The sequence below is a fragment of the Adelges cooleyi genome, unplaced genomic scaffold (genome assembly GCF_023614345.1).
Source record: "Adelges cooleyi isolate 19-005CV unplaced genomic scaffold, UGA_ACOO_1.1 ACOO_flye_CR_arks_rails_tigmint_CR_PRNA_30, whole genome shotgun sequence".
NCBI lineage: Eukaryota > Metazoa > Arthropoda > Insecta > Hemiptera > Adelgidae > Adelges > Adelges cooleyi.
Genome location: NW_026095971.1, coordinates 3,980,098 through 4,229,959, shown reverse-complemented (window position 1 = coordinate 4,229,959; position 249,862 = coordinate 3,980,098). Strand labels below are relative to the sequence as shown.

Genomic DNA, 249,862 nt, shown 5'->3' with positions numbered 1-249,862 from the left:
TTAACTTATATATGATAAATTATTTTTGATTTCTTGAATTAAGATCATTTTACTGCAACAAACAACATTGGTGAATGTTTGGTAAATAATCATTTTTGGTAATATTTATTGTTTACCATTGTGTAACGCTCGTAGTACGTCTCAAGTAATGTTAGTTGAAATAATATGTTTGTTTAAATGAACTTGAAATTAGAAAATAATAATTGGCTTATCAATGAAAGGTCATAGTTCTTAGATATAAAATATTAATAAATACAAAATATATCGGTGAACTTTTGAACACGTATTTTCGCGTGCCGAATTCAACTCGTCGCCTCTTTTTCGCCATTAAGTCAGATTTTAGAGATTTCGTATGAAGTTTTGCGTAAAATATTTTTATAAAAATGTCGTAAAAGCATTTCTAGTATTTGATCAAGTTGTTTCTCAACATTTCTTACGCTAAAATCACAGGGAATATTTATCGGACTTGACATTAGAACATTGATGAACCATAATAACTTTATTTTTAAATGGTAATCGGTTATAAAAACAGTATGGACATCATGAGCGTTATTCAGAACTTCTTCAGAAAAGAAGTTCTATGGGCAAATTATCTCGGGTCTTATGATAAACTACCGTAAAATCGGTTATTGAATGTCTTTGGAAATCTAATTTTTACATTTCCATCGGAATTTCTTTCCTGGTAACTTGGGCGATAAGAACGACAAGTAAGGAGAGTGGTTACAATACAATTTTTTAGAGGATTGAGAGAAACAACAAAGAACCTTGAGATGAGGAGTGCTTAAAGATTATTGTTAGTCCGCAATACGTGAAACAGGCTCAAAACAATGCCAAACGGCTCAGTACCACTGCACTCCATTTCTGATTATTTTCAAATAAAAAGCAATGTATAGATGAAAATGGCTAAAAATGACTAACATTTATCTCAAAAACCTACCAGTGAAGTACGGATTCGCCATCAGCACTGAAAATTACCTTTTGGTTGCCGAGATCCAAAACCATGTAATATCTACGGAATTAATATTTTGTGCTTAATTTAAGACATTTTATACTTTTACTAGATAGTGTGCAAGTACAAATAAAAATAAACAAATGTACAGATCCCTCTTAACTAAACTACCCTTTAGTTATGCCAATTGGTCTCAACTCTCAATACTAAAATGCCAAAATGTAATATCTATGGATACATTTTTTTTGCACGGGGTTGTTTTATTTATAACTAGTTATAAATATTTTAATTCAAAGAAAATATGTTAACTTAAGTTTGTATGTTGTAACAATAAATATGTGTAAATTCTTCTAAAATAAAAACAATAACGGTTGATTGCAAAAATAATAGATTCACTTTGACTGTATATATGATAAAACTTTAAAGTACATTTACGGATAAAGAACAATATTATATCTAGAAAATAGCTGTAGTCGAAAACCAAATAAAAAGATCCTGTAAGTGAAAAGTTGTGTTAACGAACGGCTCATAAATGTTGCGAACATGACTAAGTTCTAAGACTTAGAGTGTCCTTTTTCATTTTTTCTCTCTTACTGCCAGGAGTAGTATTTTTACAAAAAGTAAATGCTTGACTTATTTTTTTTAACGTAAGTCATGAATTGCATAGATACATTTAAATTGCATGTATTTTATTAGTTCGGATGCAAGAGTTATTATTTTTATAATTATTGAAATTAGTGTTTATATAAATAAAGTAGGTACGGGTTCAAAAAAAGATCTACTATATTACTATATGATTTAAAGAAATTATATTATAATTGAAGTAACGTATAAATTATATCATACATTCATACATACGGTATCTAGTATGAAATTAAATTAATTTTAGACCCTATTGTTTTAATTTGATTTAATTGTTAATTAAAACATTTAGTGATTCTAGCCAGTTGTACAATAGTTCGAAGAGTGCACACGTTTTTCCTAGATCCTATTATTAAAAATAGAAGAAGTGTTGTAATTTGTAATGTCAAATAAATTTAAAAGGAATTCGTTTGTTAAATTAAGTTGTTGTTGAGTATATTTTACACTTAAAATGCAATTTTATAAATTGATATTTTATGTCTAAAATATTTTTATTATTTTAATTTAAAAAATTTATATAATAATAGTACAATTATCTTATTTTTGTTGTTAAATATTAACTATTATATATGTATTAAACAAGTAAATGGTTATTAAATACTATGCTAATGAATTGTGTAACATTTTTGTCTAGGTAAAGAGAATTTAGGTTTTGAAAGAATCGTAATATATTGTAAATGTGGTTGCTAATTGTATTTTATTTAACGTTAATACTACTTTAGGAATACTCATAATACGTCTTCAACCATCTTACGTGCGTGACAAGAAAAACAGTCCATTAGAAATAGTCTTTGACAATAATTATAACAATTATATATGATATATATATATACTGATATAAGAGATATCATCATCATCGACAAGGCCTTGCTTTTAGAAACTGATGATGACAAGAGATATAAGAGACCCTACTAACTTTCTTATTATGCTACAGCAAATGGGCCAGAAACTACTAAGTAGAGGTTATTGTTAAAATTTGACTATATACATTAATATAATATAAGTAATAATACCTAATCATATAAATTATTATTTGATTATCATTTTGCTATTATGATTTACAATTATTGTAGTTGAACGAATACTAAATATTTTTTGTAATTACTTGTTATGGCTTATTTTTTATATTTCTTAAATTTCTTAATTTTAATTTATTTGCAATCGTTAAGGAATTTAACATAAAATGTGTTTGACTGGTAATTAAGTATCAATATTATTAATCAAAACTAGTAAAAATATGGGCAAAAAATAAACACTTAAGTAAATACTTTAGTGTAATATGCTAATAACTCTAAAAAAATGTATTTAACACGTGTAATCAGCCAATATTTCTTTTTATTTTATACAATTTTATTTTTGAGTATTACGAAAAATGACGTCCATAGACAATCTATACAACGACCATTAACTACGCTAACAAGGTCCTTGAAAACCTAAGTTTGTTTTGATACAGATTCAGTTAGTGACCTCGTGATCTGCAGATATTTCATAATCATTTAACGACTTTCAAATATAATATTATTCGTTAACACATTTTACGAATAAAAATAGTAATATTACTAATGAAAAAATTAAAATGATAAGCTGCTTATTATGTAAAATGGTTGTGAGCAAGAAAGAGCTATGTAATCTAAGGTATACAATATAACTAGTGGTATGACATTATTCCGGGTTATCCGTTAATTTGGATTTTTAATTCATATAACAAAATCCGAATTTTAAATTTAAAAATCACAATTTTATTTAAAAAAGTTTGTTCAAGATTAAAGGTAGTCTACTTTTTATTTAGCCTTCAATGCGTTACGGAAACAAATAACCGATAATAAATGTACATTGTATACTGTAATAAAATATTGTAATAATTATAATTTTGTTACTTAATCTACTATGTGCAGAGGACACAGCTTCAAGTTCCTATCTATTTGAATTCTTTCAAACTGTCTCTCTTTTATCAATAAATCATCTCTATTTCAGTTGAATTCACACTGATTATATCTTCAGTTTGGTTTGCATTTTTCCTCCATTGTATTTCTATGTGATTATTCCTGTTAAAGTTCATTTTTGAAATACATGTTTTTACTTAATTATTAACCATTTAGTTATTTAATTAATTACTTTAATTAGTTGTCAAGTTGTATTATTTTTAGATAGTAAATCTAAACATATACTATACTAACTTCACACGAGTGTGTAGCTGTCTATATTTATATTATTATACTTGTCCGTTAACATTACGGAAATGCATTTAGGAATTGCGCACTACGACAGGAATATTAATATAAATTATATTATAGAACTCGTAATTCTAAATGAATTTTTTCACATGAACTACTTTAACTGAGTTTTGATTTTTATTGCGAGCACAAGGTTTTATTGTTATCAACTAAAATGCCATCGTAGTTGGGCCAACATAAGTCGTAAAAGTTAGCGACGCCGATTTTAGATGTTGTACAAACATAGCAGACATAAAGTAAGCCGTTTAATTCTTTGCATTATAGTCTCAGCTCTGATCAAATTTTACGCAAGTAGCTACATAACATATTAGAAATAAATAATACTACAACAAATTAAGTATAAACTGATTTCGTGACTTGAATAATATTTATAAAACTAGAGCTATAAGCGAATCAAAAACTTAGTATTTTAGCTTCGACGCGAAGCCAAGAAGGTATTGTTTTTACAATGCTGTGTTTAAAAATTGTTTTTTGTGTCTAGCGCCATGATCTCTTTTTAACTGCTGGATCGATTTCTTCTTGTGGCAACTCTATAGATTAGATGTCGTACCTAAAAAGTACTTTATCAGGCCAGCAATTAAAAAGTTCACCCCTTCCCCTTCAAAATCGATATAAACACCCATACCTGTCATAACCATAAGCTCTAATACTTTTAAAATATAGTCAATTAGTTCTAAATTTATTTGGAATATTCTTTAGACATAGTACTTAAGGCCTGAAAATGACTTAAGATAGATTTGGTATGAGACTGAAACATATAAAATTTTCTTAAAAATATGTAGTAGAACTTTTTATTTATTAAGGAAACCCCCCAAAAACACACATACAATCTTTAAATTTTGATAACACTTAAAAAATGTATAAAACGTAAATCGTCGGTTCATTTTTTTTTTTTTTTTTGATACTGTAATTAAATAAGTAAGTATTAAGTAAGTTCATTAAATATCATTAAAACTGAACAAATAAATTTAAAACAATTAATAAAAATGAAGCTATTATGGATATCAACAAATTGATGACATACGGTGTATATTGTATTAAAATCTCAAAAAATTTTAATTTATGGATTATTTATTGTAAATTATCAATGAGAAGTAGGTACTGCATTTCATTACACTACAGTATTTTAAATTGTCAGCTATTGAAAAATAATTGTATTGTTAGGCACAACATTTATTTTGCTTATAGGATATATTTTGCATCCTATACCAAAATAATTGGAACTTTAATAAATTATATTTTCACGTTTACTTATTGTGTGAATTTCCTACGGAAAATCATCTTATTTACTTACGATATTCTATTGAAAAATTTTCTCCATTTGCTCATATTTGGCGTCCCCTTAGATACATGTTTTATATTATAATATTTTTCGGTTACGCATATGCACTAAAATTGCCTACTCCAAACGCCGCTTAACAAAAATTAAATTTTAAATTTCCTAATTTAAAAAATAGATTTTATTTTTACTAAATTATAATTTTTTTCCTAGAGAAATAAAACAATAAAATATTAAATTAAACCCTTAACCATAAAAATAATACTCATTAGCGTATTTCGGCAACAATATTACGATCATCTGCGCATAAAACAGACCGAGTTTGATGTTCAGGCTGTTGTAAGCGCTGATGATAACATTGCTGTCGAAATACGTATACCTACGCTAGTATTATTTTTGTGGTTAAGAGTTTATTTAAATATTTTATTTCTTTACTATATACATACGGTATACCACGAGTGTTGCTTAAGTTCAGAAATAAAATAATAATTGGCGTACAAAGAATGTTAAATGAGCGAAAGAAACAAAAACAGTTTCTTACTAAACATAAACAACTTTTATTATTTGAATATGTTTTCCAAATACCGAACTTACTCATGAAACCGTACTTTAAATAATTTAAAAATGTTACAATCAATTGAATAAACAGAAAAGAGTGAAAAAAATTGTCAAGCTTTAAATTCTCCAAGGTACACAAGAATAGGTAGCTGATAGTGCCATAGTGGCCTTTACCGCTCAAAGTTGCATAAAACGAGTTTATTTTACGTTTATAGTTCGCCGAGAAAGTCTCCGGGGATATACCAACATGAACAAAGCGTAACAACTCTCATTCCTATCTATAATTAACGTTGCTCGTCCTTTCTCATTTTACAAGTAAACCATACGGTATGAAGGGGACAAATAAAAAAAACATCCAACGAAACAATGGAATTGTGCGAAAGGTGTTAAATAATGTAATAATACCACAAATGTTGTCAACAGGAAGATAAAAATAATTCAGAATTACTTTGACCATTCCGGAAAATAGCTAATCAAAAAGTACTCCATGTGCACTGCCCTATTATACTAGGTGATTGGTTAAGTGTGGCCAAGTCAATAACTGAGAAGATATTATTAGCCTTTTTGTAATAATTTTTTTTTGTACCTTTGTAGTTATTTGTTGGGACAAATTTAATAAATTTAAAAAATATATATAACCCTATCTCTTATAAGTTAAAACCATATGAACTTAAGATTTTTAAATGGTAACGTATATATTTGATTAACTTTTTAAATTAAGAATAATTTGCTGAATATGTTGACTGGTCGATAACTAAAGTTTCAAAGTTAATAAAGTTTAAGATTAAGGGTGGTAGGAATGGTGGAGAGTCTCTACTCTCTGAGATATGACTCAACCGCACTTCCCCTTATTAAAAAAAGTACAATTTTTCAGCTTTGGAAAATAGATGATCGTTTTACTATATAATTATTAATTTATCGTAATTAAACGTGAAGCTTTTAAAACATTACATCTGACTTTTTTCTGAAAATATTTCGACCTATTTTGCTATTGTGTTTCGTTTGCAATATTACTAAACACAACACTCGTGGCATAGGAAGCCGGGGTAGAAGTTACAGTACAGTGCAAGGCTAATAAATATTATCAGGCCATTTGTAAACGATGAATTGCTACACAATTTTGATGTACGTGAATTGCTTATTCAATAATGTACCACAAAACGAGGAGTCAAGAAACATCCTGTATAATTTGACGTTAGTACTGAAGCTGAAGCTATGAACTTTGACATTTTATCATAGAACCGACGTTGTGATTGTGGTCGAATTCTTTGAATTGTATGGTATAAAATATTGTGATACTTGCACTTTTGGCAAGCGACGATTACGGGGCGGGCATAAGGCGCGGCGGCGTGACTTGTTGACAGACGGCGCTTGCGCCCCAAAATTCAGCGTTACCTGCGGCCCATTCGTCGGCGCCTCGTGTCTAGCATGTGTTCAGTACGGTCTCCGTTTGCCTTATAAGAAGCACCCGCATTCAACCAGCAAGTGAGTACCACGTTTTTTTTTTTGCTTCACAATTATCGTAGTAAAATTATTACCCCTCCGCCAGGTAACGTTAGTATGAATCAAACGAACGTCCCATAAATATTACAACACTTACCGCGAAAACTCTATTATTTTATAACGGTAGTACAATGTTATAATTTTATAGCTGTTAAGAGGGTCGCGTACATTATTACGTAGAACGCCGAAAAATTGTGAGAAGCGAGAACCGACAAAGTTCAAGTGACATCGACTGTGTGTTAGGCAAAGATAATTGACTAGCTGTCTAAATAAGATATTAGATATTTAAACAAAATATTTTCTGGTCGAGATAAAAGATGTGTTCCGATGAAAATTCATAACTAGTATATACTAATTTTGTTTAAATCATCTAGATTATATTATGAATATCTTAGAACAAAAATAGAAATATCACATTTTTCTATTTTTTTTTTTAAACCTATTCCTCGATATTATTATAGTACTCTGTATTTATAAAAATGTAATATATAAAAAAATATGGGTACGTATAATAAAAAAAATAATTAATTAAAATAAAGTGAAAATTAAGTATATTATTTTTTAAAACGTATCATTGTTTAATTTATTTTTTAAAAAAGGCCAAAAATCGGTGATAGTTCCCTAAAACTGATGTAAAGTTTTTGTATTCAAGAAAAATATATTGAACAATAGGAAATTGTTTAAAAATTATAAGAATTTATGGAATTTTTAAGGTTCATACCAATGAATTCAAAATATTTACATGTATTTTGTTTTTGTTAAGAGCTGACGTGAAAAAATAATTTAGATGAATTACACAGGGTAACATAATATTGACATAAAATTATTAAGGAACATTATTAAAATTATTTGCTTATAGAATATTAATTACTTTATAAGCATTATATATATGTTGGATTTTGTGTTGCAATGGGTAAGTAATACTTTCATTATATTTTCCGATAATTTTTTGAAACAATGCTAGAAAAACGAAAAGGGTATAACTTTGAAATATTTTTCTAAGAAGTATCAGTAAAAGAATTTTCCAATAGCTTTAGGAATTAAAAATTATAATGTTTGGTGTTCAGGTTTTGTATAAAAATCGATAGAATATTAACTTGATTAAACATTTTTTAAAAGTTTTCTTAGGAAAAAAGTATTAGCCTTATTTGTATATTGAACGCTTACCAAATATATTACATACTTGTACAATTTATATGTGAGCATAATAGCCAATATCCGAATAGCAATAATTTCAGTTTGTAATTTAGTATGTTTTTTAATATGCTTTTTAATTTATTTGCTTTATAGTATCTATGTTTTTTTAATTCTAAGAACTCTTAGAATTTACTAATTGTATACCATAAGCAAACCTTCAACAAAAACCAACAATACTCTGAATTTTTCAGAATACACATTATAAAATCATAAAACGTTCACAATATTTCGAAAGGGTTTTTACATATAGGATTAATTTTATTTTTATTTTAGTAATATACGCCAAACGGCTTTTTATAATTGTGTTACAGACAATAAAGTGACATTTAAAATACACAAATTAAATTAAAAAAATATATAAGTATACATATTAAAAAGTAAAGTAACGAATGGTGTGACCTTAATACGAATTATATACATATCATACATTATTATAAATTGGAAGGTAAAAAAAAAATGTTTGAGCCCGGTGTTAGTTAATTAAATTTAATAGCTATACATTATTTGTGTTTTGTATTGTTATCGATTCCTACATTACAGAGACTGTTAAGCATTATTAATTTTATCAGATTTGTCAAAGGAATCTGATTTTTTATCAGAATCTCAAATTTAATTAAGCTAAAATAGTTATTAGTTATATTAAATAGAACTTGATTGATTTCATAGAGAATTGTAGTATAACAATTGAAACTAACATATCCTATAGGCTAGCAAAACAAACTACTCGATGTCATTAGCAAATAATACAAATCAAATTATCCAATTGTTTTGTAGAGCGTAATTACTTTTTAAAGGAATATTTATAAAAAATAATAATTTGTTTTACATTAATATTATTAATGTATAAGTTAGGTTAGAGTTCTTATTTAAACTAATTTTTTCGAGTAAGTTAATTTTAATTTCGGAAGCAGTTAAAGTTTATTTAAGAAAGAAATAACAAACTCTATCCATGATAGATTATGTGTAGAGATAATAAAATATATAAATGTGATTTTTTTATAAATTACATTTAATATTAAATACTTTTGAATGCGGTAAAATTAATTAAAGTAAAAATGACTTTGAAATATAATACAATATTTATAGAACGTACGGATAACTACTAAAAAAACTAAAATATACATTTTCCTCGAGATTTCCAAATAACTGTCATGTTTGCACTTAATTTATGGAGAGTGGGAAAAAATGTTTAATTTAAAAAGGGTCAACAGCTAAACAACGTCCACGTCCCTGTAATTGAGTACAATACCTCAGTAATCGGGTCGCTTTAATGGAAATTGGGATTCACATTTTAAATAACAATAATGATAACGTAATACAATTAAACATAATTTCACAAACATCCGTGAATGCACCAAATAGCTATAATATTTCATCGCCATTCATGTTTATAGATAAGTGTATAGACAATGTTTAGATTTGTTTGTACGGTAAATGATGAATTTAGTGCCAGTTTTGTTAGTCGTCAGTTTTGTGGCTCTCACAGGATACACAAAGGAGCACAGTATTCACTGAGAAAAAGTCTTCGACTTTTCATTTGGAATTTATCAAATTAATATTAATTTTATTTAGTCCCTTCTTGATATTAATAGTTTAGGATTCTGCAATATTCTGTAATTTAGATATGTGTTTTTATATTACGCTAGGCCATAGATTAAACATATATAGCTACCCGATTTCAACAACAATCAATATAAACTAATTATATCATGCGTCCGTTTTTTTCATTATTTTGCTTGTAAATTATGATTTCTAATTTGTACGTTTTTAATTCATTTCAAACCTTGCAATAATACTCTGAATGTTCATTTAATTTGTAGTCGCTTAACTCTTAAAATACGTATAAAAAAAATCTCCCTCTAGCATTAGTTATATGATCACAAACTTGTAATTTTAAAATGTAACCGGCTGTTACCTATTTTTAAGCAAATACTATATTCAAATAGAATAATGCTGTTCTACAGTATGTACAATACTTAAACAAACCAATATATGTGTTTTCTAAGTTCGCAATGTTCAATACGTGTGTTGTGTCATCTAATAGTAAGGGGAATATTGTTCATTGCCAATAAATACTCAGTATTATAAAAATGTTTTAAACAAAAATACTATTTTGTCGAAAAAAACAAAAGTATTTAAACTTTGCTAAACTGAACGGATATTAAAAATTACTTTAACCAGTTGTCATCCGAGTCGAATAACAAAAACTTGATGCAACAGTTTTGGAAGTTAAACGTTATTTAGAACGTTTTTCTTTCATAATAAATTATAAAATTGCAAACATAGAAAAGGAATAACGTTGTACAAAGAGTTTTACCAACAATGACTTGTTTAAAAAAATTAATTAATTTAACAGTTGTTTTTTTTTTTTTTTTTTTATAAAAGATACAAAAACAATATTCCGTTCAGTGGTATATTGTAATGGCGTATTGTAGAAAAGCCAAACAAGAGTTTGGTATTTCAGTCGGAATGTTTTCTGAGTAATAAAGTAACGTAGTAGGTCATATCATGATGATAAATGTAGGGCTTAGGAAATGGTCGAGCATTTTTACTTAGATCCAAAACGCGTAGTGTGCATTTAAAGCGTTTGTAAGAGCTATCAAATCTTGTACACCAGTGGTTCTATATTATTTTGATAATCGTGTAAATATCTGAGCATCGTCAAATATTGTTTGGGTTTAGGATCACATGTGGTTTTACGATCGCTTGGCGCCGAGTTGCTTAGAACGGCAACACTTTTCATCTCTTTATCGAGCCAATAAACTTGTATCGCTTGCACGGGGTATTTTCTGTCCAATTAATTAGCCCGTGTGTTTGCTGTGGACCGATTCGGAGGGCATATTGCAGTACAGGTAGTGTGAGCTCTCTGCTTGGTCAGTGCAAAACCCGAGAGCAAACATTTTCTCGCATGGCGGAGCATATTAATTATGAGAGTACCGGGAAAACGCGCAACGAATGGAAATAAAAAATTAAAGAAAACTATACATATTACTGATCACAAACTACATACAATACCACGCTTGAATATTCACAGGGTTTTGTATCAATACCCAATACCTACACTGAATTTGCACAAAGTAAGCGCAATACTAAACAAGATCGGTTGGTCAGCCCATAATCGTTATGGGTTTAAGAATAGCAAATTTTTACTATGATGTGGTGCAATTAAGGGGGGGGGGGGGTACTACTTAGTTTATTAATCGAAAACTCTTAAAGATTTTTTAACATGCGCCTGTGGATTCATTTACGATTTAGTTTAAGCCCTTCCCTCTTTGTTTGGGCTTAGTTTGGTCACCTGTCGAACTTACTACTGTTTATTTATTTGGTATAATAGACCACACCTATGTTATAATTTTCCAAGTAACTAATTTTTTTGCAATTGAATTAAAATTATTTTAGTCATTTTTTATTAATATTTGTAACATTATAAAAGTTAAAACAATCTACTATACAAAAACACAAGTGTTTATTATTATATAAAAACAATAAAACTCAAATTACAAAACCATAAATTTATAATAAAATATTGTTTATAATGTATCTTTGATCTAAACACACTTACAATATACTTCCTGTAATTAAATATTATAAACTTTTATAAAATTAAAATAAAACTCTGACCTTTTTTTATTGGATACTAACTTCTCACTTTACGCTAATAATAATTAATATGCATTATTTTAATAGTTTTAGCATGTGAAGTATTCCTATTTTTAGAGTCTTCTGACGTTTGTTACCTTATTAAGTTGATGTTAACACAGACCAAATGAAAAAACTATAAGAAAAGACTATGGATTCATATAGTCTGTTATGTTAATTCTAATAGATTTTTAATAGATTAGTTTTATTTATTTACTTACTTAATTGGTTTAGTTATATGAACATAATGTTTATTATTACAACAAACACTATCTTTCATACTAATAAAAATCATCACTATTAAAAAATAGTTTATTCATCGTAAATTGCGCTAGTACAGTGATGAGTGTCTAAAATGTAATTCATAAATAAGAATTTGTTAATTCGGGCATTTACTGGTTTATCGTATGTCATTACATTATACTTAGTAGAGTGGTTTCACAATTTGTACGTGTGTTCTTACCTTATGGTAAAGTTAGTACTGACTACTATCACACCTCTAAACCCGTTTTCTGTCAACTAGATTGGCGTATTGTAGAATAATTATTTCCTTGTAATGTGCGATGGAGCGCATGAGAGTTTAATAAATATATTGACACTGCAAAGAGTGAGGTTACATTTTTCAGTAATTGAAATTCATTTTCTCCACTTTTGTTAGTTGTAGGTTATTCATTACACATTATACTAAAAGTGACCGCGTTATTCATGCTTTTCGAGACATTTAAACAAACGTTTTTAATCTAAATAGTAACTCAAAAATTCTCATTGGTTAACGAACAAAAAATAATGTTAGAATGATCAGTCATAAAAAAATTCAAGGGTCATAAATTGTATTTTCTACTTCTCATTATAGAACTTAAAACGGACTTTCGTAATACGAAAATGTATGTATTAATGCGTATTTAGTGTAGCAATTACAATAAACTCGTGTGATGGAATTTTTGTTATTATTCTCAACATGTAAGCGATTCGCTACATTATAGTTTTTACGTTTGCCACTGTGCTGTATTAAAATGTCATTAGTCTTTACAGGTGTCCGCAGCGAGTGCTCGTTTAAAACACATTAATATAATGTACCCTAGGACAGTAGGAGCTTGTCTTCTCATTAATTATGCGACCAACGCAGAGGATTGCCAGGGAGATTTTTGAAAGTTAGATTTCCCCGCTAAATGTAGTATCGTGAGGTTGGATGCTTTTGTTGACAAAACGACAATTCATTTAGCTCACTACGTGTCACCTATTGCACTGGGGAATAAATTAACTTAAAAACAACAATTTTTAAACTTATATAGTTTTACACATTTTGTATTATACTAAGGAAATTGTATTATTCAAATTAGTGAAAATTTAACAGATCGAACAGCTTATGAAATTGAAAAATAAGAGTAATGTGTTTTTTGTTAAAATTAGTAACTTAATAAAAAAATGTTTGCACTGAAACTCTTAGCGAATGGATAAACAAGTAATTTAAAGACAACTAAATTTTAGTACAATTCGTTCTTTTTAATATTATATCATGAGTTTGTACTGTTTAAACAGTTTTAGTTCATTATCTCATCCCTGACGATCTATAATTAGTTATAAGATTTATGTTTCGTATTTAGAATGATTGAATTAGTAGATGCCAGAGTTACTACAATTCTCGAATACCCTATTAATGACTATGTAGTTTGTGTATTATTATTATTATTATGAGGCTTATTTTCCACCGCAAATATGTGCACACCAAACTGTGATTTAAATGAGACTACTTTTTATAGTATGCTTGTATACTTTCTCATACAGACGTCTATACTAAAAATTGACATGAAATTGATCTTTATGGCGCAGTTTATCATCGCCTTTGGCCGTATAACGCTTTTATGGGTCGAGTTTGGAAAAAAGGACTCATGCTCACTATACGTGGTGGTTGTTTTTAAATCATTCACCGACGAATGACTAAAAACAACACAAAATATTATGATTTCGCGCATTAACATAATTTTTGATAACGTGGCGTTATAAAACCAACAAAAATGTAAAAATATAAACGTATATCGCTATGCCCCTCTAAGAGAGTCCGCAGCAGCCCCGCGGACATTGGAATAACGATTTTCACAATAATTATTAAAACACGTTGTCGACAATTGGTCACACGGTTTTGCCGTGTGTTTGTTCAAAAGCCGATCATATATTATTTAACCGGACAGCAGTAGCCGCTTCCAGCAGGTCCTCGTTTCCTGCTCTACTGTGTCGGTTCCATCAAATACATTAATAATAATAACAATAATAATAATAATTGAAAATGGCATTATATATTATTGTTGTTGGACACCGCGCGCCCCTTTTCTCCCTATCATTCCGGCATCGTCGCTTCAATTGCGAATTTCCTATAACCCATCACAACATGTGTGACTTACCAACCCCCCCCCCCCCATAACAGTACTCATACTTACTATATGTACATATACTCGATTATATTTCGGCGGAATGATTGATGATTGCAAATTGGACGGCAGCGGTTAGCCGCCGCCACCACCACTTCATTTATCATCGTTCAGTTATCGTTTTGTAACAGATTTGTCAGCAGAAGCGCAATCCGCTATTATCGTTGTTATTAGTTTTTTTTTTTTTTACTCGTTAGTATAGCTATTTAATATCATATTACACTAACAACAGTCGTAAAGTATTCAAACATACTTTATGTTGGCAATTATCAGGGCGAAATGCGAACGATCATTAAAAGCGAATGTTTCTATAATTTAATTGGAAAAGCCGAAGACAAATTGAAAATTACCACACATCAAGTCAAGACTTTTGCCTCCAAGACCGAACTTACTTTAACATTAAAATAAGAGAGCTATTGTTCAAATAAGGAATTCAATTAAAGAGTTCCTATTGTTTTGTTAATGATATGCCAAAGTAAAACAACCGCATTCAATCTATGGATATTTAAAAAGAAAATGTATTTTGTATTATATTGTTTAATTTTAGACTATACAATCGTAAAATGAAAAAAAAAATAATAAACATGTTATAATTTCGTGTACAACTGCAGACTGAAGGAAACTTGAGTCTATTTTCCTCAGTCGGTGTCCATAATATTATGTCGACCAACCGTCGGTAATGTATATGAGACACGCATTTTTCTGCTAACACATGATTTATACGCGTTATTGAATTCGCCACACTGTCTGTGGCTGTTGGAAATATTTTAGGGACTATTTAATATAGCACTAGATGACCTTTAGAGCTGAATACTTTATTACATAACGTATTGCATGATGTATTATGAACCTCACTTGATATTGTTCATATAATCGGTATGCGGGTTGGCCGAAATTCGGCGAACGTGACAACTAGTAACGACGTCGTTTAGAACGCAATAACATGGCGCGAGGCGTGTGTCCTGGGGTTAAAAAGGGTTAAACGTGATATTGTACTGGCAACGAATTCTATCAACGGAGGATTGAGCCTCTGAAGAATTCCGGAGGAAATAACTGACGCGATGGATACGCGAAATTATAGAATTTCGGATTTGCTGTCAGTGTCGGCGTTTAACACGTGTGCATTGATACAAACTCTGATAGGTGCGTACCGCAAAATTCGCGAAGGAAAAACGGGCAATTCTCCAAAACGATCCGTGAATAGTTACTTAACGGATACGGTAAACGCGACTGGAAAGTTTTTACCCTTCCAAACGTATCTACCAAAACAACTACTTGACGGCCGCGGTTAAATAGCATATAATGCTTTTGCAAAGTGTGCGCGCAGGTATGCGTTGTACGCCGATGTACAGAACATTTCTGTGGTTAATGTCCGGGTAACGAGCCGTTTGTTTTGTAACCAGTCAAATGCGTAATGTCAAATGTCGATGATATCATTTTCGACGTTTCTTCCTTGACTTGATGACTGTTTGGAAAGGAAAAATATATAAAGATTAAAAAAATAATAAAACTTATTTTAGGTTATGGTTGATTACGGATACCATGATTACCTGCATACCATTTTGTTGGTATTGTTTAATTTGCAATCCGGCGTAACCCTAAAGAGTGGTATTATTGGACAATTTAGGCAATCAGTTTGGACTTTACACTTATATATAATTCGTCTGATTCATCAACGACGGCGAGTCTACGTGTGCAGTGTCGTCATCAATGGATCAATTCGATGACATTATTTGATTTAGAACTAACGTTAAGGTTGATTGTTTGACCGCGTGTTCACGTACCGCCCTCGCATTCACACATCATCGGTTACAGCGTCATTTGTTAATTAACAAAAGCCGCTAATCACGGACCAAAGGGTTGACCCTAACGATTATACGCCTTGTGTGCGGTTACTTTTGGTATTATTGCTACCCTCGATTTTCTCTTTTCATCTTCTTAACACCAATGTAATATATGCCATGTACGGTGAATGTACCACAATACATGGGACCGTCATTGTAATTCCACGACCCATAAGAATTGGGGCATTGACCCTTGAAAATAGGCGCGAAGGAGATTAGAAGTGACTATATAAATCTCAAGTTTATCATTTAATTCCTGGTTAATGTTTAGTGTTTCCAGTTGAAACGGTATTCCGAGTGATATAAATAAACTATTCGATAATATGCAACACAACTATACACCATCATGTGTGTGAGACAACTTTTATTTGTGTTTGCAATACTTCAGTAATTCTAATTGCGACGTAACACTCTACACGGGGGGACACTAATATGGACTTTGCTTTCTGCGCGTAAATAACCGTTTCGGCTCATTTAACCTTTTTAATCGTTGCTATATGTGTGCGCAACTCACCAACGTATTACAATTAAAGTGTAAATACCCAAATTGAAAAATGTGTTTATAATAGACGTACGCGTGTCTTAGACCGCCGCAGTCGTCGTCGTATGGCCATTATGTCGAGATGGCTTTCACGAGGGCCTCGCCGAATCCGAGCGGTATCTCAGAGTGTGCAACCGCGTAGCTCCTGCGGGAACTGAGGTGACCTTAATTAAACGAAAAACGCATAACGTCGCGGTGTGGTGTAATAACGGTTCGTCGTCGACGTCGTGGTACTCAAGACAGCTCTCTCGGGATGCCGGAGAACGATTTGAAATATGCATTTGAAGCTATACCACCACCTACGTATACCGCATTCATATTATAATAATTCATTTACATTATGGTGCACGCGATGTGTGCAAATGAAAACGAAAAGCTTTGCCCCGTTTCCGTGGGATGGATGTGATTTTTTTCGATTAGTAAATTTTGTTTCTGTTTATATGTTTTAACACCGCTCTGTCTCCGGCAGTTTTCCGCCGCGTGCCCAGCACAACACTATGAATAAGTTAAAACAGTTTGCCGTGCGTGGTGCATTTCCCTAGCGAGGTCCCACTACTTTATTGCATTACGGTCGTGTGTACGGCAACAGAAGCGGTCTCGTATCAACCCCACGGCCCGAGCTAGTCACAGAGACCCGCGAGTTTGCTGCTCTGCTTGTGTGTGCGCCCAATTCAATTTGTAGCCAATTGGTAGACAACTAACCGACACTGTCGCTCTAATCTATTTATGCTTTACTGCTGCCGTCTCACACGGCTGCTATAAATTGCAATTTACCGCTTTTAAAATACACCTATCTCCTGCGCTTTAGACACTGGCAAATGGACAAATGACAGAAGATATTTCCTTTCATGACGAAACGTCGATTTTACAACCAAAACCACTGCAGTTAAGAATCGTGTGCTTAGGTCTTAAGCGACGTTTTTTTTAACAATTTTCAAAATGCATAATCATAGGAAGTCGGTGCCTTGTAAAACTGAATAACACGTATTGTCGCGTAGGGAGATTCTTCATACATATTAACACGTACAAATATGTATATCTCAACAATAACTGACTGATTATTAACTAGCTGATACTGTCTGCCAGCTAACCTAACCTATCCGTCGTCGGTTTATATTATTATATACCACGAGAACAGAATTTTCGGCGGGTAGGCGTGCTACTGAATTTTTCGAAAATTCGAACCGCTTAAGTGGACCTTCTAGAACGTCCGTCGTACCACCAATAGTATTTTTACAAAAAAAAAAGAATTTTATATACTTTTGCACCGCTTATACTTTAGACCATATTTAATGTTTCTGCGTTTTGAAGAAGAAATTAAGAAAAACGTTGTTGAGCTGAAACTTTTTTTTTACTGTTTAACGGAGGAGATATTAAGTTAGAGATGACTTGGGCAAGGTACATAATATATCAGAATGCGAGACTCGGAGTAACGGTAAACCGAAAATGTTTTGGATTAGCAAAAACGGCTTGAACATTTAAAGATAGGTTGTCGGCCATTAGCAAGCAAAAAAAAAGTTAAATCAAAATATTTAACTAAATCAACAGTACTTTCCATGATTAATATTGTCACCTCGGGGCCAGTAGTGATAACGATTTTAAAGTTTTTCTTTTTGAAATCATTTGTATTTATGTTATTTTACAATGCTATAAAATTACTAAATATTTACTTTTTGAAACTTAAAAGGTGACGTATATATTAAACTAATTTTTTAAATTAATAATAATTTGTTGAACATTTCAACTGTTCGATAACCAGTTTATGATAATTACTTTTAAAGTTATTAGAGATTAAAGTTTAGGACGGGAGGAAGGGTGGAACAAAGTAGTATTTTTATCTACGCGCATTACTCAACCACACTTTACCACCCGTCCAAAATTTTAAGCCCTAATAACTTTAAAAGTAATTACCAAAAACTGGTTATCGACCCGTTAAAATGTTTAACAAATTTTTCTTAATTTAAAATTTAATATAATATACGTCACCATTTAAATTAGTATGCGGTTAAGCGTTAGTTGAGTACGTACGTAGGAGTTGTATCGTCCATTGTAATGTTAAATGCATTTTAATTGATATTGTATGAAATATAATGAATATAGAATTTATTGAATTTAGTCTTTAAAATAATTATTATTGCAGTTCTTATGGCATACTTATATAGAATTACGTAGCCCTGGGACGATTTTAAAAGATCCGTTCTCGAAATTTAAACAAATAAACGTCGCCGGGTGTAATCACTAATATTGGAAACAATAATTGCTAATTGCGTTTGCGCGTTCATATTAATTATCGTTACTCCTGAGACAATGTGTCACAATGCAGATAACACTGCCGTTCGTTCGTAGTACAAATAAAACGCGTTAATCTTAAGTTAAAACAAACATTTCTAAAAGTAAAATTGTATTATGCCATTAATTAGTGACGCTGTAGAAATTGAGTCATAACAATATCACGTTTAGAAAGAATAATCTAGTAAATAAATGGACTTTTTACGACGACCTTCCTGAAAGGTCAAAAAAACGGGGCGACTTTATTATTAGCTCTAAAAAAATGTACTGACTTTATGTTTCTTCCAGTTGTATTATGTTTATGCGGTGACCTAAAAGCTTTTTTGTGTGCACCCACAGGAATTGATATCATTTTATGGAGTTTCGTTGTCTAGGTCCGTTGCACTGGGCTCTCAAAACGTTCTAAACGCGCCTGTTAATAAACAAAATGTGCCCATAGGCGCAAATGTTATTATTATTATTTAATAATAGTTTAAATTATATCATGATGGGCTTTCCAGCCAAAAGTGTAATAATTATGGCTGTTGCCGGACAGTTTACAAGTACGCTATTCATTTCAACAATGTTATGTCTGTTGCTGTTGTGAATACTAGTTTTAAAATTTACACGTTGCCATTTATTTAAATCAAAATTTGCATAGTAGGTATTAATTTAGAATTTAGAAGTTGTTTTTTATTACAAAAAAAAATCTATTTACTATTACATTACATATAACGATTAAATACAATACCTCATGTAAATTATAATATTAGTACATAAACTATGACGGTTTTAACTAAATCGTATAAATTGTTTTAATGTCAAAGTCATATTTTGATATGATTAAAACATATCTTGTATACAAATTCATAACTATTAAAAAAAATAGAACTCCGCATCGAACCTAGAGTATTTTAGCTTCGGCGATAGCATAGAAGGTATTTTTTTTGTTTTTGTCTTAAAGGTTAACCTCTCAAGTTTTCAAATTCCTACTTAATAATTAATATAGGAAAATGGTAATTACTTTTGTTACCATAAAAACAAATTATTTTAGTTTTATTACCATACCTATTCATTTTTTCTACTCCGATTTCATTGGTGTTCTTTATTACTTCATCTGCCTTTTATTATTTTTATATTTTAAGCCATCTATGCAATTCACTCTTATCTTACCTGTTATTGATGTATTCCCCAGACAACTTCTTTAATCGTTTAAGAATAAGCCATTTTTATTTTTATATAATATATGTCTTATCCCGAATAAAATAAATAGTGGGAAAGTTTAAATTTAATCTCAATAAATTATTTCTCTACGGTTTTAATATTTTATATAAAAACTAAAATGCAAGCTCACAAATCTTACGACAAGCTTGGCCATTTGTATGGCTCATGACATAATTTATTAGATTAGATGTACGCTACTTTTCATCTCTAATGAGTATAAAGAAATGAATAGTCATATCCACAACAGTCTTCCATAGTTCCCAAAAACATCTAAGCCATCCTCATATTCTCAATAAGTTCTTAACATCTGTATTTTGTACATGTCAAGTATTAAAAGCAAAACAAAATGTTTCACTATTTTTAAAATGATGAATTGTTTTTGTATTCATTTTATGGGCGGTACTTATGCGTTAAAATGAATAATGATTCAATAAACGTAATTTCGTTGAGTCTTTTTTGGTCCAAAAACCGTTACAATTTGCATATTTATTTTTTTAAATCGAATTTTCGGCAAATGGATTTGTAAAAGCATTATTATAATATATTCCGGTTGCATGTTGCAAATCCGTTTTGTAGCGTTTTACATCAGTGTGTAAATATATATACATATAAATATATTGTCTTGTGTATTTTTCCGGTAAGAATTACAAAATCTCTAAACATCTCATTATATAAAATACAGTGAAAAAAAAAACTTGAGCTTTGGTTTGACAAGCCAAATGGCTATAGTTTCAACCGTTTCGGAGTTTGAAATGTATTTTTTGAATAATTGATATGATATATTATGTTATATTGGTTTTATTTTGAGATAAAGAAAAGCTGTCCTATTCCGTATAGAGTATGGTTTATGCAATGGGCAACAGTATATTTGACATGTGCCACTAGCACAACGTCGAGCGTGCACGCTGAACATTAATTTCGGCGGTATAGAAATTATAGGGGGTGAGTAATAAAGATAACGTATATGTCTGGTTGTACCAAAGCTTAAAAACGATATACAAACGCGGAACCGATATTGTTATACCACGCGTTTAAGTAAAACAATATTTTATTTATTATTATTATTATTATTATGTATAGCGGCACACCGGCCGAATGGTACTTGCCATCGGCGAGTCCGCTGCTAAGTGTAATTTAGATAAGAGTTTTCGGTTAATTGCCGGAGTAATTATGTGTACCGATGACTCGACTTAAGTGCCAGCGATCGGAAAAGAATGTTCAAGAGTTGCCGTGGGCGGGAAAGGGTAGTAAAAAACCGGAAGAGATAATACGCGGATCGTTGAAAAAGTTCTTGCGCTTGTTTCAAAAACTCGGGCGGGAATGCCGCATAAAATTATTGTGCAGAAGACTTATTCACACGCACATCAAATGACTTTATGCATTATATCTCCACTTGTATAGATATCGTCTAGCCTCGAGGGTTTATTTCGGTAACCGGGTCACCGTAACTTTTGATTAACGGTCCATCAAGAAGTTGGAAGCAAAGTGTTATTACAGTCGATGTGTGCCCCGTTTCGATTAAACTGATTTAATACCGTCGTACGCAGCACTCATCCTCGGCCAATGACATTCGAAACACTACGACGAAGTGCACGTATAATAATAATAATAATATAATGTTGCTCTCGTGTAAAAAGTGGCCAGGACCTTAAAAAACGATCGTGTGCATAAACGATTTATTTTATCGTTAAACATACAATATCCGCATAAAAATTGTTCAAGTATCACAATCCATGGTTTCCATTATTTGACCAATTTAAATTTAATGACAACAGTTTTTCCAACAAAAACCGACTACGATCATTGGTTATTATTAATACAGTTGTATACTGTACAACTAATAATTGTATAATTATATTATTAATTGGGAAGTTTTTAATTTTTAAATGTTTCTTACTACTGTAATTAATATTGCTGAAAAGTAAAAACTACAAAAAATGCACTTGCATATTTCATTTTGATATATGTATAATATTATTTAAAAAAATAGTCACGTAGTCGAGACTCGAGAAATATACAGAATTATTCGTCATAAGAGCGTCTAGAACGATCTATGGTATTAAAATTCTATTAATCGGCGAAGCCCCAAGAAACAAACGTCAAATTCAGCAAGCAACTTTGTATTTTTAGGAAAACTCATCGATGTAACTTACAGCCAAAAATTTCAACTAAAAATGGCAGAACTACAGAAGTATATAATAATTTTGAATTTAAATCGTATTAATTATCATCGATATTCATTTTGTATTGTGTATAACCACTTATAATAAACGAAACATCACTATATATTAATCTACATCAACATTTTAATATTTTCAAGTTGTAATACGTTTATTCTGAATGAATTTTGTTGTTTCGAAGTTTTATCGGTGTTGTATTTTCTATACATACACATGAAAATAATACCGTAGGAGAGCAAGCCTTATATAACCTTCTGTTAAGTCGCTTAAAAATAATCCCATTATTCCGTCTCGTCGTTCCGTAGACTTGCAATGAGTTAAAAGGGTGGATATCCGCTGTTTTATGGCATTTACGACGGATAAAATGCCGCCAAAATGTCAGCCAACGGTGATAGTGTTAGTGGTATAGTAAAATTAACAGTAATGTGAATAATAATAATAATAACAATAATAGTAATGACGTTAATGGTATAAAAAGGTTTTAACCCAAATAATCTAAACGTGAACACACTAATTAAACCCTCTTTCGCCATGCATAACCACCTGCAACACTCGGCTAACCCTTATCAAAAATAATGTAATAACATAATCTTGTTAAGAGATGTCGTCGCCTCTTCGACTTATCCGGTAAAATATTTTTGCGGGTGAAATTATTTTAACGACAGAGACGAGGCGGCATAAGACGCGTGCCGCCCCCATTAGGAGGGGTTCTACCAATTAACGATTTCACGGTGGTGTCAAGTATTGGAAGACGGGCTCTTTATTATTGTTATCATTTCTCTTTAATCAAATTATCCGGAGGGCGTTTCTTTTGAAGCCTTCCGCCGCGACTCAAAGGAATCGACAGCTATTAATTAAACGCGCGTATAATTAAATTTTGACAAGCAAAAAGGAATTCAAAGATAAAGAGATAGAGAGAGAGAGAATGATAGGTAGAGAAAGACAAGCAGGGTACGTGTAGTGAAGGAAGAGGAAAAATTTCATGTTAAAGACTTACGCGCATCGTATAATTGCTATTTCAAAGAATACGATATTCCACCTACGGCCATTTCAGAGAATATACGAGAAACATTAGCATCGCTTTGTAGTAGTTCTTGTGTAGCTCTGGACGTGCTACTGGAAGTGACAGTGTAATTATTATAATATAGCTGACATATTATTATGAAATACCGTTGTTGTTGGTATTCAACATAATAATATTGTTATCTATTTATTCAAATTTAAATCTCTTTCCTTACATAATATTGACTAATTAAATTTTACATGTGATGTGCGGGTTCTTACAATCACAAATTATACAAAAAAATACGCGTATTTCAAGAATATAATACACCCAGTTAATATGCTTTTAAAACTATTAATATTACATATTATCAAGTATACCAAGTAAACAGTTTCTTCGAACTACGAATGATAAGGAGAAATTAATTACATTTTTTTTTTTACTTCGAATCTAAAAAGTCATACAATTTAATTAGTAATTTAATGATTTACCTGTGATGACTTTACTGGCTTATGTAGCGAATATTAGATGTGGAAGTAATACAATTATTTTTATTATTTAACTTCTTATTTTGCAGTGTTATATAATTTACTAGAACATATACTTTGCTAACCTCCAACCAAAGCGTGCTAATCTTTTTTGTGTTGTACTCGGTTTCTTTCGATGTTCAACGTACATTGTCCATTGATGTAGCCGACGATGGTTCTTCGTCAGTATTGAGCTTGTCTGTCCCAGTTATGATTGAAGGAACCTATGCTTGGGCCACCGTGAAACTATTTTGACCGCCGTTCAATGAACGCTATTGGAGAATTGTCTTATTTCAATTGTTTACCCGACCATTCATCTCATTACAGAACGCATCATAAGCAGCACATGATATCCGGATGTTCCGTTTACTTCTCATATACCCGCTGTGACCGTCAGCAGTACTATTTTTCATTATTTTACCCAAACCAAAACGTTAAGAATTTCCGTTCACAAGACAATCGATAGGATAATGGTGATCCGGCATTAAGTATTAACAACATATATTTCGAGTATCCCGAGGGTTAATCGCTGATATAGTAGGTAATTTGCCGACGGTCATGCGTAACGTCCGGTCTTGCTGATTGTTTTTTTTAACGAAAGAACGATCAGCAAACTACCAAGCGAACATAATTATTACGAAAACACATTTTTGCAGGGTCGTCGGGAAAGTTGCATAATAACGGCCGGTGACAAATGCATATAGGACGTGGTTAGTGAAATATTATTACATTATTATGTTGTTATTGGCAGCAGAGGGTTGTGTTTGTGTGCGTGGGGTGAACGAATAGATATAGACCGAAGCCCCACGGCGTGCATTCGTGACGAAGTTGTTATCGATTTAGCCGAAAGGTATCCACGCCGTATGGGATAATAGCGTTTGTGAGTCATGTAATTAAAATGTTGAAGAACGTTATGTCTGTGTGGGAGGGGGGAGGGGGCGAAAGTAATTTTACTGATAAAATAACAATTTAACCCGGTTCCGGCCAGAGCACCGGGTGTCAGGAAGTCAACCGCTGAACTTATTTCTTTCATTTTATAATATCAAACACAACAAATGTTAGTGTCGACGTCCCGTACTATATTGTAAACATCTCTTTAAATAAATACACTAGTTTCAACTTTTATAAATTATATAGGTATACTTATATTGTAAAAAATAATAATATACGTTTTTATATTTTGGCAAATTCGATTTGGTCAGGTGAATGTCGCAGAAACGTTAGTTAAAAAAAGTATATTGCAATTCCTGCTTCCCTCTACTTTTCCCGACTTTAATGGAGCGACAGACAACTATATAGAAATGATAAAATAATCGCTTTCTCTGAAATCTCGTTTTTTTAGCGAACTTCCCGTTCCCCAGGGATACCAGTCGACGAGCTAAAGACGACGTATAAAAACCAATTTGCTAAGACGTAAATATTAGGGTATAAATAAAATAAAAAAGTTTATTTTTCTCAATCAAATTTACTTACAATGTAACGTCTTATTTAACTCGTGTTGACAAAAAACAACAGTAAATAAAAAAATATATTAAAAAATCTAAATACTATTTGTATAATTAAAAAATTCATTTTTTTTCCGATAAAAAACGACTACCAAATAGTGATTTATTTTAAATGGCCTCGGCATAATGTAAATCTGAACGCTTTTCATTGAGCGTACTTGAATTCAAGTGAAAATTAAATTGAAATGTTAAAAAACGTCATTGTTCAGTTAGGCGAATAAAAGAAAAAAAAAATGAAAATAAACTAAACAATTAAAAGTGTGTAAGTAAACACGATTGAACATTTATAAAACCTATGTATGTTGTATTTAAATAAGTACACATTATGATTATAGCTAAATACTAATGAAAATGGTAATTACTAATTATTAATATTACTTAAGAGGACTTTACACACCCGTAATATATCCTCGAAAAATGGTTTTGCGAGGGCGGTATTTACAGTTACCGTATAAAAGTTTTACAGTGGATAGAGAAGAACTTTATCTATTACAGCATTAATAACTTAAACGAATTATTACGACAATAGGGCTAAGTTATCATTAAGCATCAGAAGCTCCCTAAGATTTCCTCCTCAAGCTACTTGAGATACTGTCACAGCATAGATAGAAGAGTCACTTTCAATGTAAACAAAAAATTGACGACAATATTGTATAGACCTACTTAGCATTATGTGTTATACCTATATACCCAACCAAAAATAATAATATATAGTAACAACATTATAGTGGTGTAGCCTTAAGAATATGGCCGCCGCGTTTTTGTGTTATAAGTTATAACTATCTTCCCCGTATTAATTTCTATCAGTGTCCGGGGTCTGATAATGCTATAAGTGTTTTACAACTAAGAAACTCATCAAGGAATTCATTAATTATTCATCAAATAATTAAGGAGTATAAACAAGGAGGACTAGTAATTTTTATATTGGAGTCGTCTACAAACGGTTTCCAATAAGTAAAATAAAATACTCAAGCTTTTTTTTTTAGGAATCATTGATTTCCTTTTTAAGCGATTAGTTTGGCATGGTCAAACAATTTTTCCAATTTTTTTCTCTCCGTGAATGTTATATTTTTATGTTAAAAACGGTGGTGAAGTCAGTTAACTTACTTACCTTTAAAGTTATTTACTAAACAGTAATTTACTTAATTTATTTCGTAAATATAATTTTTTTTATTTTCAAAAGAATTGTTATAATATTATACCTAATTTTAATTTACGAGTATAAACTTAATTTTCGTACACTTTTCTAATGCTATGATGATGACTTATGAAGAAGTTGGGAGGGGGTAAAAACAACATTTCTTTTGTAAAATCGAGATCACATTGTATAACAACAATATGAAAAAAAGATGCAATTTCTTATTAAACCCTATGAGATATTAAGGGCCCATGATAAAAGAATCGCTGTATAGTATAAACATCTCAAGAAATTAGAGTATTACCTTTTCTTCTATTGAAACCTTTTTGCATGGACCTAGCGTGAAGTAAACAATTACAACAACCCTATTATACGCCTATATGCAATATGTAAGTGTACGCAAAATCGTCGGATTGGAAACACACGCATTGCGGTTAAAAGCCGGCCGACCGAATGAGATAGTACAATAATGTCTTTAGGATATTTTTTAATTATCCGAACCGCGAAGTGGCACACGTGTTAGGGGGGAAAGTTGGAAAATTCGGACGGCGTATTTAAATAATATAATAATTATTATTAGTGTTCAAAGCTTAGGTTCGCGGCGACAGAGATTGCCGGCAAATTGCGGTCGGATCGCAACGGTGTAAATTTAATTTTCAGGTGCCGCTTCTCTGTACTTCTCATGGTGCGGAGGATAAGGCAAAAGGCTAGAGGGTTTTAATTTAAACGGAATGCCGTTTGCTCGCGCCACGTTCCAAGATGTTCATCGGGCGATGGTCGGCCGGGACATTCCATACGAGCCGCGATGATCACTGTGAAAACGGCTGGGAAAAAAACCGCCGAGCACGGCTTCCGAGGCCCCTTTGCCCTTATTTTCGCATCATAAATAAAATTAAATAAAAACCATTCGGTAGACGGATGAATTTTCATTCGCTCGTCTGCCGCCACCATAAATTATATACCATTTTAATTAGGCAACCCGCAACAACGGCCGTGGCGTGCACTTGTGTGCAGTATAATGTTGTGGAAAATTTCGAAAAATCCATTCACCGCCATTATACGTGGTACTCGCGGATTTCCGTACTTAAATTAAACCCCGTCGGACGCCATCACGTCCACTGCGCGGACAATAGGTCTCCGATTTATTTTTAAAGCCAAATTCGCCGTGTGAATACTTATAAGCCTACACTGAAATGTTGAAATTAAACAAAAGTATTTAGTTTTTAGCTTGGATGAGAAATTGTGAGGGTATTGTTTTTATCATGAAACTTTAACTGGTCCAGGCTTACGAAAAAAACCCGTTAGGTCTCACTTGTAAGTCACTCATATTTGCACATGAAATATAAGTAAATCTGCCAAATGACTAAACGATGACAAGTGGTTTCAAACATCACTAACATAGTGACTTATAAGTGAAAATAGATACATCATATTTTTATAAAAAAATTATTTAATATATCTTTTACAATGATTTGTCTTTATTTTGTTTTTGTGTGTGTGTGTCTATTGACCCTCTATAGCTTTTTACACACCAGACCCGATTTTCTTATGTAACAGCGCCAAATCGTACCCGATAGGACTTAAAAATACCAAAAAAATTAAATAATATTACTCTCTCTCCTTTAAAATCGAAATAAAACCATTAAAATGTATACCATTTTATTTAAAACTTAAAGCATACTATAACTTTTCAAAAATAATAAGGTTTACCGCAGGAGAGGTAGAAACTTCTCCTTATTTCGATTTTTTTAGTATAATTAGAAGACTTGAACTCCAAAAATTAGACTGAAGGTAACTAGTTCTAGTGGGACCCTATAACAAATACAGTGGAAATATATGTATATTATACACAGTTTTCAAAAATCTGATGTCAAACTTATTGAGATTTTTGTTAATATTTAATTATTATGTTGTAAGTCAATAGGGTGACTAAGGGAGTAAGGCAAGAATGTTTCGAAATTATTTTTGTTGGTTTCTTACGATAATATTACAAATGTTACAATTGATAATTTAAAATGTTTAGTAGGTAGATTATTTTTAACTTAAAATTTAATAAAATTATACATATATATGATACCATGTTATAACAAAAGTCAACAAAACTGTTATCATGCTACTATAATAATTTTTACCATTTACAGTTTTGCATCGGAGCGTTCATTTAAAAGTGATTTTTTATCATGATACCGTTTTATATTATCTAACCCTAGTATAATATTTACCAATTATAACGTTTAACTCATTTTATGTTGGCTGTACCTTAACAATAGGCGTTAAATAACACGTCATCAGTTTTAAAGGGTTTCACGGTGTCACGTTTTAGTCATTCGGCTGTGAAAACATCCATTTTGGTATATTCGTCTCTAGTCGGCTTCAAATACTGTTGTAGGCGCTGAGAATGACGTATTGACATGTCAGCCTCTCAAAAAAAAAAAAAAATCCGTTTTGTAACAAACGATGTTGGTCGATTTTCCACGAGATTGTTTTAGACAAGACACTTGACTTTGACGACCAACCCGGTTTTGAACTCCCCACGTTTTTTCGCTTTTATAAATTAGCGTTTGCATAATAATTAATAACTTGACAGTCGATTATTATTTTGGAAAATTCAATTACCCGTCCGGATATTCTTTTTAAATTCACACCAAAAATTTACTCACTCGACATAAAAATAAAAATTCCATTGGGGATCAAGTTTTTGTGATGACTGGTGCATTTTATCTAACAGTATTTATCACACTGGTAGATTCCAATTAATAGAATCTCACTCTCAGGCTAATCACTTTGTTGAACTGTGGTGAAAAAAACTGTGTTGAACAAAATTACACAATTTCATCACTCTTTTTTCGAACGATTATCATAATATTCAAAAGTAATGTGCCAAAGACTGTGTTATAACAGCCAACAGAGCCATTGAAGCAGATATATATTTTATAATAAAAAATACATTTTAGCTAGTGGTTATCATATCATAAAGTCAATTCGCCAATTGGTTTTCACTAACAAATAACACTCGGTAGGTGTTTACAATTATTATTCGATATGCTGTAACCTGTCACGGATATTGAAGTTAATTTACAAATACAAATTCAAGTATTAACCTATAGTTTCAGTATTGTTAAACTATTTATAAATATTATGCATTACTAATATTATGTATAGCTAATGTAAAACTAAAGTTTCAATTATATTATAGATTCTATAATAAATATTATAATGTCGATTGAACCATACTCGATTCTGTTTGGTATCTAATAGTGCCAACTCAGTTGTATACATTTTAGTCAAACCTATGCTTGTTTTGACTATAGCGCATTTGAAAAATATCATAAATGTTGAGTTCTATTCGGCTGTTCTCTTCGTTCTTTTTTATTATTTTGTATTTGGGTAAAATTTATACGCTCGCCATTATTAATCTTGCTTCCGACGCGAACGTTTTTTCCCTAGGACAATGATTTCCGTACGAGTATTTAAATAAAAGCCGCTACTTTCTATTATGTACACTCTTCAGGCCGTGAAAAACATTCAAAGGGAGCCGACTGCGATCTCTTCGAAGTATAAATCGAATAATCCAAATCTTGCCACAGCCGCTGACCAGATTGGTCGGTCGGTTTTCTGCCCAAATTGCTCATATCTTCCATATTGAATTATTTATAAACAGCCGGTCCTCGTTGACGGCAATCGGGCAGATCCGTCAATGTTTAATGTGACAACTGCCGGCAAAGTGGTCGACGGTCAAGGTACATTTCTTGGGACTTTGCACAAGCTGTCTTATCCGCATGTCATTTTAATGTTCGAGTTGGTGTCCGCGCGATAATCGGATGTACGACAAACCCTTATTTCGCGGGGTTAAACCCTTTGTCCTTTGCGATAATTGCTATAGTCCCTCCGCGGGATTAAAAACCTCTTCGTGCTTGACCCAAAACCTACTTGGAGTTTCTCATGGTCCCAACGAAAACACAATTCACACAAACGGATTAAACACAATTTATTTATCAATCAATTTATATGTATGTATTTGTTTTGGGAAATTTTCGTTTTTCGGACTCAATAGGTGTATACTGTTTTTTTGTCTTTTTTCTTAGTACTTCGCCGTTTCTATCGGAGCTGCGTTCCCTTTGGTATAAGAACCACCTTCTCGTTTAGCTCTTTTATATTGTTATTTACCTTGAGCAGTCCTGACCATGTCTTTTATAGTACCGTTTAAATATTTTAAACGCGTTCAGAGCACACGATTGAAAAACGCTAACACCGACTTGGCTAGTGTATTTGTAAAGATCCTGAAGTGTGTCCATTCAACAATAGGGCCTGTATGGTAAATCGACAAAAAAGAGCCAAAAGAGCAGTATTACCCGAGAAAGTCTTTGAAAACTGCTTACACGCAAAACAACAACGCACATATAAGATCAAATAGGGTGTTTTTTTTTTTATTAAAGAAACCACTAAACGCTTTATACTGTACAACGAAATTCTTATTGAAGTTCAAATAGTTTATATTTTTTATTTTCGTTTCAGTCATGAAGATGAGCAAAGTGGGAAACCAAACTAACTCTCAAGATCCTCAGGCCGTGAACTCGCGGGTTTTCGTGGGAAACCTTAACACGTTTCAATGCAGCAAAACGGACGTAGAAAGGATGTTTCAAAGATACGGTCGCCTAGTGGGTAAGTAATAACTTCATACATTCCTCTATTTATGTTTAGGTTGCAATATAATTAACATTTCACTGAACCTTTATTAAGTATAACATAAACAATACGCTTCTTTGATGACACCGACCGATCGAAATTGAGTTTTGAAAAACGTATTCATTAGGTTAAACAACATGCGCAGTTTCGGATAACTTTGTTATAGTGGTTGTTAATTAGTTATTTTATACTTCAATCAAATTAATAAACTCCGTAGTTATAGTATAAGAGTATTCATTATAAGTCAACCTTCAAAGGATTCGATTAGATGTTATAACCTTTAAGGTACCTTAAAGTGTTGGTATATAATGGAAATATTTTTACTGTCTGGCCTAAAGCAATCGATTTACCAACATTTTGTAAATTATCAATATTATGTTATTATACTGTAGAAATTCTTCTTACAATTTATATATGTGATGCGAAAATCATAAAGAGACATCTTGTCGGAATTTTGCAAAATTAAGTTAGTACCATTTTCAGAAACTTGATCGATTTTGAGAACAATTTGAGACCTGGTACATCTTTTAAGCTAGAAAAATGAACAAGTTACTGCACTTTAAAGTTTGCGACTTTTTAATCGCCTGACAAGAGGTCCCTTTCACTTTTTGCATCACATATGTTTTTATGTTTTGTAGCAGTACAATAATCGCATTTACAGTAACTACTGTATCGATGATAATTTTAAAAATGTTTGTATGAACTATGAAGTGAACAGTTGTTATGGTTATTATAAAAAATATAATATTGCACCTTTATATCTTCTCTTACTTACCAAAAAATGATGTCAAAGAAAATTAAACTACTAAACGATATTGTGTTCGTCACGTTTTTGTATCTTAAGCAATGTTAGTTTTTAATGAATTTAACCTGTTAAATTAAATTTCATTAAGAACGATCACTAATAAGTTATCGTTTTAATGAAAACAAAATCTTTGTTTAAATTAATTTAATTTAGTTGACCAAAAGAAATTAAAGTTTACTTATCAATACAAGGGAATTTCTATTATTCTGCATGTTTACATAATTACCTCTCCGTTTTTAAATCTAATAAAAAGATTAGTTATGTTCACTTTTAGGAGCCGTATAATATTCCATATAAGGTACTATGTCCCAAGATAGTCGCGTATAAACGTCGTATTACAGTATTGAGTTACAAAAGGGTATCCCCATACAAAACCCAACGCCCTTTAGCAAAAATGTCATTTCATTAGCGTTTCATTCTATTAGTAAAAGGGTGTTTTCAAAAATAATAAAATATAAGTAGCCCTAGCAGTGTCATACATACTAAATATAACTTGGTTTACGGCCTCATTTTTGAGTACCATTTTACTAAAATTGAATATATTGTAAATGTAATATATTATTTAAATATTGTGTGTGATAACTATAGTCATGGTTTAAATTAAATATCGCTTATACATATCTAAGTAGTTGAATATGTATTGTCAGCTGTCGATGCGGAGCTGACAAAGAATTTTTTTTTTACAATGAGGGGTTCTTATTTTTGTGCCTGGACCTAAGATAACTTTTAAACCACTATATTGATTTATTTATGAAGCAAGTCTATGGACCAGAAATCGTACCCGAATGCCAAAGATGAATTAAATTTAACCCTTGCTCTTTAAAATCGAGAAAAAACACCCTAAAAATATACCAATGAGCAGTTAGAAAAAGTAATCGAAATATTTCCGAACTTGTTTGGGGTATTCTTTATACATAATAATATTGATGCACAATGAAGAAAATCAAGAAAATACTATTAATTATTTTCCTTTGCTCTTTTTAGAAGTAGTTTTTAAACTCGAAGTCTGAAATCAAGACCTAAAAAATACCTAAAGGCTAAATACCATTGTTGTTCAATAATTGTATTGAAATATGCATTAGAGTGAAAATGACGAGCATTTCAAATAATAACGCTTACCCTCGGTGAAGCGTAAAGTCCGATGACCTTTACAACCCATACAGCAACCTTTCGAGTATATTTTGTTTTGAATATACGTATTATGCGATTTTTTTTTTTTTTATTATTAAGTGTTCATCATTTTGGGATCGCCAAATGAACGACGCGCACTATATACATTGCAGTCTGGGAATTTCCTGTAAATAATACAAACATTTAATAACGCGTTTAAGTATGCGTTGCCGGCAACCGGGGGGTGGAGGGACGGATAAATCCGTTTTTAATATCGGAACAATAATTTACAACAGTGCAATAGCTCTTTGACGACAAGTATGGGCGGCCCTGAGTGTCGGCAGTAGCAGTAGTAGTACGGCGCGGGTAAAACAATGAATGGCGTTAAATTAAAACTATACACTGGACGGCAATAGCGCGTTCTGATGATGGCCAGCGGGCAGCGGACAATGGTAAAACGCCGATAAACGTTCTGCCGACAACAAACTATTGTACGCATAAATAGCGGCACACAAGATAATGTTCCCCCCAAAGCACACATATCGCTTGCCGCCCTCTAGTGCGTGTCGTCTCCATCCATCCCCAGTCCCATCAGCACACTCGATTTATCGTGTCCGTGTATGATAATAATAATAATAATAATGAAAATCATATAATGTTTATACCTCCTCGACAAACGAGTGCGTCGTCGGTTTAACAGATTTGCTGTTTGTTTTTATTTTGTAAACGGTTGTCGGCGTTTGCCCTCGAAAAGTCATCCAACAAAAGAGGTATAACAATAATTACAAAACGACACGAGAGTAAAAATTGATTCATTTAACCGTATGGTAAATTGGAATAAAACCATTTTAAACAACTTTTTCGTTATTATATGTGCACATTAATATTCCGCAAATACAGTTCAGTTTTTTTCAAAGTTTCTCCAAACTTTTAATTTCCTCGTTTACGATAAAATCAAAACGCACAAGAGTGGAGACCTGTCTTATTTTCATAAAAGATGTTTACACAAAACCGAATAGTACAAACTCAAAGAAATATACATTTACTAGATTCCAACTTGAACGGTTTTTAAAAACTTGTGACAGGTGGTTAATAAAAGTTCGGCATTTTTCATTTCATTATTGTCGTTCCAAAGTAGTTTTAAACACGCTAAAGCTAAGAAAGGTTATCTTGCACACTGAAAAAAAGAACTCGGGCACGCGATGACATAAAAAAGCATAGTTGAGCTTCGATGTCAAATATTTTGTAATCAAAAATTTTTAAACAACAAATAAAGAATAATAAGGTAAGTATAATATTCGAAGAATAGCTCAGATTTTTGAGAAAATTTAATTGTTGCTATATTTATATCTAACGCATATTAATCTAACTGAAGTTGGAAAAACTAAGTCGACCGATTATGTATATAACTAGGGTTTATGTTAATATGTTACATTATGTGTATGATTTTCCTATAGGTAAGAATAATCAATTCAACGCGAAACAAAAATAACCTTATAGGTACTAGTGGAGGGAGCCTAAGGGTCTTATTAAAATTCATTTTAGAATAAAATCGTAGATATGTATCTGTATTAAAAATATTTGAAAGAAAAAAAAATTAAAAAGTTAAAACTGAATAAGAAAATATAATATTAAGTCAATTTCTTCGTTTTTAAATACATTTACCGTACTATATTTCTATTTAACCCGTTTTTAATATTGGAATTTTCAAGACTTAAAAAATGAAAACCCATTTGTATGTGAATTTCACCACTGAGTTAAATTATATGCCAGAAAAATGTAAATTCCGACGGTGAGCTAAAATTACCTGCAAAAAAATATGTCAACTCAACCAGTTAATTGTGTCAATAATAATATTATGTACTTAAACCATTGTCCATTTAGCATTATCCAGAAGACGAATTCAAATTGTATTAAAAAGGAGACGGTTCAAATTGTCTTCCAAAACATTTTTTTTGTTACTACTTAACGGTTAATACATTTTTTTGCTGTGAAGTTATTTTTATTAACATTTTAAATATACATGATTTACTTTCGGTAATGTTTATATGAAGTCTTAACAAACTGCTTTTAATTTCTTTGTTTTTAAAGAAAGGGAAAATTCTATTGAACTATAGATGGCGTGATTTTAATATTAAATTTCTAAATTTCTTGGGTTCGTTAATTTAATTTAATGTAAAACCAAAAAAAGTGAATGTTCGAATGTGTATTACTAAATGATTAAAATTGGTTTAAATGGTAACTCGTAGGAGTTTGTAGTTTTATTTAAGGCGGCACTACATACGGGCTACGGCCAATATGAATTCGAAATAAATAATGCTTCTTTCGATTTATAGGTGACAAGTAAATAGTCGGTAAATTTCGTGACATATTTACTCTCAGTTTTATTTTATTTTAATGCGAAAAAATCGGAAACATCTTCTGGGTCTAAAATTACTAATCCAAAACAAATTTTAAGCCAATTACCGACTTCGGCTCTTGTCTTATAGTCTTGTGTTAAACCATATTTTTGAGTTCACCAACTGGGTAAAATTGTATAACTTAATTAATTAATTTAATATTATTGTTATATTTAGAATAGTATGACAATAAAAAAGCTTACATAATAAATACGTACCGGTGGAGTTTACATATATATTTACAGGTACAATTTTGTTGGCGGTGATTTAACATATTTCTTATCTGACCGTAGTCGCTATTACCTGCAATTTGGTGGATTTTACAATCGCCAGTTTTTTTAAGTTTTATCTGGATTTTGAAAATTCCTATCCCTACCTAAAATTTGTTACCACTATTAGGTACTCGAGTTATTTTGTTCAGATCGTCGAGTAAACAAAATAAAATGTGTGTCATTTTTAAAGGTTATTTTTATATCTAATATATTTGATTATGAACTCAAAGTAAACTCTTCGGAGTGTAATGTATTTTTTATTAGCGATTTAAAAATGACGGGGCAAATGCTAGAATAACCGTGTTGCTGTCAAAAGACTAATTTAACAGCATTTCTAAGCGTGGCTAAAACCGTGGCCCCGAAATTCATGTATTCGTTCGTCCGAAATTCCAATAACGCGGACTTCATCGGAGCCGCTCATTTAGAATGTATGGATCGACAAAACTTATTATCTTACACTCGGCGTTGCCCGGCAAAAGGTAGAATAACGAAAACCTGTCTCTCGTGTGTTCTTGTATACTTATTACTTACTTTACGGACACGCCATGGTACCGTAGTTTGGCATCGGGGGAATTATTAATATGACTATCGTGAGTTGTCAGCGACTGTAAAAAATATTACTCTTCCACGCACAAAATTACAGCAGTCACGTATACTCCTAATCCCCTCCCTTTTTCACCCTCAAGCAAGATTATTAGGATTTAAACACGTCATAATATCGTCACGGCACGCGGCCAAACGTAAAAGGATACACGGGGTAAACGCCGCGCCGTGTAAAATGTTAAATTTTCGTATAACATTTATTTTTACATGCACACATAGAATAATATTAAAAATAACAATATGTTAATAGGTAAACAATAACAAAAATGTGGTTTGGAAATAATCGGTATAGTACGATAAAAAACAAATTCGATCATTTTCTTGGTTTACATAATTTGTTGTACTCGGCGCAATCACTTGAACGCTTGTAGTCCCGTGATGGCTCTACCCAAAATGAGCGCGTGAATATCGTGCGTTCCTTCGTAAGTGTTGACCGTTTCCAAGTTGACCAGATGTCTGATCACGTGGTACTCGTCCGATATGCCGTTGCCACCCAACGTGTCCCTGGCCAGCCTAGCGATTTCCAAAGCTTTGCCCGTCGAGTTCCTCTTGATCAACGACACCATCTCCGGGGTGGCCAGACCTTTGTCTTTCAGTCGACCGACTTGCAGACAGGCCGTCAGCCCGATGGATATTTCTGTAAGCATGTCGCATAGCTTTTTTTGTACCAGTTGCGTGCCGGCCAAAGGTTTGCCAAACTGCTTGCGGTCCAAACAATACGATCGGGCAATCGATAGACACGCTTCGGCAGCACCGAGAGCACCCCACGCGATTCCGTATCGGGCGTGGTTTAGACAGCCAAAAGGTCCTATTGATCATAAAGTGATGGGTTAATAAAAGCTAAACTACATTATCCAATATAGAGCCACCGAGACAATACTTTAAAAGCATGATATATTCGCTCGACCACATCAATTTCATAACCACAAAGACGCTTTCTACCATGTGTTAATATGGTCGAAGAATGTTCGTAGCAGAGTTCATAAAAACAAAACCTATCGAATTTTTGGAGTTGAGAAGATATTGGTTTAAAAATAATGAATTTATATATTTTTTGCTGTGTGTATGGACACCCGATATTTGTTTAACCACCGTATCGATTTATTCGTGTAGTAGGTCTACAGATCAGAAATCGTGTATTCGATAGGTACTTCATAAGGCCAAAAATGAAAAAAAATATTACTACTTAAATTCAAGTCTTTAGTCGTGCGTTTTTTTATAGAAGAAACACAAAAAATCAAACTACACGGCTGTGATCAGATTTATTATCTGTAAAATAATTAATATTTGAATTAATTTTTTTTTACTATCTTACACGTAAACCGTCCCCAATTGTTTCATGTTATACAGCATAATACGTAACCATCAAAGAATTCACGTCTAATATAACTATATAATAATACCTGCTAGACCTTCGACTCCGGACAAAAGATTGTTTTCAGGGACGACACAGTTGTCCATGAACACCGAACCGGTACTGGAAGCTCTTAGCGACATTTTCCCGGGTATCGCGGCGGTGGAAAGTCCTGGCATATTTCTTTCCACTATAAACCCTCTAATGCGCTTGTCGTCACATTTGGCCCATATTACAAAGATGTCTGCAACCGGGGCGTTTGTGATCCACGTCTTAGTGCCGTTGAGTACATAAGACTTAGATTCTGGCTTAGACTTTGCTCTGGTCTCCATTGATCCCGGATCACTACCAGCGTTTGGTTCTGTAAGTCCAAAACTTCCCACCAATTCGGCGGTAGCTAAACGCGGGAGATACTGCTCTTTTTGCTCACTCGTACCATACGCATTGATCGCGTGCATAACTAAGGACGATTGAACACTTAAGGCCGATCTATAACGATTGAATGTAAAATTATAATGATACACGTTGGTCATGATATTGTTCAGATGAACACAAACCTGTAAGCGCTATCGACTCGCTCGACTTCTCTAGCAATGAGTCCGTATCCGACCTGAGACACATCGGCACAGCCATAGGCTCCAATAGTGCAACCCAGCGCACCCATGGCAGCCAAATCTTTTAAAACTTCCTTCTCATAAACAGCATTGCGATTCGAATCGAGTACTCGGGGCAATAATGATTTTTGACAGAAATCTCGAAATGCATTTTTTAGTTGCTTCTCTTCCGACGTCAGACTACTGTCCAAGTTCAAAGCATCTTCCCAATCAAAGTTTGGAGTCGAACTGGACGCAAACCTAACTAGAGGAATTTTCATACCACGTCTCGCTAGTAATGCCAAATGGTACTAGAAAAAAAATGATACTACATTAATACCTAACGGTTTGATTTTAAAAAAATGCAGTACAGTGGGGTCAAGACAAAAACGCTTCGGTACGAATCTGAAATACAAATATCGATAAAAGTATTACCGCAATGGCTCTAATGTGCTTAAATTTGTATTTTTAGTACTAGGGTGGATACGATTAGGGTCGACCGTCTGTCTATAATAATTTATTGCCGTTAATATCCATAAATCATAATCAACAATATAATGAAAATATGTTACAGATACCTGTTGATTCACTCACACGTAGCAACTTAAAAATTTACTACTGTTAGTTTAATTTTTCTATTTTTTTTTATTTAATAATAAAAATAGTTTGACTACGGATTTTTGAGAAAATTGTTTATGTTATAGCTGCACTCTAGATCTACCTTCAGTCTAATTTTTAAATCTTAAATCCTAAAACTTTACAAAAAATGTCCACCCCATTTAGAGGAAAGAATAAATTATATTTTTTTGGCTAGTCAACATTTATCGATAGAACTAAATCTAAAGAATATTCCATACAACTTTGGATCTAATTGGACTATTTTAAAAGTTTATAGAGCGCCGTAATCTTAAATTGGAAAAATGTTAATTTTTTGGTTGGTTTTCTCAATTTTGAAAGGGGAAGGGGTGAATAACAAATTTTTGGCCCAACAAAGTAACTTTCAGGTATGATTTCTGATCTGTACAGTTGCTAAACAAATAAATCAGTTTAGAGGTTTAAAAATATCTTGTGTTCAGACACTAAAAAATAAATAAATAAAAATATATAATTGAAGAAACAATACCCTCTCAGCTCCGCATTAAAGCTGAAATACAACGAAATTATTTGATTAATGTATTAGTTTACAAAAGATCGTTTAAAACTTAATAAAGTTAGTTTTCAGTAATTAATACCTACTGTTTACAAATATTACTAATGAAAAGTGATTAGTGGTTACATATATTTATTAATTATTAGTAGTTTAGAAAGAACTACACATGATCGGATTTTATTTGTTTACTACTTTTTTGTTGTTTATAAATTTGCGAACAAATTATAAAATATAATTTCATTCCTCTTAGTAAATCATTAAAATGTTTATTTAAAAAAAATAAAACCTAAACACGAATTTTAACCAAAAAATTGTTTCCAGACAATTTTATTATGAATTTTTTAGATTTGTTTAATTAGTATAACATCTACCCCTTACGTGTTCCGTAAAAGCTATAAATTGTGAATAACATAATATAAATAACATTTGTGCCATTGCAAACAAAATATAATACATTTTATTGATCTTCAAAATAGATAATCTAATATTATTATCTAACTTCTCACGATACTTTTTATACAGAGCAATTAATTAAATTTACTGGGTATTATTTAGATTTCCAAGTAAAAAAAACAAAAACAACAAATCAAATCGATGATGAGCTTTGGCGTAATAGATTAAAAATTTAATACTATAATACAATGGTTAATCTTAGAATACAAAAAAGACATAACATGTTTTTTCAGTTTAAATTTCTGAGTGAAATAACAATTATATCTTGTTTTTTATACAAAAACCGTCAGAAAAGTACATCGCCAAAAATCAAGATGATATATGTCAAAACCAGAACAGTCACTGCACAAACCGCGTTTTGCATATTTAAAATATGTGTCTTAAGCACGCAACAACAACGATTGCACGACTTGTATTTTAAACTAAAAACTCATATTATATAATTGAACATGATCGTCGGTGAGATTTTCATAATTTGTATTACTTGTCAAAGAATTCGATAGCAATTAATTTTAAAATATTAAATGTGCATCCAAAAATGCGTCTAAATTTGCAGTTAGAATATATAACACTATAAAAATGTTTCTAAACAACCTAATTAAAAGAAACAATAGTGGGTTTTTACTCAAAAATATGGGTTTTATTAGGTTTAATAGGATAGAACAAGAATATAATAAGGTCTAAAAATTAGATAGATGGTGGATCTAAAATGGCTATATCATTTATGACTATTTTTAAAAATATGTAGTCAAACTTTTTTTTTATTTATGAAGAACCAAAAAAATGCGGAATTTTAAACATTAACCGTGGTAAAATTCTAGGTTGCTATGTGTGAATAAATCAGCAGTCAACAGGTTATATTGTTAGTTATGATATACGGGTAACAACTAAAACAAATTATCATAGAGAGACATTAATCGTATCTACCTTAATACTTAAAATATAATTTCAAGAATTTTATAACTTTTACAACGTTTTTATCAATATTTGTACTTCTACCATCTTTCACATACAATCTACCAGATTCACATCAAAGCATTAATTGGATGGTGATTAGGTAGGTAATTTATGGTTAAGGGTTTTTATTATTATTTTATTAGGTAGGTACATCACCTTAGGTATGTGCATCATTAATAAAAATTCTAGCAGGCCTGTAATCTCCCCAAACCCAATAAGCTTCACTGTGCTGGATTTTTTATTAGTATGAATTATTAAAATTAACAAATGATCATGTAATTTTAATTTTTAAGTAATTTAAACACTTAGCTAATTAACAAAACACCCTTTAAACTAAATTCATTAAAAAAAAGTCAACATTAAAAAAGTGATACAGTGTATGTATATAATAATTAAACATAAATTTGTAAGAATAATAAGTACTAATGAACTCAATAGTATGTCCGATTGGTTTCATATCAATTTTAAAAACAAATATAATTTTCAATGGTCTTTTATATGTAATCAAAATGACGTGAAGTACTATTATTTGTTTAAATGATTACCTATATGTATAAGTACCAAATCAAGCGCCCTTACTTATGGATAAATATTTAATTGAGTATATTGCCAACATTTCATCGAGTAAGCACAGCTCATGTTTATTAGAGACGATCTAGATATGTTTCATAGTACACGGAAATCGAACCCAATACCTCTAGTCCCAATTTTGACACTTTATACCACTACGCTACAGACATAGAATTTTTATTTCTTTTAAATGATAAATTGCAAAAGCAAAATTTAACAATATTAAAATATATGTATTATATTTAAGGAAACAATAATAAAAAAATTGGGTTGAGACATAGTAGAAGCATAAATTAGTACTATAAGTTTATTCCCATTATTTTATGTCTAGTAATAGATTATTAAGGATAATATTTAGACAGTTGTATTTCACATTAAAGTACCGATTTTAAGTAAAAAAGTGTAGTTGTTATCACTTAAAAATGCATTATATTATTGATTTAACCGATAGAACTATTATTATTAGTGTACTATGAGTATTACATACATATAATATTTTTACCCAACTATAATAATATTATGTTTTCATGCATTTATTGTACAGCAACTTTTTTTTAAGAATAATATGATAATCATTATAAAGGTAAAATATTATACATAATAATATATTGCATATTGTTTCAATCATTAGAAATGTTATAGCTAAAACAAATGATTATTTTTAATACTTTTGAGGCAGTTTTATTTGAATTATTCCTAATACAAACTAATATTTTTCAGTATATTACTAGGTAAATTAATAGTAATTAAGTTATAACATTATAATGTAATTCTTTTAAAATACTTATATTTTTTGTTTACATAATCAGAGAGAAACAACCATTTATAATGACAAACACAGTATTACGGGTAGCCGTACGACACATCACAAAATCAAACATATATTATAATATACATATTAAACTTAAATCAAACAAAGAAACACAAAAGCAGTTGCATATATTATAATCTAAATTTATGAATAGATAATGTATACAACATTTGAGGCGTAAAACAATACTAACTGCTATAAATATAATGCAATATAAGAATCTAAATATCATTACGACGGTAAAGCATAGTGGAACCAATGTTGAACTAAACAAAGTTTAATATTTAAAAACAATAGAAATCATATTATATTATGATTCTTACCTTCATAATTCTGGTAGATTTTCTATAAAAACAATTATTTTTACTAAATATATAATGTTATTTACATACAAATGAAATACATATTAATCCGTCCTGAAGCACTATTTGGTATTTTTAACTAATAAATATTCATTAACAATAATAATAATAATAATAGGTGTTTTTATTATGAAGAACTCGGTTTATTGATAAGTGATAACTGACAGGTCTCCTGCTGTTATTGATAAGATTCGTTTGATTAACACAAATTACGAGCACTGAGATAGATAACAATATATTGTTATCTATCTTAGTGATTACGAATGTACTTAAAACCCGCGCTTTGGGCACCGTATGTAAGTAAGACGTCGATTCTCATTTCTAGGCACCGCGTCAGTTGTAAGTACATAAATACAAGTTGTATTTATGTTCTTTTTTTCTAACATGCATGTTTTTGAACTTGATATACAACCGAAAATATTTGCGACACGTTTTTGTGTCAAGAAATGAGACGCGTCGACCTAGTCTGATGAGTTTAGCGCGACCTGTCCACGGTTCAATCCCCGTCCGTGAGTCTAAACTTTTTGTATTTTTTTCGACCGGTTATTCTAGAGTTATAAATTAAAACTATCTCAATATCTCATATCAATACTTACAGCTTTGAATGGGGATTTCGGAGTCATTGATTACAAAACATTTATTAAGGCAGGTAACTACATCAAGGAAATAACCAAAAACATATCCATTATTCAACGTTTTTTCGTGTAGCGGAGAAAATGATCAATTTTTTTTATGATTTCTTATTAAGTAAAATGAATAACAAATAAGTAATTTTTTTTTTATATATATGGATAGGAATATTACTGTTTTAATGAAAATAATATAATATTAAAATATAATAGTAAATGTGAAATTTAATTTTACTGAGGGCTGTAGGTATCTATCTCAACTGTGTATTTTGTTAAATTTCCAAGCTCCAAGACCTCTGACGCATTCGCGACTGACTCTGCCTGTCTATAAATTCATAATATAACATTTCTCAGCTTTCCAATTTTGTAATATAGGTAGATTAAAATTAAATTTCTTAGTTGATAGTTTCATTGATTTTGTGTAATGGTTAAACATATAGTTTTCAATATTTCACGTGTTCATCGCTTTATTAAAAACTACAGACGAGTTGTATCACTTGTATAACAAAAGAAGATTCATAATTTTACTTAGTAATTGAAATGTTATTCATGTGATTTTTATTTGAAGATATTATATTTTTCATATATTAACAGTATTTAATGCTGTTAATAAAACAATTAATTTTATTTGTCTAATAATTTTGCTTTAGCTTTATTCATTTCTTCAATGTGTTTTTCTATCTTTTGTTTCTGAAAATCAATTTCTTGTTTTAACTTATTTAACTGGTCTCTTTGCTGGAAAAAAATCAATATGCGCTCTTAGTTATTTTCAGAATGTTTTGATTTTGTAAATTAAAAATAACCTCCTTATTGAAATATTCTCCCTCGAGACCGGCCTCACGTTTATCCATGACACCTCCTGTATCGCTGCTTGATCCTCCACCACCACCTTCTGCGCCAGTATCACTTCCCAAATTGCCAAGACCCCTTACACATCGATTGAAACTGTTAAATATATTAATAATTAAATTTAAATTTAAAATTATACACTTTCCAGATAAGAAGATAGACAATATTAAAAAAATAATTATTTGAGAACATTTTAATTGAAACGTTTTAACTCATAATATATTACCTACCTCATTGTGGATGCATTTAAAGAGTACAAAGACTTTACATTTTTACGAACAAATGTATTCATCTTTAGTAGTACTTTAAAACGTAATAGGTAAATGACGAATGTGTATAAATTAGATCATATTTCAAAAACTATTACCAAACGTTAAAAATCAAATGAATGTCCATTAATAATTATTTTAGTTTAGATGAGTAGAAAAAAACTTAAAAATAATTGCTTAAATAAGTATGTTTAGTTAACATTCTAAATTATACTTTTAGTTAGGCCATTTCTGACTGCTGGAATATTATTTACTTGGATTATCAATATTCAATATCATTATTATTCAATTATCAAAACACCAGTGTTGTTATTAGATGATTATAAAACTACTTCTAGGTTTACTTAATTATATTAAATTGCCAAACAACTTTATAGCCTAAACAAAAAAATTAATTTCACGATTCAAATAGAATCAAAATAAACTTTTGAAGTGTTATTATTGTTTTTTTTTAGCACCTATACATATCAATTTTTATTGAAGAAAAACTGAATACATACACCTATGACTGGCAAAAGATTTTAAAGTAAAAGCAAATATAGAACACCATTATATAAACTGTATCGTGCCTGTTGATGACAGCAAAGGAGAGTATAATATATATAAAAACAGCAGTATTATCAAAAGTTCTGGGTTTTTTTTTTTGTCAAAACTGACTTGATATTCTTTAGAAGTCTTTGGTATTATTTTTTACCCCTTGTTTCATGCGTACACATAAACCAATGTTTTGTGTTTTTATAGACCCTATAAGCTCTATGGACTGTTTTCTGCTTGTGTCAGTTCTTTTTCTCTGGACATTATACCTTTTAACAAACCCTTATACTATGTACCTACCTACATATGTTGTAGAATAAATAAATTAATGTAACTTTTTTATTTTGTAACATGAGTTTCGTAAAAATAAACCATTAGCTGCGTTTATATATATTTTACATAAAAATTTGAATACGTCATATTTGGTAGGAATGGGTTAATGTTTTCTTGAAAATCACAAGCATATTATTTATATATAAATACGTTTTTTCAACTGTACCTACCTATAACATCTAACTAAATTTCATAATAAGGACTCATACTCAAGGTTTTATATTCATGACTTCGGTCCATTTTTTTCAATTTATCAAGTATTAAATACATCTATTATCATCTATAAATAATTATTGCAAATATGTTTATACGTTTAATGGTATAGCTTCTAAGTAATATCAGTATAAACTGTTCCCCAATATTTATTATTATTAAGAGGACGCCATACAACCGTAATTTTAGATGTAAAAATTGTAATACTTTGGAAAAATATAGAAAATAATATATTTTAAGCCTCTAATATCCTAGTGTCAGAGCTTTTAATTCCTTTAAAATACTTATTTAATTACTTATTAGAGTTTTAAAAAAATAAATGCGAAAAACGGTGAAAACCGTTGAAAATCGCTATGATAGTAGTATAAAAAAATTAACTCGCAATAACTCCTCATTGCTGTTTCTAGTATAAAAATATACAAGTATACAACTACACTAGTTTTATTGTTAAATTTAGATTTACAAATATTCCTTTATCCACCTCCTATAAACATTTAAGTAAAGGATATGACATCCTTTAAGCGAATAACGTAATCATCATTAAAATATATACCAAGTTCGGTGTATGTTTATTATGATTTTGCACTACAAAGTATAGCTACAAAGAACAGCTACCCGCTACGTACAGTTTAGCGATCCAAAAATGATTAAACGTTTAAATATATCAAAGGTTTAAGTCAAGCGATTTTATTATAACATCATTAACGAATTTCTCGGTAAAATATGTCACAGGTATATCGATGCACAAAGGATTCGCATTTGTTCAGTTCACTAATCCCTTTGATGCTCGGAGTGCATGTGTTGGCGAAGACGCTCGTACAGTTTTGGGACAGACTCTTGGTAAGTTTTTACTTTAGATGTATACACGCACTTAAGTATTAGTATGAGTATTAGCATGCTTAACGTTTATTTGTTTGTATTATTATTATTTTTATTTCGCTTAATATTTGCATAGTGAACAATAAACATATAAGTAATAGTTATTATTTATTCAATGTTAAAGGTCAAGATGCCGAGGTAAATGAATAATGATAATAAAATAATTCTATAATTATTTCACTGTTAATCTGCTTTTAACAATAAACAGTGATTCACCAACTATAAACCAGTAAATATAATATTCAAATACAATAATTATTTGTTTTTATACATTTTTCGAGACAAAGTGATAAGTATTAATATTCCAATAATTTTAAGTTCAAACTTCAAACTGATTATATTATTATAAAACAGTATTTTTCAAGTAGTAATGCAAATATTCAATTCCTTTATTTCAACAATCATGGTTTAATTAAAATTTTTAGTGCTCATTGATCAGTTTTTAATTATTATTACTCGAAATTTAATAAGATTTGGCAATAAATGCAAATTATATTATTATATCTTAATTAGCGCTTCCTATGTTGGCCCACATTCAATAGACCAACTATTTTTTTTTATAAAATATAATATTAAAATTATTCTATAAATAGATACATAATTTGTAAATAAGAATTTGCTGATATCTTATTATTTCAATGGGTTGACACTAATTATTGACATATTATAATAATATAACTGCTTAATTTTAACGCTTAGATAATTCTAGAGAAGCCAAAAAAAAACCAATACCGGGTTAACATATTTTATTTTATTTTGAATCAATATTCAGTGTCGTAGCTAGGTTGTACCTACTAGATCATACTTACTAATGGCAATATATACAACACTTTACCTTGTTTTTGTAACAAAGCCCATAATAATACATTTTATAGGATTTTTTTTGCTAAACCCGAATCTTACATTAGCATTTCTCTAATAAGTTAATTTGATTTTAATCGTCTCTAAAATTATAAACAATTAAAAAAAAAAGATCAAAATTTTCTGATTTTCTTTTATGATAAAAAACTATATAAATTGCAACATTCTTTCTGAACACCAGTTCTAAGTTCTACAAAGAAAATAGGATGAAAACCTTTTTAAAATATTAGAAAATATTATAATTTAAATATTTAAATATTAGAAAAATTATTAAAAATTCCAAAATACGCTGTAAATACCACAAAATTCGATGTTAATTTAATTACTAGAACGCGATTTGAATATAACTAGACCTCCTAGAAAAATGCTGAGATCAGATTTGGATTTAGCGAACAAAATTAATGTAGGCAATTTGAATCTTGTTCCAAAATCGTGTATTACTGCGTAATTTAACAACGCAGGGGTGAGATAATTTTCAATAGGATATAAAATTGACTACACCTTTTTAAAAATAATTAACAATTATATTTAATAATTAATAATTATTTTTAAAAATATTGTGAGGAATATCCAATGTTAAGCATATGAATGCGTAACAATTTTTTTTTTATCTAGTATTTTAAGAAAATGCATAATATTTGTATTGTTTGTTTACTTTTTCTAACTTATGACATTTACTCGAATAATGGAACTGATCAAATTTCACTTGCTATCGGCTGACTTATGAACTTTGAACGTCAATTCTGTACGCTTATTAAATGAAACATGCGAGCGTATGATAATTCAACAGCATCGCTTTTCGAAAACGCCAAACCGTTTTATTATTCATTTGTTCGCACCTTTTTTTTTATTGTTGGATAGGTACGTTTCCCTTATGTGTAGTTTTTCTATTAGCAATCGTGTTGTTGTGTACGATGAGAAGTGCGATCGCGCGAAAAGAACCGACTACGGCATTTCGGTAAACCTGCAATTTCATGCATATTGTATAGAGGCGAATAGCACTGTGTGTAGTACAGACACACTTTGCCGAGGGTGGATATACACGAGCAACGACGGTATAATAAAATCATAATTCTTTTTTTACTGCTTTTCACGCGCTGTTTTTCGACCATCGCCGCCGCCACAGCCACCGCCAGTCAGCATGGCACATCGCCGCACTTGGTCGGTTTTTTTTAAACGTTACCTACTCGGCCGGTGGTGTAAGTGCGTTCTCTGTAAATAACCTTCTCAGCCTTTAGCCACATCGTTGACGGATAAATTGGACGAAATTTAATTTCCATCCACGCGGGAAGCGGCCGTCGAAAAGGGCGATACAAAAGAGAGTTATCATTTCTCCCCCTTCCCCCCCCCCCACATCGTATTAATGCCCGTCTTCCCTGCATAGTTTACGCCAGCCCGAAGGAAGTACGGGGAACGAGAAGGAGCGAAATAAGAAAACCCGGTACGGTGCGGCGTGCGCGCTCGTGAGAATTTAAACAGTTCGGCGTTGTGCATGACAGAAACGATTGAAAGTTTTTAAAGTCGTTGCGACTCCACCCTTTGAATCTACATATATATGTATATGTATTATGTACTTGCTAGAAGACAAAAAAGTGCCCCGGAAGTACGTTGCTCGAAGGTAGTTTTGTTCATTTTGACATCGGGCCAAATTATTTTATGCTACAGTATTTTTATTATCGTTTTTACCGATTTTACTCACGATTTGGATTTGCTTAGTTGAAAAACATGTATATTGCTGCACTCTTGGGATTTCCTTACACGTTCGTCAACGTTACCGCGAACCCTGAACTTTATCGTCATTGACTTATTGCTATTACAATAAGTCCTGCATACTAGTTTTTTTTTTTTACTTTTAAACCTCTTACCCCCGTATATACACAAGTTGATATTGGTCAAACTTAAACGCTTGTTTTAGTATTTTAAAATGGAAACTGTTCTTTTGCATTACCATAAAGCCAGTATACCAGGTTTTCGTTTATCATAATTTAGTTTTTTATATTAGTTTATCAGTTGTGTATGAAAACTCGAAACTCGTTAATTCTTCTTAAGTATTTTTTATACTCATTATTTTATCATCTACAATTGTGTACATGTTCGAACAAGTTAATATAACGTACAATTTTCCCTGAAATTTGATTTAACAGTTTTTTTATAAAAAAAATTTCGACGACTGTTTTCTAAGCAGAGACAATCTGTACAACGCGACGGTATCACTTAGTTTAATGGTCATTTCATGTTTGTGCCAACTGTCGAGTCCTTCAGGCGAAATGTGCACTCAATCTTTCTTTATAAAACCGCACGTGCACTACAATATAACCCACTCACACAAATACATATTTACCAGTCACCAGCATTTTATACTACCCCAATCGTTTCATAATTTTTCCTTTTTTTTATTAAATCATTAATATATCAGCTGCATGTATGATTATACTATTGTATCTCACACAAAAGTTTTAGTGAATATAATTGGATATTTGTCAGTGACAATACTTTTCTATAGGGCATAGACATAAACTTGAGCTGTTAAAGTTTTGCAAAAACAGTCTTGCAGTGATGAGTTTTTGATCTAATTATTTGTGTGTGTGTGGTTCCACGATATTTTTAACCCCCTGATCGAATTCTTTATGTACCAAGTCTACAGATCGGATATCTTATAAAAAAAATGTCATACTCCGACCTCATTAAACATCGACCCCCCTTAGCTGGCTTCTTTTTTTTACGTTTACAGCACTCCACGCTGTTGAATCCTTATGGTAAAAGAGGCGGATAAATACAACAGTGAACAGCTGAACGGGGTCATGTTAATTCTATAGCGGTGGTTTTGTGATGTACATTGTTACGGATTGTGTGCATAATAAATGCGGGCACGGTCACACACGACAACGTTAAATTTTCTAGTTAAGTTTGTGGCGATAAGCAACGTCGACTATGTGTTCACTTGTGTATTTGCGTTACTCGGAAGTTCCTTATCTCTGCACCACCGTTGGGTTTTTGGCTACAAGGTGTTCACATGCACGCGAAGGGTGCAAAAATCTATTCACGACCGTTCAAAGTTTCTACAAGCTGTTTATCACCCATTTTTCTCTGACCCGTTTAGAAGATTTATTATTATTGTTAGATTTATTGTTATTTTTGCATACACCCCATATTACATAAACGGCCTTTAGATTAAAACCCCGTGTTGTTCCGTCTTTATTTTTTTTCAATTCGATTCGCGCATGGTAAACATTTAAAATGTATATAGCCATAGACTAACATAGCACGGAATGTAATATTAGTACAATACATACAATTAATATAGAAAATAGTGTATAGTTTATAAGGAATCATCCCATATACTATACGTTCATAATAATTATTATTTTTATTAAGTAAAGAATATAATATATCGTTAAATATTATAGTTCCCAAAAAGACAATAATTTTGTACTCATTATGGTTAATATGTTTCTCCAAATTTGTTGTTGATTAAAATGTTTAAAAATATTTAAATTCGGTTGTTTTTTTTTAACTATTATATTTTTACTAATTTTGATAGATTACAAACGCTTAACGTTCAACATTGCATATAGTAAAAAATTAGAACTTTTCAATCATAATTCAATTAGAAGGAATTAAGTAAAAATAATTTATTTTTAAATGACGAGTTAAAATTATAATTATTTTTATCGATTTCAATACATCATCGGAAATAATAATTCATTTACTGCGTTAAAGATTTTAAATTTAAATATAAAATGTTCAAATCAATTAATCTACTTTTTTTTAATACTAAACTTAAATTGTTTTCAACGTTTATTTGTTGATATCCTGTAATAAATATAATATATTTATGAGTTTATTACATCTTAGAGAAAAAAATACGCTTATTTTGAGATTGTTTCGCATAAATCAAACAGTAAAATTCTGTTGTAGTGCGGCATTTCATAATTTGTGTACAAGAAAAAATAAATATAAAATAAGTAAACAATATAATTTTTTATTTCACAAAAAATGTAATTAAAACAATTTACCACGTAGTAAACATTTACAGCTACCCATAAAAAAATAATAAGCATCTACTGTATTATAATAGTGTTCTAAGCTACAGTGTTTTAGAATACACCTTTCGTTCGGTTTTTTGTATTTTTATAAACATACAAAATCGGATAAATGTATTTTTGGAACTAATTCATACGTTTAAAAACACCGTGTGAATTTACAGTTGTCAGGTTTGTTTGACTAATGAGCCAGGACACGTTTTGTTAATTACTTAACTTTGGACGAGAGGCTTTTCATTACAACGCTGAACACGGGGGTAGTTAATTAATTAAAGCACGCCCGTATATTCATTATAAATAACGCATTTTATCAGCTACCCATTTGCCACGTATCTACATTGTAAAAAGGAAAGCGCGAGAAAAAAAATGTTTCCGGCAATAGGTTGTTATTAGAGTATAATAACATGCTGTAGGTACCTGTATAGTTACCAAAAAGCAGAGCATTTATCATTATTTTATTCCTTTTGAAGATAATTCTTACATTCGTCCGTATAGCTGTTGTTAGGTTAGGTTATATGATGAGGTTCCTATAGTTTTTTTTAAAAACATTTTAAATGAAATTCATTATTTATAAGCTTTTGAAAATATTTTGATTTATGAATGTGCTTAAAAAAATCCAAAAAAAAAATAATTGTTTAGCCCATTCAAATAAAATTGTATTCGTTATTTTTTTAATTATTAGCCTAAGAAAAATAAAATATTCAAAAAACTCGATTCGACATTTTTTTATTTTTATAATAATTATTCGAATAGAAAAAATATTCGAATAATGCCCAACTCTGCTTATAAGTTATAAGGAAACATGGATGGCGTATATTATTGTAGTTATGGTTATTAAACGCCCTAACAAAAATTGTACATAACCATCACTGAAATTAGTAGCATAATATTTTAATATTATTATACAGGGTGCGGCAAATCAAACAGTGCAGTTTTGAAAGTTTGGTATTTCCCGTGTGTTGGGGATAGTGTGATTCTGATGGTCTCATTTCGTCGGGCAGGTCATGCCGTTATCAGTCATTACCATGGTTTGGTCTGGTGACATCGGGGCTTCGCCGTCCGTACGTTTTTTGAAAATGGTCGTTCTTTCGTCGCAACTCAGCGAGCTTTTCGGCTGCACTTTAACCTCTGAGGGGTGATGTGAGGTGGACCGCGCGCTCACCGGATTTGAGCATTTGTGATTTTTTCTTGTGGGGCTATCCGAAGGAAAAGGTTTTTAAACATCGGCCTCACACCTTGGAAGATCTCAAAGAGCGAATTCGGGAGGAAATTGGCGCTACACCAGTCGAAATGTGTCAAAATGCGGCCGAAAACTTCAGAAATCGCCTTCATCAATGCATCGCTGCTGGCGGCCATCATCTTTCTGGTGTCATTTTTAAAACTTGATACATAAAACGGCATGATGTACTGAAGAAAATTAAATAAATCTAATTTCTATAAGTTGCGTAGTTTTTTCTTTATAGCCTTTCAAAACTGCACTGTCTGTTTCGCCGCACCCTGTACTAAACAGCTGATAACGATTAGCCTGTGGTGAGTTTATAGTTTTATAGGAGAGATGTCCGTTATGTATTATATTGTGACGTGTGAAAGCTATTGAAACCTGCACTTAATAGGTTAAAAGTTAAAGGTTTTATTCCGTCTCCCGCAGTCTCTTTGCTCTGAACTATAAATTCACTGACCTGCAATTTGACGATTTTTATCTGTTTCGGTTCAATGGTTATACCTGATATGATAATCAAATGAAACAATAATATCGATTATTGTGCAAATGAGTGTTTGTTTTTTGTTCACTACTCTTAGGGGCGGGCGCCGTTTAAAAAAAGATGCGCCGCTTGTTTTCTTTTGCAAACTTAAACTCGTGCGCACATATATACTATGCGTATACCTATCGCTGTACTTCGCACGCCACCAGCATATTTGAAGCACACACCCATTGCTCGTTGCCACGCCGCGTACAATAATTACGGTCTGTTACTGACATCCGCTCGTTATTAATGATAAGCCCGGCATTAGGTTAAACAACAACACGAACGGTGCCCACGACTTTGTAACATCTTGTCGGGTTCGTTTTACACGACATAATGCAAGCGTTTGCGCATGTTTTCCACACCGATTACATTGGATGGCCACTACTAAAATATTTTACACATTGTAGCCCATGAGCACATGTGCATTTGTATGTTTTCGGCATAACCCTGAAAATAGCTGGTCCGTTTACGCAATGAAGTGTACACGCTTCCGGTCGCACTATCTATCTGTGTAACGGTGTCTCATATGAACATCCTGTAATGTACCCTTGATTTAAGTTTCAGACAAAAGGTGTAAACCAGTTGAGGACAGAATCGACCGAATATCTTAGGTCAGACTTCGTTTGATTGAAAATAAGTTAAAAAAAACTATTTGTTTAAAGTGTCAGCTTGCTTAAAAATGTTAAGGTACATAATTCGAATTGGTCCCTACAAAATAATTGTTAGGATACAGAGTAGATATGGTCTAAATTCTGAAACTGTAATCTATAAACCTATCTATCATACAAAGTTATCAACACGAATTATTGAAATGTATTTACAAATATCGAACGAAATGGTTAACTTTTCAATTTATGATATATGTGACTATTTAAGTCTCAGGAAATCATTAAAATATGAATCATCCATAGTTAATACTTACGAGCTGTTTAATTGATGTAGATTATAACATTATATATAATGTACTATCTGTTACATCATGGACTAAACGATATTAACTATTCATTAGTCAAAACAGTATTTTTTTTCATATATTTAAATTCTAGACTACTTTAAACTCGATTGCGCATGATTATTATTAGTTTTTGTTTTATTAGGAAATCCAAGAAGGACTACAACTCTCTCTAATTTTAATTATGAGACACGTCTCACTCAATGAATTTGTACAGTAACTAGGTAAAAATAAATTAGTATACGTCATTGTGTCAAATAAAGGACGTAATTTAAATTTAAGATGGACTAGAGCGTTTAATATTGACAATTAGATTATTATTAATTATTACAATAACTACCGTTTATGGTTTTAAAATAACTCTAACATTATTATAGTACTTTAGCAACATAGAGTACACTGTACAATCAACAATATACAACCGCAGTTTTTGATAAAGATAAAGTAAAAGTCAAAACCCTGATTTTCACCATTTTACATTCTAAATAGATCTGTCAATTATGTGCTGCAAGTTGTTTTAGACTCCTACTAGATAACAATTTGGTACTGTGGGTCGCTTCTCGTTAATGGAGATGTATTGCGGTGTCGTGGTAGAATTGAAGGCTAAACGCGGCATACCGATCAGATTCTCGACAAAAACGAACTTCGGTATTGTTTTAAAGGGTATTTTTTTTTCTCGGCAAAAAAAAATAAGTAAAGCTAAATAATACCGGGAAATAAGTACGGGCGAAAAAGAATGGATATAAGGAGACCCACAGATGCTAGTGTTTATCTGTCGGTGACAAGTAAACGATTCAACCACAGCAAAGAATATTGTCGGTTTATTTATCACGAACGGCGGATGAGACTCAAGTTATGACACTTTATTCATTAATGGTTTTGCCGTTTCCGAAGCCGAAGTCGGCTTACGACTTTGAATAATGTTGACGGTAAAGGGCGAGTACATGTATATAATATACAGTAGGTAGTCCAGAGACCGCCGAACTGCGCTTACCCTCTACGACCCGCAAGACTTAAACACTTATATATCATTTCCCACCCTTTCAGCGAGTCAGTCGAAGAAAACTTTAGCGTTTGATCGACGCGTCTAACCGAAAACTTTAAACCCAATTGCTTCTCGTCGTATACAAGCTATTTTTTCATCGCCCCGCCTCCGTGTGTCATTCAGGTTATTATATATTCACGGATAAACCCATTACCGTTTAATATTGAATAAACTGTTGTTGTATATCATATTGTAGCATATAGATCAGCGTTCAAAACAAATTTAATATTTTACACACAAAACTGTAGATGCATAAACAATGTATGATTGGACCCGAAAACATTTTTTTAGGGCGCTAAGTTTATGCAAAATAATTACATGGGTGTACTCGAAGGTAAATACTTCGTTACAGCTTTGCAATGTAATATAATATTATAATTATGACTTTTTCTGTTGTATAATTAATTTACCGCCAATGGTTAACCCATGTTATAATTCTATCTGTAAAATATTGACAGTACCATACCTAATAAATAGTTTAGGACCCATACACAGCAGTATCTATGTATAAAATATATGCTTATACGATGATGGGGGGATAAGCAAAACACAGCTCTGAGAAAGAATGTACTACAGTTAAGAGCGTGTCTTTATAATATCAAATTCTACAGTATATTAATCGGTTCTAAGTATCCGCGAGGAGGTTATATTTAATATTCGTAGTAGCTGTAAGGGTTTTGCGAAAATTATATAATCTGTACAATATATTAATATAGAATAGTAAATATGCACGTATAAAATAAATGCAAAAACCATTCCGCTTATAACCGTTCAAACATGTAATATAATAATGTTTATTAGCCAGTGTAATATCGAAACGAAGCGCTTAAAATATTTCAAATTTTCCATCCGATCCCCAATAAGCTTCTTGCTTGGGTTTTTGTAGTTATTGTACATATTGTACATTATCATCTCGTCTCTTTGTTTTCGAGAGTTGTTGGTTATTTTTTATTTTATCCGATCTCAAAAGTGTCAGAAAAATAATTATTGTGGTCATTATTTGTGTGTATACATTTTGTATCCATCATCCATAGTGTATACATAAATATAAACGGTAATAGGGAGATTATGCAATGTGAATGCTGTTGTTGACATTTGTTGTCATAAATACTCAGTTAATTCGTCGAATGCATTTTTTTAGTGCGAAATGGACATGTGACACTTGCTATATCTCTGTTGTTGCTAATCATATTCATGAACTATAGTTGCAACAATAATTATAAAATTACAATCTTAACTCGTTTGTTAAATTTACCTTTACTCAAGACACTAAAATTATATTCTGTACACATACAATTATCTTTAGTTGTGGTTTCAAAAGTGTATCTAATTCAGTTAATTTTAATTTGAACAGCGCTAATGTTAAAACAGGAATTATGTGAACGTCAAAAAATTATCTCATATACTTTTGTTCGAGTCTATAATATGATAATCAAATCTGAGATCTCACAACACATGAATTTAGGTGTAACAGAGTAATATAATTTTAGATATTTTATCCGTGTACTCAATTACGTAAATGATACGTACTTTTTATTCTTTTTTTAACTGAACAAAATAACAGAGCGAAACAAACATAGTAAATCTAGTTCCCAGATGTATTCTCGAGTGGTATCTGGTAGTGACGTCTCATTTGATTCCTCCTGGTGAAATCGTTAAAAAACAAAACGCCAATCAAGAAGACGGTAGAACGAAACGCAGAAAAAAAATTTCCCTGTTGTTTTTTATACACCCACACTTCTTATATTTTTCTGTTTGCGGAAAAGTCTTAAAACGAGAGCAACGAGACGTCGCGTCGGTGAAATATAAATAATAAACTATAGACTGGTGTGCATCAAAAGGTCAAATGGCCGGTGGACATGTTTATTGAAACCTAATGTTGTGGACTTAATCCGATCGGTATAGGAAAAAAATTATCGGTCGCGAAACTAGGTTTTATTATAAGCCACCGTATCATATTGTGGTTGACATTCGCAATAAGCAGAGTCATAAATCAAACGCACGTAGGAGCGTTACAGTGTTCCAAAATTGGTATAGGTACCGCCGTAGGTTTTTATATTATACGAGAAAAGAAAAAATAATAAGAAATATTAGCGATAACAATTATAGTTCTTACCTAATATAGCAGGTATAGTGGCAAAAGATTGTAAGCTCTTTCAGTAAAATAAATCAAGTAGTGAGAAGTTTTAACACTATTGCATTTTATTTTTTTCATTTCACTGTGCTTTTTGTTTATTTGTACAGAATATCAGTTATTGTGCTGCCAAACAATTTGTAAAGACGTCTCTACAGAAACATTATAGAATAGGTTACTTAACTTTAATTTGACTTTATTCAGTGATATAATAAATATTTTGAGTTTTTATAATAGGACTATTTTTGCTTAATTGGTCTACGGCAAATTGCAATGTTATAAGAATCCATACTATTTAGTATTTCATTGAGCATATAAAGACATTTTTTTTATTCATCGTGTCTCATGTCACATGATGTTTAAGAGATATAATAATATGATTCCTTTCGTTGTTGCCGAAACGAGGTGTCCTTTAAATGGGGTTACTCGTTTATAACGCCTTTGCTTTCACAAGTCCGTTAATATATATATAATAATCCCGGCCGGATGATTCATTAGAATATAAATTTCATGTTAAAATATTCATTTTAATTAAAGGACAACAAAAAATAATAATATTATGCCTACTTCCGAGTTAGCATTTTTATGTTTAATGCGCTTTGATGTTGAAGGGAGGAGTGGCAGGCAAAAGAGATTTGTGACGTTCGCGTGCGCTCGTGTGTGTTTAACAGGATTTTTTTAACGGTGACTACACGAAATCAAAAACACCAGCGATTGTTACAAAGAATATATACTCAGTCGCGCTACACAATAATATAGCATACCTTTAAACATTTATCAGACGTGAAATAGCGTGCGTCGGCGTCTTAATTTGGCTTTTTTTTTTTTTAATGAAGGCTTATCATAAAATACAAAATAAAACACAACGTGAATATCCTTTGACTTTTGATAATACCTTTGCTGGTTGGTACTTATACGAAAGAAAAGGAAATAGACAGCTATGTCTTTTCTTTTTTTTATTCCATTTCAAAACTACTATACAAAAACGCGTAAAACGCTGCCGGCAAAATTATTTTTTATTATATCATTTATGTTAATAAAGTTTATACGGTTTTCTTTTTTTACTCTTCGTTGTCACAGGTCCAATCAGTCAATAAAGTCAATAATAATAATGCCATTTACTACGTCATTGCGCGTACTTCAAAACTCTCGGCTTACAGTCAAGCTAATTCATCTGACGATATTTTCTTCTTCTTTTTTTTGGAGAGAAAAAATAATCGGCTTATAAAATATTGTTGAAAATAATATTATAATTTATACCGAACAAATTATCATAATTATATTTCAGGACTTATTGAATTTTTCGTGCACAACTATTTAGGCTCCAACGCAAATTAATACTTTGTTATTAAATGTCAAATCGCTTTCTTACATTTTTTTATACATCAAATATTATGACGTAATATATATATATATATATATATATATATTGTATACATTTGTTTTTTTAATATATATTATACACCACCGTTTTGTAGGCATTTGTAACATGCACTTTTTGATTTAGTTACTTATTTTGATTTTTTTTGTCATGTTTTTATTTTTTTTTAATTTAAACTTGTAAGTTTTTCTTTTTGACTTTTGTACGGTACTGTGTTTTGCGGAGACAGACTTAAACGAATTTTTGTGTCTGTTTCACGTTTTGTTTTTCAGACGTTAACCTAGTGGCCGAACCGAAAGCACATCAAACCGGTAGGAAAAGGCAAAACTTGTCAAAAACCGGAAACGACTGGTAAGTAATTTGTTTTTTGTACCGCATTTTACCACCATCCACATCGCAATTGGTGTGTTGATTTTCAGTTTCATCAGTCATCTCGCTCACTGTGAGATACAACTCGTGCCTCCCACACCCCACCTCTCCTCGTCCGCAGACGTATTATTGACAACATTATAGTGTTGTGAGTTTGCCTAACCCAATCATGTCGGTCTTATAAATTTCCTCTATTTCCTTTTTCTACCGTCAAAGAAAGCGATCCGCCCAGTTCCAATAACAAAAGTTAGCCAATTTTTCTACCATATTTTATTAGTTATATCTCTACGGTCCTCGACGGAGTTACTCTAGACGTATAATAGCTTATCGACCTACCTTTATACATGCCCCGTCATGCTTCTTCTACCCTCCAAACCCCCCACCGGACAACAACGCAATAAACTTGGCGAAATATTATATACAGGATATCCTATATCAAATCGTGGGATTCTCGTCCTCCGGGACACCGGCGAATCCGTGATCCACATTATAAATCCGGAACCAATCCTCGAGATTTACCTTATAGCCAATATAATAGCAACAATAATAATAATAATAATTATTATTTATGTTATTGTAATAACAATAACAATAATTAGTGTTATTAAAATAATTACAAACAAATTTAATATACTATATAATATTAAATGTAATCAATAATAGTTTTATTAATTCAGCGTTGGCTTTTTTATACCTACATTAAAAGTTCTTTTTATTTATATACTCGTCCACAGTTATTTTAAAATTTATTATAATTTTCTCAATAATTCTAGTAGAAACTAGAACGTTAAAATCAATGATTATGTTACGATTCTTGGAAGTAGTTTAGTGTTTACAAAGCTGAATTCATGTTCACTTTGATCCCAATGAATGTTAATAATTATTCGACAACATGCTACACATATGATTACTCAGGTACCTATTCACGTATAGTAAATGATTCGAAGAAAGTTTTAACTATATATAACTTATATGTAACCATACTTTCATTCCAATCAGACATGTTCAATGCAGATTTCAAACCAAATTTCTGATAAAATCGGTGTGGTCATATTTCAGTTTTTTACGATACGTTTTTAAATTAGCATTAGAGGAGGAAAAAAAACCGTCTTTCTACCGTCGGGTGTGTATTATAATTTCGCGGTCAGATAACTCTCGACGAGAACCCCTTTTTCTCTTATTTGGTGGCGCGGGTTGATGACATTCCGTATTCAATTTCAGATAAAAATCCGCAGGAAAAAAGGGGCGGTGGGGTTTCGTTACACAGGGTAATTACTAAATACGACCATTGTGTGTGCCGGGTTTTTAACAAATCTGAATTATTCCATAGGTAAATAATGTAGCAAAGATAAAACCGACCTCCAAAATGAAACAAAAAAAAACTAGACGTTTTTTTGGCGGCCAACTGTGATTTCCCACGAGACCACGTGCCCGGGGATTTTTAATTCATTCGTCGTTCTTTTTTGTTTTGTTATAAAAAATTAAAAAAATTTGCCCGTAGTAGATTATATAGTAGTATTTACATTCAGAATACAAGAGAAATATTTCTTTTATTAGTACTAATAATACACTCTTATTATTGATTCAAAAACAATGGTCAACTCTATAGCTATACATAATTAAGCGGTTTTTTAGGAATACTTTGATAATTGTTGAAATTTCAATGTGCTAAGTTAATAAAACCACAGTGAACTTGGGCCTTTATTATTAGTATCTGCGCTGCCTTTGAACTTTGTATATATTGTAACAAAAAATAGTTAATACACACTCCAAAATTGCTTAAAACCAAATTAATATGTTAAACAAATCAAAATATTTTTATTTATTCTAGAGTTCCGCCTACAGATTTCAGGTTACCTAATATGTCGTTATTAACCAAAATCGTTATCGCTTTCTTATTATTCATCATTAATATTATATTGTTTGACAAGTTTAAAACCATTCGATTAGTTATACCAACTATATCAATATTAACTTCCCAAAATTGTATCTAATTAAGGGATCGTTCGGCTGTAATACTTTTTAAACCTATCCTAATTTTTAAAAATGTATCATTATTAGGACACGTTATTTATTTGTTTTTTTTTTTAATGACGATTATAACAAAGCTCGAAGCGTTATAATGGGATTTTATTTTTAACGTATACATTTTTACCTTTGATTTTATTTTATCAGTTTTAACGTATATAATATATAAATTCGCTTCTCCTCGGGGCGTTATAAAAAAATAGCATGAGAAACTCAAGAAAACTGATCAGAAAAAAATTGTCAATTATAATATAATAGGCTAAAGTGTTTTTATTTTTTTGTTGTATAAAAACGAAAAAAATTATCTTTTAATATGGTAAACGATACTCGTTAGTTTCTATTACGTCCCTTACCTCCTTGGAACGCAATGTTTACATGCCGCTAGGTTGGTGAGCTGGCGTTCATTAAAGCCGAACAATATTATTTTACTGCCTTATCTGCTTTAAGCAGGTCTAATATTTTGTTGACTTACCAACCACCACCGTAGGTACCACCGGGTGCTTGTAACAAGTATCCGTGTGACCAAATGTCTTACCGAGGGTCGACAGAGGTACACAGGTGGTTAAACTTAGTACCTACCTATTAGAACACACATTTTCCTCCCCTTTCGGCGTCTTTCACTATCTACTTGCTTTTCGCTACATTATAATCTCCGAGTGTTAGGGAGTACCCTTTTTGCCGGCTTGCCTCGGTATACGGATAATTAATGTAAATATCTGCTCCCTTTCTGCATTCCCTTATTATTGTATAAATAAGTCGCTTCTTAATAAAACATACGTCGCTTTGTTTGATCATGTCTTGCAAAGTACGTTCATCAACCTTGTATACCATTTCACGACAGTCATTCATAAACATGTGTGTGTGTGTGTATGTCAAGAAAAATGATCAGAGACTTTAATACCATAAAGATTATCTGAATTTGTTCAATTATATCAATTAAATTGCATGCTTCAATATGTAAAAATAAAAATAATAATAAGATAATAATTTGAGTAAAACTATATGGACCATTCACGGACTTCTAAATGCTGTTTTATGAAACACAAAGTGTTTAATAATTTTTAAAATACTTACACTACTTAAGCGTTTCCCATACAGGAAAAACGTATTAATGTTTACAAAAATTTGTCAACAAATCTGTCGATATATTATTTAAAATATTTTTAAATCATTATTTTCTACAATATTGTTAAACAAAATGTTGTGTAGGGAAAAATTTTTATTTATTCTATAACAATACCGTTATTTTGTTGAAATTAAATCATTGCGTAATGCAGTGGTTGCCTTATAATTATTATGTAGTAAAATACTATTGCTCAACGTATTATGTAATATTATATGCTACGATAACTACTATAATTCGTTCTTCAATAATAATTGGTTTTCCAAAATCTCCTATAAGTAATGGAAAGTACTCAAGGACAACAATAATTAATAACAAAATTAAATATTTTCTACAAATTCCATTGGTTTATTTTATTTCTGGTTCTTTGATTAACTTTATAGTAATATTGTATTAGAATGCTTGTGTTTTTCTAAAATATTTTTAATGAAGAGTATAATATTCTGTGACAGTGTATTTTATTAATATTATTTGTTTTTTTATTTTACAGGGAATACTATTACAACAGGTATGTATTACAAAAACTGTACAGTTTAACTTAATAGCATAATCGTTAAAAACAAAATCGATTACACTCTGATGCGAGAGCAACCCGGGAAGAAAAAATTGGAGTTAAACGAAAGCGAGACCCTGATTTTTTTTAAGCTAAGAATAATTTAAATATAGCGTCGTCGTAATTGTCGGTCCCGTACCTGCTCGTTTAAAATGTTCACGAATCACAAGATAACTTTTTATCTTACTACTAAATTTAATAAAATATCTCATTCCGTAAAACTTATATTTTCTTGAACCAGAGTTAAACCGATTTTTAACAAAATATGTTTTTCAGTTTGAAATCGTAATTTAATAGTTAACTCTCTCGTGCTGCTGTTAGAACATCATTTTTTTAATTAATGATTTTCTCAAATCGGTGACATTTTGCTGAAAGTGTTAAATTAAAAAATGTTGAAATCGCCATATACATTATAAGTGGCTACAAGTATAAACTGTAGTAAGGTATTTTAATAAATTCAAACTATTGGTTTTGTAAAATGCAAACTATACAACATATATGTTTTTCAGCTAAGCGAATTATATATTAGGTACACAATATAAAGATTAAAGACATCATGTAAAAATATTTTTTACAATTTACTTTTATGATTTTAGGTTAGGTCATAATTTTGAGTTTTTATTTTTCATGTAAGATTTATAAGACTGGATTCGTTTTATGCTGTATCATTAAAAAAAATATAGGTATAAAATATAAGTATAATGCATTTTTATAACTGATCAAATATTTTAATGATGTCGTCATCACTCTTATTATAATTTATCATTTGAATTTTTTTCCCCGAGCAGGTGTAGGAGGTCCAATGGCTTGTCTAAAAACATGTGTTCATGATGGATTGTCCGTATAACAGCGTGGAAAGCTTCCTTATACTTGCCCAATGTATAGACGTAATCCTCGATTTCGGAAATCTCATCTTGAGCTATTGTTATGAGTTTTTCTATTTTTTTATTTGTGTCTATTTTGAATGATTTTATTACGTTGTGGAACTGTAATTCATTGACTCTCATTGGATCAGAACACAACCGTAACAGCCACGGAATCCATTTCCCTGGCGCGAGGTGCAAATATTTTTTTTCTGGAAATTTAATTATCAGTGAAATTTCAGCGTGAAACTTTTCCAAGTATTTTTGCACTCTATCCGGAAACAAATTTAAGCAGATTAATTCGTAAAAACAGCTGACTATTGCTTCGCCCAGATGACCGATTTTTTGTTCGTAGTTGCCGGTTCTCGTGTTCACGTCGTCGACTTTATCGTCGCCAGGATAGAATATCTTGTCTATCACGTGTAAGTATGTTGTGGCACACATAAACACGGGATGCAATGTGGCGGCCAATACTTGCTGCTGGTAAGATCGTACGTAATCTGGTTCGTAAGTCGATTTCACGAGCTCGTATATGTCAGACATTTTCGCATAATTCCCATTGTCTTGTTTCCAGTTTGTAGTCACGTCCCATAAGAGGTATAACTTATCACGGTCGGCGTTATTGTTTGTAAAGAAATCCGGCGGCACGTTCGCTACTTCTATCGTTGTATAATCGTCAGTCATTAATCGACAAAACAACATATTCACCGGATGAAAGTCCAAATATGTGTTTCTTCTCAACGTATCCCTAAAATGTGTATCCAATTTACATTTGTTGTATTTTATTTTACTGAAAATAAAATTTGTCTTGACTTTAAGATCGCCTTCAACTAATCCAGACAATAATTCATTCGTTTTTTCCAACGCCAGACTGGTTTCGATTTTATTTAAATGACCGTTAGACTTGCTGTCAATAAATCGCTCTAACCCTTGCATTATTTTTGTTCCGGAATTCATAAAACCTTCTAGAATGTGTGTAACGCCGTGGACATTATTTAAATACAAATTTACCATTAACAAGTCTTTCGGATAAATGTATTTTTCCAAATATCTTAGCTCGTCGAGCATAGCCATTATTATTGTATCGTGCGATTGGACGACAAGGCAAAACTCTAGAAATTTTTCGTTTCTCATTTTTTCATCTTCCTGTTTTGTCTCAAACGCATTCGAAAAATAATTAGCATTTAGGTTAAAAAAACTTAACACATACTTTGAGTAATAACAATGTAACTTTGTAATATGCTTAATCGGTTCGGATTGTACACAAAAAACGGCCAACGACAACAAAACACAAATTGTATTTAGTACAAACATAGCAAAAACACTGTAAGACTGTTACGATAAAAAAATTATACTAAAATTTATATTTTTTTGTTCTCGTTTAAATTACACACAAACAAGCATCTGGTTTTAAAAAAACATCCGCTTACTTTATTGTACATAACACAATGGTGTTTTATATGTTATTTACAATATGTTTTTTATTTGTACATAATAAATAAATATACCGAGTGATTCTTCTAACGCCTTTTTTTTGTTTATGCTATAATACAATATTAGAACATTTTTATCTCTAAGTATTTTTTAGAGATTTATCAACTTTTGAAACTCAAATAGTAACGTATATATTTTAATAACTTTTTAATTTAAGAATTATTTTCTGAAAATGTTGACAAGCCGATAACAAGTTTTTAATAAATAGTTTTAAAGTTTAAAAATCTATGACGGGTGGAAGGACGCGCATTATTCTACCTCCCGTCCTTAAATTTAAATTTAAATAACTTAAAAAATAGTTTTTCAAAATTGGTTATCGACCGGTCAGTAAAATATTCGCAATTTAAATATTTATATTAACACTTTCTAAGTTGATAAAACTCTAGAAAATATTAAAAAATATAAAAATATTTAAAAAAGAAAAATTCCCAACTGCAATTATTTTAAGAGTAAACTAGTGTTGGGTATTAAAAGAATTACCCGGTACAGTGTTAAAATCATAAGAAACATGTATTCCTTAAAATGTAGGACATAATATGTTTTACTATTTTTTTTTTAATTTCAATAGACTTAAAATATAAGTTATTGTCAGTTGCAAAAAAGTTATATAAATAAATACAAATTGTATTTTACTTTATACAGCTAGTTTACTAAAAGAAACAAAAACTGAAAATAAAATAAAAACTGCTCTTTAGTGCTATAGCCTATCTAGCTGTATAATTAAAGTCGCGTCAAAGAGAGGTAATACAAATCTTTATAACCCAAGTAAAATATTATTTATTTTCGCATAAAACGAAAGCAATTTTATATCATCGTAGTTAACATTGATAGTAAATTGTTTTTTTTTTTTTGCAAAACTATTTTTCTTCGTTAACATTACAATTTATATTATATATATCTTCTTACTTTAGGTTCCGGTTACATATTGTTTACATACTATTATTGCATCCGCTACCAAATCTTCTGTTTTTCTATGTTTGATTGGTGCGTCAGGTCTTTTCGAAGGTCGAGCGGTAGGTAATATGTATATTCGGAAATTTCATAAAATATCAAATCCGAAATAAAAATACAAAGAAAGTAGAAAAATCATCAATAAGCGGTAAAGTCTATGTCGTGTGACATTTGGGTGTCGGCTTCGGTAGTGAGCTGGTTTAATAATGCAAACGTTCCTGGTGGGTAAGAGCGCACGTGAAGTACAGCAACTGTCAGTAAGAGTCGTCCAAGAAACGCGTTTGAATATTTATAAGTTTCGCTTTCGTTCGAATTTCGATGATGGATGATGGTGAACGCATAAATGTTTATGTTTGACGGTCTCGAGGTGAACACTGTAAAACGATTTAACTGCGTACATCAACTTTATCCATTTCCCCTCGCCTAACCAGTTGCTTTTAATTGATTTCGTCGTCGCTTTGCTGTCACCTCGGTAGTGTTTAAACGGCGAACGGCCGATGGGTAAGAGACCAATACGGTCGTTAAGTACCACACGTGGAAGTTGGCAAATAATACCTACGACGATGTGGATGCGGTGCGAAAACGGGAAAACATTGAATTTTCATTGGGGGAAGAAACGGGGTCCGCGGTTAGGAGCACCGGAGGCAAAGGACGAGTTACACCATCGCTTTTGAGGGCGAAAAACTGCGAGGAAATAAGGAAAATATATAATAATAAAAAAAAAATCTATTATTCAAAACAGACAACTCGAAAAACGCTTTTGCACCGACCGCATCCGACGCTGACGAGACATTATTTAAAATTAATTGAATTCAAAACGTTCGCCTTTTGTACATAGCCACCTTAATGGATATCGTCAGTCGATATGCACCCGCCAGCGTGGGCGAAGGGTGTCGATTTTACGAGTGTTTCTCGAAGATATACAAGGCCACAAAAGTAATGCTAAACGAATGCTAAAATTCAGATGCTAATGTCGGGGTTAAACGGCAGGAGATGCGACGGCGTAAAAAATAAAATTTAGATAATCTACGTTTAAACAAGCACGCGCCGTTTTCGCAATGGTCTTTTTCCTCGGCATTTTAATATTAAATTAAACAATAGAAAACCCATAAAGAAATGTTGAAAAGAGTACAAATGTTTGAAAATTCGATTATTTGTCTTCGCAAATTGGCTACTCATAAAGGCGGATGTACAAAAAGTTCTATTAGCTGACAATGAGTGTATAACCCATATTAATTATTTATATCAGTATACAACTGGTGTTGATTATCCCGTAATATGATACTTTTGTTTAACCCTAAGTCTAACTATAAAAATTTTAAAAATAATTTTACCTAAACTTACTGACCCGACCTAACTATTTAATTTTTGGCCATTTGATCCAATGTACTTTTAATTAATCATCATCGTTATGTAGCTCAACCGGCTTTCAATGCTCAACGCTGTCATGAGATGGTTTTCTCTGATTAAACCGTATATTTTGTTTACAACTATTCGAATAAACCCTCTCGTTATAAAAAAAACCTATTTTAACTTTTCAACACATTTTTGACTAACACATTTTTTATCTCGATTAGTTTATATGAACTTTTACGAGTTACGTCTTCTCATAAAATATGGTTTTGTCAATATTTCCGAGAACAATAATTAATGCTAATTAAAGTCATCGCAAAACTGCTTGAAAATAACAACTACTGAAACATGTCATAACACATCGGTTTCAAAAAGTTCCCAACAATATGGATGACTGTATAGCGAAGGGAAAGTTGAAATTGTATTGCTTATCGATACATTTTTGGGTTCAATAGGTCAACAATGTATTTTGCAAAGCATGCGGAATGGATTCGTCCGACATTTTTCATAAATAGTTAATATAATATGACTTGATTATTTTTGAGAAGTATAGTATTCAGTGAGTTAAAAAAATACATTAACTTAAAATGTTTGATTTACGCGCCAAGCAGATTCGTGTAACTAAATGTACGGTTACCATTTATCACATGTGTGATATGATAGTCGCAATTGGAGGGAGGACTTTAGCGCACCCCCATAATCGTTTACTTTTTATTCATTGAGTTTAATAATCTTTTTAGTATTTGGCGACAAAAAAAACCCGATTCCGAATCTGTCCGTGTGCTGAAACTGAAGTGGGATTTTTTTTATTAATTCAACCACCGCTTTCGGGGCAAACACGGTAAATATGACTACGATCGGAATATTATTGGTTGATCGAAACGCGCTGGGGGGGGGTTTTTTGGGGGGGGGGAGGGCGTAAAGCGAAATGGGCTCCTAGACACAACGTGTGTACATTTAGGCCGGCGAGAGTCGTGCGGACGATAAAACTTTATGCGCGCTTTGGACTCGATATGACAATAGTACGGCGCGGCGGTGACTGCATGTCATGGCTGGAGGGAGTGGGCGAAATCCGGTGCCGTCGCCGCTATTATGTTGCATTAGTGACGGACTGACGAGCCAGATAAACGACGGTGTGGAGTTCGTTAGGCCTCGTGCGGCGGTTACGTGGACCGTGTTCGAAATCGGTTTTGCCGCGTTCAAAACTTGCATTTGCCACACACACATACGCGCCTCGGCACGGGCACCGGGGAAGGGTTGCTTTTGTAATTGTTAGCTACCGCAGAAGACGGATAATTATTATTATCCAGAAGAAGAACACGGGTTCGAAGTAAATATAAAAGACACGAAAGTCTAGCGCTAATTGCCCGACCGTGCGGCCGTTAAGCCTCGGCGTTACCGTGATTAGCGCAGGGACGGCCAAGACGATAACGCTTATCGGATAAAACTATACGACGCTTATTCGTTTTGTCAGGAAAATAAAGCATAATAGGATTGTCCGACACCTCGAGACGGAAATTATTAATCAAGGATCCCCCGGGGACGGCCACACTAGAGTGCGCCGCCGATCTCTACATATTATATAATATTGTGCTTTCTCAAAGAATTAGTGCAATGAGCGTTTATAGCCGGACGAGCATTATAATTGCAAAGACAACTCGATGGAGTACCGTAGCCTATGCCGGCGGTGTATTCAACAGTAAAATATTGTACGAATAAAACTTGTTATAATCATAATTAAGAGTTAAGCACAGGCATTAAAACGATAAGCATATGTAGGCAGAAACGAACAGTATTAGAAATACAAGACTTTAAAACTAGCGTTTGAAATACTTTTCAGTAATTAGTAGATTTTAAGATATAAAATGGTATGTTATTAAATTGCGTTCTAGTTCCAGGTTTTCATTTAATTGTTGTATTATCATTACAACTGAAATCATATTTATTTAGACAATATTATTTGAAATTTAGCAAAAACGATATTTTATTAAGTTAAAAGTGACGATGCCAACACGATATTATTACAATAAAAAGCACACGAGAGTTTAACAGAAACCATATTGTCGACGTCCATTGAAGGCATTTTACTTGTCATATTAAATTCATTGACGGGTAGCACAAAGTTAGGGGTCATATTGTTATTGTTAATATTAAATGACGTGGGGTGTACGGTCCATGAAATGTAAATGCGACAACGAAACGTAGGATTAAGTTGCCCTTAGTGGTCTTATTTTGAAATGCACTTAAAGCATCAGACAGTTGTTGACTTGATGGTATAAAAAAACGATGGAGAATTTAATTTTGAAAAAAAAAAAAAAAATACAAAATTGCTCAGCGTTAAGAATCGAGTAATCTTTCAAACGTATAATATAAAATTAAATCAATAGCTTCTGGATAGGTGGATAGCCATATCGACCGTATCGAGACGGCGGCGGAGGGGGGAGGGGCGAGACGTTTTTAATGGCCCGAAGAATTATGATCCGGAAAAAACAGGGCAGAGAGACGTGATTCAAGTGCAATTTCTGAAACCAGATGAATTACAGCCCATTGTGTGTGCAGGAGCGTAATCGATTTGGTCCTTTATTTTTCCTTTTCAAAATTAAAAACCCGGTTACTTCGATTCATTACACCGATCGGCGTACTTATTATTATTCATTTATTATACACCATAGTTATTACGCATCATCCACGGCCAACAACAACGGCAACGGCGGTAACGGATCGAAATCTTCAAAACGCCAGAAGATCAATCATCAGTTTACTGCTGCCAACGCCGTAGCCAAGGGCCGAAACGTGAACAGCGGTTGCGGGATTCAACAGCAGAATACCGCGCACTCGCCCGCCATTGTCCCTGACCAACTGAAACTCTACAGTAAGTTTGACATTGTCGTTGGACAGTGATGCACATTATTTTCTGACGTCGGTGTCGAACGGTATAGTCATGCATAGGTCCAACCCGCGGTGATCGAAATACTATAGTCATGGCCGGTTTACAGGTAACCCAGACATTTTAATTTGTGGAAATTGCCGTGAAATGTTCACTGAACTCCAGGGAATGTTGGATCACAAGAAAGAATACTGTAAGCTTCGGTTCGCGTGCAAATGCATTAACTCTACCAGGTCTAACGTCAACAACAACAACAACAACAACAACAATAACAGTGAGTTCACCACTAGATTATATCACCTTTTTTTTTGTTTTTTGCTACCGAGTTATATTAGAGTTGACAGCTAATGTAATCTCAACTAATATTTGTTATTTAAGCAAAAATGTGTGTTTTATAAGGTTTATATTTACATATCCAAAACCAACTTAACTGGGTAGGGTTTTATTTAAATAAAAAACATGCATTATTGCCAAATCCGAGTTAGACACACCTACCCAAATCGCAAAATATGTATTCATAAACGGTTCATTTAAACGTTTAAAGTCCCTCTCCGTTTCCAATCGCAATATTGGCGTTATGATTTAACAGAAATGTAAATTATATATGCATAGAGCGCAAGTGTTTTCGTAAAAATCGTGCAACCATCTAATGGTTTTGTGTTTTTTATGAAAAAAAAACATTGCTTTAAAAACAAGAGAAAATTTCACAGTATAATATACTTTTATTTAATTTTCAAATAAAACCCAATTGAATTGAACCTCTTGCGACTGACAGTGGGAAATTTATGCTTTGTCTTTTCGGTCGATTTGTCGACGCCAGCTGTAATGGACCACAAATTGGGTAATTAAATTTGAAAATAATAATCTTTAATTTAATATCGTCTTTCTAATAACCAGCCTTCCCACTATCCAGAATTTTATCACGATTTCGGGTTTTCCATATGTCGACATGTCGTACTGAAGCTTCCTCACCTTTCGACCTGGTTGCTGCATACCTATCTATGGTCCGTTTCTGCACTGGCAAAGTATCTATTGCCAATTTATTGTAAAAGACTACTCCAATATTGTTCTTGCGACAACGTCTGAGAATTCCTAATGTTTTTCCACACACTATCAGCTGTCTGCAGACTGTAATAATAATAATTTGTCTTGATCCAACAGAGTGGCCGGCAAATTTGAACGAGGGCTTCGTGTCTCTGGTGTGTGTCCAATGCAAAGAATCCTTTGACAACGCATGGGATCTAATGGTACACGCTCAGGCCACACATATGATGAACGTCTACCAGTTGGCCACTAGAGACCGAGTGACGTTGTCACCGGTTGGTACAGAGTCGGAAAACGGATCGATGGTAAACATTTTTAGTTTGAAATAATTGTATAATAATAATATTCGTTCAACTTGATTGGTTTTTAAAACATGTCGGCATTTAGGTAAACGCTATACCACCCATGTTAGAACTATTATAGGTGAAAAAAGTCAGGCCACGTCGTTGCTTTCCTACGTTCGTTTCTGTTGTTGGCTACTACGCAGAACCAAATCAAATATAAGCGATTTGACCACATCGCAAAAAAAAAACATAAATAAGTAAAAAATTTCAAACCCACCACTACCGATATTAACAGTAATTATAATACAATATGTATATAGACGATCTTTGTTCGAGTAGTAAACGAACCGATGCTTTGGCGGAGGGGCAACGGTTTAGGTAGAAAGGGACGACCAGTTAATTTAACAAATGCGTTTCTGATGCGAGTGAAACATACAAAAGGTATACGTCAATTAAATACAAACCCCGCGGGGCACGTCCGACATGTGGGATTTTTTCCTGTTGGAATTTTGCCAACGTTTGTACAGTAATTAATGCCGCCAGGGAATAGTATTTCATAGGGTTATTTTGTTGATAAAACATAAAAAGTTAATTGTACAGAATCAAAAAAAAAAAACAATAGGATCACCCAATATTTTTAATTGAAAATTATTATCAACAAACAACCCGTGTTTTTAATCAACTACAACAAACCAAATAGAGATATTTAATCATTTTCACGTGCATAAGCATTTCTTGTACGTTTTAATACTAAAATTGGATACTAATTTGATTAAAACATATAATTTTCACATTTTAGTATTCATAAAAAATCTGTACTTTATTAGTATCTACTTAGTATTATAAATGCACTAAGAATGCAATTAATAATTCTTAGCACTGTTAGCACGTCAATCTGTTTTTTTAAATCGCCTCCAAAGTAGTGAGCGACTAACAAAACAAAAATCATAATCGTGCTGTTTCCCGGTTTCTAAACGTATTTTATAATGTAACTATAATTATTCTAAATCTACGACTTCCCTAGTAGCGAATAAACAGAACGAATGAAATTATACCTAATTATTATTGATATTGTGTGCGCGACAACTTAGTAATCGAATGTACAGACACAACGTAGATATAAGTTGTCTAAAGTTATGTTTATTAAAAACCTAAAGCTACAAATTCTATAGTAATTTTGAATTCAGAAAAAAAAATAGAATAAAAAAACACCGATTTTAGAAAATTATTCTTCCAGGCGATTGATTTAACGCGGTTTTGAGCTGGATTGACAGGTCTTGTTTGCTTCTTTTTTTTTTTTTTTTGTCCATCGCATTGTTATTCGCCGGCTAAAGTTGCCGTCATGCTATTCTTGGCCCTTGTGTTTCTGACCAAACCTCCTTGACGGCAATAATTAAACCGAAATGGAATCGGATATACACACATAGATAAATGTATCTTCGCTACCGCCGAAGAGGGCAAACGAGGGCGCGACCACACCCCGGAACAGCGACTGATAACTGCCGGAAGTGATCAATCGTGGGCGTGGTGCGTGTCCGGACTAACCGGACTTTCGTGTCTAGAACTTTGTCTGACATTAAGTTATTAAAGCTGTATAGAAAAAAAAAAAGAAAAACTCGCAAACAACAACCTTGACATGTCAAAAATCAACGTAATACTTTGTTACGTGAACTTGTATTATAATTTGTTTATTTGGTCTATAAGTTTATGTAAGCGTCATGGTCGTGTACCTCCGGTGTCTGAAACAAATTGCATTAGGTATATTATTAGTTGATGATATGCAGTTTATTGTTGCGGCTATGTGGGTAACAATTATTGATGTATCCGCGACATCATCGGTACTCCCAGCGGTGTACAACAATGTGCGAGGAATTTTCGAATAAATCCCTACCCACATATAAGCTGTATACACATATAATATAGTATTGTGCAATATGTATAACATAGATTAGGACTTTATTCTAATTGATTCCGGGATCCAAGACTCTCGTATGCTTTAGTTTTTATATCTATGCCGACGATAGGTGTATATAGCACTTTCCAACACTTGTTCCAACCTATGACACTACAGTAATTAAATAAATTTCCATACGTCAAATGTTAAATTACAAACATTTGCAGTGTTCGGTTGGCGCTCAAGTGAATATCGACGAAGATGGCAATGGATCGGCAGACGAATCGCTCAGCGGCCGGCAGGAATACGAATCAGCCGACAACAACACGACTCAGGAATATTCTTCGCCTTCGATACATTTTTGTGAACCCGACAAAGTGTTACCTGAAACCCAAAGCCCATCAGCAGTCAATTCCTGTCAAACTTGTCTCGTCCAACAACCGCTACAAGCGCTCATGGGTGTGCGCTAGTAAAACGTTCAAATATATTATCAACCGTGCATGTGGAATTTATACTAAAATTTAGCCACAAGATACACTGTAAACCCACAGTTAAAACGCTAGTCCTCTTTGTTTCCAGATTATTTTTACAATACAACACCACTGAACCATTCACTGCTATACCTATGTTTATGGTTCAACGAATACTCTATACAGATAAATATAAACAATATTTGTGTTGATTTTGATTTTCAAATTTTTCGACTCGATTCTTTTAACAAATCTTCCGAGAACTTCTAACTTATATTGAAAAATAATTTAAATTTAAAAAAAATATATATTATTAAACTATATTCGATACATACATTTATTTGCATACAATATGCCTACTAATATAATATATAGTTTTAATTATAACTTTTGCAATGCACCATAATTTTATGTTATATATAAAATATATTATTCACATTTAACAAATTGCACCCAGGCGAGACGCACTATAGGTTTAATAAAAAATGTTAATAAATATTATGGTTTTTTGGTAGGTATTCACAGTTCACTCGATTATCATTAACAATTTTGTAATAAGTTAGTTATTTTTTTAACTGTTAAGCAATACATATCATTACGATTAAATACAAACAAATAATTACGAGGCTATTATATTGTGTACGAAGTGTCCATAATCAATCATCACTTTTCTCCAATGTATTCAAATTATTAATCTTAAACATTAAACATTATAATCAAAATATTTTTATTAAATCAACATTGCATTCAATAGACTAACCCGTGTTGTAATAATTTGATCGTTTAAACAATATATACTCTTAACCCATAGAGATCTCGTGGACCATAAAATGTATTAATATGCCTGCGTACACATTATTTACTTATATATTTAAGTGAATTTACAAATATGCCATCTAGAGAAAATATTAAAGCTTGTAAATGTTACTAAAACTAGTTTATGTTTGAATAAAAAGCTATTTAATTACATAATATTACATTGTATGATCAACCTATATACCTGCATTTTCCCTATCCACTTATAACAAATTACAGTGGTCAACAAAAATTCACTTTTTGTGTGTAATATACTTCAAATGTATACTGTCACTTGGTCCGGCCTGGCAAATCGCGCGGTCGTGGTGCCCGGCACACGATGGTCCAAAACGTAATTTTAGCTGGACAAAATTATTTTTTATATTTTTTTCAAATTAAGTAGTTAAAATACATGTAAATTATAATCATGTAATTTTAAAGTTTATTTTAATTAATAACATAATAATTGTAATATTGATGTATTTTAAAATAATATTTAGAAAAAAGAGATAAATCACTCGTTTCGTCAATAAAACCTGGCCATAAACTAAACTCATTATTTAGCCAGTCACAATTGGTTTCCAAAAATCTTAAAATTAAATATTAGTTTTAAAAAAATGTTTCATAGAAATAGCTATCATACCTATCATGTTTACGACAACATTTTTCCCATTTCCTTGCAAGAACAATAAATGTAAAACAATTTATATTAGCCAAACAATTTTCTTCAAATTTAGAGTTCCAATTCATGCCATTATACCGGGTTTTAATTACAGCCACTAAATAAATTATTGCATCCATGAATATTTTGAAAAATAATATTAATCGTGTATATGTATTTTTACTGCGTCTTATTTTGCATCAAGTGCAAGTTCGATAATGATAATCATATTAAGGTTTGCTTTACTAATCTCTAGTTTTTAAATTACCACATTTTATAGCTTCGTTGCGGTCATTTAAGTTTAAAAATAATGTTACGACTGCTGGAGTGTTATTTTGAAATACAATACAGTCGACAAATTTTTCTTATCGCGTACAAAGTTCAACTGTCGCGTTGTTTCAATCAACAAAAATATTAATTTTAAAAAAAGGCGCAAACATCCGCAGACGATTTTTTTTTATCTTAAAGCTGAGAAGTTTTACTATAAGATGTGTGTAGTCGCTAAGAGTAACTATGAGTAACTACAGAGATAAAGTCCATTTATTTCAAAAAACCAATACAGTTTTATTAACTGTTTTAACATACAATAAATTTTAAAAAGTAGTAAAATAAAAATCAAATATATCTTACTAGTACCTAGTACTTTTTCTATACTAAATAATGAAAAAAAAATCAAGTTACTGCGATTATTCAATCATAAGATATAATCAGTTGTATTTATATACATTTATGCAAAAATCAATCGAAAATACGGTTGTTTTGTACGCCTTTTTTTTATATAACCTTGTAATTCATGCAAATAATCTGTCTAGGGAAAGATACCGCCATGTCCCACCAAAAACTTAGCAGAAACCTACGGGTGGGTAATCAGCCTATTCTGCCAAGCAGGCGTCCTCCTTCTTCGGGCTTACTCCTGAACATTTACGCCATACGAATAAAAAATGTTGATGTGCAAACAGGAAGACCAAGGGATTGAAATAAAAATCTGAACAAATTAGAGATATATTAGAATAAAAAAATTATCTACGACAAAAAGTATATATTTAGAATAAAAATAGTTATTAGGATCGATTTTTCGTCAACAAGTAAAAAACACCCACTGCCAAATTATTGGCACACACTTCCTGGATGGAAACCGATTAGATCACATTAAACTATTTTGAACAATTTTCGTTGAAAGGATAGGAAATCACTTGACCAAACCTACAATTTTAAATCAATACACACTAAACAAATGTACAGTATACATTTTTTTAAATTACACATTCAGAATAAAAATGTATTTTCCTTAACTCAAAATAAACAACCAAAGTATCATATGATTACCTAAATAAAACAAGGGTTCATTATTAGCTATATTATTGATTGCTTTTGTTAGATAATTTTGTTCGTTATTATGATGGTAGGCATTAAAATATTGTATTTTGTCGTTAGTTTATATTAATTATTAAAATATAAATGTTATAATAAATAATTATTAATAAACAATAGCACAATTACATAGTGGAGTACAATTACAATATTAATTATATCAGAACAAATTATTCTACGATTAAAATTATAATTAAGAACTTTATACCAGGAAAGTGTTTTTCACAGTAAGTGTTATAAATTATATAAGCAAAAAAAATATCTGAATTATAATACAAAATACAATTATCACAAATATACAATGTAAATTGGGCCATAACATTAAGACTTTTATTTCACGTGTACTGTTTTATATTTCTGGTGGTCATTCATCTAAAAAAACAAGATGATATATTTAATAAAAAAAAAATAAAAAAATACATATTAATAAATTACATATTACAAATTTATAAATACATATTTATAAATTTAAAAATGATAATATTACTTACATGTTTAATATCTTTCATTTGAAAGTGATCGAGAGCGTGATCTTCTGCTCCTATAAGGAGAACGACTTGTTGAACGTGAACGCGAATCCATTCGATTTAAACGACGTGGAGGTGGTGATCGTCTTCTATAATTAATTATATTTTTTTATTAAATTTATGTAGTTATTTTTTTCAACTTTTTGAAATAAGTTTTCCTTCAAAAAGTTGGGTTTGCCTAATTTAAACTGAATTGAATAACAAAAACACAAAGCAGCATGCGCCACAAAACATTCAAAATACCAATCATGATTTTTTTAAACCATTTATAGAAAAAAAATTATGATTTTTAAAATTAATTGTTGGGTGTCGTTTTTCTGGGACCTAAAAAGTTTGAAGTTTATCACCATTTTAATAGAAAATATTAAGAAGATAATTACTGTTAAGTACTTTAAGCTAAGTAAGAATTACTTAACTTTAATGGTGATCTAAGAAATTGAATCATTATGATATAATTTTTATTTATTACTTATCCTAATTTTTTCGTTTAAATAGGAATGAAATACGTTTTTACCAATCATTTATAAATCCTAAATAATTGATATCCAAAAAAATATTAATTAAAATCGATGTTTTTAATAGAGCACTATGATAGGTACAATTTAGTTTAAATTTGGCATATCCAAGTTTTTAATGTTAATAAAAGAATTCAGTACAATGTACAAAGGACCTAATTTTATAATTGATGTTATATTTGAACAGTGTTATGCAAAAAATTAATATTACACTTTAGTTTTATCTTACCGTCATACATGCATAAGATAAAAGTAACTTCAGTTAATTGATATATACAAAATCCGCCCCTCACACAACTCTTAATTTCTTTAGAGGGACGTTAGAAATTATTATACTTGGGAAATGGCTTGTTTACATAAACTTTCAAAGAACTTTTTGGGCGCTTAAATATCTTCATACAGATGAAGAATGTGTAGGGTTTTTTTTTCATAAAATGTATGATGATTTTGAGGGATAATTGTTTTCTGCATAACACGGTATTCAATAATGAGCAGCGACGTAGTTGTAAGTTGTATACTCTCTATGTGTACTCACCTCCCTTTTTTATCATTGTGTACTCAGAAAAGTGGGACGTGGGTACTCACAGCTTATAACCTACAACTACACCACTGATAATAAGTATAATGATGTTTACTTCTCGTTGAATTCGAAGTTTCCCCATTAAACTGTATCAAATAAATATACCATAAAAGCCCTATTACTTAAAATAATTTTCAATTACATAAAACTAATCTCAAATAACGATGAGTGATGCAAAAGCGATGCGATGGGATGTTTGAAGATTGTTGCAGTAGAGCTAGGAAGATGATATTCATATTCTAATTCATCATTTTTAAACTTCAATTGAGGAAATACAATAAAACCAAAGCTTTATCGATTCATGAAACGATTATGCCTAGGAGGAGTTTAACAAGGTGACACCCCCAGTTGTTTGCTTCTTGCTCAAGTTGATAGCACTGTGCTGAAAGGTGGTTGTAGTGGCAGTAGTGGTAGTGGTGATGGTGAAGAATCTATAATAAATAACCTGCCAAAAGTTTTTAAATTTATTAATTCTGCAAAATGTTTTGGGCAAACATAAAAATATTCCTAAAGCAATAATTATAACTATTTAATAAATTGAATTGCCACTACATTTTAAATTACTTTAAAAAGTACCTATTAAAATAATTTATCACAATTTTAATTATATGAAATATAAATGTATTGTTTAAAATTATAAAATACCTGTATTCAGGGGATCTATCCTTAGGACGTCGTTTCCCAGTAGACATTTGAACTACTATTCTCGAACCGCCACATTTCCTAAAAAAAAATTAAATGCACATTAAAATAAATAATAATAATAAAAATATTTCCAATTCTTTTTTTTAAACTGAACGTTTTTGACAATGTCTTAACAATTAGTATTTTTATTTATTTAGTATTTAGCAGTTTCAAAATAAAACATCAAGATTGTTAGCTATAAAAAAAATGTGACTGTGTAATACCACCCCTCTAAATATAAAAAAATTAAACAAAACAAAAATTCTCATTTTAATACATAACAATTACATTTTAAAATATAGTTGATCTTTCAATTCAGAAAAATATATCACCATTCAATAACTTCTGTCAGGGATAACTGGTAAAAATAAATGAATCATCATAAAAGAAAGATCTAATTTTTAAAAACTTAGTTAACATTAAATACAATTGTAGGAAAAATTAATTACTACTAAGAAAAATAGTACATTTGTATTCTTAATACTACAAAGATGATAATAAATGTAAAGATAATAATAATAGCATTTGAAAAAGGGAATTTTAACCATGTGGTTGAAACCGATTTTCAAACAAAAATATGCCACTATCTAAATTATGATATACAAGAAAAAAATGTACAATTAAAGGAACACAAAACACAAATAAAAAATTGTTTAATTTTAAATTATGTTCAATTCTAAGAAAAAAATTTCACGTTCCTACTCACATTATTCAATGAGTTATGAGAAACTGAAAAAAGCAGCCAAGGTCAATGAAATCATGAGTCTAAATGTCTTAATATCTCTTAATAAATTTTTTTTTTTCATTGGATGTTAACCAAATCGTTTTTAAATAGTTGACTAGAGATAAAAATATATTATTTTAGAAGATTCATAATAGATTGCGAATCTGCTTGAGGACAGTAATTGAAATAAAAATAAATTGGAACGTAACAAGAAAACATATTTTGTTGTAAAACAATTATTTTAATTTTCAAAATATAATTGTGTCGGTTTACGACAAAACAGTTGTATTAAGAACAAACATGGAATACGATAAACCTATAACATTATTCCATAAATTTGCCTCAAATCTCAGTTGTATATAAATTTCACCAGCATGTGAATCTGACAGGGATAACTGAAATAGTTCATCATAAAAATGAGGTGAATTTTAAATTAACACTATTTAAGTTTTAAAAGTATCACTGTCAAATACAATTCTAAAAAGCATAACTGAGAATATTTCATAAATTAAAAAAAACAATTAATTTTTTAAAATTTAATCCTGCCTCGTTTATCAGATTTAAATTTATTTCACCATAATGTTGGTCTGACAGGGATAACTGAAATAATTCATCATAAATACGAGGTGACGACGACCCTTACTAATACTAGGACATTTCACTCTACAAAAAACATCATGTTTCAGTAATAAGTAACAAAATATTGTTTTTCCACAAAAACAACAATTAGCAAGGCAAAAAGTATCACATTTCAGAAATTCCTTCAACAACACATTTCAGAATAGTTTTTGTTTGTACACTAAGAAATGTTGTTTTCACGGGAAGTTTTAAAGCGTGTTAGTTTTTGAAACGTAGCTAAAACTTATTATTTTTCGTACCAAGAATAAGCTTATGTGTTGTATTTTGTGAGGATAATGCAATGCGCATAGTTTTCGTAGTAGATATCACATACTTATGTGTACACATAAAACAATTATAGATTAAATATTATTTCAGGCTTACAAAGTATCACCATGAATATAATTCTGATAGGGATAACTGAAATTGTTCATCATAATTATAGGCTGACATATGTTATTAATTTCTCATGACATTTATTAATTTTAGGTTAAATATTACTTCAGGTTTATAAGGAATCACCATTTAATACATAAATCTGACAGGGATAACTGAAAATAGTTCATCATTAATAAATAACTTTAATTAATCATAAGAATGCATACCGAATACCTAATAAGTATGTTTCACATCTCAGATCTTAATAAAAATCACCACCATTTTGGTCTGACAGGGATAACTGAAATTACTTCATCATAAAAATGAAACATACATTTAAATACCTAAGCCACATTTAATAGTTATAATTGAATTGTCTAATCTATATCAATACTTTATATGAAAAACTGCACATTTAAATTGCTAACGAAAAAGAACAACTTTGATCGACAGAGTATTAAAGTGTAGTTTATCGTTCAGCAACCTTTAATGTGGTAGTTTTTGAAGAGGGTGTCGCAATATGATAGATTGAAGACTATTGGGTCTATTTTATTATTATGTATTATTGTTTATCAAAACTATTTTTTACGCTATTATTAATTAAATAAACCATACACAACAAAAATAACACAATTTTAACAACGGCGCCAAATACAAGCTATTATTAAAAACTGAACATATCTGTTCTCTCGATTATTTTTACACTTTAGATATATACAGTCCAACTATATTATATCTGCACCAAAACACTGCTAAAGATAATTGTAATATTATATTATAATTATAATGTTGTAAGTAGTAATAATTAAAAATGATATCTTACGTTCCATCCAAGCCACGAACAGCATCTTCTGCATCGCGGGGATCCTCATATTCTACAAATGCAAAGCCAGGTGGATTTCTAGCAATCCATACATTTTTTAATGGTCCATACTTGGTGAAAATATCTTCTAATTCATATTTACTAGTGTTACTCTTCAAATTTCCAATATATACTTTGCAAGCTGGGTCCCACTCACGATGTTTGGAAGCCATGATATTAACTGCTTAGAAAATATAAAAAAAAACACAATAAACAGCTGAAAAATGTAGCTCTATAGAACGTGGATGTTGACAGGTAGCAGTCGCATTAATAATATGAAATAATAATTTAACTACGCAATAATTATTCTTAAACGTAGCTTACCATAAATTAGTTGTACACGAGGTAACCAAAGTAATAAAACCACGCAGCTACCATTAAACAATATAATACATAAAATACCTAATGAAAACTACTAAGTCAGTTTATATAGCTCATAATATATTGAGGTTTTAACGGCATGGTGTTTAATAACAAAAAATGACTTACCGCTAATACGTGGTAAAGAATATAAGTTTTTTCAAAATATTAAAGTTCCATTCATTAACAAGTTCTTAGCGGCTACATACAACGTGCGTTTTGGCTATTGCCGAATTTCGTAATATATAGTTATGAATTAATTGAGATTTTATAACTTATTTATCAACACAGACGAAACGTATATTTATTATATCATGGATCAGTAATACAACACAATTTACTTAGTACTCACTACTCACGTGGCTCATCAGTCATCACTCCTAGCAAAATGATGGAATTCTCACAAGTCACACAGTCAAATCCCAATTCACTGCAAGCAGTATACATTAGGCTATTTAGTCGTGGGCTGTAGCACGAATCACGATTCAATTAATCTAACCTGGAGGGGGGATATTTGTATTATAAATTAGCGACATCTTTTTTTCCATGACAAAAATAAGAAGGTGTGTTAGCAAATTGTGTTATCAATGTTCATAAAATGATGGCCGGTTTTCTTTTGTAAATATATACGGACGTCCTAGAAAATCAATAGCCATTTTACGGTTATCACAAGTTGCTGACATACCTATAACCTGCTCCAAAAGAGAATATACAGAATACCAACGTAAAACTAAAACGCATTATTCCCAGTAACGCATCGATTAGAATTTAAAATAATTGCGCCTTAGGGAAAATTAACAAAGCTCGTAGAAGTATATTAAATAATTTGGTAAGTAAGGATATATTAATTACATTTAGAAACCCTCAATAATAAAAACTGAGTTCCGCAAGTGGTCAAAGTAAATACTATAATAAACACTTAACAATTTAACTTGAGTTAAATAAGTGTTATTCAACTCAGATATTGCATAGATTATACTATTTTAATATGCATGATTAAGAACAAGATGAAAATGTAGACCTTACAATTATTATGTTATTCAGTGTAACAAAAAATGACTATAACTTTAGAAAAAAAAACCTTAAAAGTAAACTGTTTAGGTTTTATTCTTAATACGAGGCTAGCTCAAAATAAATCAAAAACATTTTTTGTTCAAATTTTCTAATTAATAAAATAATTTCAAATTGTAGGGGTTATTTATTATGAGCTGCATAAAAAGTATTAAATAATAAGTTAATCTTAGAAAGTTTGGAATTAATTTTGTCTAATATTTATTTTTTCATATTTACTAAAAATAGTAGAGGCATCGTGGCTGAGAGGGTTACCGCGGCAGTGTTTCTACGCACAAGCCATGGTTCAAATCTCGGTCGCTGCCCGTTTCTCTAGCTGGGCGGGAAAAATGCCCACCCGACTGGTGCGGAAGGCAACAGGAAACCACTGCACCATAAACTCTTTTCTTTTCATTTTATTAATTTTAAAAATATAAATTATTCTTTTAGATTCTCTGTATTTTACATTAAGAGTTCTTCAAAAAAAGAACGACTATTATTAGTCTTTAATAATTGTAATGAATAGTTACATTTAACAATTTATTTATTTTATCTGTATGATTATCATTTTAAATGTTTTATTTGCTTTAAATATATTTTACATAAAATGATTAAACAAACTAAGATAGACCATAAATACCTTGGTGCTTAAAAAACAAGTCAAATATATTTATAGTTATAGTAATTTGGATGATAAAAGCATCACATATAACTAAGAAATGTTATATAAAATAATAGTGTTATTAAAAACGAAATTGGATTATAAGAAGTTTAAAATAAATCAATAATACTTAAAAACTATGAGTACCAAGATACATAACAGGATATCACATAATAATAATTTAAAAAATTAATTATTTTGTTATAATATTGATTATTTTCTCATCGTTTTAAGAAAAGATTTCAATAGCCATATTAAGTATAAAAAACTTTAAAAAATGATACCTAATAATAATTAGTTCATTGGTAGTACAAAAATATTAAAACTAATGGAAGTTTAGTTTATCACATATTATCTTACATTTTAACAACACTTAGATTTCACTACTTCAGCTGTTGGACAAGCTGCACTACCACTTATTGGCCTTGACAACTTAACTAAATTACTATGACAAATTTTTGTGTCTGAAGGTCTCTCGATAGAAGCCCACAGCTCAACAGCAAAAGCAAATGCAGTCTCTATATTCATATCAGACTTAGAACTAGTCTCAACATATGGTGCGTTTAAAAAATCTGAACACCATTTCTTAGATTCGTCTTCAGAAATAGCTCGTTGCTTTACATCGACCTACAAGACACATTATAATTAATTATCAATAGTATTTTATAAATACAACTATTATTAAATAATTAAAGTATATGTACTTTAGTGGCAACAACAAGAAATGGAAAATTAACATCAGTCGTTCGAGAAAATTTTAAGAATTCTTTTTTCCAAAATTCTACACTCTTGAAGCTCTGTAGATCGTCAACAGCAAACGTTAAAAGACAAATATCAGTACCTCTATAGAACGGTGTTCGCAGAGTACGAAATCTCTCTTGTCCGGCTGTATCCCATATCTATAGTATTATTACAATATAATTAATGTATACAAAGTTATTAAACGCTAGACAAAATATATACTTGTAAAGTGTACACAACGCCATTGATTTCAAGTTCTTTTTGAAGAAATTCTACGCCAAGTGTATGTAGTGTTTGCTCGCTAAAACTGTTACTAACAAACCTATTCATAAGACAAGACTTTCCTACATTGCTATCGCCTAAAATCACGACTTTTAATATTGGGTTCTGATTGACTAAGTTTTGCTTGCCTCTCATAACGAATACACTAAGCGCTGATTGTTATCGAGTAATATAGCCTTCTAAAAATTGAACACATTTTATTTAAATTTCTATTGTTTAAATTATCAAATAAATACATCGAATTATCGAAACGAATGTAACATACTACAATTACATAGATACAAAATTGAGTAACGCGTTTTAAATGCTCATTGCTATCATGACAAAAATAAATAGGTATGTCAACAATTTTGTGTTATCAATTTTCACAATATGGAGCCGGTTTTCTCTCGTAAGAAAAACACGGCAGTCTGAGAAAACCTGTAGCCTATTCGTGGTTATCACAAATTTCCATTATACCTACCAATTTTCATGACTGCTATATTACCATTTAAGTTGTTACAATCAAATCGGTTTGATATCAGATCAGACTATATGAAAAGTTGTCATTGAAAACTATATTCATAAAATACATAGACCTATAGTAACCGTGATAAACATAAAATTGTCCCAACTCCCAAGTATATTACACAGTTTAAATATACAAGGTTAATGCATATCCCCACTTTATTATATTATCGATTCACAAAATGGCAGCGTACAACATGTTTTTTAAACAATATTTATACATAATATACCACGAATGAAAGCGTGTTGGAAAAGGAAGAAACTTTAAAAAGACAATAAAGGCGAGTATATTCTTCAGTCAGGATTTGATGCAGTGGTTGAATATACTAAGAACAATAAAGCTAGTGGAATAGGTAGACGAAATATAGTCTTATTTAGTATAGAGTTAATCAAAAATGGAGGGCAAGCTACGAAGACTAAGTTATATAATAATATAAGGTATATCAGCGAGGAGTAATAATAAATGACTTCAAACACGGATTAGTCGTAACGTTACCAAAAAAGAAAGGAACAATGAAATGCGAAGAACACAGAACAATTAATCTCACATCTCACGCTCCTAAGATATTATGTAGAGTAATAAAAGACACTAATAGAGAGCAAAATAGACTCAAATCTAAGGAATGACCAATTTGATTTTAGAAAAAATATAGGTACTAGAGAAGCAATTCTATCATTGAGAATCTTAATAGAAAAACAAAATATACGAGCAAGTAAAGATAAAAGCTTAGATCGACAAAAGCTATTAAGCTTTTAATCTATAAAACTAACTTTACTTTAATAAATGTAATAACTTTTACTTCTTACTCGGTAAATTTGTGTGTTCTAGTAAAAAAATCATACGTGTAAAAATACTTAAAGTAATTTTTCAAAATCTGATTTGATTTTAACATCCATAATAGCTATTTTAATGGTTATTTTAAACTCCTTTTATTTAAGTTGTTTTAAATGTAAATGTAAATTAACTAATAGGAATTAGGTTAAGCCTAACAACTTTCATGCTGATATAACAAATGTTTATATGATATTTAAAAAATAAAAGTCAACCCTTTCGGAACAACCTAAATTGGCTTAAAAATCACATATGAAGTAATGGTTACAAATTGTTTACAAATAATTAAGATAACATATCAAAAAAGTTTATGGTTTTTACAAAGGTAGTTTTTTACTTGATAACATTACAAAACATAGCAAAATAACTTAACTTATTATTATCAGATTTTTCTCTTAAATTATTAACAAAAGAAACAAAACAACTTTTAAGAGTACAATGAACAAATATTAAGAATAGTCATCATCATCGTCACTACTTTCCTCAGTCTTAGGTTTAATTGCTGCTCTTTGGGCTGCTGCTTGTAATTCTTGCCATTGTTGCTGTTCTTGCGCCATCTGTTCTTCTCTTGCCTAAAAATGTTTAAATAAACATTAAAATACAAGCTCGTATACAAAAAAATTCTAACCAGTGTATGGATCAAATCAACTTGTCAGTTTTCGTTAATGAACAATGCCAAAAATAAAAAATCCGTTCTCGGTTTGTGTCAATTTATTTTGAAACACGTTTACATTTCGTTTTCACAAAAAAATTAATGCTTTTTTTTCACAGACAATTTTTTAAATGGGATGAGATTGATTTTGTTTATTTTAAACTTCATGGCAACCCACAGATAAGATTAAAAAAAACACAATATCTAAGGTAGCAGATTTTGTTAGAAATTTATAATATTCACAATATAGCTGCTGCTTAAATTAAAAAAAAAAATTTCTAAAAAAGAGGCAGTAATTTTTCAGTTAATCATTAATACTATTGATTCAATATAATTGCTGTTATACCCATTTATTGTGTTAGGCCTAAACGTTTTTCTATACAGTACATTTTGTTACAGTCATTTACAAAAATTAAACGCGTTATTCTCAAACACCGATTCTAATGTCACATAAAAATATACAATACTTTAGCAAATAGTTCTTGTTGCTGTCGATATAATTCTTCTTCTGGTATACCTAAATTTTCCAGTCTTGTACTCTGTCGTCTTCTTTTAGATTTGCAATCTTTAACAACTTCTTCAGCTTGTTGTCGATAATCACCGAAGCCCAAATGGTCTAATGCTGCAAACAATAATACAACAATAGAAATTTCAGTAACAATATTTATTTAAACTTATTCACCAGTTAATAAGTGTTCGGCATTAATTGTTTTCTTTTGTTGGGCCATACACACTTGATTAGCTTCTGATGATACTAAATGAATAAATTCAGTACAACAGTTCATTATCATTTCACGTACATCATTAGCCACACGAATGTTTGGTAAAGCATCTTTTATCATTTTATTAACTGATGCACGAGGAAGTGTCAATTCTTCATCTTCATTAGATAGTCCTGAACTCTTGCTTCGACTGACAGCGCTACAATTTGGCATTGTCATTGATTTACTACTACTCGGAACTGGATCAATTTTGCTACAGCTTGGTACAGGATTTGATGTACTGCTACTACACATAGGTACATAATCTTCGTTATCACTCATGTTAGCTGATTGATTTAACGAAAGACAAGTTCCATAATCTTAAAAAATAAGTATAAGTTAATATTATACAAAAAGCATCAAACAAAGAATTATAATCAAAATAGTTATAGTTAAATTTATACAATAATTACGAACTATACATTTTTATTTTCAGAACTTGTAATATATATATATATATATATACTTGGTGTCCCACAAAGATAAGACAAATGAGATAACTTTTGTTTCCAGTGAATATTTTTAAGATTTTTTTTTTAAATTAATTTATACTCATTTGCTCATTTCATCAATTACACACTGAAGTTCTTGATGAAATCCATGAAGAAATGTGTCTAAAAGCGATCGCGAACTTCGCCGACGGAATTAATTAGTGTAGACTAAATGGAGGAGGACATATTGCAGATGTAGTGTTTCATTATTAAATCGGAACACATACTGAATATAAAAATATAAAATATGATCTTTTTCGTAAAAAATTGAATGAGTTATATCATTTGTAAATGGCGTCCTTTATGGATCACCCTTTATTATAGAAAATATAATATATACATACAATAGAATGAATCAAATTTTTGTCATCAGTTTTTATTTAGGTAGTATAAAGCTTTTAAAACATAATTTTTAACAAAAACAATACTATGTTTTAGCAATAAAAATGTACAAGTAAAAGTAATGATGCCTTATGCAAGGTGCACACATTTTGATTATTCCGAATTTGTTTAAAAGAGACTTCATGCAGTCTGCACATAAAAATACCTTTATTTTTACAATAATTCTTCAGTAGTTAAAAAAAACTAGCAATTAATCTATATTTTAATAATGAAATTTTAAACAAAATGTCTGTATAGTTTTTGTTCATTTATACAATAAATAAGTATATTGTTTAATTCCTTTATAATTTTTCGATTAACATCATATTATATAGAAATGTTTAGTTATAATATTTATCAACTTGTATCATAAATAATAAATGTATATTTATATCTTTTCACACAACTCACCTGTCAAAGCAACAAGATTTTGTTAACCTGTAGTAATTTTTATTGGAATCTGTACTCGTTACCTAAAATAATCATATTAAAAATAAGAATCGACAGTATATTTTATACGGACTGGTAACTAACTTCTAAATAAGACTAGTGCCTACTTACATGCAGTTTGTTGTTGGAAAATTTTGTCAATGTGTATTGTAAACTGTAGTCTGAAGACGCAAATTTATTGTGATTTTTGATAATAAAACAAAATTTAAAACACTGATAATGCGGCACGTCACACATATCGCTATCTGTCAATGTCATACGTTGAAAAATTCAACAATTTTTAATAAATTCTACTTAGAATTTTACATGAAAATATTTTGTCGAAAGAGTGTTTTGGGCATTTTTTTTTGGAAAAAAACAATCGTTACAATTTTATAGAGAACCCACGTTCGATCAATTGCTGTACTTAAATAGAAGAATTTTCAACTAGATTCTCGACTGGGAGCGGCGGCGCGCTCCTGTAATCCAGCTGCTTTGGAGGTCGGGTTGTGTGGATGGTTTGAGGTGGGGGCAACTGTGGCGAGTCGGTCCGCGTTGAACGGACGTCCGCGCTAAGCTTGTCGTCAATATGGACTCCGCAGGGTAGCCTGTGGAGCCCAGGTTAGCTAAGGAGAGGCGCACCGGGCCAGGGGGGAAACCCAGCAGCCAAAAGTCTCCGCGGTGAGCAGTAGTGGGATAGCGCCTGCGAGTGGAACACTCGTTTGCAGCCTCGCCAATACAATCAGACCACAATCCAAAACTTTTTGCATTTTTTTACAACATTTTTTTACGTTTCTCTCATAACCATTTGTTTTTTAATTTTACTATGAGTTTACACTTTACTTTTTAACCCTTTCAGTTATAGTGTTCCACGTATAGAATATTGTTTTTTTTTACTTGAATACTTTTTTAAAATTGTATTATGCTAAATTAAATTATGACGGTAAAGGTTATTATATTGTTTGTAATTGTGCGCAAAGTCTATAGAGCAGTTGTAGCTTTTTAATATTATTGTTTTTTTATTATCGAATACATTTTTTTCCTTATATTTGAAACAAAGCAGATGTTGTATCTCAGCTATTTAACGCGTAATAAAACTATATTTTTAGTAGGCTGTTAAAATGTAGTAGATTTACATACATAATATTATTATACAATACTACTTGTAACAGTGATATTATTATTTACTATACACTTTTTCTATTCTGTCAGATCAGTCATCTGAGGTTAAAAAAAAATCCAGGGTCTATACATTTATTAAGCATTTCTATAAATCTTATTTTGTTTTTAAAATTTGATAAAAAGTTTTTTTGTAACGTAAATGATACCTATATGGTTGTCAAATAATACATCGGTACACTTTTTGTTTAAATTTCTGCGTTGTCGTAACTCGTTAGGAAATTATAAATATGAATAAATACAATTATTGTAAAAAAAAAACAGAAAATTTGTTTTGGTGTAAAACTACTAAATTAAAATATAGCACCTGGTTACGATGAAATCAGCACATAAATACTGAAAAAGCTATTTCGAATGGCTTTAATCCACCTTAAAAATATGTATTTACATATTATATTTTTAACGATAAAAATATAATTCTTGTACAGATAATTCGAATCAATATTATTTATATATCTATTTACATCTAAGTATGTACCTATATTATATAAATTATAATAGATATATAAATTATACTAATTCGAATAATCGGTATTAGAATTACATTTTTAACGTTAAAAGTGACTATATAAATATAAACGTCTAAAATGTCGACTGTTTGTTTCTGCTCTCACATTTCATTGAAATGTGTCATCGGTTTATAAATTATATTTATTAATAATTATTTAATAAGGCGTATGCATAAGTACAAAATAGGTAATGCCATATTACACTCTAGTTACTAAAAATAGTAATAGAGATTAGAGATATAAATCAAATATCAATATTTAAATTAGGCAGGTACTTAGTCGTTAAGATTTAGATTTATTCTAGTAAGGTGAAATTCTATGAAAACACTGTGCATTAGTCATCGAGTTTTACCATCCCATCTAAAATATAAACAATAACTATTGTCTGTTGTGTAACTTTGTTTTTATTTTTCTCAAGGATTTTGTAGTGGTTTAGTGGTTTATATTTATAAACTAAAAAATAGTATAATTTCGTTAATGATTTTTTCGTCGACCATTAAACAAATCTCAAGGGTGTCGATTTTAAAATTAAGTTTCAACTTTGAGGTCTTTTAAACCCTTAAGCAGTGTCTAGTACACACAAGATGCCTTACATCATATAATGAAACGCTCATTAATCAAACTATTTTAAAGGACCTAGCACTCATTAGAAAAATTGTAAACTAATTCTAATGAACATTTTATAATTAGTCCGATCATTAGCATAGTTGTAGGCTGTAGCTTATATGGCAGCCCAATACAATAAGTTTTTATAGTTACATCATATTACCTGTGGTGTGGACAATTAGATAACGCCACAATGTTGATATATAGACATTACTTTTTTTATGCAACTCCTTTAAGGCAAAAGTATAGGTCGCACGTATCATCAAGGAAAATTGATAAATGTAGAGTTGTGATTGGACTTGTTTATTTTGTTGGACAATGAATAGCGAATAAGTGATTTCTCGATTTTACAAACCTTTTAACTTACATTTGCTAAAGCGTATATTTTCATATTGAGTCAATTCTACCAAAAAACAAAATTCTATTAATCTGTTTGTTGGTGATGGTTTTAAATTATAATAAACATAAAAATATTTTCTCAACAACAACGCAAATAAAATATCAATTTCTAATTATGATTTTATTTTAGGCCTTTAGTTTTGACAGTTAGTGAACCTAAATGCCAAACGGTCCAATGTGAATAGATTACTGTAAATATTTTTAATTTCAATATATTTTGAATATATATACTTATTCACTAAAACAATTGTGTTGAGTCATGATTTTTGAAAATTAAAATGATTTGAATTAAACATTGATATTTTTGAGAGTCGAGTCATTCGGTGCTTAAGGTTTGTTCTATCCAATCAGTGTAACAAGACACTGCGGTGTAAACGCCTGGGTACTTCGGCCGAGCACATCCTAAGCCCCAACTGACAATACCGCAAAGGTAAAAACGGTTGTCGGGCGCCAAACACGATAGTGGTCCACCGGAATCCCCCTAAACAGAGTTTAATACACACAATATTAATTATTTAATGTTTATTTCGTAGCATGATTTCAGTTGTACCCAGATCCATTTTTAAGAGTAACTTTGACGAATACAAGGATATGTATAATTGTAAGGACAATACAGAAAACAATTTAATAAACAATATATATAAGTATTTGATTCTTATAATTCAACCATCATAATACTTATACCTATTAATTACTAAATTATTTTTTTCCTAAGCTTCGGCAACTATAGCTATTATCTGCCTGGTTGGTTGATTTGTCATTTATTGGTTTTAGATTTCGGTTGGACTGGTAAAGGTATGGTACACGCAAGGTGGTGACATGGCAATTGGCATGGGTCGTCGCTAAAAATCCCGGGTGGTCATCCATACAGGATCAAGCAGCAACGGACACAGCAAGATTTTGTATTTAATATCAATACCCACCTTTGGAGCATATTATAATCCCCTTGTTTTCACTTTTCATGTCTCGTGGTATGCGTATAGGTTAGGTCCAATTCATGTTTTATTCATATTAGGACCGCAGTAGTATCGTATTTGTATGTTAAATGTTTAAAATTTTAAATGAAGTGAGAGTTAATAATTACTGTCAGTCACACTTTCAAAATACAACTAGGGTACCACTGATTGATAATATTCGTATCAGATTTATTTACTTGACAGGAGTCAGCCTCTTGTAACGTCGATCCTCCACCACAGATCACACATTTGTTAACGTAACTGCCGTAACCTGCTTCTTTATATTTTTGTAAGCACGTGTCCACTGGCAATAATGGCACTTGCACTTTTTGTAAAATGTGAGCGAATGCTCCACTTTCGGATACGCGACCCCAACCGGTCACCATTGCTAAATCTTCAAAATAAATTGAATTAAAAAAATAAACGCAAATAGGCTAAAATATGGTCTAGGAATCTAAGCTGCACTTAAGTCTTAGAGGCTTGGAGCTGGGCCCCGGGGCTGCTCAAGTCATTTTGATTGTACAGTTATTTATCGTCTTTAGAACACTTTGGAGAGTCTAGCCTAATATATTTTTGGAGCCAATACACAGAAATATTTTAGGCGACTCTTACCTGAGTCGAATTGCATGCCGGCGTTCGGTATACATATCGGAGACACCACTTCGCCGTCGAACTTGAGGGGTGGCGTAACCTTTAGCAACGCTATGTCGTTTGAAAATTTCTTTCTGTTGTACCCGTCGAAATATATGTCTGCTACGTTGACCCTCTGCTCGGAATCTTGTATAAATCAAATTTACAGATTTTGTTTTAACTTTTTTATAAGGTTATATAATTAATGATATAATACATTATACTTAAATTTTAAACTATCTAAATTTCCCCCCTAATATTATTTTTACACGAGATTAATATACTTTCGTCGGAGTAAAGGTTGCGCTTGCCGGCCACAACGGAAAGCAAGTTTTCGGACAAGCCGTGTGCGCAATGTGCTGCCGTCACTACCCAGTATTCGTTGATTATTGCTCCGCCGCATATGTGTCTGGCGGTCCATCCGGTAACCAGTTGTAACGATATTTGCCACGGGAATTCACCTACGACCAGTTCAAAAATAATAATACTTGCGAAAAAAACACGAAACCGTGATCGTGTTATTGTTCTAACCAGGATCCGAATTTGTACCGCCGACTACTCGGTTACTGTTGTAAACAGAATGTTTGCCTTTACCATGAACACCGCATGGGTAGGAGTAGTTGAGAGGACTGAAAAGCATTAGGTATATTACACGTGTATTATTTTATTAGGTAGTACGTTTGAATATAGATCGTTATATTCAATAGTAAGTGTATAGTTTAAATATAGTACATATAAGTGACGAAGCCAAGATTTCTTAACAGACCCCCCCTCTTCCTAATAAATAATACACTGTCGACCATGGCTAGAAGTTACTATTTTTTAAGTTTAGCAAAATTTAAAAAAAATCTAACAGTTATGTTCTAATTTGTTTAACGTCAAAAAAATTAACTTGGTTAATAAAAATATAATTATTTTTAACATCATTTTATAATATACTTGTTAGTTGTTATAGTCTGAGTAGGTACATGATTATGGGTTTTCACTTTTCATACACGCCACGCACAATCAATTTAAAAAACTAGAAAAAAAAAAATTAACAGGCAAACCCTGTAATGTTTTTTTAAAGATAATTTTCACTTATTAGATTATAATAGAAGTAATTAATTTTTCAGCATTACTTTTTTATTTTGAAATAATTGGCAGGTTCGAAATTTTTCGAAAAAGTTCTTTTAACTGATAATATACAGTCTCCTTTTCTTTTAAAATATTAAGATTTAATAAAATTGTATTATAAAAGAGATTTGTGATTGTGATTCAAGTACAAACAGCTAGGTATCGGGAACGAACACGTTCCCGTATTTTCCAGAAAAATACAGTTTATATCTAATTTCTGTCTTAAGAAAAACCTAATTATTTAAAAAATTAAACTCTCAAAATATTCAGTATTGTTTTGAAAAAAACATGACTCACGGGAGGAAGTTTACAGCCTTCTTAGCCCTTCCCCCTTTACTACGCCACTGACATTATAGTATCTATTCTCAATGGCGGTAGTAAGTTAGAAAAATTGTCATCCACGTTTTTATGAATTCACCTGTGAGCGTTTTGAGAAAAATTGGGATTTACATTTGCGGTATACGCCGGTGAACCCGTTGAGCTGACCACATCAAACTTCGAATAAAACCCCCCATTAAACTGATCCATATCATTCATGTTGTTGACTACATAGTAATTGGCTTTGGACTCCTCTCTCGCTTTTGGTTTTTGCGGTGTCAGGCAGTCTCCTGTAGAACAAAATACCAAAAATTGCATACATACTCACATCGAGGACAGATCGCTTGTAATTACTTACCGGCAATGCATTTTGCCGTAACCAGGTGTAACACCACCAAGTAGAACAGACACAGAACAATCATGATCAAATACTGAACGAGCAAATGTAGATTTTTTTAATATTGTGTTAAACGTGTGCCCTAAGGCACAACAGTTGTCCGTTTGTAATTATCATGATGTTATTTTAGGTGTCACCGTCTTCTAAACTACATTAAGTCTAATGGAGTGAAATAACTCGGAAAACACAATAGACAATATTTGAAAATATTCTAAACAATTTATTAGGTTTTCAACAACTTACAAATATACATAGATCACATCAAGTAATTTATAAATAATAATAAAAAATAAAAATAGTTTTAATAAATAAATAAATAATACTGAAATTTTACTCGAAGTTTAGGTATGTAATATCAGTATCGAACAACATCCGCATCGTTTGGTTGGTCCATCAGCAATTGTTTACTTGTTATTGCTTCATCTAAAATATCGAAAATAATATGTCTTTATTATACCTATGCTTCACTAATGACTAGTAATTTATATCTTAGTTATTATCCGTATTATTACCAATAATGGGTAATGCGTTAGATGCTTCGAGTTTTTTTTTTCTCTTGGCAGGGCTAACCGCACACTGGGCTGACCCTTTGCATCGTACCATCTCAGCCAGGGAGTGTCGAAGCCATTCTTTTTCACCAGGATTTAAAGTGTGGGCTCGATTCCTTTGTTGAAAAGGATCTATTTTCAAGTTGTAAAATGATACTAATCCAGTCACAAACTCGCAGTAGAGGTAATTATGTGTTGCGTTTATCGTACGAAGACATGAATATGTATTATTGTTGGCATTCATACAAAAACAGAAAGGACCCGCTAAGGAAAAAAAAAATAACAATCGTTTGGTAAAGAATTCAAATTTTTTAATCATAATTATTATAGCCTAATTTTATATTTGTTTAAGCATAGTGTAATTTGTATAATGAATAATTTATTTGCTAAAAAAAAATGTATTTTAGTTAAAATACATTATTATATACTCTATAGACTGTAGTCATCATTTTTTACTTATTCTTCAATATTTACCTGTCCACAATGGTGCTGTTTTCCAATGATCATTGTCGTGATGAAAACAGTTCATTTTTTCTAGCATGCATTCTTTATCCAATTTAGAATTCTTTTTTCGAAATTTACGACCTTTCTTTTTTTTTTGCCTGTCAGCTTTTAATAATTTTCTCAACTCTCTGTTTAGAATTGGATCACTATCACTAAGCCTAAAATACAAATACAAAATTTGAATTTGAATTATTTCATATAGTTTGTAATTTTCTTACACAAAAGGAACACAATAACAAGTGTCAGTGGTAGCAGTGACATTTTTGGATTTCAACTTCTGCCCATGATGATGTCTTAATTTATGTTGCTCGACACCATCTACCAGTATACTACCTGGATCCATTTGACTATAATTTTGTAAAGGTGGTACAATCCTGCGTTAAAAGAAAATGTTTAAAATTGTAAAAGTTTTAATTTATGTTCTATACAGTAAGGGTATACACTGTGTGTACCCAACTTCTATTATTTTATGTATGTGAGTCGTACACTGGCAAATAGAGTACACAATTTTTATTATGAATACCAAAATACATAGAAAAGTGGAATGGGTACATATAGTGTATGGCCTATGACTACACTACTAGTTATCTACACATGTTTTACCTAGAATTCCAATGCGTTTGTGAATAATCCTTAAGCAAATTTATACCAGATTTGTCGGCATCGTCGTCAAAATGTCTATCATCGTCTTCGATCACCTCTTCTTCTTCGTCATCTTTATTGTCAGGGTAGTCTTCAAATACTGGTCGCTTGGTCTCCAAGTGTTTTTGTATTTCTTTGAGTTTGTTCAGTTTAGATTGCAAACTCAATATCTGTTTTTGAATATGATTTTGACTTATTTTCCATACTTTTGGATCATTGTACACAATATTGGTACACTTAACATTACCATCGGGTAATATCATACAACTGGCTTGAGATGAATCATTGACTGCAGATTGTAAATCCCCAATCTTTTTATGAATCACATTTATGAATGATGACATGTTGCTACCAAGGGCTGTTATATCTCGTCGTACACGATCTTTGTGTCCTTGCATTTTAGAATTTCTGAAAATAATACGACAAAAATTAATAAAATTCTTCTATAATTACACAGAAATATTGGAACTTACTTATTTTTTGGATTCTTATCCATTTCAAGTTTTGTGTATAAATTTCCGTCCTCCGAGAAACATGTACATTTTTTCAATTCGTTTAAAAGAAGTTTGTTTTTTTTTATATTACATTTATGCTTTCGCCATCTAATAAATAGATTACAATAGTTAATGAAAATTTATTTTTTAAAATATTATTTCTGAATTACACCAACCTAAACCCTTCACGAACACAATGCCATTTTTGTCCTGGTTTACAAGGCGACTGATAGTCTGGTCTTTGGCAGAGTACAAATAATCTGCTGGCTTTATTTCCAGGAATTATACCCACTTCATCATCACTTAGGTCTTTAAACATAAATAATGACAGTTATTATTTTATTTCATATTTGTTTAAACCATTTGCATACCATTTTTGGATATGGCGGTGTTATTTTTTTTATGTTTACTAAATTCTCGACGACCACTACTTTCAATCAAAAAAGTATCAGGCCAGTTTGCAACAAATTTTTTGTTTCCTTTTTTGTGCTTGTGAAAAAGTTTAAACGCAGAACGGCCATCCATATGGGGCGGAGGTTCAACACCAGCAATGTCCAAAAATGTAGGTGCCAGGTCTATATTCAGAACTATTTCATTCACTCTAATATCCAAAAAATTAATAAATTACATTTTATACCATGTAATAAAATAATGATTCTACTACATACTTTGTTCCCGGTTCAATCCCGGGTCCTCTGACTAACATCGGTACTCGAATATCAAACTCAAATGGAAATGATTTGCCTTTGACTAATCCAAATTGTCCTAAATGATATCCGTGATCCGATGTATATATAATATATGTGTTTTCCAATTCACCTAATTGTTTCAGTTCTTCATATACCTAATCAATAATTCATAAGTATTATTATTAAAGAAATTCATTCAACATTAAAAAAATGTTCTCATTCAAAACAATATATTGTACTCACTCTAGATACAGAATCGTCCACGCTTTGCAGAGTTTGCAAGCGTTTTGTCATTAATAAATTTGTAAATTGTTTATGAATAGGTAGCATTTGTCCAGTGACTTGTAATATCCATTGTTTATCAGGATTGGGTGCAAAGTCATAAGAAGGTGTGCTATAAAAGAATAAAAATAGTTAACCTCATAACCTCACCAACATTAATTATTAATAGTAAAATAATAACAAATTTAAATAAATAAAATTAAAAATTATTAAATTAATTAAAAAGGTAAATTTTGTTTGTTAGTTATTTAATTTATTATGTAATTTAGCCCCCGATTTTAAATGATAGCAGGTTAAAATGTATGCACTAATAAATATATATTTTTTTTTTTGTTAATACACATAACTGGATTTACAATTTAAAACGGGTTTTCTGTTTAAATTATTATTATTAGAAAATGAGTTTAGTGGATTTAAACTGACAGCAGATTAGTGATACTACCTAGCAACGAGTGTAATGCACGGTTGTAGTACACATGTAACCGGTTTTATTCATACTAATTGTACACAGCTGACTAAATACCACACACGATCATGAATTATACATGTTTATATATATTGAAGACTTACTGATGAGATGTTACATTGAAGAACATGTTGGAGTATTGAGGTGCTGAGTCCTCAGGTCCATGTGGTGATGGAAAGCTCATTACAAGCATGAACGGACGATGTGGATGGTGTTGTTTGGCATGACGTAAAAAGTTTATAGAATCATTGGTAACTAAATCCGGATAGTAATCCTAAAAACAAAAATTATTATTATTATTAGCGTGAATTAAATGATGCAATAGCAAGATCAAATTATATACCTTATGGTAGTCATCGCCATGTTTGATTTTTTTGCCATTCAAGTTTACTGAATAGTTGTAATATTTTGAGTTCATAATAAGACCTCCCCATTGACGCCAACCGGGTGGCACGTAACTTCCGTTGTACTTATTCAAGTATTTTCCAAAATACCCTATAAACGTAAAACAGTTGATTCACAAGTTAAACTTAAACAAGACTTTCTAGGCTTTGCGTGGAAGCTAGTACATATTAAAAGAATCAAAGACACTTTTAGTGTCTGTTTTTTTTTAGTTTATAATATATCATAACTAATGTAACTTTTGTAAGTGAATTTATAGAGTGAGTGGCATCTTAAAACATGAACTTGTAATGTCATTGTCAATTATTGTTAAAATGTAAAAAAACATAATCATATCGATATCCAGCTCATAAATGCAACAATTCATAATGAAAAAAAGAATAGAAAAAGTTTATCAAGTTAAAACTACTTTCTATAATTTTTATATATTTATAATTATATACAAATATATAAAATTGTTTTATGCAAAAACAAAGCATAACATAAATGTACAAAAATCAAAATAAATTCATCAAATATAATATACCTACCAAAAAAAAAAAAAATTAATTTTGATTTTTCAGACAAAAATCATATTTAAAACACTATTTTCGTCAATTTATAACAAATAATAGTGCTAATATTATACAACTTTCACTTCTCTAGAATATGTACACATACATATATATATATATATATATATGTACACATACATATATATATATATTTATATTAAAAAATTCATAAAGTTAATCTATTTTAAACCAGGTTCCCTCCTTATACATATATTGTCACTTTATCCTTCCAAAAAAATGCAGTGTACTATATTTTTTAGCTTTGATGCAGAACTGAGAATTTTTTTTTTACTACGATGTGTTTAATTTTATTTTTTATCTGGACCTCTCAAAATCGTAGGACCGATTTATTTATGTAGCAAGTCAAGCTAAACATTAAAAATCAAAATCAAAAAGCTGTCAAAATATAATGCTAATCCTAAAAACAAAAATTATTATTATTATGTGGATTTTTTTTATTAGCCTTTATCTGTCAAAATATACTAAGTAGAGCAAATTGAAGGCAGAACAGACGGAAATAGTTTTCAAACCGGTATGATATCCTGCTTCGTTGGTCAAATAAGTGGCAAACGTCTTTGACTCGTGTACGTTCTGCCACACTGGCCCACTACAATTGTCATTGTTAGTGAAAACTTCGTGATTGTGCGTATACAATCCGGTGAGCAACGAACTTCTAGACGGACAGCACATTGGGGTAGTACTGTAAGCGTGACGGAATTCAGCACCCTCATCTCTTAATAACTTCTGTGTCTTTTCCATGTAGTTCAGAGAACCTGCAAAACAAAATTCATGTGTTACATGTAGACAAAAGCGTTATACCCTGTGCCGCACAAAATGCTTGGAATAGAAAACAACAGCCTGACCTGACCGGATTAAATATAAAATACTATATGATATATTTGTAAACTTAAGTTTTGTAAAATATTGACATGGCGACTAGTGCGGATGACCATTTTGTTCGCAATTTTTATATATTTTCAAAATGTGTTTGGAAAAACAATTTTTTAAAAGACATTTTTATTCTAACTGACATGGCTTTGTTAGGTAAAATACTGAAAATATCCTTAGAAAAATGGAGTAAAACATATTATTTATATCATTTTTTATTTTAATTCAGTTGGGGAATAAAATCAAACACAGATTAAACAGTGAATAATTTAACTTGTCGTATTTTTTCTTCCGTATTAATTATTTTTTGATGTGGGTAAACTGAATTTTATTAAGCCTTCTTCTTACCAAGAGGTTAGAACTAAACATCATAGTACAATTTAAATCTCTATACTAGTCACACGTGTCGGCATATAGGATCTATTGTTATTTATTACATAATAATATGTTAGAAACTTTGCATACTTTCAATGACGGTATAATAAATGAATAAATGAATATACGCATGCTAATGAGAATACAGCAAAATGATTATATCGATTGACTGCTACACAAGAATAAGTTAAAAAACTAGATGAAATTTGCGATTTATAGAGTTGCTACTCGAAGGAATTGGTCCAGTATTAAAAAAGTTACAGTGTATACAGATAAAAAAAAACACACATCAGAGTAAAACCAATACCTTCTCGCTTTGCATCGAAGCTAAAATATATTAACTGTGAGACGCATATTAGTCGTATGCATTTTATTGTGATTTTATAATAACAGTTCACTTTGCCACTTGGAATATATAATATGCTAAGCCACAACTACAAAACCAAACTCTAAAATAATATAGCCTCGAATATATTTCTATGTTACAGGTCGAATTATTTAGTAAAGCCGAATGAGTAATAATCATTTAATAAATATAAAACTAATACGTCTAGCTAATATGTTTGTTTACATGAAAAAAGAAGCTCTGACAAAATCATTGAAAAGAGAAAAAATAATAGGGATCAGATATTATAGTAATATTCACATCAATTTGAGAAAGTCGGTTGGTTCACAGCAATTTTATTAATTAAAAACTTGTGTAAATTTCAAACCTAGTCCAGTATTTATAATTTTGAATTATTTATCCAATGTTACTTCATTAATAAAATACATGATATACATGTACGTTATAATTAACGAATCTGTTCAATTTTATTCATTTTTGTTGTAACAACATATAAAGGTATACTTGTTTTATATAATAATATAAAGTTGTTATTTTTTATAGCTCGAGCCACGTTTTCATATGAAGGGCACAGGGGAAAAACGGTAGTTGTCACATTATGAAAATTTTAGAGTATAGCAAAAACAAAGTTCGTGAATTCCTCTACCTCTTACATAAAAATAAAAATAAATCACATTAAATGCTACTCTAATAATAAATGTATTTATTTAAACAATTTATTGACATAAATAAAAAAAATATTGGCATAAATTGAAAAAAACTATTTGAAAAAAAAAATTTTCATAATGTGACTACTACCGTTTTTTCCCCTGTGCCCTCCACATGTAAATTAATTTGAGGGAGAAATATTATACACGTGGTAGTAACATTTATACATAATATTTATGATTGATAGGACTTCAATTTGCAATTTATTTTACTTAAAGCCTTATGTACATTGCTGTCTACGCATATTCGCCTAGTCATCGAATTATTCAAATAAAACTTTACATTACTAGTCCGAGCAGGTAAAAATTTTAAAAAAAGAAGCCAAATGAATTCATTTCTAGTAAAACAATTAGTATTATAATTACGGAGAAAAAACGATGGGACAAACAATGAAGTAGATGTTTACGATTTTAGTAATGAAGAGAAGCTCCGAAAACAATAGATGTAATTTACTAATTGTTTTCGAAAAACAATCGCCAAGTGGTAGTTGGCAAATAAAAAGCAATTCATTAGAGTAGTTTATTATTAAATGTTTAATAATATAAAGTGATAACAGCCAAAGCAATGGTTACGTCGACAACTCGTACATCTAAATATTTATTTTTAAAAACAAAAAAGCCTATCTAAGTATTTACTCACTGCAAGTTTAAATACATAGTATTTAAACACTCCGTAATTAGAGAAATCTTACGGAAAGAGATTTTATACAGATTGGCACAGGACCAAGTTTTTCAAAACTACTATACAAATGGAGTATTAATAAAACATTTTAGTTAAGTTTCTATTTAACCTAAAATGTTTTTATAAAAGTTTAAAAACATAAAACAAAGTAGATTGGTGCGTTTTATATACATCAGTTAAATGTGTGTCTTTTAGTAAAATTAATAACAAATATAAATTTTAATTGAAACCCATTTAAGTGCAACTGACTATGTTTTCAAGATGTCGAAAGTACTAGTAAAAATTTCGCGTTGTAAGCTAAACAATAAATAAAACCAATAAGTAATTGTGTACAACTATTTCTAATCGTATAGAATTAAAAAAACAGCACATTAGGGATAAAGCATATCTGCGTCGCGTCGGGGAGGCAAGAATTGTTATAATTCAAAGTCATAACATACTTTCAAATAAACTCTTTGATACTAATCTGTAGATAGTAGAAATATTAAATATCAATACAAATCATTGTAAAGGCTTGACATTGTTTTTTTAGTATGGGTGGATACGATTGAGGTTGATCGGGTTTTCATAGTAAATCGTTACCGTTGTTATCTATGTAATCAACTAATCAACAATAATGTACAGTAATCGATTTTTTTATTTAAATACCTGTAACTGTTGATTCATTCAAACAAAAAACTAGAAATTGATAGAGTACAAGTGTTTTTTCTTAAAATAGTTTAACTTCAGAATTTTGAGAACATTGTGTATTATAGACCTTCAGTCTAATTTTCTGGCCTTGAGTCACAAAACTATACGCCCAAAAAAGTGAAATAAAAAAAAAGTTTCTATCCTTTCTAGAAGAAAGAGTTTTTGATATTCATTTGGATTGTCAACATATATAGGTACTATATATAGCTATACAATGTAAGCAGCTCCTAAACTTGTAAATAAGTTTGAAACAAATTGGACTTTTTTCAAAAAGTTATAACGCATTGTAATTTTAAGTTGAAAATATGCAAATTATTGAGGTAATTCGCTAAAGTTTGAATGAGAAGGATCCCTATTTCAAACTTTTGGTCCATTAAAGTACTTTTCAGGTACGATTTCTGATTTAAGACTATTGTATGAAGAAATCGGCCCAGCAGCTTAGGATATATCGTTAGTCCAGACACAAAACAAAAAATAAATAAAAATACGTAATTGTAATATCAATCAGCCCTTCTCAGCTCTGTAACTTAAAATATTCGTGGTTTGTAGTGCAAAAAATAGCTAAGTAGATATACTGTACTGTGACTAAAACTTAAAGCAAAAATACTTAACATTTAGAGATGTAACTTTTTAACTTAAAAAAAAATAGTGTGCTTCACTTGTAGTTAAAAATTATGAAATACAATTGTTGTTGATAATTTTGTTTATAAGTCTAAACTTTTTTTTATCAAATATTTGAATTATAACCTTTTTTGGGAAAAATGCGACCACGCTGCCACGCCATTATTTTTTCGTAGCGCGTAACATCTTTTAATTTCACTATTTTGGTAGATTAGATTTTTCAGCTTAGTAGTCAGAGTTTATAGAACTCTTAAATATTCGGTCCTTTAAAATTCAAATGCACTTAATTAATCAAATTTTAATTTATGAATGTGTTAAAGCTTTTGTGGATTGAAATATTTGTAATCTTTAAATGGATACATGTCTTTGATTTATTGTTGAAGTTTCGAACTTATTGCAGAGTTCATCTTCATAAGTCATAACGATAGTCTACCGCGACTATACATACTATATAGAGTAACAAAGTAACGTATATGTACCTACATAGTACACACAACATACAGTATGTAATATATACATACTATATTGTGAAACAGTGATTCTGAAGATGGCTCTATAATGAGTCCGCAATTTCAGCAACAAATCAGATATATATTTTTTTTAAATATTTTATAGTGTTATCTTCTATGGTGTTATTAGTAGTGACTAAATGAGAAACGGTTACCTCGGAAAAACTTACGTATTTTTGACTAATAATTAATAGTTACATCTATATTTTAATTAAATATTCATATATAAAGTAAGCAAATTGTCAAAAAGAAATAATATATTGTGTAAGTAATTATTTTGAAATGTTTTTAAATTATATATTTAGAAAGACCTGTATTTTATGTTTTAGTTTTTAATCAAACCACTTAAACAACTTTTTTCTTGGTGAAAAACTTGCTGATTGTGTGCGAATTAAAGTGAAAAATAGCGCACTCGAGAATTTAATGTATATTATCCATCTAATCTATTAGGCATATTATCTATGGTAGATACTCACCGAGTTCAACGTCTTGATCATCGGTTAAGAACAGCACGATATTGGGTCGCCTCCGTTCGTTTTTGGCCTCGCCCTGATGGCTTTTCTGGTACTTGTGGGCTCGCCTTCGGGGTAACACCGCATTATTACGCTGCATGAACGCTTCAGCATCTAAAGTTTGAACAGCGCACCACGCCAACACCATCAGCCACCACAAGAGCAGTTGGTGTCCACCGTTGTCCATGATAGTGTCGGCACTATTGCTAGCTTTCGAACGCGCCAAAACCGTTCAACTGGCGATAGGTCGAACGCCTTGAGCATGGACCACCGGATGCATCACCTGCGTAAGGAACGTCGACAACCGAATAATTAATTATAATATCAAATTAACGGCGAAGACGAACCAATCACAAAACGGTTTAAAATTTAACGAAGAGTTTATTATAGGACTAGACGATTCCTATCTCTTTCTCACACTTCACTGGGTCAATCTGACTAGATATATTATAATATGGTTTATAACGAGCAGCGAGTAGAGTCGGCGGCGAGCGATGTCGGTGAAGTGAGAATGAACTTATCCTCGTGGTCGTCGAGACCAAGACGTCGCCAATCCACCGGCCCCGCAGTGTGGCCCAAGGGCCAATACGATATTACCGTACGTTTCCCGTTTACTCTTTGAGGTCATCGGCCTTCCGGTGTTACCTGTACACATCCTCGAACAACTATTTTTATTTATTGTTATACATACTATACAGGCTGAATATGTACTGTTATAGGGTTCTTCTCCAGAGAATCATCTAAATTATCATACAGACTACAATCGAGCCGACAATAATACATTGTGATGCATTTCTAAAGGTTGTGTTTTGTTCATCAACTTGACCGACAAGCGAGACTGAGACAGAACAGTTAGGGAGTACAGCCTTCTTTGGAAGTCGAGTGTAAAAAAAAAAAGAAAGAAAAGAATGAATTAGTAGCCATAGGTCCAGACTATGGGTATAACTAGAAAGAAACTTTAGTAGGAAAGGTTAAGTTCCTCTAGTATTGATTTCAGTCGCTCAATTTGTTTCTAATACACTTGAAGGCGTATGAGAGAGGAAAGTAATATGAAAACATATCGAGAACGGCGAGGGCGTCGAATAAAGTGGCCTATCCTACTTGTGTGGAATATAAACCGAAGACATTAAATCTTTTAATATTGAATTCTCTTAAAAATCATTATTTTAGTTATAAATTAATTTTTGTTTAACTTTGTGTTTTTTAATAGGTTAAAATATTATTTTTTAGTTAAAATACGTGTTAAATTAACATAACCTACATTTTAAACACGTGTTTTTACATAAATGTCAAATTAATAAGGTATATGGCTACAAAAAAGTATGCGATTACCATGAATTCTAGAAATTAGTAATTGATTGACCTGGACACGTAATAACAGATATTTGATAGCTATAAAAATTACTCACAACATAATAGAATTCTATAATTTTGTTTTTACTAGTAAATTTATGCTTGGGTGTATACGACCAATCCTACTAAAGTTTAAAGAATCGAAACATAATAGTAATAATATAAAAAAAAAATCCAATACAAAAAAAAATGCTTTGTTTTTTTTCTACATGAGTGATATAGCAAAATTCGTAAATAACAATACATTTCTGTTTTTATAATAATTTGAATATCGACAGTTGATTTTAACAATACTTCGATACAAAAATATATATTAATGATGTGATGTATAAACAATATATTATGCATAAGTGTTATTGTTCTGAGTTGCAATGAAATGAGCATATTTAATCGAAGCTAACATACAACGATGACACATCGTTCAGAAAAACTAATCGCATTGTAATATTTAGAGTCGGCATACTTTTCGGAAAAAGAAAAATGTGAAAAAATATATAGAAAAGAAATAAGATTAATAAACGCTGAATAACGTTGTAAGTAGACAAAAACAACTTAGTGACTCTAGAAGAAATACGTCAAGTTCGCAAAATATAGTTTATCATTCAACATTATCATAAATATGTTTGAATACTTCAAGTCCAAATGCAACTAAATTATAAAAACTTAAGGTAATACAAACCACCTTGCATATTTTATAACCAACACAATTAAAGTAAACATACGGTCGGAATCATATATATTTACTACACCGGCACACATACATACGCCTATATTAATACATAGCTTTTTGCTTAGAACATGAGTACCTGCCTGCTTGTCAAATATCAACAGATTTTAATCCTTTAGGACTCGGACAAGATGATGGTATGGGTGATTCTATACTTTTATCATGCATTAATTATGAAATAATTTTAACTTGGAAGTTAATTTGAACCGACCAACATTTTCTATTCTTTAATATACAATGACATAAAAGTCGTGTGAAGTCGTATGAACAAGGGCTTATTGAATTTCAATGTACATTTGTATTATTCCATTACGTACAAGTCTGATCACAAAAGTATTAACATAATGTGATTTTTTATGTAATATTTGTGCAGACAAAAAAATCGAGTTGTGTAATGTTAATATAATACATAACTACATATTAGAATTTAATACGTCTCATGATAATAATCCTACAGCTTGAACAGTAGTATAATGATATTTATCTGATTAATACGCGACAATATATTATTATCATTCATCATTTAAATTAACTGTTGTGAATACAGTATAGTCTACACTTCACAACGACTTTAACTCTGTATCTTCAATGCGGTGTTAAAAATATAATTTTTGAAAAGATATAATAATGTATTAAAAAGTTGAAATCGCACCAATCGCACGACTTGTTGGTGTGTTTATCGATTTCAAATCGCTTGTGTTTAATACAATGGCAGGTCAAAAATTAATAATTTATGCATTACATACTAGCACAAGTAAAACTAAAATAGATATACAATTCGTTTGGTATTTCTCGGTACAACATTGTATCGACATAACAAAAAAAAAAAAATTTCGTAAATCCCGGAATTAAAAAAAAATTATTTTAGTTAAAATTGTCAATTTTTCAAGTTACGTTGCAATATTCTTTTTTTTACAATAAAATTCACAATTTGTGTTTAAGTTAATGGTCCATCGACACGTTAGCGCTCTTAAAAACATACAACTTCTTAATCATCTATAATTATACAATAAGTATGAATCAATCTAATATGAAATAATAATTTTTTTTATCTTCTAAATCTAAAATAAAATAAAACTAAATAACTGATGGGTAATACATTTGTAACATTGACTAGTATAGGAAATGTCTAGGGACCGTCGCGTCGGAAAACAGCGTCTTACGGGAGTTTTACTGTAGTTTTTTTTAAACTCTACTACACATTATCTACCTAAAATTAAGATAAGGGTGTTGGTTGAACACCTTCGTCAATCGTTATGAATAATATAAAAACTACTGAATTTTTTTTTAGTAAAAAATTATCGCAGGTATTTGTTGATATTAAATCGTTATTCAAATACATAGTAGCTATTATAGATACCCTATGATGTTTTTTTATAACGAATTTTGAATGACGTTTTGTACTGAGAAAAAAACTACCTGAAATTTGTCGTGTACGGAATAAAAGATCATTATAAGTCAAAAGACACTTTAATATGGTAAACATTATTTTATACGAATTGAATGATCCGGATATGAAAATATCGGATGTATTGAATAGGTATGTAAATACAAATTTGACAAATAAAATTGGGGAAAGCAGCGTCGGGGTGTCTACCGTAAACCGACAAGCCTCTGGCAATATAATTTGTGTGACTTTTAGGATTTCTAGGTAGTTCGTTATATTGGAAAATAATTTCCAAGAAATTTCAAATCGGTCGCATGGTTACATTTTTTTCACCGTAATCTTCGGAAAAAGGATAAAAATGTATTCGCATTGTCGCTTTCACGTTTTTGTATCACAACATTAGTCGGAAATCGTGACATAAGCTCCACGCATATTCGTACCACCCCATAATATTATACAGTATGTCCTAGAACTATTGGTTCTTAGTTCAATTTGTCGATCACTTGTTAAACGACTTTTGAGTTGCAAGAAACGCCGTTTAATGATACTTTTGGTTGTCATTAACATTATATGAAAAATATTGTTGAAATTTGTTCAACTTAGCCCAACATGGACAATTAAATACTGCAACAACCCTTCTGCGACATACTGTATATTATTATATCGTGTGTACGTCAACACGGCCGCCGTCATGTATGGGTCAGTGGACATGCATGGATGGAAATTGTTGTCATGTATAACATCATGTGTTCGATAATCTTAAATTGTTCACCGTAAATATTTATTCTTTTACAAACTTATCGCGGAGCTGCTACTACAGTGTTCAGGATTTACCATATTATGAATTGCGACTTAAAGATAATTAAGTAATTACGCTGTCCAAGTCTAGAAACAAGGCCGGAGGGAAAATTAAACACACATACAACGGTGTTTCCCGACAGATTCCTCCGACCCCTCTTGATCTTTATAGAAATTATATACCTATACGAGACGCGAAAAAAACTGGTCAACCGACTTCCTTTTTTATAAGAATTTTTTTTTCTTTTTATGACGAGTACAGCGTACTAAAACAAACGGTCAGACAGTAACCGAAAGACTTACAATCAGTGCCGTGCTTAACATTATAAGTATCTTAAACCTTCAGTGCCCATTTTATAATATACAATTTTTTATAGATTAAATTATCAGAAATTTGGGAAAAATAAGTTAAAAAGTATATATCTAAAAAAAAATCGTTTATAACACTTCCTAATTTTAATGAATTTTTTCTAACAAAATAAAATTATGCAATAACAACATTGTTGTATTTCTGCTACAATGGGCACTGAAGCAATAAGACCATAATTGTTTGCCCCCCTCTATAATTACATTTTTTTTCCTTCTCCGTTATTATTAAAAAATTGTTATCTTTTAATTTAAGTCACTTTGCCTTATCTCTAAAGGTTATTAATTTGGCTTTCAAAAACATTATTCAAATATACTATACATTTTTATATTACGATAGAACTGTTACAAATCACAGATAAAATTGTGTATAATTTGTTTTTTTAAACTAGATGAACTAGGTTTTAAATTAAGCCATATGAAAAATTGTAGAGTAAACCGGCTTATAAAGGAAAGAATGTCCATAATTTGCCTGAAAAATGTATCTTTACTCAACATATTATTTTAAACGACCAGTCTTACAAATTCGCGATAATTTTTAAATCTCTAACATTCGATTATGTTTCTTTGGCTAGTTTTGAAAATAAGACGTCATCTAATCTAGCGTGTTTACCACATTCGCACTACCTTTTAGGCGGGAAATTTAGTAAAAAAATTAAACGTTTTTTTTCGTTACATACGACACGGAGACGAGGCGAATATGCGTGGGGATGTCGTGGCTTGAGGTCAAGAAGAGAAGTACCGGTTATAATCTAATGTAACAATGGGATACACTTAGAACAATATTGTCTAATAAAACTAGAAGAGGATGTGCGTGGGAGTGTCATCCGGCAAACATACAAAATTAAAAAATCATAGTACTCTTTAAATCCGTGGTGGTTTTATTTATCGTCGCGTGAAGTGTGGGATAACTATCATGTACACGATTTCGAAACCTTTCGAAATTGTCGTTGCCATTCAAATAAGGAAACTACACCGGAGATCGTGTAGGCTAACCGTGTATCCGTCCGTTTACGGGCACCAAGCAGTCTGCCCAATGTCCGGCACAATCCTTATACCTGTGCCCGTATTATAAATACAATAATAACCGCACCAAATGTAATCTAGTCCCTTTATTATTTCCTTTTTCTTTGGGGAGGAGGTTTATAAACCTTTTTTTCCTTCGAAGTATCATGCTGTGTTTGACATGTAATAAAAGGAAAAAATTCTGCCCCAAAATCCAAGAACAGATGGTTACCTAATGCTTCTGGCTTCTATATTAGACACCGGACGGCCCATAAACGAGCATATACATTTTGCAGACTTCGTGACCAGCCAACAGACACGGGAATCAAAATACTATAACGCGGAGTATCTATGACCTACGGTTTTGACATTTTTTTCAAGGACAGACAAATGAATGGTTTACATAAACATTAACTTCTATAGATTGTAATTTGGGTAAATATTTTTTTGTTACAGGTCGTGTCTGTATAAAAATACAATAACAGTTTAACGCCACAGTAATAAAATGTAAAGTAAGATATGATACACAGCTAAAATATATTATACCCTTATTTATTTGGCTTGGTAAAGAAAATTCATGCTATACTAATCCATTTTTCATTCTTGAAATTTGTCAATCCTAATATTTATCATAATAATATTTGTAAGTATGGTATCATGACGTAGTTACATAAAAAAAAAAGTCTTTAATTTTTAGATTTTTTTCCATATATAGGTACTAGAATAATTGAAAAATACATCATTAAGTTAAAGTCAAAATTTGGAGCATTTATGAACTTACGAATGCTTACAATGTTATAAATATTACGTCGTGTATACTTAAAATGCGTTTTTTAAAATCTTATTTTCAACTGCAGTAAATATACCGCTATACTGCTGTACAAAATATTTGACCAATCGTTTTTCTCTTGTATTTTTCGAGATTTAAAATTTACATTACATTACTTTTACACTGTTTTTAATTTTTTCAATCTAAAGTTGAATACATACTTAACAATCGTCGTGACCAAATCATTGACGAAGCAATGAAGTAATAAATACAAATTAATAATTTAATTTAATTATTTTTATTTGAAATATATATTTTTTATAACTTATGGTTATTTGTATGCGTATTAGTCATGAAAGTAAAATTATAATCAGTTCCATCTTTACCCCAAGAGCATGTGAGGCACAAGCCCAGGCCCAGGGCCTCCAGCCTGATGGGGGTTCTGAATAATACGTTTTTTTTGGTTTTCTTGTAAGTGGCCCCCTAACTTTTAGTTAGTCCCAAGGGCCCCTGCATAGCCTAAGACGGCCCTGATTAAAATAATAAGAAATTGGTTCCTCTTAGAATTTAGCCCAATACACAAAATAAAGGGAAAGGTAGAAATATTACTCAATCGTCTACAAACCCTTTGAAATGTTTAGACAAAAATAAGAAAACTTTTAATTTAGTTTGCATCATAATTCATAACGCTAACAAAAATATTTATATTTACTATGACATTTATTATACATATATCTACATTATGCCTAAATTAATATAATACAATATTACAGTAGAAAAATGATTAAATAACACTTGTCTAACGGCTAGTTCACATGAAGACCATTAACATGCGCTTAGAAAAAAGTACACAGGATGTATGTCAACTCACGTCTAATAGCAGTGCATTATAACAGTAAACGAGAGTTTAACGGTCTTTATGTGAACTACTAGCCCTACAAGTTATTACAATTTTAAGAAAAAGATAATATTCAAATAAAATGTACGATGTCTGAAAAAATAAGTACTTATACAAAAAAAATTTTTTTTTATACTTAAAAGTATCGGGTCCCAAAATTATGATTTTTTAATAAACTTCAAACCTAACCGAGAGTAGGCCCGAATGCCTAGTTTGGACGCCTACTTGGCAGAAAAGGCTGTGTTCACCCGTTGTTTTCTGCCAAGTTTTTGATAGGGGGATGGCTGGGTTTGAACTGGCGACGGTGCGCGTATTGGAACCGTCGCCTTAGTCCACTCAGCCACTCAGTCCCACAGGCATTACATGAATTTATCCTAGACATCCAAAATTCGTAATAACTATAACTACAAAATTACAAAACTATTAATTTTTAATTTATGCTTTGGATCGTTTGACAAATTTAAGTTACGGCTATCACTAACCGTGTAAAAAGATAATAATTTTTTTTGAAAATGAGTCCATTTAACTAAATTGTTCTTCTAAATTATTCCATTTTCAATAAATATAGTTTTTATAGTATCAACAAATTTAATTTACAAATGATTTTGTAATATTATATTGGTGATGTAAATAAGATATTTTAGGTATAGATTTTACTATAAACATTAAAAAAAAATGTATTCAGTTAAATGCTCAAAAAAATGTTATTGAGATACATTCACAATAATTATCCACTATACATAACACGTATTACTAATCAATTAAATTAATATTTATGTTTCACAGTCACACAGTGTAAAATTTACATAGTTATATCAAATAGCGCAATATTTGTCATAAGATGATGTGTATGTATTAATAAAAGTACTATTTACTATAGGTATACATAGGTAATATAACATATTATAGGTAATATGTATTTTATTTTAGAGTTATTACTAAGTATACATAAACAAAATTATCGTAAGATGGGCAAAAGTTATATTTACATTGAACGTAATAAAAACAATTATATGCATTATATTTACATAGAACTTTATTTCGAATACATGAACGTTGATAAATCTTTAAATTTGTAGTAGTGCTTTAATCTATTTTTTTAAGGCATTTATGGTACGTAAATTGTAATGAACAATTTTTATATTTTTTGTGCAATCAGACCAAAGAAAAAGCTGCTGTTTATTTTGAAGAAAAATGTTTTTATATTAGTTTGATGCTGTATACCCAATTCTTGTGTACAGTACACGTTGGAAAAGATGATTAATACTATAAATTCTTGCCAATACTCTTTTACAACAATAAGTAGTATAAATTGTTAGATAAAATTCAATTTTCTTTTACTTACCTTATCAATCCGTTACAAATAAAACGAATGTGGCTGAAAACGAAGTCGTTTGGGTCGTACCCAATGACAGTTATCGCCGTCATTTTACCAATAATTGTATTTAACGTTTAACGAGTAAAATATGTCTACGGAGGCGCAAAAATGTTTAGCAATAATCGGTACCGAACGTAAGATAGAAATTTGAAAAGCAAAATTTGTTTAAACTTTAAATTATTCGTTATCAATTTTTGATTGTGAACCGTTTGTACTGACTACTGGGCGCGGCGAACAAATCGCGTAATGATAACAATTAAAATCCACACAACACAAAGCGATGCTGCGGTTGCAGCTGCGCCAAAAAGCAACAGCTTACAGTAGTGGTAAAAAAACCGTATACAACTGTTGTATCTTACAGAATCATATATAGTGTATACATGTTTCTTCATTTCCTACTGGAAATCGTAATTTTTTAGGATATTAAAAATACTATCTGTAGGGCGCAATAAAAAAAAGAGAAATAACCTTTTCGAATTTACTATTGTTTAATTTGAACGGTAATAATCTTGTGAAGATATGACCATCTCACAAGCGGGCAGTACTGACGGTGCACATGCACTTGGCTCCGTAGGGCCCAATACGTTATTCTACATGCCCCTGGTTATTTTTATTGAATAATATTGAATATATTATATACTTTATAGTTTCCAAAAAAAAGACAGATATAATTGTTTATAAAATGATTGTGTATGATCATATTTCTTAATGCTTATACTTAGTCTAATCTAATAATAACAAAGTTATAATATTGTTTTAATTTTGATATATTTTATAAAATTAGTGTTTGTTAATGCTTCATTTTTAAAAGTTACTTATTATTTAGTAACTTTAATAAGTATAAAACTTTACACTTTTTTTTATTATCATTGTTTGGTTATGATAGTTATAAGGGATGCAATGATGTGCTATTAGCTTCTATTTTGTTTATAAGCATTAAACCGATATCATTATACTACAGAATACATTTTTTTTGAAAAGTTACAGTCATTTAAAAATGTTAAAATAGTCTTTATTTCTAAATTATGTATTGAGCGTTATACTTGGAATAATGAAAAAAACGCACCGTCTTGCCCCCCGGAATATTGTTCTCTTTTAATTTTAAAATGAGTGCTTTTACTCTCAAACCAAAATTAAGCGAGTTATTTTCAGTCTGCTTAAACATGTAAAGATGAAAAAACATTTTTTTTAAATCGCTTTCAAGGATGCTGTGATAATCCAAAAAATAAATTAACTATCAAAATAGAGTTCTAGTTGTCGAACTAATAATTATTACACATCACAGTTTAACCTTTAAATTAAGATTTTGTAAAAAATTGACTATAATTTACTCCTTAAAAATGGGCGGTGCGACGCCCTCTTAAGAAAACTCCAAAACATACTTAACTTTTTTAAATTACAAATAAGCATAAATCGTTTACCGTTATATAATTTTATATTTTTTACGCTGTCACATATATTCAACTTAACTATTGACAGCGAACATAAAGGCCCAGGCGATTAAGTTTCTTCTTTATTAATTTTATGATAGTAAAATTTCAAACACAATGGGAATCAAATATAAAAATGTCCAGAGGGCTTACAGTTTAGTGTTTACAATTTTTTATACGTTTGATACACGTGTTCCTTTACAGTACAAAACGGCGCCTACCTATATAGATTTTAACTCAACAGTTGAACGACGACGATGAGTTTAGTCTGAGCGTCGCCGTGTGTGTTCTCGCGGTGGCACATATTACAGCCTTTAGATAATAAGTAAGTAAGAACAACGAGGGGAACTGAGAACAGGTAACTATATACCTACACCGCGCATCGGAACGCAGTGTCGTAAGCTGTTCCCGCGGCTGCAGTGGCGGAACATAGTATTTTAAAACTGTCATCAAATATGCGTTATTCATTCATTGGCTGGGGAATGTCTTTTATGCGTTAAAAATTCCAATTTAGAAGTATTGTGTTGTTGCTCTACTGTACAAAAACAGCCGCCTGCAGACGCGTACCTACCTATATTATTACATATATTTACACACATATATATTCTGACAGGATGTTAAAGCATATATTCTTCATTGTGCTTGGGGCGCGGTATACACAAATACACGCCGCCGTGTTCAAATGACCATTGTGAACCGATCCGATCCGCGTGTGTATATAGCATTCCATTTGAATTGAATCGGAACGAAAATACTTACCTTTTTTCCCCTTTTGTCGCTGCCGAATCACTTGGTTGTCCTCGTCGGTCGTGCCACCAGAGGATTCGCAGCCTCAACAGCGGCGGCGTTCCTGTATAATATAAGAGGCATACCATACGTACATGGTATAGGTATTATATACCAGGTATATAGAACCGATATTGTCCGACTTACAACGACCCGTGTGAGTAATATACATTTAAACGCGATTTTTTTTTCTTTTCTTCTTTCATATATATATATATATATATATATATATATATTGAATTCTGGACTGTCCGAATTTTCTATTGAAAACGGTAGTGTATCGAACATCAATAACAACGTTACACCTGTTGGCGATAAAAGGGGTAGTTTTCCTGTTCAACGCTTTCGATTGTGTCTCGACTCTCGTGAATGGATAACGTCGCTGGCGACAGTTATATAATAAAAAGAATGTACTCAATATATAATTAAATACTATGGTGATATCCGAGTACAACAAATAATACTTACCACAAATAACTGACACTCAATAAAAGAGCATCAAAATAATCATGTTTTGCAGTGATCACGTGGGTACTGGAAAATATAGACATATCTACCTAACTGTAGGGTATAGATAAAACTAAGTTTTGAACCAAGTGACTAATATTCTCTATATTTGATTAATCCTTTTTTCAAAACCTTTTATTTAAAAAATTGTATTAAGAGTACGCCACACCGGCCATTTCTAAGGAGTAAAGTATAGGCAATTTTTCGAAAAATCTTAATTTAGAGTTTGATCTATAATGCATACTTGTTAATACAGTAATGAGGAAACTTTGTTGATTGTCATTTTTTTTTGTCAGACTATCACAGTCATTTCTGTAGGATAAATTACAATGTTTTCCCTTTAAAACTGTTTTACGCGAATTACATTTTCTCAGGCTTCATATATAGTTAAGCAATGAAATTCATACATATTATTTATGACAAAATTATCTGTGTTCCATCATCCGTATTTTTTCAATATACCTACCTAATATAACCAACGCTGTATCATTTTTTAAAAAGTCGAAAAAATCCTTTCTTAATTAATTAATTATTCATTAACTGGTTGAAATATTAAAAAAAGGGCGATGGTAGAACACAGAAATTTAGTTGTCTATATTATGTAAAAATTTGGTTTCTTAGTTTTGATTATAGCCTTTGTAAAATTAATCCGAGCAAGGCGGGTTTTTTGAAGAAAATAATGGGTGTGTGACGTTCTCTTAATGCAAAATATTAACAGTAATCAGATAAAAAAGCAATGGAATGAGTATAGTATGGTTTTAGTTCTAACTTAGTCATTTGAGTAGTCTGTGCAAATTAAAAAACATATAAATATTTAATCTATTAAATATAAGCATACACCTTAAATTGACAAATAACAACTTCAAATGTACCAAAACAAATTTTTTTATTTATTTATTAGATACAAAAATATTATTGTTAGTCAACAGTTTTAAGATAAGTATTAAACATTTCTACACTTGTTTTTGCAATATTAACACAAAATTCAGAATCACTTCCTTCAACAATCTTAATCAGAGGCACAAAATTTGGCTTAGTACAATCATATTGGGCTCGATTTAAATATTTTAGATACTCGTGTCGCTGCTTGATCCTAAATAAACGACTAGATAATATTTTAGGTTCAATTACAATACTATCATGACTAATACCCATACTATGATGCACATAATTAAATCGTTGTAATAAATGATGTTTTGACATTATATACACTTTTGGATAGACCAAGAGTAATTTTTTCCTTTCACTCCTATTAAAACCCATTTCTTCATCTAAGGAAAACATAATTAAATTTACTGCTCGTTTAGGCCATGTAATGAGTCTTGGTAGCTTAGTGGTAACACTGCGAACATTATCTCCGGAAAGATAAAATTTGTTTTGAAAAAATCCTAAGCTTGCATCAATGTCTACTGTACTGTAAGATAACCACATAGGATGTTTTCGAATAACTTCAGTAATCATCTCTCTAGAAAATTTTCTATACTCAAGATAATTTATTCGAGTTACTAAATCATCCATATGTTGAGTAAATATCATTGGGTTTTTGGTAAAAAATGTTCCCAGTTCTTCTGTTGGAACACCGCAATTGTATACAAATTGTATGTAAGGCTTCATGTCTCGTTCAAAATTTAATTTCAAAATTGTTTCCATTACATCTGGTTTACCGTCAAACTTATAAAGCTCAACGCCTAATTTAACTAGTTCTTGTAGCGTTGGTGACTCATTGACATATGATGCTAAATTAAATGTTGGACGCAAGGCTGGACTGATGGATGAAAAATCAGTGTTATTTGGTGCCAGCGGCACCTGATTATAATCTGGAGTCCATTGAATTTCATTTGGTTCAATTGTTTCTAAGGAATTTTTTGAAGTAACATAACATTTTATAAATTCTTTAAAGTTGTTAGATTTGGGATGTAGTAATTTCCGGATTAAAAACATGATTAATTCTATTGATTGAGCTGTATAGTAAAATAATACTGAAGACGATCAATCCATTATACTTCTACTGCACACGTTTTCTAATACCAGCAATTTTTTATCTAAAAGTAATAAAAAATTAATATAATAAATTATTTATCTCATTAAAATTTTCTTTTGATATGTATGGAGTCAAAAAAGATTTTCTGCACCTCCTGTCTATTATAAAAAATCTCAATTTTTAGCTAAAACAATTTAAGACGACTCATTATACAAATTTATGGTCACTTAAACTACCCTAAAAAATTACAACTTGTTAATTATGTGAAAAGTTATGCTTGTTAATAGCAAACTTTTTAAATCAATAAGAAAAATATGAGGTTTTAGACCAAGACACAGAAATATCAGTTTTATTTTTAGAATGCAAATATTTGATAGTTTTTTGGAAAATCGACTTATAATAGTTATTACATAATTTGTTAGCTTACCTATAAAAATATTACAAGACTTAGAACACTAGCCTCTTTAATTATTTTACTAACTTTTAAATAATATACAGATTGAAACTAAGTATTATACACTTAACATTGGCAATTATAATTTATAGAACTTCTTTAGAGTTTAGATATCTGTAAATTATAATTATTTGGTATCGTGAATCGAGATAGATAAGAATAAAGTGTTCTTATCTATCTCGATAGTATATTTTGCAGGCTGAGCTGAGCGGCGAGAGCTCACGGCTGTATTGTTGCATCGCGCATGCACTTTACATTGTGATAACAATCATCAATATTTAGATCAACTGAATTCAAGGGTAAACATTGGTTATGGTTACTGGTTGTGAGTGGTAACATAATTGCATTGGTGTATAATAGGTTGCGTTACAATATTATGAAGGAGAAATTTTATATTACGAATGCCGATTAATAATTATTATTGACTTATAAAATTAATATTAATATCGCTAGTCATTTGAGTTAATAACTGTTAATAGGTATATTATACTATTATTTACATGAAAGTTACAATAATTGAAGAACGTAATAATAAAACGAATGTTTTAATTTTGTTAAAATACGAAATGTACGGATAAAAATTTTGTTTGTTTTCACAAGTAATAAATACCATTTTATGGACAATGGACAAATGAAAAGATGACTATCCCTCTCGTCTCTCTTACGTTTAACATCCGTTTTTCCCACTGATCGGGACTTAGACGGTTTAGATTAGGCATTTTTGGGCTTATAGCTGGCTGCCGACCTAACGCTACCAAACAAGTTTGCCCCAGAGAGAGGTGCCGGTGGTCATTTCTTTCTCCAGACAGTTGCTTGCCCGGATGAACAAACCGCCAGTGGCCGAGATTCGATGAAAAGTAGAATATGATTTGTGTTAAAAATGATTGTACGTAATAATGAAAATAGATCATTTTAGCATGAGAAACTGACAGTTTCGAATGGATGCACAAAATCATTACATTGGTAGTGATCAGGTATTAGAGTCATGAAGTAAATTAATTTCATCACAAATATATTTATGCATTATGAGATCTATACATTTTGTACATATACAGTTGTTCATAAATTATTTATTTTATTATAATGCACACTTAAATAACAATAGTCTATTGTTTAAAAAATAATTAATTACAGTGATAATATTATACTGAATATTAATATTCAGAGAGCCTATAATATATAGGGTATAATAATATTAAATAAATATAACTTAAATAAACATGTTTATATTTAATCTATGATAATTATAATGAATATAATATAAGGAGTTAAAGGTCTAATAAGCCCCCCCAAAGCACTCCTCGGTCCACCAAAAAATGATAACTTTATTTAGTGATAACGCGTTGGGTATGAACCTCGATGAAGAGAAGATTTAATAATATTCTTCTTTTCTAGTCTTTACCGTGACTATGGGCATGGTCTCTACACAGAATCACAGATATATATAATAATCTAGATTGCTAAGTAGCGATAAGAATTGAAGCCGACGGTCCGCCACTCTGGTGGGATTTGTGTGTGTATAAAATAACATATATATCTGTGATTCTGCGTTATCAACTGAACTTATTATATTGTTATAAGAATATTTTCATGTAATAAGGTTCTAATTCCCACCAAGATGGCGGAAAGTGGCTGCTTCAATCTTCTCTATTGATATCATGTACAGTGAGCAATCTAATTTATTATAAATATCTGTGCACAGAATAGACTCTATATACATTAGGTTACATTAGGTAACGTTAGGTTAATATTTATAATCTGTGGTAGCCACTTGCTGATATCACATTTATTACATTATCATTGATACTGATAACGGGTAAAGTTTATTTTCATTTACTTTGTTTACAAAACACATTGGTAATATAGAACAAACATGATACGTCCCGTTACAATCACGATTTAATGTTTCTTACATCCTTACGACAAACATCGTACAATCCAAGAATAATTAAGTATTCTGTAAATTTAGAGAATATATTATAATTGTGTTTAAAAGCTATCAATAAATATGAATAGTAGCGATAGCGATGATTTGACCGAAGAATTTTTAACAGATGACACTCAGAATTTTCTTACTCAAGGTAATATTATATATAAAATTAACATTTTTATTTAAAATTTAAAGGAAAATACTAAGACAAATATTTGGCCTCAAAAAGAATGAGGAAACCAATGAATATGAGTGTAGAACTAATGATGACTTGTATGAACTATACAACCTACCGGACATAGTAGCAGTAATGAAGAGCAAAAGAATCGGATGGGCAGGACATGTCTGGCGCGCTGAAGGAAAAATATTAAATAAAATAACCTCATGGAAACCAAACAAAAAGAGACCCTCGGCCGACCGAGACAACGATGGAGTGACCATGTACATCAAGACCTAAGGTTGTTAGGAGTAGAGAATCCGGAAGAGATGGCAAAGGATAGAGAACGATGGAAGGAGGTGGAAGTTGTGGCAAAGGGCTTTAATGGCTTATACTAAGCCCAAAAAAAAAAAAAATTTTTAATTTAAAGCGATTAAAAATGTAATACCTGATATAGACTATAGTTATAATACCTAGATATTTGTTTATTAAAAGTTATTATCTGTTATTTCTTTTTAGATAGTTTTAGTTTTGCTGGATAAATATTCATTGATAGTAAAAATGCAAAAAAAAATCATTGAAAAATTCAAGGTACATTTGAGCTTTGCATAAAAAAAAAAAAAAAATTGATAAAAATTTCAAGTTGGAATTTACTAGAAACGGGGAATTATAGGGGTGCAATTTTCTATGTTATGGGTGATTGTATCCATAGAATGTGAGATGAAATGCGTGAAATTATATCTCTAAAGTAGGCTAGAACTGCTTTGAATGACACTGATAAGAAAGAGTCGGGAAGATTGGTAGAGCCACTAAGATGGAGAAAAAAAAAAAAACATTTATCATTTATCACGCTATGTTTCAAAAAATAAAATATTATCGTACCCTTAAAAATATAATAAGTATTTATATTTTTACAGGTCAAGATACTCAAGATGGTATTGAAATGGTAACTTTAGACAACACAGACGATTCATCCAACCAAGGAGAAGTATATGAACTAAAATTTGGCAAACCTCTCAGAGAACAGGATAGATTCCTACCTATAGCAAACATTGCGAAAATAATGAAAAAATCCATACCTGATGGGGGAAAGGTAATAGTACATTAATTGTAGTATTTTTTAAAAATTTTTATTATTAACACAAAATGTAAATATATTTATTATTAATTATAGATAGCCAAAGATGCCAGAGAATGTGTCCAAGAGTGTGTTTCTGAATTTATAAGTTTTATTACCAGTGAAGCTAGTGATAGATGCTATCAAGAAAAACGTAAAACTATAAACGGAGAAGATATTCTATATGCTATGTCTAATTTAGGATTTGATAATTACGTTGAACCATTAAAATTATACTTGCAAAAATATCGAGAGGTAATTTCATATTTTTTTCAATTACATTTTTCATTTTATTCTATTACAAAATCATTATTTAAGACAATTGAGATACCATGTTGTGTCCTGTTTGAAATTAAAGACATGATTGTCAATAATGTTAAATGATAAAGAACTGACTAAATAACAGAAATCCTTGGAAGTTACAAGTGTCCCCCTGTTGGTGAAATTTAAAAATAAAATATTTAATGATTTATTAATTTTAGCTGTCAACTACTACTTATTAGATATTTTGTGAGGAGGATATATAAAACTTGAACTTTTATTTAGTTTGATTACTAAAGTAAATTTAAAAAAAAAATTGTTAACTTTGAAGAAGGACTATGTAATAAGCCCGGAAATTTAGCAACAAATCAAAGACATTGGTACATCTGAAGAATATTAAGTTAATAACATTTAAATCCATGAAAGCTTTAACACATTCATTTAAAAAAAAAGTTATAAAAAATTAATCAAAGTTAATAATTTTAAACAATTACTTTTTAATATATTTATTTAAGTTGAAAATTACCAGACGCTGAGTTTTGGTCAACTGTCGTTACTGACTGGTCAGGCTATGATAAACAACTGGGGAATCAAAGAGGGTGGGGCATAAACTGGTATTTACTGTGTATTGAATATTTTAGCTGTCATAGTTATAAAATTGGAAAATTTATTCCCACATTTTTGAGTTTGATTCCAGCCAATTAGACTATAGTTGACCAAAAAGTTATAAAAAAATAGTACAAAAAATGTCCAAGGATGCAAAATAAAACTACAGTTTTAGATTTGTTTTTAATTTTTCTCGTATTTAAGGATAAATCTATCAAAATTGTTATTTCTAAATGTAACAAATAACACATATAAATGTATAAACATTTATCAATTTGCAATCAACAGCGTTTTTTTTTTTTTTTATTTCATTTACAATAAATGTTAGAAATATAGTCTAGAATTCTTTTACGTCTATTAAAATATAAGTGTAGTTATAAATTATTGAAATGTTTGATTAGATATTTATTTTATGAGTATAACTTAAATATAATATTACTTCACTAAGCTAATATGTACTTTTATTAGGCCACAAAAGGAGATAAATCAATTGGTATTGAAGAGCTATCAGACGATGTATTTTGTAAGTATTTGACTTACTAAAGTTATTTAAACCAAAAATGTTAAAGTTTACTATTGCATATATTTGTTTTCAGCCAATGATTCAAATTATACAAAAATATTTGGACAAAACAGTCAAAGTGATTCCGTTATTTACTATCCAGATTCAATACAACAGTTTCACATAGTATAATCAAAAATTAATTAATTTTTTTTTTATAATTTAATACAAAAGTAATTCATAATTATTGTAGTAAATTTTAGAAATTAGGAAAATAACAGTTTCACGTGTAAATAAGTGAATAGACTAAGAAGTGCAAAATTACCTTACAAAAAATACTTACTTATACTTAATAAAATCTATTGTATTTTAACTTTTAAATTAAACATCAGTTAATTTTAAAAATGTGTCCTACAATATTATTATGTTTATAATTTTACAAGGAAGCAAATTGTTAATTCTGTTTCAATATAATATTTAATAACATAATAATTGTGAAATTTGTAAAATCCAATTATAGATTTGTATAATGTAGTAGTTGTTATTTTCACCAAAATAAACAAATTAGCTGCATTATTAATATAACATGTTAACAATATTGATTATTTTAGTACATTCTTGTCAATGGGTTCGAAAATATATATATATATGTTTTTTGTTTATTAAAATAAGGTTATGGAGTAATTAAAATTAAGATTGTGTAATGAAATTGTTATGAAGTATTAATTATACAATAATAAATATTGTAGTAGTTATTATTATATAATTAAATTTATATAAAGTAAAAATATTTAAATCCTTTTTCAATGTTGATATTTGATAAGATTTGTTTGTAATTACGTATGACTTCATGTCATAAAGTAACCCCACAAATAGACAAAATTTGAAAAAAATATTGGACATACAAGTACAAACAAATATTTAGTTGTAAATAACAACCTAATTAACCGTTTTACAATTTATTTTACGGTATTTTTATTATCGAAAACATTGGCACTGCAAAATATTTACCGTTTGTGCTTCAATTTGTTAACAATGGTGACCGGTGAGATATAGCATAGCTACTCTATATTATTACTCTATGCTTCATACCTTGTTTACCAATAGGGAATGACGATGCGAAAAGTAGATATTGTTTTCGCTGATAAAATTTCGGTATGATATTAATGAGGTATTAACGAATTGATAACAAACTATGGGTACCTATTACGCATGTCATATAAATCCGTGAAGAAATAGAAATAATGAACACTAAAACGGGAACTATTCGATTTTCGAACCACAAATTGGGAGACCTTAATTTTTATTTTATTTTACAGTAGCGAAACAAGTTTCCACTTTCCAATTTCCATCGTAAAATGCAATAATTGTTCGTCGAGGAAAACCTAAAGTTTTTGTGGGATAACAAGTCAAACTCGTGATGAACAAAATCAATGAAATTAGCTTAAATATATACATGATCATATAATAGTAGTAATAACGGTATTAGATTGTATTGTTTTCCTTCTAGATTATCAGCATTACACATACGTCAATTAACATAGTATGCTATTAACTATATTTATAGTTGCTCGAAATGACGGTCATCGGTCAGTCCATGAGCGGTTTACCGACTACAGTTTACACTTTACACTCATTAGGGAACAAGTGTCGCCGTTATCGTTGGAAAAACCGAACGATTAGAAATAGTGTCGTTTGGAGTGACCATAGGTGCCTTGTGCGCGGGCGCGCAGTGTATGTACACGGCGACGCAGCAACAGAAGGTAGGTATAGCGCGCGGGGACGGCTCGGCGGCCATTTTGTGTAACTGTGTTCCCCAACACAACTGCTTTATGCTCTCCCGTCCTTTTCTGATAACCCGCACACACACACATACACACACACTAACACACTAAAACACATACACGTATATACACACACACACATACACATTACACTTATACATTATTACAATAATTCGTGTGCGCGTTGCTGGTGGAACCGAATCTCACCAGCTCTACGATAAAATATTATAATAATTATTATATACCGTTCGGGTGTTAAATTACACATTATAAAACACAAAAAACACAATCGTCGTATAATGGCGTTGAAGCGAATCAATAAGGTAAGTACCGATAGCTATGCCCTGTGTGTTTTTCTGTCCGTCCGTTGGCGTGTGCGAATTTTTGTCGCACGCATACTTATAAGCTATTGTCGCCGTGATCGTCTCCCTCATGTTCCCCGTAAAAATATCGAATTTCCTGAAGTAACATCGTCTTGCGGGATTGCCTAAAGCCTTTTGTATGTTCCGTTCGGGACAGGGTTGCACTTTAGGCACTACCCCCTTTCGCGGTCGAGCCTAAAACCAGTAGCCAAGCTATTTGGTCGTGACCTACAATTTAAAAAAACAAAATTTTTTTTGGCGGCTATACCAACTTTGAACTGACAGTGAATAAACCAATTGTCATAATTTATTTATTTTAATTTAACATTAAATTGTCGCATGCATAAAGTGAGTTCTAATGCTTTAATTTTATGTGCAATGTATCATCCATTTTTTTTTCATCTATCTTGCCAGAGACCTTGATATCAGTCATAAACATCTTCAAGTTTACATCATTAACAATAATCATAAATTATTGATGTATTATTTGTTTTTGTTAATTTCATACAACTATTATTGTACATTGTCCCATTCAGCATTTTTCTAAATAATTTGTCCGTTCTTATTTACCCTGTTATCGTTTTTTCAAGGCTTTTGAGGAAAATGGTAGTTGTATGGTTTTTAATATTAAGCATATATTCATTCGCTTGCTTGGATTAGTTGTATTATGTACTTTCCAATAAAATTATATTTATTATGTTCAATAATCATTGGCAAGTTAAAATTAAGCATTTCATAATTATTTCAATTGACTTCTTCATTTGATTTTACCTACTTAAAATTTTACTAATTGATGTATTTGAATCTTGTTTATTGCTATTATTATTCTTTTCTATTTTTAAAGCCATTACGGAGTACTAGTTAAAAACGTTTTGTTATGTTAGGTTTGTTTGAAAAAAATAAATTATTACAATTGGTAGTTTTAGCGACTGATAAAGCAATATAACCTAATACTAATTAGCTATGTTTTATAATAATTAATAGTTTAAAATGTATAATTTAGTAAATTAAATTCAAAGGTGGTTATATCCAAGTTTTTTTATTGATCTTGTCTGAGAAACTTGACATTCCCTAAATTTAGTGTAATTAGGAAACGATAATACAAGTCCTATCTTATTAAGATGTATGCATCCTTATAGGTTTATTGAAATATTATTTATTCTTGACTTCATTCAAATGTTGTTATTTGAAAACCTTTAACTTAAAGGATAGAAACTTGGCATAAATTTATTAGACACTCTTTTTTTTTTTTTTTTTTTTGTCATCTCGTAGTGTTTTTTTACACTAATTACAAATCTGACTCTTCTAGTTCAAAAGTTATAGCTACTTGAACATTGAAGTATTCTGTGTATGTAACAGTAGGCCACGGGCATGTGACGGCAGTAGGCAAATGCGGTGGAGGACAGTTGTATAAGAGCCTATTATTTTTTGTTATTTTGAAGGGTAGGTTAGGTTAGGTTCGGTCTATACGCTTCTAGAGCAGTATCAGGTTAGTGTAGTCCTTTATGCAATCTATTTATTCTTCTGGAGGTTTGTGGGAGTGAGCTCCCATCCTAACGAAGGGGTTCGACTCGGCTTTTAAACCTGGCAGGTGTAGGGAGTTGTTTTATATAGTTTTCTTTTGCTGTTTATACCAAACGAAGTTTGTAGATAATATTATGATCATCGTAATATATTGATAACAAAATGCTGTTTTTTTCAATTGTGATTTGCGTCGCTGTTAACAGCTGCATGGTGCAGTGGCCGCCTACTGTTATGTATACGAAAAAGTTAAAGTAACTATAACTGTTGACCTAACTAGAGGAGTCCACCAATTTCTGACTTCAGATTCGCAATCAGCGTAAAAAACACTACGATATGTCAAAATAAAACTTCCAAAAAAAGGGTGTCCTATAAAGTTAATTTGTTCTGAAACTTTCGTATTATTACCTAAAGGGTATATCTGTGTAAAATAGTAATAAATATAACTTGTGGTCTGATAAAATGAATTAGGAAATCATAGATTTAAAATGTTAGGTTTGTGCAAAGATCACAAAATTTCTACTTTTATATTAATGTTGTTCAGTCAGCTTTTATTTTGATGCTTTTTTTTTAACTAAACGAAAAATATACCTATTTGAATATTAGGCTATACTTTTGCAAAGAGTTAAATTTTTTTTGTTTTTTAGGAACTTCAAGACTTAGGCAGAGACCCACCAGCACAATGCTCAGCAGGACCAGTTGGTGATGACTGTAAGTTAAATTAAATTTGTAATTGTTAAAAATGGCTTTAACGTAAGTTCAAAAAAAAAAAAAAAAATTTTGTTGCTGAATGATTGGCCTAAGTTAGTATATTATTTTACATAAATTGTAGTTACGACAATTTGACTCTTAAGAAGAAGAAAATAAATTTAACATGTTTCAAAGGATATAACTGAAACTTAATATTTACATTAATGTTTTAAAAGGTTGCAGTAATTTAAAAATAAAGAGTTGTATAAGATACTAGTTTTATTGGGAAATAATTAAAATTAATGAAATAATCATAATGTAAAGCTTAGAAACTAAATTCATCATTCTTAAGAATTAGATATACAAACATCTTATGACCATCCTACACAAGTCACAACACGTTTATTCGATCAACATTGGGCACTTGTGTTAATTAATTAAAATGTAAAGGTGTTATTTACGCCAGTTATGTGCCCTGTACAGTTCAATTTATGGTAAAGGTGGCACAAGTTAAAGAAACTGTAATGTTGGCCGAATAAACTAGGCTTTATGATTATAACAAATTTACATATTTTTGTATTGTTCAAATCTTCTCAACAGATAGGGTATTTATGAATTCTGAATGATAAAAGTTTTTAAACAAATTTAATAAAAAAAATTATTTTTGTATAAAAATAAAGTCCTTAACTACTAGGCATTCCTAAACAATTTTTTCTGAATCGTTAGGAAAATAAAGGTTTGTTATAACTTATTATTTTATTTCAAGTTCTCAAAAATAAATTGATTTTGTTTTCACATACTATAAAAGTATGTTATACATCCTAAATATATTTGTATTCGGGGTTTTTCATAATATTTTGACTACTTCACGTATAAATAAATTATAACAATTATTGTTTGTAAATTATGACGTGGGACTTACAGTATGTTCAACCTACCAATATTTGTATTTCATTCATTAATTTGTATTTTTTTTTTTTTTTTAGTATTTCACTGGCAAGCAACTATTATGGGACCAGTAAGTTAATTACTAATTCCATTTATTTTTCTGATTGTTTTAAACTGTATTTTACTTTTTTAGCCGGATAGCCCATATCAAGGTGGAGTGTTTTTCTTAACTATTCACTTTCCAACGGATTATCCATTTAAACCTCCAAAGGTAAATATTTTAATATATATTCTAAAATACCTAAAGGTGGTGTAAAAAGATATTGTGAGGTTGTAATGAGAACTGAACAAAAAAAAATTATATGTAAAGCCTAAATAATTTACTCAGTTTATTTTCACAAACTGACTGCATAAAAAATACCATAAATTAGTTAGTGTAATTTAGTGGAACATGTAACACATAGTAATAGTTTTTTTAATTTTTATGCGATTTATCTTATGTTTTAACATCTTTAATATTGGTAGATAGTATCTATGTGTCTTATCAATATCACAGTTTATTTTGGTAAATAATACGTATAATGTTATAGATCAATTATCTTTTATACATCAGGCGCATTGCCTATTTAGCTTAACTATGGCCCAAACGATTGGAATTGTAAATTTAGCATTTTGTGATTGATAGGCCCACAGATAAGTGTAATGCCTAAATGGTATAAACAGATTCTGACCACTTCCAAGCTGTCGAGACCGCCAAGGCACACTGGTCATTATGAATTAATGATAACAACATTTTATATGTTTTTAGTAAATTTGCATTAGTGGACTAATATTACATTGCCTTACTAAAATGAATGTTTTGATCCAATGGTAGCTCTGAGGTCTAACCGTTTTAGTCTAGCCATATTTATTTAATCAAGTAAATAATGGGAGTTAATAGATTCAAAGTGTTGCTATTTGAATCCGTTTTCATTTTACTAACTAATTGTAATATAGCATATAGGTGTGTTTAGACACAAGCTTGAATGCTTCTGAGCAACTGTTTGCGGTGCTGTAAACAGCCAGTATATTCCTAGGCGTTCATCATCAAACTCAATCTATAATCGTTTGGGGTCTTGGATTCTATCGAAATCAAATTACTAGCACAAAACTTCAGGCATTTTAAAATATTGTTCCTGTAAAATGATTGAAAATGCACATAATTTTGACACCTCTGCACTATACTATTGTTATAAAACTATAATTTTGAATAAACAGCAAAATTCTCTGTTACTTATTATTTATTTTAATAAAATAGGTTGCATTCACAACTAGAATTTATCATCCGAACATTAACAGTAATGGCAGCATTTGCCTTGATATCCTACGGTCTCAATGGTCACCTGCTTTGACTATATCTAAAGGTAAAAAAAAAAAAAGATTTATTAATAAAAGTTTTAATTTTACCTTAATGAATACTATTTTTTATTTTCAGTTTTGTTGTCTATTTGCTCGTTGCTATGCGATCCAAACCCTGATGATCCACTTGTGCCCGAAATAGCTAGGATATATAAAACGGACCGAGAAAAGTACAATGAATTGGCTAGAGAATGGACCCGTAAATATGCAATGTGATGGTCGTTTTCTACATACATTGCCTGTCCGCCCGTCATCAGTTAAACATTCTTTTTTTTTCTCCCTGTACAACCTCAAAAGATCAACACTTTCAATTTCCAACTATTCTGGTAAAATAATAAGATCACACTATGGAAAAATACTTATATAGTATGATTTTGAGATTTTATTTTATTCATAAATGCCTATATAATTTTTTTTTTTTTACTATCACTTTGTCATAAAGTTCAACATTGAATGTGTAAGTGTCTCATAATATAGAGAACAAATTTAAAATAACAAGATGGTGTTTCTTTAGTAGTTAAATTTAAAAAATACTTTTTCGGGATAAAAGTGTAATACTTTATTGTGCTGGTGGCGATTTATAACTGCCTTTACCTACCCAAAAATAATTATAATATATATATATATAGTTTTTAATTATTATTTTTTTTATTTTATTTTTAAACTAATTATTTAAATAATTTGATAGTTGATTATCTACTTACGTCTTACTTATGCGCTCGACATTTTGTATGCAATTAAAATATTATGAATATTTTATATTGCCCTCGTTTTCTTTTTCACGACTAATACTATTTATCGTTAGATATTTTTTATTACTTTTTAAAAGAATACTAATATGGGTTATTTGATATATGTGTTTTACAAAATCTTATACTCTACTGTAGTGTGACTGGTTGCCTAAAATTGACAGGGCTACTCAACATAGCCGATTTGACATAAATATAACTTTGTAGGATTTCAAATTTCTGTTCATTCGGCGAGTTTGGGTCGCCCTGAAATTCAAATTTTAGGCCACAGGTCGTGTTACAGTTGAGTAATAGTTTTTGTGAAACGCCCTATATATTCTGTCTCATATAAGAACAGCAGTGATTTGTGCACCTTAACCTAGGCCTCTAGCACTACTGAAACTGTCAAACGCTCTCTGCGCGTCGTTAGTTAATGTATACTGACGACGATGTTGTCTGATGATTGCCGACAGCCGTCCGCCGTGTTGTGGGTGGAAGGAGAACTAGGCGAAGTGCGACGTGGAGATGCAGATACTGATTGAATTTTGTCATGCAATCCTGCCTTTCTTATATGGGACAGAGTATACTATATAGTATGTGTTTTTGGTTCTAGTTAAATCTCTTATTCAATTAATTTTCTAGGTATTATTCCTTAGTGTTTAACTTACATTTCTCTTTATAAACTTGTAACCAACAATGTGACAAATGCAGTTAATTAGCTAGTTGTAAAACGCAATCTAACGTATCTTAAATTCAAAACAATTAATCTGTCATAAATTTAACAAAAACAGTATTGCTATTCAAGATTAGTATGATTAGTTGGCTCAGACATTAAATCCATTCCATTTTAAATATTGTACTACCATAGACTAATAATTATAACTTATACTATTCATTCAATAGCTAATGCCTGTATATTGGTTAAAGCTAGGTTTTTTTTTATTTTACAGAAAACTTGCAATATATAGTTCATATTTACAGGTCTCGTAATAATAAATATTTCAGTTTCTCACTTTCACTGTAAAGTTAATATTTACGGGTCTCATACTAATAAATATTGGAGTTTCTCGCTTTATGTGTACATCAAAATATATGTATCTTAATTTTCAGTTGGTTTGAGTAGTTCAAACTAAGTATGTTAGTGACAACACCAATACATGTTTTCAAACATTTTGTATGTGAAAATTACTAAACTTTTAGTCTTGTAGCCTAGTAAGGTTTTAGTATTTACCTTAAAATATAGGTTGTATTGGGCCTTTGAATATAAAAAAAAAATTTCTCAATTAAGAGAATTCTTGTGATTGATCGAGACTTCTATAATAAAATAGTACTACCAATCGCTACACACATTAGTAATTGTATTACACATGAGTGTATTGATTAATTTTAGAATTTAACTTATAGGTCTTACCTTTAAAAAAAAAGTAGGATGCTGCTAAAGTAACATTTTTTACTAAAACTAATTGTGTCTAGTGTGTGAGGGATTAAAATACTTTAAAAAAACAAGTCGATGAGATTATCTTTTGAAATGAGCCCCCGATTAGTTATAGTGAACTTTTAAATATCTTAAGGTGTTCTGGTATCTTAGTTGTTGAGAACTGACAAATAACCTAATGTGTTTTATTATTATTTTTCTATGTAATAAAACTATTAGCAATGTTGAGTATTTATTATGGTATCGATTAGTGATTAGTCATTTCTAGATAGTAATGAGGTATACAGTATAATATTGACTGTGTGTATTACTTTATGAACAAAGTTGTTTATTTATTTTTGATTCTTATATAAATTGGAACAAGAACAAAAAAAACCCAACGTGAGCATGTTTGGTTTTGTTTTTTATTCAATAAATGTGAATGTTAGTTAATTTTGGTCTCGTTCTAAATGGTGATTGTATTAAAAAAAAATTGTTCCTATATTTATGCAAAAGTAGGTTTTATTTAGTAAACTAATGAGTAGCTGTATTCTAATATATAAGTATTTTTTTTTTAGCAGTACAAATGGTTTACGTCACTGGTTTTTGGCCAGAGGCTTCTAAAATAGGTTACGAAATATATGTTAAATTAAGAAGTTAAGTATATTAAAATACTTTATTGATTGTCGATTGACCACCCTCACCAACAGATGTTGTGTAATGTAATCTCTCTGGAAATGTAATTTTCACTTAATAGGCTTCTTGGGAAAATTGGATTCGTATTTTTCACAAACACAATGAATTAAAAAATATAGATATTCATACTTGGAATAATAATAATAATTGTTTTCATTCGTGATGACCGACGAGCAACCGACATTACATTTTATGAATTAAGTGGTTAACTGATTTTAGTCATTATAATAATAACGAGCCAAAAATGCATAATGGTTTGTTTTTACTCGGCCTCGAGTGTGTATGTTTACTAAATATATTATAATATACAAGATAAATCAAAAACAACTTTTTTATGCATTACCACAGGGGAGGACAGGAGGAAAAGAAAAATCAAAATGTATTTTATAAAAAATATTTACAACAGGAGATATTCTTACCGTACCACCCATTACCCTGTAAAAAATACGAATGTATATCTATATGTGTTTTATAAAATGCAATACTAAATATTATGCTGGTAAATGTCAAACCAAGCGGAAAAGAAATCATGTGGGATGGCGATGAGGAAAAACGATTCTAATTTTGGAACGCTACTCTCACGCCTTCAGTGAAACCTATATTTTGTCTCGTACAGGAACTTCATTTTATTTGAGTAAAAAAAATTAAGTGTGTCCACGTTCTTTAGAGTACATACTCTTTACCTGCATTTCTAATTACAACTATATTCAATATACTACAAGTAAAAATAAAATATCTAAAAATTAGAATAGGTTTATTGATTAGGACATTTATTACATAATTATTTTATAAGAGTTTTTTAAAATTTTAATAGGTGAAATTTGAAACTCGTGTTCGTTGTTCAACACGATATCGGCGAGTTAAAAAATGTGACTAATAAGTTACTAGACTAGTAAGTGATAACTGGTAAGAACAAATTATTGTCAAGTACATAATGATAGTTGAAAAGACTTATCTAATCTCTCTACCAGCTGAAATCCTAGATATTATTTATTAATTTCTATATAATAAAATTGTTTTATATTATATAATATGGCAAGCTGTTATAGATTCCCAGCCACCCTTGCAGTATAATTCTTCAAATGGTAAAACTTGGTTATCATTTATAACCAAGCAAAAAAAAAAAAAAGGAACACGATGGCATTAACCGTAATAACCACGGCTATACATAAATGGTTGCACAACGGCCTATACCCATCGAGATAAAGAATACATATTATCTCGTATTCTTTATCTCGATGCTTATACCTTGTCAGCATTGATCAGCATTCGGCGGCTAGAACTTGTGCAGGAGTTCTTATCTACAAATATGAAAAAGTGAAATACTGCTAGCGTTTCTCGTGGGCAATCGTGGAACTTGTTATTTTTCACTGAAAGAACCATTGAGTATATTATACAATGTGTATACTCAATGATATAAAGGATCATCAGTGAGAAATAACAAGTTCCACGAGGAGCGCTATCAGTATCTCATTTTTTCATATTTATAGATAAAAACTCTTGACCGGTTTTTCATAGCTCATTCTGCAACCATTTCTATTTAGCAGTGGTAATAACCATAGTGGTAACTTGAAAACTTGTTATCTTTTGGGAACCTATGGCCGAATGCCTCACAAATGGTCACTCTGCGTATCATCAGTGTCACCAATGCTACCTCTTATCACCATCATCAGTCGCTGTAATATACTCGCACGTAGTACCACGCTCATTCTCTTTCCTAAAAACAAGTACGTGTAGGTACAAGGTATTCGATTTTAGATTTAAAATAAAATTACAAATTAGCAAAATATACTTTTTTTATTAGCCAGTTCTTTTTCCAAAACCATACGTTCACCATGGCTTCAGTTGATTTTAAAACTCCACAAGGTGTTCAATATCTTGAGAACTTCTTAAGTGCTAAAAGTTACATTGTCGGGTAAGCGCTTAACCTTAAAATTAGTGATTTTTTAAAATAATATTTAACCAACGTAAATGTATTTCAGCTACGAACCTTCTAAAGCCGACTTAGATACTTTTGCCGCTGTCCCAGCACCACAAGTTAAGACTCCCAATATACTAAGATGGTATAACCACATTAAATCTTTCTCCGACAAGGAAAAAGCTCAATTTCCTAACAAAAAGGCCGAATTTTCTACAGTTGGTGGAGGAAGTACTGCTAAACCAGCTGACGACGATGATGATGTCGATCTATTCGCTTCAGATGATGAGGAGGTAATTTAGTAATTTTTTATTATGAAAATGTTTATTTAAAAGTAAATAATACCTACTTTTGTTTTTTAAATTTTAAATGGAAGTACAAATGAGACCATATTAACCATATTTGCTTATTGTGATATTGTGTTTTATATGTTACATTGTAAACTTCAAAAGATAGAAGTTTGTTCTAAACATAATATGAATTAGTAAAAGATAACTAAAGTAGTATATATCTATGGTATTACTTATTTGATAAGTTAATTAAAAAAAATATTTACAACTATGTATACCTTATTCCGCCGAGAGAACATGCCGTGACCCTATGAAAATTGGCAGTTTTGTGCATCCCCCGCGAGGCACCCAGTGTGACTAGCGTTCCCCCGGAGACCACCCTGTCTGCCAGCCTGTCATCGACAGCTGCTTAGTCTTCAGTCTACATGCGCAAAACTGGCATGTTCTCTCAGTGGACAGGGTATAGTAATTTAATGTTTTTTGTAAATTATAAATTAATCAAGGGAAAAAACAATTTTTGACCAATAATGTTTAAGACAAAATTTATAATTTAAAATTGGAGCATATTTTCCTAAATTTTTCCTGCATAATAACATTATACATTTTTTATTAGTTTTATTGAAGAAGAAGTGGCCGATTGGATAAGGCGGCAGTGTGTTACCGCTCACTGTCGCTGGTTCGACACTCGGCCACGCTCTGTTTCCTGGGCAAGCAAATGTCTGGTGGAAAGGAGCCACCATCCCCCTCTTTGACGACCCATCCCAGATTGCGAAACCGTCAAGTAACCATTTCTTAATGACAGCGTTGGGCCTTCATGACCTGTTAAGATTGCATGATCATGATAAACTTTTTATTAGAGTATAAAAATCCAAGCTCCAGTTATGTATACAGGGTGTCCTACTATGATTCAACAAATAAAATAACTTTTGTTCTAGTGAATATTTTTAAGGTTTTTTTTTTTTAATTAATTTATACTCATTTGCGCTAAAAGCACCACATTTTTTTATTGCAACTTTTTTTTTTTTTAATTATTATTTTTTTTTAAATTCAAAATAGCCATTTTATCAAGAATAATTTGCTGAACATTTTGACTGGTCTATATCCAGACTTAGATAATTACGTTTTAAGTTACTAAAAGTTAAAGGGTATAGGATGGCAGGTAGAGTGCAGTAGAGTAATGCGCGCAGATAAAAGCTCTACATGCTTAAATTAATTTTTAAAAAATAATCTTAAAAATATTCACTAGAACAAAAGTTATTTCTTTGTCAAATCATTGTGGAACATTGTATAAATTGTATAAAATGATTTATAATTTAATTTATAGTTCTAAACAATTTTTATTTATCTGTTTATAACATGCTACCAATTGTGTGATTTATCGGTTTTAAACATTTAAGCATATTAATTTATTGTTTATTTATTTAAATTTAATAAGGCCCATCCTTATTAATTGTATTTATCATTAAAGACAATATTATAATTTTATAATAGGATGAAGAAGCAGAGCGTATTAAACAAGAAAGGTTAAAAGCGTACACTGAAAAAAAAGCCACTAAAAAAGTTGTAATTGCAAAGAGCAGTATTGTATTGGATGTGAAACCCTGGGATGATGAGACTGATATGAAAAAATTAGAAGAGTCTGTAAGAACAATTCAAATGGATGGTCTCGTGTGGGGAGCTTGTAAGCATTTTTTTTATAAGGATACACAATTGAAAATTGTTCTTGTTAATATAAATATCTACGTTTTTTTAGCTAAACTTGTAGAAATTGCTTTCGGTATCAAGAAACTTCAAATTATGTGTATTGTTGAAGATGACAAAGTATCCGTGGATGCTTTAGTTGAAACCATTCAAGAATTCGAAGATTTCGTTCAATCTGTCGATATCGCAGCATTTAACAAAATTTAAGTTTGCTGTGTTCTTTATTTACCAATTAATTTTGATTTCTGCTTAATGAAAATATATACTCATTTTTACCAAACCAGAAGTATAATTTATTTACCTTGAAAAGTGTTATAGTCATAAGTACATTATTTAGAGTGTGCTAATTAAACAGGCATAGGTACGTCACTAGAACAGTGTGAAGTGCACTAACGTCGGCAAGGTCATTTTAGACTTGTTCTGAATAAAACTTCAAAACTTAATGCACATTGTGAAATACCAGACGAAGAAGGCTGTATGGTCAGACATTTTGCTAGTACAAATTGCTATCAAACAGGTCAATTTATTGATAAAAATAACGATGCTCTCCATACCAACTTGGAAGATCTCGTTCAAGAGAGTAACAACCCATTTCTGCAAAGCTGGTTTGTCTCTAGTACTTTGGGAACGGCTAAGGGTGAACTCATCTTAATAAGTGTAAAATCTATATTAAAAAAACAATTGACCGAACTAATAGAGGAGGAGTGCCCGGGCCCCACTGTAATGATCTAGATTAATTTTTATTTGTGGCTAAAAAAAAACTTTTTTTTTTGCACCAGCCTAGTCTTCACTTATTAATGTATGTGTGCTAATATTTATACGACAAAAAAAAAAAATTAAGATTACTAAAATCATAAAAGGCGATTGACTGTTATGTTAATCACAATATATATAAATATATATATTGTAATAATACCACCATATATATTATATGTATTAGGGTGGTCCTTAAAAAGTCGATTTTCGAACTTTAACCTCGACGCCTTCTAAAAAGTTCATAAATACAATAAAAATAAGAAAAAAAAATTGAAAAATATTAATTTTAACTCGTGCCCCACAAGGGATGAAGTTTAAATGGGATGTAAAATAGGATTTCGAAACTTGTACACATAACTTTTTTCCTACTTTTTAGTTTGAGCTGAAATTTGTATGGTTTTATAGCTTGGAGTCTGTTGAACACGTACAGTGTACACCATACCCAAAAGTTTCTATCTGTCAAAATTGATGCCAGAAAATGAAAATTTAACAAAAGCTGTGCATTGATTTTTGCACAAGTGTCGAAATCCTATGTTAAATCCCATTTAAACTTCAATCCTTGTGGGGCATGCATTAAAATTAAAATGTTTTATTTATTTTTTTTAATCTTATTTATATTGTATTTAGAAACTTTTTAGGGGGCGTCGAGGTTAAAATTCGAAAATCGACTTTTTAAGGACCACCCTAATATATATGGGTAATAATGGCAACAAATCAACCCTAATCGTATCTACTCTAATAATAAAAATATACATGTATTCAACTAACATATTTAATTCTAGTTAAAATTTCTGTATTGTACAAAAGTGTAAAAGAAAACAAATTGTTTTCTGGCCATATCTGGTTTTATTATTTGTGTTTTTGAACGTTTGAATTTGCTTGCATTGTAGTACCAAATTTTTGAAAATATTATTTATAGCGAATACAAATATATGCCTGACATAGCTCATGGTAATTTTATTACGTTTATTATTTGATAACTTTGTTGTTAAAAATTCTCTTTAAATCATAGTATTATAGTATTACACTATTACCCAAGGTGTCCCTCAACTTGGTTAACCCTGAATGGTTATACTGCACTCGCAATTGCTGCAAGTTTTTAATGGCGAAGGTCAATCTCAAATTGTATTCAAATTCAGAGATATGGACTTGTATAATCTCATTATTTTGCTATTAACACTATAAAGTATGATTTTTTTTTTTTATTGTACTATGATTGTTTTAATCCTATAGTCATGTTGTAGTTTTGATCCAAACAGCTACAAATGCTTTATTGGTAGTTAGAATTCTGAAAATTTTAATATTTTATATTTTTTCATGTGAAACACAATCATATTATTTATATATTTTAAATCAGAATTTGTCCCTATAATATTATTTATTAATGTAATGTGCATAGTTACATTTTTTTTGTAAAATAAAGAAAAACGTAAGTAGGTATACAACTTTGAGGTCTCAAATCGAGTTATGATTTTCAGTAATTTTTGATACCACATTGGCCAAATTTAAATTTAAAAACTTTTTTGTTAAAAATAAGCAACTTTAAACTGGTTTTTGGCATTTTCGAAGATAAACCCATACCCAATTTTTCACATTTTCAAGTCGCGGTGGAAAAATTGTTTTGAGTTTTGACTGTCGATAGACAAGATTTTATAATTATTATTATATTATTAGTATTCTCGCATCCGGATATTGTAATTTGCACTTAATATTTTCACTGTAGGGCTGATTCAAATACCTCATGGTATAATATTATATTTGTTGTACCCAACGGTCTTGTGAAAAAAAATGAAATTATAATTTTTATATATTTTTTTTTAAGTCAAATTTGTATTAAAAATTTTCGATGAGAATTTATGGATAGTTGGTTTAAACCAAACAAAGTTTAAACAAGCACAGTATGAAAATATTATACGTAAGTAAGGTAGTAGTAGTAATTGAGTAAGTAAGAGAAGTCCAGTATTCGCAGATAAAAAAAAATATATGAATAAAAAGATTAGTGCCTATTATAATAATATAATGACAATTATGTGCTTAAAATTAGTTTTTAGTATTAGGGTGGATGCGATTAAGGTCTATAAAAATATATGTCCATAGTTTTTTAGTAGTTTTATAATATCTGGCTATCGATTTACTGGCAACATTTATCAATATTTAACATTTCGGTCAATGTAATGAACCTCATGCATGACGAAATTACCTACTCCTTATTATTTCGACGATTATATGTTATTATACGTTTAAAGTAGGTGCGCTACTTTAGTATAGCAATTTAGTGTCGTTTTCGAACTGGGGGGCCAAGGCTAAAGCATGTTCCATGCTAAAAAAAAGTTTGACTACCGATTTTTGAGTAATTGTATATGTTATAGCCTCATTAAAGATATATTTTCGGTCTAATTTACAGATCCCAAGCTCTGAAACTTCATCTAAACAAGTGATTAAATCACTTTCAAATTAAATACCCCTTGAACCTACTATACTATTGCGTTACATTGGCGTTGAAACATACATCCTTTTTGGCTAAAAAAATAATTTTTGGAAAAATGGCACTTAAAGCCTTTTTTGATTCCACTCTTCAGTTGTACTTGGTTTATACTGTACTAGTTTAGAATACAACACTGCTTAAACTTTGCTTGGTTTGAACTGTATAAGGTTTGTACTGTACTGATTATAACGGAACTTGATTTATACTCTATAGGTTTAACTATAATAGTTATATTAAAATATAAAAGTACTGATTATTTAACTTATAATAGGTACCTAAACCTATTATCTCTATAATCCAACAATTTGTTCTTGATACATGGATTATGTGTTGAATCTACTTATTCGGCTATTATTTCATACAAATGTAATATCTCTTATACTTTTTATTACGAAAAAGACTACGAATCATACTTGCTATTTTGTCAGGAATCGTTATATTTTATAACCAGTAGGCCCACACAATATTTTATATTGGTTATCAAAATTAATGTAAAAGTAGTTAATTACATAATAAAAAAAAAAAATTATCAATTAAAAAACAATTTTTTAATGTAATTTTTTAATTACGTACGTAATTTATAATGACATACTTTTAATATATACCTTAAAATAAACGGTTTGGTAAATAAGTTATAACATTATTAAAAGTGGATTTAGTGCATGAGGGTGTTAAACTCCATATTAATATTAATTTAGGGTCAAGTTGTAAATGTAGCCTTTTTTAAGTAATGAATATCCAAACGTTTAAATTTCGAAAACACATTAGCAGAAAAATAGTTTTAAACTTTAATAAACATTAACAATAAACATTTTGAAAAAAATATGCATAATATGTAGGTAACATAATGTTCGATAAGCTTGACATTTGTCCCACGCAACAACTCTGTTTAATTATTATAGAAAGTTTATAGTTATTAATTTATTTTGCATTGCTTATTAATAATATGTTTAATTCGCTATACGTTTAAAATACAAAATTTATGGAATAAATTTAAAAATATATTATTATTTTTTAACATGCCAATATCCTTTTAGGCCCTAGTCTAGTAAGTTTAACTTAAAAAGTAACCTGACTAATAAATTTGTTCTGAATACGCATTTTTATGAGTTAGGCGCCACCGATTTTACCTAGTGTAAATTCATCATTTTATTTCATAATTGGTAATATAATGAAAATCAAGCATTCATTTTTATCATTAATTGAATTGTGATATACCTACTTAAGATGGGGTGAGGTAAGTGAAATAATTTATAACAGTCATTTGATGTGGAACCTAAAAGTAGTTTTGTACGCGAAAAAATAAAAGTAATAAATATATAAATAAAGGTGTTAACAGTCACGGGCTAATGTAATATGACATTACTTCGTCCTGAAAGTTTGTATTCAGGACGAAACGGGCGCCGTCGTTTTGGCTGTAGAAGAAGAAGACGTCTGTTCCGCAGGCTTTTCCTTTTTTTCTCCGTTGGCTTTGAGAGTTTTTTTCTTTTGTTTCTCTTCCGAAGAGTTCTGTTTGTCTTTTTCATTGGTTTGTTTGCTGTTTTCGTTGTTTTGGTCTTGGGTCTTCTTGCCAGAGGTGTTCCACGCTTGCGTTAACGTCGATAAATATTCCTGTGGGATTTATTGACATAAACATTAAAATTCCTAGACCATAAAAACGTTTCACCGTTTACACAGAATCTTACCAATATAAGTTTTTTTATTTCCTCTCCTCGGTTCGTGTATTTAACCAATTGTTTCTTGGCAATGCCCTCTACCGTGTCCCTTATTTCTTGCAGATGGGTGAACTGCAACAATTATTTAACCGTCAAAAATAAAAATTAATTAACTTTGTCCGTCCCCAGAGACAATCGCTAATGTAGTTTCGTGACCCCCTCACACACCTCCGTACAGTTTATTTATGTATGCCTAGAATTTTATCAAAATAAAATTTTTTTTTTACAATCAAATGAAAAGAAACAATAGTTCTATTTAACTGTAAAACAAAATATAAATGAAATTATTACTTTTTGATAAATTATACATTTTATTATTATAATGGCCAAAAATAATTAGTAATTTTTTATTTTTAAAAAATGGAACAAATGACTCATTATATCCCCACATTATCCCCTCTTGGGCTCGCCACTGGACGAATGTATTCAAGGTGATTATTTTAAAATGATCCACTCAATATCCTATGGGGTTTAATCAGTTATTGAATTTGTTTGTTTTTCGTAGTTTTTTTCATTCAATGTCATCTAATTTTTCACAAACTTTTATTTTTTTTAACCACCTCTCAAATTATTTATTTTTATATCAACTTTTGAAACTGGGGGAACGGAGAGCGTCAATTTTTTTCAAATAAAACGCGAAGTCACTTTCTGAAGTGTCTACCGAACCAATTTCAACAATTTTTTTTTTGTTACAGTTTTGTTGTATAGCTTAATATTTCTACGAGGGCTAAACGGCCGATTTATTATTTTTTTTCAAAAACATTTTATAAGCATTTATATTTTTACTTTTTTATAGTTAAACTAATAACTCAAACTGATTTTTTATTTGTTAAATCAAAAATCGGCCTTTTAGCCAGAAAATTACTTCTACGAAAGTAAATTTTAATAAAACTTTCGTCATAACCCGGAGAAATAATTAAAAATGTTTTATATTTAGAAATACTCAATATATTTTTACCATAAAATTAGTCGGCATATTAATAATGGCTACTAGATAAAGTGTGGTCAAATATTGCCTATCCTTTGCCCCTTAATAAATAGCGCTTTTCGGTCTACTTAAAAGGTAGCGTATATATTTTATTAACATTTCAAATTAAGAGTAATTAACTGAAAATGATTTACTGAAAATGTTGACTGGTCGATAACCCGTTTTGGATAATTATTTTTAAAGTTATTAAAGTTTAAAAGTTAGGATGGGAGAGGAAGTGCGGTTGAGTGATTCGCGCAGATAAAAATAGTACCTACTTCTCATGATCCTACCTCCTGTCCTAAACTTTAAACTTCAATAACTTGAATAATTTTCTAAAACTGGTTATCCACCAGTCAACGTTTTTAGTCAATTATTCATAATTTAAAAAGTCAATAAAATATATACATTACCATTAAAATTTCAAAAGTTGATATAAATTATAAATATGTCTAAATTGGGGGTTAAAAACATAAAAGTTTGTAAAAAATTTAGATTACACAGTACAAAAACACTACGGATAAAATATTTAAACAACGGAATAAACCCTACATGATATTGAGTGGATCACTTTAAAATTATCATCCTGTAAAAAATATATTTTCTTAAGTGATACCTCGAAAATTTTGTCCACTAAGACGGCCGTCTCTTGGGTGACTGTGTGAAATGCTCGTTTGGCGTAAGTAGGGCCCATGGCAATCTTATTGGATACAAAATTGGTGGCGTGTACGAATCTGCGTGCGCTTTCCCGGGTCAACAGTTCCAACAGTTGCTCAATGTTTTCTGGTGGTTTTTGGTTTTCCGGTTCGTCTTCGCTCAAATGTTCCCAAATGACTTTAATTTTTTGAGCGAATTCTTTTGGATCTTTTGCTAACTGTAACACGACCATAAATTCCCCAGTTATTTCCAATTTTAATTAGCGGTTTAAAATGATTCGTTACACATATCATTCATGAGTCAATAATTATAAATAACATTATAATAATTATAATTATAAATTATAGTATATAAATAAATAACAGGTAATTTTGGTATTTGATTTTTACAGACATAATTTCGGTGCAAATTTATAACTTAAGTAAAGTACTCACTTTAAAGTAAAATGTAAACCTACTACAGGTACTCCAGTGTTAAGTATTTACCTAATACATGCATTTTTTACTTATTCGGTAATTATTATATGTACGTCCATCACTAATTCAAATTAATTTAAAAGCGAACGTTCTACGTTAAATGTAACTTAGTGATCTATGCATCCAACATAACAACTATCGGTTCTGCAATCTGCATGCCCGTTTTGGATGACCGAACAATATACTGGTAAGTACTATATTTATAGCGTGTTATGCAGCAGCTGTCGTAGACGTTACATAATAAAATTATATACGACATCGTTTTTTTCCTAATTTTAATTTGTCCGTTTGTATCATTTTCTATAGCAACGTGTGTTCCCACTTCACGCATTGCATAGAAATATGTAATATATTGTTGATAATGCCGGAAATAAAGTAATTAAAAATCATATACGTATTTAAACTTTCGTCACGAATTAATTTGAGTAAATTGTAAGTAAATAGTTATTTATAAAATAATGGTGACAGTAGATCATATGTTTTGCCGGTGAGCCGAGTTGGTAAACTTGTTTTTACCAATGGGCATCAATAAATAATAATACCTTTACAAATAATTGTACATGCATTAAGTTAAACTTACAAGGTCTGCAAAGTATACGAGGCATTGGACGGTATCGTATCCTTGTTTCTTGAGTAACTTGGCCTCGGCTATGGTCCGGCGGGTTAAGCGTCTCTGTAGTTTTCTGGAGAATCGGTTGACATGACGGATGGTTTTCACTGCTTGGCTTGACGGTTCTGTACCTGTACAAAAAAATGACCAGGACAATAAAAATCGTATAATTCACGCATATTTAGAATAATATTGGCTTACTTGGATTTTCGGTGGCATCTTCGTTTGAATCCTGATCCGGCAGGTATTTATCCACGTACTTGTCAGCCACGCTCAAAGCATCGTCTAACATGGACAATTGTTTTACAGAATCGGCCCTTTTCAAAACAGGTGCTACCTTGTCTTTAACGTAAGTCTTAGTAGAGTAATATATCTATAACCATTTAAATATAAATTATATAATTTAATGTTCAAACAATTTTATTAAGTAATTAAACATATAATAACTATAATAGAAGTTAAAATAGCAGCTCCTATCCAGTGTCCTTATAAAAATGGTTATTTATTACATATAACTATGTTGTTAGCTTCAAAATATCGTTTACTGTTTTAAGGTTACTTTAAGGTCGTTAGTTTTTGCACATAAGATGGAATTACTATTCCTTTATCAAATTATATTTCTTGTTTTGCTCTAAACATTTTGTATACTATAACTTTTAGCCCGTATGTAATAATAATAATAGTAACATTATAAAGTATCAATTATTTTATTTAGACTTTTTCTTGTAACAATAGATATTTAGAGATGTAATAACTATTGAAATTTATACTAAATACACTAAGTGATTAAAATGAGGGTGCGTATTTATTTGTATTTTAATTAAGCGTCCCCATAATTTAGGTGCAGTAGTACAACCATAGACCTATAAAGATTCTTTATAGGTCTATGAGTACAACAGTCTGAAAAATTGAGAGTATAAATAATATATATTATTTGAAAATTCAGGAGGAGACTCCGGACTAGTAACGAATTCATTAACCTACATATATTCTAATTTTTATCAAATATATTATATATCAAATATATCATAAACAATACTATCCTATTAATTATAATGATAGTATTATTTATGCGTTCACTCATTACTTATAATAATGTACTTTGTGCATTATTATTTATACTTGATGTACTAATGATCCGGATTTAGTATTTTCTTATCTGCACCTTAAATAGAAGAATGTAACATACATAGTATGTATAATATATATATTTCTCTTTTAATATATGCATATATAAATGCTTGATTAAAATAGACATGGTGTTTTGTTTTTATGGTATTGTACAATGGTAAAGGTCAATTTAACTCGTTTACTTTTTTTTACGCTTCACCCATTAAGAACGTATAAATTTAATAATTAGAAATAATGTATATTATATTAGAACAAAAGTTGTTTTGAAAGTAACTTGATAGAACGAGTCTATCCCTATCAAGTCACTATATTTATACCTACCACTATGGCACGAAGTAGAATGAATCATAGCGGACTATAGTTTAGATTATAATTTATCATACATACAGGTATAATTTATACATTGAACTAAATTAAATATATTGTAAATTAAATTCTTAACAACTATATAGCAGCTATCTAATATGTAGTAATACATATGTAGCAACTATTTTAAAAAATCGTTCTGTGTTTATTTAAAATAATTATTCATTCAAAAATGATATTTTAGACGATTTAGGCTATTATTAATTGCAATATTACCCAACTTATACTTCTTTTTTACAACTCAATAACTAAAATTAAACATTAAAAACAAAAATATAAAATCGATATTATAATTTAATTTTTTATTTTATCCTAGGAAGGTTAAACTATGACTAACTTATAGTGTACTTTAGGGTATAAAAATGTATCATAAGTCATAACTCATAATATACAAATGTATACTTTATTGATTGGTATTATAAATTAATTTAATCAAGTGTATGATTAATGTAATTAAAGAGGATGTCATGAACTATAATACTGAAATAATTTGATTGCATAAACGTTATTATGTTATATTGTTCTTTTAACATTTTAAAAACCTGCGATTTTCTTCAAAATCTCGACGTAACAAATAACCTTTTATTACAATTAAAATGAGAATGTATTAAAATTATGTTAAAACTAAAAACTGTATGTATTTTGTGGTTATTAGGTAGGTAATATTCATTAAACTATCCTATTTTTTCTTTTTTAATTCTTTTGAAATATTATGTATTTAATATAATATATATTGTGTGTCTTCATTATCTATCAAAACGATACCTCTATTTAGTGATCTAATCATTTATAATTGTTTTTTTTAACGTTTAATCACATTTTCTAAAAAATAATAATTTTGGCTTCGATGTGCAGCTGAGGATTTTTTTGATTTTATATGTCTGGACCACGATATTTCCTCAACTACAGAACCTATTTTTTCATGTAGCAAACCTATAGAGCAGAAATCGCACCTGAAATAAATTTTCCTGGGCTAAAAAAGTACCCTTTCCCTTTAAAATAGAGAAATAAACCTAAACATGTTTTTATTTTGCATCTTAATATTACGACAGTTATTACTTTTTTTAAAATAGTTTAATAATACTTCCAAACTTGTGTGAGGTATTCTTTAAATAAAGTTTTATCAATATATATTGACAAACCAAAAATATATAAAAAAATCTTTTTCCCCAAAAGGATTGAAACTTTTTAAAAACTGGAAGAAAAAATAAGGGACCGGAAAAATGTCCAAAAAAAATTCACGTTTTACTATCCAACTAAATAAAATGTTTTTCTAAAATACAATTTTACATATTTAAAAAAAAAGTTTTAAAACTAATTTTTTTACAGTTATTGTTTTCTGAATTTTGTCAGAAGAAATAAATTTGATATGCAAATTATTTTTAGCTGTAGAGTGAAATTTGAATTTTATCAGGAACTTGTCGGGAAGCCTGAAACGATTTAAAAAATCGTTAACTTTCAAAAAATTCCATCCTGGATAATTCTAAAATTAGTTTCTACAGTATCTGCCCCAAATCCTAAAGGTTTAAATAACAATTGTATAATACCTCTTCTGGAGTGTACGTGATGAATGGAACATTTTGCTCGACTACGTCTAAGGATTTGCACATGATTTCGTCGATTTTATTGATGGGGTCTTCCAATTTGGCCACTAAAGGTACGGACAAGTCCACGACGGTCCATACCGTATTCTCAGCATTTCCGAATCCATATTCAAACACTCTGTTCAAATTCTGTGATGGAAATTAGTGCGCTGTGATTAGTGTGTACATGTGTAACACGTTAAAAAACGTAAAAATTACAATTTCTCTTCTGTTTACCTTGACTCTTACGTATATGTACGTCGCTTTGTCGACCCCGGAGGAAACCACTGGCAATTTCAAAATTCTTTTGATGGCCACGAACTGTGGAAAATCCTGTTTACTTGTCTCCGTCATGGTCGACGAAGTGTCCGTCTATGTGTATATGGAGAAAAACGACCAGCTTATTCAAATGTAAAATATGTTTTAATACTACCAACAACGCGAAAAACTATATGGAAAAAAAATATTGGCCAAAGAAATTACATTTACATTTACCGTGAGCGTTTGTTGTAGTAATACTAAAACTATGTCGGGGACGGATATATATTACCGTTAAGAGATCGCGACCCTGAGGGGTTATCGGCGCGTATGTGTAGATTTGAATTTTTACCTGTTACTCCCGCTTTATGTAAATCCAACTCGAGGAAGTTTAAAATAATGTTTCACTTGATTATTATAACATTGCATGTACATTGGACTTTTTACTGGTCACGGGAAATACATATATACTAAGTATCGTGATTCATATATTACTAAAACAAATGAACGAGTTAGTCAAGACTTTATACTTAACCGTAAAAAATAACTATGATTAGCAAATCCATACGAAACAAATTTTCATCCAACGAATACAGCGATGAGTATCGATCAATGTGTTAACATTTTGATCACTAAACGGCGGCGTATAAATAAGAAGTTAAATTAAAAAAAATAATTAACACTTAGTTTTATGAATGTGTGTCAATAGTGTCTATCTTGTATTTTTATAAATAAATAATCCGATGACTAGACGGTATTTACATGTTTTTGCAGTGTCTTTTAAATTCATTTAAATAGATTCATCATAAATTTTAATATTATGAATCATAATGCATTATGTACATTTTATTGATTACCTTAACAGTAAAATGTTTGGTAAGTGTGCATTTTCCTGAGAGAGAGAGAGAGAGAACTGTAGTAGGCAGTTTTATTGTTGTGTTGTAGTACTAAATTAAATAGTATTAGATAATATATTAATATGTATTTGCAAAGATAGACATTAACAAGCTAAAAAGACTTAACTTACAACTTGACTATGTATACACATTATATAATGTTATAGTTTAAAAAAAACTTTATTGGTTTATTCAATTACTGTTTAGCTAATTAAAAAAATGTAACATTGCCTTTGATAATTTTTATATCGCAATTATAATATTTCTACCGCATCTATATCATATACCTATTTCTTTCTATATTTAAAATAATAATAAATTACTTATCATTAAAAAATTATAACAAATAATATTTATTAATTATTACACTAATTGAGAGATGCAGAGAACCTAAATGGCTTAACCCACAAATTTAAAAATGTATTGTAATACACAATTTTATATATCGTGTACTCACAAACATAAGAGGTAACTCTTAAAAATGTTGTTTACTTTAGTTCTTAAGTTAGCAAAATATTTTATAAGATACAATCATTTTTTGTATTATTTTTAATGGTCAGCCTAATGGTGTATGATGTTTGCGGATAATGTAGTTTTAGGGGGGGGGGGTAAATTATTTGATTGGGTTATTATGAAGATGAATGTAGAGAAAAAGAGAGGAAGACCAAAGAAAATATGGATAGACGGAATGGAGAGTGATATGAAGATAGCTTGGGTGATTAAACGAGATGTAGGAGATCGAACTCTATGGAGGTGTAGGACTAGGGTGGCCGACCCCATGTAGTTCAGAGTGTAAGGCGAAGATGAATAAGAAGAAGATCAACCTAATAAGTATCATTATTGTTATTTTTTTTTTATATTTCTAAATTTATTCTTGCCAAGCTAAGGGTTAAATAAATACACGTAATTTCAAGTGTACCTAATACCATTGAGTATAGAATATAGATAGTACAATTTATACTCATTATTTACTAAGTAAATTATTTATTTCCAAGTTAAAGTTGCTTCACACTTTTGAGTTGTTAATGTGACTCTATTATGATTCGGCATATGTTTTAAGTCTTCTAAAACTAATACAAGTTATGATAATTTTAAACTAAATTGTTTTTCCGTGGTTCGTGCATTCATCTGAATTATATATCTTTGACCTCAAGTCTTAAAATATAGCTACGAACTTACATTAACGTCTATAGAAATACTACGTAGATTACTTAATATTTTTATTTAAAATTTAATGAAGTATATTGAATTGTTTTGAAATTAGATAAATAAATATGTTAATAAGCAAAATAATAAATTAGTAAACTATACATACATTATATAGGATTTTTTAAATTATACATCAACAGTTAACACATATTTAATTTAAAATTTAATGAAGTATTCCCATTAGATGTAAAATATCTTTACGTATATGTAGTAGGTTCATAGTGCAATATATACATATTATCAACATACGTTGTAATAGTGTTTGACCATTACAAAAATAGAAATTGTGGGTTCTTTTACTTATTTAAGTTAAAAGTTTTCAATACTTACTTTAATATATACTAAGACTAAATGAGAACCATACAACACAATTTTTTAAAAAGTCCTAAAAAAATGTTGTATTTTATGGATCGGACATATAAAATTTGAATATTTAAAAAAAGTTTTTCTAACCATATAAAGTCGTATAAATATTGATTTTTGATAGGTTTAGGTATTTAAGTCGATTAATAACTGTTAGTTACTATTAAATTGTATAACATTTTCATATTTCACTTTAAATTACCTCGTTTATTTTTGGAATCATGACATACTTTAAACCATATCAGCGAATTTTAAAAAACAAAATTAGATCTCAATTAAATGATACACAGGTACAATAAAGTAAAAAAACAATAAAAAGAGTCACCCTTTGGGCCTAATCATAATTGAGGCACCATTATTTATAATATGTTCCAATTAGTAACTGATAAAATAACTAAATAACAGTTGGTCGAGTTAGAGGTCGTTTAAAGGCTTGGTGGATCTATTCATAAACATTTTTTTGTTTAGATATTGACGAAATATATGGGTATTTTTTGGCATGCAAAACAACTAACAAGGCTGAGAAAGTTAATGATGAACTGGTTAAATTAACAAGTTAAATGAAATTTTTATTATTAAGTTGCAAGTTCGTTATTATAGCCTCTTTTTATAAAAAAAATCGCATTTTCATTGATCCAATGCGTTAAAATTAGCCTACTTAACCCTATTTTAGGGTAAAAATTAGTTTCCCCTATGTTTTGTGTCTTAAATGTTAAAAATATGATTTATATATATTTTTAATACAAAAATAATTTGAAAAAATAATTATTTTTTTTGTAAGTTAATCTTAAATAAAAAAAAGTTGATCTTATGATTAAGTTACTAAATATATACATGTTGTCAAGTTGAAAAGTTAAGTGAATTAAACATATTAATACGTTAAGGCTAAGACTTAAATTTGGTTGTCAATTATAATTTTTCGAGTTTACAAAAATCATATTTGATCTTTTATGAAATTATTTTTTCGTAATATTAGTAAACGTTTATTTGAGGTTACAACTTGCATATTTATTAAAAAAAAAATTCAGGAAAACTTTTAAAAAGTAGGTAACATTTTTATACCTATAAATAAAATGCATTATTAACTTACAATCAGCGTAATGCTTATCGGTTATATACATTAAACTATTAAGTAAATATGTTTCTTTAGATTACATATTTTTATACCAGTTTTATGTTTATTCTATTAATTGTATTATACGGTATATGTATTTAAGTAATTTGTTTGTTATCTACGAGCTTACTACAGTTTTACACAATTCTCCATTAGTCATTTTGGATGTTTTTTCCTCGGCGAAGGTTAGTCGGGTTCACACATGAATTTGTTTCTGTAAAAGTTAGTAAATATTTAATTTAACCTTTAGGTTCAGATAAGTTAACTATTATCGAAAAGAGGTCTCGTCTATCTTATTTGTTACAAACCACCAAATTTAGATTCGATATTTAATAATTAAAATAACTAACTGGGACCGTCAAAAGAATAAATAATATAAATATGTACCTATATATAAAAACTAAAAATTACTATTTTACATAAACATTTTATTTAAAAACAATAATAACTCCAATAATATTCAACAAAAATAAATTATAAAATTACTTATAATCGAATAGAGCAGCACTAATTGTATTATGCAACGATATAGATTATAGGTACAACAATACACAAACAAAAAATTAACTTCGATTTACGAGTCACATTTATAACATATTATAATATCTGTTAAATACAACCCTAATTATAACACCGATGTATTTTAAAAGTATGACTCGTATGGGAATAATAATATACGTATATCAGCTTGTAGACCACCCTTAATAGTATAGTAACTAAATACTGAGTATATGCTATTATTTTATTTTTCATTTTAATCGAATCCGAGTTCTGCATCGACGGATGCCTCTTCTTCGGATTTCATCACCATGTATCTCGGCAACCAGGTGCCAAGTTGTGCATCATACACGGGTACAGTTTCTTCGCTGAATGCTCCTTCCGGTCCAAAAGGATCTACTTCCGGTAGATCGTGCCTCGATACCCTTTTGGCGGTCGGGTCTTCCTCGTAGTCTTCACTACTCGAGCTCTGCGCCTCAGACTGGTCGTCTTGTTCCTCTACGGACTCCACCGGCTCCTCGACAACCGGATTCTTATGAAGTCTGTAGTTGTTGCGTCTTCTATGTGGCCGGTAATCAGAATAAGCTCCTGTAGGCTCGTAAGCGGACCTGAACAACGGGGCGTATGCATGCGACAGGGACGACGACGCGGGTTGATGTTGAGTACTGTTCTGGTTGGTCGACTTGGCTCCTTCATTCAGCGGGTTATTGTTGAACTTTTTAGTCTCGTGGTACGACTGTTTGTGTTCTTTCGGACCTCCGTCCGTAATGTACATGCACTCTTCGGTTTCTGACCCCTTTTCGTCCTTGCACTTGTAACAGGTCATTTTGTCTTTTAGCGACTTTTTGCATTTGGACCGGTCTTTGTTGCGAAATTCGCCCAACATCCGGCTCACCTCGCTTTCCTCGCCTGAATCGAAATTAATGCTCAGATCCTTGCCGCCGAGCAGCTTGGACTTGGTCTTCTTGAAACCTATCTGCCCGTTGTCTAGGAACCCAAAGTCGCCGTCTTTGGACGAAAACTTGGTCGCCAACGAACTCTTCCTGTCTGAACCCAGCTCTGGAAACAACTTCTTGAAGTAATCGTCGTATGTTCGGTCGCTGTCCAACTGTCTCTTGTACCTGGGACTACCGTACACGTTTTGCGTTGAATATTCGTAGGCGTTGTTGTCAGGATCCGACTCGTATTCGCAAGTCTCGTACTTTCTATTAGTCAGGTTGTCCCTGCACACGTTACATATATTACCCTTCTTTTTTACCTTAGAGCACGTGGCTGACTTGATCGGCATGGCAGGTATTCGGTACTCTTCACTTTCGTTTTCGGCCGCTTCGTGATTCTCCGGATCTTCGTTGTCACTTTCAGCCACCGCTTCTGGATTGTAGACGTACTCCGGCTCCTCTTCCGATTCCTCTGCTTGATTAGCGTTTTCGTACTCGTAGTCTTCTACTTCTTCACTCTGTGGTTTTCTGTCTACGACCCTTCTCTTAAACCGAGCAGCTTTCCCCCTAGCTGGCGTCTCCTTGATTACCTGCGTGTCTCTATAGTATTCTCCGGACTGTGGTTGAGATGAGTACGAACATTTTTCAAATGATCCACCCGACGCTATATCTTTGCACCTCATGCATGTCATTTTCCTGCCAATCACGTCATGATCCTCAATATCACTTGGCGTCATCGATTTTTTTATTTTATGGCAAATTTGTCGTTTTCTAGTCGGCTGCCGTCTAGACTGTAAAGGCTTGGGTTCGTTTTCTTCTTCCTCTTCGTCTAAAGGTTCGGCGGGCCGTCTGGCTTTAGCTGATCTAGGCGGGTTCCTTTCTATTTTAGAATACGTTTTCAACGGTAGTATGTCCTCATTGCGTATTCTCAATGGACGAATGTTGTTCACTTGCTGTCTCAACGGTTGAGTATCTTCTTTGTACACTCTTAACGGTCTTCTTTCCTCCACATCATATGGTGAATAGGGTATGTTGTCGAAACTTTGTGGTTGTCTTTGCTTGAATGTCAAACGCTGCGATTGAGGATTTTGGTAATAACTATTACCCTCGGTCACCGGTATTTGATGAGCTCCGTATCCAGAAATTTTTTTTGGTGCGAGCTTTTTTCGGGGTTGTTCAAATCGCGGCCTTAACGATCCGTAGTTTGGGTGAATAGGTCTCCAACCGTTTGCGTTTTGAGGTTCTAAACTATCGTAGTCTAATTCAATGGACTGTTGTTGCACAAACGATTGTTCATCTTCGTCATCCCGTCGACTACCACCCCCGCCACTGCCTCCACCGCCACCACCACCATTGCCTCCTCCACCACCACCATCTCCGCCATCCCCACCACCGCCATCACCTCCATCACCACCTCCGTCATCGCCATCTCCTCCATCGTCTTGGTGTTCGGGCAGTTCATCATTGAAATTGGGGTTGTAATTTGAGGTTTGAGCGGGAAAATAGTTGAAAGGTCTCAGTGGTTCGAAGGTTAGCAACTTTTTGGGTTGTATAGATTGTTCCTGAGGCAAATCGATTTGTTCAAAGTCAGCAGGATCAAAATTAAAGTCCACATTAGTCATATGCGTATCAATATCTTCTTGTAGTCGAGCAAATTCAGGATTAGGTAACTTTGCTTGTTTGGCAGAAAAAAAAGATCCAAACTGACCATTTGCTGATGCTTTTGAGTCTATCGACGATTTAATGGTTTCGAAAGATTTTTGTAGCTCTAAATCATGCGTGTTCTCACTGGACGTTTTAATTGATTTTATTGGAACAATTAACTCGAACACCACTAAGGTTGTAACAATAACCGCTAGGCAAATCTGTAAAAAATGTTTAGTGAAAAACAATTGATACTAACTGGTTAATTATATTTGTCATTTGTTATCTGGAATCCCATGACAGATGAACCGTTGTATTTAATTTTTTACAACTGCTATTATTAGGTAATCAACGGACCATTAAAAGGGGTCAATGAAATACACGCTTCATCAGCTCTATCGTAATAAAAAGTGTAAGATTTTTTAGACAATTGTGTAATATGCGTTTAAATCCACCTTCTAAAACAATTCATCGGAACATTAAAATTTTACATATTATAAATTAAAACTATAGGCTATGATTATTTACGCCATCTAAGGCGCTGGAGGTCATGTAAATAAATAATATAATTTCCCGTGAAATACCAATATTTACATGACTATAACGCATTGCGCGCGTTAAAACGGTGGCTTGTTAAAATTGGCCATGAGCGAAAAGTTGTTTGGCGTCTCGGAAAAATCTAATATCTATAGGTCATTTGTCCTGGACATTTGTTTATAAACAATAAATGTTTAACATTTTTATGACAAACAATCTATTGTTATTTTACTTTAAAAAATGAACTAACAGAAAGTATAGCTAATTAAAAACAATTGTTTTCGTCGTGGATTAAGAAAAAAATCAATAATCGAATGTTTTTTTTATGCATTGGAACATGATTGCTCGAAAAGTATGCATATAGTCTACATCACAAGTTGTCATAGGTTAACAAATTATATTTTAAAAATGACACCAACTAGATTAGGTAAATACAGACTTTCTTTCTAATCGTGTCCAGAAACAGTATATTATGTAACGTATTAATTAGAATTATTAAACTCCAGAATATTGTAATCTAACAAATAGTATTACCTGATGCCTGACGTGCATGGCGTTCATGACGCTGCAAATAATATTAACAGCTATCCTCGCGGTCGACTTGACACATGCAGACTTGGAGCAGATACACGTTGGGTCCACAAAATCGCTCAATCGGTTTGGTGTCGTAGGGTATGTAATGATTGTGACTATAGTGAGCGTGGTCCTCTGCAGTTTTGTCTCGAAGGCAACGGTGTCTTGATCGTGTGGACGCGCCTCCCACTAGGCGCTTATTTAATGCGCGTTTCGCATCCAACGAACCACATCTAATTGTCTACCATGAAAATTAAACCGTTTGATTTTACTGCCGAGTAACGTGTGCATAAACGCCAAACACGCAACTGAGGAAAACCAAATACAGCCAAAGTCGACCACGCGTTAGCTGTGGACACAGGATTTACTGCAAGCAGGAAGAAGTGTTTTGTAAGTGGGTATGTATAATTCATCTTGTATACCTGTCGTCTTGGTTCGGTAAAAACGTATTTTGGATCGATCAATAACAATTTGTTGGTACTCGATCATTTCTCTTCGATTTAACTAACATTTACGAGTCGCCAAGCACAGCATTGTTAGGTTATGGGGATATTGGTCTTAGACACCGCTAACCGGATAAACGACTTATTTCCGACAAACAGCTACTAATTGCAATTGTATCGATTAAACAACTAATTAACATTAAAATACTTAACAAAATAAGTGAGCAGAAAAATCTAAGGGAAAACTAGGTTTTGTAAAAAAAAAAAAAAACAAGACTTGAGCGAGTCGGACAATGGTGTGACAAACAGGTACAGTGTTCGGGTTTCGGTTGAATTAAGACTTAAGGTAAGAGTGCCTTAAATATTTAGAAATTATTGTAACTGAGTGTTAAAATAACTATCAAATAAAAGAAAATAACAAATAATATAAATATAAATTATTTTATATACATAAATTAATGTGTATGATTGTGTTCTTATTTTCCTCAATAAAAAAGTGACTGAAGATGTATAAAAAAAAAAGTGGTAGCGCGTGTTCTCGCGCTACCACTTATTAAATTAATTTATTAAATTTTTTAGTTAAAAATATTTTACGGTATGGTGGGTTAAAAATAATAGAACATTTAAAAAAAAACTCATTGTACAACTAATATCTTTTCAGCTATGTACTTTAGATTGGTATTTACTATTTATCATGTTTGGTCTTTAAGGCCCGAGCCCCGCGGTGGAAAGATTAGCCGATTAGTGAGAGTATAACTTAATCGTTATCTAGGTTTACCGCGTAAAGGCTCTTTCCTTACACCCAATAATTATGGTAGGTAGAGTCTAGATAGCAATCAAAAAGTCGAAGAGAAGTTCCCCCGGGACATAACAACAAATGGATGGTCTGGAGGACACTAAATCGCTTACGTACAGGAGATGGACGCTCGAAGGAGAAAAAAATTGGGAATAAGCGATGGGAAGGAAGACACGAACTGTGTATGCGGAGAGGCCCGACAAAGTCGCATCTGCTATATTGCAACGAATTCCCAATCAAATGTAACGTAACAGACTTACAAGCCGCAAACAACAAGGCTATAAAGATGGCAGAATTTTGTAGCAACGAAATTTAAAAACACAAATCATACGTCACCTTTAGTACCACTTATTATTACCATTACCTATTTAATATACTATTCCATATTTTATTTTTTTTGTATATAAACCTGTTGACTATTTGACTAATTAATATTTTGTTGTGTTATCAATAGTTTATATGTAACGGTGTTTATAAATTGAATTACCTGTTAAATAACAATACTGAACGAGAATATATATATATTATCGACAAATTGTAACTAAAATGAGTTTCAATAATAATAATAAGAAGAAGAATTGAAATAACAATATTTATTATCTATTTTCATGTTAATTTTTCTAGGAATTACTTTTGTTACAACCAGTCGAGGACTGTCTATTAAATGAACACCCCAAGATTTTTAACAACTACAGAAGTACAGACCACCGACGTTGGGAAATGCGGTTTTCGCGATGATGCGTTTGGATCGTTCTATTGTAATATATTAAAATGCGCATAATGTTATTTTTAACGCTACGATACCGCAAATTAGCCTACTTTAAATAACATAATAATTGTAAAAATCTAACAAATAATGTTGCATAACGACCTAACGATTATAACCGCTTCTTGAATGAAAGGACATCGGTCTCCAACAGTACTAACCAAACCGTAATCATGACTGGTCCAATCGTACGCCACATCCATCAAAGGAACCAATAGCACAATGACCCGCTGGCATTACTGATAAACAATTGCTTGAAGACACCTGTATGAAAATTTCTCAGAACCCTGTGGTAATGCAGACGTGCGATGCCCGGTTCTTATGGGTAAGAAGTTTTTTTGTAGTTTTGCATTATATTTGCGGTTGCGAGAAATAATATTGGAGAAGGGTGTATAAAAATGTAAGATAGGTCTTTGACAATTCCAACACAGTATAGGGTTATCATTATAGAATATACAACATAAGGCCAAGTGGAATAAATGTCAATAAATGAGATAAGTTAAAACATTTTTTGTCATAAAATAATATTGATAATTTTTTATTTTAATTAAAAAATAGTTTCCAAAGACAAAATTTTTGATTTTTTTCACTAAGGCTAATGAAGACTAAACACTTCCAAGTGTTTATGCAATTATTATTATTTACACGAGAGGTATGCCATCTTTTCTAATATAAAATTTAAACTTTTTACGAGTCTTTCTCAGAATCATGCTTGTCAAAATTTCAGGAACGAAACTATATGATCGATCTTATTGCTTTTAGTATTTTCTAAAAGAGGATCTAAAAAAGGATATTATAATATCAATATTTAAGTCATATCATGCTATAATTCTTTATATTAAACTGTGACAGGTCATCAAGTATAGGTAACCTATTGTATTTATGTTAGTTAGATTTCTCTTTATAAAAATGTACAAATACATTTTAACTATGAACAACAAAATTAATAGCTATATTTTTTAATTATTTTGACTAATAAGGTATGTAAATTTAATTTTAATGAAAAAAAACATCAATTCAGATAAAGAATGGAATATGTAACTGTGGTCCGTGTTCTATATAATGGACTATGTACTTAATCAACCTAATGCTACACACTTTATTCTATATTTAAACATAGTTTTTAAATATACAATGTCTTCAAAGTTTAAAGTAACACGGAATATTTCGATCGGTTTACCTAAAATTTAAATCTGTTTTTTTATTGAATCAAGGACATAAAAACACACATAATTACAAAGATAATATTTTTACCCACTTTATTCTGATGCGTGAGCACAAAAATAACATGTTCTTAACTCAAACCAGGTGTTAGACACTGGATATGGAAAGGCCTATTATTTTCAATCAACTTTTATCCAAGAAGTTTTTTTTTTTTAATTCGACATTATTAATTAAGTTTAAAATTTAGAACGGAAGAAAAGGTGGAATGTAATATTATTTCTATCTGAGCGCCTTACTCAATCGTGCACTTCTCCCATTTTAAACTCTAATAACTTTAAAAATAACGATTCAAAACTGGTTATCAACCAGTCAAAATTTTCAGAAAATTATCCTTAATTGAAAAAAAATAAATAAAATGTACAAACATTACTATTTAAGTTTCAAAAGTTACCTTCCTAAGGCCTAAATCTTCAGATTGAAAAAAAATTTAAAAACGTTTTTTTTTTTAAAGTTTTAGTATATTATAAAAAAATCAAGGTGTTGGAAGAAATTCTGAACACCCTATATTATACAACTTAAATACATTTTTCAGTTTTTACTGTAAATTAATATTTAGAAAATAAAAATTATTTTTGTAGTGTCCTTATTACGAAATTTACTCTAACAAAGCGCAGAGTAATTTCTTTTCATTCTAAGTCAAATATTCTTATTAATGCATGTTTGAAACTATAATATAATTTATAATGAATTAAAGTATTAGTCATGTTAACTAGCAAAAATATTTTAATAAAAGTTTTTTAAATACAATTAAAAAAATATACACATTTGAATTTTTTTTAAGTATTTATAATAAATTAAAATCCTACTTGTATTTTTTAATAAAAATAATTTTGTTATAATAATTTTTTAACGAAAGAGTAACTAAAACTTGTAATGTCAGAAATACAAAAATTAAATTTTATTGGACATTTCTGCGTGTTAACTTAACTATGTGGAAAGTTATAGTATAGCATGCCGTATTACTCGAGTAAGATAATTAAGATTTGATAGTGGTTTTCAGGCCGATTTTGACTACATGTGTAGTAGTTTAAGCTTTAACAATTATTCAAAATCTTGACACTATTAAATTAAAAAGATAGTTTCAAAATTCTCATTGAAAAAATGTGTGGTAAAATATTATACCTATTATATATTAATATCAATATGTATTACTTAATGTATAATAGAGAATGTTTTACGTACCTAGCTAATGCTAATAGCCGCTGTCACGAAATGCACGAACTCTGAACGAAAATTGTCAAGTAATGAATATACATTGCATCCGATTTCAATAGATTCTTGGATGTCGCCATCATCACAATGTAAGTGCTTTAAATAAATATACTCAAAAATGTCGTGGGCTAAAAATGTAAGCAGTTTCGTTTTAAGATCTTAGGAATCGGTACGTTGTCTCGCTTAGCCTCAACATCATCAGAGTTTGATATTATTCCAATAATTTTTTATTTTATTGATTATTTAAAAAAAATATTCCATTGAAAATAAATGAAATCTTCCTTTAGCATTGTCGACATTAGGGATTTTTATAACGTTTTTATGAACTCACAATCTTGTTTTTCAATATTTAATTTCTTTGTACTGAAATAAGCGTTTTAATTTTAATTTTTTTATCATTTAGTGATTAAATTAAAAATCAATGGAGGTCAATGTGCCATGTAGAAAGTCTTTCTCTTTAAAACAATTGACAAAGTCCGATTAATCTACGAGGTGCTATCACTTATCTCAAAAAGTAATTTTCCCCGCTAAAATGTTATAGGTATAACTCATATTAAAAAAAAAGTTATTGTCTTCAAACACAAAAAAAACAAAAATTGTAAAAATAATAGCTTTTCAGATTTGCATCGAAACTAAAAATACAGGTTAAAAATGATAAACTAAAGCTAATACATATTAGTATAAAAATAAGTTAATAAGATCAAAATTAATTTTAAAACATGGTCTTTATCAAATATTGCCTGCATTTTGCCCCTTAATAGCCACTTCCGTTTTACATACTACCTATTAACCTATGTATTATTTTTAAGGGCTTTGGTATATTTTTTGCACACTTATAACTTTTGTGTCCATATCACACCGTACATAATTAACGTTTTTTATTATATTTTAAACAAAACATAGCTATTAAGGTTGCGTTTACTTGGTCCATGATATTGGAGCAAAATCTAGGCGACTATTTTGGTTCAACAAAAATTGATTTGAAAAAAATTTACCTAGACCTAAGTTGGTCTATTAATTTGAGTTAAGTTACTCAAATTAATTGTACGAAACCCCTACTTTTTATCTTGGAAAATAAATATCTTATGTATAAATGTGGTATCATATAGCAACATTATTTATTCGTCTTAAAAAAGTTAATACAAGGCTTAAGAATGGTGGGGGAGGAAGATCGAACCCAGCTATAGCCTATAAGCAGTAAACATGCCGATTCAAATACACTATAAAATTCAAATTCATTTATAAATTGTGTATTATTAGTTTAATGGTTTATGTCTTCAGATGAACATTCTGACTATGATAAGAAAAACGCAGAAAAATCCAGCCACAAGAAAGGTGGTAATGAAAAAGAAAACAAAGAAAGATATAACAAGGGAGTATTGTTGAAAGAAGAAAAACAAACAAAATACGGTGAAAATAAAGGTAAGAAAGATAGTCATCATGACGGAGGGGAAGAAAGCGATTACAAATATACACACGGTAAAAAGAAGAAAGGAGCAAAACACAAAAAAGGCGAAAAACACAAAAAATTCAAAATCAAAAAAGTAATTGATAGAAGGTATGCGCAATACCTAGTAAACATTTTTCAAAGCCTTACTGTTTGCAGGGATTTCGAAATAAACAACATAAAGACGAAAAACATAAAGTTAATCAATTTTGGGATAATTATGAAACATACGGTACGTTCAAGAAATTCGGTAAGAAAAAAACCAAAAAGTTAGACGGCGATAGAGAAATTAAAAAAAAGAAAACCAGAAAAGTAAGCTATATTATTTTATTTTTTCCACGATGACAGTACATATGAAGACCTTGGGGCAACAACAAGACATGTTCTTTTTTTCAAAACGTTTTAAATTAAAAAAAAATTTTTTTTAGAATATTTTGAAAAAAAATGTTTGGGTTTAAAAACATTTTGAAAAAAAAAAAAATTAAAAAAAAAGGACATGTCTTGTTGTTGCCCCAAGTTCTTCATATACATATCGACGCCCCGTACGAAAAGTAGCAATGTTCGTGAGTTCTTACGAAGACTAGCATTGTTCACAGATTCTTACGAAAAGTAGAACCGTTCAAGTTCTTACGAAGACTAGCACCGTTCGTGCTATTGTTCACATTGTTACCAACGGTGCTAGTTTTCGTAAGAAATTCGCGAACGGTGCTACTTTTTGTAAGGTCAACGACTTTGGTGTTAGTTTTCGCTAGAACTTGAACGGTGTTACTTTTCGTACGACGCGTCGATATGATGGGTACGGGGAAAAAACAAACAGGTCACTTTTTAAAAATTGTCATTTTGTAGTTATCAAATTTGTCTTGATACGAAACGAATCTGTTCTTAAATTTAAACATGATTAAAAACATAAATTAAACATTTTTTAAAAGTTTTGAAGTATTTTTTTAAACATTTTAAAACGTTTTTTTTCTTATATTAAGAAAAAAGTCATTTTTTTGGTTTTTTACGTGTACCTTTCAATTATGTCTAAAATAAAATATTGTTCTATCAGGAGAGTAAATCGCAGAAAGAAAATAAGAAGAAAGGTAAAACAAAGAAAAAATCAGGAAGCAAAGGAGAGACAGGTCACCACAAAAAAAAAAAAAGCGGATCCCATTACAATCATAAGTCTGAGTATCATAAAGAGAAAAAATCGAAAAAACACAAAAATACAAAAGATGTTATCAAAACTCGTTAAATGTCTCAATAATAATAAGTAACTACAATAAATAATTAAATAATTTATGTATTACGTAATTTGTAATGTGAGCACTATAAATAATAATGATACAAAAATAGATAATATAAAGATAATAATTGTTATATAAGTACGATAATATAATATTGCGTTTAATCTAAACTAATGTGTTAAAGTAATAGTACAATAAAATTAATAACCCAGATAACTCTTAATACAATATTATGCCAAATTATTTATTTTTAACATTTTTAAAAATATATAAAATCATATCAATAAACGTAAAACCAAAAATTTTAGAAATTAAAGTTGAGATCCATTTCACTTTTTTTTTATTTGGTTATATTATAATGAATTTCAATTTAAATCTGAGTAAGTGCATTTGAGTAAAAAATCTGTATGGCTTCATAATATAAAAAAGAAATCCAGGTTAATTATTTGTTTGAATTAAAAGTAATTCCATAATAATAACATCATTGATTATTGCCAGTTACTTAAACAACAATAAATATGTTTTTTTTGTGCATTACTAACGCAATGACACACCAAAATATTGTAGCCCAACAATGCATCACTAGGTATTCGGTGTGCGAGGTATCGTTCACAGGTTCCCAACACCACGGGAGCGTGTCGTACAAAATTTCGTGACCGACAAATAATAATATGGAATTTTGACCTGCAAAAATAATAATAAAAAAATTATTTTTATTTTTAAGGTTTTTTTTCATAAAATATAAATAACAGTAGTGTAGTAATGGCGGCAAAAACTCTTAGAGAGTAGACATGCAAGAGGAAGAAGAAGAATATAGTTAACAAACCTATTTCACAAAATGGAGAACCACTCCAAAGTCTCCAATGTTCTATGATTAAAAATAATAACATGAATAAGAAAAAAGCTGAACTGCCAGCAATAAATGCATAAGACAAAGAAAACATGTTCTTGTTTAGTGGTATTAATCCATCTTCTTTGGAAAAATTACACAAAATACCACTCGCTGCACCCTAAAAATTAGAAAAATATTATTTGTATAGGTACCAATTAATCAATTTAATTATTATTTGAAATATATAATTTCAAATATTATTTTATATACATAAATTATATTTGCCTATTTTGCCTTTTCAGTTATTAAAAATAAAAATGTATTTGATATCATTATTTTAATAATTGTTTATTTTGTATATTATTTCAATTTTTATTTAAATACACAATTAGTTAAAACTGAAAATGTATTTATATATTTTTATTATTAATTAATTAAATTTGTTAAAATAAATATATACTGTTTAAAATTAAATGTTGTTATATTTTGGTATAATTTATTTTATATATAACTATTAACCAATTCTGAGACAGGACTAGGTATCTACAAAATAATATAAGTGTTTAGTTCTTGGTTTAAATAAAAGGTCGAATTTTGTGTGTAATTAATTGTGTTAATAATAATTTTAAACTCGCATTGCCATAAAAAATTCAGCTTACTTAGAAATCTGTCACCATAACTATTTATTTTAATTTGTAATAGACCAAAAAAGTTAATTTAGTTTTACACATTTCATAATTTACTATCTTACATTTAAATTATTCACTGTATTTCAATACTTTTAGTTGTAGTATTTACTATTTTATATTAAATAAAAAACCCTTATAACTAGCAAGAATCTAGTTAGGATTATCAGAAGAAATCAATATTATTTTTGTTTCAGATTGCTTTGATTTATACTTGTTTTTTTGATAAAAAAAAATGTTTTAGTTTGTTAAGTGGGTAAAATGACTATTATTTAGAAAAATATAATATTTCATTTTAGAAAAAAAAAGTAGTTTTTAGTACCTCCCTAACAGGTAAAGGAGGGGCGGCATTGGATCTACATGGGTGGGTTGCCTGAGCAATTTCTGATTAATTTAAAAAAAAAAAATGTATTTTGCTCAGAACCTTATTCAGACTTTTGAAAAGTAGTTATTAACTAACTAGCATTACTTTTATTTTATTAATTTTAAAAGTTTCATAATCAATTCCTTAAGATAATTTATACTTACTAATACAAGTGTCCAAGCAATCCAACGTTTAATTCGTTCATTCGTGTATTGGTAACATAAAATAATACGGCCTGCGTGTACACCCATATAGACTAGTAAAACATTTGTTAAAGTACTTAAAATGCCTGAAAAAAATTAATAATGTCCATAATAATTTAAACTTTATAGTCGGCCACAATATACTATAATTAAAAACTACCTTTATTTACCTTCGGGGTCAAATGGCCTGGACTGGTATACCGGTGTAGCTGTACCGTAGTACATATGGTTTTCACCAAGCACCAATCTGTCGATGTAGCCAGCTGCACCGCCAGTACAATTTAAGTTAGAGGAATGGTTGTACAAACCACCGGGGCCCAAGTATCCTTTGGGACACCCAGGCACAGGCAACAAGTAGGTAACAGCTAAGTGTATACTTACTAGGAAAATAACTACAAGCCACTGTGGACCACTTTCAATAATGTCTCTAACTATGTCAAATTTTGTGTTCTATTATAAATTAAATTACAATATTATTTTGCTTGTAAATAAAACATTATAATAAAAGTAATAAAATTACTGTAAAATATGGTTGAGGTCTCATGAAAATCGTCTCTAAAGTTGCGGCTATGAAGTATATAATAGCTAGTCTCTGCAACACGCCCATCGGTCTGAACGTATTTAAATTGTTGTGGTGTACCGAATTTAGTACTAAGCCCATTATCAATAGGACAATAGACCTTCGAACAATGCGGCCAAATACATATTTTCGTTTAGTGCTGGAACGTAGTTGAGATCGTAATGATATGGCGATACTAACACCCATCACCCAACAAAACCTAAGCACAGTTAATTATTATTTTTAAGTAAAATAAGATCTTGGGGCAACAACAAGACATGTCCTTTTTTTCAAATTTTTTTTTTTTTAAAACAATTTTGAAACGTTTTGAAAAAAAGGACATGTTATGTTGTTGCCGCCCCAAGGTCTTCAATTATTCCAAATTTAACATTTTTAACATTAAAAAAAATATAAAATGCTTACCATGGCAATATGAAGTCTGCTATTGTTACACCGTTCCATGGAGCATGTTGAAAAAACCAGTATCGCCCACCGCCTAAGTTGACGAATATCATCAGTGTCATTGATATCCTGACATTATAATTTAAGTAGGATTTATTATATTAAAAAGTAGGATATATGTCAAAAATATGTATCATCAATTAATTTCACTAGTTTGTTCTTAACTATTATAGCTATTTTTAAAAACCGTTTAACTAGGAACTATAATAATTATGAACAGCTCAAAATTATTTTAAACACAACTACTAATTAAATAATTGCTATTTTATTTTTAAAAATAAGACCATTACCCTCTAAATGCATCTAATGACGTAATGCGATAACTTGTGTTCTTCACTGGCGTTGGAATTTGAGGATGAATGATTACAGGTTCATTTGAACCAGTACCAAAATCCTAGGAGGAAAAAATTAATGTTTATTATATTTTATTATAATTAATTTTAAAATGAAGTGTAAATTATACTAATTTTTATAAAAAAAAATTATCATAGTTTAATATTTTTGATAAAGGAACACATAGAACATATAAAATTTAACTATATATTTGCAGTATTTTAAGTCTATCAACTTAATACTAATGTATTTTTACCTTAATTAGGTAGTAATTGGAATAATTAACAGATGTAATATTATTTTTACAAAATTTATTTACATGTATTTTGAAAACAAAATCACCATTGGAGTAACTAGAGGAGGACTAAAGTTCAGACCTTTTAAAAACTTTGAAATCTCCCTCAAAATTTCAGTAAAAATTATAAATCTTAGTTGAGGGCTGTGTACAATTAGTTGCTCACATTTTTTTAAAGCCTGAACGAGGTTAGAAGGATTTGAATTTCTCTATCCCCTCTAGTTACGTCAATAAAAATCATATCCCAAAACATTACTACCATACAAGATTTTATGAACAATATCTTCTGTATCTCTTTATCTCAATAAATTGTAGTTCTAAAATGTTTAATACAGTTTAATTTGTTATGTTAAATAGAAAACTATGCAAATATATTTAGAAACCAAACTTTTTTAATGAGAACAAGCTTCCCGCTCACCAAGTTACTTGACAAAACAATAAGCCATTAATTTCATAAATACACAAATTCCATAACATTTTGTTAATTTTTTTTTTAAATTATTTATGCGATTGGTATTAGTAAAGTACTTCAATGATTTGTATATTAAAATTAGCACGTAAACTATGATAAAAAACATTATTCAAACCACATTATTTAATTCGACATCAGAACCATGACTTATTGTTACATCACACTTAGGAGCAGTCTGAAAAAATGAACTGTTCATACAAGCTATTCTAAAAGTAATTAGTTTTTTAGAGGTAGTTACATTTTCTATGTCCAAATCTGTTTTTGATGAGAACCGGAACACAGATGGCACTATGTTAGTTCTTTGTATGTATATAATAAAAAACCAGACAGCAAAAGATGGTATAATAAGTAATAAGGCATAAAAAAAAGCTGAAAAAAAAATATATTGATTACTCAAAAAGTTACATTAGTTTATTTTTACTAAATATATAATATGTACTTAAATAAAAATCTCACCCATATAAAAGTTATGAGGAGGTAATATTTGTTCAATTTGTGAACATTTCAAATTGTTTGTTATGTTCCATTGATAAGTACCATGTTCTTCAAAATTATAAAGGGTTCTAAAAATAAATATAAATATTTATAACATATTATATTAAACATATTTTTGATAGTACATTAATAATAACCTGCAGTTGTAAAATGATTCATTTTGGTCATTTGTCAAATGTAACCACAGACGATATACTGTTTTTAAACGAATACTTGTAATCTTGTTATTAGTTATATTGGCTGTTTTTAATAAATCACACTGTAATAATAATAATAATTGAAAACAAGTGTTATACTTAAAATATCTTGTATTCTATTTTATGCAAATATAGTGCGTAATAGTTGAATGTTATACACTAAATACATTTACTTGTACTATTACTGGGTTTTCTAAACATTGATGAGATTTTCCAATCACTACTATATTAATTTAATCAATTTTCATAATACATTAGTAATTATTCACATGTATACATTTTTCAAGTATCAGGCTATAGTTTTTTTGTAGAACTCAGTAAAAATCATGAACGAATAACTATCAACATTGAACTATCTATATATTATTTGTAATTATTTCTTTGAGCTTAATAAAAAAACAACTAAATAATAATTGTATTTTACTTTTATTAAATATATTTTTTAGAAGCAGTTATCAAAAAAAACAGAAAATTTATATTGAACCAAAAATATGGGTTTTATGGGTTTATATACAACTATGAAATTCAACTGGTGTGGGGCTTATAAATTAAAACTACGTTCTTGTCAACTCTGCTTAAAACACTTTTATCAATTATAGTTTTAACTGATTAATAGCTCATTTCTTGATTATTTTTTAATATTTATATTAATTTACAATTGAGAATTTTTTTTCAGAGTACACAATGACAATTTACTTTATATCAAATATAGATAACAATTATGTAAATAATTTACATTATTTATATAATACGAATTGGAAATTTTACTAAGTTTATGTCGTTAACCCTTTTAATATGGCGTTTAACAGAGGTGGACTTACAACCTTGGCTTGGTGGATACTTTTAAAAAAAGACCTATCAAATTTTAAAAACATTTATCGTTTTATTTATTGTAGAACCAGCCCATGAGATACGAATACGATTTAATATACCTCATAACAGAAAATAAGATGAGCAATGTGGGCATTTCCTAACTGTACTCTAGTCCGCTTCTAGTGTTTAGTAAAGATTACAAAAAGAAAAACACTTTTACTTAAAATTGTCTATTAAAATTAAAAATATATTATAATAACCATTCAATACTTTAATGCGGAAATTAATTATTTTTATTAGTTATTAATATTATTATTGGACTACAATTTTCATTTTTAAACACAAAAGAAATCCTTTCATAAAGAATTTAAAGGATGAACACATCCTACAAAAGTTTGTAAATAATTTTTTTGTTTAATAAATATTTATGAATTTACTTTACTAATAAACATGATATCTTTTGCCATATAGAATATTAGTTTTTAGTGATAGGAAAAATGGAATGAAAAATTCTAACCAGTTAATTATTTCAAATAATCTTATATTTTAATTATTTTTTTCGATTATTTAAATAATTGAATGGTTTCAATTATGAGTATTAACATTTTCCTATATGACATTCTCTTTTTGTATTAGCCCATTGTACGTTTATATCTGCTTAACTAGATATTTCAAAATAAATATTAAACAAAATATTATGTTATAATTAGAAATACAATTAAATACTATTTTGTACACAGCACATATATTGTTTTGTTTAAATTAGTTCAACGACTACTTACGTTGTAGCATTCTTCTGACTGCGTCCAAAGGTATACATCGGAAGAATTTTGTGCCCAAACTTGCAAACATGCTTCATCATACTTAAGATTATTACAGTCATCTGAGGCCATTATTACTGGTAAAACTGAAGACAAAATATCAGTATTTTTTTTTTTAAGCAAAAAAACTAAGATAACAAACGTTTTATAGTAATTTGTACAGAAATGGTGTCACTTACTTGTATATAAAACTAATAGTTAACTATTAGGAATTTACACATTTCGAATTAGTTGTACAAAACAAATAAATCATTACGGAGTATTTAACAGACAAAAAAATATTAGTGATTACCGATTAGTCAAATTAAAAATATAATTATTATGCCTAAAACAGTTGTCATGAATAACCCACTAACATACAGAATAGTAATTACATACCGAATTTTGAAGAAACCCAGGCACTATTATTGTAATGTAAAAATCACGGTTTTCTTTTGTTATCAGCAAATTGGAGTATTCAAAAGTAAACATATGACTACTTTCACCACATGCATTCTGCTCGCCGGCATAATGCACGACTGCTATCTACCGACTAACAATTACATCGACCAGAATTATAAAAATGAATGCTATTTAAAATTCGAATACCTAGTTGAAAGTATGGCCACTAAGACAGATTAAAATGTTTCATTTAATCTGTGTAGCCGGTAGGTACAATTGTTTCAACCGAGCATATGGGTGGGTTATATTGGCGGATGGTGTGGTGTGGTTTTTAATAACTATTGTCATTAAAATTATGAAATAATTTATTTTGTAAAAATATTTTTGGGTAGAATTTCTTGAATAAGATCTATGATATTATATTAATTGTCAATGAGTATATATAGATAGATGTCTATTATTTGACGTTAAAATAACATATTTTTTTATTTGTACTCATTTCCAAACCACCCATGAGGTAGAGTATTTGGCTCGTTTTTTTTAACGTGGTATCTCCATGTATGATGATGTTTCTAATTATTGTGGTAGAGAAAACTCAATGGTTTGTATAGTGGAGGTGTCTTTACTTTAGTAGATAAATTAACTTAGGTATAATATCATCAGACGTTCATACAACGGGCATACGACTTGTCTGTGGGGTAAGCTTTTCGGACCGCATATGTACCAGATGTACTCGCTGGTCTTATATAGCACATCTCGCACATTTATCGTACGCGCTTCTATGAACAGTCGAGACATAAGTACCTAAGTCCACTGCTACCCATAACAAATATATGGAAGTAGTTTATGTGAAAGAACAAGTGAAAAAGTAAAATTATATGTGAATTAATGTGCGAATTATATTTGATTTCAGCATAGTCCGGTCTATAACGTCGAAAGCCATCCGAACTTGAGCGTCAGCCGTTCAAGATATCCGGCTCCTGTGCAAGAGTCAGCTTTTCAGACGATAATTCCTACTACACATTTCCGATATCACGTTCCACAAGCTGTAACCGGCTTCCGCGCGACAGAAAGTTTTTCGGTCATAAAGTCTTACTTCACATAACATCTCGCACGTTCATCACACGGTCCTCTACGAACTGTCGACAATCTCAAGCCGGGACCTCAACGAGTTATACCCTTATATACTGGCATAAAATATATTTGTATAGATAAGCTTGTCTTTTCAAAATAATGAAATATTTGTAAATTTACGCGTAAATACGCCTGTGGCGCATGGGCAACAACAAAGACGGATGAGAATAGACTAGCTACGTTTGAACGAAAGGTCCTTAGAAGGATATTTGGGCCAAAAAGAAACGCCCTAGGGGACTTTGAATTAAGAACAAACCGAGAAGTAGAAGAACTGTACGGCGAAACAAATATAATTGGATTGCTTAAGAGTAGTAGACTGGGATGGGCTGGACATGTGTGGAGGTCCGAAGGCCCTATAGGATTGGCAACGAGTTGGATGCCAGACACAAGAAGGCCGAGAGGACGGCCCAGACAGCGGTGGAAAGACAGGATTACAAAAGATGCATCGAGGTTGGGAGTAAACGACGCAAAAGAACTAGCTTAAGATAGAGATAGCTGGAGGCAAGTGGTTGTTGCGGCAATGGACCTAAATGGCCCGTAAAAGAGAAGAAGATTTGTAAATTTTACAAGGATATGTTTAAACGTTTAATGCGCAACTGAGTGTTAACGGGGAAAAAATGTTGTAAATAAACGAGTAATGTGAATACATAATAATATTAGATAAATGGTTAGTTCTGTGATTACTTCAATGGAGGATAAGTACCTAGTAAACAAAAATGTTCATTTCGAATTGCAGGACCTACCTACATCATCATACACAGACCTAATCCACGAGTACTTGACTTGGAGGCATAATGCACAACAAAAAGACATATGAGAAAAGTATCCAAACCTCATTTTTAGATTTCTTTTAAACAATATAAATAAACGAATTATTATGGACAGTTAACAACATTATGAAAAATAAATGTTCATTAAGACGACCAAATTTGTATGAATTTTCCGAGTCAAGCACTTAAGTGAAAAAAGTCAGTCATCTAGTAAACATTTTATTGTACATATAAATAAGCAATTAATATTTTTACATAAAAGTTAAAACACAATAAGTATACTATAATTTATACAGGACAACATATATAAATAAATATATAGTAAAATTAAAATTTGGACTGGTGTAATTCGAGTCCCTTTACTAAATGTTACTAAATTATAATAATATGTATAAGCTACCTTTACATCTTGTTTCTACTGAAGACTATGGCTTGTCAATTTGTCATTTGATGATTCCATACCTCCAGGCTTCCTTTCCAACCTTCTGGTTATTATAGTAATTATTGTAACAGCCACTGAGATTGATCATTGCTCTTATTATTGTATTTATCAGTCTTCATCGACCGCCGATCCGTTAAAGTACTCTTAGGCCTAAACTGAAATCATGTTTATCCAAAAACTATCATTACCTATTTGTTGTGGTGCTATTGCGCAAGCAGCTTGGTATTCCAATTTCCATATTCAAACTTCCTAACTGAACCTCTTGCACGTTAATGTCATAGACGTCTTCGCTATTCTTGTCATAGCTATGACCTAACCTGTTGTGTTTATTATACCATATTTGATCCCAGCATAGTCCGGTCTATAACATCGAAAGCCAGCCGAACTTGAGCGTCAGTCGTTCAAGATATCCGGATCCTGTGCAAGAGTCAGTTTTTCAGACAATAATTCCTACTACACATTTCCGATATCACGTTCCACAAGCTGTAACCGGCTTCCGCGCGACAGAAAGTTTTTCGGTCATAAAGTCTTACTTCACATAACACCTCGCACGTTCATCAAACGGTCCTCTACGAACTGTCGACAATCTCAAGCCGGGACCTCAACGAGTTATACCCTTATATACTGGAATAAAATATGTTTGTATAGAAAAAAAGTAATATATAAACAGGAGTATAATATGTCTTCGGGAAAACGATTAAAAAAATGTGGTGTTAAAAATTTGTAAACAAATAGTTGATATTTAAATTAAATAAAAGTAGGCATAGTCTTCTACGATGTTTCGCCACTAATAATAGAGATTATAATAATAAATAACACTAATAATAATATTAGATGTTTATAATAATTTTATAAAAAAGTAATAACGATAGTCGATAACAAAAATAGTTTTAATGTACGCTACTTACCACGTTCAGATGATTAGCTAGTTACTTATGTGTCTCTTCTATCCCCATCCAACATTCATCGTCTAGTTTCTGGTTTCAATTAAGTCGGTAATTAAAAGAAAAGTTTGATAAACTTCCAATTGGAGGATCAATCGCGTCTTTTCATGTTAAAAATTAACAACTCTTCAAAACTAAATAAAAACGTTGATTTTCACCGATTGTGCTACTAAAAAAACAATCAATAATTTACTAAGCAACCGTCAACAATTTTTTTTTAAACAATCAAATATTCAAATTATTTATTTATAATATTTTTGAGTTAACAGGAGTTGATAGGTCGTTAAGGTCTTGTATTATATCATAGATCATATTAAAACGGGTTTTATGTAAAACATTGTTTTCACCGAGAAATACCATAATGAGTGCAAAAAATATAATGCATCGATATTAATACTTAAAAATCAAACGACTATAAAAAAAATGTTATTTTATAAAATCTGAAATGTTATATATTATTACACGAATTAACTATTAATGTATATTACTAATTTATTTAACTAGTATACAAATGATTAATGGAATTAAATTTAGAGAAAACATTTTTTTTTCCAAACTTAATTTATATGAATTTAAAATATCCAAATTCTGGACCTATGTATAAGAATGAATATATATATATATATATATATATATATTACTTTAAATATACATACATTATATTGAATTATACACTAGTCTCTATGAAAAACCTACATTTTTTGTATAATTAGTAACTAATGCAAAACACTCAATTGCTATTCGCCATTGTTGGCCTCACTATATTATGGTTTTGAAACAATGTGTTTTTACCTACCTTAAAAAGACACATGTTGTTTCAATTTTCACAACCCTGCAACAACTGTACATTTTCGGGATCCTCTTGTACCATCATTGGTAACTGGTTCTTGGATCAGTAGATGACACCGATACTTATCTTCGTAAAGTCTACTAAGGATAATAATATCATACGAATAAATAAAACAAAATACAATGTGTTCAACTCATATTATTTGTAGCACAATAAAATTAAAAAAACAAAAATTAAATAGTGTTTAATATATGATGGAAAATTATTCACAATGTGTTATAAACAATTTGTTTACACGTTGCCTGGATACACATAACAAATGTTTCTAAGCGAATATTAATAAAATACAGTACCTAATATGATTTATCTTATTTATTAACATTTGATTTTCCTTCGAGCCAACGGGGAAAAAATGTTATACAGGGTGACATAACATACATAAAACATACGACAAACAAAGAAAAGAAATATTATACCTATTTTTTATTATTAGTTCAGGCAAAAATTGAGGCGTTCTCCGGACAAAGGATGCAAAATGACGGCTTTGAGAAATAGCCAAATTAAATGTTTCAATACTTTTGTCGTAAAACATTTTTACTTTAATCATCGTAACAAATGTATTAAAATAGTTATGACCTTAAAAACAAAGAAGAAGAGGCTCATAGTAAAGCCACCTGTACAATAAGAAATTAAGTTAGTTATCGTTGAGTAAGTCTTTTGACCAATTGCGTTTAAAACGTCTGCTTAGATTGCCCGGTAGTGTTTTTGAGTGAAGTTGGGTGATGACTGATGAGACGGTTTGAATGACATTGCATTTTGTAATGGAGTCTCAAGTAGAAGATAGAAGCGGTCTCTTTAATAGTAGTGACTTTGAGATCTTCATGATGTGATTGGTTGGTGACATACCATGGAGCTTTGGTTATTAAACGGAGACATATACATTGGAATGTCTGTATTGTTCTAACGTTAGAAGCTTTTACGGCACCCCATAGAGCAATGCCGTAAGACCAAATTGGTTTGAGGAGACTTTTATTTAGTAGTAAACAGTTGGAGATGCGCATGTTGAATTAAATGAGTGGGCTTATTAGATGTAGGCGTGTGTTTAGTTGCTTCCATTTACTTTTGAGGTGAGGACCCCAAGTGAGTCTCCTGTCTAATAATAAGCCAAGGTATCTTGAATGGGAAATTATTGTGTTGTTAAAAATGATTAACGGATAGTCTTTTTAACGAAGGTTTGATGTAATGTGGGTAGATTTCATTTTTCCAGACATTACACCACTGAAAAAGTATGTTAAGATGGGTTTGTAGTAGTTGACTGCAGAACATTGGCGAAATGTTGAGCCAGCAACTCGACCTTTTCTTGAGTAGAGACGGCAAGGCTGTTGTTTTGATGTTAAAGGGGAGGCATAATTATTCTGTGCCTTAATAGAGATTTAGTTTTTCACCATAAAAAACCATTATTCGATGACAGGGATGAGAAGTGAGATTCATAAAGCTCATTTTTGTGTTTCTTGAGAAGTTTTTTTAGTTTATTTGAAAGAGAGTTGTACTTATGTCTATCATCTGGATAGTGAGAACGCTGCCAATGATTGCGGGCCCGTCGTTTGCGATGAATTGTCTTATTTTGGGAGTAACTTGACTAACACTTTTATTATTTATAGTTGTAGTTAAGGAGTTTTTTTTTTAATTAAGAATGTTCTCTGTGAGGGTATTGATTGCTAGGTCGATTCTTCATATAAAAAATAGTTAGTTAGCTGAAGGAAAGTGATAGTAACTGGTCAATAAAAGTGACATTGTACCATTGACAGTTTCATTAAACACACATAAATTAGCCATTACAACAGACTCAAAAGTATTCCAATCTTTTTAAGTAGTTCTTTAGATTCAGAGATCTAGTTTATTGCATTTATACTTAATCCCGCGATAATTAAAATTAGTTAAGAACATACTTAGGAATCACTGAATTGTTTGGTTTTAATTTCATCAAAATTGGTCACTATCTATAACCACTATTCCACTTGTAAAGTATATTTTAGTAAAATTAACTTTTCACTTGAATAATATAATAGTCTATTATTCGTAATGTATATAGGAATAAAACTAGGTTCATTTGAATCGATTATTCATGTAATAGAATCTTTGTTAACAACTGTTATTTAAAACAATTTCAATACAATTTATTGGGAAATCATAATGTTATTTGTAAATCTGTTATAAAATTGGTTTTTATTAACTTTTTTTTAAAAAAAGTAATTTAAATCATATTGTTGTATTTCAACATTTTCCGTTTAAATTAAATATTAATATTAATTTATAATATTATTTAGGATATAAACTGGAAATTTATCATAACATGAAAAAAATGATCGTACGAAAATGATTTAGTTTTGAATAAAACTATCACAAAAAACATTTATGATTACAGTTTTATTTGTTTTTCATTGACATCCTTTTCTTTTTGTTTATGCTACCCCTATTCTTGCCTTTTGATTTACTGCTGCCACCAAATGTGCTTTCCGTAGTGTTGTTTTTCATTCCTCTTTTTTTCCCACCAAATCCATACTTGACATCTTTACCTTTTCGTTTGTGTTGTGATCTATAATTAGATAAACCATTATAAATGTATACAATTATAATACAATATTTAAATTAATAAGGATAAATTAGTTCTAAGTATTATTTTTTTTAATGTAATATAATATCATGTGGCAGTGTAATAAGTAATAGCGCACTGTTGCTAGTTCAAATCTCAGCCACTATGGGTGGCCGACTGACCAAGGGGAGAAATAACCACCTGTCTCTATAGGTAAGCGTTAAGTCAACAGCCAGCTGTAAACTCCCGCCCCTGTCTGAGCTTCGATTAGATTTTGTACAATATTTAATTATTGATATTATCATTATTTTGTTTATACTAAACTTATAGCCATTATTTTTCTAATTTAATTTTATAACACCCCTACCTCTAAAATCAATTTTATTTTATATAATATCATCAATAAAATAATAGTTAATCAGTTAATTAAAATACTAATATTTTATTATACCTCGAGAGATTTTTTTTATTTTCTTTGACACTTTCTTGCTTTTTATTTTTCTTGCCGCCATCAGCTTCCAAAAAGTCCAAATCAGTTCTTAAGCCTTTTCTGAACTTTTTGATATTTTCATTAAGGTCACGTTTTTGTTTGTGTTTCTCTTGCACAGCTGCCACTCGTTTTTCTTTAGCTAATTTCTTTTCCTGTCGTATACGCCTAACCTTTTCTGTTTGCTCTAGAGCTACCTTTCTTTGAAGAAGTTCGTGGCGCACCTTTTGCATATGTTTATCAGACTTGAACATTTCTGCAAAATAATCTTGTGGACGATGTGTTGGTATACTGTGTTTATGTAGCAACTCAATACCACACATTACCGCAGTTTGGGCTTGACGGTGAAACATAGTTTCCCGTTTAAAATCGTTTAATGCTACCTCATCAATTTTCCCTGCTTTTAAAAATTGCTGTTGTTCTGTAATCTGAAATTATAAAAACATTTAAACATTCAAAGTAAACATTTTAGTGAAATAATACAAACCTCCATTGAGAGCTCAGGAGCTAATGGAGCAGTTTCAGCAACTATGTCAAGTCGTTCAGACCAAGGTAGACTACTTTGAAATGAACTAAGTGTTTCTTTTAAACCATCCTGTAAAAGTTTTTGTTATACTTATTTGCAAGTTTAAATTGGTCTGTTTATTTAGTAAGTAATAACCAAAAATATTTAATAATACTTACAACATTGTTAATGAACTTTTTGTCCTGATTTACTGGTATATTCAAACCAGGTTTTAATTTACCAGCTGCATATAATTCTAACAACTATAAAAAAGAAAATACGTTTAGGCAATAATAATAGTAAAAATATAAATAAATACTAAACAAACTGTGTTTAATATATATGTATTTTTTTTAAATAATAGTTGATTAGTATTTATAATGAAAAATTTACCTCTTCGTCTGAATCTGCATCTGATGACATGGCAAAATCGTTATTAGTCATTTTTTACTTTAAAATGTATTTTTTATTAAAGAATGCTTGTACTATAACATCACCATTAATTCATAGTTTTCTATAAATTGTATAATGGATGAGTATTGAGCAGCGGTATCTTTTCAGTTCAACACGTGGGATATAATATTGTGTTTAGCTCTTAATCTTATCATCAATATAACGCTCTTATCTCATTATATTTGTACCAACTATATAACCGTGGTCCTCATCATAGATATTCTTTACAGGTCTATGGTTGGTAACATTTATATATTTTTAAAAAAGACCAGTAGCGGTAAATAAAACCTTTGAAAAGTTAAAATAAATTGGCATAAATTAAATATACTTGTACATATTTTAATCTATAAAATGGGTTTAAGATTAAAAAAGCCTAAAATTATTCATTAAAAAACCACTCCAACATTTAGTCCTTCAGTCAGAAGATTACTTTTACTCAATTTTGTAAGTTTAGCATTGTTTATATTATTATATACAACACAATACTGAATATATAATGGTATGAGGTAAGATAATCGTTGAATCATATTATACTAAAAAATTATATAGTTAATTTAGGGTATAAATAGTAAATATCAATGTGGATTGATCACTTTGGTAAATATAATACTTATTATCAGATAACATCAAGTTGATAAAATGAAAACTTATCTTATTAAAACCACTTGGCACTTTTCATGTATATAATAGTATGTAGGTATAGTGATTAAGTGACGTGGTAAAGTGGGGATTAAGCATATCGAGAAGCTGACACGATCTACAATTTGCCGGTAGCCTATGCTGCTCATGTAAACTGTTATCAGTGTACGCTCGTCGCTCCGATTTGTTTATTTTTTGGTGTCGTGGTGACGCCGATGTAGCAAGATTTACAAAACTCAAAATTATTTAACCGTTTCTAAACTCTTGTAATCGAGTTTTTTATAATATCTGTAAAGTCCTCCTAAAATGGACAAACGCGCAAAATTTGCAATCTGTGCAGCTGGTATATTCGTTTTTTTTTTCTTCTACGGAATACTTCAAGAAAAGATCACTAGAGGAACGTATGGTACACAAGGAGAAAAGTTCACACACACTCTTTCACTGGTGTTTGTACAATGTGTAGTCAACTACGCTTTTGCAAAAGTCGTACTACGAGCGTTCCCTGAAGAGGCTGACACCACCAGTCCAACATACTACGCTATTAGTGCACTTACCTACCTATTGGCGATGGTGTTTAGTAACATGGCCCTACGATGGGTCAACTATCCTACACAGGTAACTTCCCAGTCTGAGATTTGGTTATTCTTTTAAATTATATTCTGTTTATGATATTAGGTTGTCGCCAAATCGGGAAAGCCTATTCCGGTCATGATTTTGGGTGTAGTTTTAGGAAGAAAATCGTATCCATTGAAAAAATATCTATTTGTGTTATTGGTCGTCATAGGAGTAGCTTTATTCATGTTTAAAGATGGAAAATCAAAAGCATCACAATCAGAATCTAGTGAGAGGAAAACTAATATATTTATAAAATATGTAACTAATGCACTTACTGGCACCCTTTTTTTACCAGCATGTAGTATTTTTTTATGCTAATTACGTATCTTTCAAAAACTAAAATTGGTAGACTCCTCTAGTTCCAAAGTTATAGCTACTTGAAATTTACATATTTCGGCGAGTATAACAATAGACGACTGTGGTGGAAGGCGGCCGCAGCCAAACCATACATTTGTCGGCAATGCGAGTACGCGCTGCTACAGTATTATTAGTTAATTATTTATTTTTATTATTAGTATTGAATATTATATTATTATTAATGATTTAATATCAATATTGTATTCAACAACAATAGAATTTTCTTAAGTATATTAAAGCTTTAAGTTAGTTATCATTGGGTGCCTGGTATAAGTGCATTTATGTCTAAAATATAAATGAATATAAAATATAATATAAATTTATTTATATATAAGTACTTATCAAAATATTAAATAAAATTGTTTTTTTCAGTTCTTGGATTAGGAGAAGTACTTTTAATTTTGTCGCTGACAATGGATGGTATCACGGGTGCTGTTCAAGAACGGATGCGAAGCGAGTCTAAAACCAAATCTGGTCATATGATGGTCAACATGAACTTTTGGTCAATTTTGTTTTTAGGCGTTGCGCTCATCGTCTCTGGGCAATTATTTGAATTTGCGAGTTTTGTCCAACGATATCCGCAAATAATCATGCAAATATTTTTGTTTTCAGCATTTAGTGCATTAGGGCAGTTTTTTATATTTTGGACTGTAAGCGACTTTGGACCATTACCATGCTCTATTGTGACAACTACGAGAAAATTCTTTACTGTGCTAGCTTCTGTATTGTTGTTTGGTAATCCAATGTTAACTAGACAATGGGTGGCTACAATCATAGTATTTACTGGGTTGTTTTTAGATAGTTTTTATGGAAAACAGGCAGCTAAAGCTAAATGATTTATAATTTCCCAATGAAAATACTTTTAACTAATCAGTAAAAAATGTTATTGACCATACTAATTAAAAAAATTTGATAACATCAACTATTAAATAATTCAGTTAATTATATTTAAAGTAAAGTGATATGTTTGGTTGAACACATTGGCTCATTTAACTTTTATATATTTTGTATTCACAAAAAGTTAACTAATTAGAAATTCGTCCATTTGTGTGTAAAAAAAAACCAAATTGTCCTGATTTTTTTTTTATACTATATTTTTCAAAAAAATAATACTAAAGATTATATTTGTAAGTAAGTTAGACAGTCAATAAAGACTAGTTATGGCTTTTTTGGGATAATTTATTGATAAAATATTGAATTTGAAGATAAAAAAAGTTTATTTAATGGATTTTTAAAATAAATTATTGCTATATTTTAGATCCAGTTTAAAATGTGTAGATTTATAAATTACGTGAATCTAGTTACCACTTTTTTATTCCTATAGTCTTAACAAAATATGCATTTTATTTTTTTACAACATTCATTGTATAAAAAAAACAATAATGTTTTTTTTAAATATAATACTCATTATTGTAAATAAATGTACTTAGCCAAATTTACGTTGGATTATTCAAAAAACATTCCTATGAATATTTTACTGAATAAAATATTAGTTAAACGTGTTAAATGTATACTGTATCTATACATGTATTTGAATTAACTATAAACATAAAATTCCATAAACTCTTATCATATAAAACCCTTATCATTTTATTATTATTGGTTAAATATATATTTTTTATATCATGCTGTTCCGGTTTGTTTTTAGCCTCTAATAAAAAAGTTAGAATTATTAATTTAATGTATAAATAATCCTAAAAAACACTGTTGCTTTTTAAACAATCTGGTATCGGTCCAGACTTAAATGAATACATTTAATTAACATGTAATATTAATATTATATATATTTAATAATCCAAAAATTATCCATTACTGTACTATAAAATAACAATAAAACAATGTATTTAAATATATATATACATATTATTTATGAGTGTTGGAAATCAAATGTTCAGTTTTTTAATTGAGGGTTATTTATCAATTAAATAATAATAATACACATATTGTCAACATTGTGTTTATTCGGTTTTCTTTGATAATAGTTGACATCTGTGTAGATATTCTATGATCTACACTAAACAATTTATTTTACAAAATAATTATACTTTACAGTAATGGAATTATCTAGAGTTTGCTAAAATAAACACCCACTTGAATAGATTTATACGAAATATAACAATATACATATATATGTGAACTATTCCTTTGGTACCAAACTACAATGATGAGACATAGAGTATAACTTAACTTATACTTTTTTGGGCTGTATATCTTGAATCACTTTTTTCTTTGTCACTCATCCACTCCATCTTAAATTAAAAAATATATATTTATGATAAAAAAAATTTGTAGTAACTTAATATTGATAAATTAAATAATACTCTGTGAAAATATGAAGATCTAAAGAATGTGCCAATGATAAAGGATGAAGAAAAAGAAAATCATGTTTATGTAGTATAGAGTAATAAAAACTAATAAATTTAATACAAACCTAAGCATCATTTAAATAGTTATTAAAAATAAAAATTTTAATTAATACAATATATGATATATATTATATTAATAAATTTTAATTTATTTTTAACAAGTAAAAAAATTGTTTAAATGTTTTTTTTAATTGAAAACTTTTTTGAACTAAATACATGAAATTATAAATACTAAATCATTACAAATAATTCATTATTTAAAACGGGAAATAAAAAATAAGCCATTATTTTTTTTAGATGATGCGCTAAATTAAAATGTATTTTAAATAAAAAATGCCCAGGTTCAATATGAAATACTTTTAAAATTACCTTTTGTTTGTGCTGTTTGATAGCATCTTCACATCGACTAAGAATCATATCTTTAGTTAACAGACCATCTTCTGAAGTATAACCCGCTGCTTGCCATGCTACTCCTAATTTGGCAATTTCCCTGCCCGACATACCAGAGGTTATATCTGCCATTTGTTTACACAGAGCACTGTAGTCGAATTTTTCGACATTAAGTTTACTAGAAAATATATTAAAAAAAAAAAAAAATTAACATTGTACACATACATTAAGTAGGTAAAATAATATTTCTTTAATTACACTTTGCCTTTGGTGGTAGCTGGTGTAAGAACATATTTATCAAAATATAACATTATTAGACGCTCACGTTCTTCTTTTCCAGGCAGACCAAACTCAACCATTTCATCTAATCTGTCATTTACAGCCCAATCAAACTGCTCTGGTGTATTACTAGCCAAAACTAACATGAATCTACAACCAATTATAACTTACAGTTGTTGACTTTAATCAATACTAAATCCACCACCATATTTTACTTGTTTGATTGATCTCCAGTTCTATATAAAAACGCATTGAGAGTGGCACGCAAGTTTTCACTTATCATTTCAGAGCTACGTTTGCGTAAAAATGCATCGGCTTCATCGACAAATAATAATAAGCCTTTTCTAGAATTATTTGCCCAATTAAAAACTTTATGCATTTCTGTCACACCATCTTTTCCTAACGGGGCTACATCACCACCAGTAAGTATAGCATAATCCATACCAGAATGCATAGCCAATTTCTTTAAAATATACATATAAAACAATTTTATTTCTATAGTAAAAGCATTACTCAATAGAAAGAGATATTAAAAATTACTTTAGCGAATAATGTTTTTCCAGTACCCGGTGGTCCATACATGAGGATATTTCTGTACATTCCACGGTTTTTCTTTGTATTTAAAGTTGCAATAGCTACTTCACTATAACAAAACACAATAGTTAATTACTTTAGTATTTCATAAAACCCCCCATTTATCAGTTGTTTTAATCTTTTGTTAAATCAAAATAAAATTAGCATAAAAAAGTGCCTAAATTAAAAGATAGTTTTCCGAAATAATTATTTAGCGAGACAAATATAAATATTGAAGTTCTAAAACATGTAACTATTATTTTTAAAACATTTTTTTAATGAAGATACAGGCCAAACGGCTCATTCAAAGTCCTCTTCAACTAATGCAATTAGCTGTTGTTAGGTTTGTTGTAGGAGAAATATCATTTGTTGCTGCTTAAATCGCCAGGTAATCACCCAAACGGGATCAAGCAGAGATTGACTCAGTTGCCGAGTGTCACTTGAGGTAACTACTGCGCCATACCACACCCCATTTAATTGTAGTGCAATACACCATATTTGAGAATTAACTTATTTTATGTTCTTTAGTTCATAAGTTAAATAACTATTTTATTACAATAAGAAAAAAATAATACTTACCCTAATCTAGATTCTAATTTAGGGGGCAAGATAACATCTTTCAATGCACTACTTTTTTTTGTTTTCAGTTCTTTTAAAGTCAAAATTGGATGTCTTATTGTTTCTAATAATGAAAATCTAGATGTTTCACGTACCAATGATGGCTTACCTGAAAGTGAAGACATTCTATATCAGAAAAGTGAAATGTATCAAGCAATAATTTGTGACATACTCTTAAATATCATAACTAAGGTTGAAGTTTAAAATTGTTTGAGTTTTTTACTTCTCCTAATAGAAATATTAAAACTGAAATAAATAATGAAAACCTTAATCCTTTATTTTTAAAATAACAGAAATCGGAGATATTGGAATTTGAGTTTGAAAAAGTAATTTTTTTGAGGAAAATTAATTACAAAAAATCCATTATATTATAAATTTTAAGTTATTTTTCTAACTCATGAAATTTATTTTACATCTATTCTTATAAAAAATGTGGTACTGAATCCAATGGAGAAACTCTGCTCCCTGTCATCAACATCATGCGCGAACGCGACCGTTTTAGAGGGCAAACTTAAACTGAATAGACTATACGTACCTAGTTGGGACTCTACATATTTAGCCGTTACATTGGTAAATCCTTTAGCACTGTAAATCCCTAGTGCTAAAAGCGACAATCCTCCTGCTGCCATCAGTGTTTTGTCCCAATCTGTTAACAAAGCGTTTGCTCCACTGCCAAATATCGAACCAGCAGTTCTGAAAACAAAATGTATATTCTAGAAAAAACTTGAGCAACTTATGGTTATATATATAATAAAATAATATTTAAAAATGTATATTAATTATAATGTTAATTTTTATTATATTAAAAATTATTTCAAGCACTTAATTACTTACTTTATTGATTCTAAAACAGTCTGCCGATGTTCAGAAGCTTTTATTTTTATTTGCTCTAAAATTAAGTCATGATTCTCCCTTTCTGCTTTTGCTCTAGCTAATGCCTTTGCTTCAGTTTTTTTAGCATCTAACTTAGATTTCATCTCAATTTCATGTTCAATTGTAGCTAAGTAATTAATTTTAAAAATAATTACAAACAGTACATAATATAATAGTATTATTTAGTTAAGTAACAAAACCTTTTTTCATTGCTTCTTGTTTAGCTACAGATTCTTCTTGACGCCTTAGGTTCTCTTCATTAGACGCTCGTTGTTGCTGAAGTTGATCTTCATACCTAATAATATTTTCAAAATATAATGTATGAAAAAAAGTGTAACACAAACAATATATACCTTTTACGAGCTAATTGATCTTGATACTGTGAGCGTAACTGATGCTGTTTAGTTTCTTCTGCCAGCAATTTTTTTCGTTCTTCGAGTTCAGCTCGTTTTTGTTCATTGCGAACTTGTTCTAAATGCACTTCATATTCTTTGATTTTAGACTGATATTCAATTTGCTTAGTTGTTTCTTGTTGTTTAGCCAATTCAAGTGCTTCTTTGGCATGTTCTAAAATTAAATTTTTAATAAAATATCTTTTTTATGTACTTACAAGCTATTAAAATATAATATATACCTACTTGATTTCTCTAATTCTTTGGCAGCTTGTGCAGCACGTTCAAGGGCAGATGAATCAAATTTATATGCCTCACCACTAGATGATGTTTGTGGTGGAGCAGGTTTTTTTTCTGAAAGACCCGTTATCTCTTCTAAGTTGGGTGGTTCTGAATTGTTGCTACCACCCATTCCAAAAATCCACGACATAGTTATTAATATCTAAAATTTATTTTTTTATTAGCAACGGTCAAGTCATAACATCAAGTACTTATTTTCTTACAAGGTTAAAATGCCACTAAAATAAAAACAGTAATAGGAAGAACCATGCGGAGTTTTAAGACAGAATTGTTCATAGGAAAGTCATTACAACAAATAAAGTTGTAAAAGAAAACAAATAATAGTAATAATAACAAGAAATTATATACAATTTACAATACGTTGAGTGTAATAAGAAAAAATTATACTGAAATTTTCAACATATTATTTTGGAAAAGAAAATTACGAAAGTGAGACCGAATAACTTCATAACCTAAAATTTACTCATTGTGGCCATTTCTAGAATAACACATATCTTTTTTCTTAACTCTTTCATTACGGTAATCGAACCTAATAATTTTACGAATTTCAAAATGATAATATGATAATTGATAGGTACGTGAGTACGTCTTATGTTAATCTTTTACATTTTTTTTTTATTGACAAGATTTAAATTTAGATGTAACGTATATAAGGAAGCCTAATTTCACAACACATACTTCATACAGATTATTATACATATTATAATAATTTATATATAATATCCTGATATTAATATAGGTGTTATCCTATACATTTAAGAAATATTGATCGTTAATACTTTTTTTTAAATGTTTAAGATGATGGTAAATGAGATTGGCCCGTCAATTATTGTCTTCAGTTTTTCTAAGCGGTTAACTTAAATAACTTTATCCATTATCGATTCTCCATTTTATTGTACATGGTAGCCCTCCCAAGGGCGCCCACAAGTAAAAATTTAGCAGGAGTGCCGCCTATGATTTTGTAAAGAATTTGGGATATTGGATATATTTTTTTTAACTTGCAGAGAAGCTAGGGGAAGGGCGTCCCCCTGTCCTTCCCGTGGGTGTCCTTGTGACCTATCATAATATTATGACTCGCTCCATTTTATCCTCATTATCTAAATACCCATTCAATCTTTCTCTTCTTCTTGGATGTATACCTACTACTGTACATGTCATCTCTCTTACTTGTTTTACTATTTTAATGTATTCTCTTTTTGAACATGCCTTAAAAATCTGAATGTATTGTCTGTCACTTTCTTTGCTAGTTGTCTCTCTTTTATAAGCATATTCGTTCAAAATTCCGATTTCTATCGAATCTGTACATCCGCCTCGACAATATAATTTCAGATACCTTATATTTTCTTATAATCTTTTTTATTACAATATTTTTTTTTGCTATAATGTTATTACAGTATAAAAATTATTGAAATACATTTTGGGAGTAAGTGGTTGTTTAATATTCAGACTGCTTCATTTACAAGTATTTCTCTACTCTATTTACAACTTGTCTTTCAAGAATACCCATATATTTACTATGAATCCTAGAATCCGGGACCCAAGTGTTAAGGGGTCTTCATACCTTAGTTTAAGCACAGACTATAGTCATATAGTCTGCGGTTTAAGTTTACCAAGTAAGAATTAATGCAGCGTGACTGAATTTAATCTTTATCTTCAAATAACATCTTTTTAGTATATTTTATTAAATAACTACACATTTTATAATACAGATTTAACCATCATTGACTTTGTTTTTATATAAATATAATATATACTATAAGACTAATTTGAAAGTAGGTATTTTGGGTGATGACTGATGCGTCTGATATTAGATATATTCTATAGATTCTTGATGTTCGTAAAACTGTTTATTGTATCATTTTAACAATTCACATAACAAATTCCAGGGCACTGCATTTTTTTGTATCTTATGCCGTACAAGTTAGTAGTAACAACTGTGAAATGTCATCTATTCTTATTATATTAGTCACACAATTACTTAGCAACGTACCTCTATAAAACTATTTTTTAGGTTAGCAAACTCATAACTGTACATTTATTTGTCTTCTCATGACTTGAATTCACTTCCAACTCCTATTTTTATTCTTTCTTTGATAGATTTTGAAGTCACCAATATGTATAACATAATAGTATAAGTAATACGTGTTAACGTATGTTGTATAAATTAAAACACCTACAAATATATTTTTTTAAATAATCTGAATTAAAAAAAAAATTAATTGTTTTTAATCAATTATTTTCGAATGACGATTAAAAGGGTTTATGGAAGATCGCCAAACCTGTGGTTAATTTTATTAACTTGTAATGAGTTCATAATTTTAAAGTTTCAGAACCCAGAGATACTACCTACCTCAAGGGTAGCACGGGTAGGCACTGATTACTGAATAGGGAGTAAATAGTAATAATTACTAATTATTAGTAAATATGTAATAAGAATACAGGGTACATTGTAATTTATAAGAATAAAGAGTTTACGGCTTTACAGTCGGTACTTAGAAGACATAGTCACATTGCTCGTCATATATAGGGTGGTCCACTTATCGTGAACCAGTCAATATCTCAGGATTTAATAAGAAATAAACATTTTTTTTTCATATTATTTTTATACAATGTGATCTCAATTTTTCACAATTTTTATTGTTTTTACCCCCTCCCAACTTAAAAAGTTAATAAAATATATACGTTACCAATTACCATTCGAGTTTAAAAAGTTGCTATAAAAACAACTAAGTTGGGAGGGGGTCAAGACAAAAAAAATTGTGAAAAATTGAGATCCTTTGTATAAAAATATGAAAAAAAAATTGTATTTTCTTATTAAACCCTATGAGATATGGAGTGGTTCACGATAAGTGGACTACACTGTATACATCGTACTGAATACCTATAACATTATATTTTGTCGTTTAACGAAATTAATATATATATATATATACCGTTTTTTTTTTACAAACCAAGTTCGTAAATCGTAAGACATGGACAATTGACAAGTGGACTGTGGAGTGTAGACATGTTGAAATGAATTAGTGAGGAAATAAACAGGGTGGCAAATGTAAGAATGTAAAATATTTTGTATCGTAATTGTAACATAACCTGGAAATTGTGTATAATGGTTATATACATATATAAGATAACACCCGAAGTATCACTCCGCGTTCGAGAATCGAGTTACATGTAAACAAAATACTAATAAATAAATATTAAATACCTAGTAGAAAACTAGAAACCATTAAATAATGTAAAGTTATAGTTAAATTATTTAGTAATCATAATCTAATTAGGCACTAAGTATTACCAATAGTTAAGTACATGTAAATGTAATAGATAGTTCAAAATGCTTAACTTTTAAATTTTAAACTAGGATTTAATAATCGGTTTATTATATTTGGCTCTAAGGTACCTTGTTTTAAACTTAACAAGCGGTGTTCATTAGAAGACGGTTGCAATGTTCAGTAAAAGGTAAGTTCAGTAGATAAATAATCTGTTATTACTTTGAACTTATTTTTATACATTTCTAGCTGAATGCATACCGTTTTTGATTACTATAATGGATACTGAGTCTCTCCGGTCTTTGCATAGTGAGCACAGCATCAAGTCAAAATATAAAACTCATTCGCTGAAGTCTGGAAATAATCATAGGTCCAACAATTATAAGCAAGTTGTATTCGTCATAGTGTTCAATAAGTGATACTAATGTCAATGTAATATTTATCTATAGGAATTCTACAAAAATTGGTCGCAAATATTCCGATAGTCTTATCAATCCCTACGATACTACTATGGCACCATATCAAACTACAGTTATGTTAGAAGACACTAGAGATGGACAAGATGTTGTTGAAGTACAAATTCTACCTCAGGTAATTTAATATTAATTTTCTCCATACATTTTTATAATTATAAGTTTTCACTTGTTATTTCATTAAAATACTAATATTTATAAAATACTTCTAGGATGAAAACTGGGGAGAAAATACTACAGCAATAACGGGTAATACGTCTATACAATCGGGATCAATGGAAGAAATGGGAGCATTATGGCCAGATACTGAACAAAAGATTGGTTTTCCTATACTGTGCCATCGTTATATTGCTACTGCCCTGACTGGAATATTGTCAACTGTCGCTTTTCTTAGCCCTCTGGCTATGTTAGTTTTACCAAAATTAGGTAATTTAATTTTAGTCATAAAACATTTAATTGTAGATAATCATTATATATAACCGTAAGAATTTGAATATAATTTGTTGTCATAGGTGTTTTTAGCCCTGCTGTCACAAATTTAAGCCCCCAGCAAAGAGAAACACTACTGAACTGTGGAGCAGAATGTAAAGGAGTGCTAGTTTCGTTAGCATTTAAAATGTTTCTTTTGGCTCTTGCGGCATGGGCAATATTCTTACGACCAATGAGAGCTACAATGCCACGTATTTACGTCTTTAGAGCAGCTGTATTGGCTTTAGTATCAATTTGTTGTGTTGCTTTCTGGCTTTTTTATGTGGTACAAGTAACAGAAGGTATGTGTAGAACATATTAAACGAATCAAATTATTTTACCATTAAAGTCGCTTATCCTTCCATTGTACAGATTAATGATACAATAAGAAATCTGAAAAGGTCTTGAAATTTTCAACATCTCTTCTAAGAGATGAATTTCCCACTTTTTTTTAAATTTTATGTTGGTTGAAATGTAATTCTTTGTTAAAGATTATTCATTTTTAATCAAAGCTGACCAACTTAAAGTCTAAATTTGAAAAAAAAAATGGCTAAGTTATTGGTTAAAAGAGAACTGGTGATTTAAATATATCTACAGGTATATCCTCAACTGCTAAAGCCATTACCTTGAATTAAGATTTAAATTAATACAGTTAAACCTGTAAGACGGAACTGCATGGGATTGAAAGTTAATTTTGTTTTAAGCAATTTCCGTCTTGGTCAGTAAAATTTAAATGCAGAACAATTTGGTAGGACTATACATAAATTCTTTCCCTTTTGTATATTCCAGTTTATTCAGAGTCCATTTTAAACCGAATTCACTGTACAATTTATCAAAATGAATATAGTATTTTAGTAATTCAGAAGAGAATTACAAAAATTGTCATAAATATTACAATAAGCAATTATTTTAATTATAATTTATATATTATCTTATAAAATATTGTTAAAGTATATTCTTATGTAAAGTTTATTATTACATTAAAACCTCATTGAAAATGTACTATTTGACATCATAGCTAAAATGGCTACTTATCAAATATTAAGACAGGTTTATGAAAAAACAAATCAGCAATATTATAATTTAAAATTTGCTTACAGGTGTACGTGCAACAGCAACAGGAGAAGATTTACTTGAATATCGTGCATTGGTTTCTTACGCATCATCCTTATGTGATTGTCTTCTATGCATTCATTATGTGGCTATCGTTTTAATGGAAATAAGACACCTTCAACCATCTTATTACATAAAAGTATGTACAATTTAATGTAATGAATAAAATTTAAAAAGCTATTCATGTTTAGCAGTGGTGAAGCGTCATAAGAGATAATGTCTACCAACTTGGAGTATGGACGAATAATTTTTTTATTATTATAATTAAATTACAAATTATAATGAAAAAATTTATATATTTTTTCAAAATCTTTTTCTTTATTAAAGAATAGTGTAGTTATGGTCGCACACTTGCGGTGTTCGGCAGGCCAATCCAGTAAACATTTTGTTACAGTATAAGAATAGATATGAGACAATGTTGAATTTGTTTCATTTTGCCGGACGTGGAATGCAGGGGAAATCGGAAAACAGGCGGGGTTTATCGTTGTGCTATGAGACATGTCTCTCCGTTCATATTTTTGTTTTATTTTATTTTTAAGTGATTGTTATTATTAGTTATCATCGTCCTGTTATCAACCGCCATAAACTAAACTAGTTATCGTGTTTTGTTTTATACTAATCGACGATTTGTTTATTTCTGCTATGTTATTATCTGGTTAAGTCTGGTTTGTTATTTATTAATTTAAGATCTTACAAGTTCTTACCACAAATAAACTAAATAGGTATGAGTGTAAATAATATTGAGCATAATAATATTTTAATTTGTCAGATTTTAAAATATGGCATTTAAAACTACTTGTACGAATGAAAACGAATATAACATAAAAAAAAAAAGACCGACACTCAATTTAAATTTAAATGGCCTAAAGACCCCGTCTTGCCACTGATGTTTAGAACTTATAATAAATATATATATATATGTATATATATTTTTTTTTAAACAATCCTTATAACATAAAATGGATCTTTTTTTTTTTTAGTAAATTCGTTTAGTTACATTGTGAGATGTTAATTGTTTTAAATTATGTTTAATTAGTACCAGTATAAGTTTTGTGTGATTGGAAAGTGCCTACAAAAAAAAAAAATTATTTCCTTATTTCTACTAAAGAAAACATTTGTTTTCTCAATTTTTAATTTAAATAAAAATACAGTTAACAAAAATCAGTTATATGGGATCAGAATCTATTTATAAACTTTAAAAAATGATGTTTATTAGATAAAAAAATATATTTAATTGAAATGTTTGGTTTTTTTAAAAATAATAATTTTGTGGATAATTTTCAGATCTATCCATGTCTTCAGTTTTCCATTGATATTATATGACACTGACTATATGTTTTGAGTATATTCACGACAGTGGAACAGTGACTATTGCTCTGAAGATATACTCTGCAACAAGTCCGAAACGTCAGTGGAAAACTGAAGATTTACATCTGAAAATTATCCACATAATATTTCAATCCATGAAAGCTTTAACTTATTCATAAATAATAATTAATTTTTATAACAAATTGAAGAAAAATACTACTTCAATAAAGTGAAAGTAATAAATAAACATATATTTTTTAACCTATAAATAATTAAATAGCTGTCAATTATGAATGTAACTAACAATGTGCATACAGCCTGACGCTAATCATTTTTAATATATAATTTTAATATTTAGGTTGTAAGAAGTCCAGATGGTGAGTGTCGTACCTATTCAATTGGTCAATTAAGTATTCAACGGGCTGCAGTTTGGGTATTAGAACGATACTATACTGAATTCTCAATATATAATCCATACTTAGAGCGTTTGCCCGTTTCAAAATCTAAAAAGAATTCTTCAAGCTTCAAATTTTATGACATTGAAGGAATCGCTAATAATACACTTCAGATAAATCATGCTAGAGGAACTATGAATGGGCACCCTAGACGACGTGATTCGAGTCATAACGAACGATTTTATGAAGAGCATGATTATGAAAGAAGAGTAAAAAAGCGTAGAGCAAGACTAATGACGGCTGCTGAAGAAGCGTTTACTCATGTAAAACGTTCTCATCATGATCCCGGTAATTACAATATGTACTACATTGTGATGTACACTTAAATAATCCTTAACATTAATTTTGAAAATATTGTGTTTAAAAACTATTTTAAAATATAAAATACTACTCAACTAAAGCTATACTTTAATTTATATTGAATTTTCACAACAAAATAACAAAAAAATCTGTTTAAATAAATTAACAGACATTTTCTATTACAATGAATAATTTTTTTCTGGGTCTTACGAGTATAAAAATGTTAAATAATTATGTCAAATGAAATAAGAACTATTTTATTATTAAAATTTTTTAAATTATTATTTAAATAATTGGTTTGTACTATACCACCTCCCCATACAATACTTTGCTCACAAGTCATATATATTTGTGTATAATAAAATTCATAAGGAAAATCAATTAAAATAATATTGCTCAGTGCTCTCTTAGTTAGGTAAATTTAATATCTAATAATATATTAAATTGTATAAAAACTAAGATGATAAAATGATCATAGTTTTTCTTAAAAAAAACCTTACATTTTTTTATCGTATCAGCTAATCAATTGGTAGTTAATAAAATTAAAAATATCAAAAACCATCCGATTTATTTATAAAGGTGGTGGTTCAGCCATGGATCCGTATGAAGCTGCACAAGCTGTGTTCCCTACTATTGCTCGATCTCTTCAAAAGTATCTGAGAGTAACAAGACAGCAACCGAGACACACAGTGGAGTCAATTTTGTCCCATTTAGCTTTGTGTTTAACCCATGATGCCTCTCCAAAAGCATTTTTAGAACCTTATTTAAGTGCAGCTCCTGTTTTACAGGTATGTTTTCAGTATTTGTTTTTGTGTTTATTTGTACAACAATTAAATACTATGTACATATATTTTTGTTTTAGAATGAAAAGGAACAAAAATCAGTTCAGTCTTGGTCGTTAATATGTAATGAATTATTGACTAGAGCACTGAATGATGGCACAGTCTTTCAACTCAGGCAAAACGATTTATCTCTTTTATGTACAGTACATACATTACCTCATTTCAGTATCACCGAAGAAGTCATTAACCCAAAATCAAATAGGTTTGTGTTGAGGCTTAACTCTGAGACTTCTGTTTAATACGTATTTTTTTATCTAAAGACTATTTTTGGTATAATTTTTTTGTTTTATGAAATTGGAATCTTACAAAAATGTAAAATACATTATATTTTCTAGTCTTGAAATGAATATATAATATATTCCAAAGTAATATAATACTTATGAAACGTAATGTATTCTATTATATATTTCATAATAATTCTAATTTATTTACATATGCTTAATATTATAGTTGTATAAGTATATACATTTTGTTTTGTAAGTTAATGAATTATTGAAAAACACATTTTAGTGACAAAATGTAGTCGTTGTCTCATATAAGTCAAATGATAACTAACATTTTTATCTATATTGATATCAAATTGACTCTATTTCGGAATAAAACAGTTTTAATTCTATTTCTTCCTTCATTAAATTTATAATTAAAATATTATTCTGACAACCGGAACTTTATAATGTTATTTTTTAACAAATTCTTGAAAAATTGTATTATAAAAGACTGTTTTAAACTAAATTGATTTTAATTATACAACTTCGCATATTTTGTTACGCTCAAATTCGTCGGGGCCATACAAAAATACTTTTTTTTTTCTTGGTAATGAACTTGATTGCCATCATGAATTCTTGCAGCTATGGCTTTGTGTAATAAGGGATTACTATATTATTATTTGTTTAGAATTAACTGCGCCAAGTATATTATTTAACAAAGTTAGACGTATTTTTTATTTTGTAATGAAATTTAAAAGTTTATTTATCAAAAATGTACTCATTTTTAATTATATAATTTATTAGTATTATTATTTTATAATATATTTTTTATTTATTTAAAGGGTATTATCTCTGTGTAATTTTATTTTATAGCTTAATTATAAATTAGCTTATTATATTTGTTGAGGTACTTAAAAATATTTTCTTACCTTTTGGCTTGTTTGACACAATATTATTCTAAATTTAGACGATAAGAAAATGTATTTATATATTTATATATTAAGCTAGATTATTATTTTTTAATTTTTTATTTGTAGTATCTAGTAAGTAGTAGTTAGTAGCTAACCATTTGTAGTGCAATTTTTTTTATTTTTATACTTTTTTTATTTTATTACAAACCAAATAATAATCATAATGTATTAGTAAAAACCCGTAACACGTGTGTGTTATAAAAAAACATTTTATACAATTAATAAACTTGATTATTTAATAAAAATAGCTTTATTTATTTAAATTATTAGAAAATATCTATAAATTATAATTTCACTGTAATTTTCCAATCCATTATCAATTTCTATGTCATTGATATTGAATTCTTTCATAGAATTATAGTATGTTAATTAAAAAAGTTACAGTCTACATAAAGCCTAACGGCTTTAATTATAAGCTAATTATATATTTTTTTAAATTTAGCCTGCTAGCTCCTGAATAGTGATTATTTCTGATGTATAATCTGCTTGCAATTTTTGATGATAGTATGTCTTAATTATATGTTCTGGCCAAACGTTTTCATAACGATGAAGACTCGTTATTATTTTGTTGGCATCTTATATGTTGTTATACGTTTAAAGGAGGCATGCTACTTTCGTATCGCAATTAAGTGTCATTTTTGGGCTGGGGGGCTGGGATGCCATGCTAAAATGTTAAGTTATTGAAAAAATGGTGTACTTTGTTTTGAAGCAGATAAATTTAGACCCAGTTTACTTTTGCATGTAATAGAAGAATGACAAAACTTTTTTAATAATAAAATATGAAGACTACCAAAACAAAAAACATCTTTGATTTCTAATAAAAAAAAAATACCAGTTGTTATTTGTTTAGAACAGGGAACTTTTCAAAACTAATAATTTTTTAGTTATAAAAAGTAGTAACAATAATGGTGATTAGCCTGTAAGTTACTGCTGTTATCTGACGAAATTGACCTATTATTTTTCTGAATATAAATTCATTTTTGATTATAATTAGTGAATATGAAAACATTCATTGAGGACTATAATTTCTATTAGCAATCGATATAATGTTCAATTATGAAAAAGTAAACTTTTATTATAGTATTAATATGATAGGAGACATGGATTCGCTAATGTAATAAAACGTAATAATAACTTTTTTTGTTGTATTATTGTGAATATTTTTTGAAATGTGTAAAACATGTTTAATAGTCAGTTTGTTTGGTATTTAGATTTTAAGTTATAATTAATTATTTTTTACTTTGTTTTTGAACTTGAAACGGTGGAGTTGCATAGGTAGGTAGGTACAGACTACAGAGTTGTGCGACACATTCTTCAAATTAAAAAAAACGACATGTTATTTTTTGTTAGATTGTAAGTATAAAAACACCATAACCAGCATTTAACACAGTCCTAAAGATGGATTATGAAAGACTTTTGGAAGGTTGGAAAACCAATTCGTAAATATAAGTGTAACTGTAAATCGTGTAAATATTTCAGATTGTAAGTTGTCAAATTAAGATTACATAATATAATTATGAAAAAGTATCATCATGGACATAAAAGATAAAATGCCGAACGTAACGTCGGTATAGACAAAAAAAGGAAATGTAAAGATTCGCATTGACATTAAATATAAAAACAATTAATAATCTGAAACGTTTAATGCCCATTGGCCAATATTATTGGTACATTGATTATTTAGAGGAGGAGCTACTTTTTTTTGCACCAAACAGTCGTTTTAAAGTTCGTTTTTTTCTTATATCACACAAAAATGCATTAAGTAGTGTAATAGTTTTTTATATCCATTGATTTTTGAGAGACTTGGTTAACATTTGGAGAGGCTATGCAGCCCTCTCTGATTTCCACCAATGTCTATGCTTTTATTCTGGAGAAAAGTTCTAGTTTAAGAAAGATTAAAATTCTAAAAAAAGTATGCGCTAAAGGCGAAAAATTATGGTCCAATGTCAGTTTTTAAGGAGATTACATGCGGTCGGGTTTTTCAGTCAAAACGCATCATTTTTATTCCATTGCACAGACCGAACCAGTGATTCGATAAGCAATCTGAAAACAGATTTGAATTTTTTATGAAGTTTACTTATGATCGGTCAAGGTACTTTTTCAGTTTTTAATTTTAACCCTTTCCAAATTTGATTTTAAAATTTGAAATTTTATATAATGTTCAAGCGTGTTTTATACATAGTAGGAATAAGATATCAAAAAAGTACCGAGGCCAATCTTAAGTAAATTTCATGACGAATTCAAATCTGTTTTCAGATTACTTATCGGATAACTGGTTCAGCCTGTGCGATGGAACAAAAAATGTATGTTATATTAACTAAAATTGTTTTTACTCATAGACAAAATAATTTAAATTAAAAATAAAACCATGAAGCTTATACAAATTAACCGGTAAATTAATTGACATGATCGAAATTTTTTAATAACACTTTTATCTTAAATATTGCCTATACAAAACTCCTTAAAAACCAACCGCATGCAATCCCCTTAAATGTAATTTTATTAAAATAATCAATAATTATTACTACCTACTCACTTTCAAAAAAAATTGGATTCGTCGAAATGAGCAGAATATAAAATGTATTACCATTGATTATGAATAAAATACAATGTAAATATGTAATAAATATGAACAACAATTAAACTGGCAAAAATTAGTTTTTAAAATAAGTAATTTGTTAATATGTTTTGTTACCTCTTTCTCATACCCATGATGAAATGTCTTATCATTAAATGTCTAAAATACATAAAATCTATAATTTATAAATGTACTGGCAAATGGTATCTAAAAAAAATAGGGCGGACACCTCATCAATGGGTACCATAGGAATTGTTTTGTACAAATATTACAATTTACATTTATTCTGCCTACAATTATTCAATACATTTTTAAATTAGGCTATATGATATAATTTATAAGTACCTAGTAGATATGCCTAAAAATAATGCTTTTACTTCACCTTGTTTTTTGTTTAAAATAAAATAATACTTAGATACTGATGTTTCATGTTTTATTGAATAGACTATTTAATTAATCTGACCAAACGGTTTACAACGATTTGTTCTTTCTTTTATAAATTGTATTATTTTTTTGTCCGAGACAGTCATGTCAATTGCTTTTAAAGTGAAAAAAGGTATGCGAGAGCCGTCTTAATGTTTGTGAATGCGGATCAGTAATTCGGGCCCCGCTTCGAGAATTGAAACAGTGTTGGAAAAAAAAAATAAAAATAAAAAATTCGAGACGTCTGTGCTGCATCTGTGCCTATTTTTTCTTTCCTGTAATATCCTACGTATAGTTTTAATGGCAACAAAAACGGCGCCGACGTCGCGCAAACCCTCTGTCACCTGTGTAATGGTAAGTGACGCAAAATTATTGTATTTTATTATTATTCCTTCTTTTTTTTTACTGTGACATTCACACGCCGTGCCGGCGGCCGGCCAAGCATTATAATAGCATTGTTACGGTCGACGGCTTCATACCTATCATAATAATTATACCCATTACCGAGAGTTGTTGATATAACGATGCCAAAGCTTCTTTTATGAGCTGTATTTTTATTTGGAGTGTTTTTTTTGATTCTATCTTGTTTAATTATTAAATTTAGTACCCGTTCATAGGGCCTAATGGACATTAGCTGAATATTAGGTATGAATGATTATGTCGATTATAATAATTCAATAAGTTATTTTTAACGGTTATTTTTGATGCTATTACGACAGCTTAACATTAATAATATCTAACCAAAGAACTTGAATCTCTTTACAGAATTGAAATTAGACCATCCTATGTAATCGACATTTTGTCTGGCTTTTTGGTCTAAAATAAACAAAAATGCTTTTACTCATAGAAAAAATTATTTAAATTAAAAATCATACCTCGAAGCTTATACAAATATTAAGCGGTAAATTAATTGACACGGTCGAAATTTATTAAAACCTCTTTCTTCTTAAATATTGCCTATACGAACTCCTGAAAAACAGACCGCATGCAATCTCCTTAACAAACATTTTTGATGGATTCATTGAACAATAATTAAAATACGTAAAACTTAACTCAAAGGCAGTTTATACTTTTTGTTCTGATTGAATAACGAGTTAAAAATTAATGCTGTTGCAGCTAATTTGCATTTTTCAATTTCCCGTTAATAATGGACTTTTTGAAAGAGGGTGCTTTTTTTAACAAACAAAAATTATTTCAACGCTTAAATAACTGAATAAATAAAAGGAAAAATCATACAGCTGGTTTATATTTTTCATTTTTTATGATTTTTTTAACGGCGATTGCGGCGGCGTCTATAAACCTTTGATACGCGAGCGGTGAGAGCGTTGTGGAATTCTGTCATCCTAATTAGTACTACCCATAAAACAGCACGTCGTTGCTGTTTATTTTTTGTTACACTTCTTGAGCTGGAGACACAATGAGACGATAATAATATGGTGAGACTGAAAGGAGGGAGACCGCAATGTATCCGAAACGTCTGTTGGTTTACATTTACAATTAAGAATCGGATTTTGCATGAACTGCTCGCTAACAAATTGTAATGCCTGTATGATTTTTAGTTAAATACTCGGAAATACGAAATCACTTTGTTGTAAAAACATTCACCAATCACCCATCCACCCCCTCCCTTATCATAATAATAATATTACTGACGTAATTATATTTACATGACTTATGTTAGACCCAAACAAATTGTACCTCAGTAAGTTTTTAACATTTGTAAGTTATTTTTAAATTTAGGACGGGAGGTGGAATAATGAGGTTGAGAAAAACGTGGTGATAAAATTAACTTCACACTCCATCCTTCCTCCCGTCCTAAATTTTAATCTTTAAAAATATTTATAAAATTGGTTAACGACCAGTAAAAATGTTCAGCAATTTTTTCTATAATTAAAAAGTTAATAAAATATATACGTTACCTAAGTTAAAAAAGTTGATAAGGCTCTAAAAAATACTAAAAAAGATAAACATTTGAATATTATTTAATATTTTAATATAGCATAAACAAAAATGTTGCATTAAGAAAAACAATAAAATTTCAAAAATGTTAAGAGAACTGGTTTAGAGCGTTAAATCACCCGGTATGCCTTTATTTTTTTCTTTTATTATGGCATAGAAATAAGATTTCGCAAAAAAGAACATAGTCGGTAGCATGAATTATTAATTCCAAAGAGTTAAAAAAAAAAAATATACGTTTTTAAGGTTTTGAAGTCGAAAAACGCAAAGTCGATAAATAATTTCTCGATTTTCTGAACCGGTGACCCAACGGCCAACAGGCGGTCGAAGTTATTAGGAAAATTGACTTCCATCGCGCTATAGTAAATATTTCTATGTCTGCTTTCTGCTCTCCTTTCCGAAATAAGCAAATGATAGTGATAGTAATAATAATAATAATAACGCATCAATCTTATTATATTCTGGACCGGACCCGAGCTGTCTTCATCAGTCTTTATGCAATCAACGCATGGGCTTTACACTATACAGGGTGATTTTTTATCAAGGGCCACTCAATATCTCACTGGGTTTAATTAATAATTGAATTGTTTTGTTCCATAGTTTTTGTGTATAATGTGATCTCAATTTTCCACAAATTATTATGTTTCTACCACCCTCCTAAACTAGTTTTTTTGATAGCGACTTTTGAAACTTAAACGGTAACGTATATATTTTTTAAACTTTTTAAATTAAGAATATTTTACTAAAAATTTTGACTGGTCGATAACCAGTTTTGGATAACTATTTTTGTCATTGAAGTTTCAAGTTTTGGGCAGGAAGAATGGTGCAGTGTAGTATTATTTTTATCTGCGCGCACTACCCCTCCCATCCTAACTTTAAAACTCTCATACCTTTAAAAATAATTATCCTATTAGACCTCTTAGAGACAGTCCTTATTAATACATTTATACTCGTTTAATAGAGTAATCCGTTATTAACGGCCGGTTGTTGTCTTATGGATCTCGTGTTGCTGCGCAGCTATTTATTCCACTCGCTTCTACTAAATATAAAGTTATAAGTCGTTTAAAATTGGCAAGAAACAACAGCAACCGCGGACGGACAAATTTGATTTAATATTTAATTTAATTATAAAGTTACCGAGCTGGAAAAGCTGCAGTGATGTGATTGGTTTAGCTATATATTTTATATATTGTTTTTAAAAATAGCATAGTCGTTATTTTGCTACACGATAACTTTACATATAGACTAAAGTAGGCGCTGATAACGTTATAAAAACTTATTTTAAATCAACCTTTATGTTGTTTTTTATCAAGAACTGCTAAAAATGAATCATTAGATTAGAGGACACCACGAAGCTATACACGGGCTAAGCTAACACTTAAAGTTTTGTTTCTATAAGCGCATCGCGTTTGTACGATTTTGTGGTTTGAATTATACTACGTATATATACAGTAAGCCGGAACTGCCTTTAAAATGTATAGTAGCGAGTGCGAAGTCGAGTGGATATAGCGTGTCAAACGGTAATCTGTTTGAATCATATCTAGGGAAAAATATGGCGAACTTAACAGAGTCACGATACAGTGCGGTTTTAATACTACCAAAGTTTGCGAATTGCTTTGGTCACCGGAACAGCCAATGTATATAACTAAAACTTGACAGCTATAAACGTCGAATTAATAAGTAATAAGATAGGTGAGCATATCCGTTCGTAAACAATTCGTGCAGTACCCCTTCTTTTTTGCATAGTGCCGTGACCGACATAGCAAAGTCTCTAATTTTTTTGTTTGCGTTTTATTTTTGTTTTTACCCCATAGGCTTTTAGCGGCACGATTAACGCTAATAAGTGGAATGTTTTTTATTTATTAATTATGCACGATGATTAACGCGCTGCTGTCGTTATTTGAAGTGTTAAACCTTTAAAAGACCATTAAAATATAGAAAATAAACCATTGAAAACCTAAACCGACAGGTCAAAACAAAACAGCTCTCGTTGGAAAAAGTCTTGTCTTATTGAAATACATTTTTTAATTTATCCATAAATCTAGGACAAGTAACAAATTGTTTAACAATAATATATGTTTATTTTATTACGGACGAAGACACAATAATTAGTTAACCGCCTTTGAACATTACCACTTTTTATCAAAATTTAGACCCTTTAAATACTTGCTTTGACTGCTAGTACAGTGGGGTCTTAGTGGGGTTTTAGTATTAATGTGGGAACGATTAGGGTTGGTTGGTCGTTTGTCCATGATTAGGTGTATCCGTTCATGTAACTCATCTCTAGATCGCGCCACCGGATACATTTATGTCCTGTTTCTATCAGATTTATTAGGGGATTTAGTTCAGAGTAGGATGTTTGTTACGTGGACTAATATATAGCTATTATTAAATGCAAACAATGTGCATTTTGTAATATTAAACAAATTAGTTTGTTAAGTACATTAACAAGTAATAAGGTTAGTAATATGCTTGAGCCTTGATTACACTTTAAGTTTGATGATTTACGAAAAGTTCAATCATTAGTCTTAATAAATCAGTAAAATATTTAATCTACAACCAGATGTTGGTAGTCAAAAAGTTAGCAATTTATCATCTAGTCCAAAGTCAGATTCTTTAAATTATTGACAATTTCTAATATTTAGTAATTAATTTATACTTGTGATTATTGTAGAATGTGCTAGAAATTATTTGACATCACTTCTACAAAGAAATACAAATGAGTAGCCAAAACTGATTTTGTACCAACAAATTAATACTGGTATTTGATTTAAAGGTTTTGTGTTAAACCCTTGTCTTAATATAAATTTTCTAAACTTATTATTATTCTGCTAAAAATATATTTTAAATTTAGCCTTATTTCTATAACTTATATTTTTTATCGTACATGATGGGAACTGATTTCCATAACTGATTACGTACACAATTATGTATGTATTTCTTAAAGTTATTATGTGCTTTGATAAACATATAATACGAACTAATCGTATTAATCGATGGTCGAATTACAACTTATTATTCGGTTTTAACTTTCAATATTTTATTAAATTTAGAACTACCCGCACAGAATCGACGTGCAGACTTTGTCGTAATAGAAAGGAGTAAAGACCGTGGTCTTATTCTGGACCCGACAATTCGTTGGGAAACAAATGACCCACAGCAAGATAGTAAAGTAGAGGAAGAAAAGAAAAGTATCTATGAACCGTGCATTCCATGGCTTCAGAAACAATATGAAATCACAAGTTGGGAAGTATCTGGACTTTGGTTTGGAGCTCGGGGTACAGCCTCAGGATTCTTAAAATCATTCTTCCGATCATATAACCTCACTACAGATGACCTTATCCAAATATACCTATCTATTTTGAAAGACACGTTAGACATGATAAATTACCACTTGTATTCATAGCAATAAGTTTTCTCTGTCTTACTGTGTGTGCATTTTGTATAAATATTTTATTGTTCGTTAAATTTGAAGATCATCATGTAATCTAATATATTATTGAATTTGTTATTTATTTATTTGTACTATAAATTTAATAGTGTTTTTTTTGTATTGTGAATTTAGAATATTGTCTTATGTATTTGATTATTGAGTAGTATTCTGTGTCTTTTGGCAACCCGCATGGCGAAACACTATATTTAAATTTTAATTTAATAAAAGTTGTTTCTCTCTAAAAAATAAACGAAAATACGAAATAATTTTTTTTTCGAGTCCAACTAATGTTAAAGCAATTTTTTTTTTAGAAATCATCAACCTTATTTTATTATTTTGTACGTAAAAATCAATTATATCTGAAATTATTTTTTTAAAAATATTTTTATTTATTTTATATATGGATCATTAAGTTAATATATCAGTTTAGTTTTTGTAAAATACAAGTAGAAAAATAACTTAAATACAAATGACAACATACATAGGTGAGGAATCTTTACCAAACTATATTGATTTAACAAATTATTATAAAAATGATAATTTTTGATTTTCCAAGTTTAAATAAATAATAAACTATTTTCTTATTTCAACATTTACTTTAAATTATTGATAAAAATAATATTGATTCAATAGAAAGTAGTACTTCTTAACTCCCACTATATTTAAGCTATTGACGGTAGAGCTTCTTTTAAAGTGGCCCGACCTTAAAAATCTTGAAATAGGTACGCCTTTGGGCGGTTATTGTACATATTTCGTTTTGTCGCTAACTCCGTTTAATATTTCAAAAAGAAAAAATAACATGCCGCTCTTGTTATGGGCGCACGCACTACACATACGCCGAATGATGTGCTGCAGCTGTACCTTGGCTCTTTGTCACAATATGTTTCCGATTTTCTCAACCAGAATGACAATAATATACAAATGTAATAATGCAGTCGGCGACATCTGCGCAACAATTGATATCGAATTAAAAGAAAAAATACATTAGGTACAACACACTTACTGTTTGTTGGACGTTTGAAACGTTTACTCTAAAAATTATTTGAGAATATAATAAAATAAAATATTTAATATGTTTATAACAAGTAGGGACGAATCTATAATAAAAATACACTTGTAAGCTATTAAACTGTGTAACTTGTCTGACGATGAACAAAGAAAAAGTTTACCATCGACCGCGTGCTCCCTGATCGGATGTTAGTCAAGAGTGGTTCACGCGAGCCAGTTTGGTTGCGTGACGGCAAACCACAAGGAGTCGCACGCAAAATCGCCCATTATTTAATAATAATATATTATCGACGTGAATTGTGTACTATACATTTATATGACCACGGTCATAGTGATAACTCTAAATTAAGGTAATTTTTGTCAAAAGTGAGTTTTTATTTTTATAAAATAAATATTTTAAGTGTATAAACACAAGTACAATAATTTTGGAATTCGCCCTATTTATTTATTTTAGCGGTTAAAGATATCTTGGACAAAAAGCGAACGTGTGTTGTTATTTGTAAGATGTAAAAAAAAAAAAATAGATACCCAATAAAAAATGTGTTTTCTATTCAATTGATTGCATTACTCTGCATGTACATCGATTGTGCGCTACTGTGTTACGGACACACGCAACCTATTGTCTGGGCGGATATACGGATGTGTTTTGATTGTAGATACCTAATTCGCTCGGCAATAAATAAGAGCAAAAAAAACATTAAAAAAAAAAAAATCATACACATAATATGTAACGATAAAGCATACGAAAATAGTAGGTAGTTATTACAATAAAAATATGTCGTGATGTTGTTGCTGCGGGTACCCGAAAAAAAAAAATCAGGTGGTCAAACATACTATGTATACACACACAATACATTCTCTGTATCCAAAACATAATGTTATCCCAAGACCCCATTGTGAGTGTCCGCATAAGCATTATTGTTGTATGCATGTGTGTAAGGGACTAAGGGTGGGCGACACATATTTCCAAAAAGAATAATATTATATATATATACGGGAAAGACCTAACAAAAAAATGAAAAGAAAAGAAAATATCACCACCGCAGTTACTTATACACAGAAGCCGCGTCCCGTCCTGGTGGGATTGCGACGGCGGCCAAACAAGTGGTTGCACCACGCTCGGAGCGCCGTCTACTGGCGGCCGGCAGTATCGCGGACACCGGTGGTCGACGGACGAGGAGAACGCATTACTAGTCGACGGACTGCCGCGTTAGTTTCTCGCAGACGACCGTACCGATCGGTCTGCTTTTATCGTTGTTCGCAGTGACGGTACAGTGTGCGCTCGCGTGTGTACGAATCGGAATATAATTTTATAATACTATTTTAATATCGTAAAAACGAAATATTTTTATTGTGCGTGATGTGCGTTCGGTGATGTTATTGAAGTGATTTTTTTTTATATTTTCGTAATGCGTGAAAGTGTGTCGAAAATGAAGTGGTGTTTTCCGGCCGCCGTGTTGTCGGCAGCGGTCGCGCTGTCGTTGTGCGCGCGGACCGCGGATGCAAACAACGGCGACCCCGTGTGTGACTGGCAGCGAGTGGACAACGAGCCGCCTTTGCGGGTCGTGCTCAAATGTTCGTTACGGACCATCAACAGCGCGGACACTGTCATATCTAACCTGACGTCCGCCCAAATGGATATGATCACTAGTTTGACGCTTAAGTGCAGTGACGTGATATTTTTCGAGAGTAGTCTTGAGAATAGCTTTCTGACGCAACTCCGGCGGCTCAACCACTTGGACTTGGAGTACTGCAAAATTAAATACGTGCCACCCGCCGTGCTTAGTACGTCACGGGAACTGAAACAGTTGCGGATACGCACGCACAACACCGACTGGTCCGCCATGACCATGGACTTCCATTCGGACAGTCTGCGCGGTCTTAATCAACTGAGGGAGCTCGACTTGTCCGACAACAACATTTGGAACTTGCCTAAAGAACTGTTCTGTCCGCTGGCCGGTCTGAAAAATTTAAACCTGACCAAGAACAGGCTGCAAGACGTGTTCGAGCTTGGTTTCTCCGACTGGGGCAACGGGCCCACGGCGCCCGGAAAAACGTGCAACACCGCGCTCGAGGACCTCAACCTGGCCAACAACGATATCATATCGATGCCCGACAACGGCCTGACCAGTTTAAGAGCGCTAAAAAAATTGTTCCTCCAAGAAAATCAAATCAACCAGATAGCCGACCGCGCGTTTGTCGGACTTACCTCGCTTAATGTACTAAATGTTTCCAGCAATCGGTTGCCCGCGTTACCGCCCGAGCTGTTCCATTCCACTAGGTATCTGCGTGAAGTGTACTTGCACAACAACTCGATTAACGTGTTGGCCCCCGGTCTACTCGAAGGCCTGGACCAACTGCTCGTCCTAGACATGTCCCACAATGAGCTGACCAGCACCTGGGTGAACAAGGACACATTTTCCGGACTGGTCCGACTCGTGGTGCTCAACCTCGGCCATAACCAGCTGACGAAAATCGACTCGCATATTTTTCAAGACCTGTACAGTCTGCAGATATTAAATCTCGAACACAACAACATTGAGACGCTGGCCGACCGGGCGTTTGCGGCGCTCAGTAATTTACACGCTCTCACTTTGTCGTTTAACAAACTCAAGCGCATCGAGCCAATGCATTTTTCCGGTCTGTACGTTATCAACCAACTCTTTTTGGACAGGAACCGCATAGAACTCATCGACGAACTGGCGTTCCAAAACTGTACCAATTTACATGATTTGGGACTGTACGGTAACGCGCTACGACAAGTGCCCGCGGCCCTGTCCAAGTTGCACATGATGAAAACGCTTGATTTGGGCGGTAATGCAATTAGGCACGTGCAAAACTCGTCTTTCGACGGCCTCGATCTGCTGTCCAACTTGATCCTGTCCAACAACGAGGTATCCAACCTAACAGCTTACACATTCTCGTCGATGCCTCTGTTGAAAGTGCTCAACCTGGCGTTCAACCGACTGGCTCACGTCGACCAGAATGCGTTCGGCACGTCCAACACGCTGGAAGCGATCCGACTGGACGGTAATACGCTGACCGACATCAAAGGCATGTTCGACGGCCTGTCCCGGCTGGTGTGGCTGAACGTGTCTGACAACCGCATTGCCAATTTCGATTATTCTTTTCTGCCGCCCAGTGTTGAGTGGCTAGACATGCACAAAAATCAAATCAGGGACTTGGGCAATTATTATGTTCAGCGCGATACGATTCAAATAAAAATGTTGGATGCCAGTTTTAACCAGCTCACCGAGATCACGGACACGTCGATCCCGGACAGCGTGGAGAACGTATTTCTCAACAACAATCTCATTCACAAAATCAAAACAAATACGTTTTTGCGGAAGGCCAATCTGTCCAGGGTAGTGTTGTACGCCAACAAAATGGAATACATCGAAATGGGTAGTTTACGGTTAGACCCGGTACCCGAACAAAAGGAGTTACCGCAGTTCTATATCGGCGACAATCCACTCAAATGCGACTGCACTACCGAATGGCTACAAAGCATCAATCAGCTCAGCGTACAACGACAATACCCTCGCGTTATGGACATGGACTCGATCATGTGCCGGCTGGTACACTCCAAGACAGAAAAATACAAACCACTCTTGGACTTAAGGCCGTCTCAATTTTTGTGTGAATATACTTCTCACTGTTTTTCCGTCTGCAAGTGTTGCGATTTCTTGGCTTGCGACTGTGAAATGACGTGCCCCGACAAATGTAAGTGTTACAACGATCAATTATGGTCGTCCAACATAGTGGACTGTTCAAATGCCGGGTACAAGACTATACCGGCGCGGATACCGATGGACGCCACGGAAATCTATTTGGACGGTAACGACTTGGGCGAACTGTCCAGTCACGTTTTTCTGGGCAAGAAGAAACTGCAGGTTTTATACATGAACAATAGTAATATTGTCGCGTTGCACAACAAGACGTTCAACGGCGTGCCTGAATTGCGGGTGTTACACATGGAAGACAACCGGCTAGAACGACTTGACGGCGGCGAATTCGATACCCTGCCGAAACTCACCGAATTGTATCTGAACGACAACCAGATCACAAGCGTGGCAAACAGGTCGTTCGCGCCGCTCAAGTCTCTTCAGGTGCTTCACTTGGAAAATAATCAGATCAATGAGTTCCGGCCGTGGCAACAACTCAGCGCGGCCAACACGCTGACGTCCGTGTCGCTGGCCGGCAGCACGTGGCTGTGCGACTGCGACCTTATCGTCGGCCTGGACGGGTGGCTGAAAAACAACGATTACCCGCCGTCGTCGATGCTGTGCTCCGACAAGGTGACTTCGGTGGCCAGCGCCATTGAAAAGTGTCTGTCCGAACGCGACTCCGGGCCCAGCATCCACCGGCCGTTCTACAACACGTCCACACTGGGTAACGATTACGTGCCGTTCGTGGCCGCGACGTTGGCCCTATTCGTCGTCGTGCTGGCGCTGATCGCTCTCGGTCTGGTGTTCCGCGACGACCTTTGCTTGTGGGCTCACTCGCGGTACGGCATGCGCGTCTGTAAATCGCCGTCCGGTGAAACGGACAAGCTGTACGACGCGTACATGGTGTACAGCATCAAGGACGAGGAGTTCGTCAACCACATACTGTCCACCAGCCTGGAGCGTTTCGGGTACAGCCTGTGCCTGCACTACCGGGACATACACGTCATCAGCCCGGTGTACCTGATGGACAGCTTTTTGGGCGCGTCGGACGCGTCCAAGCGAATCATCGTGGTGCTGTCGTTGTCGTTTTTGCAAAACGAATGGGAGAAGCCCGTGTACCGGACGGCATTCCAAGCGTGCGTGGAACGGGCCAAAACGAAAAAACAGTCCGTCGTCGTCTTGTTGACCACCACCATCACTCCGGACCGGGAGCTGCAGGCCCTGCTCAAGTCGTGCGACGTGGTCACGTGGGGCGAGAAGCGGTTCTGGGATCGGCTCCGGTACCTGATGCCCGACCCAAAGCCACTGGCCGGTGCCGGCGACCTCAAGAAAGTGATATGTGACGGCCGACCCGTAGCCAGGTACACAGCCGCGCCGACGTCTCTGGAAGCTTGGATACGCATGAGTCCAGCGTCCGTAACACAATCGCAGGCGCCCACGCAGAGCTCGTGCGTTTCCGAAGAGTCTTCGCAGAGAACCACGGACGAGGACGAAGATCCGTCTAACCACAGTTACGTGTCAATCGATTACCAACAGAGGCAGAAATTGCACCACGTGTACAGCAGCATACCGGACCCGATTTACAATCAGCCCGGAGGAAGGACTTATTTCGTTTAGTCGGTAAGTCCGAGCAATACTCTCTTATTACAATATTATTATAATACACCTTACAAGTTTAGTAAAAAAAAAAAAATAAGCAAAATGATAATAATGACCATAATGATAATTTGATGATTGTGTAACGCGTCGGCGAGACGAGCCGTTTTGGGGTTTTCACAGCGAGTTTTATAGTATATTTTATAAAGCGGCAAAATGTCGATAGCTTGCAATCTAAACACTGTCAGGTTTTTTTAACGAATAAAACATATAATTCTTCCGGAGAAGAAAAACAGAAGGTAAATATTACTATTATTACGGCCGTCGAGCGTCTCGCCTTCCAATATTAGTTTTCCCAATACCAGCGCCCTTAAAATCGGCCGGGTTTTTTGTAATTGCCATCGCAAAAGTTTCCAGACTGCAGTTTGTCGATATTACAGTATGGTAGTCAGTAGTATAGTAAAAAGTTCGTTAATAATGGGTGAGATAGTTTTAAAATATCGGTTAATTCAATTTAAAACAAGTAATGCAAATAGTATAACAATGACATTTAATCCGAAAGTGGTGGGTTAATATATTTTCGTTCGTTATCCTGCTAGGCAATTTTTAATTATTTTGTTGAGTCTTGCGTAACTCAAAAAAGTTCCTCTCTTATGAACTTTAATGAAATATCCTTATTTCTTTGATTTGCTTAAACTCATTTCGCAATATTCGGTTTATGAGATCCGATAATTTTAATACTTACATTTTTGGTCAATAAAATGTCATCGGTTTAGGTTAGGTTGACTGGCGGTCGATGCTGACGCGGTTGCCTGTTACACGAGACAAGCTGTATTCGGGTATCCGAGTGGGGAAATATATGTGTGTATTATTTTAATGAATAACGATAACCGATAGTTAATGCGCTGAACATACAACACACAACAATTTATACCACGATCAACGGCGGCCGAGGAATAGTTAGAAAATTATTGGTTTTACGTCGAACCGGTTTTCGTCGTCCGTTAACGTATAATAATGTATACATGTATTTATTTTTACTTCGCCACCATTTTTTCTTCCGAAATTTCGCTTCTGCCCGAGAGACAGTTATAATTATTATTATTATTATTATTATTATTTTTGTTCCCTTCTTCTCCTTAACGATTTATATAGTACGCCCAGTGTTAATTGCCTCGATCCTTTTTATTACTCATAAGTCATACTCAACACGACTCGGCTTCGGTGTCTGATCAAATATTAATTTTAAATTAAATAATATAATAATAAAAAGAAAAAATATTATAATAATATTACAAGTCATAATATTCTCGTTGTAATATAATATGTATATTATATATTTTCCTGACCGTCGCGCCTCGCACAATAACGACACGACGACCTCGGTGAGTTTTAGTGAGACACAGCAATTCGCTGTAGTAGGAAATCGACAGTAGATGGATGAGTACTTATAGTAAGCAGCAGAAGAAGAAGACGGTAAAAATAAAATCCTATAACGGGACGGCGTACTAAAAAAAAAAATGAATGATGGCCTTCGGACCGGCTCACAATTATTATTATTATTATTATCACCATTCGGAGGCGACCGTTTTACGCGTCCCATTTGTCCAGAGTCGACGCCACGGCTAATTTTTCAGGTACACTCTCACACACGTTCACAACGGTAGTATTACACGCAGACCGAGAAAGCATTTAAAAAAAAAAAAAAGGAAAAAGACACAACGCACTAGGCTCATCTTCAAGGGGTTCCCCGTCGAGATCCCATCACACCTTCCAAAACGTTTAACGGTCGCACACGTTTTTCGGTAGTCCCGGACCATGAATAATAATAATTATTTATATATATATATATATATATATATATACATATCTAAGTAATAAACGATTCGGTACCATAAAAAAATATTTTGTAGGAAAATAATAAAAAAAAAAAAAATTATATACTTTTAAACGACGCATTTCCAATGACCGACGTTGTTTTTTTCCAGATTTGTTCATCAAATCAAACCTAGAAAAATATACACGAGTACATAATAATTAATATAATACTATTATTATGGTCCCGTTAAAAAGATATATTTAATTCGTATTTAAAATGTGATATTGTCGCGATACGACGCATCTGTGTATATAACTGTATTAGAATAATTTAGTCGTTTGTGATGATGAGATCGACCGACACGATCCTGTTGGGTAGGTTTTGGCGTTTACATTTACTGTAATATTTATGATTGTTATTAACATAATAATAATATACATATACACGTATAGGTATCCGTTTGAATATTCGACATGACCGATATTAAATATAAATTATACTACTCAATATTATGTTTGCGCTAGGCCACGGGCGTACACCCAAGCAATTCGGTACGCTTAAACAATTTAAAATGTATTTTTCAAAAACAAAATAGGCGTTATTAGGCATAAGATATGCTTGGGCTTCGACGAAAAACGCGCGTTGCACATTTCGCTGTGCCCGTTATGGCTTTCTAGACCGCTAAAGTTACAATAATAATAAGCACGTGTTTTATGCTTTCTCCCGGTGTCTTCTTCGGTAGGTTCTTGCTGCTGGTTATATTTTTTAACTTGTGAGTTGTATGTATGTACGTATAACCTCTTACCGGGTCGTGTGTGTCTCGTTAGCGCGTATCCGAGCTATAATATGCTCCGGTGCACGTACCTATAGTTTCTACCCATTTTTTTTTTATTGTATATTTTAATTCACAAACGACCAATGTGTGTGTGCTGTGCTAGGCCGGTGCACTGGTGCGCTGAATGGCCGGCGGCCAAAATCGGGTTCCAATTATATACCTTTTGGTAAATTACTGTTATTACGACCAAACGGATATCAGTAACGGTCTCCTCCGGTTCTGCTGCGGTGACGATTACCTATTTACAATAAAGGCATTTTTGTTTTTTTTTTCCAGCCGTTTTACTCATCTGCCGTCTCACAAGTCGGGAGTACGGTTGAATTAATTAACGAGATTGGTTTTTTACACGTGTGTTTAAAGGCGAAAATGACCAAATACCTAATCGTTGTGACCCATGACGGTCAATTTGATCTTTTGTATCTCGTTTGTCAGATGTTGTCGTGTGTGAACAAATCTGTTTCGGGGTTTTCGTTCACAAGAATGCGACCCAAATGCCGCTGTGAAGGGTCGACTCGATTTTTGAGAACTACCGCGTGTACCCGTCGAGGTTTTCGGTTTTTTCGGTCGTGTTGCGGATTGTTGTGTATTGTAGTATATTATGCTGTTATTATTATTACACGCACACGTTTTACAAATGCAACGCGATGGACGAACGGCGACGCGGTCGCTGCCGCCGTCGGGTACACTGTTTTAAGTGGGCTTGTCAGTACTAAAATAAAGAAGAAGAAGAAGAAGAAAAAAAAAACACTGGATTTCCACGCTACTTTCTCGACCGTGTAATTTTTATTGACTTCTATCTCTCTTTCTCTCTCTCTCTCACTTTTTCAGTGGTACACACGACACGCACTACTCTTCTCCCAAGGGCTTCTTCTTGGTCGTTGTAACTTGTAATCATTTTTTTTTCCTTCTTGTAATACCGCGTAAGCCGTTTTGGTAAACGACGACCTTAAAGGCACAATTATTACATGTTATTATAACCTATCCTTCGCGGAAAATTGTCGATATCGTAATAATTTCGTGCGTAAACTAGTTTGAAGAACGCGCAGTTCTAACGGGGAATGTGTGACCGAAAATAATTGTTCAAAAAATAACAACAACCGCGAAATAACGTTAAGAAATTAGGCGGGTTATTAATATTGTTATGTTACGGATGATCCCGCCAAGTATAATTAGATTAGACGCAAAGATAGCGGCGAAAAACGGTGCTCGTTAAACAGTTAACGACCGGTCGCGAATACTTGTTTTTTTTTTTTGTTTTACTTCAACAAATCTCACAGTCGCGTTGTTGTTCACGTCAAGCAGACAGTAGCTATGGAAATAAATACGATGTCGAAACGGAAAAACTATATTCGTTTCCCACTCACACTGCGTCGCTCTCTTCTCGGCCAAAACGGCCAATTGAATTTCCTATCCTATCTAATAATAATATTATTGTCACAGAGCGAGTCGGTAGCGGTTGACGCGCACGATATTGTTGTACTGTTATCGTGTGTGTACGTTTCGATTACCGCACGACCATAATAATAATAATATTATTATTATTATTATCATAGTAACAAACACACACACGGACAACGAAATGCTCAGTGTTGTGTGTGTGGCCCGCTCAAGACAATAACCTTATAGACCGGTAATGGAAAGAGAAAAACACGGTAACATATAGCCACGCTGCGCTGCCAAGGAGTCGACCGAGAAGACTTGGAAATATATAAAACAAAAAAATGTAAAAGATACTATATAATAGTAATAACAACAATAACGAATAAAAAAAAATAAAAATACCAAGAACGAGTACACACACACACACACACACAATACTTAATATATAATAATAGGGTATCCTCCCTACGCAATTAGCGGAGTGCGCCGGTCTGGCGAAAACAAACACAAACGAGAAATAGGTAAAAAAAAAAAAAATAATAAATAAAAAAAATGTTATCCTCGAAACCGTGACTGTGCCCGGGCGTCAAAGACCGTGGCCACGGATGGAGGTACACGTAATTATTATTACTACCGAGTTATATCATTTTTTTTTAACGTCTCGTTAACGTCCCGACATTAAAATTAACAGTTTCCCTTCATGTTCGGTCGTCGTCGTCCCCTTACTCCTTCTTTCTGCGGGTCTTCCTACGATATCCTGTGTACGTAATATACCTACTTTTTCTTATGTCCCGCCGGGTGTAACTCATCCCGACGCTTGCACCTTATCCTCTCCCCCCCCCCCCTCCTCCTCTGAGGATAACACACGGTTTGCGCGCAATTATAGAACGCACGGGCACACTGTACGTACCCGCGTGTCATTAGACCAGTCCCCCACTCTCATTTGGCCAGTGTAAGTTTATAAATCGCACGGGCCGCCGCTACCGCAGTCCTTTCGGTCGCGCTTCTTAATTGATATGTCAATTTGAGACTCGTTTCCCGGCACACCATACCCTATCGCTGCTCCCCTCTTCTCGCCGTTGTCGTGATCCCAAGTCGGCCACTAATGAGGAGGCGATCGTCCTAAGTTTTTTTTTTCCACCATATACCTGACGGTTTTTATCGTGGAAACAATGCTGTTTTCCAACCCCCTTCGCCGTCGCTATACCTCGCAGACCGTGTTTTCGCACCGAGTACGACGATAATTACCGACCGTTTCCATTATTAATATAATTATTACATTACATTCAGCCGATTGCCGTTGTTGAAAACCGTTCACGATATTCTCACAAAGGTCGTGGTCAGTCCTTGCCCGAAGTCGTGCGCTTTACGGCGCGATATCTTTATTATAATGTATTATTATCGAGTTCACATCGCCGCCATCCTCTTCGGCGGACAACGGTACTCTAGATGCTTTTTTCATGTCCGAACAGTAAAAAGAAAAAAAATCCTAAATCGACGTCCGGTTCTTTCGGATCTGAATTGCTAATAACGATTTTCGCGGTAGTAAAGTTTTGGCTTGTTAGCTCGACCCCCTTCTTCGGTTTTCCGTGTATTTTGTTTACAGCCTCGGTGATAGAATACAACAAATATCTAGTTCACGTGAAATCCTATACATTCGATTTTTTTTCGATTTACCTGTTTTCGATTATTTATGTATATTATTATTACCGCCTCGTATATCACCTTGCGATCATGACTGTATTTTAATATACATGTATTCAACATATATATATATTATTTTTTATAATGCGACCAATGGAAAACGTGTGAAAACATTATTTTTTTGGGGCGACGTTCCGATAAAATCGTTGACGTCGACCGCGCATATTATTATAATATACGAATTGATTAAGCAGTAAGAACACGGTTAAAAAAACGAGAAATGATATTATAATGAATTGCAAATATCTCTGTAAATGTAGAAAACGAACATTTTTCTTTATCGGCTTCCGACTTCTGAGAAGGACCAAATTAATAAAATAATAATTCGAAAGTGTTAAGTTTTTTAGTACACATATACCTATAACTACCGCTGTCCGGACATAATCGGATTACTCGTAATTCAATCCGGCCCTTTACATAATGTTATATGATTTAAAAAAAAAAGATATACTTATATATATATATATATTTTTTTTTTAAATATTAAGTTGTTTATTATGCATAAGACACAAACACACACACATGAATCTATTGGTGTATCCAGTACCGAACTTGAGAAGTACTGAATATCGAATAGCTTGCACACACATATTGGAAATAGTTTCTAGTTACATTTTGATACCGATTTTTAATACTTGTGTACAGATTTTAAACATGCAATTCTGTCGGATCACATAGGTGTACGCTATATATTTGTTTTTTGCTCTAAACAATTTTTTCCTTTTGTTATTATACCACAGCTAGGATACTTGTTGTGGGTGGTAAATTATTGTGCATCACGAATTAACGAGATAAAAAAACCCATTGCTCGCTTCTACGTAAGATCGTTGCTATTATTTTTCTAATTATGTGGTAAAACACCGCCATTTTTGTTTTTGACGGCAGCGCACAGTGAACTGTGTTCTATGCTAAACTCTCGATCGAGATTAGAATGTGTGTACTTACAATATTATTATTGTGGAGCGGCGGTTATTAGCCGTGTTGGCTATAACGCGTGCTGGACACCGCATCTCAGTACTAATTTCTGTCTATGTGTGTATTAGTAAAAAAAAAGAAATAAAATTGAAACCGGCCGTGTCGGACGTGTGGTATATTGGTTTTTGGTTACCGGTCAGGCTGCGCTTCTAGTGGGTAGGTGTATATCCAACAATAATATTGCTTTTATATATATATATATAATATAAATGTGTACAATATGCGCCATGAGTAGTAAGGTGTTATTCGGATGAAATATGATTAAACCGCCGCCCAAGCTTAAGACCCCCGCGAGTGACCGCATATTGTCTATACAGGTAACCGGACACGGGTTATTGTGGTGCCCCCTTTCTCCCCAGTGCTATATATTGTGTAAAGAAAACAAAACTGCGTAGGAACAATGGCCGTACGTATCGAATAGCCGGTGGAAATTCCTCTTCTGATGTCAGTCACCGAAAATTGTCTTATCCGCGACATAATATTTATTTGTTTGTTATAATCTCTCGCATTGTCGCCTTTGCTTAAGCCGCCAAAGTGGCCGCACTCGCGCATGCACACACAATTGCTATTTGTCAGACCACAAAATAGACAAGCCTAGTGGTGCGGTGGGATGACGATTGACGGTGATCAGCCGGGAGGCTCGTTAAAAAGAATTTCTTCGAAAAACTACCGTGAAATTCGACGGTTATTACAGGAAATTCAAGAATCCAGTGTCGATTTACTCCGAGAAACCTTCCCCCTTGGCGGCGGCGGCGGCAACCGTTCTACACACACTAAATTAACCCTCGGGCGATTAACAACACAGCACGGCAACATACTCTCATCATTATAATAATAATTTACACATACACACATATGCACCTGTAATTAATAATTCGTTTTGTGCGCGAGAAGTGTTTTTTTGTCCATCTAATCTCAAATTTTAAATATACAGCTCCTGTATTATATGTTTTCACGTTTGCCACCGAATCTCGGCCGATGGTTGGATGTACGTCTGTATTACTTTATAGACGTATTGGGTTTTTAATGAAAACTAACGGCCGTTCCGCACGGTCAAATCGCGGCAGCGTCCTCGTATGTTCATATCATACATAATATAAAAACGACTTTTCGTTCTATAATCAATCATCGGTTCTCTTGCACGCAGTACACATACACACATATATATATATATAATATAACATCTTTATTCTGATTACATTATGCACTGGGAAATCAACGTACAGCCGTCCACACTCATCGTTGACGAGCAAAAAAAAAAAAAAAAGGCACGTTTAATATCTTTTTAGTTTCGGAGCTGAGAACAATTTATGTTTTTTTTTTGTGTTGTTTATTCTACCGAAAATAATTTTACCTCGCGTAGGAATTCATTTTTTTTAGTCTGCGTGCCCATCAAATCCGTGACAAAAAAACGCGTGTAAGCTTAAGCCGCCAAAGGTATTAACAAACTAATTAACGCTTAATTAGAAATGTAAACGCAACGCATTTAATTAAAACCAACGCGAGTGAGCAGAACAGTAGAAAATAAACCTGCACATTGATTATTATTCCTACTCTTCGATGGCGGAATTTGGTTCCTAATCAAATCACATATTGAGCGAAATTGTCAGCATGGATTTGTAAATTATGGAGTTAACGGACATGTGTACCTGACGGGTTTTTAGGGCAAAGGCAACAACGATACAATAATAATATTAAGCTGTTAAACGAATAATAAAATAGTTTATGAAAAAAATACCTTCTGTAATACGTCGCTGCGGGGTTTATTATTATTGTTTAATTTTTTTATAACCGTCGCAAGGTCGAAGACGACCACAGCGTAAGTCTTCCACACGGTCGTTCTCCGTGGGGTTCGATCCAAGAACAACGAAAGATAATATAATAAAATAATATAAAACTTGAAGACAATATAAAATAAAGTATATTAAATAAAACCACCGCGCTTACCTTATGTTCGTCACCGGCCTCACGTTCAAAAAAAAAAACCTCGCCCGTAGTGAACCGTTAACGGAGGCGTGGGGGGGGGGGTGCCGGGTGGTGTCAATTTTGAGCCGACAGGGGAAGTGGAGGCAGGAGGAGAGGGTGCGGCAGTAGTAATTCGAGAGAGTGAAAAATAAAAAACCATCTTCGTCGTCGTCGTCGTCGTGCCTTGTCACGCATAATACAATTTATTTCACTTGACCGGAACTGGGTTGTTGGGCGACGGGCACGCATTTAAAACGAATAAGGGAAAAGTGGGGAACAAGCATTGTACTTAACAGGACGAACGCCGAGCTACTGTCACATGTCGCCGTACGCCCACGGTTATGATATGCTAAGTATCGTATTATGGGTTTCCTGTGTACGCGAAGACCACCTCGGCGAAGATTTTGGGAACACTCTAATTGGCCGAGTGATTATTTTAAAGTATAATAATAAATGCGCGAAAAAACATAATGGTAGACTAGACAAGAACACTGAGGTCGGGCCACGTGTGAGAATGGGTTTACTCGTATACATTGTACGCCATACATATAATACATGATGTTGTGTTTTCGAAAAATTCAATTTGCACGGACATGCGAATCGTGTCGGTACTCGGTAACGCTATACTTGTTCCAGACTCTTGCATAAGTAATAATGCAATATTATTAAATCCCAGTAAGAGTTTATGACAGCCTCCGCATCCGGCTAAAATCTAATATGTGCGTTATTCCTATTGTGTTTTGGGTAGCTTCTCTTGTAAACTTGTAGATAATGAACCTTAATATAGATTGGCATAATCGATGATACTTTAAGATACTGATTTGGGCGCCTCTGAATAATATGTAAATCGCATCCTGGCGACCGAAATTTGCATACAAACGAAAACAAAATTCGAAACAATACCCTATCTCTACGCCGCCCATCCGTGGTATAAGGTAACATTATGGTAATACTCTGCGTTGCTGTTAATTCTTACTTATATATTATCAAACCGTTTCTCATAAAAAAAAAAAAGAATCTCTAACGCATCGATTATAATTAAACGGTCATTAGAAACGCGTGTGTCGCCCACACGTGTTGCCCTCTCTTCTCTTCTTCGTCGTCATCAACAGTAGAGGTATATTGTGTATATATAATATATTATATTAATGTGATGATGATGGAATACGATATGCGTGCCACGAATTTCTCGTGGAGAACAATAGGCGAACGTGAACGGTTGTTCTTTTTATTATTATTATTTTTTTACGAATATTATATTCGAAATTCTTTTCCGGAGAAAGAACCGAGAAATACTTGTACGGCTTGTGTATTTCCACACCGGCGCAGGAAGAAAAAAAAGCCCAAAGAAACCGGATGTGAAGCCACTGGCACACGCCGCGGTCATTAGGGGTAACGTGGCGGCGTACCCATACCGTTTTCCTCCCTACTTTAAAAAAACACTATAATTTTCGCCCTCTGAGGTTTTATTTGCGAACAACGCCAGTGCTAAAATAAAATACACACACAAGCCGTCGTGGATGGTGTATTACGATAATATTAATGTGCGTCGCCTGAACCTGGTGTTATTTTAATAATAATAACAACAATCGTGTACGCTGTCGCTGTTGACTCAATAGATACACCTATTCTACTTTTATATAAATAAAATGCGGTAGTACTTATAGAGTAGTGTTGGTAGTCTAGGTCTACCTCGTAACATATTGTATGTATAAATATATATTATATACGATATGGGTGCTATGTTGAAAACCGCACGGCACATGACAATCGCGGTGCCAGAGCATCGGAGAAGCCAAAGATGTTGAGTTTAGTGCGGTCTTGAGTTTTTTCTTCTTTTTTTTTTAATTCTTCACTGTGAGGCGTCGCGTATATTTTTCGATTATGGCTGTGCATACGCAATACGTAAAATCCCATTAAAACGAATATAATAATAATTTCGGCGGTTTTATAATGTATAATACATATTCGGCACGGCTAGTCCGTCTCCTCCTACTCGTCTGTCTCGTTAGCAACGTCGCCGCCGCCGTCAAAATCGGAGTAGAACACTCATTATTATCATCGTCATCGCTAGTTGAAGCAAAAACAAACAAAAAAAAAAAAAAATGTTTTAACATCGCGATATTTAATATTATTATATGTGTATACAGAAAGTGACGACTCGAAAATAACTCGTTCGAACGATTTTTTTCCGCACCTTAAGTATTTTTTTGGTCGACCACTCAATTTATATAGATATATGTATATTTTATATTTAATAAGTGGTGGTTCGTGATTTTCTTCGACCATCGGTCGCCCGCGGTCAAGCTCGTTTATAATAATAATAAGAATAACATATTCCATGAGTCGGTCGCACGTTGAAACGATAACGAACTGAAAACTTACATTTACAATAATAATAACGCGTTCTATAACTTACAAACTAAAACGTACGTTATCTTTGGCCGCCGCATCCAATAAATTATTATTGTTATGTTGGGTACTCGGACGTCCGAGGGTGTATAATAATAATATGTTATATTAATATTGTGTAAGCGTACAAAAATTAAAGAATGACGTGTCGATTTGTGTCTATAACACTCGGTCCATAGAATTATTTATATTTTACCAAGTCTTGGTCTAACGTATATTATTATTGTAATTATTTGTATAAACTTAATTGATTTACCATAAAATATACATGTTGGTGTACATTTACTGCTACACAAAAAGTGTACTGTTAAATTTAAAAACTAACTGGAAAAATTAGTACATTTACTACTAAATCGTTATTCGTAGAACCGTGTTCGGCGTTCTTGTAATATTAAATATTATGATAATAATATTCTTTTTTGACTAATTTGATTTCAAACACTGTTGTAGTCTGTGTGCCAAACCGGGATAGAACAATGTGGGTTTTTGATCTGGTTCAGCATGCGTGCATTTGGCTACGTTATAAACGTTTTCTCTCTCTCTCTCTCGTTCGGCCCATCTCTGTGTATAATTATATTATCGGATGCGTTTCCTTCCCCTTCGGTCGTCTTCCCCGTGATACCGTGGTGGACGTGCAATATTATTACGATAATAATAATAACGTGACCGGTACGGTTCGTGAGAAAAATAAACGAACCCGACAGCTATTTTAATCTGGAACGGCGGCTATGACGACGATCATACATATTATACTCTGTACACTAGCCAACGCAAGAGGCATGGCATGGCGGTGGTAAACGCGGTCGGCGAGAATGAATAATAAAAAAAAAAACACAGAAGAAGAAGTACCTAGATGTGTACGGCAATATAGGTAAAGCGAACGGACGCTGAGTAATATAATAAAATATATATATTATAATAATAATAACAATACCGCGTGCATACGATGTTATACTATTATTATTATAATAATTTGTTTTTGTATGGAAAACGATTTTTTCGCAATTACCGCGTTATACCGTGCATCCGCATCCGCATACACACTCGCACACATCCACAACAACCCGTGTATGCCAGATTAAAATATTATTTTTACCGTTTCGCATGTATAATTTCCATAAAAATTACGTTGTTCTTTCACATGTTTGACGGTCGTCCGATTCCGATAAACGTTGATGTTATTCACTAAAATAATAATATATATTTGTTATACATGGCCGTTCGCTTGACCCTCTGTAGTCTGTAGTGTATAGGGCACTCGAAATTTAACGATTTTATTTTTTTTCCCAAATACTATTTTTTTTCTAACAATCCTCTGACAGACTAGGGGAAGTCGACTAGAGTGGCCACTCGAACCGACCGGACCCGACGACGAGGTACAATGGCCAACTGTGAAGGTATAACATACAAAAGTACTACGATATTTGCCCCAGACAGCAAAAAAAACACTCTTTCCCTACTTTCGAAAATCACTCTGTGTCGGAACGAGGCATTTTTTATCAATTAAAAAACATCAAGTTTACAACTTACATCGGACATTACAATTCGAATTTGGAGCGTCGTCCTTGATTCCTGGCAAGTACTAGACGAATATTCCCGTACATTGTTTTTTAGACTGTTTAGGTAAATTTTTTAATAAATATTGTTTGTACGATGTTTGGCGGTTGTGACGTGCGACCCATTTCAAAGACCGAACGATGTGAGGGACATCGGCAAGTGACGACGACTGTCAAAGTTCTATTGGTGCCATTTTTTAAAGTTTTAGACATTTTCCAAAAGCGAAAAAGCAACCTAATTATTTTGATTAATATTTTTGAATTCCCGAGAGTGTGGTATCATATACACACACACACACTCCTAGTATTATATTATATAGGAGGCGTACTCGCTCTCGTTTGTGTTATTGTAATTATTAACATAAAACCGCTGTAAGTGTGTGTGTGTATGTGTATACGATGTCGGTGGGTTGGTTATTTTTCTATATATATATATATATATATATGTACCTATAGACTGTGTTCGTGTTAGTATAAATTATACTGCAGATAGGTGTATGTGGCTTGCATAGTTAACTATACTGTAACGCGTTCGATCGCCATTGAAACCCTCGAGCCACCAATTACGGATTATACGAGGAGATGACTTGAAGAGAGATGGCTTGTTGCAGTCCACGTAGCCCGTGTGTGAAGCTTGAGTAACTAACCGACTCACCTAAGGTTAGGCACACTATTATATTTTATCGTTTTAAAAACGTGTAATGTATATACACACACATAATACACAAGTAAACGAAACGGCTGGTCGCGTCCTACCATCGTTTATAATGTAAAGTATTACATACACTTAATGAGAACAAACAGAGGCTAACTGGACTTGTTATGTGTGTTATGCGCGTTCAGCAATAACAGTAAGAATAAGCGGTAATCTTCAAACGAACCGATGGATAATAATATTATAATTATATCAAACTCTAATGATTTTTTTATCGCCACCGGAACAATATGCGTTTCTCGCACCTCGTCGCCGGCTAAATGTTTTATTGTAAATTTCCGTCTATTTCTTTTGGCGTCTAATATTAGCCCGTAAATCGGCTATCGAGGTGTGTGATAAAATTTTATAACAATTCCACCGAATTGCACTTCGGAGACCTAGGTTCAACAATACGTCCATAATATCAGCAGCCATCGATATAATATTATTATTATAGACTATAGTCGTGTCTTCTATTTATTATTATTGTTATTATACGTACATGCATGCAGATTACATACGGTAAAGTTTATTACACTACACAAATAGTATATAAGTGTATATACTTTTTTTTTATCTTCTAGCATTATATATTTATCATATTATTGCGATTACATGCACTATTCTGTGTATGGCGCCGATCGCTTTAATAATATTATACTAGAGGAAGAATAAAAAAGAATGCCATATATTATGCATACGTTTTGCATATTTACTCGAGTCTAATAACTATAAATTACAATTATTTAAAGTTTCAAAAAAAAAAAAATGTGTATAAACATGTTTTTGTGGCTGTCGGGTTATCTATGGGTGCCCGAACCAAACGCCCAAAAGCTGATGCACTATCACCATAGAAAAATCGTTCAGCTGTTAAATGTGTATGTGTACTACCGTCGACCTGTTATTATTGTTGTTATATCGACTAAAATGTCACACCGTCATTGTTATTATATTTCGAACTTTAAAAAGTATCCGTAACCCACAGTGTACAGTAGCTGTCCTTGGTATACTCGACGAACAAATACACATACATATTACTTAATCACATTAATATTATTTGTGTAGATTTTAATCTATATTATCATGTCTCGCTTACCAGCGATATTGTTTTTGTAAATGAAGACAATGGTTTGCATCTCAGTCGTGTAATGCATAGACATGTGTAATCTTTATACATTATTTCCGATCGGGGAAGGGCCAATTCGAGACACGTTAGGCTGATTTATTGTGAACCAATAAATATCATCTTCAAACGTGACGATCCTTAGTATTTATCATAGCCTATCAGGTCTACCGCGAGAGCGTGAACATTTTTGTATTCTTTTCTGTAAACATTTCTTTTCGGGTGTACGATTTACAAAATAAATAATTTGCCTAAACACGCGTGGGATCGCGTCCGCCATTATATGAGGTCTAACTGAAAGAAAAACTAGAATTTATTTTTTTTGTTTATAATTACCTTTCCTGTTCATTTGTATGTTTTTTATTCACTTCCACCTCTGGCAAAATGGTGTCCGCCGCCGCCAATGCCAACGGTGCACCGGCCGGATGTCCGGTCATGGCTGCTACGTTATCCGTTGCTGCAACGACGGTTGCCTCAATCTCCTCCTAGTGTAATTCTTTGAACGAATTACGTTTTATTTATCTGAAAAACAAAAACCAGCAGTCAAACATACGCCTTCGACCCCGCTCTCCCGTGACAAGGGATGCAGCCATAGGTTGTCGCGAAAAAATCGCAATTGCCCACTTCCCCCTACTCGTAACCCTCGAAACATTTCAGAGGCGGAGTGAGTTTATTCACAAACAAAAAAAAAAACTATCGGGCCTGTTGTTGGCGAAAACTGGTTACGGTTTATTTTGTGTGTGTGTCCTTTTCTTTATCGCACCGTTAAAAAACTAATACCTACACATAAACTCTAAATGTATTTCTCTTCGGTGGTTCTTTTTTCCACCGCCGACGCGACGGGTCTCTAAGCGCACGAGAAATAAGACTACAGTAGTCTCGTGTGGGATAGTATATTACACTGTGCGCATATATTATAATGATATAAAATGAGAGACTCTGAGGCGAAAAGGTTTTTACGGGCCGTCGTTGTTTTTCATACAAATCGTCTCATTCATACCGCCTGTTTTTCACTCCCCTCGCCCCGTTCCTGGCCACGACCGAAAGTAAAACTATTTTTTCACCCCCTCGAATACCCGACGGGAATTTATTATTAATACACCATCGTCGCCGTCGTCTACGCAATTTTAAAATGTTCTCATCCGCGATACCGCCCCGACGTAGTATTTTGTACTTGTTTTTTTTCACACACACACAACATATTGTACACCATAACAGGCGCACGGAAATTTATGCGAGGGAAGATTGCCGCCGTCGCCTTAATGACCGCAATAATAATATTATCGTCGCTTTTATGCATACATCGTACGAGTCGTTTATTTTATTAGCCGAACGATGGCACGCGGAGTTGATAAAAATCACAAGTTTCGTCTGCCAGTCATAATAATAAAAAAACAACAACAACTTAAACGTCGTCATTATTATTATTTCTGCAGCCATTTATTTGTCATTGTGTGATTTTGTATAAAAAAAAAAAACCATTGAAATAATTGTAAACTGTTATTTTTTTCATTACAGAAGCACTGAATTGCACGAAACACGGAAAAGTCGCCCTGGACGTCATGGACACTGGTCGGATCCTCAGCTTCTTCTTACCTGTAAACACGAAAAAATACCCAAACTACTACCATTTGTATAAACAATTTTGTGTAAATCGAATTTAATTATTTTTTTTTTTGTATATTGTACATAATTTTTGTTGTTATGTAATTTATGTTTTGTTTTAATTTATATAGATTTTTATAAGCCTATTTTTTTTCGATAAAAACAAAATTGTTCGGCATAATTTGTTCGTTTGTTTGCTATTCGTTAAAAAAAATAACAACAATATTACAGGCTAGAAATTTTTTTAAAAGACTGAAATGGCCTCGAGGGTATTTAATATATTTCCTTGTAGCTAATTTAAAATGATAATAAAAAAACCGTATTTTTACAAAAAGTTAATAATCTCAAAAATTGGTACCATTATTACAATGTATTCAAAGACATTATAATATTCTGTAAAAATAATGATAATATTTTTTATAAAATGTTAGTGCTTTCTTTGTATAATATTCGTCCGACAACGACATGGTTTACACTTGTCGACCTTTTATTGTTTTCCTCGTTTGTCTGTAATTATTTCGATAATACTATTCAAATATTATTATTATTATTATTATTATTATTATTATTGCATTGTTATTTATATTGCCTGAATCGCTTTTCTAAGCGACGGAAAAAGTTCCTGTAATTTTAATTTCTTTCTAAAATAAAAATAATATTTAATACAAATATATGTATATTTATATTTATAAATATATTTTAAACGCATACAGGTGCTTTATTTTGTAAAGTCTATAGGGACCCATTTAGCCCCATGTATGTGTAATTATATTGTTATCAAATATTTTTTGTACATTTTTTTAATTAACCGAGAGTGTACTTAAAAAAACACGAACAAATGAGGTCTCTAAATCGAAACTCCTGTTGCTGAATGGAATATATTTATATACCCTCGTTTAACTATATATTATTATTATTATCTTTTTTTTTGTCTGTTATTTGTATTAAGTGTTTAGTCGTCATGTGATTTATTTTGTATTATACATAATTAGGCGCACATTCGATGTAATATGTGTAAAGAAATTGATATAAAAAAAATAATAGCTTAAATAAAAAGTCATAATTTATAATGCTCAATCCGTGTGTTCGTCAATTAGTTTTTTAATGTTAAATTTAATTATTAATATGTACCCTACTTTATTTCAAGGCCTGTTTTAGGAACGAGACGACGTTATAGTTTCGTCGAAAGTATAATGGGATTACTGAGGACTGTCCATTGTCAAAGGTGCACTGTAATGGTGGACTCTTGAAAGCGAGAGAGAGAAAGATATAAATATCTGTGATGAGAGAGGATACAGGGTCGGTCCTCTTTGATTATTCGGGACGAACGTCCGTGACGGAGGACGGTGTGTTAAATGAAAACAAGTGTCTCGAATCTATTTTCTCGATTGTATTTATCCGTAAAAAGCCCTCTGGTTTCAGATAGCTGAAGTATAGTATTATCGGTCAGAAACTTGGTCCCCGTACACAAAACAATATTCGCTTGTCTATCAAACAAACGACAGACTCTGGACTTGTATGTATACCTAATATATTATTATTATTATTATTATTATTATTGCTTTAAGTCTCTGCGATGGCTATTGATTGTGTGCCTAATCGGGCTCCGGGCGGAATTAACACGGTATTAATAATGCTATAATGACTCTTTTCAAAAAGGACATTACTGCCCGCCGGTGTAATTAACAATCGTACAAATTACGGATTAATAAGCCAGCAACCGTGTACCGCATTCAACGACTACAAAGCAATACTAATAATATAATAATAATTATCGAACATAATGATACAGGCGCCTTAAATTATAATAGCAGTGTGTTTATAATGGGTAATGTTGTCACCGAGGACATGCAAAACCTATATAGAACTACATCAAAAGCATCTCATAATAATATACAAAATACAGTATTCATTATTGACTATATTATAGAGGAACATAAATCAAATGCATAGACGCAAGGTTGCAACAGTGACAACATTTTGGTTTTCGGGCGAAACTTAGCTGTGATTGTGGTTAGTCAACTTGCCGACTTTTATGCTTCAAAAACTCTTTTTCAAGTAAGTCACATTGCAAGAAGGCGCTGATCAGTGCCGAAACAATACTATTATTTGATCACATCAATTTGGTATCATATCAATTTGTTAACGCTTAGGTTGTGCCTAACGTTTTTTTATTTAACTGCTAACAATATCGTTATCATAATATGCTTATCAGATCCTATGTATCCGATACTTATTTTAACAACATTTTTGTAGTAACGCATCATTATTAAAATCTAAATAATTATGAAACGCTATCAAAATACAAGAAAGATCCGGATATACATTTACTCGAGACGCAACACCGTTTTGGCGTGGTCGTTGTTTTAAAAAGATTAATTAGAGAAAAGTTTTGAAAAATCACCGGCCATCAACTCGTTGAATTGGTGTAGGTAGTAGCAGCTATACGACCATTGTGTAATATAATATTATAAAGATAGACCGCTTTTGTGAAAATTCCGATTTCACTGACATAAAATAATATAATAGAGCGACCAGCAGACCGAGCAGGGCCTACACTCAAGCGCTTTATATAAAAATAAAATAAAATATAGCGCGTTGCATGTTACACGATAAAGGTTAATAATTGTCGTTAAAGTAATGACTTCCTTTTTTCACAAGTCAATTCAATCTCGTTCGAATGTACTAAATTACATAGACAAAAAAGCGACGTTAACACATCTATTTTTGTATAGGTAGTGATCTCTAAAATTAAACAAGTTTTCTAGAAAATTAAGATGACATATCAATAAATAATATATGCAACGAGCACATATTTGATATTCTTTACCTGATAATTAGGGTTCACAAAGTATCAAAGTATTTAATTAGCTCATTAATATGCTGTTTTCAGTAGGTATTTGACTGTTGTCGACGATAATTATTGATGGCTGTTTGCAGTATACGAGTAACACATTGCTGTCCCGTTATTTGCATCATCATACATTTTGTTTTACCCAATAATTCCAAAAAAAAAAATAATTATTACTTAGACTCGAGCGGTAGGTATTTGTTTAAATTTACATTTAAATACTTAAATAAAAAATAACTTTTGTTTGAAAATCAAACAACAACAACATTTCACGATTCTGTTTTTACAGATGTTTATTTATAATAATATTTTATTTACAAGTATTCATTAATTTCATTTCATAATTTAATTCGTTTGTTTATTTTAAATTGTTTTATTACCAATACAAGAGATGGTTACATTTAAATTAGTAATGTATTAATATTATTTTGTTGAAATAAAATAGGTAGTTTGATTTTGAGCGCTAACTATTTTTTCGTTCATTTCTTCTCTGTAAATATTGCCTATTATTATTTTTGTACCAAAAAAATTAATTATTTTATAAATAAAATTAGGTATTGCCTAACATAACTTTTCCAGCCTAGGGTATAGTTTAAGAATCTTTATCAGACCGGTTTTTTATCAATTCTTATTCCTCGACTAACTTTAAACCTGTGATCTCCTCCTAGACTGTAACCTGCAAACCTAGGATATTTTTGGTTTGGCGGAGCGAAACTAGCGAGTGCCCCACACACGGTGATTTTCCGTCCGTATTAGTACAAACTCCGCACACTGATAAGAAACTGGTCTGATAAAAATTCGTTGGAATCTACACTAGTCTTTTCCAGTGGCCAGTGGGTGTTGTTTCCGTTTACTGCCAACATAATTGGGCTTCAATATCTTCTGCTGGAGTACGCTTACAGACGAAATTATTAATTTGTCTGTCCATGTCAAGTCTATTGACAGCACTATGGTCTGCAGTATAATTAACTTTCTCTTCTAACGAAATTATAATTATTTTTCGTAAACATTTTAGCATTTTTTTCTGTAGCACCTTCACCAAGTACAATTTTGAGATGAATATTGTATACAAATATGTATATTTAAAATTTTTGTTGATTAGCACACTATGCTCACTGATATTATTCGTTGTCACTTCAATATTTTTCGACATTATAAATAAATAACACGCTAAACGCAATTAATCATTAATTAAAAAATACAATAAATGGTATGGGAATTGGTTGAGGGTCATTTTGGTGGAAAAGAGCGACGCCCTTTCCAGTGACGTAACGTGATGAACAAATTAAAAAAAAAAATGGACTGATGACTACATCGTTATATTCATTAGCCATTATCAATTGTCGGTGTTCTCTGAAGTACCTATTTCATAACAATTATTGTGTATAATATCTATTATTTGTTATCTTCGTTATTCAAATAAAATTCATTCGGAAATGAGAACCGGTTTGTAAACAATAACTTAATACATACAACTACTAGAACTCAATATTGTTTTTGTATTTCAACTAGTTTCGGGCGTCGTTTGAAATCCATACGAATCTGTAAATAATATCACAAAATAGTATATTTCACATGACTAGTGTAAACGTTTTGACGCGCCGAAGTCCTTGCGATCGGTTCCCAGGATTCTCATCTGTAACTAGGTATATAATTCCGTAAGTAAGGCTTCAGATTTCTCGGATATAATTATTATACTTATAATTGTATTAGATATTTGTTGTATATATTTTATAGACGATGGATACTGGATAGATAAATACCATTTTAATAATATTTATGAAATATTATAACCGGAGGAATTCTCTGAATGTCAAGAAAAATATGTTTGTAATTAATGGTTAGTCTAGTAGAAAAAAAATTGAAGCTGTTAAAAAACTACTATGTACTGCGTCGACGTCTTGTCGTTGACCTTTTATCCAAACGGACTAGGATCTGTGAAACTCGTTTTTCTCGCTACCGTAAATCAAAATAATAGATATAATATATTAGTAGGTGTATCACTATAATATTTTTATATCAATAATTTCAGTTGTTCTATTTTCAAACACCTAAGTTTAAAATAATTTGTATTCCTATTTATTATCACTACTTCTAGTCTGTAATAATTGCTCATAGATTGCTGGTGATGTAAAAATCAACGCAGTTATCTATCTGAGTCATTTCATACAATACCTAACGGAAACAGTAAACATTTAGTCTTAAATTATATAACAACATCAAACAACTGGGGAATTTTTAAATACACATGTATAATTCACTTAGGTACATTACATTTTTTATATTAAATACATGTCTAGTAATTTTATTAAAATCAATTGGTTGATAATAACATTTATACTTGCCCAAAACAAATATCGCAGACCGCACTGTAATAATATATATATTAAAATATTAAGCTAGATAATAATTACTCTACCTGATAAAAAAATATTTTTTTTGAATTTGAATCTTAGTTATTGTTTTTAGATTTATAAACTATAATAACTATTTTGGGTAGACTGTTTTTAAGGTAGTGTGCCGTTTTCTAGCATCAACTTTCAATGCCACGGGCCACCATTACTATTTTTACTTATTTGAAGTTAAGTCATTTTTTGTCAATTATACAGTAACGCATTTGACCGACGACTATGCGCAACAGCATAATTGGGACTAGTCACTAGTGCGGTTTTTTTGTGTCTTCTAGTCTCTCTCTGACTTGCTCTGTCTGTTCGCCTTTCTCGCTCGCACTACTCCTATTATTTTTTTAACGTTACATTGCCAATTTGTCATTGTCTAGAACGCGCACACGAGACAATATCCTATATACGATGCCAACAAACTCGAGACGACAACGGCACGTACGCGCACGTTGACTGACTATACATATATATCTACAATGTTAACTAATTTTTCGTTTTGGCGGCTCCCAACGCTTCTATTCTTATTTGCCAATAGGCAATAGCTATAATATTATTTGTGCTGGCTTGTTTCCGTTTTACCGCGAAACGCGAAAATCCTGGTAAAAAAAATTCCACGATATTGTGTTAAATCGCAAGTTTTTTTACTACAGCAAACATTTTATAATACAATTTTAACGCGTCATCTTATTTCATAATTTTTTTAAAATACACAAGTTTTAACAGTTTTCAATTTCCTATAAACGCGCAACAAATTCTAAATAAAAAAATATAAAATGTTCGAAGAAAAATTGCGTAAAGTAATTTTTTTTAGCTTTAAAATTTCGTTTTTTAAACAACTATGGTTTTTTTTATAGCTACATGTTTTTTAACATGCAATACTTTGCTTAGCGCATTTACGGTTGACACATATATAGATTTGTTCACAAAAACTAACTTTTGTTCTCCTGAAAAATTCTGAAACCTTCTTCCCACGTGTCCTTCATTTGAATAACGCGATAAAGGTGACGTTTGTTATGACATAAGCTCACAATTATAAATTTAACACTATAAAACATAATATAAATTTTTGTTAAATTCGGTAATTAACTTAAAACCTAAACATAATTAGAATCTACATTTTTATTACATAGACTCGAGATTAATTTTAATAAAAATATAATTTGTACTTTTTTAAAACAGGTTGCCAACAAAGAAAAAATATTTGGTTGTTTCGAATTTGTTGGTATTTTTACAAGTCCGGTAAGATACGAGTATCTACCTAATATGTAAGACACTCATACGGAATACACAAGTAGTTGAATTCTATGTAAGTAATATCATTATAATTATAAAGAAGTATGTAATATAATAATATTCCTATATCCAAAACCGTTTGAGAAACAAAACACGATTATTTCGTTGTATTATTGCGTACATACGACACTCATGCGTGCTTTTATAGTAAAGGAATAAAAAAAATAAAAAAAATGAACTAAAATCCGGATCTCGTAGGCCGAAACGCGTGATACGAATGTCTAATAGAGTCGTGCGAAAAAAATATCGTTGGCGCATTGATACAGTAATGTGCATCTCAAAGTGCATGCATATCATGTATGTATATCCTCACGAACTTGTAATATATCATAGCAAACGCACATATGAGCCCAAGTGGCCACTTCCAACCCTTATGAGATAAAAGAAATACCACTATAATATGAATAAGAAAATTTGATAATGACTACATAATTTATTTAAAAATAAAAACGGGTTAAAGCCCAATTGCAATAATTTAACAATAAACAAATAAACGGGAGATAACTTTGTGATTTGGTGGTTAAGTAAGCCCCACCCCTCCCCTCATCATGGTGTTACGACGGTTTTGAATTTTATCTAAGGTGTTTGTATTATTTTTCTATTGATTTGGAATTATTTGAGAGTAGGTACATGAAAAGTTGTATGAACAATAAAAAAATGTATATGGTCGTATACTGTTATATATTATATAATCTCATATAATATCTGTTTTAAATGATGTAACTATGTGCATATGGGGGCAACGATGACCATGGAGACTGTGGACAGTTTAATTTCCACTAAAATAAGAGTGTATCGTTTGCATTGTGTACACTCATATAATATGTATAATAGTGTGAAAACAGTTGATGAGCTCAGATTATTCATTTTTTTGATTATATTATAGTAGTGTGTGTATATTTTCCTTTGTTTCGCATTTATACAACACGATTTTGACGATACTGTTCTGAAATTTAAGTAACGCTCAACAACTAACAACGACTAAAATATTACCTACATATTTTCTAGAACATTACAATTTATAACGTAGCATATCAATTAACTATAAAGCAAACAAAAATAAAATGTGTACTATGTTTTCAAGATTAATCGTAATAATAAAAAGTTTTAAAAGTCTTATGATACATTTAATTTAAAGAGAATTTGTCATTAAGGATCCAGTAATTTATTTCAAAAGTTAAATATATATGTATATAATGTATATTTTTAAACGAGCGTATGAAATGTATTCTTTTAAGTTGACAAGACGTGTGTAATTTTTTTTTCTTTTAGAACACTCGAAAAACGTTTTGTCAGTATAGTGTCTAGATGATGTGACAGCGCCGTAAGTATAGCGGCCGTGAACCAATTTACTCCAAGTCAGACTTTTCAAATAGGACATTGGTGTCGTTGAAACGATATAAAGATCTCGACAAATGACATCTCGCGACTCAGCAATAAATAAAAATCTACGCGTTACTAACGTTGTTTTAGGATTAAGCGGATTTAGTCACCGGTGAACCCAAAACCGTTGTCAAAGCTATTATGCGAATCGTTTTAGCGGCTTAAAATCATTCTTTGTATTTTCGACGGAAACGGAAGGTAAGATAGATGTTGAAAAGACGTTGAAATTAAAAAGTCTGAAGCCTATTCGTCAAAAGAAATGTCGACTCCGAGATGAATAGCGAGCATAACTTTGTGTAGACAACAGCTATTGCACGCCCGAGAAAGTAATGATAACATGTATAGGTAATTTGTGTATATACGGCGAACGGGGTGCGATTACTCAAAAGAAACTAAAATATTGTGCACCTCTCGGGGCGTGCTAAATAACTCAGCACGTCAGCCGCTAAAGGCATAAAAATATATTGTATGTGTTATTTGTTTGTGAAATGCGTTTGTCTTTGAAGTAAGCGAAAAAAGTATTTCCCGTATGTAAAATTATAAACCCAAACGAGAACCGTAATATAATGCTACGTTATTCCGATATATTAAATGTAATTGCTTTAAAAAAATATTCTGTATATTTTTCCTTCACCATGATATACCTAATCCAATAATATAATATTATGTCGGTGTACAAAATATAAAGCGGCGTTTACACCAATTATATTGTTCGTACACTTATGTAAACACGCTTTGAAGTTAACCGACGAGGACCGGAAACCAAAGTTTTGTCAGAGATGACGCGACGCTTACGTTGTCAAAATATTATGTTATACAGTATACACGCTACATTGGTCTAATGCCATTATACCAAACCACTAGAAACATTAAGCCTTTGGCCATTTTTCGACGTAATTTTAGCATAATAATGTGTTACAGTAGTACCTATATCTGCGACAACGTCGCCTTGGCGTAGACAAAACTCAACTTGATAATATAACGTGCTTTTACAAACACTTCACGACTCATGACTAATATTATTGCCGTTATTATTATACCAATAACGGATAAGATAACATGTTTTTATTGTAATTTATCTATGCAGGAACACCAAGAGATAACTTACCAATAACTACAATAATTTAATATTAATAACGCAATAATGTATACAAAATATATTTGACAATATTTGTGGTAGTTTGGCATAATTTTATTTTTAAACAGATGAAATACTATCTTTGTTTTAAAGACTTAAGAGTGCCGTTTCAGTCATTTTCCAAGTTAATTTAAATACTCAAGAATTTTTAAATTCTGATTATCTACAAAGGTTGTTTTGTTGCCAAAAAGGTTCATAAGCTAGAATAAAAAGTTATACAATTTTCTATAACTGGTATTGCTATTTCAATTATATTGTTATTATTGTTTGACAATAGGTATACTACAGGTATATACGATGTATGATTTTTAATTTTTTACCATTATATTAAACTTATGTAAGCTCTTATGCAGAGGCGGACTGGACAGTTCTCGGCCCAGCGAACACAATATATGATTGCTATATTTTGATAAGGCTTAGAAACGTAGGCACACAAATAGACTTGGACGTAAATCCAATAATATCTCAATGTCTCATATTATGATACATCAGTATGTTAACGCTGTAAGTGTTACTGTAAATTAATTTCACGACGATTTTTCTGTAGTATCTACTTTGTCATTTATCGTGTATATAATTGTTTATGTTTAAACTAATGTATTTAAACCCCAAATTATTGGTTTTATGTTTTTGTTTGTTTATTTAAAATTGAAATTTTTATTACAAAATGACAAACGGTATTAATTTAATAACGACTCAGACTATTGAAAACTATAGTAAAACAAGAATAGGTAGGTGCAGGACTAAAGGTATTTTTTTGAAAAATGCTGATTATCGGAACGGAATCATGCTCTGATGAATATGCTGGTAAAAAATAAGTGGTGTGTCAAAACCAAATGATTTTGATTTTTCTAAAAATTCATTTAAATTTGTTTATGATTTAACGGCATAAGATTAAACTTCTATTATCTAAGAGTTATATTGGCGTCGCCGCGGTACGTGTTGTTTGTATCGTATAAAACGCTATATAATATTATAATGTGTTTTAATATTATTATTTTTATGTATCCCGTAGCAAAGGAACCATTGAATGAAATTTACATTCAACGTGTGTTCGAAGGGGGACAATGCAAATGAATAATCACGTAACAGTGTATTATTGTCGTACACGGTGCGTTTTTTTTAATCATTTATTTCTTTTTATTTTCTCTCTATATATATATATACCAATAAAATAATACGCTCCGACCGACGCATTTGCATTTGAAATACCGGTCGTTTGTGCGTATGTGTGTGTGTGTGAGTATTAATTCCTAATATATGTGATGGTCACCAGCCTAGGTAGGTGCATGCAGTGTGTATATATACCTATAATATACTGTTGTTGGCCGCTGTGGCAATACGGAAGGAATAATTAAAGCGGAGGAATTAAAATCGGGATTGGGATAGTATATATATATATATATATATAATCGACTTGGACGTGCTAACGAGGGCCGATGGTGTGTGTTGAAATCTCCAAGAATAATAATATACGACCGTCTCCGGATTATCGGCATCTTTTCCAACGCAATTTAAATGAAACGTTCGATAATTAAGAATAATATAAAATACACATAGCGCAGTCGTTGGTTGTTTTTCTTTGACGCTGCTAAAGCCCTTAAATGAACGACCACGGTTTGTTGAAAAAGTCGTCATTCCTAAATTTACATTTTTAATTTTTTTATATGGAAACTCATACTATTTTTTTTATATTTTAATTGGTCTTTAGGTATTTCTAAAACGAGTTAACTTTTGTTATTTTACTTGGGCTCAGAGTTCCCAAAAACAAGGTGATCAGAGTAAGAGCAGGCAAGTTGGTCCTATAGTGCAATGCATGTCGTTATTAAATGCTAATGCAAATTCATTCAAGTATACAAACAAATATGAATATCGATTAAATGTCTGGCATTTAGCGGTATCACATTCGAGTACTACGAAAGTGGATACTATAATATAATATGTGTAGAGTATTTTATTATATAGTCAAAAACGGGTAGGTAGCTCGCTTTAGCGTTTGATCGGGCGATAAACAATGGGCGCATAGCGTTAACGACTGGCGGACATGGAATTAGTATAATATCGTAACACGACAAACATAGTTGGAGTAATGTATTTAAAAAGTTTTTTTTAACGCGATTTAACACTTAGTAGTGTTTTGCTTAATCGATGACAACGATTTTTTTCATTAATACTACCATGTTTTATGCTTTAGGCAGGTACGCATCCGTAGAATAGTGCACATAACTAAAAGAAAACACTTTGGCTCTCAAACATAACGCGCGTGCGGTGTACTTGCGTAATGGGATAACTTTAAATGGAAAATTAACTTTCGGCTAAATTGGAAGCATTTTTTTTTTTTTGCTTTATGTCTCCAAAGCTCGCAGTTTCCGATAACGTGTTGTTTGCCGGGCTTGTTGAGGCGCGCGTGAATATGTAATCGGGTACTGCGGGGGTTGTTGCTTAAAACACAGTTAAAAGCAAAAAAAACTCTGCACTGGATGCAAAACGGTCGTAAATTTTTAGCACCTCCTTAACTTAAGAAGGTGTGTTGCAAAAAGACAAAAAAAAAAAAAAAAAATATATATATTTACTGCAAAGTTCGAAAGCGCACCAGGGACCAACGCCGTACCACCGCCACTGTCTGGACTGGAGCCAAACCAATAATTTCTCGTTGGTCGCCTAAACAGTCTCTTACGGTTTGGATACATAAGTATACATTTTTATATGTATAAAAAGAACCCCTTTGGAACGTTTTTTCTTATTCGGTGTCGTGTTTTGCATGTGGCTCGGCGTTATCCTTTTTTGTTTTTTCGAGTACAGTGAAATCCGGCGCCACACAAATTACACGGTTCATTGGATTTTACGGCGTTACATTTTTTGAGAGTTAAAATCACATAATAATAATAATAATAATACAACAAAATTCCATAACCGACATAGTAAAATACACTCAAAATCTCGTTACGCCGATGTGTGGTAATGATTGCAGAAAAAGACAGCACAAAAATATAATAACCCGTCGTGGGCTTTAAAACATTATTATCCTTTTCTCCGCGATATTATACGTGAACCGTATTTTCTATGTATTAAAGTAAAGAAGATATAAAAAAAACTAAAAAATTATAATAAAAAGTAAAAAATGTAAAAAAAAAAAAAACGTTACCAAGAAAAAAACACGATCCGTCGGGAACGAGGTCGCATCGTGTGTCCGCACCTCGTCGTCCTAACTAGAAGATAATTTCAGGGTACAGATTTTTCTGTAGTAACCACGTTATTTGTCCGGCGTACTTAATTATTTTGAATAACGAGTTATAATACTACTACCTCGGCGCTGTATTTTGACCACCCGCGTTTTAGTGATCAGACATAATAGGTGTAGCCTTGAAAAAAAAACGAAGAATAAGAATATATACCTCTAACCGTAAACGTCTCATTCTCCCCTGGGAAATTAAGAAAATTATTAAAAAATTAACGCGCCTTGCTTGTTTATAGGGTTTACAGACTTTACAAAAAGAAAGCGATGTGTATGAGTTTGTGCGTCCCATAGGTCTAACGACATAAATATTATTTGGACTGCCAACATACATAATATAGTAGTGGATTATAAGATTGTAGACACAAACAATGACACTATACCAGTTAAATTTGATTCATTTAAAATTAAGTGTACTATGAGAATAGTTGTTTATTTTTTAAAGCGTTATGCATACGTCTGGCAGTGGCGAAATCTTCCTAGCACCAGTCAAAAGAGCCGAACTGTCCAGATGGGTCATGGATTTGATTCAAAAGGTAATCTGGTTTTCTCAATGGGTTGACTATACTATCGAATTAGCTTGTACCAATCTTGCTCGTGTAGCACCCCCCAAATAGCTGCATTTACGCCTTAAAAAGTGTTCGGAAAACGAGGCACTCGCTTGGCGGTCGTGCCTGAGTACAAGAGATCTATATATTTATTATTTACCCTTGTTAATTTTGTTTGTTTTTCATTTTTCAAAATGTAGTCATTAAACTTCTTGGTGGCCTTTCAATTGCACTCGTATCATTATTATTATACACTGCAGGTAGAGAGATATACATGTTGTAATGGTATGCTATTAAAACGAACGTCTGTGCGTTTGTGTACATAAGCCAACGGATCTATATATTAATGACTTAATAATGATACCCGGACTGCATCTGTCGGCGACCATCATCAAAACCGACTACACAATATTATTATTATTCTGATTAAAAATATTACATTATTATTCTTAGACTCTGGTGCAGGTATATTTACGTGGCGATGCGGGTAAAAATATTCAGGCTAATTTCTCACGTTTTCTCGTGTTAACGGCAGCAGTTAAATAATAATCAAAACCCTATTAGAAATGTATACCTACACAATTTTTACAGTTATCCAACCGAGCATACTATATTATGTATAATTACAATCTGCAATTTCCGCGAAACAATCAATTAACCGAAAATCGATGAGTAGGTATAAAGTACTATATTAATATATTTTATACGAGTATAATACCTGGATTGCATACATGAATGACGGTTGTGTAATTATACAACAATATTATTTTTGTGAATGGAAAACCATAGGTCTGCTGCTTATAAAATAGACGCTACTAAAATCTGATCATTCCGTACACGAGTATTCAAGAAGAATTGGCGATTGCATTCCGGAGTAAAATCTCGTTGGCTGATGAATTTCAAACACTTAAGATTATACTTCGTCAATCACAGTGATTGAGAATCATGACTGGATTGTGTGTGGCAATGATTGATAAACGTTGTCGGTCAAAACAAACCATTAAACCGTTGACACGTCTTGTTGTACAGGTCAGCTTCTATACATCATTAACAGATTTGTATTGTTTTCTCTTTTACTATAGTGTCACAGGCCTCACCTAAAACTTAACACAAATCAGACAGCTTCCATATAATAGCGCTTTTCCAAATTATTGAAATGTTGGATATTGTTCGTTTTAAAACTCCATTATAGATTTGGTTTAGATTTAATTTTAAAAACTTGTCAGTTAATTCTTCGAGCGACGAGAATTTAGGAAATACGATTTGAACGTAAAATGTTTTTTTATAGAATATAGTTTTTTAATAGATTATGGTTGATTGACATTTCATCACTTGGGTGACAATCGTGAAGAACATATTATTATTTTTACGTTAGGATGTTAGGTGGCGTCGACCTTGGCTATATGCATGAAAATTATTTTTACTATTCTATTCAGGGTTTTTCTACCCGATGGTATTTATTATAGTCGACACTTAAAATGTTCTTTAACAAAAATGACTAAATAAAAAATACTCTTGATTTCCTTGTACGTCACTTAATTCAATAAACGGTCTATACTCACTCAGCCTGGTATTGTAAATCCTGAGATATTACTTTAACATTCATATTATTCTAAATTCGAAAAAGACTGTACGCGTGTTATGTGTGTATAATATGCGTCATTCGTTTTGTAAAATTCTAACCGGTCATTTCGATAACAATTATTATGATGTATTGTATTGTTTGGTTTGTTTAGAGTGGTTTCGGGGACAGGAATGGGGGGGGGGGTGGAAAGTTATAATTGGTTCGGTTTGCGGTATATTTTATATGTTGATATTGTACATAATATAGTGTTATATGTATATAAAATATACGTGAGTCCAATCAACAGTAATCGGTTATTGAATCCGAAACGTGTCCTTCGCGGTGTGTAACAGTGCCTATATTATAATATACGTAATGCGAAGGAATGGAAAAATAATATTGTTAAAAAAAAAACCCCTTTACCAATTTAAGTACTGTGTGATGAGGCTTAACCCGACTAGTGTATATAATATATATATATATATAGGAATCATTATATTATACAGGAGAAAAAGTAACAAGACGACGACGTGTGGCCTAAAAATCCTGACCGGCTGTGGGCGGTGCGCTAACAAGGTATGTACACTGTACAGTGTACACACACACATAACCTCATATATTTGTTGACTGGAGGATATTATCCCGTCACTGACCTGTTATTATCGTGGCTCGTCTGAAATGAGATCCTTAAAATAAAGAGAATGAATAAAAAAAAAAAAAAAAATGAACCTCGCGGTCGTAATTGCAATGGACACGACCACGGCCAAAGTCTTCAACGGCGACGGTCAAGTACGAACACACATACAGAGTCGTGTTTAGCCCTTTTTTCTTCCTTGTTTATCTTAAGTTCTGGTACGGGCTTAAGTCGGGTTTTTCGGTCGACCATGCACGATTGTTCGGTTGTTTTTTCACCAACATTTTTAAAATCGTTTGTTATGGTCGGATCGAACGCCGAATATCTATTTTATTATTATACAAAGTAGTGGGTACACTATGGGTCATTCGGTGTCAAAATAACTAATCAAACGTCAACAGCGTCGGCGGCGACCATGTTGGTTCGTGACGGATGTTTTCTCTATACTATGTATGTCCCCCGGGGATCTTTGAACTTCAACATTCTAGTCGGCTGACCTTGATGGGTTTTCAATACGGTTCTTATTATTATAATCCAAAGACCATACGCATTATTCGTTAATATACATGCAGGTTGTTTATAGATGTCACACTATGTGTGCACACTTTCCTATATTCTATGTAACTTATGGACAACATACTATTTTTTGGGGGGTTTTATTTGTACATTATATTAATTGAATATTTGTTTTTTATACGCTTTACAAAAATCTAATAAAGTATAAGGACGTGTAGACCTACTTTTAACATAAAAAAGTTATTATTTTATAATTATTAAAAAAAGTATAATTTTGTTGTACCTCTAAAGACAAAATACCTTGTCTATAGCGAATGGTATACTCTCAGTATATATCATATTATATTCTTGAATATATTGATCACAGATTATCATACAAAGCGTTATCAGCAACTATTAAATCCATGATGATGATTGCTAAGACACAATATTTTGGTTTAAAAAACCCAAAGGCCCGACGTTTCTTTATAGAGAAATGTACGTTGTACCTATCATAATATGTATATAGTGTAATTGTACATAGAAACTTAAAGTTGACCGAAGAGTTTGCTTTCTGAAGCTATTAGTTATTTTTAATAGTATATACAGCGTAGATCATTCAAAAAATGATTGGATTATCACTTAATTATACATTTCAAACGCTTACGGTCGGGCCATAAGGCGGAAAATATTTTAATACTTGGCTAATAATTACAATAATAAAAAAAAATAAACAAACGTTATTTTATACACGTTATCGCATCGTTTTAATAACAATATTTTGATTAGTTTGCCGAGGGATTATCGTTTGATGTCTGTTGCGCCTTACCACGTTTGTTTAAATAATAATAATAATATTCAGAATTAAATTTTATTACTATTTTATTTTCGAATAGAAAAAACGTTAAAGTGTTTTTTAATAATCTTCGCAGCCCGTCGAACATTCAAACGCTGTTGACTGACAAGTTGTTAATAATATAAATTTCCTGTTCAATAAGCTTATATTATCATTATTATTGTGTACCAATGTTATGCATATGTGTAGGATATATACATACATAAGATTATTTTATACAGAGGTGTCCACTCGCGTTGTCTTGCGGTTCATTGTATGCAACTAAATTAAACTAAAACTGGTTTCTTTCCGTCAATGACACTAATAATTTAATGCCTATGCACACACATACACCCTAAATTCAATAGCTTTTTCATTATACAATAAAAAAATAAAGATAAATACGACTTACTATTAATTAACTACATAAATACACACACGCGTACCTCTAGAATAATTATATAATATTATTATGTAGTTATGTATATATAGGTATACCCAATATACGAGTAGTTTAGGCGAGACACATACCATTCGTTTTATTATACGATAGCTTTGTGTGTGTGTGCGTGCTATGTATATTGTATATGTATATATTGTTTGTTTTAAATTGTATTTTTTTAATTTCAACTTTACGACCTAAAAAGTAATCAATTTTTTAATAGTATTGCACACACATACGGTAAATTGCAGAGCAAAAATAATAGTCACGAACGCTGTAATATATGGAATGAACTACATACCACATAAAAAATATGTATAATTTTATTACTAGAAGACATAATTTACAAAAATATTAGTTTACTTAAATATATGTACTAATAGTTTTGTTCCAACGGATGTACATAGAGAGTGTACCGTCGGTTAGTGTTGTAGACTAACCGACTATAGAGTTTAGTTATTTGTTAATTCAACTTGAAAGTTTAATTGTTTTAAATCCCACCTTTTAAACGAGTTTAGAAATAATATATTGAAATGTATGTTAATTAATGTGTCCCACTAATGTCTGTATTGACTGATACCAAACAAGCGATGATTTATAAGCATGATACATCAAAATGATAAAATAATCACGATGTTAGATGCACATAATAATAACATTGTGACACAATTTTAGTTTGTTCATTCAGTTATTCAATAAAAATAATTTATATTTATTAGTTTATGTCATTTCTACATTATGGCCTTTCGAAACAGGTATTTAGATGTTTTATTTGGAGCTCATCGAGTTTTGAAACTGAATTGGTCACGTATACAAATGATTATACTTGTTATCAAGAATAATTAATTAAACATTTTTATCCAATCCGAATAAATTAACTAACTAATACATACAAAAAGCATTACTCATAACGGATTAGGATTAGTTATTTATATTGATTGCACTTTCGGGAATCAAAGACGGTTGCATGTAAAGTTTTTCTGTACCTACATTTATTTATATTTATAAGTTCACTTGTAAAATAATTATTCTCCGTCAATTATTATTATTTCACGCAGTGTTAAACGAATAAAAAATGTATAAGTAGATACTAAGATAAAACCGGCGTGGTCGTTTAAATCGCTGGAATTTAAAAGTTTTTTCAACGTGTACATGCGTTATTTGTATTCCGAGAAGGTTACAAACAAGTCTTGTTAAAAAAATAGAAGACCTTAAGATAATATGCGCAATGATTAAAGCACAAATATTAATTAGACCGGGTAAAAGATTAATAATTCAATTTCAAGTACAATATAAGGCTTAACTGAAAGTTTACTCGGAAAAATGTACAAATAAGTTCTATAAAATACAATTAACGTATCTGCTACATCGTTTTATCCATTATTTTATCAATATGTTATAGGAAAAGAGAAAAAAATATGTTGGTAGCAATTCGATAAACCACCCAAGTTGTGTTTTTTAAAAGTTGGTCTATACTTTTTTTAATTTAAAGATGAGTATTAGTTTGTGTAGATCGACTTTGGATTTTTACTTATACTTATTTTTACTTGTGTAATAGTGAATAAAAATAATTAAAATTTTACATCACTAGTCACCAGTAAACTTGTTTGATAAAAGTCCTAAAACAGCCTAATTAATTCTTCTAAGTTTAAGCGTATATGTAATTCTTGTTTTGTTAACACATTTTATTCCACACTGTAGCAGTTTTTATCAGCAAAATAAACACTGCATAAGATTCATCTTTGACGTGACCGGAATACAAAAAAATCCAATCAACATAACTGTAATTTTGCCAAATTCAATAAAAAACAAATCTGTTCAAGTGTGATTTGATATACATGCCTTCGTTAAGGTCCAGTAGTTTTCGATCAATATTGGTTTTTTTTCGGTTCCTTCTCTATTCGTACATAGCCATGAATATTTTTGTTATAAATTATAATCTAAATATATACGAACGTAGATTTATAATTTATGATTTGTTATCTTTTAGGATTTACAAACATATTTAAATGTTACAATTTTTAATTTTCGCTTACTGAATTTTTCCCATCTAAGATAATGTGGCGTCAACCAAATAATTAATTTTCTTCGAAAAACAATTTTACTAAATCGGTATGTGAACAAAAGTTAATGCTATAAACAAAACGTGAGAACATTATTCATTTATACTATCTATTCACGTTGTGTGCATGTGTCGTCGCGATCATTGGTTTCACGAACGTGGATCGGTGACCGTGGCGGACACCGTTTGGACGTGAGGCGATTATTGAATTAGAAAATTGCCGCTCCGGGCACCGAGTTTTTACAATGGGCAACGGGAGAAGTATAGATTCCGAAGTAGAAGAGTATATTATACTTATAGGTGAAAAAAAAAACCCAAAGTGACGGAGATAGAATTAAACAGATCACGGACGAATATATATATATATATATACGTACATAGATAGAAGCCAAACGTGATGTGCCAGAGAAATGCGTGAAGCGCATACCCGTGTGCACAGACCAATACATAACAATAAAATAATCGACCGTGTCATAAGAAGAGAGCGTTTAGGCACACACACACACACCAAATACAATGCTCTTTTCGGTCGCCACCGACACCACGCGGGTGATCTACCGCCTTAACGTCCGTTTGTCGGTCTTCCGTTTTTAGTGCACTTCCTTTTGATTTTTGTTTTATTTTGCCACGATACAAGATACTCGAGCTCCTTCCGAGGTCAATCCTTTTTGAACCGATACCGCTCGGTCAAAACATTATTGTCGGTATCTTTTGAACGTATTATGAGTTAAAAAAAAAGAGCACGTTAAGATATGTTCCGTACCTTCTGCGTACACGTTGAGCCGGCCTTTGTAGTTTTACAACGGTTGCCGTGTTTTTTTATCATAATATCACAAAGGTGTTCAAAAATCCATCCGTGACGTATAACCGGCGAACCTACAGTCGGGTTGATTAAAATATACGAAATAAGTGTCCATTTTTGCAATCTTTTTTTTTGAAATTTATTTTTTAAGTATCTTTTGAACGTATTCTTTGTACTAAAAAAAAAAAATTGAGTTTTCAAATTCTTTGTATTATTATGATAAAGTTAATACGGTGAAAGCTGTGGTTTGGTTAGAATTTACCTATGATTCATACTTTCGACTAGTGATTAAAAAGAGTGGTTTAATACCATCATGTGGTAAAAATCGCAAATAAAGAGTTTCCCGTTAAATAAAAACAGAACCTAACCTAAGTTCCATATTATCAAATCCTCAAATCGAAACTCAAAGTTAAAGAAAAGTTTAAAACACTAAACAGTATTTTATCAACAAAAAAAATGAAAATGATTTTCTTTGCTATTGCGCAATCAGTATAATATACTTAAGGTATTTGTGTCTGGGCGGCACTTTTGAAAAATACTTGAGATCACTCAGAAATGAATAATAGTTTAATTCGGCGACTCCTCAAAAATGAATTATGTTACTTCTAAGCAATTGCCAACATACATTTCTTTTTTTTTTTGGAATTTTTACGAGGTATGTGTTTAAAAATGAAATTTAAGTAGGTTTTTTTTTACTGTAATTAAAAAAAAACTACAGTTCAAATACCAAAATCTGATTACATCATCGTTTCATTGTCAAAAAATAGAAGTCTAAAAAAGATTGTCCCATGTACACGTATATTGTACTCAATGTAATATTCTAATATGTAAAAATTGATTAAGTTAATGTATTTGCGCCGTTTTACGACGACTCCGGTAAGAAATTAGTTTGTGTAGAATTCGCGTTAAAATGAATATGTTTGGGTACTTTAATCACAAACATAGTGTAAGTACCTCCTAGATTTCATTAAAAGATAACGATAGCCACCATAGAAACACACCGTCAAAAGGTATCTACAACTGCACTAGATATTGAGCACGGGCAGTAATCTAACTTTATTTTCTCTGTTATTGTGATATTTAATTAAACGGGCTTCGGCGGTATCAACGATTTTCGGAAACTCTCAACAAAGTTTCGTTACAAAGTTACATTAAAAACGAAGTTTTCATTGATAAAATTATGACCCAAGTAATTTTTTCCTACCGTCGAAACTAATGAAAATCAACGGGGTCGTGTATAAAATAAAATACCGCATACAAGAGCTGTTATAACTATTTTGTTCGAAGGTATGTTGTAATACAACATACATAGTCACAATAATGTCAAGTTAATTTCTTTGTCTTAAAATAAAAACGGTACCACTAAAAAAATTAATCATCATAAACGTGCTTGAGAGAAAGCGATGGTTATTTTGTACGTTAACTAGAAGCTGCTCATTACGTCGAAACCGATTGATCGATCGCCCAACGCCAAATTGTAAAAATCACATGATCACCCATATAAGTACATCAGTGTACATAAGAGTGATTTCACATTTTAATAGATGCGGCAACAATAACATGTGTATCTTGTGGTCTATAATGGAAATACTGGCTTCACTGGCCCGTAACAATATTTTAATTTGTATACTTGTAATGATGATTTTTAAAATCTTAACAAAAAAAATTATGACATCATAGTATTATTTAATTGTTTTTTTAAAAATTAGAAACGCATTGTCAGCTGACTTCCCACTCCACAAGTTAAAAGACTTACTGATTTTGGACCCTATGACATAGCCCCTTAAAATAAATCGACTGTTTGGTAAATTATAAAGATTAACTTATTACCATAATCTGATCTGGAAATACTAATATTCCCTTAGGGAAGAGTCAATTTAGTAATAATAAATATGTAAATAAATCCAATATACATATTTTTTAAAAATATTATGACAGTGTTGAGTCATTTTCATAATATTTTAAGCTATATTTTGAGGCTATGTTAATAAGATATGTAAAACGTCTCCTTCTTAGAACAAAGCCGTTTATCTAAAGATAATTATTATATTTTTGAATTTTTTTTTCGAAAAGCATTCAGACAAACACAATTATCAGTACTTCAACGTAATTACCTGTTGACAATTATCTTATTATTTATTACAGTTCGGTGCAATAATGGGAGCGCAACTAGTTAAAAACAGTTTTGGTTTTTATTGTTGAATGACACTAAAATGTATAATAAACATACTACAATTATACTTATGTTTATTGCAATATATTCGTATATTATTTTATACTTGATGAAAAATTTCGTAGCCTATATCCATTTATTATAATTACGTAAATAAAATGGAGCGGTACAAATGTTTTGTGATTTTTTAAATATTAAAATATTTTTATAGATTAAGATAAAAACCGAAACCTGTTATGTGCAATTATACCCGCGTGTAGAAAAATATAGTAAAATAATGTGTATAGTAAAATATAGTTGAAAAATTTTAAACTTTAGTATTTGGCTTACAACATTTTAGAGTACTCATACCCCGCTTTTTTTAGACATTTTTGACTCCTGTTTTATTGTAATTAAATCCATTTCTGTTTAGACTCTATTGGCCGCGTGCACCTAATCCTTAATTCTTCTGCGTGCGTTTATTAATATACTTGTGCATTTGAGTTTATGACCTATAAAACTGGGTACACTCATTTTGGCTGTAGTTTAAAACAGGCTAAGTGCAGATGTCTAAAAAGTCGGCGAGAACGCATCGTTATTAATGACACGCGTATTAGCAGCCGATTAACGAGTCGGTCTGGACAAGTTAAATGGACGCTTAAAAGCAAAAACAACGGTTTTATGAAGTTTAGGCGTTTATATGTACCTACTTCATAATGTAAAATAAATAATGAAGTCATTAAATATATATTATATATATATATATATGTATAATAAGTAATGAGGGTCAACGTCAAACGTCTTGCTGTGCGTTCGAAACTTCATTATACAAGTAAAACGTTCAACACTCTTTATTGGTATACAAGCGGACGTGTATTGTGCTATCGGAGATGATAATTAAAGTACATATAAATGAAAATATACAATCACTCGAGTAGTATTATGATTATAATAAATTTATTGTAAAGAACTTATATGAATATTGTACCCTCTTTCCTCCGACTAAAGACTGCAGTATGGACAGACGAACACACACCATAGGTGAAACAATAACGATAAATTAAACTAAAAACTGATCATTAGGATTTTTCATTAAAATACAGAACCGACCGAGGGCGCGATTACCGAAAATTGTTTACCGCTGTTAGTGGTGATGTCAGTTCGGACGGTCCGACGCCATAAATTTTGGATACCCGATGTTGTGGCAACTCGCAGTATAATATAATATACATTATACAGTATACAAATACATACATATATTATCACTGCAGAGGTTCATGGTCATGGTCCCGAGAGTATAGAATAATGAAAAATATTGTTATTTATTTTATATAAACATAAACATGGCGGTAAGTATAACAGTTGTATATTTGGACGTACATACCAGTCGGACGGACGGACGGCCAAATCAGAAGACAAATCACAACCGAAGAAATACGTACATATAAGTGCCAAAATTCCAAACGTTTATCTCCATAAACGAATCTTTCGGAAGAGCCAAATATTTGTTCAATACATTTCTTAAACTTAGAGTAGATTAACATGACTATCGGATTTTTGTAGGTATAACCAAATTCAATGATCGTGTATACAAAATTCAAATATTTAGTGTATCTATCGAATCTTTGAACTGCAGCCTAATTCTAATTGACTTCCTACCGTGTTGGTCAAACGTATTTATACATGAAATATTTGAAGAAGCTCAAACAAATAGTAGAGGAACTAAAATATGAAGTAATTAACAAAATATTTGAAGTTTTAGGGAGGTTACAGTATTCTTTCCTACATGTATTTATATTTGTCCCAATTGATAATCTGAGATGACTTTATTTAGTTTATTGTCATTATTATTATGACTAGTATTTCAAACAGGACAATTTTCTAGTCACAGGTATATACCGGACGTATTTATTTGCCGGGGTCGACCCAATATTGGATTCGACGACTGCAATTTACCGATACAAACGGTGCTAGGATGTTTCTATTGCGAACAGACCTGATTTGCCTTTGAATGCGTGTATGCGATATTGGATTATGGAGAACAATTTGCCGGACCGGGACAAACAAAAAGCCCTGAAGGGTCGTCTGATTGCGTTTCTATATAAGAATATATATATTTATACAGTCAGATGATTGCAGTACTAGACGACCAGGAAATTCAATATTGATGATGACGTTGGTGAAGACAGTTGTGCTATTGTACAATATTGTACAACAGCGGTAGCACAACCGAATTGTGAAGTGTGAACACACATGGTCGTTAACAGCAAAAGTCTTGGCTAACATTTATATTAGTGATACTGTATCCGTCAAACCACACGTAATAGTCTCTAGTATAACGTAGATTTTCCGTATAGCGCTTTTAACCTAAAATAGTTTCATAAAAAAAAAATTATTGATACACACACGAAATAAATGTATAGCATATTAGATAAATACACAGAAGTATAGTACTCAGTGGACTAAACAACGTGATTGTGAACAGCAAGATTTGCAATAATTAGAGTTCAAAATCCGGTTATGATAGTAGTGAGCATAGAAGTACGGAAAGGTTAGTGGCAGTTGCGGTAGAATCTACTGAAGATTATATTATGAAAACAAATATATAACTCTTCTACAAAATGTATTTAAATACTACTAAAAAAAGGGAGGAAAATAGTTTTTCTTCTTCCGTGTCGTTCAGATCTCGGTCATCCAAAAAGCCACGACTGCTGTCGCTTTGTAATTTGCCAGGTGTAAGTCATTTTTATCACAAGTGATATTAGATAGAGGGCATTGTAGTAGGTGGCCCATTGTCTGTGTTTTGCCACATTTGCAGTTGGTAGTGTATTCTTCTCCTAATATGTTCCATTTCTTAAGTGTGGTTTTACATCGTCCGACTCCTGTTCTTAAGCGATTTAATGCCTTCCATTCCTCCC

The 249,862-nt window shown here is 31.3% G+C and overlaps 21 protein-coding genes, 1 long non-coding RNA gene and 2 other non-coding genes across 34 annotated transcripts; 8 read left to right on the top strand and 16 right to left on the bottom strand.

Moving 5' to 3' along the window:
• Window positions 1–7,077: 7,077 nt before the first annotated feature.
• On the top strand, window positions 7,078–74,937 carry LOC126838274 (putative uncharacterized protein DDB_G0267716). Of its 3 annotated transcripts, none has more exons than XM_050572576.1 (9): window positions 7,078–7,147; window positions 31,173–31,319; window positions 46,342–46,449; window positions 58,925–59,003; window positions 62,663–62,680; window positions 70,059–70,258; window positions 70,383–70,547; window positions 71,435–71,622; window positions 73,723–74,937. In XM_050572576.1, the coding sequence occupies exons 2-9, from the start codon at window positions 31,175–31,177 to the stop codon at window positions 73,963–73,965; spliced, it is 1,146 nt and encodes a 381-aa protein (XP_050428533.1). In that variant the 5' UTR covers window positions 7,078–7,147; window positions 31,173–31,174; the 3' UTR covers window positions 73,966–74,937. The 3 variants fall into 3 exon arrangements, with proteins under 3 accessions (XP_050428533.1, XP_050428534.1, XP_050428532.1); XM_050572575.1 differs by lacking the exons at window positions 7,078–7,147; window positions 31,173–31,319 and adding exons at window positions 43,135–43,291; window positions 43,381–43,431; XM_050572577.1 differs by lacking the exons at window positions 7,078–7,147; window positions 31,173–31,319 and adding an exon at window positions 43,018–43,121.
• LOC126838273 (glutaryl-CoA dehydrogenase, mitochondrial) lies at window positions 36,716–42,921 on the bottom strand. The gene is made up of 4 exons (XM_050572574.1): window positions 42,744–42,921; window positions 38,444–38,790; window positions 37,936–38,375; window positions 36,716–37,340 (listed from the first exon to the last, which is right to left on the bottom strand). The coding sequence occupies exons 1-4, from the start codon at window positions 42,747–42,749 to the stop codon at window positions 36,886–36,888; spliced, it is 1,248 nt and encodes a 415-aa protein (XP_050428531.1). The 5' UTR covers window positions 42,750–42,921; the 3' UTR covers window positions 36,716–36,885.
• Window positions 74,938–76,794: 1,857 nt separating the features above from the next.
• On the bottom strand, window positions 76,795–82,524 carry LOC126838280 (serine/arginine-rich splicing factor 3-like). 5 transcript variants are annotated; one of them, XM_050572586.1, is made up of 5 exons: window positions 82,393–82,496; window positions 81,642–81,864; window positions 79,060–79,137; window positions 77,284–77,408; window positions 76,795–77,164 (listed from the first exon to the last, which is right to left on the bottom strand). In XM_050572586.1, exons 1-4 carry the CDS (start codon window positions 82,406–82,408, stop codon window positions 77,288–77,290), a joined length of 438 nt encoding a protein of 145 aa, XP_050428543.1. In that variant the 5' UTR covers window positions 82,409–82,496; the 3' UTR covers window positions 76,795–77,164; window positions 77,284–77,287. The 5 variants fall into 5 exon arrangements, 4 of the variants coding, with proteins under 4 accessions (XP_050428543.1, XP_050428541.1, XP_050428542.1 ...); XM_050572584.1 differs by having other exon boundaries at window positions 82,400–82,430; XM_050572585.1 differs by having other exon boundaries at window positions 76,796–77,164; window positions 81,642–81,861; window positions 82,400–82,524.
• On the bottom strand, window positions 79,407–79,489 carry LOC126839441 (small nucleolar RNA R38). Its single transcript, XR_007685868.1, has one exon. It is a non-coding gene; the product is annotated as a small nucleolar RNA R38 (small nucleolar RNA).
• Window positions 80,370–80,447, bottom strand: LOC126839440 (small nucleolar RNA R38). Its single transcript, XR_007685867.1, has one exon. It is a non-coding gene; the product is annotated as a small nucleolar RNA R38 (small nucleolar RNA).
• Window positions 82,525–83,960: 1,436 nt separating the features above from the next.
• Window positions 83,961–85,321, bottom strand: LOC126838277 (ras-related protein Rab-9A-like). Its single transcript, XM_050572581.1, has 3 exons — window positions 84,715–85,321; window positions 84,456–84,650; window positions 83,961–84,378 (listed from the first exon to the last, which is right to left on the bottom strand). Exons 1-3 carry the CDS (start codon window positions 84,907–84,909, stop codon window positions 84,115–84,117), a joined length of 654 nt encoding a protein of 217 aa, XP_050428538.1. The 5' UTR covers window positions 84,910–85,321; the 3' UTR covers window positions 83,961–84,114.
• Window positions 85,322–86,398: 1,077 nt separating this feature from the next.
• LOC126838278 (protein Dr1) lies at window positions 86,399–89,293 on the bottom strand. Its single transcript, XM_050572582.1, has 5 exons — window positions 88,960–89,293; window positions 88,810–88,871; window positions 87,448–87,846; window positions 87,233–87,387; window positions 86,399–86,685 (listed from the first exon to the last, which is right to left on the bottom strand). The coding sequence occupies exons 3-5, from the start codon at window positions 87,806–87,808 to the stop codon at window positions 86,563–86,565; spliced, it is 639 nt and encodes a 212-aa protein (XP_050428539.1). The 5' UTR covers window positions 87,809–87,846; window positions 88,810–88,871; window positions 88,960–89,293; the 3' UTR covers window positions 86,399–86,562.
• A 2,365-nt stretch (window positions 89,294–91,658) lies between these two features.
• LOC126839331 (trypsin-1-like) lies at window positions 91,659–94,962 on the bottom strand. The gene is made up of 7 exons (XM_050574604.1): window positions 94,899–94,962; window positions 94,641–94,830; window positions 93,638–93,735; window positions 93,391–93,567; window positions 93,089–93,253; window positions 92,674–92,870; window positions 91,659–92,001 (listed from the first exon to the last, which is right to left on the bottom strand). The coding sequence occupies exons 1-7, from the start codon at window positions 94,960–94,962 to the stop codon at window positions 91,837–91,839; spliced, it is 1,056 nt and encodes a 351-aa protein (XP_050430561.1). The 3' UTR covers window positions 91,659–91,836.
• Window positions 94,963–95,163: 201 nt separating this feature from the next.
• On the bottom strand, window positions 95,164–113,770 carry LOC126838272 (extracellular sulfatase Sulf-1-like). Its single transcript, XM_050572573.1, has 15 exons — window positions 113,497–113,770; window positions 104,813–105,131; window positions 100,049–100,291; window positions 98,906–99,057; window positions 98,667–98,836; window positions 98,058–98,208; window positions 97,794–97,969; window positions 97,497–97,726; window positions 97,302–97,434; window positions 97,105–97,233; window positions 96,593–97,039; window positions 96,208–96,363; window positions 95,960–96,147; window positions 95,450–95,749; window positions 95,164–95,360 (listed from the first exon to the last, which is right to left on the bottom strand). Exons 2-15 carry the CDS (start codon window positions 105,033–105,035, stop codon window positions 95,293–95,295), a joined length of 2,766 nt encoding a protein of 921 aa, XP_050428530.1. The 5' UTR covers window positions 105,036–105,131; window positions 113,497–113,770; the 3' UTR covers window positions 95,164–95,292.
• A 3,384-nt stretch (window positions 113,771–117,154) lies between these two features.
• LOC126838275 (transcription termination factor 3, mitochondrial) lies at window positions 117,155–118,821 on the bottom strand. The gene is made up of 2 exons (XM_050572578.1): window positions 118,661–118,821; window positions 117,155–118,294 (listed from the first exon to the last, which is right to left on the bottom strand). The coding sequence occupies exon 2, from the start codon at window positions 118,191–118,193 to the stop codon at window positions 117,171–117,173; it is 1,023 nt and encodes a 340-aa protein (XP_050428535.1). The 5' UTR covers window positions 118,194–118,294; window positions 118,661–118,821; the 3' UTR covers window positions 117,155–117,170.
• Window positions 118,822–120,513: 1,692 nt separating this feature from the next.
• On the top strand, window positions 120,514–123,697 carry LOC126838279 (uncharacterized). The gene is made up of 5 exons (XM_050572583.1): window positions 120,514–120,768; window positions 121,692–121,867; window positions 121,949–122,146; window positions 123,227–123,281; window positions 123,355–123,697. The coding sequence occupies exons 1-5, from the start codon at window positions 120,696–120,698 to the stop codon at window positions 123,450–123,452; spliced, it is 600 nt and encodes a 199-aa protein (XP_050428540.1). The 5' UTR covers window positions 120,514–120,695; the 3' UTR covers window positions 123,453–123,697.
• A 1,461-nt stretch (window positions 123,698–125,158) lies between these two features.
• Window positions 125,159–130,539, top strand: LOC126838282 (ubiquitin-conjugating enzyme E2-17 kDa). The gene is made up of 6 exons (XM_050572588.1): window positions 125,159–125,367; window positions 127,575–127,638; window positions 128,604–128,635; window positions 128,699–128,776; window positions 129,803–129,908; window positions 129,980–130,539. The coding sequence occupies exons 1-6, from the start codon at window positions 125,344–125,346 to the stop codon at window positions 130,117–130,119; spliced, it is 444 nt and encodes a 147-aa protein (XP_050428545.1). The 5' UTR covers window positions 125,159–125,343; the 3' UTR covers window positions 130,120–130,539.
• Window positions 130,540–134,357: 3,818 nt separating this feature from the next.
• On the top strand, window positions 134,358–136,930 carry LOC126838276 (elongation factor 1-beta). Its single transcript, XM_050572579.1, has 5 exons — window positions 134,358–134,468; window positions 134,546–134,656; window positions 134,724–134,952; window positions 136,441–136,630; window positions 136,703–136,930. Exons 1-5 carry the CDS (start codon window positions 134,389–134,391, stop codon window positions 136,855–136,857), a joined length of 765 nt encoding a protein of 254 aa, XP_050428536.1. The 5' UTR covers window positions 134,358–134,388; the 3' UTR covers window positions 136,858–136,930.
• A 4,135-nt stretch (window positions 136,931–141,065) lies between these two features.
• LOC126838152 (lipid storage droplets surface-binding protein 1-like) lies at window positions 141,066–147,923 on the bottom strand. 2 transcript variants are annotated; one of them, XM_050572317.1, is made up of 7 exons: window positions 147,634–147,923; window positions 147,361–147,546; window positions 144,518–144,689; window positions 144,287–144,441; window positions 143,190–143,447; window positions 141,577–141,678; window positions 141,066–141,502 (listed from the first exon to the last, which is right to left on the bottom strand). In XM_050572317.1, exons 1-7 carry the CDS (start codon window positions 147,748–147,750, stop codon window positions 141,278–141,280), a joined length of 1,215 nt encoding a protein of 404 aa, XP_050428274.1. In that variant the 5' UTR covers window positions 147,751–147,923; the 3' UTR covers window positions 141,066–141,277. The 2 variants fall into 2 exon arrangements, with proteins under 2 accessions (XP_050428274.1, XP_050428273.1); XM_050572316.1 differs by having other exon boundaries at window positions 144,287–144,447; window positions 147,634–147,922.
• Window positions 147,924–151,304: 3,381 nt separating this feature from the next.
• On the top strand, window positions 151,305–162,694 carry LOC126838115 (DNA topoisomerase 1-like). The gene is made up of 6 exons (XM_050572256.1): window positions 151,305–156,215; window positions 157,290–157,756; window positions 159,842–159,956; window positions 161,149–161,411; window positions 161,474–161,626; window positions 162,366–162,694. Exons 2-6 carry the CDS (start codon window positions 157,700–157,702, stop codon window positions 162,549–162,551), a joined length of 774 nt encoding a protein of 257 aa, XP_050428213.1. The 5' UTR covers window positions 151,305–156,215; window positions 157,290–157,699; the 3' UTR covers window positions 162,552–162,694.
• Window positions 151,598–153,995, bottom strand: LOC126838114 (uncharacterized). The gene has a single exon (XM_050572255.1). It carries the CDS (start codon window positions 153,407–153,409, stop codon window positions 151,991–151,993), a length of 1,419 nt encoding a protein of 472 aa, XP_050428212.1. The 5' UTR covers window positions 153,410–153,995; the 3' UTR covers window positions 151,598–151,990.
• Window positions 153,537–156,082, bottom strand: LOC126839323 (uncharacterized). Its single transcript, XM_050574590.1, has 3 exons — window positions 155,388–156,082; window positions 153,627–154,537; window positions 153,537–153,552 (listed from the first exon to the last, which is right to left on the bottom strand). Exons 1-3 carry the CDS (start codon window positions 155,412–155,414, stop codon window positions 153,537–153,539), a joined length of 954 nt encoding a protein of 317 aa, XP_050430547.1. The 5' UTR covers window positions 155,415–156,082.
• Window positions 162,695–162,834: 140 nt separating the features above from the next.
• Window positions 162,835–169,503, bottom strand: LOC126838113 (heparan-alpha-glucosaminide N-acetyltransferase). 2 transcript variants are annotated; one of them, XM_050572253.1, is made up of 13 exons: window positions 169,255–169,503; window positions 169,037–169,161; window positions 167,382–167,503; window positions 167,206–167,312; window positions 166,988–167,118; window positions 166,865–166,924; window positions 165,940–166,043; window positions 165,611–165,718; window positions 165,149–165,407; window positions 164,799–165,078; window positions 164,590–164,714; window positions 163,370–163,553; window positions 162,835–163,227 (listed from the first exon to the last, which is right to left on the bottom strand). In XM_050572253.1, exons 2-13 carry the CDS (start codon window positions 169,145–169,147, stop codon window positions 163,046–163,048), a joined length of 1,773 nt encoding a protein of 590 aa, XP_050428210.1. In that variant the 5' UTR covers window positions 169,148–169,161; window positions 169,255–169,503; the 3' UTR covers window positions 162,835–163,045. The 2 variants fall into 2 exon arrangements, with proteins under 2 accessions (XP_050428210.1, XP_050428211.1); XM_050572254.1 differs by lacking the exon at window positions 166,865–166,924 and having other exon boundaries at window positions 162,841–163,227; window positions 169,255–169,499.
• A 2,259-nt stretch (window positions 169,504–171,762) lies between these two features.
• LOC126838930 (uncharacterized) lies at window positions 171,763–173,666 on the bottom strand. Its single transcript, XR_007685747.1, has 3 exons — window positions 173,543–173,666; window positions 172,711–172,915; window positions 171,763–172,119 (listed from the first exon to the last, which is right to left on the bottom strand). It is a non-coding gene; the product is annotated as an uncharacterized LOC126838930 (long non-coding RNA).
• Window positions 173,667–175,745: 2,079 nt separating this feature from the next.
• On the bottom strand, window positions 175,746–177,712 carry LOC126838148 (probable rRNA-processing protein EBP2 homolog). Its single transcript, XM_050572310.1, has 5 exons — window positions 177,515–177,712; window positions 177,301–177,384; window positions 177,104–177,211; window positions 176,581–177,044; window positions 175,746–176,132 (listed from the first exon to the last, which is right to left on the bottom strand). Exons 1-5 carry the CDS (start codon window positions 177,563–177,565, stop codon window positions 175,964–175,966), a joined length of 876 nt encoding a protein of 291 aa, XP_050428267.1. The 5' UTR covers window positions 177,566–177,712; the 3' UTR covers window positions 175,746–175,963.
• A 566-nt stretch (window positions 177,713–178,278) lies between these two features.
• LOC126838147 (solute carrier family 35 member B1) lies at window positions 178,279–180,250 on the top strand. The gene is made up of 3 exons (XM_050572309.1): window positions 178,279–178,828; window positions 178,889–179,054; window positions 179,558–180,250. The coding sequence occupies exons 1-3, from the start codon at window positions 178,520–178,522 to the stop codon at window positions 180,019–180,021; spliced, it is 939 nt and encodes a 312-aa protein (XP_050428266.1). The 5' UTR covers window positions 178,279–178,519; the 3' UTR covers window positions 180,022–180,250.
• An 876-nt stretch (window positions 180,251–181,126) lies between these two features.
• LOC126838146 (ATPase family AAA domain-containing protein 3) lies at window positions 181,127–185,408 on the bottom strand. Its single transcript, XM_050572308.1, has 12 exons — window positions 185,180–185,408; window positions 184,923–185,118; window positions 184,638–184,851; window positions 184,485–184,579; window positions 184,246–184,411; window positions 183,947–184,104; window positions 183,373–183,520; window positions 182,761–182,863; window positions 182,436–182,683; window positions 182,200–182,370; window positions 181,921–182,119; window positions 181,127–181,434 (listed from the first exon to the last, which is right to left on the bottom strand). Exons 2-12 carry the CDS (start codon window positions 185,104–185,106, stop codon window positions 181,369–181,371), a joined length of 1,752 nt encoding a protein of 583 aa, XP_050428265.1. The 5' UTR covers window positions 185,107–185,118; window positions 185,180–185,408; the 3' UTR covers window positions 181,127–181,368.
• Window positions 185,409–188,135: 2,727 nt separating this feature from the next.
• LOC126838188 (vang-like protein 2) lies at window positions 188,136–194,569 on the top strand. Of its 3 annotated transcripts, none has more exons than XM_050572379.1 (9): window positions 188,136–188,432; window positions 188,492–188,612; window positions 188,692–188,833; window positions 188,928–189,141; window positions 189,228–189,485; window positions 190,284–190,435; window positions 191,963–192,347; window positions 192,939–193,147; window positions 193,222–194,569. In XM_050572379.1, exons 2-9 carry the CDS (start codon window positions 188,521–188,523, stop codon window positions 193,438–193,440), a joined length of 1,671 nt encoding a protein of 556 aa, XP_050428336.1. In that variant the 5' UTR covers window positions 188,136–188,432; window positions 188,492–188,520; the 3' UTR covers window positions 193,441–194,569. The 3 variants fall into 3 exon arrangements, with proteins under 3 accessions (XP_050428336.1, XP_050428335.1, XP_050428337.1); XM_050572378.1 differs by having other exon boundaries at window positions 188,492–188,627; window positions 193,222–194,568; XM_050572380.1 differs by lacking the exon at window positions 188,136–188,432 and having other exon boundaries at window positions 188,525–188,631.
• A 10,411-nt stretch (window positions 194,570–204,980) lies between these two features.
• Window positions 204,981–226,142, top strand: LOC126838149 (toll-like receptor 6). Its single transcript, XM_050572311.1, has 2 exons — window positions 204,981–209,064; window positions 225,022–226,142. The coding sequence occupies exon 1, from the start codon at window positions 205,186–205,188 to the stop codon at window positions 209,059–209,061; it is 3,876 nt and encodes a 1,291-aa protein (XP_050428268.1). The 5' UTR covers window positions 204,981–205,185; the 3' UTR covers window positions 209,062–209,064; window positions 225,022–226,142.
• The last annotated feature ends 23,720 nt before the right edge of the window (window positions 226,143–249,862 follow it).

What these genes read in the sequence shown, in the direction of transcription:
- LOC126839331 (XM_050574604.1), bottom strand. Translation starts at nt 94,962, where the DNA reads ATGATTGTTCTGTGTCTGTTCTACTTGGTGGTGTTACACCTGGTTACG. An exon ending in CGGTACAAATTCGGATCCTG is followed by an intron (nt 93,568 to 93,637) that starts GTTAGAACAATA and finishes AACTGGTCGTAG; the next exon opens with GTGAATTCCCGTGGCAAATA. An exon ending in AAGAGGCTGACTCCTGTCAA is followed by an intron (nt 92,002 to 92,673) that starts GTAAATAAATCT and finishes AACTCTGTTTAG; the next exon opens with GGGGATTCCGGTGGACCACT.
- LOC126838146 (XM_050572308.1), bottom strand. Translation starts at nt 185,106, where the DNA reads ATGTCGTGGATTTTTGGAATGGGTGGTAGCAACAATTCAGAACCACCC. An exon ending in ACTGTTTTAGAATCAATAAA is followed by an intron (nt 184,105 to 184,245) that starts GTAAGTAATTAA and finishes TTTTGTTTTCAG; the next exon opens with AACTGCTGGTTCGATATTTG. An exon ending in GCTACCACCAAAGGCAAAGT is followed by an intron (nt 182,120 to 182,199) that starts GTAATTAAAGAA and finishes TATATTTTCTAG; the next exon opens with TAAACTTAATGTCGAAAAAT.
- LOC126838113 (XM_050572253.1), bottom strand. Translation starts at nt 169,147, where the DNA reads ATGGCCTCAGATGACTGTAATAATCTTAAGTATGATGAAGCATGTTTG. An exon ending in TTGCTTGGACACTTGTATTA is followed by an intron (nt 163,554 to 164,589) that starts GTAAGTATAAAT and finishes TCTAATTTTTAG; the next exon opens with GGTGCAGCGAGTGGTATTTT. An exon ending in TTCTCCATTTTGTGAAATAG is followed by an intron (nt 163,228 to 163,369) that starts GTTTGTTAACTA and finishes TTATTTTTGCAG; the next exon opens with GTCAAAATTCCATATTATTA.
- LOC126838279 (XM_050572583.1), top strand. Translation starts at nt 120,696, where the DNA reads ATGAATAGTAGCGATAGCGATGATTTGACCGAAGAATTTTTAACAGAT. An exon ending in TCAGAATTTTCTTACTCAAG is followed by an intron (nt 120,769 to 121,691) that starts GTAATATTATAT and finishes ATATTTTTACAG; the next exon opens with GTCAAGATACTCAAGATGGT. An exon ending in ACTTGCAAAAATATCGAGAG is followed by an intron (nt 122,147 to 123,226) that starts GTAATTTCATAT and finishes TACTTTTATTAG; the next exon opens with GCCACAAAAGGAGATAAATC.
- LOC126838149 (XM_050572311.1), top strand. Translation starts at nt 205,186, where the DNA reads ATGCGTGAAAGTGTGTCGAAAATGAAGTGGTGTTTTCCGGCCGCCGTG.
- LOC126838275 (XM_050572578.1), bottom strand. Translation starts at nt 118,193, where the DNA reads ATGTTTTTAATCCGGAAATTACTACATCCCAAATCTAACAACTTTAAA.
- LOC126838276 (XM_050572579.1), top strand. Translation starts at nt 134,389, where the DNA reads ATGCTACCTCTTATCACCATCATCAGTCGCTGTAATATACTCGCACGT. An exon ending in ATTCTCTTTCCTAAAAACAA is followed by an intron (nt 134,469 to 134,545) that starts GTACGTGTAGGT and finishes TTTTTTTATTAG; the next exon opens with CCAGTTCTTTTTCCAAAACC. An exon ending in GCTAAAAGTTACATTGTCGG is followed by an intron (nt 134,657 to 134,723) that starts GTAAGCGCTTAA and finishes AATGTATTTCAG; the next exon opens with CTACGAACCTTCTAAAGCCG.
- LOC126838280 (XM_050572585.1), bottom strand. Translation starts at nt 82,487, where the DNA reads ATGTATACTGCTTGCAGTGAATTGGGATTTGACTGTGTGACTTGTGAG. An exon ending in AGTGATGACTGATGAGCCAC is followed by an intron (nt 81,862 to 82,399) that starts GTGAGTAGTGAG and finishes TTTTCTAAGCAG; the next exon opens with TTAATATCATGGCTTCCAAA. An exon ending in GTTCGTGGCTTGGATGGAAC is followed by an intron (nt 79,138 to 81,641) that starts GTAAGATATCAT and finishes ATTTTTTTTTAG; the next exon opens with GAAATGTGGCGGTTCGAGAA.
- LOC126838114 (XM_050572255.1), bottom strand. Translation starts at nt 153,409, where the DNA reads ATGACGCCAAGTGATATTGAGGATCATGACGTGATTGGCAGGAAAATG.
- LOC126838147 (XM_050572309.1), top strand. Translation starts at nt 178,520, where the DNA reads ATGGACAAACGCGCAAAATTTGCAATCTGTGCAGCTGGTATATTCGTT. An exon ending in GGGTCAACTATCCTACACAG is followed by an intron (nt 178,829 to 178,888) that starts GTAACTTCCCAG and finishes TTATGATATTAG; the next exon opens with GTTGTCGCCAAATCGGGAAA. An exon ending in AGCATCACAATCAGAATCTA is followed by an intron (nt 179,055 to 179,557) that starts GTGAGAGGAAAA and finishes TGTTTTTTTCAG; the next exon opens with TTCTTGGATTAGGAGAAGTA.
- LOC126838115 (XM_050572256.1), top strand. Translation starts at nt 157,700, where the DNA reads ATGAAAATTTCTCAGAACCCTGTGGTAATGCAGACGTGCGATGCCCGG. An exon ending in GATGTCGCCATCATCACAAT is followed by an intron (nt 159,957 to 161,148) that starts GTAAGTGCTTTA and finishes TTATGTCTTCAG; the next exon opens with ATGAACATTCTGACTATGAT. An exon ending in AAAAAAAGAAAACCAGAAAA is followed by an intron (nt 161,627 to 162,365) that starts GTAAGCTATATT and finishes TTGTTCTATCAG; the next exon opens with GAGAGTAAATCGCAGAAAGA.
- LOC126838277 (XM_050572581.1), bottom strand. Translation starts at nt 84,909, where the DNA reads ATGAGAGGCAAGCAAAACTTAGTCAATCAGAACCCAATATTAAAAGTC. An exon ending in GCGTTGTGTACACTTTACAA is followed by an intron (nt 84,651 to 84,714) that starts GTATATATTTTG and finishes ATAATACTATAG; the next exon opens with ATATGGGATACAGCCGGACA. An exon ending in TTCTTGTTGTTGCCACTAAA is followed by an intron (nt 84,379 to 84,455) that starts GTACATATACTT and finishes TGTGTCTTGTAG; the next exon opens with GTCGATGTAAAGCAACGAGC.
- LOC126839323 (XM_050574590.1), bottom strand. Translation starts at nt 155,414, where the DNA reads ATGAACGCCATGCACGTCAGGCATCAG. An exon ending in CCATGCACGTCAGGCATCAG is followed by an intron (nt 154,538 to 155,387) that starts GTAATACTATTT and finishes CATTTTTTACAG; the next exon opens with ATTTGCCTAGCGGTTATTGT.
- LOC126838188 (XM_050572378.1), top strand. Translation starts at nt 188,521, where the DNA reads ATGGATACTGAGTCTCTCCGGTCTTTGCATAGTGAGCACAGCATCAAG. An exon ending in CATAGGTCCAACAATTATAA is followed by an intron (nt 188,628 to 188,691) that starts GCAAGTTGTATT and finishes ATTTATCTATAG; the next exon opens with GAATTCTACAAAAATTGGTC. An exon ending in AAGTACAAATTCTACCTCAG is followed by an intron (nt 188,834 to 188,927) that starts GTAATTTAATAT and finishes AAATACTTCTAG; the next exon opens with GATGAAAACTGGGGAGAAAA.
- LOC126838278 (XM_050572582.1), bottom strand. Translation starts at nt 87,808, where the DNA reads ATGAGTGATAACGAAGATTATGTACCTATGTGTAGTAGCAGTACATCA. An exon ending in TGCCGAACACTTATTAACTG is followed by an intron (nt 87,388 to 87,447) that starts GTGAATAAGTTT and finishes TATTGTTTGCAG; the next exon opens with CATTAGACCATTTGGGCTTC. An exon ending in AACAAGAACTATTTGCTAAA is followed by an intron (nt 86,686 to 87,232) that starts GTATTGTATATT and finishes AAACATTTTTAG; the next exon opens with GCAAGAGAAGAACAGATGGC.
- LOC126838272 (XM_050572573.1), bottom strand. Translation starts at nt 105,035, where the DNA reads ATGGACAACGGTGGACACCAACTGCTCTTGTGGTGGCTGATGGTGTTG. An exon ending in TTCAATGTAACATCTCATCA is followed by an intron (nt 98,209 to 98,666) that starts GTAAGTCTTCAA and finishes ATTCTTTTATAG; the next exon opens with CACACCTTCTTATGACTTTG. An exon ending in TAACGCATTACCCATTATTG is followed by an intron (nt 95,361 to 95,449) that starts GTAATAATACGG and finishes TCGATATTTTAG; the next exon opens with ATGAAGCAATAACAAGTAAA.
- LOC126838148 (XM_050572310.1), bottom strand. Translation starts at nt 177,565, where the DNA reads ATGACTAATAACGATTTTGCCATGTCATCAGATGCAGATTCAGACGAA. An exon ending in ATGCAGATTCAGACGAAGAG is followed by an intron (nt 177,385 to 177,514) that starts GTAAATTTTTCA and finishes TCTTTTTTATAG; the next exon opens with TTGTTAGAATTATATGCAGC. An exon ending in AAAAGTTCATTAACAATGTT is followed by an intron (nt 177,212 to 177,300) that starts GTAAGTATTATT and finishes AAACTTTTACAG; the next exon opens with GATGGTTTAAAAGAAACACT.
- LOC126838152 (XM_050572316.1), bottom strand. Translation starts at nt 147,750, where the DNA reads ATGACGGAGACAAGTAAACAGGATTTTCCACAGTTCGTGGCCATCAAA. An exon ending in AGATGCCACCGAAAATCCAA is followed by an intron (nt 144,448 to 144,517) that starts GTAAGCCAATAT and finishes TTTTTTGTACAG; the next exon opens with GTACAGAACCGTCAAGCCAA. An exon ending in AAATAAAAAAACTTATATTG is followed by an intron (nt 141,503 to 141,576) that starts GTAAGATTCTGT and finishes TAAATCCCACAG; the next exon opens with GAATATTTATCGACGTTAAC.
- LOC126838282 (XM_050572588.1), top strand. Translation starts at nt 125,344, where the DNA reads ATGGCGTTGAAGCGAATCAATAAG. An exon ending in AGGACCAGTTGGTGATGACT is followed by an intron (nt 127,639 to 128,603) that starts GTAAGTTAAATT and finishes TTTTTTTTTTAG; the next exon opens with TATTTCACTGGCAAGCAACT. An exon ending in AAGCAACTATTATGGGACCA is followed by an intron (nt 128,636 to 128,698) that starts GTAAGTTAATTA and finishes TTACTTTTTTAG; the next exon opens with CCGGATAGCCCATATCAAGG.
- LOC126838274 (XM_050572575.1), top strand. Translation starts at nt 43,171, where the DNA reads ATGTTTTTGAACTTGATATACAACCGAAAATATTTGCGACACGTTTTT. An exon ending in CAAAACATTTATTAAGGCAG is followed by an intron (nt 43,432 to 46,341) that starts GTAACTACATCA and finishes AATATGTCACAG; the next exon opens with GTATATCGATGCACAAAGGA. An exon ending in CAACAACAACAACAATAACA is followed by an intron (nt 70,548 to 71,434) that starts GTGAGTTCACCA and finishes TTGATCCAACAG; the next exon opens with AGTGGCCGGCAAATTTGAAC.
- LOC126838273 (XM_050572574.1), bottom strand. An exon ending in CGAGTCGATAGCGCTTACAG is followed by an intron (nt 38,376 to 38,443) that starts GTTTGTGTTCAT and finishes CAATCGTTATAG; the next exon opens with ATCGGCCTTAAGTGTTCAAT. An exon ending in CGGAGTCGAAGGTCTAGCAG is followed by an intron (nt 37,341 to 37,935) that starts GTATTATTATAT and finishes TATGATCAATAG; the next exon opens with GACCTTTTGGCTGTCTAAAC.